At 44.9% G+C, this 288,358-nt stretch overlaps 4 protein-coding genes and 1 non-coding gene across 19 annotated transcripts in view; 1 reads left to right on the forward strand and 4 right to left on the reverse strand.

Annotated features, from left to right (window-relative positions):
* Window positions 1-558: 558 nt before the first annotated feature.
* On the reverse strand, window positions 559-24,116 carry LOC128323336 (uncharacterized). 6 transcript variants are annotated; one of them, XM_053246260.1, is made up of 4 exons: window positions 24,020-24,116; window positions 22,617-22,721; window positions 19,632-22,372; window positions 17,748-17,854 (listed from the first exon to the last, which is right to left on the reverse strand). In XM_053246260.1, the coding sequence occupies exons 2-4, from the start codon at window positions 22,714-22,716 to the stop codon at window positions 17,765-17,767; spliced, it is 2,931 nt and encodes a 976-aa protein (XP_053102235.1). In that variant the 5' UTR covers window positions 22,717-22,721; window positions 24,020-24,116; the 3' UTR covers window positions 17,748-17,764. The 6 variants fall into 6 exon arrangements, with proteins under 6 accessions (XP_053102237.1, XP_053102235.1, XP_053102231.1 ...); XM_053246256.1 differs by lacking the exon at window positions 24,020-24,116 and adding an exon at window positions 23,526-24,006; XM_053246257.1 differs by lacking the exon at window positions 24,020-24,116 and adding an exon at window positions 23,498-24,006.
* Window positions 16,135-16,242, reverse strand: LOC128325532 (U6 spliceosomal RNA). Its single transcript, XR_008307514.1, has one exon. It is a non-coding gene; the product is annotated as a U6 spliceosomal RNA (small nuclear RNA).
* GSS (glutathione synthetase) lies at window positions 24,066-59,609 on the forward strand. Of its 4 annotated transcripts, none has more exons than XM_053246263.1 (13): window positions 24,066-24,200; window positions 26,824-26,983; window positions 32,119-32,264; window positions 39,307-39,382; window positions 40,184-40,323; window positions 41,434-41,550; window positions 49,212-49,292; window positions 50,201-50,278; window positions 51,025-51,091; window positions 52,383-52,577; window positions 52,831-52,912; window positions 55,921-56,110; window positions 58,057-59,609. In XM_053246263.1, the coding sequence occupies exons 1-13, from the start codon at window positions 24,136-24,138 to the stop codon at window positions 58,178-58,180; spliced, it is 1,521 nt and encodes a 506-aa protein (XP_053102238.1). In that variant the 5' UTR covers window positions 24,066-24,135; the 3' UTR covers window positions 58,181-59,609. The 4 variants fall into 4 exon arrangements, with proteins under 4 accessions (XP_053102238.1, XP_053102242.1, XP_053102239.1 ...); XM_053246267.1 differs by lacking the exon at window positions 24,066-24,200 and adding an exon at window positions 24,301-24,612; XM_053246264.1 differs by lacking the exon at window positions 24,066-24,200 and adding an exon at window positions 25,535-25,807.
* A 1,081-nt stretch (window positions 59,610-60,690) lies between these two features.
* ACSS2 (acyl-CoA synthetase short chain family member 2) lies at window positions 60,691-139,829 on the reverse strand. Of its 5 annotated transcripts, XM_053247557.1 has the most exons (21): window positions 139,457-139,825; window positions 138,866-138,964; window positions 132,996-133,191; window positions 102,174-102,265; window positions 101,866-101,969; window positions 99,776-99,848; window positions 98,848-98,923; window positions 98,054-98,168; window positions 96,903-97,055; window positions 94,816-94,854; window positions 78,417-78,554; window positions 76,557-76,727; window positions 75,981-76,114; window positions 74,741-74,873; window positions 73,451-73,507; window positions 72,963-73,043; window positions 71,151-71,259; window positions 70,878-70,946; window positions 66,253-66,429; window positions 63,723-63,797; window positions 60,691-62,805 (listed from the first exon to the last, which is right to left on the reverse strand). In XM_053247557.1, the coding sequence occupies exons 2-21, from the start codon at window positions 138,948-138,950 to the stop codon at window positions 62,678-62,680; spliced, it is 2,205 nt and encodes a 734-aa protein (XP_053103532.1). In that variant the 5' UTR covers window positions 138,951-138,964; window positions 139,457-139,825; the 3' UTR covers window positions 60,691-62,677. The 5 variants fall into 5 exon arrangements, with proteins under 5 accessions (XP_053103532.1, XP_053103527.1, XP_053103529.1 ...); XM_053247552.1 differs by lacking the exon at window positions 138,866-138,964; XM_053247554.1 differs by lacking the exons at window positions 66,253-66,429; window positions 138,866-138,964 and having other exon boundaries at window positions 139,457-139,829.
* Window positions 139,830-181,847: 42,018 nt separating this feature from the next.
* SOGA1 (suppressor of glucose, autophagy associated 1) overlaps window positions 181,848-288,358 on the reverse strand; it is a 142,444-nt gene continuing 35,933 nt past the window's right edge. The window contains exons 2-15 of one of the 3 annotated variants that reach the window (XM_053246047.1): window positions 284,034-284,258; window positions 270,101-270,259; window positions 244,929-244,991; window positions 231,707-232,927; window positions 228,634-228,795; window positions 227,252-227,377; window positions 225,450-225,680; window positions 222,653-222,760; window positions 220,335-220,505; window positions 203,056-203,307; window positions 200,926-200,997; window positions 199,458-199,528; window positions 196,027-197,479; window positions 181,848-194,809 (exon numbers count right to left, since the gene is read on the reverse strand). In XM_053246047.1, the coding sequence (XP_053102022.1) occupies window positions 194,663-194,809; window positions 196,027-197,479; window positions 199,458-199,528; window positions 200,926-200,997; window positions 203,056-203,307; window positions 220,335-220,505; window positions 222,653-222,760; window positions 225,450-225,680; window positions 227,252-227,377; window positions 228,634-228,795; window positions 231,707-232,927; window positions 244,929-244,991; window positions 270,101-270,259; window positions 284,034-284,258 (4,461 nt within the window). In that variant the 3' untranslated portion in view covers window positions 181,848-194,662. Of the gene's footprint in view, window positions 194,810-196,026; window positions 197,480-199,457; window positions 199,529-200,925; window positions 200,998-203,055; window positions 203,308-220,334; window positions 220,506-222,652; window positions 222,761-225,449; window positions 225,681-227,251; window positions 227,378-228,633; window positions 228,799-231,706; window positions 232,928-244,928; window positions 244,992-270,100; window positions 270,260-284,033; window positions 284,259-288,358 lie in introns of all 3 variants that reach the window. The other 2 variants (XM_053246046.1, XM_053246048.1) reach the window with 2 other exon arrangements.

Below are 288,358 nucleotides of genomic sequence, written 5' to 3' on the forward strand. Positions count from 1 at the left end.
GGGTTTTTTTCTAGGACGATGGGAAACACCTCTATCGGGCAGTAGCAATATAGGAAGATACTGGAAGGCATCATCTCATACTGCACGGGAGATGGCAATGGTAAACCACTCCTGTATTCTACCAAAGACAACCACAGAGCTCTGTGGTCACCAGGAGTCAATACCGACTCAATGGCACAACTTTACCACAAAAGCAGCTCTTCTTAAAGAGTCCCTCTTAAGGAGTTTCTCCTTAAAGAAAGAGACTCATCCTTAAACCAGATGTACATTCTAGCCCATTCTAGTTTTTCTATTCAGAGTTCAGATGTGAAAAATGCAAAAACTGATTTAAGTATCAAGTGTGAAAGCACCCTTTGCCTCTTAGCTGATCTCCCACACTTCATTCTGTCAGTTGCCACAGTGGTTGTCACCATGAGGTATCCATAGAAAGAACTTGATGCAAAAGGCTAAGACAGTGTGATTACTTTGCGGGGGAAATGACAGTTTCCATTTATAAATAACTTGCTGGTCCATCCCACTGGTCCTTTGGCAGTGGTTCCAATGTCACTACTCCAGTAATGCAGACAATACTTGAGCATTGTTTTATTCTCAGTTACTGTGAAATGGACAGCACCAGCTGCCTTTCTATTTTTAGCATGCCAGAACACCCTCCAATTGTCCTGTACTTCAAACAATAGATGCATGCATTATGGGGTTTAGCTTTGCTGGCTTTACCATCACATTTCAATATTCTAATAATGCCTGGAGACAATAGCATTTGTTTGTTTGTTTGTTTGTTTGTTTGTAATGCCCTGCCACAAACTGGCATTTATGTGGAGGAGATTTTGAATGCAGGAGATTGTAGCTGTTGTTATTCTTTTGCATTCAGACCAAATAAAGATCCAGAACACTATAGCATTGGACTGATATGAAATCTCTTCTGCAAAAATAGCACAATTGTTTTCTTTTTATTTAGCTGCTGCTAAGCATGAGATCATCGTTTCAGATGAAGTGCCCATTTTAATGCATTTCAGGAGAAATACCTAGTGGTTACAATTAAACTGTAAAAGCTTGTCTGCTTTAGGAGATGACCATTTTGTTGATTTATGCTATCAGCCTGTATCCTATACTTTAATACATTTTCCCAGGACTACTCACAACATTTACTGTAAATAGTACAACAATCTGAAAGCGATCATAGAACACTTCTGGGATGTAATTGCTTCAACCTGTAGCTACGTTGTAACTTTTGAAAGCATCTGGAAATGTATGTCAACATGCTTTGAAATTGCATTTGAATGTTCCATGGAGCAATGGCATATCTCTTTGGAGAGTGAGAGGTTGTTTGTTTGTTAATTCGATTTCTATACCGCCCTTCCAAAAATGGCTCAGGGCGGTTTACACAGAGAAATAATAAATAAATAAGATGGATCCCTGTCCCCAAAGGGCTCACAATCTAAAAGAAACATAAGATAGACACCAGCAACAGTCACTGGAGGTACTGTGCTGGGGGTGGATAGGACCGGTTACTCTCCCCCTGCTCAATAAAGAGAATCACCATGTTAAAAGGTGCCTCTCTGCCAAGTTAACAGGGGTTAGGTGTTCTCATTAAAATACAAAAGGCTAGAAAAGTGTGGAGACAGAGGGTTATAGCTGAAGAAAGTCAGTCATGCCCAAGCTTCTATTAGATAAGCCCAATAATTTCAATGAGACTTTGTCAGGAGTGGCTAACATACTGCACAATGTTATGCACCTGGTGGAAGGTCATGTTTGTGCAGTTACACACAAGCTCTGTGGCGAAAGGACAAAAATTGTGTAAATGGAGTTGCACAACAGGGCAGCCATTATACATGACTGCACCACCAGGTGACTCCATTTGCAGAATTTTTGCATTTGTGCACAGCACTCTTGCACAACTGCGCAAACTTTATATTCCACCCCATGCGCAATGTTGTGCACTATGTCATCCAACTAACTGTCTTTGGATACAACCCCTGAAGGCCAATTCTCTCTCTCTCTCTCTCTCATATCTATCTATCTATACACACACACACACACACACACACACATTATTTGGTTAGCACAAAATGATTTGCAGCTGGATCTGTGAATTGACTCCATGGAGCATTGCGTTGTGAAGGTTTGATCTGAGTTTGTATTCATACATGCAAATGTAGGGGAAGTGATGCCATCACAGCAGCAAATAATTGTGCTGTCTAAACACACACACACACACACACCCCATTATAGCCATATGTGCAGAGAGCTCTTCTCTGTGTATCATGGAATCCTATTCATCCAGGTTTCCTGAACATGCAAAGAGGCCTCTGAGTATACTGCCGTAAACATGTGCATCAAGTGTGTGTGGGAATTGACAAGCTTCATACTGCCAATGTATCTGCATTCTGAAGACCCCCTGCATGATGCATCTTAATAGGATTCTCGGATGAGTGTGTGTGTTTGTATGAGTATACCTTTCCTTTTCTCACATAACTCAAACACTGATGGGGACAACATTCACACTACTGCCTTGATCTCTGGTGATTAGGGAAGAAAGGCCATGACATTACTATTTATTCTGCCTCTTTTGTTGCTGACAGTGTATTGAGTTTCAATTGTCTGTGTGCTGGGCAGCCCTTGAAAGGGGACGCTACATCCTAATGCCATAAAGCCTGTCTTTGAAGGTTCAGCAGCAGACACAAGGAGAGGTTAACAAGCATAATGCACTTTTCTTTAAACTTTGCTGGATGCTATTTTTAGCAAACATAGATAATGTCACAGTTGCTCTCGTTCATCTCTTGTAGCAAACACGTGCCAAATGCTTACCATGTCTGCCATTTTTAAAAATCATCTAGCCATCACTGATTCTCAGACCTATCAGGGTGTAGCCAAAAAAGAAAGAAAGAAAGAAAGAAAAAGAAAGATTCATTAATGAACTTTCTCCCAGGATTATAACATTAACAAGTCTATATGAAGCACCTTTTCCATTCTGGAAAACATCTTTGTTGGTTCCTGTCAAGAGGTGTTCAGTCTCTGGCATTGCCAGGTAAGAATGGGAAAGATCACTGTCTGAAATCCTAAAGAACCTCTGCCACTCCAGTTATAGTAGACAATACTGACTGAGGGCCAGTTCAGATTAACAATAGCCCTTACAGGAGATCACATTGGGGCAGTGGCAAGAAGAACATGCCCAACACGTTATCACTAAAGGGCATACTGACACAATCTTTCTTGACATGTCTTTTAATCATGTGCAAGGCATGTTCTTCCAAATCATTCCTCTACCTATGCTACAAAACTCTGTTTAAACAGGGTTTTGTGTGTGTAAAGGGGCTATTCTGATTAACATCCCACATATGATTAAAGGATGTGCCAAGATCAATTCAGCACATCTTTTAGTGATAGATTTATTACAGTACTTTACTAGAAACAGCTGACAAAAATTACAGTTCATAGCAAGTATACAGTCAGTTCAGTCAATCTATCAAACTAACCTCATTTAGATAATGATCAGTTCACCTAATAAGGTAAACATTTTTACCTAGCCAATTAAGGGAGCCTTAGCCATTTCTTGACGGATGTTATATGCAATAGCGCAGAACTTAGCAACAGAGAAAGTAACAGAAGCACTCTTATCAGCAAAAAGATGTTACATAAAATTCTAAGGATCTTCCCAGTAAACCTGTTAAAAGGGGTAAAATCAATTTACTGCATAGGGTGCTATAGAAAACACAGTGAAATAAAATATGTGCCACATCTTCCATTTCTCCTGAATTGCAGGCGGACCTGCGCTGATAAGGTATATTTTTATATCTTCCTTTCAGCCATGCTGATGGAAAAGCACTGAGATAGGCTAGGGTAAAAGCTCTCTGATGTGTTGGGCATGTCAAGTTAGAAAGATAACTTGCTGGGGACAGAAAAGGGATACCCACCAATTCTTAATGCAAGTGTGGAGTTTACTTCTCTGTTCTCTCCTGCATTTCAATGTCTAAAATATGCTGCTCCAATATTTTAATAGCCTGTTCATGTCCCTTGGCAATTAAGGACAGAGGACAGTCCAAATGTCAGAAGTTTTCCCTTCAGCTTTAACAACCACTTTGAGTGGGACTGGTCCTCCAAAACTAGAGTAGCCAACCCACTTAGATGAAACTATGAATTAAATACTGCCATCCACACTCTAGACTCCGCCTTGTTCACCCCCGCCTCCAGCCTCAGGACAGAATTCAGTATTCTTTTAGATATCTGGAGGACTGCTCTTAGAAATTTAGTTTGAATAACTTTTAATGAGACAAAATTTGTATAAGGTCCCAACTGAGCTCCAAAAAGCAATTGAGCCAATGATTTAGCCTGAAAGAACCAAACAGCTGCTGGCACAAAGTGCACCCCCCAAGTGATAAAATCTCAAAATTGCAGCATCCTTTAATGATATCAGGGCAGGTGTGCTCTTGCCACAGCCCTGATATGATCACTTGTAGGGGTGGTTCATTTGAACTGGCCCTTAGAGAGACTAATGTTCTAAGTCAGCTTCATATGTGTTCAGCCTGGGACCTTCTGCATGCAGAGCATATGCTTTACCCACATCATAATGAGATATAAGGTGATGATGTCTCTTAGATATGCTGGACCCAAGCTCAAAAATCAAGCCAAGGTACGGGTGAAAATTTTCTGAGACTTCCAGTACCCACACATTTGCTTTTCAGTTTTGCACTAGGATCTCACATCAGGTACTCTTTTGGTGTGCTTCAGCTTCTTTCATATAGCAGTGAACTACAAGAGGGACTTCTGTATTCATTTCCCTTTTCTATCTAAATGGCCTTTCCCTTTGTAACCTAAGTAGAATCAGTTCTACAAAGCAATACCAGGCACCCTGTCTGGTTCTTCAAGCAGCTTGTTATCTTTACATACTCATTCAGTGATATCTCTTTGTCTGTTCCATTCCCTTCTAGAAGTAGTCTATCAGAGGTCTCCACGTGGACTTAGTGAGGATATAGCCAGATCTATATATAGCCTCTCAATCCATTTACAGCTTCTGTGAAGATTATGTGGATTAGGGATGTTTCTTTGCACAGAAGAATGGTTTGGGGCCAGCATCATCCATAAGTGAAACTTCTTCCAATGAATCAACAAGATTCACTGACAGCAAAGTCAACAGCTGAGCTGATCACATTAAATAAAAATGGTTGTTCTCTGCTAGGATAGTTTGAACAGAGGTTTTCTTCACTGGGCGATCTTTATTTGAGATTCAAATCTACATGGTCAGATTTTTCAAGGGCTGTTTTTAAAGTAATTTGTTCAGACTTGAGTGCTATGTTAAGAGATGCTGTTGTCCACAGTGTGTATACTCATTCTGCTATTAAAAAAGCAACAACACAAGCAAGGTGGGAAAGTTGCAGAATCAGTAGATTAATACAAGTTGTTCTATTCAGAACTAATCTGCTTTCTTTCCTTTCACTATCCCTACAACTGGACTAAATTTGGTCCAAATCAATTGGGCAGTTCACAAGTTAGCCCACTTGCTACTCAAATGTTCTTGCGTCCACCACCATCAAGAATTGTGGTGGATGACATCACGCTATGTGTTTGAGGTGTCCCTATGTGCCCCTACAACTTTACCAAGTTTGGACCAAATGGGTTCCCACTTGCACCTCAAACATTCACATGTCTGCCATCTTGAATCATCATTACAAACTACGTGGTCCACAAGTTAGCCCTCTTGAACCTCAAACGTTCACACATCCGCCATCTTGGATCGGGGTGGATGACATCATCACAAACTATGCCATTGAGGTGTCTCTATGTGTCCTTACACCTGTACCCAATTTGGTTCATATTGAAAAATTAATAAGAGGGACACATGGATGGACACACACAGAATACCAGGTGATCTCCTAAGACCTACTGGAAAGTAGGCTAGTGATGGGATTTCATTTAAAATAAAATCATATTACACTAGCAAAGGGTACAACATTGTTATTACTGTATCTCTAAGCCAAATGACATGTTTTCCAGTGGGGAAACATCCTAATGGTTCATCCTTTCTAATAAAACCCTTGATGTCCGTCCGTGTCGTTGTCCAGGCGTGTGTCCGTGCCTCTCTTGGCCATTCTGGACATGCGCAGAGCGCATGCCCAGTATGGCCGAGGCAAAAATGGACACAGGCACCAGGCAGCCATCTTGGTTGCTTTGCCCGGCCGCGGAAAGGCCAGAAGCGGCCGCCACGAAGCCGGGGAAGAGGCGGCGGGGGAAACTGGCCAAGGCGGCGGCAGAGCCGCCGCCTCGGCCAGAGGAGATGGAGACCGGGCCGGGGAGACGGAGACCGGGGGCGGGGACCGGGGGCGGAGCGGAGGCCAGCGGCGGCAGGGAAGCAACCACGAAGGACCCGGCCCGGCCGCGGAGGCCACCAGCGGCCCGGCCGGAGACCGCCCGGCCGGTGACTGGGTTGGAGGGAAAACAGGCCCACAAGCGGCAGCGGCTCCAGGCAGCCATGTTTGCTGCTTTGCCCGGCCGCAGAGTTGACACAGGCGGCCACGAGACAGGTGAACAAATAAATAATATTATTTAAACAAAAAATAGCCTCATAAGTATGTACGAACTAAATAAGGGAGATGGAAGAGCAAAAGAAAGTGGGACAAACCGAGAAAAAAGTGAAGAACAAAGGGAGAAAAACAAAAAGATAGAAAAAGAGAAAAAGGATAAGACAAAAAAACCCCAACAGCCCCAAAAAACACACCCGATACAGAAAGAATAGAGAAAAGGTGGGGGGAAGCTAGCGCCCGTTATTATAACGGGCTTAAAAATACTAGTTATTTATAAATGAGATGGATATCAATCATTATCTTTTTTAAAAAAGTCACAATCATCTCACTTATTGTCGATATGGATATTTTCACTAATTTTTGCATTAATGTCAAAGACCATGTCTGTTGATTTATACCATTTTGAGCAGGACACTGAATAATGGAAAATCCCCAAATTTAACCACTTAAAAAGAATTTAACTGAAATTACAAACTTAGATAACCCATTTCATAGAAATATGAAGCAGCTGGAGTGGCAAACTTGGTTCACTAATCATGTGTTGGTTCACTAATCACAACTCGCCGGTGCAGTGGACACGATTTCTCCTCTCCGACCTGCTTCAAAACTGACAGAAGAACTATGGGGATGAATAGTCATCTACATGCTAGATGACTAGAATGCAAGTGGAGAAAGACTAAACTTGAATCCAACAGATTATTACATAGAGCACATTTGAAGATCTATGCTCAGGCAATACATACAGCAAATACAGGTGAAACTCGGAAAATTAGAATATCGTGCAAAAGTCCATTAATTTCAGTAATGCAAGTTAAAAGGTGAAACTGATATATGAGACAGACGCATTACATGCAAAGTGAGATAAGTCAAGCCTTAATTTGTTATAATTGTGATGATCATGGCGTACAGCTCATGAAAACCCCAAATCCACAATCTCAGAAAATTAGAATATTACATGGAACCAAGAAGACAAGGATTGAAGAATAGAACAATATCGGACCTCTGAAAAGTATAAGCATGCATATGTATTCAGTACTTGGTTTGGGCCCCTTTTGCAGCAATTACTGCCTCAATGCGGCGTGGCATGGATGCTATCAGCCTGTGGCACTGATGAGGTATTATGGAAGACCAGGATGCTTCATTAGCGGCCTTCAGCTCTTCTGCATTGTTTGGTCTCATGTCTCTCATCCTTCTCTTGGCAATGCCCCATAGATTCTCTATGGGGTCAGGTCAGGCAAGTTTGCTGGTCAATCAAGCACAGTATACTGTATACTTTTCAGAGGTCCGATATTGTTCTTTTCTTCGATCCTTGTCTTCTTGGTTCCATGTAATATTCTAATTTTCTGAGATTGTGGATTTGGGGTTTTCATGAGCTGTACGCCAAGATCATCACAATTATAACAAATTAAGGCTTGACTTATCTCGCTTTGCATGTAATGCGTCTGTCTCATATATCAGTTTCACCTTTTAATTTGCATTACTGAAATTAATGGACTTTTGCACGATATTCTAATTTTCCGAGTTTCACCTGTAAGTGATTCATTTGTGCCCATATTGCGTCTGCAAGTTCACATCTCATGGAGATGTTCAGGGTTATGAGGGGGCTAGTGTGTGCCCCTTCTCCCTTGAATCAGAACTTGTAACCAACAATTACTCACTGTGACATTTTTAATGATTTTTTTGTGGACAAAATTTCTCATATTTGGGCTTAGATTCAAACTCCACAATTGTTAGTGTCTGATGCTGAGGTGTCCAGCAGCTCCTCTTATGTGGTGACTAGTGTTCCCTGTAATAGGGAATTCCCGATATATCAGGAAATCCCTGGGACGGGAGTTGTAGTCAACATCATCTGGGATTTCCTGTTACAGGGAAGACTGGTGGTGACCACTATTCCCTCTAAGGCATACGCACATGCGTGCGTTCACAAGTTTTTGCATATCTGCTCAGTTCATTTTAGATACCGCTCAGGTTGAATCAGGAGGGCCCCATTCTGAATGCATATGTGCACACACTGCCTTGATGCTGCCGCCCAGAACAAAACTCATTCTGTATAGAGATGAAAAAAATTAGAGGGACCATTGGTGGTGACCCTGGATTAGTTTCTTGTCTCAAGGAGGCAATTCTTAGACTTCTTCTGAAGAAGTCTGCCTTGGATCCCTCAGAGTTAAGCAACTACAGGCCTGTCTCCAACTTTCCATTGATGGGCAAGGTGATTGAGAAGGTGGTAGCATCCAAGATCCAGGCAGTCTTAGAGGAAACTGATTATCTAGACCCATTTCAAACTGTCAAATATGGTGTTCCTCAGGGCTCCATATTGTCTTCAATGCTGTTTAACATCTACATGGAATCGCTGGCCAGAGGTGCTTTCTGTCAGCTTCAGGTGATAACGCCAGCTGCATCCGTTCCTTGAGATGAACGACCTCAGAACAGTGGTATATTTGCTGGTAACCACCAGACTAGACTACTGCAATGCACTCTACATGGAGCTGCCTTTGTACGTAGTCTAGAAACTGCAGTTATTACAGAATGCAGTGGCCAGGTTAGTCTTTGGGTCATCTTGGAGGAACCATATTACTCCTTTGTTGAAAGAGCTAAACTGGCTACCATTTCTGGGCAAAATTCAAGGTGCTAGTTATCTATAAAGCTCTAAACAGCTTGGTCTCTGGGTATTTAAGAGAATGTCTTCTTCGCTATGAGCCCCATTGCCTGTTGAGATCATCTGGAGAAGTTCATCTACAATTTCCACTGGCTCATCCAGTGACTACTCGGGGACAGATCTTCTCCATTGCTGCCCGAAGGCTTTGGAATGCACTCCCTGTTGAAATAAGAGCCTCCTCATCTCTAGCAACTTTTAAAAAGGCACTGAAGACACATTTTTAATTATATGTATAGTGTTAATAGTTTTTAATGTTGGGTTTTAAATGATTTTAATGCTTTAATTGTTTTAATTTGGTTTGGGGGGGGGGGTTGTACATCTCCCAGAGAGGCAGGTTTTGGGTGGTATATAAATATGTTAAAATAAAAAAATGAGTTTCAATCCTGTAAATCTGCACAACTTTGCATATGAATAAAACAATTATTCTGAATAAAATTGCATTGTTTTTAGATAGTGCATGAATGTCACATAAAGCAACCTCTCACCTGTAAGGGGAATGCCCCTTCTAAGGCACCTATCACCCATGAATTTTAACTTCAAAAATAAGTAACATTTTAAAATAAATGAGCTGCCCATCAATTCATTGATCAACATTTTTAAAAAACTAGTTAAATATTGTATCTCTACAAATATTCCACCTCATTTAGTAATTCCCCCCATTATCAAGCCCAGTCTATAAAACCTCAGAATTGTTTAATAGCTGTTCTTGTGTCATGTTAAAAGCAGTGAGCAAATGCACAAAATTAACCAAGAGTGAGAGAGACAATAACTACCCTTAAAGTTTATAATCACATAAAGGGGTTATGTGATCAACCCAAACCACTTTTGTTGTTGATTAATAACATATTTGGAGCTTACTGAAAGTGTGATGGCTCTGAGCATGTGTTTGGACCTTCAGATGACACACAATGTTTTCAGAAATGATGCTAAAATAGCTTTTGACATAAATGCCTTTGCAAGGTTAATGAGATATTTTAAAAGGAACAGAGCCATTTTCTGATCAGTCCTTTTTTTGTGTGTGTGTGAAGCAAACATTTCAAAGACGGTTCTTGTGAAATTACCCCAGGGTCTTTGCAGACAAACATATACAAGTGGAAATTGTTTTTTTCTGAATCCACTTTATGATTATTTGAATGGAGGGAAGATTCCCATGGGTGGCATTCTAGCGGTGATAAAATTGCAGTGTAGTTACATAAATTACACTACTGCTGTTATTAGAATCATGAAGGCATCAGTCCTCCCAACACAAATGAATTTTATATCCCAGCAACACCCACTGACATGAAAATGTTGTAAACTGCCCTGAGCCATTTTTGGAGGGGCGGTATATAAATAAAATAAAATAAAATAAAATAAAATAAAATAAAATAATGACATTTGCTTTTTTAAAAAAAATTCTCTGATTGTTCTCTGTGGCTGCACAATTACAGTTTAACCAGAGAAAAAATCTCAGTGATCATTGTATGTGCCACAGTAGGAATTGCTGCTGTGACCAGGTAATGGTTATAGGCATAGTCATATGGATTGTTTTAACTATTGACCTTGAGTTAACTCCAGACCATGATTGAGACAGGGGAGGGGGAATATCAGTTTTGCTTATAGTTATGCAACCATAGATATCAGTTTTGCTTTCAGTTTCAAACTGCTTTCAATTTCAATCTAAACCTTAAATCCCAAACCAGTACCTGAATTCATGTTCCATTTTTATCTAAGTTCAGTTCACCCATGTAGAACACTCCTAATCTATATAGTCTTTATACAATTTCCTTTTAAATACCCACTTACTTTTGGTGCTAACTTTTACTATCACACTCATAATCATATTCAGAAAGGCAGTCTCCTTTACCCTTGAGGGTCGTCTTCACAAGTAAATTTGGATACTGCAATCTCTTGTCATCCCCATCTCCATACAGACTGGAGACAGCACCAGATCTAAACTCTTATTTTAGAGCATGGAGCCTATAGGCAAGCTTCTAAGAGGTGACACACACCACTTAGCTGCTTATCGCTACTTGACTTTTCATCTACCCTCTTCCAGAACTATTAAAGGCTAAATTACAACTTCACTGCTGAGAAAGAATTCAGTTATCCTGGGAGATGGGCTCCCTTAAAGTGGCAGCAGCTTGCGTTATAGCTGTCAGCCCCTAACATTTTCTAGGTAACAACTGTAATCGTCACCAAGTTGACAAATCTGGTCAACAGATGGACACTGCATAATAACACACTCTAAAAAGGCTGTGTGAAGCTTCGATGGCTAATTTGAGCTGGAACAGATTCAGAACAATTCAACCACCAAACCTTTGATTCCAAGCCAGCAGCGCACCAGCTTAGTCCAAATTGAAGCCACCATGGCCAAACCCGACCGATTTGCTTCTAAAGCAATTTGGCAGCATTAGTCCTTCTCAACCTCCAACTTGTCATCCTCCTTCAATCCCTGTAAGTTGCTCAGGCAGAAGACAGGCTGCCTTCCTTTGTATTTTCATCAGAACACAGCAAGGTAGTAATATTTTTCACATCATCCTTTTAAAATAACTCTTGGAAGTGCCTTTTTCCCCTCTGGAAAGCGCAAGATTTCATAGAAACTGCAGTCTTTTCTGGGGCTGGGGCCATTGCTGCAGCCCCAGAAGAGAGCACAGTTTGCGGTAGACCCCGCATCTTCTCCAGGACTGTGGAGAAAGTAGTAAAAAAATTCACTTCCAGAGTGAAGTCAACATGGAAGATGCTGCTACCTTGCCAGATTGAAAATAAAAATAAACAGAGCCAGCCTGACTCCTGCCTGATAAGTATCTAGAGGGACAGGGAAAGGTGGCAAGGTGGGGGAGGAGCTGAGTTGAATTCAACTCCATCTGAGTTCAGCCAAAGTGAAGTGGGATCTTCCTTTGAAACCCTGGATCGGGGGTGGAGGCCACCAAGGGGCCCTGCGTTGTAAAGTCCTCCTTTCTAACTATCTTGGAACATCATCAACAGGATGACTAAAGCTGCTATCCTAAGCACACTTGAGTTCTATTGAAATCAGCTACACCTATCGCATACAATCCACCTAATGGCGCAGGAGGGAAATGACTTGACTAGCAAGCCAGAAGTTGCCGATTCAAATCCCCACTGGTGTGTTTCCCAGCCTATATTGAACAGCAGCGATATAGGAAGATGCTGAAAGGCATAAACTCATACTACACGGGAGATGGCAATGGCAAACCCCTCCTGTATTCTACCAATGACAACCACATCGACACTGACTCAAGGGCACACTTTACTTTTACACCTATTGCAGTATAAAGAATGACAAATCAGTTTCTGAGCTTCCAACATGCATTTAAACTAAGAAGTGGCAGATGTTGATTACCACAGGAACAAAAGTGGTGTTAATTCTTGGGCCATTCATCCACAATCAAAGACAAATTCTAAGATTGTAGAAATACACTATGGCAGGGTTTCCCAACGTGTGGTACTCGATGTTGCTTAACTGTCACCCCCATCATCCCTATCTACAATTTATTGTGGCTGGGAATGATGGGAGTTGTAGTTCAACAACATTTGGAGTACCACAGGTTGGGAACCTCTGCACTGTAGCTTTCTTCTCATGATGGCTCTCTTCTTGAATGTTTCAAACTTCAATTGTTTAATATTTGGTTTTATTCAGTTTTTTATTTATTTTTGTAAACTGCCTAGAGCCTTTGGAGTCAAGCAGCATATAAATTAAATAAATAAATCTGCCAGTGCATTGAATGACTGCATGGAGGGGGAGTAAGATTATGGCCTGGCACCCAACCTCCATGTGTACAGGGTAAAGCAAGCATGAGCTGTATATTCATCCACCTGTACTCAAGTAGTGCCTGTTCTTGCAGTCAGAAACACCAGGCCCTTTTCTCATGATTGTCCATGCACAAAGTGAATCCACGAAGAGGGCAGCAGTTCATGCCAGCTGCCCCTGCCCCTTAGCATGAATACACAGTATGGACACAGAGACCATTTTCACTTTATGATAAACATAGGGTAGGGAGGGCCAGTTGGTACAATGGGCTCCCTTCCCCAAGATAACCGTGCACGGAAGGTGGTTTAGGAGTATGTGGAATGCATATCTCATTATGAGACTGTGTATGGTGACAGTGGGAGGGGGGCAGGCAGTATGGCCAGGACAGCCCAATTGAAGAGCTGCCTTCCTAGCCTCATATAAGAAATCATGCTGTTTTATTTTTGAACCACTGCTTTAATTTTTTTATTCCAACAAATCCGCATTGCTTCTCATCCCTCTATCTAACCAGTGATTCAATGGATACTTGGCAGAAGAGCATGACTCTAACAGAAAAACTGAAATCAGGAGACCTAATGATGCTCCTTTTTGTCATACAGGAAGCATAAAAAGGTTCATAGTGAAGTGCACCAAAGCACTTAATGCACACCCTATAGAAGTTACAAAAACCCTCTTCATTTCATCAACATCTAGACTTGGAGGATCTATCCACAATACATGGCCATGAATACCAGCTGCGGTCACATTAAAGGTAAAATGTGCCGTCAAGTCGGTGTCGAATCCTGGCAACCACAGAGCCCTGTGGTTGTCTTTGGTAGAATACAGGAGGACATTGCCATCTCCCATGTAGTATGAGATAATGCCTTTCAGCATCTTCCAATATCGCTGCTGCCCGATATAGGTATTTCCCATAGTCTGGGAAACATACCAGTGGGGATTCAAACCGGCAACCTCTGGCTTGCTAGTCAAGTCATTTCCCTGCTAAGCCATTCAGTCACATTACACGAATATGTATATACTGCTTTTCAACAAAAGTGCTCAAAGTGAGTTTACAAAGGAAATAAATAATGAACTAGCTGGGCCGAGCATAGAGCATCTGTGCCTCCAGCTGGCCCAGCCCCTGCCAGTGTTCCCACACACACGCCAGCATCCCTGCCTTTCTGCCGTCTGCTTCTCACCCTATCCCCACGCTTTCTGACGGGCCAGCTGGCTGGCCCACTTCCTCTCCCCACCACCCCATGCTTTATGGCTTGCGGGCCGGCCCACCATCTCCTCCCACCAGGCAGGCAGGCAGGCGGCCAGGCCGGCCCACCACCACCTTCAGCCTCCTCCTCCAGCCGACAGGCAGCCAGGCCGCTGCCACCCAACCAGCAGCCAGGCCAGCCTGCCGTGCCTCCTCCAGCCGAGCCATGACCAGGTCATTCCGCCACCTCCTCCAGCCACCGCCACCACTGTCTCCCATCTCCGTTGCTATCTCCCAGGCAGCTGCTCTCGCAAGAGCTGCCACACATGAGATTAGCGACGGGTACATTTAGGAAAATTAGATACAGTGGGTATAGGAAAGAATCACCCCCTTTGATAGACCTTAAATTCTGGTTCCCTTACATCCTGAAATGAAAACACAAAGAAAATTCCCTTCACCAGCTGTACTTATCCAATGCAACTTATAACATCCAACTGAAAAACATCACAATTACAGTCCAGAAAAAGTGTCAGAAATAAAAAACAAGAATTACTGAGACTGAAAAAGGATCACCCCCCCCCCAATGTCAATATTTTGTTGAACCACCTTTTGCTTTAATAACAGCCTTGAGTCTGTTGGGATACTTCTCTATCAACCTTGCACATCTAGACGGAGCAATATTTGCCCACTCCTCCATACAGAACTGTTCAGGTTCGGTCACATTGGATGGTAGGTGTTGGTGGACTGCTATCTTCAAATCTCTCCACAGATTTTCTATGGGATTTAGGTCTGGGCTCTGACTGGGCCACATGAGGACGTTCACTTTTTTCTCCTTCAGCCACTGTGTGGTCAATTTTGCTGTGTGCTTCGGATCGTTGTCATGTTGAAAGGTGAATCTTCTGCCCATCCTCAACTGTCTGGCAGAGGGTAGCAGGTTTTCTTCCAGAATCTGACGGTATTTTGCCCCATCCATTTTTCCTTCTACCCTAACGAGAGCCCCAGTCCCTGAGGCAGAGAAACACCCCCACAACAGGATGCTGCCACCTCCATGCTTCACTGTAGGTATGGTGTGTTGTGGATGGTGAGCTGCGTTGGATTTACGCCAGGTGTACTGTTTGGTGTTGAGGCCAAATAGTTCAATCTTGGTCTCATCTGACCATAAGACCTTTTTCCATTTGGCATCAGAATCTTCAAGGTGCCTTCTGGCAAAGCTCAAACGAGCTTTAATGTGGCCTTTCTTGAGAAGTGGCTTTCTCCTTGCGACCCTCCCGAACAAGCCACATCTGTGGAGCACTCGTGAAATTGTTGTCACATGCACAGAACAACCACTCTTTGCCATGAAGTCCTTTAACTCCTTCAGAGTGGCCATTGGCCTCTTGGTAACCTCTCTTACCAGTTTCCTCCTTGCTCTTCCATCCAGTTTGGAGGGCCGACCGGATCCAGGGAGGATAGCAGTCCACCAACACCTACCATCCAATGTGACCGAACCTGAACAGTTCTGTATGGAGGAGTGGGCAAATATTGCTCCGTCTAGATGTGCAAGGTTGATAGAGAAGTATCCCAACAGACTCAAGGCTGTTATTAAAGCAAAAGGTGGTTCAACAAAATATTGACATGGGGGGGGGGGTGATCCTTTTTCAATCTCAGTAATTCTTGTTTTTTATTTCTGACACTTTTTCTGGACTGTAATTGTGATGTTTTTCAGTTGGATGTTATAAGTTGCATTGGATAAGTACAGCTGGTGAAGGGAATTTTCTTTGTGTTTTCATTTCAGGATGTAAGGGAACCAGAATTTAAGGTCTATCAAAGGGGGTGATTCTTTCCTATACCCACTGTATATGGATTGATAGATAAGAAGGCTCCCCATCTTAAAAGAGCTCATAATCTAAAATGCGATCTAAAATAACCAGCAACAAACACTGGAGGGGTGCAGTGCTGCGGTTAGAAAGGGACAGTTGCTCTCCCCCTGCTAAACATAAAAGCATCACCACTTTGAAAGGTGCCTCTTTGATCAGTTGGCAGGTTAATAATAGTGGGGTGACAGTTCATATATTTGCATATGACCCCTTGTGCAGGGGCCATGCTAATCTTCTTTATATTGTTCCAATTTTGGTATATGTGCTGCCAAAGCAAGCACCAACTCAGAGTGAACCTAGTAGCTAGCTTGTGTTGGCCTGCAAAAACATAATTCTTCAGCATCACCAGCCCACAAGTTCAGTGTCCCCTCCCCACACCTCAATTGAGAAAAGGTATTTTATGGGCTTAGGGTACAGACCCTAGATTGCAACAGGTTAGCAACTAGAACTTCTCAATTTTCGTCCCCAAAGATCAATTCCTACAAATTAAAGGACCCCACCAAAGAGGTGAAAAGGTTCTGCCTTCCTATACTGCCATCATGTGGATGTTTAAGGACTATGCAAAAAGGTTTATTTGAATGTATCTGAGATATGATTCCACAAAAATTAATCACTATGTTAGGAGTAATAACCCAAGTATAAGTATCTAATGAGCCCCTGGTGGCGCAGTGGTAAAACTGCCACCCTGTAACCAGAAAGTTACAAGTTCGATCCTGACCAGGGGCTCAAGGTTGACTCAGCCTTCCATCCTTCCGAGGTCGGTAAAATGAGTACCCAGAATGTTGGGGGGCAATATGCTAAATCATTGTAAACCACTTAGAGAACTTCCAGCTATAGAGCGGTATATAAATGTAAGTGCTATTGCTATTGCTAATGAACACAGTCATTATGCACAGATTAGTAAACAATGGCAGTGAACATTAAAGACAGTGTTATTCCAGTAGAAGAGAGAGGTGACATAGTATTGTATCTTGACAGCATTTCACTGGCAGATCATTTGAGATAAAAAGTTTTCTATCCAATAGTCCTGTTCAGAGAAACCATTTAGTTATGGTAAAGTTAGTCAACTAACTTTTCTAGAGGACACCTCTATAATACCTATCACAAAACATGCTGTAGCAGTCTACAAAAGCTTATGCAAGAATAAAACTGTTGGTCTTTAAGATGCCACAAGACAATGTTATTTTTGCTGTAACAGGTTTAACATAGCTACTCCCTTGGCACAAAGAGGAATAATTATGTCTTCAACCAACACTATGAACCTTAACTGGCTTATCCTATCTAGCGTACTAAACAATAATTTATTCTCAATTGTTTGGTGGGGAAACTGATGTTCTTCATCAGTGGTGCATCACTTATTATTGTACCAATAATTCATTCATTTAAATTGGCAGCATTCCACTTTCTCTCTGAGGTATGCTTGATGCTATTTGCCCACAAAACAATTGTCCACTGAGGTGCTTTACTGAGAACTTTGAAACAGGAGAAATTATCATGATCTTTAAACGAGAGCATTTTCATTGCTAACTTGGCAAAGAAGCACCTTATAACGTGGTGATTCTCTTTATTTAGGCAGGGGGAGATTAACTGGCCCTATCCGTCCCCAGCACAGTACCTCCAGTGACTGTTGCTGGGGTCTATCTTGTGTTTCTTTTTAGATTGTGAGCCCTTTGGGGATGGGGATCCAATTCATTTATTTATTATTTCTCTGCATAAACCGCCCTGAGCCATTTTTGGAAGGGCGGTATAGAAATTGAATGAATGAATGAAACAGGAGACATTATCATGATCTTGAGAGCATTTTCATTGCAGACGACTGTATGGAACTTTGCCTTGGCAGCATTCATGATTTCTATTAAATCTTTCCCAGCCATGATTATTCTGTGAAGAATCCTAATGAAAACAAACAAGACAAGGGAATGATGAAAAAACACCTTAAAAAATAGAGACCACACATGCGGCCGAGCAGGGGGGAAGGCAGGGTTCAACTTACCTTCCCCCAGATGACGCTCTGCAGCCCAGGCAGTACGCAAGCCACATACCCACACAACCAGCACTGTTGGAAGCAGGTTCTTAACTATGGCTAGCACAAAACATGGTTTGGTGTGATATCTAAACTGAGTCATAGAGTATGTTGAAAGCCTCAGTTTAATTAAAATAAAGGTCCTGTTTCAACGTAATTACCTTTAATTCAACTTCAACTTTAACCTTATACAGCATGGCTATGAATTTTAATATGACTAGAGTGCATTTTATTGCATTAATTTTATGCACAGTACCTACAGTATGGGTAGTGCTATATAGTATACATAACATTATTATTTACTGTAATCTGTAAGAGTCTGTCAGTGCACTAGTCAGATGGGAAACAAAGGATAAAGAGGATCTTGATTCTTCTTTCCCTATTACTGTGCAAAATGACTGTGATGCTTCTATGAAGAACTCTCAGAGATCAAGTATTTTAACTCCCTCTGCATGCTCCATGGCTGATCAAAGGACAGGGTAGCAGCAAGTCAGACCCAAATTGCTAAGCACATCTGAATAGAATCTTGCATTTACTTTGCTTTAATGTCCACTGCAGTGTCTTTAATAGACAGGCTGTACAAAAAATAAGGCAAGACAATTACTTTATCACACAAGACAGCAAGCAGTTCCCAGTGTGTGCTCCCAGTGGGCATGTTGTGTGAAGCTGCCATCAGTTCCTGTGCCATGTTTCTGAGATTCTCCCAGAATCTCCATATTTCTGAGATTCTTTTTCCACCCAACTTCAAGTCTTGGTTACAGAAGTCAGGTGAATCTTGGTAATGTGGTGCTTCATCCATTATAGCTTTTCTATATAGAAGTCTACTTACACGAAAGAAAAGGCTACCGCCAGTATGGATAGCATGATGGAGTTTCCCACATTACAGGTACTCATTTCTCTGTTCACACTGTATTCATCTTTAGGAAAATTGTAACATAGGCACCATTTTCTCAGGTATGTTCAGACCAGAAGGATGTTATGGGTTAAAACCAGCACATTCAGTAATACCCAGACTACAGAGATCCAGTGCAGACATCATGTCTTTGTGAAAACCATAGTGTTTATCTGCAAAAACATTCCTCACAAAATTATCTAGCTTTTAGCAGAATATCTTCCCTCCTAAAATTTGCAAAATCAATTTTATGTAAGCTGCTCTGGGAGCCTTATCAGCTGAAGAGAGAGATAAAAATGTCTTGAATAAATAAAATGTATACATACTACACTATCAGCAAGCCTTCCATTTGTACTCATAAATCACATTGGACTATAGCTGTACACTATACTAGGGAAACTTCACAGGCACAATGGTGAGCTCTGAGATTTAAAGAGATTTGTGATGTTGCACTTAGGATGCTATTATTCACAGGGAAGAGGACAATCCATTTATATAATACAATTTAAATATCCTAACATATTCAAAAGCATAGGCTGTACTTTCTGGAAATCAGAACAAAACAAAACGAGGAAATGTTCCATCACTGGTGTGCTCAAATGCATGATGCCTGGTCCTGTGTGATTTGACTCAGAAAATCACTCAGTGAACTACTAAGTTCACTGGGGCTTACTTCCAAGTATGCACAGGATTCTGGCCTTAATATTATTCCAGTGAAGCTATGCAATCAGTATTCATTTGAACTTAATACAAACCTGAGTAAGGTCAGTTTCCTCTCTCTTGGAAAATGCAGCTCTATTTCCTTTAGATGTATCAGTTTGATATATGCAGAAGAGAGGAATTGCTTGACAACATTTGCACTGACTTCTAGCTCCCCGACCACAGTTTGCTAGAAAAACACTCTCTCTGTTTAGGCAATTTTCTAGCACTTCATGTTTTGAGGTGAGGTCACTGTGAAGCTTCCTTGATATTCCAAGATGTTGTTTATCAGCAGTCTGACAACTAGAGCAGCATTCAGGTTGATACACAAAATATTTTGACACTCTACAGCTATTAGTGGGTGATGCAGTGTGTGTACCCGATGGGTAAATCTCTTGTAAAGTACCTGGCCCTATAGGGATCCTGACTCTTTTTCTTTCATCCGTTTTCACTGCTTTGCTTTTTTCTTCCACATCTTTTAGGTTCTTCATGGGAAAGCAGGACTGTGTTTTAGTGAAATAGTTTTTTGAAGTTTCTTGTCTACTTACATTGTGCAAAGCACCGGTTGGGAGAGGATGGTGGCAACTGGTACAGTAGGTTTCTGCTGTGTCGAGGGTTCCTCTAGGGTAATTCACTTTGTTGGATTCAGTCATACTGGCTTTCTGGCTAATATCGGAACTTGCTCTAATTTTCTTTCTAACTGACAAAGAAATATCTCCATTAGGGAACAAACCACATTGTGGCACATTTCCACATGGACAGACTGAGAACTTCTTTGAGACAAGCATCTGAGCAGGTTCAGAATCCAGTTCTCCCATAGGTATAGCATTAACCATATTCCTTTCCTTTGGCAACTGCATTATGTTAACAATATTTGCACAATAAGAACAGGGGGCACTATATTTGCAATCAGAATTCAGTGATGCAGGAGTCCAAGTCTTTCTCTCGGTTTGCAAAAAGTGATCAGGCAAATAATTCCTGTCGTTTAGAAGGGGAGGTGCAGCAGGAGGTGGAATTGGATTATTCTTTGAACTTAGGAGAAGTGGGCTAGTTGAACTCTTTCTATCAGCTGGTGAATGTGGGGTAAAAAGCCCATTCCCCCTTGTATTTGAAGTATCCAGAGAACAAACTTCACTGTTATAGCTCTTCTGTTTGTCTTGTCTTCCTGCCCATCCTAAACAAGAGTTAAGTATGTTCTGCATCTTCAAACTGTTTTTCTTTCTTATTGGAGAGATATAATGGAGCTTCTCAAAACTACTTCTCCCGTTCAGTATATACTGAAAGGAAAATCTAGGTGTTACTTTGCAACTTCTAGTTTGTTTGTGGGGCTCTCTTTTGACACTTAAGAACTGCTCAACACTAGAATACCTTCCTTCAGAAAACAGGTCAACAGTCAAGTCAAGCAATGGGCTGCAGTGACATCTGGTAGTCTGTTTTAGAGGCACAAAATACAGCTCATTTATCTCGGATTCGTTTACTGCTTGATAAGTAGTATTTTGGTGTGTAGCTTCAACATCCCAGGATCTGGGCCAATTATATTTAGAGGAGATATGACGTTTGTTTCTATGTTTATGGTTCCTTTGCACTTTGTTCTTGGTAAACACAACAGATTTCGTGGGCCTGGAGGCCTTTAGTTGATGTCTCTCCAACTCAGAAGTTCTATAAGTAACTGTATTCTTGCGACAGGGAAATGACCTGATGAACAAGTAGGAGGAATTAGTTGCATGTGTATGCTCAGAGGATGGAAAAACCGGTTTGGGAAACCAAGGTTTCAGTGTAGAGGGCACTTGGTCAGTATGACAGTCTGGACTACTGGATTCAGATGATTCTGAATGAGTTGTTAAAGGCTGAATGGCTTCAACTAGGATTTGTGGAAGTCTTTTTTGCTTTGTAAAAGATGGAGTCTGCTTTGGACTTTCTGTATCTAAGCTCACAGAGCATGGAATTATAGAAAAACGCAACTTCTTAAACAAACTGTTATGTTGAGGGTCTTTAAGTTTAAGAAGTAATGCATGCTTCTGTGAATCTTCTTTGTCCTCCCTAGTATTTGAAGGATGTACATCCCTGGCTAATGAACTAGATGGATTGATGGAAGCTGATTCCAGTTTCAGAGATATAACAAGTCCTCCTGAACTGGAATATGAATATATTTGCTCAGCTGCCTGGGGACTGTCAATTTTATAAGATGGCTCTGAAGAGGAATCTAAATGCTCCTTTATCAATTGACTGGAAGTAGTATTTTTACTGCAAGTACTTTCAGTACTATGAAATGTAACAGATGTCCTAACTGGTGTTCTGTTTACTTCAACAGGTATTGCTGATTGTTCAGAACAGTCACAGAAACTATGCTCCTCAATTTCTGCTTCTCTATAAGGAAAGGAAACTTGCACAGCTTTGTTTTGCTTTGACACTGGAGGGCATTCAGGTAGTGGCTGCCTCTGACACGCTTTATCAAAAGCAGGATAAAAGGTTGGTTCTTTTACCAGCTTCTCAGTAATGATTAGTGATAAAAATGTTTTGGATGTACAGGGTTTTGATGGATGTTCATTTGTAGGACAGTCCTTAAATTCAAAATGCAGTACAGATTCTGGACACAATTCTGCCTGAAATTGTCTAGTGTTCTCTAATTGTTTTGCATGCAGCAGAGGGCAGTCTATGAAGTTGTTTTGACTTTTTTCTGAGATCAATTCTGTTTCACTCAATTTGCTTTTTCTTTTCTCATTTTCAAATGAACTGCATGGAGTTTTGGGATTAAAGGAATTATAGAGATCACTTTCACTGTCAGATTCAACCAAACCTAGAGAGATGAAAATATTAACATCAACTCAGGAAAATTCTCTCTCAATTATATAAAACAGCATGTCCTTGTTTGATAAAAGCTGTTACTTACAGAATCCATCATTATAACACAAGCAACAAATTCACCACTATAGAATATATTCATTAAGAAATGAATTAGTAAACTTAGAAGTAACAATGAGAATACCAAAGTACTCTGCTAGGCTTAGGAAGTCATGTTGTCTAGGATTCAGACAGTTTACCTTCATTGTCATGTGTAACAATCTCTTCCCAATACCCAGAATATACATCACAATCACATTCACTTTCTGTGTTACAGCTTGCTGAGTTCTTGAGGGTCATATTACCTAACAAACAAATATGAGTAGTTACAAACCGATATCACTTTAAAGAAAGAAAACTACAACATGCATGCAAAAGTGAGATCTTTCCCCACAGAGAAATAGCTAACTAGCTGTAGGCTGCCTACAGTTAGCTATCTACTACTGGGGGGGAATCTCATCTTACTATTGCATGAATTGCAACAGAATTAAACTTCAGATACTGTAATCCAAAATTACAAAAGTCTGAAGTTTTTGCCTAAGCAAAACTTCCCACAGCAGCCAATGGCTCTTTGGGAACAGCTATACTTAGTGTTGACTGTTCATAGTGTGAAATGACATAACATTATTCCTTCATGCAAGATTATTAATATGTTTAATCCTCCCTATTATTTAGATTCAGGCAGTTAACCCAGCTACATAGACCAAAAGATACCTTCCAAAAGGCATTTAGCAGGGAGAAAAGCCCTATTCTTAGCATTTTTCCAGTAGTCTTAAACCTTAGCATTTTTTTCCAGTAGCTCTTGCTAGTATTTTTATTTTACTTTAAGACTGTGAGTCCTTTTGGAACAGGGAACCATTTGTCTGCTACTTCAATTGCTTTGTAAACCTTTTGTTGAAAGTGCTAAATTTTTCTGAATACCAACAATAGTAATAATGAATTATTAGGAAAGAAGTTGCAAAGCACTGCAAAAGCTACTGAGTGCAGAGATGAGTCTCTCTATAGGAAACAGTAATTTTAAAACCAACCCCGCCCGCAAAGGATTCTTTCCTCTGCCTTCTTTTTCCTAGCACATTTTTACGTTTTGCCTGAGCCGCTCCTTTTCATACCCGCAGGCACTGCTCTTCATTGTTCCCACAGCTGCCGACTCAGCCCCTCTACTGGGTCCCACTGGGTGCCTAGAGAAGGCACGCATGACCTCAGAGGCCCTCACAACACCATGGGGTGACATCAGTACACCTCTGTGACGAGGCCCCGGTGTTATGGGGCTACCTCCGGGAAACAAGCCCAATCATGCCCTTTTCCTCTGCAGTTCACAAATGCTCAACCGACACCAGCTTAAATCTCGAAATGCAATTAACTGTTCCCAAGCGCCTTGTTCGCGTAGCCCACTACAACCATGAGACCCCACAGGAGGGCACCTCTTGCCGGTCCCCACCCGCCAGGACTGTATTGCCCACATTTATGGCGCCTGCACCCCCAAGCCCCGGCAGGAGGGAAAATCCCAACAGAAAAATATGCGCGACGCGAGCTAGGGAGGACTTGTCTTTTCTTTCTCTCTCTTCCCCTTCTTCATTTATCCCGCCTCATCCCCACCCTTCACCTCTACGTTTAACAGCTGTCTAAGCTGATTATCTAAGATGCCTGCCAATCAGCCGAGAAGGACGCCTCCCGTCACTGATAGGCTGTCGCGGTAGCCAATCGGTGAAGCAGTATCGGATGCTGGAGCGCCTGCCCAGAAGTAGAGCGGTCACGGTCGGAGACTTTCACTCGAGTGGTTCAAGGTACCCGGATGTAAATCTGGAAAGCAGGGGTGGGGGCTGACCCTAGCTAACCCACCGTGGGTTTTGTAGTGCGTTTGAACCTGAGGAGGGGGGGCGTGGTCGGGGGGAGACTCGCAAACTGACAGGAGGAGGAGGAGGGTGGTCCCCATGTCAGCCCGCGTCGCGTGCCACACCGGCACGCTGGGAGCAAGAAGGGAGAGCAGAGAGGGCAGAGGGCGCCAATCAGTCTGGCCCTTTCCCCAAATTTGTTGGGGGGGCATACTGAGTACAGACTGGGGTTTGCTTATGGGGTGGGGTTGGCGTCAAATTCTCAGGCTTAAACCGTCCCTGCGTGAAAGGAAAGTGGAAGAACTAGGCTGGGGCTAGAGAGATGGCCAACGTCCAGGAGGCAAAAGTCGCCACTGAAAGGAAGGCAAGGGCCAACCTTTTCCTGCGAGGCTTGGAGAAACGGCCAACGCGCTTTTAAATTAAAGTTGAAAGGCATTCTTTATTACCAGTCTCTTAACGGGGCATGACTGGGGCGGGTGTGTGTCTTGCGAATAGGGGATATAATATTCTTCTCTCAGTCTAACTGCAAAATCTTGGATCGGCTAATATGCACTGTCTGTGCCGGAGGTGGATCACAAATGGCATCTGCTGCTGACACGGGAGCCCCCCCCCGTCCCCTAATATGCTTTTAAACACACACCCCTTCTTTATGTAGCTGGTTGATTCAAAACGGTTCAGTCTCCTAAAGGCTTTAGTAATTTTCATAGTAATTAAAACTTTCTTTTACCCCAGAGGGTCAGCTATTTCCCTCCCCATGAGAAGCGCTCTTGATGACCTTTTGTTTTGTTTGCACTGTTTTCATGATGACCTGCAAACAGCATGCATTATGGGCATGTGTGGAGAGATACAGATATCTCCCAGCATACTTTGCAGAGTGCTGAAGCTACAATCCTAAATGTGTACCTTTAGAAAAAGGGTTGTTTACTTAGTTAATATATCTGAGCAGTTGAAGAAATATGTAACCAGCAGTGTGTGTGAGTGTAACTTGCCCAGTTTAAAACCAGTCTAAAGTAGCTGTTCTGTTAAATAGCATTTTTGGACATTGTTTTGCATAGAGCTGTCAACTTGAACAAGCTGCTCCGCAAAGTGATTTATATAGAGTTTTTGTTAAGAAAAATGAGTGCTGTTTTGACATGAAGAATAGAAATCCATATCCTTAGGAGTTAATCATTCTACTTCTTGGCACAGGAACACAAGCTTCCCGTTCATAGCATTTTGCTAATAGATGTCAGCCCTGCCCAAAAATTATAATCGCCAGGCTCACCTTGAGGTACCAGAAATGGACAGACTCTTCTGCTAAAATTAGGTCATTGATTTAAAATTAGGTCATAGACTATATTTTTTAGTGTGACTATTCACCTATCTAACTTGTACAAATGCAGCCATCTAACTGCATTGTGTACTCTCACAGTGTCAAGTGCTAGATGCAGGTTATGCAGGCACAGCCAGACAGTTGTTACAAAAGAGCAGTGATAAATTGATGACAGTGTGACATTTGCACTGTAGCTTTGTTCACACATGGAAACTAACAGCAGAGAGTGGAGCTGTACATTCTGGGGGTAGGTGGAGGAGCATTATTGTTATTAGCCTCTCATTCCCTGATTTTCAGAGTACATTGTAATTTTAAAAATGCATATCTTACAACAAAAAGCAATAAAACATATTCCTGATTTTTAGAAGCTTAAGCTTAGCCCAAAAAAGCTATCAAGTTTGGATAAGGGATTCTAATCTGTCCTCTGCTTCTTCTGTTCCCTAGTAATCATAAATATCTGTTTGGATGTGGGTTTATTATTATTATTATTTATTATGTTGTTGTTATTACTTCCAGTATATTTTGGTTTAAAATTTAGCCATTGTTTGTCTGTTTGCTCCTGCTCTTCCTCACCAAATGTTTTCATTGTTTATCTGTACATTTATCCAAGCCTAGCATTAATATTTTTTTAATCCTAATTTATGGCAGTGAAAATCAGTTCAGTGTAATGGGTAAAAGTGTGACCCATTAACTCCAGTACAAATGTTACCTCTACCACAAACCTGGTTGTTGGCCTTTGGCAGATCACTGTCCTATCAGCCTGGGATGAAGCAGAATGGATCGATTTGGGGCTTAGATGTGAGAAATCCAGATTCATATCCCTACTCCCCTATGAAGTTTACTGGGCAGCCTAGAGCAATTCTGTATCTCTGGAACTAACCTACCTTACAGGTTTGCTGTCAGAATAAAATGGGGCTCTTCAAAGAGTAGAATGCAAACAATTTCTTCTGAAAGTTCAAAAATATATTTCTAAGGCTTGATCTGAATCCTCTTTTCCATTATTTATCTGGCCAAACAACTTGCCAGAATCACAGTGTTGCCTGGGCAAGGAATGGAAGAAACCCAGTTTGAGCACTTCTGCAAATTGCTAAGACCAGAATATGTTAAGACATAAACACAAAAATGTGGATTCCTTTCCTTACACCTTGTTGCTTTGGTAATCCGTTGCTCTCAATCAGATTTGAAGAAGCATTTTTATTCTTCAGATGCTGGCGCGGGTATTGTTCTCATGCCTTGTGGTGATTCTTGTTCATTTCTTTTCAGCCGTATAGGGACTACTTCCTTAGCCTTTGCAATGACTGCCCTTTGGAAAGATATTTTGCACAATGACCAGCTCATTCAGAACGTGGCCCCAATTGCAGTGGATGCAGCACTACTTGAAGGTGTTCTTATGAGGACCAAAGATGACCCCAATGCATCTGATGTAAGCTCACAACTAGATGTGACAACTCAGTAAGCCAGGTCTCACGATCAGTGAGACCCGGTTATTGCACCTAAGCGGGGAGAGCAGGATAAGCCCGCTCTCCCCGCCGATGATCCGGGCAGGAGCCCTGGGCAGCCGGATTGGCCACCCACACGATTGCTGGCTCCATGATGGAGCCAGCAGGGGGAGCGGGGACCGACCGGCCCCCGGAAGCTTCAGCATGCCCTGCGCGAGCACGCAGGGCATGTGGTGAGACCCCCAGAGCCGGGAGGCAGCTTTTCACCTCCCTCCGGGGGTCTCCTCGTGAGTAGCCGCACTGTGGCTATTCACGATTTTAAAAAATGGGTCTGCAAACCCGGTTTTAGGGGAGGGGTACCTGAGCGGGTTACCCACTCTAGAACCACCAGGCTTGCAGCCGAGCCCGGTGGTTCTCACAATTGCAGAAAATTGAGCTAGCGGAGGCTAGCCCGATTTTCTGCAATCATGAGAATAGCTTCAATATATTTCAAACAACAGCAGCCTTTCTAGAATTTCAGAACTTGGGAAGAAGCACTCAACAAACTTCCAGTAGCAAGGTGAAATTGGAACCTTGTGAGGGAATGCGGAAGCTTTGGTGTTCTGGGAGAGGCATTCCAGTTAGGCGACACCATATTTTCATAATCTTAGCCTTGCCTATACTTCCCAGTGATGTACTAGTGTCATACTGTCTGAGTGGAGCCACAGCAACACTGTGTATCCCATTGTCTCCGGTAAAACTGGCACATGCTGTCTGTCATCATAGTATTATGCAAAACGAGTGTGGCATACTGGAAAGTATGAATAGAACCACATGGAGAAAGGTAGTGTGACCTGGGCAGGATGTGGAGATAACTGCTGGCAGTGGCTTATTGTCTCTATCAAGTTTCTACTAACCTTTCCCCCATGTGGTCATGTACACAATAGTTGATTTACATAACTGAATTTTCCCACACATGTTGTCCTGCATCTCCTGTTGCATGTTGTAATGCTGCTTCCATGGTGGTGGTTATATTTGTACACCATCCCAAACGCCCATCTCTGTGCTGTTTACAGCAACTTACAAATTTTTAAAAATTACAATCTTAAAACAATTTAAAAACATGTCTAATTAAAAAGCTTGGGTGAATAAATGTGTCTTTAAAGACGTTTAAAAGTTTTCAGAGATGGGAGGCTCTTATTTCGGCAGGGAGTGCATTCCAGAGTCTTGGGATGGCAACAGAAGGCCTGTCCCTGTGTAACCATCCCAGGAGCTGATGGCAACTGCAGACAAACCTCTCCAGATGATCTCAATCGGTGATGGGGCTCATGGTGAAGAAGACATTCCCTTAATTACCCTGGGCCTAAGCTGTTTAGGGTTTTATAGGTTATAACCAGCACCTTGAATTTTGCCTGGAAACTTATTGGTAGTGTAGTCATTTTAATATAGGAGTAATATGGTCTCTTCAGTGATCATCTTTGAGATGATCCAGAGACCAACCTGGCTGGCGCATTCTGTATTCATTCATTCATTCAACATATTTATGTACCGCTCCAAAAGCAAGTGGGTGGTTTACAACAAAACAATAAAAACAAGTAAAAAAGTTAAAACATCATAACAATTTAAAATTTAAAAGGTTAAAACTATTAAAAATCAAACAATTAAAACAGTATCTAATTAAAAGCCCAGGTGAACAAATGCGTCTTGACTGCCTTTTTAAAAGTTGTAAGAGATGAGGAGGCTCTTATTTCAGCAGGAAATGTTCCAAAGCCTTAGAGCAGCAATGGAGAAGGCCTGTCCCTAAGTAGCCACCAGACGAGCAACTGCGGACGAACCTCTCCTGCTGATCTCAGTGGGCGGTGTGGTTCATAGCGAAGATGATGTCCTCTTTAATACCCAGTGGCTGCCAATATGTTTCCGGGCAAAGTACAAAGTGCTGGTTATTACTTTTTAAAGCCCTGAATGGCTTAGGTCCAGGTTACCTGGGAGAGCACCTTTCTCTACAAGGTCCCTACTGCTCATTAAGATAATCAGGAGGGGTCCATCTGTGTGCCACCAGTTCATCTTGTGGTGACCTGGGATCGGGCCTTATCAGTTGTTGCCCCTTGGCTGTGGAACGTGTTCGCTGTGGATCTAAGAGGATTATCTTCCTTGGAGCCCTTCAGGAAAGCCTTAAAGACCCACCTTTTTAGCTTGGCATTTAATTATATATAGTTTAATCTTGCTTAAATGCTTTTTTATTTCAATTGTTGTGTTTTTTATTTTACTGTAAACTGCTCTGAGCCACTTTAGGAAGGGCAGTAAATAAATTGAATAAATAAAAAATAAACATGTGCCACCGTTCTGAGATCATTTATCTCAAGAAATGGATGCAGTTGGTGTATCAGCTGAAAGCACCTCTGGTCACTGCCTCAACCTGAGACACCAGGGAGAGGTTTGGATCCAGAAGCACTCCCAAACTACAGTACATACCTGTTCCTTCTAAAGAAGTGTGACCCCACCCAGAACAAGCAGATCAAATCATCCCCTGAGTTCTGACCCCACACAATAAGTCATCTTATTTGGATCCAGTCTGTTTGTTATCCCTCATCCAGTCCATCACTCCTTCCATGCAGGCATTTAGGGAGGTTATGTCTTCTCCTGATGATGCTGACAAGGAGAAATAGATTTGAGTGTCATCAGCATACTGATAAAACCCTGCACCAAATCTCATGATGATCTCTCCAAGTGGTTTCATGCAGTTGTTAAAAAGCTTTGGAGATAGTACAGGAGAACCTCATTATCCATGGAACCGCTATTCACGGTTCTGTGTATCTGCAGGGGTCTCATAGACATCCTTTTTCAGTATCTGCAGATACAAAGGGTTAAAACCCATGTATCCACAGTTCCTAGAGGGCTGGAAGTGACCATGGAGGTAACTTCTGGCCGCCATTTTATCTCTCAGATCCCATCTCTCAGATCCCATTGTGTGAGTTTGTAAAATACACGTCAAAATATCATTTTAAAAAACACCACAGACTTCCCCCCACCAATCTTTGTGGTTTGGGGGGGCATTCTGCCCTTTAGAGGGCATTCCTGGGCACGTTGGGGACCTGCAGAGCATGCCACAGTAAATTTGGGGCCATTTTGGTACTTAGAAATTTTTCCCCTCCAGCCTGGAACCTAACCCCCCTTTCCCCATCGCCCTAATGCATTGTTACTCACAGATCCATTACTTGTGACAGTAGGCGAGGAACAGAATCCCTGCGAGTAATGAGGTTCTCCTGTATGGAGCCCTGGGTGATGCCATATAAAAGTTCATGTTTTGAAGAGCAACAGTCTCCAAGAGACACCATCTGGAATCTATCTGAGAGGTAGGAGTGGAACCACTGCAAAGCAGTGCCTCCCACTCCTAACCCCTCAGACGCTCCAGAAGGATACTATGTTCGATAGTATTGAAAGCCACCAAGAGATCCAAATGGACCAACAGAGTCACACTCCCTCTGCCAATTCCCATTGGAGATCATTCATCAGGCCAACCAAGGCAGTCTCAACTCCATAGCCCACTCAAAAGCCAATTTGGAATGAGTCTAAATAACCAGTTTATTCTAAGACTGCCTGGAGCTGGGAGGCCACAACCTTGCCCAATGATGGAGGGCTGGAGACAGGTCTATAGTTGCTTAACTCTTTGCAGAATGCAGGCTTCTTCGGAAGAGGTCTAATGATTGCCTCCTTAAGACAGGGGTGCATCCTGCCCTCCCTCAGAAAAGCATTTATACTGTCTACCAAGCCATCTGCAACAACCGCCCTGTCAGATACTATAAGCTATGTCAGACAAGGATCAAGAGAGCAGGTGGTAGGCTGCATCGCTCCAAGCAACTTATCCACATCATCAGGAGTCACAAACTCCTGTTTCAGTGTAAATTCTATTAAAAAATTGGTTTTGAACAGATGTGGGCAATTTGTTCAGCAAACTGATCACTACAGGTGAAACTCGGAAAATTAGAATATCGTGCAAAAGTCCATTAATTTCAGTAATGCAAATTAAAAGGTGAAACTGATATATGAGACAGACGCATTACATGCAAAGCGAGATAAGTCAAGCCTTAATTTGTTATAATTGTGATGATCATGGCGTACAGCTCATGAAAACCCCAAATCCACAATCCCAGAAAATTAGAATATTACATGGAACCAAGAAGACAAGGATTGTAGAATAGAACAATATCGGACCTCCGAAAAGTATACAGTGTACTGTGCTTGATTGGCCAGCAAACTCGCCTGACCTGACCCCATAGAGAATCTATGGGGCATTGCCAAGAGAAGGATGAGAGACATGAGACCAAACAATGCAGAAAAGCTGAAGGCCGCTAATGAAGCATCCTGGTCTTCCATAACACCTCATCAGTGCCACAGGCTGATAGCATCCATGCCACGCCGCATTGAGGCAGTAATTGCTGCAAAAGGGGCCCAAACCAAGTACTGAATACATATGCATGCTTATACTTTTCAGAGGTCCGATATTGTTCTATTCTACAATCCTTGTCTTCTTAGTTCCATGTAATATGCTAATTTTCTGGGATTGTGGATTTGTGGTTTTCATGAGCTGTACGCCATGATCATCACAATTATAACAAATTAAGGCTTGACTTATCTCGCTTTGCATGTGATGCGTCTGCCTCATTTATCAGTTTCACCTTTTAATTTGCATTACTGAAATTAATGGACTTTTGCACGATATTCTAATTTTCCGAGTTTCACCTGTACCTCTCTCAGTATAATTTGTCACAGCATGTTCACATTTGTTTCTATGATCATGAGGTCTGTCTAGGGTTGTCATGCCATTCCTGGCAGCTATTTTTTACGTCTAAAAGTGAAAAACAAGAAGAAATTCAACAGGTGATGTCTTTCTCAGCATGGAGACACAGTTGGGAAGCTTCACCCTTTGCTTTTCTGCCTCTGACCCAGCTGTTAAAAGGCTTTTGGGACAAGTGTGGCACAGACAACCCATGAGCAGATGTTTGCTCTGGTTCAGAATTTTTGTCAGAATTAAATTGTATTCACCCTCCATGTGCTGGAGTCTTAAAGGGCTTCACCTGCCTGGTTGGAGGCGGGGGGAAGTGGTGATATTTTACATTCATTGCTGCACCCTTATCAACAGGTGGTGAGTTATGCTCCCTTTACGCTGCTCCCATCTGCAGTGCCGAGCAGTCTCCTTGAGCAAGCCTATTCGGTTCAGCAAGATTTTAACCTGCTTGTGGATGAAGTTAGCCGGAATACAGAGTTCCTGGAGTGCACTCTTGCCAGGTATGTATACCATATTGTATTTGAATTCCACTAATCGTGTGTGTGTACTAATGTTGCTTTAGTTACAACAGTCAGTATACATTTCTGAATATCTCCTGATCATTCATGCCCTTGCTACCCCCTGATTTTTCTTGATGGGCTTTGGTAGCTTGGACATAAATGGGTGGTCAACCACCAAGGCTGCAGTCCTATGCACACTTACTTGCCAGTAAACCCCATCGAAGTTGAGACTTAATTCTGAGTGTACATGCACAGATTGTGCTATAAATTTCTTTTCTGTTTTTTTCAGAGCAATGTGAAATATAATACACAGTAGGGATGTACACAAACCGGCAGATGGCTGGTTTGGCTGGCGGTGGGGGTGGGGGGTACCTTTAAGGAGCAGGGAGGGTGCTCTTTCCCGCACTGGCACTGTGCCAAAAATCGGTGGCACAAGCTGGCCGCTCCGGTCAGCGTCAGGCTGGAAGTGGCCGGAGCATGTGCACATGTTGCACATGCGCACCGGCCACTTCTGGTCTGATGCTGACCAGGGCAGCAAGAGGGTATGCTGCTGCCCTGCGCCAGCAATTTTCAGCATAGTGCCGGCGGGGGGGGTGGGGGGTGGAACACGATGGGTGTGTGTATGTAAGAGCACACTTCCTGCTCCTTAAAGGTAATCTTTCCCCGACAAGACAGGTCCGGAAAAGGGCCTCCAAACCAGTTCGTGTACATCCCTAATTCACAGTTCTAAGGTTGCCACTGAATATGCATGTTTACCCTAAGATTCTGTTATTTTTAAATGGAGGGCTGGGTCAGATGTCATGCAGAATCTTGCTTAAGGCTTGGCTCCCGTGTGCAAGGACTCTGACCCTTGGGAGCGGGCATTCCCTCCCCATCTCTATGTAAGCATCCATTCCAATCAACATTAAAGTCCTCAGGAATTGGTTCTGACATCTGAAGGAGAAAACTATCTCCTTAAGGGTCATTTTATAGGCAGGGGCCACACCTTTCCATCAGATTCAAAGCTTTATTGATCACGACATGCCGGGCTGTCAGTCAACTACGTGTTGAGAGAGAGAGAGCCCTGATTGAGGGCAGATACATAGTTTTTAAGAACAAGAGCCTTATCAGTTATGCAAATAGGGGCCATCCCATGAAACTGAAGGCTGGGAAGTTTAGAACCGACAAAAGGAAGTACTTTTTAACAAAGTGCATAATTAATCTCTGCCACAAGATGTGGTGATGACCACTAGCTTGGATGGCTTTAAAAGGGGCTTAGATAAATTCATGGAGGGCAGGTCTATCAATGGCTACTAGTATGGTGGCTATAGGCAACCTCCAGCCTCAGAGGCAAGATGCCTCTGAATACCAGTTGCAGAGGAGCAACAGAAGGAGAGAGGGCATGCCCACACCTCTTGCCTGTGGACTTCTCATAGGCATCTGGTGGGCCACTGTGTAACAGGATGCTGAACTAAATGGGCCTTCAGCCTGACCCAGCAGGGTTGTTCTTATGTTTATCTAGAGTGGAAGTAAATTCTCATGCAGGAATGGGGGTGGGGAGTGCACACCCCCGAGGCTCAGAGATGGTGTGTGGAGCCTGGCTTCAACCGAAGCTCCATGTGAACCAGCACTTAATTCTGACAGAAGACTAACTGATGTGGCTTTGGGTAGATTTGTCCTGAAATTGGGGACTGAATTTTAACCTTCAAAAACAGTTCATTATAGGCACCAAAGAAACCTATTGTGGTGGATGGTCATAAGGGTACTGTAAGCCGTTAACACCTTTCAGAGTCACCAGTTTGCAATAAAAGTTTGGAAATTAACTGGGGTAGGTATGTATCCCAATTGCATACATTTTGGAATACTAATTATCCCATCTATGCATTTCTACCCTGATATGTATCTTTATTCATAGAAAATAAATGGTATATGGTATCAACTCTGGATGTGTTGAGTAACAAAGTGCTTTTGTTGATATCTTAAAAGGGCAATGCTGTAGAAACAATAACTAGGGGTGTGCACAAAACCAGCTTGGGTGATTCGGTTCAAATTCAAACCAAGTAGGTTTGGTTTGGGTTTTGTTCGAACCCGCACCCCCCCAGTCAGTTCGAATTCAAGCCCAACTTGAACCAGTTCTAAAAGGGTATAATAGGGACTTGAACTGTCTCATTATTTCTTATGCAGAGCACCTAGGGACACAAAACAGGGATGGGTGGTAGGCACCCATGGGTACCAACTACCACCAAAACCCCAAAGGAGTCGGACACTCCTGCAATTTTTAATGAATTTTTGAAGATTTTTTTCAATCTTTTGCCTAGTATTTGTGTGTGTGTGCCCACAGCTCCTCAACTGCTGCTGGCAGGTGGAACCAGGGTAATGTTCAGCATCACAGGTTATGCCAGTGGGTGGGTGTGTCCAGATGTCATGTCACAGCACTAGCGGCATGCTGTGACATGGCATGGCTGAAGAAAGAAGCAGGGAGGTTTGGGATGAGCAGAACCTGTTGCCGGCCATAGGCCAATCACTTTCCCAGCTCAACTTCCAGCTTGGGTTAGCCCAGCAGGGGGAGGTTAACTTTAAGGAAAACCTAGTGCTCAACCAAGCCAGGGTCCAACCGGGACCAAGCGGATGTTACCACACCACCAGCACATGAAAACACCCACCTGCTCTGGAAGCTGGTTGGCAGGCAGGAGAGGAGGCGCACAGCAACCACCACCAGGTCCAGCCAGACTTGGCGGTGGGTTGCCCAGAATTGTGCGCAGTCCATCTCTCAGTCTTCCTCCACAGGCTTCTCCAGGTACTGGGCAATGCATTGCGTAGCACCTGAGGGGTGCCTGGTAGGTCGAGCCTCCCGCACACCAGGCAAGGCGCCAAGGCACTCCCACTTAAACCACTGGGCTGATTTAGCGGGAGGAACTTCCTGCTGCATTGGTGCCAATGTCTGGGATACCACGCTGCTAGACTAGGAAGAGGAAGGGTCACCTGCACTGCTGCTGGGTATGGGTTGTGCATGGTTGAGGGGCACATCATCACTACCCTCCTGGTCTCTGGTCCTACGATCCTCCTCCTCTCTAACTCTCTGGACCAGGAGGTCCCTCTACCTGGGCATGTCATCAGCAAAAACAACATTGCCCTTGAATTGGTTGGTTGGGTTGCAGAGACAAGCCAGGACATACTCCTTTCTGTCACCCAACACACCAACCAGCCTGTCGACAACCCTGGTCCTCAGCCGTCCAGCCAGCGCAGCCCTTCTGGCGTGGTCAGAGAGGTCTGGAGTTCACCCATCAGCTTTTCCAGGAGAATAACTGCGGGCAGGGCCTGGCTCAGAGGAGTGGCATCAGCACACAGAGTCTTCTATGAGAACAAGAAGGGCTGCAGTGTCGACACTATCTCAGACATGAGCTTCCACTCCGAGTTGGAGAGATCGCACACACCCAAGGCCTCGTTCCTCGTCAGGTTGTCTGGGGCCACCTCCTGCTCCAACAGGCGCTGGAACAAGAGGAATGTGGAGGCCCACCAGGTATCGACATCCATAGGGATGAGATGTTGAGGAAGGCCATGCTCACACTGCCTCTCGCGGAGCAAGTGCCTGGACTTCTCATTCCAGTGGAAGTGAGCGGCAATCTTGCGGGCCATGTTCATAAGCACAGCCATGGCAGCAGCAGCACCCTGAAGCAGACAGCCCTGTTCCCTGGACTCCTTAGCCTCTTTGAGGCGAAGGGCATCCCTCACAGCCAGCTGGAGCGTGTGTGCCGTGCAGCAGATGTTCACAGACTACAACACTTACTCTACTGCTGTGGTGACGTTGGACCATTGTCTGTCACAATGAAACCCTGGCTGAGGTGTGGCAACCCCCCTATTCACTCCTCTATTTGGCAGCCGAGTACGGCTGCCACCTCCTCCTTGGTGAGCTTGACATCCAAGGTCTCCACATGCAAGTCTGCCCACCTATGCCAGAATGCAGTGTGGAACGTGCTGGAGCCAGAGGCAGCACCAGAGGTCCTCTCTCTTTCTGGGCTCCACCAGTGAACAGTCAGGGCCAGGAAAGCAACATGCATTTCACTCACACTGTTTCAGAGATCAGTGGTAAAATGCACGCTAGTGCCAGGCAACACTGCACGCAGTGTGGCTGACAAGAGCTCCATGCATCTCATGTACAGGGAGGGAACCACAGTCCAGCTGAACATGGTTCTTGAGGGGATCGTGTAGCCGGACATGAGCATCTGGATAATCTGGCAGAAGCCAGGGTTCTCGACCACCTGAAAAGGTTGGTTGTCAGTGACCATCATCTCCCGGATGAGGTGGGTGAGGAGACGTGGATCCACATGACCAGGATGCTTCCTGCCCGATGACTGTGTCCACTGCTTGACCGGCAGCATGCCCTGCTTCAAAGAAGCCTTCTCACGGCCCTTGTCAGCACTAGTTGCAGGGCCAGCAGAGGCAAGAAGTCCAGTGACAACAACGCATGTGTCGCCACATGGAGGTTGTCCCTAGATGTTTGGCATCCATCCCCCAACTGACCTGTGCCCTGCAGTGAATGCAGCAAGCAGCTCTTGGGGCATTTTGAGGGATTTCAAAATCTGCCAAACGTCTCTGCTCTGGGTGGCCTCTGACATCCTTGACACCATCTTGGGCCTCTTTTGGTGACAGCGGACTTATGGAGGCTGCTGGCTGCCCACCTCCATCACCCACCCTGTGTGCCAAAAGGGCCCAGCTGAGGGGGCACCTCCTCCACAGCAGCAGACCCTTCCTCTGATCAGACTCTGCCTCGGAGGACCCAAAACTGGATTCCGCCATGACTTGTTGGGCATCATCGGGGAGGCAGTGAGTGGTGAGAAGTGTGTTGGGTGGGGCACAAGAGAGAGGGACAATCTGGCCGCACTCCCAGCCATTGAGCCCCTGCCTTCTACCTGGCTTCCCTGGCAGGAGAGCCCCCCACACTGCCAGCCTCCACATGGGGTGCAGCGCTGGTGGTGGTGCATCCCAACCTGGACCTGGCTCAGTGGCAGCAGGCTCCTCCGGATAGGAGAGCTTTTGAGCCACCACCTCGCCTGGGCCAAATAATGCGCCAATGGGGACCTGTGGGACCCCATGTCGACTTCTTTGCTCCCACCCCAGCCTCTCACACCAGTTGGGACACCCCTCCTGTCTCTGCCTGCTTCAAGCCTTGCTCGCAACACAGTGCTCAGGGGATTGGGGATCTTCCCAATCCCTGGGGGCTTTTTTAAAAAAATGGGGGGAGGGTTCTTAAAAACCCTATCCGAAAAAAACTTAATTAAACAAACCTGCCCACCCACAACAACAACAACACAATACAATGGTGGGCAACTAAGGGGGAACCTACAAAAACAAGAGACAAGCTGTAAAAAAAAAAAAAAGCACAGAAAATACCTCCCCCAAACCCAACCAAGGAGGTCCTGTTTAATAAAAATTAAGGACAATGGGGGCAAGAAAAAAACAATCACTAATCCTGCCCCACACCCTGGACCGGGAAAAAACAACCCTGACTAGTGGCAGGCTGGCAGCATACTCAGCCAGGGAGCAGGGGTGGGGGTGAGGGGCAGATGGGCAGCCTTCCAGCTACCCAACTAAACAAATTAAAAGAAACACTGAATAAAATAAAATGCTGGTGGAAGAACAATCAGCAAAAAAAGGGGGGGGAAGGATCCAAAAATTGGGCCAGAGGGGCCTCAGACCAAATACTTGTGCCCCCCCCCCGCCCTGGAGTCTAGCTGGGCTAAAGTAGTAGGAGACATGCAACTCAGATTGCAGTCGGGGGGAAGAATCTAAAAGGGACAGCACAGCAGCCAGCCAAACACAACCAGGAAAAATTACTTTGAAAAGGAGGGGAGTTGAGGTGGGGGGTGAAAGCCAAACAAGCAAGCAGCAGGCAGAGACCTCACCAGTAGGCAGAAGCAGCACCACAAACCACAGCCAGAAAAGCAGCAGCAGCAGCAAGCAACTCTCTCTGCCTCACCTCAGCAAGGAAGGATTTTGCAAGCCCAGGGGCTTCCTTTAAGTAGAAGTTGAATCTCCCTCCTTTGGGAGCCCCCACCCTTGCCCTACTCCAGGACCAATAGGGTGCCAGTTCTTCAGAACTGGCAACACTGCAAAGCCTACCAGAGAGCCAGACACATCTGGTCAATCAGGGAAGCAGGAGCTCGGCAAATCACAGCAAGTGACAGAACAGTCACAAAATGGCCTCCAGCACCTAAAATGGAGGCTCGAACCTTCAAGCCTCTTTGAACCAGTTCGATAGAACCACGCTCTGTTTGGTTCGAACTTAGACCAGCATTGCCATAGGAATGCTCTGTTTGGTCCTAGTTCAAACCTTTGAACCAAACCGGTTTGAATTCAAACCTGTTCGCATATCTCTAACAATAACCTGTAAGTTTTTGCAAGAGAGATTCCTCTGTGATACAGATCTATCTTGACACAGTAGATTAACTGCATGATAGGCAGAAGTGTAGAGGGTAACTCTTTTCTTATGCTGTATTTTGGTGCAAGGCAAAAGCTTGCTAGTTGAATGTTGACTTGTTGCATAAATATTAAAGCCACAGAATGGCATATGACGTCGTCTTATGTAGCATTGTTAGGATAAGCATTAATTACTGCAGGATATTATATGCCATATATATTTACCTTGGGATAAGCTGCTTCATCTTGGGCATATTCAGAAAATTCTGTATCTTAAGGAAAACAGTCCCTTCTAACTTCAACCCTTCTACGGCCCAGATAAATTACATTCATGCTGAATAACATTCACCGAGTTGCAATGTCTCTATCATGTTTAAATTTCAAAATTTTAGGGAAAGCGAAAATAAACTGGACTTGAAAATTTAACGTCCAGTTGATTTCTTGGCACTTGCTATTTCCATATAATTTCCTCAGGGTCGTGATATGACTGCTTTGTCTTGTCATGTTGGCTGAGATCAGAACATTAGACATCAGGAAGGAATATTATTACTCATGTTGTTTTTTCAGGTAAAATATCCTTCGGATAATTATCTTGCTTTGCCCTACCAAAATTAAACGCATGCTCTTTCTTCCCTACCCTTCCTAGTACTGTCAAAGTGGATGACTTTACAGCTCAACTTTTTAAAATCTACAAGCAAGTTTTGAAAGAAGGAGTGACTCAGGTATTCCATAAGAAAGTGTCCGTTTTTTCACGAAGAACTTAGCTTTGTTTCATACTGCATAAGAAACGTCACCAGTGTAGATTTCTGAATTGTTTAATTGATACTGGTATATTATGACATTCTGAATTTCTAGAACATTAAACCAAAGCAGTAGTTCCTTCTGCTGGCGACTTAGTTATAATAGTCCTTTTAACTATAGTTGGTTAAACGGTGTTGTTGGAAGCAGTTGGCCATCTAATCTAGTGATGTATTCTTAATTGTCTGAATAAAATGTAAGAAACCTTTGGGTCAGTTGTACTTAACATAACTTATGATGTTCTACCAAAGGCTAATGCCATTTTAAATGGAAATGGAATCTGCAGAAGCCTTGTTCTAAGTTTTCCAAAAAAGCTAAACTGCAATCATGTGGATTGATTCAAGATGGCCAGTGCTTGTCACCAAATAAGCTAGTTGACATGTTGCTTTATGACAGGGATTTTCAACCAGGGGTATGCAAAAGGGGGGCAGATGCAGAGCACAGGGTTAGATTAAAGGTGGGGCACAAGTGGCATCTGCCCTGAGACCCCCCATTCATAGTGGGCTGCTTTTCTTCAAAAATGGGATGCACATAAGTAACTTGCTCTGTATGGGGCCCGTGACTGTAGTTGCCTCTCACAACTCTAACAATTAAGTGTGTGTATGGAGTACTTGAGCTTTGAGACAGAGGGGGTACACTTGTTTTTAAAAGGTTGGAAACTCTCAATTTATTATATAGGGTAATGGTGGTTCCTACACCTCTCGCTCTCTTCCTGTCTTGTTCAGTCAGTGTTTTTAGGAATCAACCGCTCTGATTACATGTTTGACTATGGCTCAGATGGCACTCCTGCTCTAAAGCAAGTGGAAATAAACACCATTGCTGCCAGCTTTGGAGGCCTCACATCTCGGACCACTGCAGTGCATCGGTAAGGGTGAAAGCAAACTGGGAGGCTCGCTTGTTTTGTGAGTGTTTTTCAGCCAAGCATCATTTTTGGCTAGAAGACAGTCCTGCCTTTTGCTTACTCTGTGTGTCCTGTATTTTATTTAGACAAGGCTGTTATAATTTTACTGTCACAGGAAAGGGTGATTTCTGAGATGATGTGCCAAGGTCTTCAGATTTTCAAGCTTACTTTTAAGGCCTAGTAGTTTTGTTTTTTAAAAAACTGAACATCTCAGGATACTGAATTCCATCCCTAATGTCAGTTTCCTCTCTTATGTGATACAGTCACATAAAGACAGTGTTATTTGTAGCATGTTATATCCTTTGGGGACTGTTTCCTCAGGTACATCTTGCATTCTAGAACCTAGTGTTCAATATAGAATGAGCCCTTTCTCATGATCGGCGAGTGGGGAGGAAAGCTGCTTGCACTTACCTCCCCACAGATGATCCCTCTTCTCTCCCTGGATGGGCGGATCTCCCGCATACACAATTGCTGGCAGCCACTGGCAGCGCAGAGGGACAGGGGCTGAGACGCTTCGTCCCAATCCCCAGAACTTTCATCATGCATGACATGAGTGTGCAATGCATTATGGAGATTCCTCTGACGCTGGCCGGGAGCCCTGCACTCTCCCAGCCCCGGCTGCAAGCAGGTGATCTAAAAAAAAAAATGGGGCTAAGAGTATGCTAGCTTTCTTAACCCTATTTAAGAGGGTGGCTTTGCAGCCAAGACACTGCCGGGATCGGATGTGATCCCGACAGTTCTCATGCGCCGTTCGGCAAGACTGGGCTTGGCTTCGTTAGCCCGGTTTTGCCTGCGCATGAGAACAGCTCCAATGTGTCTCCTCAATGGCATATGTGCATGCATAATGGATTTACTTGCAAACTAATGGAAGTGGCAGTTTGTCCCCTGCTTGCATATATTCTGCAATCAAAAGCTATTTATGTACTTGTGTGTCATTCATAAAGGATTACTGATGTGTACTTTGCACTTTAGAAACTGGTTCATCAGTCTTCATAGTTGTTTGCTTTGTACATTAATTGGCAGCTGTATGCTTTGGATTGTTGTGTGACCTTTATACATGCATTCCTATCACAGGCGTGTGCTGAACGTTTTGGGGAAGCCCAAGGAAGCCTCAAAATTATTGACTAATAATCCATCCAAAGGGATTGCCTTGGGTATTGCAAAAGCTTGGGAACTTTATGGCTCAGACAGGTAAGGGAAGAACCTTTGAGAATATAGACACAGTTATATGGACCTGCATGAAAGGAGCATTTGAGCATGCAGTAGTCTAATGCAGGGGTAACAAATCTGAAGCTCTCCCACTGTTGTTGGACTACAACTCCCATCATCTTCAACTGCGATGCAATGTGGTTGGAATTGATGGTAATTGTAGTCCAACAACTGGAGAGCCTCGGGTTGGCCATCCCTTATCTAATGTGGACTTTTAGGAGGAGTCCTAAAGAGTACATCTACAATATTGTTCTTTGTTGAATTCTGTTTCTCATGTATTTAATTTGATTTTCTTCATTGCTTCTAACATCCCTATATTTTTTGTTGTTTACAAACAATGCTACACAATAACGCAAATAAGAACACAGATGAAGAGATCTCAAAATATATGCTCAAAGCATAACAGATCTCCCAGTGCTCTGTACAAGATGTTTACAAATCTACCTTCAGTTAAATTAAAACATTGCAGTGTTGAAACTGCAGTTTGAACAGGCTTCGTTTTATTCCAATTAGCAGTAAATGGTTGCCAGCTTTTCTAGTTACTGGCAAGCTACTTCAGTGCTTCCTGCCCACATTTGCTTAAATGTTGTAGTTGTATTCCTCAGGATAATATGCCAGACCTTCTTAACCCACTCCTCTACTGAGCACTTCTCTTTTAATGTTCCAGTTGTTTGTCACAAAAAATCAAGGCCAGCATCAACACATTACCCTTAGTTTTTTGTATGTTTTTCTTAACATGGCCCTTAAAATTGCTTAAGAAACAGCCTTGTGGGTTAAATGAGAACTCCTCTTTTGTCATTAAAAAATATCTTCCCAGATTTCTCAGTCACACTTCATGATGCAAATATTCTTTGTTTGATCCTTCCAACAAATTCTCTTTACGTTAGCAAACTTTTTTTAACTTGCTGGGGTGTCGTCTTGGAATAAGATCTTATAATATTTTCCCTTAATAGCTACATCCACAACTCAAAGATTTTTTAGAAATACTAGTTTGTCCTCTTCCCATTCTTCTTTGGCCTTGTAGGGTAAGACTTCTATTAAAATTGAATACTTAAGTGAAAGCAAAAATACATACATTGCTTGTTTATAAAGTTTATAAACCCCTGCCAACTGAGCAAAGAGACACCGTTTAAAGTGGTGATTCTCTTATATTTAGCAGGGGGAGATCAACTGGTCCTATCCAACCCCAGCACAGCATCCCTCCAGTGGCTGCTGCTGTTATCTGCGTTATATATCATTTTAGATTGTGATCACTTTGGGGACAGGGGGCCATCTTATTTATTTATGTATTATTTATTTTTCTGTGTAAACTGCTTTGAGAACTTTGGTTGAAGAGCGGTATATAAATATTTGTTGTAGTAGTATTACAAGTTAATATTTTTTTAAATGTATACTTTCTTGAAACAAGGCCTTTGAATACATTCATAATTAAAATTAGTTGGTTAAACTGATTCTTCATTTGGGAACTTTTTTGGACATTACATTTCTAGTTAATAAGACTGAATGTTTTCGTGCTGTTCTTTGCACATTTGCAGTACATTCACAAAAATATTCACCAGAATAAAGAGATAAGGAGCTATAGTAATAGGCATGTGTGTCACATAAAGCAGAACGCTAGGGTGCATTCTTGCAAGCAGATTTATTTGTGAGTAGGAATGCCAGCTAGCCATGTCAAGTGGCAAACGTGTAAGGGATTATGTACATGTAACCTGTTGACAGATTTTTCAAAGGCGTCTAGAATTTCCTTTGGAAGTATTGACTTTTTCTGGTACAAGATGGGAATGAATCCTAATCTGGGACACCACCTAGAACTAGGTGCAGACATCAGCAGTTGTTCCTGGTATCGCCTGAGGTGTCCTGTGGAAAAGGCAACTGGTGCAGATATAACTGTAGTCTACTTCGCATTGAACCCAATGTCCCTGGTTCCTTGCACCACAAAGTGCTAGCTAACGTGTTGGTGAATCCACAGTTCTTTGCTGCTGGCATCCAAGGGCATCTCCTTGAGTGGGTTATGCTTCTCCACATGGCTCTTGAAGGCAGGACTATGCAAATTAGTGAGTTTTTAAGAGGTGGAGGTGCATGGCCCCACACAGTTCTTTTAGTCTTGCATGACTCCAAGGCAGTTCTTCTCAGCTCTTATTTCACTAACCAAACTTCCTTTCTCTTTCAGATTTCATCTTTTTGTTCTAGATTCCTCCTTCCTCACTTTACTGAAACTTCGCTATATTGAAGAAAACAAAAAAAATCTTTTTAGACTGTCTGTTTGTGTCCTCCCCCCCCCCCCTCGCTTCCCTCCTCTATCTCTGGGCTCTTTTGCCCCCCTTTTCTTTCCTCTCTACTGCACAGAAGACGCCAGGTGCGTTCTCCACATCAGGATCAGAAAGGGGAAGTTCCAACAGGGCCTGCTGAAGGCCCTTCAGGCTGTTGGCAAGCCACCCCCGCAAAGCCTAGCTTGCCAATCAGCAGAGGAGAGCACGGAGTGGAGCTCATACCCCGCCGAACAGCTGACAGGCGGTGCTCTGGAGATCCTGCCTGCTCAGTTGGACGTTTTTACTGCTGCCAAAGGGGAGAGCTCGGATAGGAGCGCCCCCCCCCCCCCACCGAACAGCTGCTGCGTGATGCTCCAGAGCTACCGCCCACTCAATTGGGCATTTTTGTGGGGGGGGCAGGCCCCGAACCCGTCCCCCCTCCCACCAGCTCCCTAGGCTGAGTGCCCTTGTTTAATCCAGCACCGCTGCTCTTGCTCGCTCCCCGAAGCCTTGCAAAGCACGTGGCTGCTAAGTCTGGACCCTGACGAATGCAGATGGCCTCCACAAGAGGCTTGCAGGGCGCAGCCCCCCCAAAACTCAAGGCCGCTTCCCACAAATTTGTGGCAACTGTGAGCGCAGGATCAGGCCAGGGGGCAGTTGAAACTCATCCACCAGGACCGTGGTGACCAGGAGCCCTTCAGCTGGAGCAGGCATGCAATTGGTGAGCTCGGGCCATGTTAGGCCTTCTGCTTCTTCTACCACCCTTACCGCAGGGCCCTCAGGGATCTAGCCTGTCCCAGTCCACTCCAGCACTGCAATTCCTCAACCAAATGCCCTCTGATATGCCACTTACCTGGTGCTCATGGTTCGAAGATCTGTTGGTTCATTCTTTTGAGCGTTGTGATCAATTAAAAGCGGAAAAGGTATAGGAGGGAACAATCCTCTTCCTCAAGTGCTTCGTCTTGTCTCTGAGGCTCCAGCTCCTAAAAAGGCCAAAAAAAAGTGCAAACACATTAAATAGGCAAAAAGGGGGAGGTCTAAATCTAAGCAGAGGGAAAAGAGTACCCATTCCTCTGAAATCTCAGACCATGACTCACCAGACCACAGGGGGCCCACGCCCAGAACTCCTGTGAGGATTCCCAGGTGAGAATCCTCAACACCCCCCAAACAAAACCCCACCAGTGCCGGTCCCAGTTATTCCCTTGGATGAAAAACTGATTCCAAGGGGAGACACTCCAGAGGACCCAGGGGTCCTCTTGGGGGCAACAGACCCTAAACAACCAGACAAAGAGGAGGGAGAGTGGTCAGATGGTCAGGAACCAGAGGGCCCTGAAGCCCCGCAGAAACGTTTTCAGTCATTGGACTTCATTTTGCTAATGTCCAAGACCATTCATACCTTTAGGTTTGACCCAACCTAGCCCTCAGGAATTCCATTTTTACTCAAAAAATGCTATGGTTTTTCCTGGACAGAAATCATACCAATCCTTTCGCCCCTTTCGGCCCGCCTTCACTGACAGGGTGAGGGTCTTCAGGTCTCAACGTCCCTACTGGGGCAAATCCAGATCTTCCAGACAGGGGTATGGGGACAGGGCTACCTTTCCCATCCCGAACAAGCAGGCCAAACACCAGTCCTGATTCAGACAGGTCACCCCTGGGTGGGTCACCTCTCTCATTTACATGCCTAGGAGGGCACCATCTCCAATCGTTGGGTACTCAACATCATCAAGGGGGGCTACTGCATAGACCTCACTGCTTCCTACCCACCCCAATCTTCCACCTCCCCTCCAAACACAAGGTTATCCAGGAGGCAATCCAGCACATCCTATGAATCAGGGCAATAGAACTGGTGCCAGAGGACCAACAGGGAGCAGGCATCTATTCCATCATTTTCACAGTGCCCAAAAAAGGTGGCTCCCTGCTGGTGGTTCCTTAAAATACCTCAACTGCTTCGTAAAAAAGAGGAAGTCTTCATGGAATCACTCAGGTAGAATGTGGAGGCCTTGCACCATTCCTAGCCTCCATAGAACTGAAAGAAGCTTATCTGAACATACCTATACTCCAAAACATTTGCCCTCGGCGCCAAAATGCACTACCAATACAGGGTGATATCTTTCAGCCTCTCCTCATCCCCTCACATATTCAAAAAAGTGCTGACACCAGTCATAGCACACCTCTGTCTCCTAGGGGTCAGGATTTTTGCTTCCCTGGATGACTTATTGGTCTAATCTCCATCTCTACAGTCTGCCCAAGGGGACCTCAACACCACATTACAGGCCCTCCAGACCCACGGGTTCCTGGTCAACAGGAAGAAAAGCCAGTTACACCCATCACATCAACTGCTACATCTGGGTGTCATGATAGACACACTAAGGAACAAGCTCTTCTTACCACCAGAACACAGAGCCACCCTGGAGACAGAAATTCATCAGGCCTTAGAACAGAAATCCCTGACATTAATCTCCCTCTCCAGGATCCTGGGACTGATGGTGGCAACCCTGGAATCAGTTCCATGGACATGTTTCCACCTACAGTCCTTGCAGTTGCTCCTGCTACCCTATCACCTGGAGATTGCCATAAAATCCACCAAATGGGTGCGCCTTCCACCCCAAGTGCTTCAATCTCTAAGATGATGGACTACACTTCCACACCTCTCTGGGAAAGGGGTTCCAAGACCCTCCACAAGTCATCGTTACCATGGATGCGAGCAAGCACAGGTGGGGTGCCCACTTCCTCTACGTATCGGCTCAAGGAAAGTGGACTGCTGAAAAACAACACAGCATCAACTGGCTGGAGCTCCAAGCGATATGGTTGGCACTTCTGACATTCTATCACATAGTTCAATACCAACACGTACTGATCTGCACGGACAACATCACAGCAAAAGCATATGTACCACCAGGGGGAGGAACCAAAATCTCTGTAGGCAGAAGCAGTTCTCCTGTTACAGTGGGCCAAACAACATGTGGCATCCATAACAGCCCACCACATGCAAGGTGACCTGAACACGGTGGCAGGCTGACTCAGCAGGAAGGAAGTCCTCCAAGGATAATGGAGACTGAACACGGAGACCTTCAGGTTGATATCGGACCACTTTGGCCAGTTGTCCATGGATCTGTTTGCAACTCCAGCCAAGGCTTAGGTAGCACGATTCTTCACCAGGTTTCCCTGCCCGCAAGCAGAAGCGGTGGATGCTCTGTTGGCTCCATGGCTGGCGGATTTGCTGTACGCCTTCCCACCAACTCCGCTTCGTGCCCGGTTTCTGCAATGGGTGAAACTCCTCAAGGCCAGGTCATACTAGTAACATTATTCTGGCCTTGAAGACTGGTTTTCAGAATTCCAGAACCTGGCAGCAGCAGAACACCTGATACTTCCAGTCACAGTGGACCTACTTCAGTAGGGTCCAGTCCACCATCCAGATCCAGGCTGGTTACAGCTAGCTGCCAGGAGACTGAATGGCGCCTCCTGAAACAGCATAGCTACTCTCCAAAAGTGTTAGACATGATGCTGGCTTCAGACCCCTCTCCATGAACAGTATTTATCAATACACTTGCAAGGCGTTCCTCCAGTGGTCTGCAAGACATGTTCCTAAGGGGGCAGCGACCATGAAGCATCTTCCTCAATTTCTTCAAGACAGCCTGGACCGGGGTCTCTCCGCAAACGCATTGAAACAGCAGGCTGCCTTCTTAGTGGAACTCATTTCAGGGGGATCAAAACGCTCCAAACTGAAACACCCGCACTTGAGGCACTTCCTCAGGGGGGCAACCCTGATATCCCTCCTGTGGTGCATCGTTTTCCTACATGGAACTTGCATACGGTCCTGAAGGCTCTCCAGAGTCCCCCCTTTGAGCCCATCTAATCTATTCCATTACGTCTACTAACCCAAAAGCTGGGGGTTTTTTATAGCTGTTACATCAGCACGTATGGTGTCTGAGCTCTGGGCCCTTTCAGTTCACAAGAACCTTTTGTATTTTTTCTGAAAAAGCTGTGAGGCTCATCCCTCACCCCCTTTTTTCCATCCCAAGGTGGCCTCCTCGTTTCATTTGTCCCAGGACGTAGCCTTGCCATCTTTTTGTCCAAACCTGGTGCATCCAGTGGAAAAGGCTTGGCACAAGCTGGACATCTGTAGTTGCCTAAAGACACACATAAAATTCACAGAGCACATCCAGACTATGAGTCGCTGTTCATTTCGTTTTTGCCTCGCAACATGGGTAAGGCCATTACCCCCACCACATAGCTCGGTGGCTCAAGGCGTGCTTAGCCCTGACCTTAGGGCTCCCATTAAAGTGTTTGCTCATTCTACCAGGGCAGCCACCACCTTGGCTGTGTTTTCTACGAATGCTCCGTCCCAGACATTTGTAGGGCAGCTACCTGGAAGGCCCCCTCAACCTTTATCAGACACTGCTAATTAGATAACTTCGCCTCTGCTCAAGCAGCATTTGGGAGGCGGGTACTCCAACAGGTCTGTCCTTTGGAGTAAGCGGAGGTTGGGCTGAGGTTTGTGGTATGTCCCCACTCAAGGAGATGCCCTTGGATGTCAGCAGCAGAGAATGGAGCATTGGTTCACTTACCATGAAGGCGGCTTCTTGCTGCTGCATCCAAGGACGTCTTGACCCACCCTTCAACTCCTGTGCCTACACCTCAGGGATCCTAGGGGAGTATTTCTAAATTGCCTAGATATCAAAGTTTTCTACTGTTGTCCATTTTTTACTGGACCCCATCAGGTTTATTAGTATTTTCCAATATACTGTTAGTTTACTGTTTTGGGGTTTCCCCCCCCACCTTGTTAAGTGTTTATTCCTTTTCTTTAATAAGTGTTTCTTCTTCTTCAAGTACCCCTGGCTTTCTTGGCCTAAAAGAACTGGGTGGGGTCATGCTCCTCCACCTCTTAAATACTCTAACTAATTTGCATAGTCCTGCCTTAGAGAGCCGCATGGAGAAGCATAACCCACTCAAGAAGATGCCCTTGGATGCAGCAGCAAGAAGAAGCCTTCATGGTAAGTGAACCAATGCTCCATTCTCTGCTGGTGTAGGATGGCACCCATCGTGGGTTATCTCCACCCACATGCTCCAGAAGGCAGAACTATTTAAATGAAGGAGACTTTTAAGAAGCCCGTATAGGGCAGTCCCCTTCAGTTCTTTAGTCCTGCCTGTGTTCTAGAAGGTTACTCCTTCTTGCCTATTGTCATTGGCTTTTTTCTAGACCTTTCTGTATTCCTGGACAGTCTTCTGATAGTCATTCCTTTTCTCTTTACTTTACATTTTTCCTTCTGTTTACCTTTTTAAAAAATCATTTTTTAAAACTTTCTCCTAAATGTATTTTGTAAAGAGGAAACTGCAACTAGAGCCACATTTTAATATATATATATGTATGTATTTATGTTTTGTCTGTTTTAGGGCAGTTGTAATGTTCCTCGTTGAAGAGGCTCAGAGGAATATTTTTGACCAACGTTGTGTAGAAAATGAACTTTGGTTGAGGTAATTTGTCTCATTTGTGTGCCACCTTTTGTCAATCGGCCTTAAAGCAGCCAACAATGTCAATTAAAACAATACAACAAAAAACCCACACAGTAAAAAAAACAAAATATAATTAAATTGAATAGTATGAAATCACAGCTGCAGAGAAATCCTTCCCCTTCAATTCATCCCAAAGGCACAGTGAAACAAACAAAAATGCTGCCTGAAAGCCAGGAGAGATGAGGCAGCACAAACCTCCAGGAGTGAGTTGCCACTTCTGGGTGCTGCCAGAGGGAAAGCCCTGCCCTGTGTATCTGCCAACGGAGCTTTGGCAAGCATTTGCATGTAGATCGGAGCCTCTCCTGGTGATCTTACTGGGCGACGACAGATTTATATGGGAGCAAGTAGTCCTTAAGGTACTAGGGCCCAAGCTTCAGGATGTGGTCTTTAAGACAATGCCATTTAATTAATCCCCAGAAAGCTGATCTGATTTGCATCATTCACGTTTAATGACACAGTCTTTTGATTCCTCCAGATAATACTTTAATGGCACCAGAGTTATCGAATATGTCTCTGAGTAGGAGAATGCTAAAGGCACAATCCAGGCCTGATCTCGCCCACTGAAAGCAATAAGGCTTAACAGTGCTTAATGCTGTTGGGACATACGGTCTCTCTCTGTGCAATGCAGTTGTTTGGGAAATCCTGGCATTTAAATCTTCTTGATAGGAGTGTATGGCACATCATATATAACTCCATTGTCTTCCTAAATAGGCTTTAAAATAACACTGCAACATTTTAAAACATGCCTACATTTCAAATTGCATTTTGTGCATCAATAATTCTATTAAGTGTTCCAAGCGCTTCACATGAATGGCTAAGTGGTAAACATTTTAACCAAGTTCAATGCCTTTGTCATTTGCTTCCTAAAGGAATATCCGGGTGATTCGGAGAAGGTTTAAGGATGTGTTTGAAAAGGCATCTTTGGATAATGACAAGAGATTGCATATGTAAGTATTTCCAGAGACTTGCCACTGAATATGGCCAAACACATAAATTTCATCTTAATGAATGAACAGCCAGTTCCTAATTTCAAAGGAACTTTTGCACTTGCCACTGATAGCGTTGCTACCTGTCTCTATCTAGAAGCACAGGTTGCAGACTGACAGCTTTCTTGAGCATCTTATGTCTGCGATTTGTGTTCAGGAAGATACAGTAACATGAACTCTCTGATCCATTTTTAGAGCTTTAGTGAAGACAGCATGCTAGTGTTGCTGTCAATGTGACAAGTGCATTCAGGTGGTAAAGACACTTATATTCTGTGTTATAATGGTAGCAGTGCATTTTAAAGCAATTTCTTCCAGTGCATCCAGTTGTGCACTAAATTGTGGAGTTTCTATGAAGACTTTCCCTAACCCTAAGGAGTTAATGCTTGTATCCATAAATAGAGAGTGAGTGCAAAGATATACTGTATTTGAGCCACAGGTAATCATTTCCCTACAGTTGTACACTTAGGAAGTTTTTACCTCATATGATGAAGTCCTTATACCTTTGGATAGCATTTTCCAGTGGTATTAGAAATAACTCAGTAGCTCATGGAAAAGATCTCCACATTTGTAGGATGAGGGGGTCTTAATACTTGGGGGTTTTGGCTTTTGATTTTTCACTGTTTAGAGCTGCTGAGGGAGTGAGAGCCATAATATGAACATAGCCCAAGACTAGTGGAAGGAGTTGATTATTATGGTCTTTGTTCCAGAGATGGGGAGGAAGTTGCGGTGGTGTACTACAGAGAAGGTTATGTTCCAAAGAATTATAATAAACAGGTTGGTACCATTGTTTTGAGACCTCAATTGGAAGATATTGGTCATTAGGTTCAAAACTATCCAAAGCAAAGTAGGGTCTCCCCATGATTCAGCACACCAACAGTTCTTCAGTTGTTTGTATATTCAGTGTTCCCCATGGCAGTTTTATGTTGACAATCTGACATCTTTCCCCACCCCACCCCCAGCTAATTCTAGTGGCACATCAGTACTTCACTAATTATGGCAGTAGTTCAACCTATTTCTTAAAACATTCAGCTGATCCATGAACAGAAATTGAGAGAGAAGAGTAAGAACTCTCATTTCTTCACCTCATGGGATGGGGAATACCATATGAAATTCCCTTTTGCAGTATGATAAATCCCTTTTGCATGAGAATATTTTTATAAATATAATGGAGGGTGTGCACGTGAGTGAAAAGGGAGGGGGAAATCTGCACCAAGAAAAGCTGAGTTTGTAACCAGCTTTTACAAACAAATGTAAATTTGTTATTTGTAATAACTGCGTAATTCTACTAGTCATGAAGAACAGAAAAACACAGAGTATTTGAGGCCCGTCTGATCACTGGAGATCTTACTGAGCCCTTCCTTTCCCCACCCCTAAAATTTCTGCAGGCATTGCTAATACATTGTTTACAGCCCTAAGAGTGAAGAAGAAAAAGCAGAGTGAAAAAGAGTGAAAAAGAAAAAGACTGAAGAAAAAGCAGGAATTGCCTGAGATGCACAGGATGTTGACTTCTGCATTTAGTGGCCCTTCTGCATCTCCTGGGCGATGCTCCAGAAAGCTTCCTGGCCTTGGAGAAAAGCCGGGTGGGTGGGTGGGAGGGTAGGAGCTAAAATCATCTATGTGTGCCCCCCAAACACATGTGACACTATCACTGGCATCCAAACTCCACTTCTGGATTTATGTATTTGTGGTTTTTTAAAAAAAATTATGTATTTGTTTTAAAAATGAATTTTCAAGGCAGCTCACAAAGTAGAGGAAAAAATCCTAAAATAACAAAATAAAGCATCAGTCAACCAGTGAAATGACAGATCAACAACACTCCAACTCAAAAACTATCGAATTAAGCATTTGGAAGTAGTTTTATATGTTAAAAACCTGATGAAAATTTTCAAAATAAGAGATTCAAGTGCATAATATTAACAACTGCCCAGGGACCTTTTTGTATGGGGCGACATATAAATGTACTAAATAAATAAATAAATAAGTCTTGACTTTAAAAATTTGAATAAAATGCATGTTACATGGGAACCTAGACTGGATTAATTCCCTTTTCTTTGTTTGCCCTAAGAACTGGGAAGCACGGTTGATGCTGGAAAGGTCCAGAGCAGTTAAGTGCCCTGATATTGCCACACAACTTGCCGGGACCAAAAAAGTTCAACAGGAGCTGAGCCGACCAGGAATGCTGGAAAAATTGCTGCATAATAAACCAGATGCAGTGGCTCAATTAAGAGCAACATTCACTGGCCTCTATTCTTTGGAGATGGTAAGTTGCAATGTATTGTGGGAAATGTACATCATCTTGTACTTGAGTTTTCTTGCAGGGGTGTGGGATCATTGACATACAAAGATGCAGTGCAGAACAAAAGCAGAGGACTCAGTTTGTGTGATGACTGTGACATTTACAGTTTCAGTAAACTCTGAACACTAGAATTGTTCTTGTCATGTAACAGAACTTGCTTAGACTTGAAAGCAGACAACTATGTATGCAAAAGGATTCTTCTTTATGCTTTCTGTAGGATGAAGAAGGTGACAAGATGGTTGCCATGGCAATTGCTGATCCAGACCGGTTTGTGTTAAAACCACAACGGGAAGGAGGAGGTAATTTTGTATAGGATGAGGCCAACAGTCTGGCTGGAGGATCGGGAGTTCACAGTTGACTAGAACTTGAGGACATGTGGAGGAGAGTGAGATTGAAAATAAATGTAATTTATTAGGCACGAATAAGAGAAAGTACCACACAGATTTCACTTATACTCAGTTTAGTAGAAGAACAGAATGTAAACATTTTAGCCAATAAATAAAACATGATAAAATAAAAAGCCTGAGGTAAATCTTGCCTCATGAACCTTTTGGAATTCTTTGAGAGTGTCAGCAAGTGTGTGGATAAAGGTGATCCAGTTGACATAGTATACCTAGACTTCCAAAAAGCTTTCGACAAAGTTCCTCATCAAAGACTCATGAGAAAACTTAACAGTCATGGGATAAGGGGACAAGTGCATGTGTGGATTGCTAACTGGTTGAAGGCCAGGAAACAGAGGGTAGGGATAAATGGAGAGTTTTCACAATGGAGGGAACTAAGAAGTGGGGTCCCCCAGGGATCTGTACTGGGACCAGTGCCAATTAATTTATTCATAAATGATCTAGAAGTAGAGGTCAGCAGGTGGCCAAATTTGCAGATGATACCAAATTCTTTCGGGTAGTGAAATCCACAACAGATTGTGAGTAGCTCCAAAAGGATCTCCCCAAACTGGGTGAATGGGTGACAAAATGGCAAATGCGGTTCACTGTTGGCAAGTGTAAAGTGATACACATGGGAACGAAAAACCCCAACTTCACGTATATGTTGACAGGATCTGAGCTGTCGGTGACTGACTAGGAGAGGGATCTTGGGGTCGTGGTGGACAGCTCGTTGAAAGTGTCGACTCAATGTGCGGCAGCTGTGAAAAAGTCCAATTCCATGATAGGGATCATTAGGAAGGGGACTGAAAATAAAACTGCTAATATTATAATGCCCTTATACAAAACGATGGTGCGGCCACACCTGGAGTACTGTGTACAATTCTGGTCACCACATCTAAAAAAGGACATTGTATAACTTGAAAAGGTGCAGAAGATGGCAACCAAGATGATCAGGGCCTAGAGCACCTTTTTTATGAGGCAAGGCTCCAACACCTGGGGCTTTTTAGCTTAAAAAAAAAAAGACCATACTAGCTGGGTGACTCTGGGGCAGTCACTTCTCTCTCAGCCTAACCTACTTCACAGGGTTGTTGTGAGGAGAAACTCAAGTATGTAGCACACCGCTCAGGGCTCCTTGGAGGAAGAGCGGGATATAAATGTAAAAATAAATAAATAAAAATAAAATAAAATGATAGAGGTCAATAAAATCAGGCATGGTGTGAAGGAAGTGGATAGAGAGAAAATCTTCTCCCTCTCACATAACACTAGAACCAGGGGTCATCCCATGAAATTGAATGCCAGGAAATTTAGAACCAACATACGGAAGTACTTTTTCACACAATGCATAATCAACTTTTGGAATTCTCTCCCACAAGATGTGGTGACAGCCAACAACTTGGATGGCTTTAAGAGGGGTTTGGATAACTTCATGGAGGAGAGGTCTATCAATGGCTACTAGTCAGAGGGCTATAGGCCACCTCTAGCCTCAAAGGCACTATGCCTCTGAGTACCAGTTGCAAGGGAGTAACAGCAGGAGAGAGGGCATGCCCTCAACTCCTGCCTTTAGGCTTCCAGCGACATCTGGTGCGCTACTGTATGATACAGGATGCTGGACTAGATGGGCCTTGGGCCTGATCCAGCAGTGCTGTTCTTATGTTCTATTCTTAAGCACCTTTTGAATCCACAGGAATTTACTTGCAATTAAATGTGTTTGGGATCAGGGTGTCAGTTCTAGAATCTCTACATTTTCTATAACATTTTGTCTTCTGAGTTACTACCATAATATCCCCCCTGTATTGTATGCAGTACTAACTTTTTAAGGAAAATGGAGGAAACTGAAACTGTTTCTGTTTGTTATACTCACCACCTAACATGGACCTGTTTCCCTTCCCCCTTTCTTTGCCTCAAGTTTTCTAGACAAGGAGAGGCACTGCAAGTTAGTACAAATTCTCTAGCTTGCCTGGTTCAGAAACAGTTTTCTTGCTGCCAAGGTTAGGAACTGCTATTCTGCAGTATATGGTACATTAAGATGGCAGGACAGGCAGATCACTAACTGGAATGATTCAGAGCTAATTTGAGCCCATTGGCTTAGAGAGAGAGGAGAGGGTCGGACCATGTAGCTGAGGGACAGCTGGTATTACTTGTACCAAAACAAAAAAAAGCCTCCTATTTTCTCCTAAAATGTATATCTCCATGTTTTATATGCACCATAGACTGAGGCTATTACTAAAGGTGGGGGAAAGTATATTATAACTGGAAAATTAAGGTACCTATTAAAGGTAGGAATATGTAATTTTAAGCAAATACATAGATTCAAATACACTTCTACAGACTTACAACTTACCACCTGCAATACACACCTGCTGTGGCATTCTGTTCACCTGTTATCCTATGGTGCTTCTGGTCTTACAGCATGCATTTCAAATGAGATCCTTCCACTGCCATCATTTTTATTAAGCATCAGTCCTTATTACTGCTGAGCATAATTTGCTTTCACATTCTATGAATTCTGACGGTTTCCACATATTTATCAGTGGACATAATTTTCCTCTGTCTTCCTGGCGCCAGATGCATCTTGTGCCAGTGTTGTATATCCTTGCCTTAAAAGCCTGCAACTAAAGGTACTCTGAGAGAACACTGGAAAATCATACCCATTCCACTGTTGTCTGTCCATGATCTGTAGTTCGCACAGAAGTGTAGATTGTCTCTTACATGGTTCTGTGACACTGTCCTTCCCACTAGCATAAGGGCAATGAGTGAATTGTTCATTTTGGCAGAGGAATGCCTTGTTGTTCAGCACGCCTTCTTCCCCCCAAAATCTGCTCTCAATATTCTGTATTTGGTGGGCAGGAGATAACATGCCAACTTCATTCCCCAGCTGCTTCAGCTGAGTTGCAGTCATGTGAACTTGTCTGCTTCTGTCTTGGTAGGAAACAATCTCTACGGTGTGGAGCTCAAGCAGGTTTTGGAGAAGATGAAGGACAGCTCTGAGCGGACCTCCTACATTCTCATGGACAAACTAAAGCCTCTCCCTGCACTGAATTACTTGCTGAGGGCACATAGTCCACTCAAAATATCAGAATGTGTGTCTGAACTGGGAATCTTTGGTGTCTATGTCAGGTGAGGAAGTGGCTTTGTTTTCTGGGCTTATGCTTTAATTTTTCAATATGGTTATTCATGTGTACTTGCAGATTTTCAAAGTGAACTTCTTTCCAACAGTATTCTTAGTAAATCTATATTATATTAGGGGAATATAACACCTAGTACTAATTAGTGGATTTAAATAATAGCAAAAATTAATCAATGGACTGTGGCAGGATTGGTTAGAAACCTTGAAGTGCTATAGCAGTGGTGTTTTTATATTATATTCATGTAGGTGTATGATCAGTCTGCCAAAACCTGGAGAATTATTTAACTATGCAGCTGTGGGGGCATTTCTGAATATACAAAAATGAAGTTGAGACAGAGCTGTGCTGTGTGAGTCTGACTTTGTGAGCACTGGGAATACATGTCACAATTTGGAGGCTACAGAAAGAAAGTGCAGAATAGGTCCGTAGGTATGCAGGTTCAACTCGTCCTCTAGTACAGGTGCTCAACATTGCTGTTAGTGCAGTTTGTCCAGGATATTAGCCGGAGCCGTTCACAACACATACAATGGCTTACATTCTCCAGAGGGCTAGGACAGCACAAGTAGCTCTTTGTAGATCAAAAAGACATAAGAACATAGGAAGCTGCCTTATTCTGAGTCAGACCATTGGTCCATCTAGCTCAGTATTGTCTACACAGACTGGCAGCAGCTTTTCCAAGGTTGCAGGCAGGTTTCTCTCTCACAGCCCCATCTTGGAGATGCCAGGGAGGGAACTTGGAACTGGAATGCATTCCAGATTCTCTCTGCAGCCCCAACAGAGTGAGGGAGAAAACAATTTTTGTTGTGCTCTCCTCCCTCCAGATTGAGTGTACATGTGCAAGAATCTGTCCCTGATGGTCATGGACGCCTCAGGGACAGATTCCTGCACATGAAAATTTGACCTTGGGGGAGGCGAGAGCAGCAACAAACTGCACCCTCTGCCTCTGCTGGGACTACTGCGGAAGACAAGAGTGCATGCAGGGCTACTTTTGTTGACCCAGCACTGAAGAGAATGTAAACCATAGTCCACGTACAGTTCCCTAGGACCTCTGGTTGTATCCATTCAAAAGGTGATCATGTTCTAAATGGGTAGTACACACACACACACACACTCACTCACTCAGTTCTTTCAGCTGAAATGGCTATTGCTTATTACTACTGCCCGAAGTGAAGTATTGGAACCTGCTTCTACAGAACTGTTAAATGAGCGTGGGTGTGTATAAGCACACTGTCAAACTGCTTACAGTAAGCACAGAGTTGCAAAACAAGCCTTTACACATGTGCCATTCTCCTGTGAAATGCAATGTAGAACTACTGCGTTCTACAGGGTACAGGAGGGCCTCAGTAGCTGTGGATTCGTTATCCACAGATTTGTGTGTCTGCAGTTGGGTAAAAGACACCCAACCTCACATACACGTGGGGATGGGGGACATGGAGCCTCAAAATGGCTCCATAAGAAAAAGGTGATTTTCAGCCAATTTGGGGGTATTCTGGGGCACAGCGTGACTCAGAGGGACCAGCAAAGCATGCTCCCCACATTTCTTCCCCAAATTTGGCTGATTTTCTGTTGTTTTCCTGGCAACCAGGAATCTAACCCGGGCGATCCCATAGCCCCCAATGACGCTATAGTCATAGTTTCCATATCCACACTTGCAGCCAGGAATGGCATCCTTGTGAATATCAAGGTCCTACTGAACATTAGTTTTTAAGCTGCTGCATCTTGGCTATTTTATATCCAATCTGCACCAGATTTGAAGAAGTTGTTTTCCAAATCTAGTTGATTTCTGCAAATTGTGACAGATTGGACATAAAGTATTGATTTTTTGACCACCAATGTTCTGGGCTTATAGTGGGTAGAGCATTGAAATAACTCGTCTTAAATATATGGCATGGCCATGCCAGTATAATATCCATAGTTCACCTATCTTTTTCCTTGCAGACAGGGCCAAGATCTTGTGATGAACAAGCATGTTGGTCATCTCTTACGAACAAAGGCTATAGAGCATGCAGACGGTGGCGTAGCTGCTGGAGTAGCTGTTCTGGATACTCCATATGTGATATGAAAACAATACCTCCTCATCAACATCCTCCTCACTATGTTTGAACTGGGAGATGTTTTATTTTAGGGCATGATTGCCAAATGGCGAACTTGATAATCTGATCCATAATGGAAGCCCTCTATATCATGTGAGCCCAAGACACAAAGTAGCACAGCTGCACTGATTTTTAAGTAACTGCTTCTTCCTGGCCTCAGAATGTACTGGATTCCAATTGACAGTTTTTGACTAATTCTTCTGGTTCGATGCACCCTTATCAAACAAGTATCGTATGGGCCTGATACTCCTTTTTACTGTATCGTCATCATGGACAGCCTATTTTTCTGATTAGCCCTTTTGAGATAGCAGTACACAAGACACTACAGATGCTCCTACTTAAGTGCCTGGTGGAAGATGAACACATTTCCTTAACTTGTTTTTCACATTTCCTGGATGTATCTTTTTGCATCCTAATCTAGGGTGGGGAGGAGAACAAGCTACTGCTTCTCGCTTTCTCCTGCATTCCAGTCTGAGGGGAACATGCCATTACTGAGTAGCTATGTACCCAGGGTGCATTTTTCAGGATGTTCTTTAGTTATGTACAGATCGGGGGGGGGGGGATCCTAGTGGGAATTTAGGAAAGTGATCGTTTTGCTTTTGTCTCAACATTCCCTGTATTAATTAGAAATAAAGCAGCATATGTATTCCACAGAAAGAGGGATTAAGAGCTTAAGTGACTTTTTAAAAAAGCAGATTCCACAGGTACCCACTGGCCACATCCACTGTCAGTAGCAGACAAGCTCAAGGAGCACTGCTTTAGTTGGAGTTGCAAGTGGAGGCTGGTGATGCATTTCTGTTCTCTATCCTATCCAACCTTGAGTGGTAGTGAGTGGACAGCCCCTGCTTCACCATGTTGTTTCCAGAAGGAGACTAAATTATGTGTAATGTAAAACTTCCCCAGCATTCAATTAGGTATTTTTTCCAAAAGAGCCAAAATCTATTAATGCTTTTAAGGAGAAGAAAGAGGACTAAAACTAAAGGAACTGAATTATGTCTGCAATACCGAGCTCTGTGCCATTGTAAGAATAGGAAATAATCTAGTGCATGTTTGATAATGTAATCAGCACTTTTTTTAAAAAAAGTGAGCTGATAGTAACTTGAGAAGTTACTTTAGAACAGCAGCCTCCCATGTCATAAGCCAGGATGGAGTCGGGTAGGCTGCTATTCAGAAAAAAATCAGGGTTATTTTTTTCATTTGCATAAGGGCCTTTAAATTTATAAATGCATAATTATAGTTCAAACCTCATGTATAGTAAATGTATGCCTTTAGAGGAGAGGCTTAAATTAAGATGGCTTAATGGAGGACAGTATTAAATAGGAGCTTTGGGTATGGCATATCATTTTTCTTAATCAATGACCTAAAATGAGTTTTCTAAATAAAATGCCTTGATATCTAGCAGAATGGTTTGTGTTTTTCTCCTTCTGTATTCTACTCCTGTGCTCTCTTTACCTGGGGGGAAAAACTATAGCAGTAGATTCTGATGTTTCTAGGCTTTTTGTGACTTTGTCACCTACTGTACAAGTGTTGCTAAATACAGCATGTGAATTCCTTAGATGTTAAATCCTGTACTATTACACAACCAGCAGAAGCCATTTCATAACATTGTTTCCGATACAGAGCAATTTGTTTTCTGCCAAGCACATGCTTGCCTGCATCTACCTTTATCTAGATCCAGCAGATGGCCTCAGTTAACTCTGCTTTAACCTCTCGTGAGGTTTGCAGTTATTTTAGAGCCAAAATCTAATTATGGTCATGAAAAAGAACACTAGAAATCTGAAGCCTTGAGTTAAACATGATCTAGGAATGTTTCTGTCAAACACATTGAAGATATTTGCTATATTGTTACCGCTAAAGGAAATGTATAAGTTCATTAGACTTATTGTATGTGTACTACTACAGTATACCATTTTTTGACAAAAGTTTCCAATGCGGTTTACATAAAGTAATATAAATAATTAAGATAGATCTGTGTCCCCAAAGGGCTCACACTAGAAAAAGAAGTACGTGAGAGACACCAGCAATGGTCACTGGAGGGATACTGTGCTGGGGTGGATAGGGCCAGTTGTTCTCTCTCTGCTAAATATAATTACCACTTTAAAAAGGTGCCTCTTTGCCCAGTTAGCATGGGATGTGTGGATTCCAATTATCTGAATTCTATGATGCATATTTAAACTGCCTTGGTGGTTAAAGGTAAACCCCACAGCTACTTTCTGTGTTCTGCAACAGACACAACCAGTCGTCATATTTGAATAAGGACTCTTTTATAAGATTCTAATGTAGTGCCAGTTGTTACTGGGAAGTCTTTACTGGGCTCTAGGTTTACATTCAGACATGCCTATCAGGCAAACAGATACAAGTAGAAGGAAGAGCAAACGCCAGAATGTGCCGCCTAAGGACTGTAGAAATTCTAGTCCATTGTTCAAAATGAAAACGAGATGAGAAATCCATCCCCCAGAACTAAACAAGCCCACAATGGTTACTGGTTTACAGGTTTTATTTCATTTATTCCAATTAAAAACAATTCTAGCCATTTCTCAACCAAAATCGTCAGACCAAGATTAAAAGTAAAAAGGATTCACTTCCTATTAACAGCATGTAGCAAGCCACTGGCCTAGCGGTAATGCTGTGGGATACTGGGTTAAATATACACTGATGTTGCAGACTGTAGACAAGTGCATTGAGAATGCTAACTGCAGGTAACAACTGAGAGATGCAGAACTACAAGCCAAGGTCAGGGTAACATCAATAATATTCATCCAGGACATGGTTTGGGGACATTATTTTAAGCGAGTCCAAATTGCAAACAGATGGGCAAAGCAGACATTTGGAGCTACCATGACATAGCCATCACAACTGAGACTTAACACCCATTTAAAACGTTTGGTAGTAAAAGATAATACAGAAATTATTTCTAATGTGAAAAAATCAGAAGGAAGAACATCCAGGCCAGCACTTCAGTAGGTGCTGCGACTACAAACTTGATCTATTGAAGCAAGATGCCTGTCCCTGCTATTTGCATTGATTAGTGTTTGGGTTGTGGGATGAAGTGTACACAAAGGTTTTCCCTCTATACTTACAGAAGATCTCACCCTCGTTTGATTTGATAAGTGTTTCCTGTGCCGCTTCAGGAATTGAATGTCTTAAAAGAATCAAGTTGTGACAACCTACATGGCACCTTATGATGGGTTATGAACTATAGATCTATTTGTCTAGCTAAGAGAAAAGGACACCTCTGCATGCCAGTTCACAGTGATATTCCCCAGCCACCCCTTTTCCATAAACGCAGCAGCTCATTTTTGGTCACACATATGCCCATGATCACATAAAGAAATGGAAGCACAAACAGGACTACATACAGATGCAGCTGGAAGCAATTTCCACAATTATGGCCACTCTTTTTTCCAGTCATCACTATCATGGTCAGAATTATTGTGGCCGTTAGTTACATTTTTAATGGAGTTACCCCTTTTTCTCTCCATAGGACCATTGGCCATAGCTGGTCATGTGGAGAAGCAAGTAACAATCATCCCTGTGTCACTGGCTGACACACAATACATGCAGGCCGCTATGCGGGATGCTGCGCAGGATGTGCACCATGTGCACGCAGATGCACCACAGTGCTGTTGAGCAAACGCCAGAATTACACCAATGCACTTCTGTGATAGTGCAGCTATTACTTTCAGTTGCATTTGTGCAATTCTTTCACTTCCAAAAGAGAAGAATGCTCTGGGGAAATTTAGCTACATGCATGTACACACTCACACAAACACACCTAGGCAGCAATACTCCCTTTCTGTATGAACATTATCGCCACCGCCACTAACAACCAACTCTGGACTAAGATTCAGTGGAGATAACGTTGGAAAAATAAATTTCACCCATCTTTAAGACAGCTTTCCTTAAAACTTCCCGTTGCCTGTGACATGCAGCCAAAGTATTATGCAGGGTTTCTGATAAATGCTGGATCAATTTGTTCCAATAATTCTGCTTCGGCATAAGGATTACTGCTCAGTCTGTCAGTTCTCAATGCCATTTGAAGGCTGGTAACTACAGCCCATGAGCACACTCACCTTTTCACATCAATACCTGCATATTCTAACCTCTGCAACAGGATAAAAGGTTTTGGTTTTTTTTAAAGTAAAAACCAAAAATCCATGAAACAAACTGCTGGAAAGCAAAACGTTAGGTTGTTCTGTATGAAGTGAATGAGGCTGGAATTTTAGATACGCAGTATCCATCTACAACATAATGCACAAAGTTTGCCAGAGGCACAGACAGCTAGAGCTACAACACAACAAGAGGACTGGATCTTGGAGCACCAGTTCCTTCTCTTCATTTACAGCATTTTACATTCAGCTTAACTTCGGGCAGCTTCTCCGTCTCAAGGAACAGAGTCATTGTCTGGATGGGGCCATATTCTCAACAAATCCCTGCATGACTGCCGTTTTCTCTGGATGGCCCTGCTACAGTATCGTCTCACACCTGTTGTTGAAAAGGTGGCTTATGACAGCTGGATCTGCCACTGTTGAGGTATCTCCCAGCTCCCGGTCATTTTTGGCAATCTTCCTTAATACCCGCCGCATGATTTTACCTGTGAAGAAACGGTAGTTACAACACCAAATTGTATTTCCATTATGAGAAAGAAATCAGTTTACAAGTGGTATCAGGGTAGCTATGCTGGATTTTAGGATATGAGCAAATTTAGTACCATCCACAATAGAAAGTGAATGTTAAAAGGACAGACATGTGCTTTTGGACACTAAAGAGGTAGGAAATTTTAACCTTAGAGAGGACCTGAAGCTTGAGATAAAACTGGCATTTGTTCCACAAAATAACTTGAATTTTATCAGTTATTCATAGCTCAGGGCAAGATTTTGAGCAACATCTCAAAGAGAGAAAAGTCACAGTCTTGTGAAGATCAACAATACCCAAAGCCAGTTCTACCTACTATCCCTATCCCAACCCCCAGCACAGCATTCCTCCAGTGACTTTTGCTGGTGTCTACTTTAGGTTTCCTTTTAGATTGTGAGCCCTATGGGGACAGGGAGCAATCATTTTGTATGTTTCTGTGTAAACTGCTTTGAGGACTTCTGATGAAAAGCAGTATATATTCATAGTAATATGCAATACTTTATTTTATCCTGAAGTAACTGTATGCACAATCCTTTGCTCAAACCTACACGAGCATCTAGCTGCCACTTCATGGCCTGCTTGGAATCCTGTCACTCAAAACCAACTTTCTCATGCACAGTCAATTCAGCCACGTCCAAGTCAGAAGCACGAGGATTTGCCTAAGTACTGCTTTGCACTAGCCTAACTTAGGGACCATGGTGCAGCCACTGACAACTTTACTAGTGTGGCAAATTCCTATGCTACCCGCCTCCAAAAGGAAAAGGAGAAGGAACATGCAAGTGCTAGAACAAACTTGGGAAACAGGGCTACGGTTATTCACGACACTTGGGAGTTGTGCTTCCTGCATGTGTGTGAACAATGAAATCTAAACCATACCTGAGCGAGTTTTGGGCAAGCCAGGTGCATTCTGAATGTAATCTGGAGTTGCAATGGGTCCAATTTTTTCTCTAACTGCAAAGGAGACAATGGGGATTTCAACTTTAATTATTAAGACAGCCTCAGCACAGTTCGGGCAAATTACATTAGGAAATCAAAATCCCTTGTGAACAGGAAGCATGATAAGTACTTGCCTCTCTGACTCAGCAGATAATAGCAACTAGGCAAGATACCAGAAACATCTGGAGGTGCTATTGGTTATGCACTCCCAGCACAGAACACACCACAGAAGAAAGAAGAATCTGGGCAAGATTTGTATAAGGAGAAGAAACATTCCATCTTTGAATAGGAATATCCCATTGCACATAAACAGTAGAGGTGGAAAACATTTGCAAGAATGAGATTTAGAAAGTTATAGCATGCAAATTCTTTCTCCTCCTCTGTTTCCACTTCAGGCTTGTCACGACATTTCCTTTCCTCACAGTTTCCATTTCCAGTTAGCAATGGTTCATTTTCTAAAAGGTTTCTCCCCTTTTCATGTTGACCAGTTCTATTCAGTCATTACATTGTGCCTGCATGGTTGCATGGTTGCATGGTTGCCTGTGAGCAACTGTGCATGCATTCGTTCTAAAAGTGAGCCTGGGTACAGGCCATCTCAATCATGGGGTACTGATAGGAAGTGTATGTGCACTGAACGTAATGTGTGAATAACTGCGCATATGTACAGATCTGTACATGTGTACACTGTACACAGATTGCACATGCGCCACGGATGCCCACGAAACATTTTGTGCAACTGTGAGGGGGTGGAGAGCAGTAGCTTTTAAAAGGAGGCACGGAGGTCTCACCTGCTCCTCTGCTGCCCCCTCCCCTCTGCAGCACACTTGGTTCTAAAGAGCCATGCAGTGCCACACAGCTGCAGTGCTGCTCCCAGAAGCCTGCACGCAGTGTCAACACTCACATGGCCACTGCACATGCACAGCAGCTTGAATCCAAGTTGTGGCCATCACCACATCCCATGGCAAAGAATTCCATAGATTGTGTATGCACTGTGTGAAAAAGTACTTCCTCTTGTCGGTCCTAAATGTCCCGACCGTCAGTTTCATGGGGTGACCCCTGGTTCTAGTGTTGTGAGAGAGGGAGAAAATTGTCCTCTGTCCACTCTCTCTACTCCATGCATAATTTTATACACCTCAATCACGTCTCCCCTTAGTCACCTCTTTTCCAAACTAAAAAGTCCGAGATGCTGTAGCCTTCCCTTTTCATAAAGCCCTTTAAGTCACATACAGGGCTCCAAAAGAGGATTCAGTACATCCATTTGTTACAGGAGCTTGTAAGGTGGTGACACTATTTTGAGCTCTGTGGAGAAGAGATGAATGTTTAGATGAGTTTTCAGCTTGACTCTTCTGGGGAATCTTGGCATCCCTCTGAAGCTTTTTCAGAGATTCCTCTATGAGAGAGGTTTCCAAGCTTGGCCCCCAGTTGATGTTAGACTACAACCTCCATCAAGATAATTATACTTGGGGATGATGGGATTTTTAGTCTTTTCATTATCAGTCCTATAAAGGCTTGTTGCAGCGAACAGCAGCCACCCCATAACAGGACTGCACAGGAGGCTTGGCCACCAAAATTATTATTATTATTATATTTATATCCCACTCTTCCTCCAAGGAGCCCAGAGCAGTGTACTACATACTTAAGTTTCTCTTTCACAACAACCCTGTGAAGTAGGTTAGGCTGAGAGAGAAGTGACTAGCCCAGAGTCACCCAGCAAGTATCATGGCTGAATGGGGATTTGAACTCGGGTCTCCCAGGTCCTAGTCCAGCACTCTAACCACTACACCACGCTGGCTCTCATGCCCATTTTTACTTCCCATGAACAATAAAAAGCAGCAGCTCTGGAAGGCTTTCCTCTATGCATTAGTTATTTCTCTTGGCATAAGAACACAAGCCAAGCAAGTTCCGGCCACTCCAGGAGGAGACAACTTGGAGGCCGGCCAGCCCCACCAAGCCAGTTCTCCACTTCTCCAGCACTTCTCCTCCAGCAGCACCTTTGGCAAGGGGAGCTGGAGGGCTGCTGTGCACGTGGCCCATCCCTGTTCACAGGACATGCAGCCTGCCCTTTATGCATCCAAGCTGGGTGCCAGCTGGCAGAGAGGACACCACGGGGGAAGCAAGCAGGAGAGCAGAGCTAAATTTAGCTTCTGGCATTGCTGAGAAGTGACACTTTTATTTGAGAACTGTCCTGCCGGCAAGGCCGGAGGGAACTGTCAGAGGATGGGGATCACCCCGAGAAAGTCTCTTCCCTAAAGGAGGGAAGGCATTTTTGAACCAGCCAGATCCAGGCAACCTCTTTGCCGAAAGGGCCGGCACAATGCCACCCCTGCAGTGCTGAACTCTGCCCCACAGCTCCTGTCAACCTAGCAAAATGTGTCACTCTCCCACCCACCCCCACCCCCACCCCCCGCCCACTCAAACATGGTTGTCTAAGCCTTTAGTCAGGCAACAGGGGAAAGTCCATCCCAGGTACCTTGTTTCTTCAGCTCGTCCATCAAGTTCTTTGTGAAATCATGGCCATCCCTGAGGGTCACAAAACAGTAGAGGCACTCTCCTTTCACAGGGTGGGGGTGGCTCACCACGGCTGCCTCCGCCACGGCAGAGTGCTCCACCAGAGCCGATTCAACCTCTGCCGTGCTCAGCAAGTGCCCTGCAAGCAGGAAGAAATGGGTCAGCTCTCTTGAACGGGCCCTCTCTCCCTAAGCATCTTCACTTTGAGAGAGACATGACGTGAAAGGGGAAGGGGGCCCACCCAGGCAAGCGCCAGGTTGGAGACTGGAGCTCAACCAAGTCCTATTTGCCATGATGATACTGGTTAAGGAGTGCAAGTTCCTGGCTTGGATTATCCATGGCCACAGAAATATCAGAGCACAAGAAGAGGAGGAGGAGGAGGAGGAGGAGGAGGAGGAGGAGGAGAAGGAACTCTTTCCCTTAAATCCTGGTTAAATTGCATATCGTGCAACACAACATTCTAAAAGGGACTACAAGAGAGAACAGCTGATTCAAATGCCTTTTATGCACACTACGGCACAATTCAGTAGCCAACAGGTGGCCAACCTGAGGCTCTGCAGTGGTTGTTGCTGGACAACAACTCCCATCATCGCCAATCACAACAAATGGTGGGAGCTGTAGTCCAACAACAGCAGCTGCAGAACCTCAGGTTGGTCACCCCCAGCAGCAGTGTCAATAAAGGCTATTCATTCAAATAGGTATGCAAGAGCCCCATATTTTGTTAATAGTGTAAGCCCTCCACTGCTGATAGAGTGCACCGTTTGACTTTTGCCACAACTAGATATTGGATTATTTAAAAGGAAGTAACGGCTCTCTGAGAAGGTGCCTTGGAATTATTCCCTGAACAGGCAGTGCAGGCATTCCCTGAATGCCTGCACTGCCTCTCCTTGATTGTGCAACCATGCCAGCGTGGTGTAGTGGTTAGAGTGCTGGACTAGGACCGGGGAGACCCGAGTTCAAATCCCCCTTCAGCCATGAAACTAGCTGGGTGACTCTGGGCCAGTCACGTCTCTCTCAGCCTAACCTATTTCACAGGGTTGTTGTGAAAGAGAAACTCAAGTATGTAGTACACCGCTCTGGGCTCCTTGGAGGAAGAGCGGGATATAAATGTTAAAATTAATAATAATAATAATAATCAATAGGTAAGTATATTTTAGAGCACTCAGCCATTATCAGAGAAGAACTTGCAGGTTCTCTGGTACTAGTTGCAACAAGGAGTCCATTATTATCTAAGCAAATTAGGCCACACTGTGGCAGAATACTTTGTCCAACATCCACACTAAAACTGGGCATGTGCAGCCTCCTTATACTCAGTGAAAAGTCATTATTTCAGGTTGTGGAACCTTCCCACCATGGGGGGCAGGGGAACAAATGCAGAAGGTTCAGCTAAGTGAGCATATTCACTGGAGAATTCTTTCCCCCAGACTTTAGGGCTGTCATGTTTTATTTCCATGGCCAAAGTCCCTGCCTAAGTGGTCTACAAAAAATAATGGTGTTCCAACAGCTTGGATATACCAGAACTAGAACCTTTCTGCTTGCTGATCAAGCAGGGCTGATCTGGGATCCAAGAGGAATTTTGTGTGATCTGTGCAAGAGATCTTGCACAGCACTTTGTGTCATCTGTGCAAGAGAGCCCTAGCTGGTAACCGAGAGAAGATGCCTACCCAGAAGGAAACACTGTCCTACCCCGCGGCCTCTGGAGTACAGCAAATAGCTTCCGCAGAATCCAGAGGGATTGTAACTTTTAGCTTCCTCATAGTTGCAGAGATAAATGGCTAATCAAGACTCATTCATTTTTAAAAGGCTTGCACAGGAGGAGAGCATCCTAGTGAGCTGTGCTACTGAAGTGCATCTGGGCTGAAACAAAGGAAGCTGCCTTATATAGAGTCAGGCCATGGGTCCATCTAGCTTAGTACTGTCTACATGGACTGGCAGTGGCTTTCCAAGGTTGCAGGCAGGAGTCTTTCCTAGCCTTACCTGGACATGCCAGGGAGTGAACCTGGGACCTTCTGCATGAAAGCAGATGCTCCACTATTGAGCTATGGCCCCATTCCCCAACGGAAATAATAGTAGACAGTAGTCACATGTGGCTACCCATCCAAATTCAAACCAGGACAAATCCTGCTTAGCAGAGGGGACAATTCATGCTACCTACCTTAAGTGGCGCAGCGGGGAAATGCTTGACTAACAAGCAGAAGGTTGCCGGTTCAAATCCCTGCTGGTACTATATCAGGCAGCAGCAATATAGGAAGATGCTGAGAGGCATCATCTCATACTGCATGGGAAGAGGCAATGGTAAACCCCTCCTGTATTCTACCAAAGAAAACCACAGGGGTCTGTGGGCACCAGGAGTTGAAATTGACTTGACAGCACACTTTACCTTTACTGCAAGTCTGACTTTCCACTTTCAGCTTCAGCTACTCTAAGAGTCATGTTTTTCCTCTCATCATGGCTCACCTGTTCCTCTCTGTGCCCTGTCCCCACACTTCCTGCCTCTATGATTCTACAAAAGTAAGATACTGAGCAGTGGCCCATGAGCTCACACCCTCATCTCCTGTGCCATACAAAAAGAAAAATGGCAGCTTAACACAAAAAAATTGCTCAGCATGCCAATCAAGACAAGTTATCAAGAATTGCCTGTTTTGAGTATCTTCTCCATTCCCAGGGTCTGAGTGTTTCTGATTTTAAAAAAACTAAAAGACATGAGACGCGAGTTTTAGGTGGTATACAAATGTCAAATAAATAAATAAATAAATAAAATAGTAAGTAAGTAAGTAAATATTTTTGTACTAAATACCAGACTGTGTGACAAGGAATGTATTTCCTCTTACAAGATGCCTTGAGATAAAAGGCAGTTGGTTTTTACTCCCCACCAGATATTTCCATATGCAGAAGGAAGTACTGTGTTTATTATACTTATAAGAGGATTTTTATCCTTGCTTTCTGTTTAAAACACACCCAAGGCAGCTACCAATTCAAGCTTACAGCAAACAATTAAAAAAAAAATTAAAACAGGAGCAGCAGATAATTACAAATCTGAAGATCCATTCAGGGGAAAGTTGTCAATTTCCAAGTAGGCTAAAAGCCTGCCAGAACAACATACATGTTTATCAGAGAGTGGGGAGAGAAATGGATCACCCACAGGGCAGGGAATTCCACAGTTTGAGTGCTGCAATGGAGGAAGTTGGAGTAGACAATTCAACTGCAAGACAGCCTGCCACCAGGCAATGGAAACTCATTACCATGTGGGAATTCAATCCGACGAAATTAAAAACGTCTATTTCTAAACTAGATTCCACCAGATATAGAGCAGAGGATATGAAGCGATCCCCTTAACCTCTCACCTCTTCCCTCTTGGAAGCACCGGAATGGTGCTTTGTCATATTCATATCATATCGTATCGTATCCTAACAAAGTACGTGCAGAAGCAGGGTGTGCGGGCAGACAGGAGCACCCCTTGCGCAATTCCCCACTCACAATGTCGTACAAGAGGGCTAAGAGCACCCAGAGTGCTTCCTGCATTCCAGAAACACTTAGTAAGCTCTAAGACACACCGCCGAGGGTCAGCGATGTGTTTCCAATCTTACTAAATGCTTCCAGACTGCAGGGATCACCCCAGACTTTTAGCCCTCTTGTGCAAGAGCATGAGTGAGCACAGGACAGAGGGAGCGGCTGCATGCCCGCACACCCTACTTACGTGTGTACCGAAGATGTCAGTCAGGGACTTCAGCATTCTCTTCTTAAGAGTCCTCCCCACCCCACACTTAAAAAGAAAAAGAAAAATCTACTCTCTCCCATAAAAACCAAACAGGAAAAAACTAGTGCTGGACTAGGACCGGGGAGACCCGAGTTCAAATCCCCATTCAGCCATGAAACTAGCTGGGTGACTCTGGGCCAGTCACTTCTCTCTCAGCCTAACCTACTTCACAGGGTTGTTGTGAAAGAGAAACTCAAGTATGTAGTACACTACTCTGGGCTCCTTGGAGGAAGAGCGGGATATAAATGTAACAACAACAACAACTTTGGCAGACTCATCCTCTTATTTAGCATCCCTGGTGCGCAAAATGGTGCCACTTGATGCTCTTTCCCCATTTGGTTCTAGTTCACACTCCATTAAAAAAAATAATAATCATTGAGCTCCACGCCAAGAGTTATTCAATAGGGAACTTATCACCCCAAAGACAAAAGCTTTAACAGCTAGTCTTGTGGTCACAAGCATGGCTTGTCCCCTTAGCTAAGCAGGATCCATCCTGGTTATATGAATGGGAGACTAGCAGTGTGAGCACTGTAAAATATTCCCCTTAGGGGATGCAGCCGCTCTGAGAAGAGCAGAAGGTTACAAGTTCCCTCCCTGACAGCATCTCCAAGTTCCAAGTTCCCTCCCTGGCAGCATCTCTAAGATAGGGCTGAGAGAGATTCCCACCTGCAACCTTGGAGAAGCTGCTGCCAGTCTGTGAAGACAATACTGAGCTAGATAGACCAATTGTCTGACTCAGTATATGGCAGCTTCCTGTGTTCCTATGAGATGAATGCAAAAATTTACAAGTAGTTTCCTTCTCCCATGAGAGTCAGAGATTTTGCTTTTACCAGAAACATTCAGCATGTCATCAATTCGACCGGTGATCCAGTAATAACCATCTTTATCTCTCTTGCAGCCTGGAAAACAAGACCAATAAATTAGCCACTGTAAGGCAGCTAAACAGAAAAAATGGTATGCAGATAGGACTGCAGGCTGAGGCAGGATTGGACAGTGGCTACATTACAGCAAGCATATGAAGAAAAAAACAAAGTAGAAAAAGAATGAAAATTAAGTTTCAAATGGAGAACCTAGTGGAATGAGGATGCTGTGTGGAGCCTTACCATCTCCTGTCACATAGTAACCAGGGAACTTTTTGAAGTACGTGGTCTCAAACCGCTGGTGGTTTTTGTATACTGTGCGCATTATTCCTGGCCAGGGCTGCTTAAAAACCTAAAGGAAACGATAGATGAGATGTTAAAATGGGAGGGCAAGTAGAACCACAGGCACCATTCTGAGTACAAAATACTCAGAATGTATTATGTGCGATTATGAGCCCTGTTCACATGTTATATTCAACACTTGTACAATCTGTGTATTGCTACAGATCTGAAGACAGCTATAGTTATTCACATGTTATGCTGAATGCAGGTACAGCAATACATTACCTATCTATATCCTGCATTTCAGGGGGCTACACCCAGGTTCACTTTAAAAATGAACACAGGTACAGTCAGTCACACAAAACCATGTATGTGTGTAGAGACATCTGAATGCAGGCACAAAATAGTCTGAATTGGATTATGGGCTACTTCCAAATGGTTCTTCCTCTCACAAAGAACTCAGGAGAGTACACAGCTATGTGCAGCTCCTATACTGTCGTTTCTAGGCCTTCGCACTTGGCCTTGAATCAATCTTAGATAGTGAGTAGTGGGTTTGGGCTGGGGCTGGGGAGATCTGGAGCTTACTTGGGCGAGTAATTAACTCTCAGCCTAGCCTACCTCAAGTGGGGAGGGGCTGCAAAGTTAAAACAGGCTCTCCTTCTGAGCTCCTCTGAAAAAGTTCAGAACCATAATAAGAATGCTAGGCAAGGAAAATGCCTTCGTGTCAGAGTGCAGTTCAATGCATTGGCAAACATTTCAGTGCTCAAGGTGTAGATGGCAATCCATCTCCATGTTTGCACCCAAAGCATTGAAAAACCAGTGATTCCAGATGTCCTTAGCTTTGCCCACTGCAACATTATCACTGAATTTAAACCGAAGGGTTTTATCTTTCACACACTGAAGTGCAGCAGCCGAAGTCAGAAGCTGGAGAGCACCCAAGCAATATGTGCGAACCCCCCCCCCCCCCGGATTCCCTTGCAGTCGCCATGACCCAATCTGGGCAGTGGTCCATTCTGCTGATTGTTCCACAATTCTTTGCTCCCATTTCATAGATACTTGCAAATAAGTTCAAATCATCCAAAGCTTCTCTACTCCTGGAGGAAAAACTCTTGATTTGATCAGAGCCCTCCTTAGCCATCTTACAGCTCTGTCATGATCAGGGCCAAAATAGATGTGATGTAAGAGATCTGAAACCAAATCTCCACCTTTAAAAAACAAAACCTAAAAAGCAGCCACACTGGGCAGACTTTTTGTTTTGAATTGGAGCAGCAGAATAAGAGAAGAACTGTTTAAATCTCCTCCTGTGTAATTTTTCTGATTTAAAAAACCACAGGTGGGGAGGCAGGAAACTTGTACTGTGCCAGTCTTCATTGCCCCCTGCAACCACCACCACCCGCCCCATCATCACTGCCCTAAGGAGCTAATAGCAACTTCAGGAGGGAGGAGGACTAAAATCAAGAAAATGGTTCATGGGGGAGGATTTTTTAAAAAATTAAAATCTTCCAACACCACGGCTCTGATCAAAATCAGAGGACATCACCCACCATGGCTGTTTCAAGTTAAATAATAATAATAATAATCTCTTGAATCACATCTGCTTTCACCCTCAAGGTGCAACTAAATCACAGAATGCAGATAGAAGCCCCTGCAGCAGGAAGACCCTGTTCCAGGACAGAGGAGCCATGCAGAGACTTGGGTAAAATGGCAATCATTGTCTATGGGCCATGAAACATACCAGACATTGTTTGGGTTTAATCCTTAGTTTCATCTTACCAAGTAACCTTCTGCTTCTCCTTCCAGCTCCTCCCCTGACTCATCCAGCACCGCAGGAACCACCCCAAAGAAAGGAAAGGTCTGCCAAAGAATAATCACAGTAGCATTCTGAAGAACTGGAAATGCAATCTAAACCCCAGAAGAGGAGACAAACTTTCAACTTGGGAAGGCAAAAAAAAAAAAAAAGCCCAGAAGTGAGAGTTACCCCCCAGGTTATTATACAGTTCTACTCCAAAGGGATCCTCCACAGAAGGTTGCCAGAAACTGCTGGACAGCATACAAGTTGTATTTCAGGATACAAAACTCTCTTAGTTCACTTAAAATGTGGGCACCCATGGAATAAGCAGCTGTTCACCCCTATCTGTCCATGAGAAGATTCCTGGCAGAAACATGCCCCCAACTCAGCTCCAATCCCAGAGTCACAGATCCATCAGAAGGAAAGGGCACTGTTGCACAAACAGAAGGGAACAAGCAGGTGCTATACTTACTGCGGAGCCTGGCTTCATTGGAATGGCAGCCGGGAGAGGAGTCAGCACATGGCCACCCTGCAGGAGCAAACCAAACACAGTCATGAAAAGACCAAGTTGTTCTGCTCAAACAGACCCATATAGATGCTTTTCAGTGTCTGAACTGAGCAAAGGGCTTGGAGGATACCAAGAGAAAACACTGGAATGAATGATGCCTGGTGTGCCTGTGTTACTTGAGCCTGTGCTTGAGCATGGTGAAAGTTTTGGACACCTTTCCACCTCAAAAGCAGAAGGGGTTGCAACTGTCCTGAAGGAGTATTCTTCAAGGTGAGAGATTTCCCGTTGTTTTTGTTCAAGCCTTCCTTCCCCTCTGGGTTCCATTAGCTATGCCCACCTGTCTGTTGTCTGTTAACTGTCCTTGGAATCTGCAAAAGAGTCTGACAGTACCTCCCTCTCACCCGCAGATGCTCTGGTTATGTGTCCATAAGGATCATCACATTTCTAGCTCTTTCAGAAAATATATGATAAGCAGTTCAGATATAGTTAGTCCTATGAGAATGAGCCGTGGTGAGTTCAGGGTTCATGCATTCCCTCTCCTCCATGCCTGGGAGGAATGAAAGCTTCTACTACCATTTTTTAATAGGACCAATTCCCTGTTATGTAGAAACTCAAGAAACTGTGTTTAATTCCAACTCTGGTTAATTCAAACTAGGCTATCAATCCTGGTTTATTGTAACTAACTAGAGTTAGATCAAACAGACGGAGGGAAGCGTGCAAGCCCAAGGCTCATCACAGCTTGTTCACAATAACCTAAATCATTCTTTAGGTGACTGTCTGAACTAAGCCATTATCTTGCATGAGAAAAGGGGCCCGGCTTGGAAAAAAGAAACAGAAGCAAAAGCTGAAAAGCTGGGATTTAATGAGGCTGTTTGGAGTGTTCTTAGCAGCAGCAAGCTGGGTAAGATGGAGGAGGAACAGCTGAGACATAAGTGGCTTTGGGACATATTAGGTGGTCCCAATGCATTTCCCAGCAACATCTTATGCTACAGACCAAGAGTAGTAAGTCTTCAGATGAAAGCTTGGCACCTGGTGCTTGGAGAGAGGAGAAGAATCCCAACACCCACACAAGCACCCAACTCGTTTACAAAGTACATATGTATCTGTACTTTTTGTATTTGAATGGTGCATTGTTTTAATTATATTGTTAAACACTTTGGGATTATTTTAATGAAAAGAGGTATAGAAATCAAATAATAAGTAAGTAAGTAAGTAAGTAAGTAAATAAATGGCATTAAGCAGCAAAGTACTCACAGTCTCTGTCTGCCAGAAGGTATCCACTATAGGGCATCTCTCTTCACCAACAACTCTATAGTACCAGAGCCAAGCTTCTGGGTTTATAGGTTCCCCAACTGTTCCTAGCACCTTCAGAGACTTCCTGCTATACCTGCCATTAGAAGCAGAGGGATTTAAAAAGGGAAACACCTCTCCTGCAAAACCCTGTTCTTTAAGGACGACACTATGCAACACAAGGAACATTGACCACAGACCGAGTGGGCTGGGACAACATTTCCAGATACCTACTCACAAAGCCTGCCTTCAAACAGTGACTGAGAGAGTTGTGTCATAGGAACACGTGAAGCTGAGTCAGACCACTGGCCCACTTAGCCTCCTATGGTCTCCTATGACTGGCAGCAGCTCTCAGAGGCTTTTCCCAGCCTTGCTACCAAAGATCCTTTTTGGAACTGGAGCTGCTGGGAGTTGAACCTAGGACCTCCGGCATGCAAAGCACATGCTCAGCTCCTGAGCTATGGCCTCTTAAGAGCTAGCAACTGCAAGTACAGTCATAGGAACTAACCTACCTCACAGGGCTGTTGTGAGGAGAAACATAACTATGTACCCAGCTCTGGTCTCCTCAGAGGAAGAGTGAAATATAAATGTAAAAACAAACAAACAAACAAACATAGGAAGCTGCCATATACTGAGTCAGACTCTTGGTCTATCTAGCTCAGTATTGTCTTCACAGACTGGCAGCGGCTTCTCCAAGGTTGCAGGCAGGAATCTCTCTCAGCCCTATCTTCGTGATGCTGCCAGGGAGGGAACTTGAAACCTAGATGTTCTTCCTAGAGCAGCTCCATCCCCTATGGGGAATATCTCACAGTGCTCACACATCAAGTCTCCCATTCATATGCAACCAGGGCAGACCCTACTTAGCTAAGGGGACAAGTCATGCTTGCTACCACAAGACCAGCTCTCCTCGTCATTTGGACGAGATTCAGTCAGACATTCTCTAGAAGTCACCAGGACTCAGACTGAGCACTAAGTTCCAGCCAAGTTTTATTCCCTTCTTCCATCCCCTGGCTTGACTGTGAGAAGAAGTGAGAGTTAGTAACAAATATGTACTCGAAATGTAGGGGGAAAGTCTAGGGCAGCTTGCTTTGCCCTAGTGTTCTGATCCAGTGCTCCGTATCAGGGGCTGTGTGTATTCCCCAGGCATACATGTGGGAGTCATTAAAAGTCAACAACCTTTTCCTTCCCCTAAAGTCATGCTTACTTCCTGACGGGCTCATCTCCATACTTCATGAGGAGACGGATAGCAGTGGGTGCTGTGTAGAACTTGGTCACCTTGTACTTGTCAATGATGTTCCACATGCGGCCAACATCTGGGTAAATGGGGAGCCCTTCAAACTGAGCAAGAGACACAGTCATTGGTCTGGACCACTTCTACTGCTGCTCCAGTACGCATGTAGCCCAGATCATGGTGGTCAACCCAGAAATTCAATGAGAGCAAAGCTAGCTCAAGATAGCTTGGTTAAGGGGAAAGTGCCCAGAAGAGCAAGGAGATCATAGCTCAAACCTGTCAGAGTAGGGAGCCAATCTCCTTGGCTCTGGTCAGCACTAAACCTCAGTGCTAGAGGTGCTTTTGGGAGCCACAGTCATCTTCAAGTATCCACATAATTTAGTCATGCTCTCTAGCTCCAGGTGAACATATGAAGTGGCGGAGTCAGACCGCTGGTCCATACAAAGGCTATTCTATCTCTATCAAGACATTCAAACGTTGTATTTGTAGGTCTGTAAAGGTCTCTAGCCACCCTCCTCCCACATCTCCACACCTTACTACAGAACTTACTAGGACACTGGTCGCCCCATTTGCCAAAGGTCCGTATGTGAGATAGGAGTGGCCAGTTATCCACCCAATGTCAGCTGTGCACCAGTAAATGTCCTCAGGATGGTGATCAAAAACGTATTTAAAGGTAGTGGCAGTGAAAATCATATAACCACCTATTGTATGCACAACACCCTGAAAACAAAAACAAAAACACAAGATAAAGAGCAGGTTAAAAAGGTCATACATCAGCACTACTGTCCCCAAGCACAACAAAATTGGCCAAAAATATCAAAACGACTTCAGAATCAGAACAGGAAATGTCTCTTTTTAACTTGGTTAATTTCTTCCCAGTTCATTCACTCAAAGGGGAAGTCTAAGAGATCAGTTTTTACATGAGAAACACATCCTCACAGTGACATTTCTGTGCAGTTCTTCCATGTTTATTTTCACTCTCACAGCTAAAGCACAGAGAGAGAAGTACCTACTCTAAGCCCCACCCAGGCAGGTATTCAGATTAGGCCCCCAAACACCATGTCTTATTTACAGTTTACTGGATCATATTAAATTATATTTTCCCGTTTGGTGCAGAAAAATGACACACAAGATAAGAGCTGAAAAACCAGCTATCTGCTTGCTGGGAGACTTAGTGAGGACAACAGGTCACTCTTAATTACACATCAGATCTGTGCTAGTGGCCTAATCTATATATTTAATATTCCTGGGTGTGCCTTAGAATGTGCATCCCGGCGGCGCCTGATAGACTGAGGCGCACCCAGGAGGACTGGTCATCGGGGTAGCCAAGGGGGAGGCGGCAGCGGCGACAGCAAAGCCCGGCCTGGCCACCGGAGGCGGGAGGCGGCGGGGGGAAAGGGGGTTAGTGAGAAATGGGTGGCGGGCGCAGCCCCAGCGCCCGTTGGCGGCCAGGGCGGGAGGGAAATGAGCGGTGGGACTTCCCTGTTTGCCGCCTGGGAGGAGGCACGGCGGCGGCAGGGCCCTTTTTGGCCGGCCACCAACTGGTAAGGAGGGCCTGTGGCGGCAGTGAGGTCCGGCCAAAAATGGCTACCCGCCGCCCGGTGAAGTAAAATGCTCCGTGCGGGGGGGGGGGGAGGGCAGGCAGGAGAGAGGGGGAGGGAGGGAGAGCAAGAGAGAGGGGGGCAGGAGGGAGGGGGAGGGAAGGCAAGAGAGAGTGGGGCAGGAGGGGGAGGGAGGGAGAGCAAGAGAGAGTGGGGCAGGAGGGAGAGAGGGGGAGGGAGAGTGGTGCAGGAGGGAGGGGGGAAACAGCCGGCCCCAAAGAGCGCACAGATGCTCTGTGCAGGTCGGCTAGTAAACTATAAAACACATTCATCAACTCAATCACGCTGGCCGGGGAGGAGAAAACAGAAAGCTCAATGTTTGAGCTCATTTACTGCAGGAGGAAGAGTTTCTCTAAGAGGTAAAACCTTATGATGTCAGCAGTAATACTGTTGACTACACCAATACTACTACGTCACCACTCATGACTTGTCACAGATTTACCAATCGTTCCCAGAAGATGTGCTGGTTCTTTTGAATGTGTATGCTGCTGGAGCTCTGGGGTGAAACGTGAAAAGAACTGGGAGTCTTCCCTGGATGTTGAAATGATTCGTTACAACACACATTACTTCCTCAATGTACTCCCAGGAAGTGAAACCAAAAGACAATGTTCATTTTCTATGGCTACATTTTGTGTCATTCACTCTCAGTTGCACCATGTGAGGGTTGCATTTGTAAGCACAAGTAAAGTGTGCACACAATAGAGTGAGTGGCCAGAGAAAGTGATTCAGTAATAAGCCGCAACTCTCTACTCCACATACTCAGAGCACTGTACTAGAGAAGCCCTTTACCCAGAATAAAGCCGCATACCTTGGGTTTCCCAGTTGACCCACTGGTGTAGAGAATAAACAATTCATCTTCTGCATCACACCAGACAGGCTCACACTCCTTACTAGCATTTTTCATAACATCATGCCACCAAAGGTCAACTTCTGAATCCCAAGGAATCTGAAGAAAAACAAACACATTTAGTAAGAGACACATTTAAAGAGATAGAAAGAGAAAAGAGGTGGGGGGAGGGATCACAACAGAGCTCTTGCATTTTAACCCCAGACTGCTCTGTAGTCACAGAACCCGTGACTGATGTTGTTTATGACCCAAAGCTCTGCTTTTAACAGTATTTCACACTTTGGGCTGCAGTGGGATTCCTTCCGGGCAGCACACACTGATATCTGCTTAAATTTGTGGATGGTTTTCACTCTCAGATCAAGTTATGATGATGTTTGATTAATTTAACAATCCCATGGATTCTGCCTTGTTCGTAATATTCTTCTTCCTGAAAGTAGCTCTCTCCCACCCAGCTGTAATGAAGGCTGCTAAAGAATATCTGTCAAAGCCTGAAAGACATATATGTGTTATTACCACACTTTTGTAAGTAATATATAAACTTCATTTGCCAGTTCTTCACATCTGTGTTTGCACCTTCACAACAATCCAGTGAGGAAGACAGCTATTATTAGCATTCTACAAACAGGAAAATGAGGCTAAGATATAAACTTACCCAAGGTCAAACAATAAGTCCAGGCAGGGGTGAGAATTGCTAGAATTCTTTTAACCAATAGAATTATATGCATCAGCAATAACCCTCATTAAAGCTGCACCCTTTGCTTAGTGAATATAAGGCGGTAAGTCAATATATCCTCCTCTTCATGGTTGCCATGCCAATCCAGTAAGTCATCCACCTGAATGTGGAACTGTAGTAATACTTTGCTATTTTCCATGCCACACTTGTATAATTTTAGAGCTTTTTAGACAGAAAAAAACAGAATACAAACTATTTGCTATTATACTTTTGTCTTATTCTCAATACAAAAAACTGTACTTTAAAAAAAAATCAGTATTGGGAATGGGTCTGGTCAAGACCCTTGATGAATTTTAAAAATAGTCTCGGTGCCATTGAGGTTCATCCTCAGCTGATGCAAAGCAGCTCAACTTCCTCCACCAAGACCAATGTAATCTATATCACTGTGTTTTCAATCTTTTGTGCACACGTAAGTCACACATACAGCACTTTAAGACAAAAAATTCTTGTTGCAGTCAACAAAGCTTTGCAAAACTGAATGCTCCTAAAATATGCAAATGAGGCAGAACTTGCATTTTAACCTCTTTGACATGGTGCACTTTGAGCTAAATTCTCAGCCATGAAGCTGATATTGGACTGGGTCTCACGATCAGTGAGACCTGGTTTGGGGCAGTGAGTGGGAAGAGCAGGCTAAGCCCGCTCTCCCCGCTCACAAGCAGGCAAGGAGCCCTGGGCAGCTGGATCGGCCGCCCACACAACGGCCAGCTCCGTGACGGAGCCAGCGGGGGGTGGGGGAGCGGGGGCCGCGCAACCCCCACAAGCCCCAGTATGCCCTGCGCAAGCATGCAGGGCATACTGGGGAGACCCCCGGAGCTAGGAGACGGCTTTTTGCCTCCCGGTCGGAGGTCTACTCGTGAGTAGGCATGGCGCGAAGGCGTGCCGCGGCTACTCACGACCCTAAAAAGCAGGTTTGCTGGAGCGCTCGCTCCGCAAACCTGCTTTTTAGCAGGGGTTCTCGAGCGGGTAACCCGCTCGAGAACCACCGGGTTTGGCTGCGAGCCCAGTGGTTCTTACGGTCAGCAAAAATCGGGCTAGCCTCTGCTAGCCCGATTTTTGTTGATCGTGAGAATCGCCCCATTCAATTTGATCACTACCATCATTTTGACATTTACAGAATTTAAGCAATACTTCCTAGTGTTCAAAGTGTTTCCCATACCTATCTTGCTGTAATCCACACAACCACCCCCTTTAGCTGCTTTATACTGTAGTTTAGTTGTTTCTCTGGCTTTTATTGTAGTTGTTTTACTCCCAGTGAGGGCAAACGCTCCCCACACTCAGATCAGCATCACTAACACTTTTCTTATTGTACAGGGACATCAACTTTGATATCCACATGGACACACACACACACTATTATCCTGTCTGGAGTTCCTGATGGATGGTGTACAGCACTATGCACACCAACATCCATCCTAGTCCTAAACACATTACTTTGAATTGTGCCATTTTATTTCAACAGAACATTTCCAACATGTGATACAGATACAGATGCCAGGAGAAGGCACACTGGGCAGCTAAGCATATGGTCCACCACAAGGGAAGCCTCTATGCTTACAGTTCAGCAGTCAAGCACTCTGGAAAGAGGAGAAGCAGACCTGATCAGGCAGCAAACCTTTCTTTAAAAGAACCACGAAACATTTTCTTCTTCTTCAAACAAACAGGCGTAGATTTTGAGGGGCTGGTATCTCTTTAGCGAAGAGGTTCCAGTGTCTGTTTTTTGCCAGGCTTGTTTTTTTGCTGACTGTGAGGCTTCCAGTTTTAGTTTCTCTTTTGCCTGGAGAGAAACAGTGGGAGGAGCCAGCTAGGGCTGAAGTGAGTCACACCAGGTGGAAGAGGCCATATCCCTGTTGAGCCTGGTTGCCTCAGTTTGAAGCCTACTCTCTACATAAGAGGGAGCGGCCAGGGAAATTGCAACCAGAGCTTAGCGAACAGGTGTCATAGAAGTTGCAGGGGAGTAACAAAAGGAGAGAGGGCATACCCTCAACTCCTGCCTGTGGCTTCCAGCAGCATCTGGTGGGCCACTGTGCGAAACAGGATGCTGGACTAGATGGGCCTTGGGCCTGATCCAGCAGGGCTGTTCTTATGAGTTTTGTGTGGAGTTTATTTATTTATTATATTTACATCCCGCTCTTCCTCCAAGGAGCCCAGAGGAAGATGGTTATGTTTCTCCTCACAACAACCCTGTGAGATAGGTTAAGCTAAGAGAGAAGTGACTGGCCCAAAGTCACCCAGGGAGTGTCATGGCTGAATGGGGATTTGAACTCAGGTCTTGTGTCTACAAGTGACAAACAACAGGCCTGTGCTTCCCAGGTGGCCAGTTCAGGCACACATTTTCTGAATTAAAATAGAAGGCACATCTTCACATTCCAGAAATTTTACTTTGGGGGTAGAATTATTATTTATTTAAATAATATCTGTTTATTTATTTAAAAATATTTCTATAGTGCCCAAAACACGTGTCTCTGGGCAGTTTACAATTAAAATCATTTAAAACATTATGAACTTTCAGCAGAGCCCACCCCTATGTTTCTGTCTATATAATAGAGCCTATGATACATTAAGTCTGGATTCCTGAGCCCATATCATAGAAGCAGAATATTCTTTAGACATGTTTCTCCTGGTTACATCTGGGTTGGTCATAAAGATTATTTAAGATAATCTGGTCAGATAGAATTTGCTATGAGGGAGGCTAGAGATTTATTATTTATCTATCTATCATATTTTTATATAGCCTGATATACGCATCTCTAGCTGGAGATGCACAAAAGGCCGGCGTTTCCAGTTCTCTAAGTCACAACCTGTCAGCGGTGGTCCTTTCATGAGGTGAGGTGGCTGCATCAGGAGACAGATTATTAGGGCAGCAGAATGGCCCCAGCCGTTGCCAGCAGATCACTCTTGCGGATGGATCTGACGCTTACACGTTTTGCAAACAGCACCTCTCCCCACACACCTTGCAAAGCTTGCAGGAAGCGAGAACAGAGGCGGCAGCTGCTAGGATCTTTCCCTCCTCCCTGCCCCCACCACTTTCAAAGCTTGCAAGGGTTGGATTTGAAATTGGGCTGACCCCAAATACAAGTTTGTATTTGACACCAGGCACTGCAATTCCCTGCACCCTGCCATATACTGTATTTTGTAAGGAGTTACATCTATCTGATTTAAATCTGTTTGACCTCCCTTCTCATATAACAGGATTTGCAATATTTTGCTTCTAAAGACAATCAGATGTAGAGAGTACAAATTCATATGAAGTTTCTCATCTTCACTTGCCACTGAATGTACATGTATATATGAACCAACAGAGGAAAAGAGGATGCTGAGAGATGTGCAGAACATTTCACTGGCAAAACGTTTTGACTCAAAACGGGCTATTTCGAGGCTGAATCCAAATAAGACAGAGATAGTTATTGTGCGGGGTCGAAACTCGGGAGATGATTTTGATCTGCCAGTTCTGGATGGGGACATGCTCTCCCAGAAGGAACAGCTACACAGTCTGGGGGTGCTTCTGGATCTGAACCTCTCCCTGGTGTCCAAGGTTGAGGCGGTGGCCAGAGGTGCTTATCATCAGCTCCGACTGATACGCCGGCTGCATCCGTTTCTTGAGATGAACAGCCTCAAAACAGTGGTACATCTGCTGTAACCTCTAGGCTGGATTACTGCAATGTGCTCTATGTGGGGCTGCCTTTGTACGTAGTCCGGAAACTGCAGTTGGTTCAGAACGCGGCAGCCAGGTTGGTCTCGGTGTCATCTAGGAGAGACCATATTACTCCTGTGTTGAAGGAATTGCACAGGCTACCAATACGTTTTTGGGCAAAATACAAGGTGGTGATTATTACCTATAAAGCCCTAAACACCTTAGGCCCTGGGTATTTAAGAGAACGAGCTGGGTCTCACGATCCGTGAGACCCGGTTTCATTTGGTAAGCGGGAAGGGAGCCCTGGGTGGCTGGATTGGCCGCCCACACGATGGCTGGCTCCATGACGGAGCCGGCGGGGGCTGGGGAGCTCAGGGGCCGTGCGGCCCCCAGAAGCCCCGGTATGCCCTGCGTGAGCATGCAGGGCATACTGGGGAGACCCTCGAGCCGGGAGGCTGCTTTTAAGCCTCCCAGCCAGGGGTCTACTCATAAGTAGCCACGGTGCGGAGCCGCGCCGCGGCTACTCACGAGCAGTTAGTCCGGGTTTGTGGAGTGCTCCGCAAACCCGGGCTAAGTGGTGGGCTACAGGAGGGGGTTAGCCGCTCTGGAACCACCGGGCTCGGCTGCAAGCCCGGTGGTTCTAACTATCACAAAAATCAGGCTAGGATTTTCCTAGCCCGATTTTTGTGATAGTAAGAATAGCCCCAACATCTTCTTCGCCGTAAGCCCCACCACCTGCTAAGATCATCTGGAGAGGTTCACCTGTGGCTGCCGCCAACTTATCTGGCGGCTACTCAGGAATGGGCCTTCTCCGTTGCTGCCCCTGGATTTTGGAATGTGCTCCCTGTTGAAATAAGAGTCTCCCCATCTCTGGCAATTTTTTAAAAGGCACTGAAGAAAACTTATTCACCCAGGCTTTTAATTAGATGCATAATTTTAAATAATTTTAATAATGGGTTTTTAATGTTTTAAATCTTTTAAATGATTTTAATTGTCAATTGATTTAATGTTTTAGCCCCTGCTAACTTGGCAAAGAGGCACCTTTTAACGTGGTGATTCTCTTTATTTAGCAGGGGGAGAATCACTGACCCTATCCACCCCCAGCAGAGTACCTCCAGTGACTGTTGCTGGTGTCTATCTTATGTTTCTTTTAGATTGTGAGCCATTTGGGGACAGGGACCCATCTTATTGATTTATTATTTCTCTGTGTAAACTGCTCTGAGCCATTTTTGGAAGGGCAGTATAGAAATCAAATAAATAATAAATAATGTTTTAAATGATTTTAATTGTAAACCACCCAGAGACACAAGTTTTGGGAACTATAGAAATATGATAGATAGATAGATAGATAGATAGATAGATAGATAGATAGATAGACAGACAGACAGACATTTCAAGTGTTTCGAGCTCAAAATAGAACACTATTTGAATAAAGGGCCTGTTTCAAGCTTGGACCAGAGCAATCCCGCGTCAATAAAGATGTCCTGATGTTCCAAATGCCATTTAAGAGGCCTGTTTTCCCCGTGCTGATAGAAGCAGACTTGTGGTGCTGGCGGTGGCCTAGGGCCTGCCTGGCTTATCTTTCTCTCTTTGTTTTTGTTTCCCCCCGACCTCTTTGCAGGGCCAACTGCTTTAACTGCTTTAATCTTTAAAATAAAAATAAAAAGTTACCAGCCATCCCAGTGACTTTTACTGGGTGCTGCTGTGGATTTTTTCCTCCTTCTATTGATTTTTTTCCTTTTTTTTGTAGTCAGCCCCCAGTGGCTTTAATAACTGGGGTGCTGTACTGACTGTTTTTCTATTTTTCTTTTGCATCCACAAGCTGCACATTTACAGCTGTGTGCCTGGACTGATTTTATTTTTTGGTTTCGTAGGTTGGTGTGTTCTGTGACTTCTGTCTAGTGCCCAGTCTACCAGGCTCTCCCTGTTTCCCTGGTGTTTTCTCCCCCACTCACCCCATCCTGCAGCTTTTTCTTTTTTGATTTTGTGGGTGGGTATCCACCTGGCACCCACCGGCCAGATCACCCTGACTATTGAAACTCAGTGTCTGCTTGGCCTGAGTGCTTTGGAGAACAGCACCTGGTCACCAGCAGATGACACCGGAAGTTAAACACCCCCATCCCACACCCCCAGTTAGCATTCTTTAAATAGGGGCCTAGTTTGGGGAAGAGATTAGGTATTAGGTAGGACTGTAGGACAGGAGGAATGGGTTAGGAGAGGCCACAGTAATCCCTTCTCTCCCCCTTACCCCATTGTGGCTCACTCTCCTCCGACAAGCACCCCCCCCCGATAAAGCCTGCTTAATTTGTGGGGAGGGGATTTAATTTTTCTAGCTTCTGTGTGTGCACTACAGTGCTATAGATAGCACGGTGTATGGCACACACAGTATAAATAGACCACCCCCAACCCCACACCCCTTTTAAAAATAACCATCTTAAAGGTGCTTATTCCCACCACCCATCATCAGAGTTAGGGCTTGAATTTAAAAAACCTCAAGGTGTCCAGGAGAGTGCAGAACAGAGGCAGGATAGGAGCAGAGTGTCAGGCAGAGGGAAGGAAGATTCTGCTCGGGGGGGGGGATGGCAAGAGGGGCCTACTCCCTGAGTCATCTGCACTGCTGAGCCTGCACTCAGGCTCACCTTTGAGGAGGGTGGTGGTCTTGCAACACAGCCGCCAGTGGTGGCTGAGCTAGAATTAAGAGTAGTCCACAATTAGATCCACAACCTTTTCCTGTGGCAGTGGAAGAGGTTGTGTTGGCTGCTAGCCCAGCCGATCAGTCTCACCGTCCTCCCCTATCCGCCTTAGCTGTGGGTTCATGATGGCCAACAATGCTGCAAACATAACCAGGACAGCCGAGCAGATTCAGTTTGTGTCCATCCATTGTGTGGCGCACATCCTGAACAAGGTCATGCAGGATGCACTTGGCCTTTTGTGCAGGATGCTGGGGCTACAGCCAGGCGAGACATCCCCGCTGAAGGCGCCGACAATCTGCTGCTGCAGTGCCTGCTCTTGTGGACAGGTGACGCAGGATCGCAGCTTTCTTCCACTGGAGCAAAAAGGGTAGGCGGATACTCAAGGAGAGGCAGCTTGAACTCTGCCTACCTGAACATCTGATCCCTCAGCAAGTTCTGACCGGGCGGAATTCCAACTTTCTCTTGCTCCAGAGCCTGCAAGAGCAAAAGCCGGCCATCCATGCCCTGGCAAGCCTTGGAAGTGTGTGGCCTGTCCAACCAGGACTGGGTGCTTCTTTCTGAGGTTGTCTTTGACATTCGAGCTGTTCTTTGTTGCCATGAACAGCTTGTGGGCCAAGGCAGCAACACGGAGCCAGGCTTTGCCTGCCACTCTTCTCCTTGAGAAGACGATGAGTGAGGTCCAGTCCACACGGAGGACACAACTGGCTTGGCAGGTTGACTGAGGACTGAAGTGGTGAATCTGCTCAGGACACCTTAGAGTGCATCGGCAGAGCATGTTTTGTCCTGCCTATGTGACCCAAGGATGAAGGGCAAAGCTGTCACCCCAGAGCAGCTGCCCAGGTAAAGGGCCCTCCTGGTTGCAGAGGTTAGGCAAGCCCAGGAGAGACAGGCTTGATGAAAGTGGAGGCTAGAGTGTGGATGACCATACTCAGCTCCTGGCTTAGACGATCTCTCTCTCCCCCTTTAGTCTTGCCCCTCTAACCCTGAGCTATGACTTCCAATCCAATTGGAAATGGACAATCATGACTAATAGATCATCCCTGGGCCTCTCCCCCTCCCTCCGATTTAACATGGGCTACGATCAGGCCAATGCTCTCATCAAACAGCGCATAACAGACACAGAGCGCTAATCTGAGCTAGGCAAGGCTCCAAACTTCCTGATCAGTGAAGTTCCCTGGTACTCTGCCTCTCCCATGGCATATCTAACACAACTGGAAGGCCCAAAGCACAGGAGGGCCTTCACTCTGGTGTGATGCCACATTCTCCCCTCAGCCATGCTTGAGGGACGATTCAGAAAGATCCCACTTTTGGAAGGACAATGCCCCTGCGACTCTGGACATGCAGAAACCACAGAGCATATCCTTCTTCAGTGCTTGTACTACAGGGGCATTTGCTTCACCTTCATCCTGCCATTACTACACAGGTACCCAGGTCAAATAAGACAATTTTATACCTCTTTACTGCTTCCTGATATCAATCCTGCCATCACATATAGCATTGCCAGGTTTTGCACAGCAGCGCTCAAAATCTGATGGATGGTGACCTCTAGCTCGTTCTCAGCACCCAACTTTCCAGCTCAACTCCAGCATGCCCTTAGCTTGCTACCACAGAATGTTTTGTACTTTTGCAGCTTAAGGGCCCCTCACTTTATCTAAAAGTGATAAAACTTCTATCTTGCTTACAGCTGCCCTTATATATTGTATATAAGTTATATTTATATTTATATTTGTGAGTGGGTATGCGCAATGCTTACCCTGCATGTCTTTTAATGCCTTTTACGCCTCTATCTCTTTCATGCATTTTTAGGAATGATATGGTCCTTGTGGCCAATCACACAATTTTATGTAGTTTGTATAATTTTTTCATGCAATCGTGAGCCTCTTATGTCCTTTTATATCATCTTATGCCTTTATGGATTTTATACCTTAAAAAAAGTTTTTTTATACCACCTGGTATGTACATCTCTAGGCGGTGTACAAAATCTAAGATTTTAAAAAATCAGATTAAAATAAATGAAACAATAAAAACAATAGTATAAAGCAAATTAAAATTATTAAAATTCTAATTAAAAGCTTGTGAGAACAGGAGAGTCTTCCTGAAAACAAGCAGAGAAGGAGATGTTCTTATTTCCTCAGGAGCATATTCCAAAGCCCAGGGGCAGCCACAGAGAAAGCCCGGTTCTGAGTCGCCACTAGACGAGCTGGTGGCAACCATAACCTGACCTCTCCAGAAGATCATAACAGGTGGCAGGGTTCATGACAAAGGAGGCACTCTCTTAAATAGCCAGGACCCAAGCTGTTAAGGGCTTTATATGTGATAACCAGCACTTTATATTTCACCTGGAAACATATTGGCAGCCAGTGCAGTCCTTTCAAAACCAATGTTATATGGTCCTTTCGTGATGTCCCAGAGACCAATCTGGCTGCCACATTCTGTACCAATTGTAGTTTCTGGACTACATTCAAAGGCAGCCCCACAAACAGTGCATTCGAGTAGTCAAGTCTGGAGGTTATCAGCATATGTACCACTGTTTTAAAGTCATTTATCTCTAGAAATGGACGTATCTGACGTATCAGCCAAAGCTGATAAAAAGCACTCCTGACCACTACCTCAACCTGAGAAACCAGGGAGAGTTTGGGGTCCAGGAGCACTCCCAAGCTACATACTTGATCTTTTAGGGGGAGTGTAACCCCATCCAGAACAGGCAAATCTAAACAATCTCCTGGGTCCTGACCCTCCACAGTCAGTACCTCTACCTTATTTGTATTCAACTTCAGTTTGTTTTCCCTCATCCAACCCATGACCACCTCCAAGCAGGCATTTAGGGAAGATATGCCATTTCCTGATAAGGTTGACATGGAGAAGTAGATCTGGGTGTCATCAGCATATTGATAACACCCTACACCAAACCTCCTGATGATCTCTCCCAGCGGTTTCATGTAGATGTTAAAGAGCATTGGAGATATTAAAGAGCATTTTTATGACTATATCCTTTCCCTGTACTTTATGCTGGTCTATGACCACCTAATGGCACAGCGGGGAAGTAACCTGCCTAAACAGCAGGAGGCTATTGGTTCGAATCCCCACTGATGTGTTTCCCAGAAGATGGGAAACTCCTATATCAGGTAGCAGTGATATAGGAAGGTGCTGAAAGGCATCATCTCATACTGTGTGGGAGAAGGCAATAATTAACCACTCTTGTACTCTACCAAGAAAACCACATGGCTTTGTGGTCGCCAGGAGTCGATACCGACTCAACAGCACAACCTTTCCTTTTTCCGACCATAATAAAGCTTGATTAAGTCCAGAAGAGGCTGGGGCACAACCTTGAGTTGTGGTTTGCTTAGTTTGTGAGACAATATTGTGGTGAGAAATGGGCAATGGCAGCTCTCTCTCTGTAATATTCTTCGTGATTGCTGTGATGAGCTCCACAACTGGCCTTGAGACTAACTTGTGCTTCCACTCACTGCTCTGGTTTGCTCTGCAATATGCACTGTACTCAGTCCATGGGTAGCTCCTAGGGACACCAAAGTGGGTTAGGTGGTAGGGCATAATGAGTGTTACCTACCTACCCAACCCACAAAAGAAATGAGCAAGTGGGCAAATTTTAAACAAAATGTTTTACTTCCCCCCCAAACCCCCATAGGATCCTAAGGGGGTTTGGGGGAAAGATTAGGGGGGGGGAATTAAAAATCACCCACTTGCCCATTTATTTTGTGGGTTGGGTGGCAGGTTACACCCATCACCAACAGAAGCATAATTATGTGCCCAATTCTCACTGAATTTAAGGAATCTTATTTTAAAATCCTGTTGTAGGTAGCTGTGAAAAAACACAACTTCAGGTGATTCCAAAGGGCAATCATGGAAAGTTGGGGCAAGGCACAGCAGCCGTATTTGTCCTACCAGGAAGAGGATATCCTCATACAGATATTCATAGGATTTCCCCACCCCATTACACAACCCAGTCTTTCGTGCCAAAGCTTATACACCTTTGGAAAGGAGCCACAAAACCACCTCCCTGAAAGCTGGCAGTTTACATGCATGGCACTATTACCATATGCACTCTTAACCACAGGAATTGTGGACTGCAAAATCTTGTCCCACTAAATCCCCCTCCCTCAGTAGAAAAATAATAGGTTAGAATTCAAAACTGGCATAGCACATCTATTGAAAGCTGTAAACAAAACACTGGGAAAGTGTTATGGCACCTACTTTTCAGTGTTGTGCTATATTGTGTCAGCACAAAGACTGTCTTCAGCAAGGGAGTGCAGGAGAATAACAGAGCAAAGGAAAATGATTAAGGTTAAGACTTTCAACTTCTGCATCCAGTCCGCTGCCCACTCGGCATGAAGATAACTAACCTGCTGCTTGCATACATGAGAGGATGTTTGGTAGATGCACAACAGAGGATGTTTGTGTATGGAACGGCACTTAGACTATTGGCAGAGGTAGGGGAAGAACACACAGTTGACCAGTGGACTCTTGCACTAGTTGTGTGGTGCAAACAGGGAGGTCAGCACTGTGTTGGAGGTTTAGTTGCACAATTTCTGATTATTAGAAGCAGATTTGTACACCGCCTAGAGATTCACATATCAGGTGGTATAAAAATATGATTAAAAAAAGAAAATATTGGCAATAGCTATAGATTCGTAGAGATTTTAGCTTGACTAAACTTAGGTAGGCCAATGTTTTGCTGCTTCTGCCTGGAAATGTCTTGCTGTTATTGTGCTGATAAGTGGTAAACAGGTAGTGGTCAAATTTCAACATGGAGGTAGAAAAACAGATAAACAAGTAACTGCAACATCTTGCTCATTCATATAGTGTGCATAACAAAATTGGGGAGAAAAGTAAAATACATAATTAGGGGAGATCCAATCAGAAAGCAGTAAACAACTATTGTCATTGGGGATATAAAAATAATTGTCTTAGATCGTACAGGGTTCTCAGATTTCACTAAGTCTGGGCACCTTCAGCCGGCTGAATGTCCCTGTTTTGCTGCTTTACTGCTCTGGATTGTGTTGGGTTCTGAAATAAAGCCTTGCAGAATAAGTAAGACATTTCTTATAATTTCTTGGGAGTTCTGGGAACAGCTTGCCAGTAGAACCTCCTCACTACCCTGTGCATATCAGAAGTCTAGCCTGACACGAATCTATCTTCTGAAAGTTTGGTGCTTCTCCTGAGCTAAGGCCAAGCTCAGCGTGAACCATCAACTGAAAATCTTTAATCAAATTAAAAATCTCTTCCAAGTGGTGATTGACCTTGGGCCTGAAGAACAGAAATGGCTGCTGCATAATGACAGTGGGGGGCCATAGTGTGAGAGTAGTGAAGCAGTAGTTGCACTATTATTGCTTTAGCTCAAAAACTCCACGTTACTAGAAACTGAGTGTGCATTCTCCTCAAAGACCATATCGAAGGTCCACACTAGTGTGCAAACTGCTGAAGAAAGGTCTTTGTTTGGATCACTGCTTTCTTCATTTGGTTAACAACTCTGACCATGAATTTACAGTCCCCCTATAGCAGGGTTCCTTAACCTTGGGTCCCCAGATGTTATTGGACTACAACTCCCATCATCCCCAGCCATGGGGTCCCAAGGTTAAAAAAACAAAACCCCTATACTACAGGCATTATGATTCACTGTAGTCAAATTGCTCTAGCAGCTTGTTCAGATCATATCCTGCCACTGCGATTGCCTGGACCAATTCCCTAGAACAATGAAGGCAAGTTCACTGCTTTCTGTTTCATGTTTTGGCTGCCTGCTGAGTATTGTTTAGAGGCTGATTAACAGAGTGGGCATATCCTGGAGTGGGGAATTATGGTTCTTCCACTTTCATTGTATATTGGTGGTGGTTCCAATCTCCCCTTTTCTGCAGAAACTTCCTCTACTTCCCTTCAATCTCCTGTTTCTGGTGGTGACTGCCCTGGTCTTTCGGGTACCATTCACTCATTTTCTGCCATATTCAGGGTCTACTAGGCTGCCACTTGAGCAAGAAATAAAGGCACTGTTTGGTGAATGTTATGGATGAGATGATGATATTTCAAAATTGCAGCAGGGTCACCCAGTTTTACTATGATTGTTGCATTTATCCATCCATCCATCCATCATATTTTTATACCGCCCAAAACTTACGTCCCTGGGAGGTTTACAGTATCGTTAAGGGATAGTGCTATGTGGGGGTAAATGAGTGAAGATGGAAACAGAGCAGGCTTTGCCAAGCTTGGGGCCCCAGATGTTATTGCATTACAACACCTTAGGCCATTGTGGTTGGGGATAATGGGAGTTGTAGTCCAACATCTGGGGACCTAAGGTTGGCAAAACTGCTCTGATAGTTTCCACCTTCCCCCATTTTCCCCCACACAGCACCATCTGTAAACTATATGCAACAATCATTGTAAAAAGGGGGACCCAAGTTTGAGAACCTCTGCAATAAACTATGCTTTTAAACTGAGAAGTACTAGCAAGAACAGAGCAGTGTGTGTTAAGCTGCTTAATGCATGTTTTAATTTTTCCATCTGCTCTGACAGAACTCAGATTAAAAAAGACCAAACCATGGTTTGGTCATCATGAACAGGGCTTGGAAATGTATTTCCTCCTCTCTCCCCTCACACACTACAATTTCTTTCCTTCCCAGTTACATCAAACCACACTTCTCCTCCAAACCAGAACTAGAACTCCACTATAAACCATTGTTATTCAAATTCTGGCTGGAAGACAAACTTCCAAAGTAGCCATAGTCTGTCCAATATGGATATCACAGCAAACTATGATTTGCTCAAGGCAGGAAGAGAGGGAGAATATTCAAGCTCAATTCCTATTCATGACAGCCAAATTGTGATAGAGCCATTGCATTTTAACAGGGCCCTCATTTCCTATTTCTGGTGGTTTTCTATCTGCAACCATGGTTTGTCATGGTAAATCATGGCAAAGTCCTGCAAATATGTTCCATATGCTCTATTACCATGAGGTGATAACACACTGCTATACACACTACCATACACATTACCATTATCCCCGCCTCACAGGTAGATCCCTGTCTTTTTCCCCATTAAGATTTGTAAATGTAAACCTCATCGTTTGTTTTCCCCTCATACTCATCCGGAGGACTGGCTGCATTAATATACAAAGAAAATAAAAATGGTTTAATAAAAGTTTGTTGTGGTTTTTTTTAATGAAAGGGCCTACACAATTACATAGCGAATACTCCAAGAGGTTTTGCTGCAGGCAGTTCCCAGAGCTCCCAGTCTGTTCCAATGAGCTGTATGTTATTGTTATTGTTATTGTTACATTTATATCCCGCTCTTCCTCCAAGGAGCCCAGAGCGGTGTACTACATACTTAAGTTTCTCTTTCACAACAACCCTGTGAAGTAGGTTAGGCTGAGAGATGCGTGACTGGCCCAGAGTCACCCAGCTAGTATCATGGCTGAATGGGGATTTGAACTCGGGTCTCCCCGGTCCTAGTCCAGCACTCTAACCACTACACCACGCTGGCTCGTGTATGTTCGTTTATGGTTTAGCAAGGTCACAAGCACTCTCCATGCCATGCATGTTTGCACCAACTAGATAACTCATGCATTACCACTAACACAGCATACATATATTTGGTGGCTTCATAAGGAGTCCCTTGTTATACAGAAAGTTGCATCAGCCAGATGAAAGCTGCAGAACTACCCATGGTCTCTTTCCAAATATCAGGCATTGGGGAGGAAAGCTGGTCTTGCAAAAGAGAGCATGAATGGTCCTCTTTCCTAAGCAGGACCTGCTAGTTGGCATTTGGATGGGTGACCATGTGAGCACTGTCAGCTATAAGATTCCCCTTAGGAGATGGGGCCATAACTCAGTGGGAGAGCATCTGCTTGCACACAGAAGGTCTCTGGTTCAATCCATGGGGATCTCCAGGTAGGGCTGGGAGAGACTCCTGCCTGAAGCCAAGGAGGGCAACTGCCAGTCAGTGTAGACAATACTGAGCTAGATGGACCAATGGTCTGACTTGCTGTAGTGGTCTGAAATGCAGCTATGTTCCTATGAACTACATTTCCCCAAAGATATACAGCTGGAAAAGAATATCAACAATGGATGAGAAGCCAGTTCTGTAGTGCTGGAGGGATGAGCAGGGGTGCAGTCCTAGTACTCCTTTTCCTCCAGGGTCTCAGCAGGGACGCAAAGTCCTTTGTTTTCTAACTGGAAATAATATACTGTTCTTGCTCTTCCAACAGTTGATTACACAACTGAATACCGGACGACAATTTATTTTATTACCATTCTTCCTGTCTTGTGTTACAAGCAGTAACCTCCACCCTTTGTGGTTGACAATCCAGACGGCTATTCTGGGTGAATAACCACATGAGATTCAAGCTCTGTAGCATTAGGAAACTCCTTGACTTCTTGTAACAGATGCAAACATTTGCAAAATTTTATCTAACTGCAGTGCGTGGCCACTGAGGTGGGCATGGCTATGGGGTGTGGCTGTCATGGAGAGCTCCTGCACTTCTGAATTTGCAACTACACCACTGTGAGCAGAGATTGGAACTTTAACTCTCCTTCCATAGAAAAGCTAATGGCAAGTTAGTATTTCTGTAGGATCCTCTTTCAACACAAATCTACTACAAAGTGGCCTGGGCAAGCAGCCATTTTGGTCAGATGAAGCTTTGCTAGCCAAGAACAGGACAGAGTTCAACCAACCGACCTACAGTCACACTTACAAACTCTCTTGCAAACAAGGTGGTGCAGTTTGTACGATGCCTGTGGAAGCAGTGCTGGCTCAGCTGTCAGGATGGAAGCACCAGGTGGGCTAGTTCATGGACCCACAGAGTGGTTTTGACTGGAGCAATGGGTCCAAGCACACAACTCCCAAAAGCTGCATCAAGCCATTCCGCACGAACATGCTGTGCATTACGCAACACCATTTCAGGACTCCAGCTGGCAGCTCCAGGTGTAGTTATTTATTTCCTAAGAGATATTATTTACACTCAGACGCACACCTTTCGATGCCTTTGATGTTTCGAAAGCCCATTTCCATTTTAGGCAAACACAAGAAATTCTAAAAGAAGTGTTAGCACTACAACACACTCACTGTCCCTCCCCAACAAGCCCAGGCCAGTGCCACGGACCCCACCCAGCCTCTTCCACCCATGAGGACAGTGACCACTACAACTAGCATGCAACTGCTGGAAGTGGGGTTAAGACACCACACATTGCCGCGCAGAGAGAGTGTGAGCGGGAGAGAGAGCAATTAAAAGAGGAGTGCTGGAAAGGGAAAGCAGAGCAGAGGGATGCTGGCAGAAAGCTTCTGCTGAACAGTAAATACCTTGGGATGGACTTTCTTTGGGCTCTCAGTCTTTTTTTCCTGTTAAAAATCCACAAAGACGATATAAGATTTGAGAAGCAGAAACGTCTCACTGGGCCCCTTACTTGTTTTATGCCTTACTGGCAAGCGGGAGGGGCTGCATGCAGCTGAACTGGCTCAGGTCACAGAGGTGCTCTCTGACCAATGTCTCACTGTTCGTCTTGGCTGGTACAGTTTTTGAGCTTTTCCTTCCTGCACACAGAAGCCAGGGCCAACTGCATGTGTGAAAGCACTCAACAGGCCAGAGGATCAGGCAAGAGCACAGAGAAATTACTCAGCTAGTTAGCCTCTGCATGAGATTTCTGTGCAAAAATCAAAGACGCATGGGCCACAGGGAGCTAATGAGAAATCAAGAGCCCTTATCAGAACAGTCATATTGGTTATATATACACACCAGAGGCTGCATCAATCTGCCACCATTTCCTTCATCAAAACACTCATACAGGCCAGAACTGCAAACCTATTGCTATGCTGCTACTGTCTTTTCTGGCATATTCTTCTTTGCTATTAGTCTGTCAAACATGACTGGATCCAGATAAGAGTGAGACAATAACAGCTGGCAGAGGAATGGCTATCTGCCACCCCTAATCACTCTGTTCAACAGTCCTGGTGTGCTCTTGGACCCATCACCAGGCCTGCAATGATAGCTAGGAATGCTTCCCGTCAATTCCATCTAGTAGTAAGGCTAATTCATATCTTGCATCCTTCATTTGTGTTTCATAACAAGGCAAGTTGATGCTGTAGCACTCGACAAAGATCTGAAACACGTACAGAATGGCCCCTCACTCCACACACATACAAAAAAGAGTGCTTAAATGTTTGAGTTAGTTATCACAAGGCTACATGAACAACACTAAGCCAAATAAGAAAACTGCAATGCCTCTCCATATAACTATCCACTTTCCTACACACAACAAACTGCATTTTGGTGAAATTGTTACAAGGTTTCCCACTCTGCCTTCCTTTGATTTACAAGAAATCTGCCTGGTCTTAGGAAGTACCACTTTAAAATAGTAGTAAAACCTTGGATTTCAAAACGGCACAGAAGTTTATTTAAGAGAGTCGAGAGGTGAGAGAGTGATGGCCATCATGCCCAAAAACGGTCTTGAAAAGGCAGCTGGTTTATTTGCCAAAATAAATTTACGCAACATGCCCTATAGGCTCACTGTACAAGAAGCCAAGCCAGTAGAACACTGGCAAAGAACTAAATGTAGCCATCAGCTTGATTTGAAGATCCAAATGTCAGTAAAGAAATGGTTGCATCTATGAAGGTAAGTTACAGCAGCAACATGGGGAGCTGCTATTCTGTGGTTCCATCCCATAGTACTACTATAATATCTAAACACCTGGAACCACATAGGCAGCACCTATCACATGAATCCTTCCCATCTAATCACTTATCCTAGTCGGGAAACAATAGCAAGGGGAAATTGCAGGATTATGGGATGAAGCCATGGGAAAGCAAATCCTAGAGACAATGCCACTGCAATGTATAACAGGCACCGATATGAGGCTTGTAATGGGATGCTACAAAGAGGAGTCTGGTCAGCGCCACAAGCCTAGGTCTCACTGAACTGGTACACTGGTGAACCCCTCAGACTGCAGGTAAGGTCTCACCTGATCAAAGGCTCCCTCCCTCACATAAAAACTAGGCGAGATCTCTTCTCTCCAGCATCTATACCCTGGGTTGTTGGGGTGGGGGGTGGGGAATAAGGTATATTCAAGCACATGACCTGTCTCCCCTGCATTTTGAAGAGGTACAGCTGAAACACAGGTTTAGTGAGAACAGGGCCAAAGTCAGTGAGGAAGTTTAACGTGAACTAGGGCAAAGTCAGCAACCAGTCAGACACCCCTATTTTCCCAGGCCTTCAACTGAGACCCAATTTTAAAAAATTTAATGTGTTTCTATCTATTATGATTTTTATCTTTTTATGAATTTTAAATGTGTTGTATTTTATATTGTGTTTTAATTTTGTACACTGCCTAGAGATTTCTATACTAGGCGGCATATAAATTCAATAAATAAATAAATTCCTGTTTACACTTACACACACAGTCTTTATACAGGAGCCATTTGACTCTGTCAGAGTTGGAAATATGCAGTTGAATAGGAGAAGTCTCAACACACAGGCCTGACTCAAGAGACCAATGAGCTTATGGAAATTTTCCAGGAAGTACACATCCCTCTTATTTCCCTGGAGCTGTGACAAGGGAAACGAGTCAGCCTTGGGTGTTAACAAAGCAGCACAAAGCCAAGAAGAATGGACACATTGATTAATTTGTTGGGAACAATGCTGGCACAGGTTACAACACATGTATATGACAAATGGGATGAGTGAAAGCAACTATGAGTGCTCTGGTATATCTAAAAGGCAAGTGATACCGTGCCAACAGATTTACAATCTAAGGGCTTTCCAGATTATCATTCAGGTGGAACTTTCTCAGAGTTATTCTCAGACTGCCCTCCTGCCCTTCCATTCTGAAAGAGTGGCAGGAGATCCATAACATACATAATAAAAAGAAAAGGTCGCCTTGATGCAGTGGAAATTCACACAGGAGAGAAACCCTATAAATGCTTGGAGTGTGGAAAGCATTTCAGGGAGAGAGGACAACTTAATGCACATCTAGTACATTGCGCATGCACGGCAGCCTCCAAAATGGCCACCGCAACAGGGGAAAGACCCAGAAAGGGCCGAAGAATGCCCAAACTGGGTGCTTTTTAGCAAAACTGAGACTGGCGGGGAGAGGGGGAACCTCCGCGAACACATACACACACACCATGACCTCAGAGAATTTTTTTTAAAAATTCAATCCCCTCAAAGTCAAGCCAAATTGGAAGAGGTAGAGTTCAAGCGGGGGGGAACCGAACTGGTTCAGTCAGGTCTGCATTCGAACTGAACTGGGCCAGCTTGTTTTGTGCACACCCTAACCCACACATATACCCCTTTTGTTTTGTTTTTTGTTTTTAAATTGGGAGAAATGAGCCTCAACGCTTGCATCCTGCAAACATACACACACACACACACACACATTTATATTTCATTCACATAGCTATTGCTATTCTCTCAGTTTTATGCAACAAAGGTACAATATTGAAAGAGAGAAATATCTGAGTTTCCCACAGTTGCACACTCATTCAAAGAAAAAAGCCTGGTTAAACCCTAAACAGATCATTCTCATGGTGACACAGGCAACTCACCTGCACACTCTGGCAGAGTCTCTTAAGAGGTGGTGACTTGCTGCTTGGCCCATCTGACATCAGCTCTTCTCTTCCTAAATGATTGACCACAATGCACCTTTGCAGAGGAGCACCCCTGCAAAGAGAAGAAAAGGCAAAGTAATTAAGAGGAACCATTTTTATTCAAACCACAAGATTCCAGGAGGAGATTTTGGTTCATTTGGTTCAGCAAACTTCATTCCACAAGGCTGAATCACAAAACGTTTGGCATGTACGATAACATTTTATCCAAGAACTCTCATACACTGTTGTTCCACCACTAAACTGTGTCTGATTCCAGTTTACCAAACAAAAGTGAACCGTGGTCTGTCACTTCAGACATCACACTAAATTATAGTTAAGTATCCTTAGCCATGGCATGAGGGGAGGTCTGCTGAACCAGTGTGTGTCAAATCTTACCTCTCTATAGTTCTCTCTTGAAATGGGAGCATGTCTAACTTCCTCTCCTAATTCATTGTTAGCAATATTTTGTGTTGGAGAGCTACTGTATTATCATCATCCATTTTAGAAGTAGCTAACCAGATAGATGAAAACAAAGACCAATAAGACAGAGTTAGATGGTGATAGTTCCAAGCAAGCTGCTTTAGAATTTCTTTTTCTTTTTTTAGAAAAAGAGGTCCACATGGCACATACCCAGCTTTACATAGATCCACACCTCTGAATCGAAGATGCTGTGATATTTCAAAGGTCACAACTGGATGCATTTAGAGTCACATAAAACAAAATCGTCCAACATTCTAAGAGCCTGGACTTACTTGTCTTTACATTTCTGCAGGGCTTCATCTGCTATCTGCTTCAGGTTAATCAGCTTATCCCCTCTATAAAAGGCATCTACAAAACAGTAAGCAAATCATTAAACTGTCTCCTCAGAACAGTCTGCAAGCTCTCGAAGGTCAGAAGAAGAAAGGGAGAGATTGCTTTGAAGAAAAAGCCTGGGAACAGTGGAATTAAATGAAGGGAAAGTTTGCTAAAGCAAAGACCAATCAGAGTAACAACTGAAGTATTTTATGAAATACAATGAACCCTACTTCTTTGGGGGGGCTCAAATTCAGTGTGTGCAAAATACTCAGGAGTGTTCTTCAGGGAACAATCTGGGGGGCGGGGAGGAGAATCAGGACAATCTAACAGGCCTTTTCTATCTCTTGGTTCTAATAACATTTCTACATAGAATATGATGGAGCAACTAGCAGGGGGCTGGTATGCAGATCTTGCAAGACTTGATTCCTTGTGTTACAAGATTTTAAAAGATGCAGTTGTAGCTGCTAAAGTTACTGGATGCCTTGAGAATGATGCTATTTATTTATCTGCATATGAAGGCAAATGGAATGTCAAATTACGCACCAAGGATTAAAAAGATTCACAGGAAAACTGATCAGCCAAATACTTCTGAAAATGCATTGCTTATAAACAGCTGGTAGCAACAGAAGCCACAAATGAAGTGGCAAAAAGCTGTTTTACTACAACTACACCTTATAAAGGAAACTGGGAATATTACCAAGAGTGTATGATCAGATAGAATGCATTCCTGAATTGCTGTTCGACCCCACAACAACTTCCCCCGCAAAAGGAAAATGAGTATTAAAAATTCCTGAATGTATTTTGCCTTATTAATTAATCCTGTTGTGTGAAATATTTCACCATTTAGATTTAGAGGCCTGCAGATTGTAGACAGAATCACATTACCTGCAGTAATGAGAAGACAACAGTGGGAATCAAGGATCCTCTCACAAAGGGATTCTGCAGAAAAACCTGCAAACTGACAAAAACCACACAATCACTCAGCTCAGCAGCAGAAACTATCAATTTTAATTACACTTGCACTTGTGAATGGAGACATAGTGAATGACATCCAGAGCAAAGAACTGCAGGTAGAACCAGCACTGTGACACTAGCACAAGAGGATGGCTTCACTGAGCTAAAATGGCAATTTTACAAGAGCACTATTGCACATAGTGCTCTTGCACAAAAGTTCCCACTGAAATAAATGAGGCATGCCACAGTTGTGCCACTATTTCACAACTGCGAGGATGCTTGCAGTAGAGCAACACTAGGCTAGAACACAACCTCTGGCCTTGGTGCTACTACTTAGTGCAACAGTTTTGCGCGCAAATAAAATTATTCAGTAAGTGATTTGCTGCTCTAGATTCCAATGGCTTTATGTGGTTTGTGTCCTAGGGAGCCCTAAAGTTCCTAGGCAGTTTATAAGGGTTCCTCAATGAGAACCTCAATGATCAGTAGCTACATACAAGATCCCCTAAAAGACACCTTCCCCATAGCAAACTACCAGTCTTTTCCTGCAATATGCAGCTTGACCAGTATCACAATGTAGTGAGAGGTCCTCTCCAGAATCCTTTGCAACTCTTGGGAGTTTTAGGGCAGATGTGCAGAAGTTCACACAAGTCAATATGGGAAAAGTTAAGAACATAAGAAAAAGCCCTGCTGGATCAGGCCAAAGGCCCTTCTAGTCCAGCATCCTGCTTCACACAGTGGCCAAGTGGGTGAATCTGGGAATCCTACAAGTGGAGAAAAAGAGGGCAACCTCCCTTTACCATTAGTGTTACCCAACACCTGGTGTTCAGGAGCTTGCTACCTCTGATCCCAATGGATACATACAGCTATCAAGGCTAGAAGTTACTGATAGCCCTATCAATGAATTTGTCTAATCCTCTTCTAAAACTATCTAGATTAGCCATCACTACATCTGCCAACAGAGAATTCCTCAGTTTAACTAAATGTTGTGTAAAATAGTACTTCCTTTTGTCTGTCCTGAATCTCCCAGCATTTAGTTTAAAAAGATGACCCAGGGTTCTAATATTATATGAGAGAGAGAGAGAGAAATAACCTCTCCCCCCATCCATTTTATCTACACTGTGCATAATACCTCTATCATCCCCCCGCCACCTTCTTTCTAAACTAAAAAGGCCGAAGCATTGGAGTCCTACCTCATAGGGGAGTCACTCCAACCCCGATCATCTTGGATGCCCTTTTCTACACCTTTTCTTGCTCTACAACATCCTTTTTATGATGCAGTGACCAATATCCCAAATACAGTCACACCATAGATTTATATCACATTGCTATGTTGGCAGTTTTATTTTCAATCCCTTTCCTAATGACCCCTAGCATGGAATTATCCTTCTTTACAGCTGTTGCAGTGGCCACCTAATGGCACAGCGGGAAATTACTTGCCTAGCAAGCATGAGGTTGCTGGTTCAAATCCCCGCTGGTACTTATATTGGGCAGCAGCAATATAGGAAGATGCTGAAAGGCACAATCTCATACTGCACAGGAGGAGGCAATGGTAAACTCCTCCTGTATTCTACCAAAGAAAACCACAGGGCTCTGTGCTCATCAGGAGTCAACATTGACTCGACAGCACACAGAGTCGACATTTTCAGTAAGCTATCCACCACAACCCCAAGATTCTTTTCCTGGGTTAAATTTTCCTTAAAAAGGTAAGATGTTTGAAAAGACTGATAATCTCTCTGGAAAATAAGATGTTTTTTCTAACATCTATTCAGTCAAAAGATGGATTCTGTGTCAAGGGAAAAACAAAGCAAGAAACGACAAATGCCAACTTAATATCAACCTTGGGCCCCCAAATGTTGTTGGACTACAACTTCCATCATCCCCAGACATGGCCTTTTTGGCTGAGGATGATGAGAGTTGTAGTCCAACATCTGGGGGTCCAAGGTTAAGAAACCCTGACCTATTACAATTACTGCCCATTTCAACAGAATGTATTCACACTAAAAGAAGTTGCTCTTTCCTACCACAATGGAATGAAGTGCTCCAATTCTGGCACAGGCTAGCATGGCTACCACCAGCTCAATGATCATTGGCATATAGATAGAAACTCTGTCTCCTTTCTTCACACCTGTGGAAGAGAAAGAGGTGTTTATTTTATTTATATACCACCCGTCCAAAAGTGGCTCAGGGTGGTTTACATGTTGCTCATGCCAGTCAGCTGAAACCATTCAATCACTGCATCTTGGGCCCTGATTCCAAGAGAACAATCCCCCACTCTTCTTTGCAGGGGCTTGTCACACCCAAGGGGTAGGGACCCCCTCGAGTCAGATACCTTGTTCCTGAAGAACATTGGCAAACTGGCAGACTTTGCTCAGCAATTCGCTATATGTGATTTCCATTGAATCTCCTGGTTCATTTCCTTCCCTACAGGGGAAAAAAAGAGATTAATTATGACAACAGGCACTCAAGGACAAACCATGATTGTACAATTTCAACAGCTCAATGCCACCCATGTTTCCCTCAGGGGCAAAAATGACCAAAGACCATAACAAGTTCCTTTAATGTCTTGCCTTGTTTATACCGCAAGATTAAACTCTTAGGGAAAGATCTTCCCAAGTCTTCCTTGGAAAGATAAGCAAAATCAACATCTGCCACTTTATGGAAACACATGTTGAGAACAGGAATCTGGCAGCTTAAATCACATGAAAGCTACCAAGTATACAAAATGGCAGATACTAGTCCAGCCTTACAAAGAATCTCCTGTCTGGTCTTCTGTGACAAGCAAACATTGCCTTTCAGGTGAGCAGGTGGGGAGCAATAGTAAATTGAAAATGAGTTGGTTTTCTTCTTCTAGCCGGCTGTCAATTTGCTACAAGTGACAGGAAGACTAATACAAACTTGAGAGGTAGGAACTTCTACAGATTTATTTACAAGTCTGCATTCGCTTTGCCATCAAGCCATATGATGGGTATGAATATCAAGCTATATCTGAAAGCATGGAGGTGTCCACACAGTGGGACATCATTCATCAGTATGCAAAACAAGTGCAAAACAATAGGTTAGTTCACACAACATCGGAGAAGTGCCCATCCTGGATGGGAAAGCCATGTGCACTCTGGATCCGCAGTCACATGAACTTGAAAAGCAAGGGAAAAGAGTCAGCAGAGTGGTTGTGTGGGAGGTGGGAGTTCGATAGGAGAGGTACAACCAACCCAGTTTCTGTCGCTAGCATTTTACTGAGGGTAGATGAAAAGCCATCCTCCCAAGCTCCTGCCTCCCACATGATCACTCTCCCATCCTCCTACCTTGCTTTTCAAGTTCACACAATCATGGATTGGGAGCATACACAACTCTCCCACCCAGTCAGGGTACTCCTCCAACCTGTTTATAGAGACGTGTGAACTAGCCTAATCTGGAGGGAAGCGGATCAGCACTCAGTCAATAAATGGCAATTGGAACATGTATTCTCTGTACGTACAGGCAAGAACATTCCAAGCAACAAAAGTATGGGAATGCAGCTGATAGCTGGTACAGGAAGTTAAGACTATTTCGAAGAGTCTTCCATAAATTTTGAAGATTCTTTCCAGTACCAACAGCCAAAGATCAAACCCTATGCATGAGGAATCACAGTTTCAAAAGCTTGTCAGCTGTTGGTAATCCATCTGCACCGTTTTCTAAAATTACTCAGAAGGAAACAAACAAGGATAATTGAAGAATCCCTGGAAGCCATAGCCTTAAGTCTCAAAGAGCAGGTTATTAGGGTAGAGCTGGGCATGGCATCCAAGGGCAACTGAGGCTGCAGCCACTGCATGTTCATCAACTGCCTCATAGTGAGCTTCAATTCTTCTGGCTGAAATACTTTGGTCGTTTGAATATTTCAGCACAGATAGCTCACTAGCTAGAGCAAAGGACTTGTAAAGTAATAATGGGCCAGTTCAGACCAACCATCCATCAAGGAAAGTTTTAAACATAAATATAGAAGTGACAAGAACATTGGGAAATGTATGCAGAAGTAGCGTATTACTACAGTTTGATTGCTTAAATAACTGTAATGTTAAGAATTCCAAACTAAACAAAAATGTCATACAAAAGAGAAAAACCGTCATTAGTTACCAATATTACAAATCTTTTCAAGAAACATATCTTCATCACATCCTAATTATAACAATTGTGTGAGCAGAAATGACCACCACTTGTAGGCCTTTTTAATTTATAAAACTAACTAAAGATTATCAGATAAAGGCATACTCTGAGCAGAAAATGGAAAAAAGAGATCCTTTTTTTACCTGTAAATAAAGCAAACTGAGATAAATGTAATAGAACGGTCCTCAACTTTTCTGCCCCACAAGCCTTTGATCATTATTTAATTTACTTTTACTGCGTAAATTTCTTTTTACTCTACCCATCCCCAGCACAGCATCCCCCCAGTGGCTGTTAGGGGTGTCTATCTTCTCTTTCTTTTTTAGGTTGTGAGCCCTTTCGCGACAGGGAGCCATTTTATTTTATCTATTTATATCTATGTAAACCGCTTTGGGAACTTTTTGTTGAAAAGCAGTATATAAATATTTGTCGTATTCGTACTTTTATTTCTTTATTTAACACGTTTCTATGCCACCTATAAAGAGGTCTCGAGGTGGTTTACATAATTAAAGTAGCTATGAACTTTAAAATCAGTGATAAAAACTGATAAATCTGTCCATCTGCAGTTGCCACCAGCTCCTCTGGTGGCTACTCAGGGACGGGACTTCTCTGTTGCCACCACAAGGCTTTGGAATTATGTGCTCCCCACTGAAATAAGAGCCTCTCAATCTGACAAGCTTTTAAAAGACACTCAAGACACATATTCAACCAAATTTTTAAAATTTGAATTGTGGTTTTAAACGGTTTAAATGTGTCTAATATTTGTTGTAGACCGCCTAGAGACATGAGTGTGGGGCAGTATACAAATTTTTTTTAAAATAAAAAATGTAAATCAAGTTTAAACATCTGCTGAAGCTCGACTGAATAGGTGTGTCTTCGTTGCTCTTCTGAAGGCCATTAGAGATGGTGCAGCTCTTACTTCAACAGGGAGTGTGTTCCACAGCTCCGGAGCAACTATATTATTATTTTTTTTTTAATTTATTTAAAATATTTCTATACCGCCAATTATCTAAGCGGCCATAGCCCAGGACTTCAACGACAGTCTAATTTAGGCTTTCCTAAACTGACAATCAAAAACAGACTGCCCTTCAAGTTATAGTTCGTAACATAACATAAACAGTAACAAGATACTACTACTATTTATATACCACTTTTCAGCAAAAGTTTCCAAAGCAGTTTACACAGAAAAATAAGTAATATTGTTCCCTCCCTGTCCCCAAAGGGCTTGCAATCTTTTTTTTTAAGTACTTGAAAGTATTTTGCACAATTTACTTATTTATTTATTTTATTTTTGCATTTATATACCGCCTTTCGTTAAAAGACAACCCCAAGGCGGTTTATAAAAGTTAAAACATACAATAAAAAGGCAATAAAACATCAAGCTAAAAAATATAAAAACATAAAAACAGGCATAAAAACAATACAACAGCCAAATCTGACAGACACTATTCTTTTAGCTCTAAATGGCAGGCATTAGATCCATCCAAAGTAACCTGTTCATTCTTGCAAAGGGTTGGAAAACCACAAGGAACCAGTTTTCATCTGTTGCTGAAGACTAAGACCATTGCACAATGAACAGATCAGGATCTGACAAGCCTTACTCTTCCCCTCACAGTAAGCAGGTGCAATTTTACTATCCTTTGCCAAGAAGGAGTCACAGTTAAAAGTCACACAAAGTCCTAAATATCCTCAATCACTTGTTATTGGCCTGCCAGGACAGCTGGAATATTCCAGGATAGTCTTGCTCCAAACTGAAGCATGAGTTAAGTGCATGTTTAATTTATGTTCTATTACACAACACAATAGCAGCAAACCCCATGCATATTCCCTCCCCTGGGTACACATTGCAAAGAAGCCCATTTGCTCAAAGCTAGGGTGAGCGCGGATGGTGTCAGATGAGCTGAGCACAGCACAGCCTAGCAGCCAATCAGAAACAGTTCTCACCCAGTCCTCTGCAGATCAATGTAGAGAAACTGAGCTGGCACACAAAGAGATTAGAATAGCTCTATTATGAACTCTGCCCACTAGCTATCTCAAAAAACAAGCATTTTTGCCTTTCTTCTTGACATCTTTCACTGAGTTGCCCACCATAAGATTCTCCTCTCCAATCAATGTTAGCAGATGATTCACAGGTGTTTCTACTATAATACAGATATATTAATTAGGGTTTCTCATTCTCTTGGAAATAAAGCATGACTATATGCACATTTCAGGACAAAATATGTGTACAAAATGTACACAAATGTACAAAATGTACACAAGTATAGACCTATATATACAAGAATACAAGAAACTGCCAATTCTATATACAAATGCATATGAATGACAATGGTGGACATCCAGACTAATGAAGAGCTTGCACAAACATGCACCTAGCTAGTGTGCCAAGTCTGAAGCGCATGTTACACTAGCGCAGCACTAGTCTGAAAGCAGGTCTGTGCTTGTACAATGAAGTGCAGAACCTGTGGCATTCCTCATATGTTCCACAGGGAACTTTTGTGCAAGAGCACGTTTCGAACATCTCAATGATTTTATGCAGCTACGCAATCTTCTTGTACTAGGACAACTTCATTATTCTACATGTCAGCCAATGCCTTTTAGGCTATATAATGGGGGGAATAGATATTTTTAAAAAGACTACCACTAGCAGAGATGATTCTTTTAAAATGGAGAGGATGCTCAGGCTCACTGTAGCTTTTACAAATGCTTTTGACAGGCTCAGCTGAACTGGATAGATACTTTTTTGACCCTCCTTTTCTTGAATAAAGACCGGAACTGCCATTAGCAACTCTCAAAACAAAAATTAATGCACCTACTCTCCTTTATTCAGAGCTAATAAAAACTGAAAGCTGGACCAGAAGAGGGCACTTGCTTCCATACTCTGATGCTCAAGGCAGAGTAAACACACTCAGAAAAGGAGTTTGAAAACTTCTACAAAACTGTTCATATTAACAAGTCAAAAATTACATGTATACCTCAGTTCACAGTCAGTATTACATAATTTATGTCAATGGAAGCTACAGAACATTCAAAAACATTCAGGCATTCCTATATATTCTGAGGCTGGTATGTACACTGTATCTTGCATTTTCAAAGGGAAAAATTAAGTGGAATTTAATGAAAAGCAAAAAGGTAAACAAGTGGAAGCAGGGGGAGAGAGAGAAATAGTTCTCAGTGAACCAAGAATCTGAGGGGCTGGCACAAAAGATGATGAATGACGGGAAGAATTAAAAATACAGTATAAGTAAAATATAAAGGAGCTTAAAAGAGGTTGAACAAGTTGTTTAGACCTTAAACACTAAAGAGAGAAGAATTTGTCACACACAGATTACCCTATGTTTTTAAATGAACATGTGTGTGTTTTATTGCTGCCAGTGCTATTGCTGTTTTACACCCTGTTTTTAATGGTTGTATTTTGGTTTTTACTTCACTGAATCTGTTTTTATTATTTTATTATTCTAAGTCACCTTGTAAATTCTCAGACTGAAAGATCTGGAAGAAATGCATAACACACAATGAAGTACAACTTTTCATCAGAGATGTATACAATTTAATGGTAAACAAATTAAGGACATTGTTTAGGCATAATATTAGAACAAGGCAAAAAACCGAAGAAGGAAACAAAAAAACTGGTCGTTTCTGCACCTCATTATTATTATTTTATTATTATTATTATTATTATTATTTTGCATTTATATCCCGTTCTTCCTCCAAGGAGCCCAGAGCGGTGTACTACATACTTGAGTTTCTCTTTCACAACAACCCTGTAAAGCAGGTTAGGCTGAGAGAGAAGTGACTGGCCCAGAGTCACCCAGCTAGTCTCATGGCTGAATGGGAATTTGAACTCAGGTCTCCCCGGTCCTAGTCCAGCACTCTAACCACTACACCACACTGGCTCCTCATGGCCAGTAATGTTTATTCAGTCCTATAGAGGAGGTAGTAAAGAACAGAGATCCCAACAGAACTGAAATTAGATGCCTGTCTAAATATGTTTAATGATTAATATCATTTTTGCAGGTGCTACTCCACACTGCCCTATTCTCAAACAAGTGACTATAGCTGCACCCTAACTTGGAAGCAAATCCATTCAGCATAATGGGACTTGTGAGTAAACATGCAAGAGGATCAGGCTGCATATCACCCAAAGGGATTAGAGGGCAAGAATGTACAGTCTGTGTGTCTACAAAATGCTGGCTAGATCATAAACAGTGCTTAGATGATAGCTATTTATGCGGACTCTATTTTATTTACAAGTTTGTATCCTGCCTGATTTTCAAAACAAAGATTTTTGAGAGAAAGCATACAATAAAAAGCAGATGTTACAATCAGATTATGAACACATATTATTTTCAGACAGTTCTGCTAAGTGAGCAAAGAAACATGGTTTAAAGGGGTGATTCTCTTATATTTAACAGGGGGAGAGCAACTGGCCCTACCCCACCCCAGCACAGCATCCTTCCAGTAGCTGTTGCTGGTATCTGCCTTATGTTTCTTTTTAGAATGTGAGCCCTTTGGGGAAAGGGGACCATCTTATTTATGTATTATTTATTTTTGTGTGTAAACCACTCTGAAAACTTTAGTTGAAGAGTGGTATATAAATATCAGTAGTAGCACTAGTAGTAGACGTCAAACAATAGCCTGAATAAAGGACATCTTGCATGACATAATCTTGCATGACTGCAAGATTAAAATTAAGTTGTGCCGTCGAGTCAGTGTCGGCTCCTGGCGACCACACAGCTATGTGGTTTTCTTTGGTAGAATACAGGAGGAGTATACCATTGCCTCCTCCTGTGCACTGCGAGATGATGCCTTTCAGCACCTTCCTATATCGCTGCTGCTCGATATAGGTGTGGGAAACACACCAGCAGGGATTCGAACCAGCAACCTCTGGCTCGCTAGGCAAGTCATTTCCCCACTGTGCCATTAGGTGGCTCCAGCAAGATTAGGCCAAGACAAACTACAGGTGACAAGTGATGGCTCACAGATAAAGAGACTCTGTCCCAACTAACCAGCTACACATAATGGATGGAGGGAACTGTAAATAAAGTCTTTGAGAGAATGGAAGTTTGAAACAGAAAGAAGCAATCAGGTATGCAAGACCTTAAATTAACATCAGCACCTTGAATTGGACCTAGACTCTGAAAGACAGACAGTCCTGTTGTGCTCTACCTGTTCTTACTGGCCTTGTTAAGAGATAGTCTGCCAGATTCTGCACTACCTAGAAAACCCAACATTTACAAGGGCATCTCCATGTACATCCAAGAAGTCAATTCTTGGTTACAAAGGCATAGGTGGCAGTTGGCGGGATGTTGTTCTCCAATAGAAGATACATACACCTGAGCACACTTATCACATGAGCAATCAGGAGCAGAAATGGGATCAGAATATCTTCAAATTATATTGTTAGCCTAGATGTGAGACCTGAAATAAGGACCAGTAGCCAGAGTCTTATTTAGTCACCTAATGGCACAGTGGAGAAGTTACTTGCCTAGGGAGCAAGAGGTCCTGGTTCGAATTATGGGAAACACCTGTATTGGGTAGCAGCGATATAGAAAGATGCTGAAAGGTATCATCTCATACTGAGCGGGAGATAGCAATGGTAAACCCCTGCTGTATTCTACCAAAGACAGCCACAGGGCTCTGTGGTCACCAGGAGCCGACACCGACTCAATGGTACAATTTTACCTTTTGCCAGAGTCTTGTTCTGCCAACAAAAGGATTGGAGGACCCACAGAGAAACCACCACAAATACCAAACTAGGGAATAGGAAAATGAAGTATTGATACAACAAGGGGATTTCCATTAGGACAGACACCTGCTTGGGCCACTGAGAGGAGCCATACTTTGAAGGTTATATTATATGCTGCTGCTTTGAAATATAACTAATTTTAAAATACATATCTGTATATTCTGTGTCTGAGTAAAGCTATGGCAGCCAGAATAAGGAGATTACAAGAATTGCTTTGAACCAAGCTGAAGCCATGTATGTTAAGTGGAGATAAGGAACCAGAGAAAGAATGGGCAGGTTAGATATTAGAACAGCATGGCGTAGTTTTTATGCAGTACCATGCAGTACCATGCAGCAGATCCACTTGGAAAAAGCTCGGTTAAACAATCATTATAGGAGGAACTTTCAACTGGTCACAAGCCACCTCTCAAACAATAGGGCAGCATGGTTTGGGACAAGGGAGAAAGAAAATGCAAGCTGCTACTGCTGCTTCCTCCCAGCTGGAGGTTTGTTTGTTTGTTTGTTTGTGTGTTCGATTTTTATACAACCCTTCCAAAATGGCTCAGGGCAGTTTACAATTAAAAACAGAAATCATTAAAACCAATAACAATTAAAACAGAAATACAAATATGAACACCAATTTAAAAACATCTTAAAAAACAAACTATCAGAACAATTAAAACCCTGAAAACCAGGTTAGCTTTAAAACAATTAAAACTAATTAAAAACCCTGAAAGGCCAGGCCAAACAGATGGGTTTTAAGGATTCTTTTGAAGGTCAGTAAGGAATTAAGATTTCAAATTTCTGCTGGGAGTGCATTCCACAGCCCGGGAGCAGCTACAGAGAAGGCCCGCCTCTGAGTCGCCACCAAACGAACCGGTGGTAACTGGAGACAGACCTCCTCAGATGATCTTAACGTGCGGTGGGGATCATGTAAAAGAAGGCACTCTCTAAGATATTTTAGATATCTTAGCTTGGAACTGGCCACTTGATACTAGTGCTTAGCATACAGTGGCCAGGTCCCTTTCAGCAAGATGTCTGTGTCCGACATCCTGATGCTGCACACATGCAAGCAAAAGCAGCACACATGCAGCAGCTACAGTCCCACTTCAGCAGACCAAATGCACACTGGCAGGGAACAATTTAGGCCCATCTCCTCCAAAGAGCTCTGTGCCACCTGAACTCATGTCCCTGGGTGGGGGGCATAATTTCAGGCAGCACAGAGCACTTCCTGTGGGGGAAGTGGAGCCAGAGAAAATTGCTCCTACACATGTGCGAGTGTCCAGGCTGCTGAAGCAATACTGTAACCACTGCACACATGCTTTTTGTGCCTATAGGGCACAGAGTGTTAGTCAGGATGTTGGCCACTGGGAATTATTGTGAACTTCCTCTTAGCATGGTTCTATGTCATAAACAGAAGACTGGGAAGATATTCCAAACAATGAAGGGATTCTCCCATATCTGTTTCAAAGATGTATTATTTACTTTATTTTTATTTTTTACATTTTATATCCCGCTCTTCTTCCAAGGAGCCCAGAGCAGTGTCCTACATACTTAAGTTTCTTCTCACAACAACCCTGTAAATTAGGTTAGGCTAAGAGAGAAGTGACTGGCCCAGAGTCACCCAGCAAGTATCATGGTTGAATGGGGATTTGAACTCGGGTCTCCCTGGTCCTAGTCCAGCACTCTAACCACTACACCACGCTGGCTCATGCAAGAACACAAGGGGGATACCAAGCACAATTACCTTTTTCTTTCATGTAAAATCCAAGTAGGAATCAGATTAGTTCATCGGTATATACCCAGACATGGTGCAGAAGTATAACATCCAAGTAAGACCAAAATATTTTCATGTCTGGCTACCAGCAGCATACTGCACGCAAAAGTTGTGCAGATATGGAAGTTTGCGTATCACCCAAGAGACACCCCCGCATAAGTCCAGATGAAGCATATAGGACACTCTCCAAAATCGCTCAAGAACAAAATTGTCCCCCAGCAGGTCACAGTTCTGCAGGACAAAACTACCCAACTCCCCCAAGCAGTCGGTCCTTTTATGGATTTTTCAAATTCCATTTACTCCATAAGATTCTCAATGCCATTTAGATGCCCAAAAATGTAATCCCACCTAAACAATGCACTACAGAGCAAAATGCCCTCTCTAACATGGAAGGGGCATGGCTCAGTAATACAGCATGTGCTTTATGTGCAAGAGATCTCAAGTACGATCCCTGGCATCTCCAGGCAGGATTGGGAACAACCCCTGCCTGAAGCCTGGAGAATCGCTACCAATCACGGTTGACAATATCGACTTTTATAGACTAGTGGTATGAACGGTAGCTTCACATGTTCAACCCACACCCCATAACCTACCACCAATCGAAATATCGCCTTCACATATGCATTTCTGTTTTGGAAAATGTCTCATATGCTCCATCTGGGCTGTGCAAGAATCCTTCAAGATATCTGCAAACTCCACAAGCATAAAATTTCTACTTACAATATGCAGCTGGTAGCCTATACATGGAGCAAAGAGGTATGCACTGAAACGTGCCCCTCCATACCAGACATGCGGAGGTAGCAGAAAGCTGGGGCAATGTAGTGGCTAAGTGACTGAGCTGTGAACCAGGACTTTCCTGGTTCAAATCTCCCCTCTGCCGTGAACTCCGTGGGTAGTCTTAGGCAAACCACTTTTCATCCTCAGGTCCCCCCTGCAATATGGGGATAAGTGTTGTCATTTGCTATACAGAGTTGTTGTAAGGCTAATGTTCAGATAATAAATGCAACATGCTTTACTATTTTACAAAATGTTAAGTGTTGTGTTGCCAGAGTGAATGAACAACAACAAATGAGCATGCAGTACAGTTCTCCATAAAGTGCTCTGGGGGAAGAACTACAAAAAGCAAGATCAAGGCATTTTGCCCAAATTTCAAGCATTTTATCACCAAGGTTTAGCAATAGTAATGCATGTGAAATACTGTTAAATGCTCCAAGTCTGCATGAAATAGGATCCAGATTTCTCAATCACATCAGAGCATAGTGTCCTGCCATGGTATGCCAATCTTGGTGGCATTCACCAAGATTAAGATTTTCCATTCAAGAAGCAGAGGAACAAAATCCTAATTTAACACCTAACTGAGCAAGTCTGTCATACACATCAAGTCACACATTCGCAAAGAGTGGTCTGAGATGGAACATTTTCCATTTCTAAAAATGCACTGCTTCATACCATTAATTAGTAACAAAATGAATGGATACAACATCATTCACAGTGGGCATCTGAATGTTGTAATTTTTTATCAAGTGGTACTTAAGCTGCACAAATACCCAAACTGTGCAAATAGCATTACACAAGAGTAAGCCCACTGGAAATAACTGAATTACTCTTGTATAATGCCATCTGTGCAGTTGTATATCTTGCATGCACACAATACTACAAGGCTGACAAACTGTTGTGCAGCATGTCAGCCACTATCTCTACAAAGCACATAAATATACCTTGTGTGTGTGATATATTTGTGGGGCACGGGGGGGAAGAGTGGATACTAACCAGAAGTACATAGGAAGCTGCCATATACTGAGTCAGACGACTGGCCCATCTATTCTACCTCAATATTGTCTACACAGCAGCTTCTCCAAGACTGCAGGCAGGAATCTCTCTAAGGCAGGGCTGTCAACTTTGGCCCTCCTGCAGATGTTGGCCTACAATTCCCATAATCCCTGACTATTGGCTAATATGGCTGGGGATTATGGGAGTTGTAGTCCAAAAACAGCTGGGGGGCCTAAGTTGAGCAGGCCTGCTCTAAGCCCTATCATGGAGATGCCAGGGAGGAAACAAGGAAGCTTCAGCATACAAGCATGCAGGTGCTCTTCCCAGAGTGGCTCCATCCCAGCATTGATAAAAATCAATGGTGTTTTTAAAACAAACAAACAAACAATAAAAATCAGATTTTTAAAAAAATCCATAAAGAACCTAGCCAATGATATCATACAGGGGACCCAGGCTAAACCCCTACATAGGTACCAGGTTGGTCCCTGAGACCAAATGGTACCTATGTAGGGGTTTAGCCTGGGTCCCCCTGTAACTTCATCATGAATATTAATCATAATTATATTCTATGAACATGTTAATAGCAGTATATGGGGGTGAGAGATGGCAGAACTGAGATCAGTCCTACTCTGCAGGTGGTATGCATGCAACACACATACACACACACACACACTCAAGCCCTTGCTCCCCTACCCTACCCCCCAAGTGCAAAGACAAAGAAGGTCAATTAATGAATGGGGGAGCAGTAGTTGATCGAAACAAGGAGAAGGAGTCTGGATATAAACGCACAGGATGGGGAGGGGAAGAGAACATGAAACCACAAGTGAACAGAACATATTCATACAGTCCTGAAGAAACTCCTCCCACCTCCTCTGAGTGTATCCTCCACTGTAGAAAGAAAACACCTATCATGGCAACAGGCTATAAAAGAGATTTTAATGAATATTTTCATGAAGTTCCTGTACCTGTTGGTAAGACAGGTATGTGTGCAAAATGCAAACAGTGCAACAACGGAATGCAAGGCCTGGTTGCCCGAATGCAACAGCATTATAAGTAGTGTATAACTACCTTCTAAAAACGAACCATCTCTAAATATGTATTAAGGTCATATTAGACAAAAAGAATGTACTTTTATAGAAAATGAGGATTAAATAGAATCTTCCCAACTAGTAATTTAAATTGTGATTAAAATCATTAAAATTAAGTCATGATTTAAATCAAATCAATCCTGCTCCATCCCGAGGGCAATATCTTACAGTGCTCATACATGTAGTCTCCCCTTCATATGCAACCAGGGTGGACCCTGCTTAGCAAAGGGGATATGTCATGCTTGCTAACCAAGACCTAAGCATGCTCAGTCAGATTTAGGGCATCAGAAAGTCTGATTATCATCATCATTTTTATTTTTAGAAAACTACATCACTGCCTGCAAATTAGTGTACTTCTGCTGATATTGGCCAAGTGCAACAAGGTGATTGCTATGAATTCCTGCCAGCATTATCTTAACTCATCTGAAAGCTTGCTACATCCCAATCACAACAGACTAGTACAGCCTAAACATCTGGGCTGATGACTGACAAAACCAACTCCTTACTTAAGAGATGTGTTATCGGTTTTTACACTACAAAGATAGGGAGCAAAAATAAAACCACTCTCAAACAATCAAAACAAGATCCCAAACCCTTCTTTATCTGCAGACACTTCCACAGAAATCTTTCTTATTTTTTAAGCCGTTAAACCCTTTTCTGTTAAGCGACTCCACTAAGAATGTCTCCTATGTACGCTGGCTAGACACAAATGAGAGTTGCACAGTTATACCCTTGTGCAACTCCTATTCATATCAAGACAGCTTGCACAAGTGAAGCTCACCATGATTCAGCTCTCTACAGACAAGAAAGGGGTTTTACAGAGTAAATAAAAATGTTCAAAAAATAAAATAAAATGGATTTTAAAATTAAAACCATGTTTTACATTATTTTTAAAAATGTAAATAAAATGCTAAGTTTTTCATTTAGAAAAACAACACAGCTAAGATTAAATCTCATCACAAATGTGCTATACCTACACTTGAGCCCTATTCACACACAGTGAAGAAAGGAACACTGTACCCATGTACAGAGTTCCTGAGCATGTCCAAAAGTCCCACACTTGGCTATTATTATTGTTGTTGTTGTTGTTGTTGTTGTTTACACAGTCAGACAGGTGTTATTCACTGGTTTGTTTTATCCAGACATCAAGTCCTTCCCAAAGACCTGGGATGGCTGAATTTTATTATCAATATTGTTGCTGTTATTATTATAGATATCATCGTAGAATATAGGCTGTTCCCAGTAAAGTTGCTTTTTGTAATTGGCCGATGGTGATTTCTGTGGCCCCTATGGTGTGAGGTGCTCTTCAAGTTCTTTTGGAATTGCACCTAAGCCGCCAGTTACCACTGGGATTATTTTGGTCTTTTTCTGCCACAGCCTTTCAATTTCAATTTCAATTTTTAGATCTTTGTATTTTGTTATTTTTTCTATTTCTTTTTCTTCTATTCTGCTATCCCCTGGTATTGCTATGTCGATTATTTTAACTTTTGTTGTTGTTAATTCAATTTCTATACTGCCCTTCCAAAATTGGCTCAGGGTGGTTGACACAGAGAATAAATAAAATAAAATAAAATAAAATAAAATAAAATAAAATAAAATAAAATAAATAAGATGGCTTCCTATCCCCAAAGGGCTCACAATCTAAAAAGAAACACAAGATAGATACCAGCAACAGTCACTGGAGGTACTGTGCTGGGGGTGGATAGGGCAAGTTACTCTCCTGCTAAATAAAGAGGATCACCACGTTAAAAGGTGCCTCTTTGCCAAGTTAGCAGGGAGTGTTGTCAGGCAGTGTCCTTGCTGCTCACAGTTATGGTGCTCGGCTGAAGAGGTAAACACCAAAAGTATGACTGCAAGGCAGGGGCACTCCAGCCTGCCAACCACGAAAATGCCGGCGATCACATTTACGGTTGGGCATGCGGCTTCTGGGCATGAGGCCCTATCTGTGAATATTTTGAAGAAATTCCTTTCCTGGGTAAAAAAGAGAAATTTCCAATATAAGCTGTGCAACAAGACAATGCAGGGCAGCTTGACACGGGTAATTCCATCCATCGGGAATCCGCGCCCCCACCCCAGAGGTCTCCGATGAGGAACCCCTAGTCGGTACCTCTGCCTCCCTTAGGCCAGAAGTCCCTCTGGAATCCAGCACTATCCCCTTGGTTCTCTGCAGACTCACCCCCTGTGGTGGAATCACCTCATATGCTGCTGGGGCCCCCTGAGCAACGCCAAGCTCAGTCTGAGTTACTGCAGCGGCAGTGAGGGGCTCACTGAGAAACCCATCACCTATGGCCAGAAAGGTCTCCCCATGAGGGTCTCCTCAAGAGCTGAGGAAGGAACTAGGTCCAGCTGCATCAGATAGGGCTGAAGAGGGCCAGGAGGTGGTTGGAGACCTCCCCACTCCTATTTAAACCTTGCAAATGCAGCCTTTCAGTTGCTGGTACAACAGCTCCTTGGCTCCTGCTGAACCCTTCTAGAAATCCATGCCCTCTCATATCTGAACCTGGTTTCCCTGGCAAGCCTTGCAGCAGCTGACTCTGACCAGCCAGCCTCTAACTATCTGCAAATTCCTACCTGTTACCCTGCCTGTATAAAGCTACCTAATGGCGCAGCGGGGAAATGCTTCACTAACAAGCAGAAGGTTGCCAGTTCAAATCCCTGTTGGTACTATATCGGGCAGCAGCGATATAGGAAGATGCTGAAAGGCATCTTCTCATACTGCATGGGAGGAGGCCATGGTAAACCCCTCCTGTATTCTAGCAAAGACAACCGCAGGGTCTGTGGGCACCAGGAGTCGAAACTGACTTGACGGCACACTTTACCCTGCCTGTGCTGCTGCTGTGCCTTCCATCCAGTGAACCAACTCGTGGGAGACCACCAGCTCTGCTGCCAAGTATTGTACACTATTTCTTAAATCAGTAAAAAATCAGGTTATCTAAAAAGGACATACAAAGCATACCTTCCTAAATGTTGTAAATGCTCTATTGAGTGGTCTATTATCTATTTTGAAGAGTTTGTGGGTGTGTTCCTGAGAAAGAAAGCCATACTTCCCAATTACTTACTGTCCAATACCAAATTTTGTACACACAATCCTGCCACTTGAATTAGCTGAGCAAACTACTTTTTATACCAGCATATGCTGGGGCGGCGGGGGAGGTGGGGAGGCATTTTAAAAAAAAAAAAAACTTGTAGCAGACATTCTGAATATTGTTCTGCAATTAACTGTTATTCTGAACAGATTTCTCACACTGAATAATGAGACCAATAATTCAAAAACTTCATGCTCAAGAGAAGCAAAAGATCTTTCTCAGATTAAAGTTTACCATATATGGAAATTAGCCATATAAATAAAATAAAAGGAATGTATAAATTTCACACTGTTTTACTTTTCCCAGCACTTTAGTAAAAAATTCTATTACATATTAATTTCTTGAACCACCTATAAAAGTAATCTTCACAAAATGACTTTGCCCAGTCAACAATAGGCCTCACCTACTAGTAAACAGATATTCTTGTGATCAGATCTGCACCATTGTTAAAGAAATATGTGAAGTAGTATCAGTAAGAAAGTGGATTTAAATTTTCTATTGGCCATTTAAATCAATCCATTATGAATTTCCCCCAGACTTTCCTGTGAATTGTGGCCAGGAATAGCAGTCATGATAGCAGACTGACTGCAGTGAAAAAGAAACACTTCCTATAAGCTCATCTACAATAGGAGGACTTAAATTTAAGTTCTGGAAACCCATGACTAGTAAACAAGACATACAAGCCATACAAGTGAAATCAGCATGATGGAAGTTGTTCTACATGGTGGACATAGCCCAAAGCATATTAAGTATATCAGCCATATCCAGTCCTGAACTGCTAAGTATATATTTAAAGCAAGAGCAACCATAGCAAAAAAGGGCACTCATAAGAGCCAGTTTCTGAAAAATGTTCTTTGGACACTTCATTTAGCCTGTTTTCTCAGTTTGGCGGCACTTTTGGAAGCTTTTTTTTCAAGGAAAAAAAGTCAAGGAACCAAACCCCTGCAATCCCATAGACTCAGTGCCTCATTATTTGTGGTTTTGTTACCCGTGGTAATAAAATCTGTGTACAGCTGTACTTTGCAAACTGTATATTAATATTTCTATATTGCTTTTCAAACTTCTCAAAGCAGTTAATACAGAAATAACATAGTTCCCTATCCTCCAAGGGTTCCAAATATAAAAGGAACATCATATCTGCCAATGTGTTCCTATTTTCCCATTCAGGTGAATGGGAAAATAGGGACATGTTAGCAAGTATGGAACATAAGGAAGACCCCAGCAACAGTCACTGGAAGGACACTGTGCTGGGAATGAATAGGAACAATACGTAAAACAATGACAAGCAGGATTGGAATTTTTTTCAAATTCCTGGGCACAATTGTCAGTTTTGTAGACATCCAAATGAGCCAACACAACTAGCTTCTTCCAAACCCAGCCACAAGGTAGGGAGAAGGTAACTGTCCAATACAAACACTCCCCCTCCCCAATTGGTTCCCCCCAGATTCACAGAAACAGCCCCTGGAATTTCTATCCTGAGGTCTGACAAAAGCACAAGACAACATTCTGTTATGCATGATCAAAAAGCGGCACCTCCAAGGACTGAAAAGATGCTCTGAGGCTGCAAAGTCCTAGGTAAAAAATAATTCCCATTTAAATGAACCCAAACACCAAAAGGACGGCTATACAACAGGCTGCATGTAGTCCAGCACCAGAAATCTGAAGCAGCTGAGAGCAGCTGGTGGGTTGGGAGGTGAGCATTGCACAAGAAAGAAGCCAAATTCGTTCCACATCAAAAGTTAAATCATAATACTATTTTCTCCTATGGTTACTTTCACAGGGTGGCTTCACACCTAAGAGAAGCATGGAAGAGTCACTGGTTGCCACCGGGTACACACTCCTGCTATCGCCGCCATTTCTGTGAAGCCAGAAGTGTCCAATGAGAGCCAGGCAGAGAACGTTGGTTACCCAGTGCAGCCTGACATTCTTAAACTGACATTTGAAAGTAGCAATGTTAAGCCAAGGTGAGTAACCAAAGTTATCCGCCCAACATTCACCCAACATTTCTGGCGTCACGGGTAATGGAAATGGCGGTGTTTCCATGACATCCCTGTTGGCAACCAGTGCCTTTCCTATACTTACATGCCATCTTTACGTGTAACACTGCCCATAGACTCCACACTGTGAAGCCTTAACAGCTGGATAAAGGTTTTTGATTTGGAGGGATGGAGGTGTTAACCTTTGGATGCAAGCACTGTTTTGATCTTTGTGTAGTCTCTCTGCAAAACCTTGAACACAGGAACATAGCAGGCTGCCATATACTGAGTCAGACCATTAGTCAATCTAGCTCAGTATTCTCTCTACACAGACTGGCAGTGGCTTCTCCAAGTTTGCAAACAGGAGTCTCTCTCAGCCCCATCTTGGAGAGGCCAGGGAGGAAACCTGGAACCTTCTTCATGCAAGCTTCCCAGAGCAACCCCATCCCCCAAGGGGAATATCTTACAGTGCTTACACATGTCCCCATTCAAATGCAAAAAGGGAAGATTTCAGGTTTGCTACCAGAAGACCAGCTCTCCTCCCATGTCACACCCCAGAACAAATTGCATCAGAGCTCAAATTTAACAGAGTGTTAACCTAAGTTGGGTGTTTGCATTATGACACATATCTGACCAAAGCCGCAGAGGTTCCAATTCCTTCTGCCTGATGTTACATCCCTCCATAGTTTTACTTCTTAGTCATGGCATCACAAACAGTAATCTCTCATTCAGTTAGCAAGCTGTGTGCCCTTGAGAAAAGTTCTTTAATAGGAAAGTTTCCACACAAACATGCAATTTGCAGTACACACTGCCAGTAGCTGAACTGTACCTCCAGTTCAATCAGTATATGAGCAATCCACTTCCTTGTGCTTATTGCATTAGTCAGTCCGGCATCTTACCCAATTACTGTCTTGGCAGATATCACCGCTGATGAAATGCAATTTATGAAATGAAATCTTGCAAGAATTATAAGCACAGCCAACCAGGAAGAGAGAGACGCAGTAAATCTATGCCAAAACACACACACACACACACACACACACACACACGAAGTTGCAGGTTATATTTATACACTTCAGAAAAGCACTGTCATCCCAGAGCAAAGCAATGATGTCCCCCATATTGTCCCAATTGTTTTACTCACTCACTCCTTTAGAAGGTGGCTTCATGCAAGGCAACTAGATGAAAAGATGTCCAAGATTTATTGGTATAACTCAGGGCTTGACAAATCCCAGGCACCAGCTCATCATGGTGCCTGGAAACATAAACATGCCACCCGTGCCACATGATGGAAGGACCCAAGCAGGGGTAGGTTGCTCCCTCCTTTCCCTGCTTGTGTCCTCTTCCATCATAGGAAGCTGCCATATACTGAGTCAGACCATTGGTCCATCTAGCTCAGTATTGTCTACACAGACTGGCAGCGGCTTCTCCAAGGTTGCAGGCAGAAGTCTCTCTCAGCCCTCTCTTGGAGATTGCAAGGAGAGAACTTGGAACCTTCTGCATTTCCCAGAGTGGCTCCATCCCCTAAGGGGAATATCTTACAGTGCTCACACATCAAGTTTCCCATTCATATGCAACCAGGGTGGATAAATTTGAGCATGAGGAGGAAGAATGGAGCAAGCAAAGCAGAGAGTCTGCTCCCTCATGGAGTTGAGGGCATTGCTATGGGTGAGCAAAAAGTCTCTTCCCACACCCCCAGAGCAGAGGATATTGTTGGCTGACTGGCTGCCACTCTGGTACACATACAAAAATAATGGACACACAAACGTATGGAGGAAGTCATCGCAGTTTAAACTAGAAATCTGAAGAGTGAAAAGGGAGTCTGGCTCCTAAATTTTTGGGCTAGCTCCTAGATCAAAGGAAAATTTGTCAAGGCCTAGAATAACTCTTTGCCAAACCTCCCAGAGAAGAATGTGGCTGCTCAACTTTGGCCCTCCTGCAGATGTTGGCCTACAATTCCCATAATCCCTGGGGATTATGGGATTTGTGGTCCCAAAACAGTTGGGGGCGCTTAAATTGAGCAGGCCTGGCTTAGAAAGATGAAAGAAAAAGTAGACGTGGAGGCCAAGGCCCAGAGAGCAATGGCCACCTCCTCGTACGGTTTACACAGGAGGCTGCCATTCTTCCTATCTCAGGGGGCCTTTGCTGCTCATCTCCATCCTCGTTCATAATAGCACCGGACTCCCAAGGCTACGACTGACGCATCTATTGTAGTTATGGCAAGCTCCGCCATAACTTCGCTGGCTAGTACATAGAATTTTTTGGAAGAGGAGCCAATCTGCTTTGTAGATGTGGGGTTATTCTTCATTGTGAGCATAGTGTTGCGAAAGCAGGGGAGGGGGAGGGGACCACCAGCTGCTGAGAACTAGTAGAAGGAAAGACATCATATGATGAGGATTGGGTCATGGCCTCTGTCGGCAGAGAAGCAGTGTTAATGACTCTTGGCCTTCGTCAAAAACACCTCATAAGAATCCTGTGAAAATAGCCGCAAGACCGCAAGGCGTGAGCAGGGCAGCTGCCCCATGAGGCCAGTAGAAGCAGCCAAAGAGAGGCCTGCTGAAGCATCAAAACGCAGCTTCCCCAGGAATGGGCCACCGAGGGTTGAGTCCCACTTCCCCTACTATTTTGTACAAAAAAACAGAGCACAGCTACTCAAGAATTCCAGGGGCTGCCTATCAACACAGACCGTAATGGGCAAGCCAGACCCAGGTATCACTCCCCTGACATGTGTTATCTTTGTTAGGAAACAACCAGGTTGCCCGATTGATGGTGCCACCAAGACTCCATGTGCGTGTGCAAATACTTCTCCATCACTTGATTTGTGGAGACCTCTCCACAAAGTGCCTGTCTTGTCATCCCATCCCCTTTTTCTGCAGATTGCCAAAGATGGGGCAGGAGGGGGACATGAGATACAGTGGGAAGCGGGAATTCCCCCAATGTGGCTTTTCCCTTTGACATGCTTTGAAGCTTGGGACGCGACAATGCAGCATCCCTGATGCTGGGCAATGGCTGGAGGAGTGCAGAGACAGTGGGGGGCAGGGCAAGTGGTCCTCCATCCCCCCATTGCCAGTGCTTGTGCTTGTGTGAGCGTGTGTGGCTGCGGGGCTCTTGTGAGGCTGGGAGTGCAAGTTGTGTGAGGGAACGGGTTTAAATGCCCTTTCCCTGCCAAGGGTGGGTGGTCCATGCCGAAAGGTGCCATGTTCCTGGGCTGGTCTGAGCCACCCTCTCTACGGTTTTGGCAGCAGTCACACCACAAAACCCATGATAAGGTGGCAACAGAATTCAGACGACATGATGCCACCTTCAAACTTCAGGTTGGAGCAGCGAAACTCACTACAAACCAAAGATTCATATTATGATTTCGGTTCCAAAACCTTGAGCCACTTTTGTGATGAATCGTGGTTTCACACATGTGGACGTCTGTGAAATGGAACCTCTGGCTCATTTGCTTCTGGTTTGGCGTTGTGTGTGAAAGCAGCCAGTATGTCAAGCATCAAACCTAGATTTGAAGAAATCAATCTGCCAAATTCTTCTACTGTTGCAGATCATGACACTTATGACTACAATACTTTATTAACCTAAGCCATCTAACTTCCCCATTATAAAAACTCCATTAACATTCAAATTAGTGTTGGAGCTCAATGCAAGGGAGAGCAGAATGAATGTAATAAAACAAACAGAGCTAGAATTCCCGATTGCATAAAGTTAAACAATAAAACTGTGGTACACATTCCAAGTGGCATTTCCCTTTCAGAATATATCTCATCTGAATCAGGAGCTAACACACACCAGCAGAACAAGGAAAACTTGTTTGCCTGTATACACTAAGCACCCAAATTAACAACTGAATCTCAACTAACAGCCCCTCATGTAATACCAACATTTATACCGCAAGTTGACTGTAACATATGATGAGTCCAAGTAAGTGTTAGCTACAGATACATCCAGTACATAGAAAGCTGCCTTATACCAAGCCAGATCATTGGTCCATCTATTTCAGTATCACTTACACTGACTGACAGCAGCCCTCCAAGGTTTCACACAGCGGTCTTTCCTAGCCCTAAATGACGATGCCAAGGATTGAGCCTGAGGCCGTCTACATTCAAAGCACGTGCTCTAACATTGAGATTTGACCCCCTACATGTAGAGAAGTTATAGGCATTTGCAGACTCCAAGTAAAGGTGCAGTAAGGGGACAAGTAAGGGTGTGTGTTTTTCCTTCAAAAAAACCACAACAACCCTACATGTAGGATTACTGCCCATTATGTTCTTCTCATGGGTTTCTTCCTTTTCCTAACACAGAAGTGTCTCAATGCACAGTCTGGAACCCAGTTTGGGAAGCTTGCAATCCTGCCCTTCCCACAGTAGGGTTGGAAGGAAGGGGCATTCACCTAAGTTTGAGCTGGCACTATATAAACTAATGCTAAAACAGGCCTTGACCAATTCTATTTAGATCTATGAGCCAACACTTCAGAGCCAGACAATGGACACTTGACCATATTACCAGATGCAGTGACAGACATTGTGGAGCAGAAGGGCAAATGGACTTGTCTTTATTCTCTTTAAAAGTACCGTACTTATAACAGAAACAGGGCTGCCTGAGACAAATAAAGATTAAATAACTCTGCTCTGAATATCCTAGACCAGAGCTGCATAACTTCGGCCCTCCAGCTGTTTCTGGACTACAGTTCCCATAATCCCCAACCACAGTGGCTAATTGTCAGGCATCATGGGAGCTGTAGGCCAACATCTGCAGGACCAGTAAAGTTGTGCAGCCCTGTCTTAGTCTGCATCCTGTTTAGAATTCTAGGCACCAGGGCTCCCTGGTGCCTGGGATTTTGTCAAGTCCTGTACTAAAAGAAAAAGCAAAGCTTTCTTTTTGCTTCCTTTAATAGCCAGCTGTTGGACTACTTTAAAGACGGTCAATGTCATCACTCACAGCCAAACTAGATGACATACATGAATCACCTCATGCAGAGGGGAGGCTGCTAGTTTCAGTAGAGAGTTTGCGGCGGCCGGCGGGGGGGGATGCTGCCTGGGAGATAGATATTTTAGATAGATATTTTATTTACAACCCATTGTCAGCTTAGAAAACAATTTAAGGAAGGCAGAATAAAGAAATCCTACAAAAGGTTAACAGTTGCTAGAAAATAATAAAACATCAGTCACATACAGTACCAATCAAAGACTTGACTAGCAATTGCTAACAATAAATATAAATATAAACGAAAAATTCAGGAAGAACATATGCATGAAATAAAAAACTGACATAACCACATAGCATTAGAGCAAAACTTTGCCACTTTATATGTAATGGATGGAGATTTATCTGCCAAAAGATAAGAGACACAAAAATCTTCTGAGCATCCTGGAAAGGGTGCCAGACAAGGAGATATCAGGGAGCTTGGGGAGAGCGATCTAGGAAAACAACAGGAAGGCAAAGGGTTAAGCCTTTCTGCCACCACTCTTCTACTCCCCATCACAACCTTTGATGCTGTTTTTCAGTTTTTAAAAGCATTAGGAGGCTGTTCAAGTGTCTCCCAGTTATCATTTGTTTTGGACTTAAGGAATATCTACAAACATCCCTAAAAGTTTGCAGTATCTCCATATATTTACAGAACATACATTAAATCCTAGAACTAGCTATGAGGAAGTGTTAAGGTCTGCAAGTCACTTTGTTGAACTGGAATATACCTATTCATGTTATAGACACAGGAGTTGTGAACAGGGCACTTTCAGTTTTGTAAAATGCAATTTGTTCTCTGGATGGGCACCCATTGTATGCTCTAATTTCTAGCTCAGATTTCCAACTACATCTCAACAGCATCCCTTCCTGGGCACAATGTTTCCTTCTGCTAAATCTAAGGCATCTTATCTCCTTACATATTGTTCAGAGCACAAGAGAAGTTCAGCCTGACAAACAAGTCATGATGGCAACTTCTTAGATAAATAATATGAAACTTGAGTAGATTTATCCACCAATGTTACAAGAGAAAGCACACACAGAATGACAGAGGGGGACTTGTAGGCCATTTAGCCCAACCTGGAGCTTGATGCTCAAATCCAGAGCTACAGCATCTGCAACAGATGGCTGTTCAGCATCTCCCAGAAGACTTCCAGTGAGGGACAGCCCATTACCCCGCTAGGTAGGCAGGGGCGTAACAAGGCTGGAGTGGGCCCAGAGACAAAATTTTAAAATGAGCCCCTCGCTGATACACACACACTTCACAATATATAGTCATGTGACTTGCCTCATGTGATTTGCCTCTTGGGGGCCCCTCAAGGCATGGGGGCCCCCAGGCAGCCGCCGCCTCCCCTTGCCTAATAGTAGTTACGCCTCTGTAGGTAGGTAACTATTTCCATTGTCAAGCAGCTCTTGCCACTGAGAGGACTCTTCTAATGTTCAACTGAAATGTACACTCCTGTTATTTAAGCCAACTAGATCTAGCCTGGCCTCTGGTAGGGATGTGCACGGAACCAGTTCTGTGCACTCCCAGGAAGGGGGGGTTGCTTTAAGGCACGGCGCAAGGTAGCTGTATACCCTTTAGCCGCCCCCGCCAGTATAATACCAGAAGTGGCCGGCACGGGAGGAAACACGGTGGAGGAGGTAAGGACACCCTCCCCACACCTTAAAGCAACCCCCTCCCCACCTCCAAACTGGCTCAAATGCTGGTCTTTTGAACCAGTTTGGTGGTCTGTGAATAGACCGACAAACCGGTTTGTGCACATCCCTAGACTCTGGGGTAGCCGAGTACAAATCTTTGCCCTCTTCTATGTGACAGCCCTTCCAGTATTTGAAGGGAGTCTCTGCTCAGTCTTCCCTTCTCCAGGCTAAACACAGCCAGATCCTTCCATAATTCCATCGGTGGGGTTGCCACCAAAGGGTGGTGTGTGTGTGTCTCGTGAGAGGAGGGGCTGCTGGGCTTCTGGAGGCATATATTCCTGGAAGACAAGCCTGAGGCGTGGCTGGCGGTCTGCTTGTAGGCGGCTGCCGAAGCCCGCCACCAAAGGGGGCCAGCCAGCCTTCAGGGTGGGACTGAGGACTGGGAGGAGGTTATACTGTGGGGTGGGGGGGGAGTCAGGACTTGAGATTGTTGGTTTTTATTGTACTGGATCGTGTCAGGCCTTTTCTCAGATGTGTGTTTGGGCTCTCGAGTGGGATGGTGCAGGGGGTGTGTCTGGCAGTTCTGGGGTGGCTATTGCCGTAGTGGTGGGGAAAGTAGAAGAATTGGCACTGGCAGAGCAGCTGGCCGTTACAGGGGAAGGGAAACTAGTAATTTAGTAACGGTTTCCTCTTCCAACTACCTTGTCAACTCTCAGGCCTTGGAGAGCAGCTCCAACTACTCAGAGTCCGGCCTTGCTCCTCTGCAATGCCAGGTCAGTTCAGAATAAGACCAAAATTGTCCATTATTTGATCGTGGATAAGAGAGCTGTCCTGGCGTGTATAACTGAGACCTGGTTGGGGGAGGCAAGTGGTCCAGTGTGGGCCCAGCTTCTCCCACCAGGTTACTCTGTTGTGGAGCAGGCTAAGGGAAGTGGGCGGGGGGTGGAGTAGCTGTGGTCCATAAAAATACCATCGCCCTTACCAGGGCCCTTGTGAGACAGTTGACTTATATTGAGTGTGTATTTTTGAGGCTGGGTACTAGGGATAGATTGGGGATTCTGTTGGTGTACTATACACCCCGCTGACTCCCTAACTGAGCTGACGGAGCTGGTCACAGAGTTGGTGTTGAAGTCTCCCAGGCTTTTGGTGCTGGGGGACTTCAATATCCACTTTGGGGTTGGCTTGTCTGGTGCGGCTCAGGAGTTCATAGCAGCCATGACAACTATGGGCCTATCCCAATTAGTTTCTAAACCAACTCATGTTGCCAGCCACACACTCGATTTAGTCTTTTGTTCAGATCAGAGGGGTGTTCTGTGGGTTGGAGATACAGTGGTTTCCCCATTGTCAAGGACGGACCACTACCTGGTTAAGGTTGGTTTCACAGCCACAATCCACCCCTGCAGGGGTGATGAACCTATTAGGATGGTCCACCCAAAAAGGCTGCTGGACCTAGTAGGATTCCAAAAAGCCTTGGAGGGTTTTAAAGTTGGTGCAGCCGGTGATTCTGTTGATGCTCTGATGGGAACCTGGAATAGGGAACTCACCAGGGCAGTAGACATGATTGCTCCTAAGCATCCCTCCCAACCTGCTTCAAAAATGACCCCTTGGTATACCGAGGGGTTTTGAAGACTGAAGCGGCTGGGTAGGCAATTGGAACACCAGTGGAGGAGAACTCTGCTCAAATTTGACAGAATGCGGCGTAGGACCCATTTAAAGGCTTATGCAGTAGCGGTGCATGCAGCAAGAGAGGAATTTTGGTCTGCGTGCATTGCGTCTGCAGGTTCGCGTTCAGCAGAGCTATCCCGGGTTGTGAGGAGTTTAATTTCTGCTCCTTCTGCTTTAAATCAGTCCCCAGAAATGTTCTGCTGTGATGCTTTTAATGGGTTCTTTGCGGACAAAATCTTCTCTATTCGGGCTGACTTGGACTCCACTACTGCTGCAGGGTCTATGAAGGAGGTGTCCAGCAATCCCGCTTGGAGTATTAGGCCACACGCCTAATTAGGCCGGACTGGTCCAGGCACATCACTAGCTGATTCGACAACTGCACCCATTCCTTGAAGAGGATGACCTCAAAACAGTGGTGCATCAGCTGGTAACCTCCAGGCTCGACTATTGCGATAGGCTCTACGTGGGGCTACCTTTGTACGTAGTTCAGAAACTTCAGTTAGTTCAAAATGCGGCAGCCAGATTGGTCTTGCGGGTAACCTGGAGACACCATATTATGCCTGTTTTGAAACAGTTGCTCTAGGTGCCGATATGTTTCTGGGCAAAATACAAAGTGCTGGTTATTACCTTTAAAGCCCTGAATGGCTTAGGTCCAGATTACTTTATAGAGCGCCTTCTTCTGCATGATCCCCACTGCACGTTGAGGTCATCTGAGGAGGTCCGTCTCCAGTTGCCACCGGTATGTCTGGTATGTCTGGTGGCAACTCAGAGGCGGGCCTTCTCTGTAGCTGCTCCTGGGCTGTGGAATGTGATCCCTGAAGAAATCCATAATTTGAATTCATTACTGACCTTCAGGAGAGCCCTCAAAACCTATCTGTTTGGCCTGGCCTTCCAGGGTTTTTTAATGGTTGTAAATGTTTTTAACTTGTAACCTGGTTTTCCAGAGTTTTTAAAACTGTTTTGAATGTTTTAACTGTTAATTGTTTTATGGTCTTTTTTAACTGTTATTTTAATTATTTTGTTTTAATGTAAGCTACCCTGAGCCATTTTTGGAAGGGCGGTATAGAAACTGAATTAATGAATGAATATAGAACGATTTTCCATGTTCATTACCTTCGAATCATTCTAATTTCTTTGCATCCTTTTAACATGTGGCGCCAGAACAAGACATAATACTCCAGATGAGGTCTGATTAGTGTAGAATAAAGTGGACCTATTGCAACTTGGAAACTATAATTCTATTAATGCAGTCTAAAATCACATTTGCATTTTTTGTAGCTGCATCACAGGTCTGACTCATATTTAGTTCATGATTCTGCAAAGCTGAGAACCTTTTCCACTATATTACTGCCAAGCCAAGCATCCCCCAATCCAACACCTGTGTAGGTGCAAGTGGGCTAACTTGTGAACCGCCTAACCGATTTGAACCAAATTTGCTACAGCTGTAGAGACACCTCCATGGCGTAGTCTGTGATGTCATCCACCCCAATTCAAGATGGTGGATGCATTAACGTTTGAGTTACAAGTGGGCTAACTTGTGAACTGCCTAACTGATTTGGACCAACTTTAGTCCAGTTGTAAGGATAGTGAAAGGAAAGTAGGCAGATTATTTCTTACTAGAACAACTTGTTTAAAATGTATTTAGAAAATGCAATACAAGCTATTACTTATGAAACCAGTTAATGGGCTGCCCGTGTAGTTTAGTTAAACTCTTACTGTTTTTGTTTATTTCTTTAGGGAGGTATGAAGAAGTTGGAGAGAGGTGTCCAGTTTCAAACCAGCTCAAGGGCTTGATTTATTAGTCGTCTTAGCAACCATCTCCTGCTACATCCCAGTGGGTTTTCTTCAGAGGGCTGGTACAGAACACATGCAATTGCTTAACTAGGGAAGGGATTGGAGCAGGCTGCAAGGTAACACACTACCTCCTCCCAGTCCTCCTTTTGGAGGACCAGTTCCTGCTAAATGGCCTAACTATTGTATAGGTATTGACATTAACCAGGGTTACCATTTGCTTGGGTTCCCACTTAACTCAGGATCTGAAGCTGGTAACAGATCTTGGGTAAAGCACAACTCAACAGTCAGCTCAAAATATAGTTAATGCTGCTTCCAACATATCAATCAACTGCAGATAGACTCTGCAGCATCATAATTTTGGGTGCAAGAACAGGTGCAAAGGTACATGTACATGCACCATCCTGCAGTCTGCTCTCAATGGTTTGATCATACTTAAGCAATTCATTTATTTTATGCCACCCTTTCTCCAAGGAGCTCAAAGTACTATACATTTCTCTCCCCCACACACAAACCATTATAAAAGGCAGAGTTACCAGCATTACATCTACACTAGCCCGCAGTGAGCAAAGTTATGTTACCATTCCAATGTTGGCAGTAATGTTCATCTTTGCAATAAGCTGCACCATCAAGTTCATGCAACAATATGGGGCCGAACCCATCACAAACTCCACAGGAAGGTCTAAAACACCCAACGCATGAACTACTGACATCCAAAGCTGTGTTCCCACTAATTTTTTTCATCTGTGTGTGGAATGAGTTTTGTCCTAGGTGTAAGTATCAAGGCAATGTGTGTGCACATGCATTCAGAGTGGAGCCTTCTTGATTCAACCTGAGTGGGATCTAAAATTAACTGAGCAGATGTCAAAAAACTTTTAAGCACACTGATATGTGCATGCCTTAGAGGAAACACAGATCCAGAGTCATGGGTTCTACAGTCTACAACTAGATCCAGGGCCAGAGATGCAATTCTGCCTCACAACTGCCTGAAGAAAGGTCCATTTTTACCAAGCATTCACATAGCTATGAAACTAAGCTTCTGAAACTCTACCTTTATCTTTAAGCAGGAGGCATTTCTTGCACGCAATTTGTATCCCACATGCTAATTCCAAGGACAGTCAGAAAACCAAAGTCATAACACCAGGTGGCTACTGGAAATCTGGAGCATGTTTAAAAGATAAAGGCCTGTATCTGAAACACATGCATTACTACAGCTGCAATCTTAAAACACACCGATTGACATCCAGGCTAACAAAGCATCAGTGCTAGGAGAGAAGCACTGGAGCTTCTGATGAGTTCAACTAACTCAGCTCCACCACTCATATAGTGGGGTGGAGGAATTTCAATGATCTCCCCTTCCCCTGAAAGTGCTCTGTGCTACCCAACATTATGCCCCTGAGGGTTACACAGCCCGGAGGGACATATTTTCAGGTGGCATAGAGGGCTTCAGGGGAAGGAGAGATTGCTGAAATTGCACCCCTCCATCCTTCAAGCAAGCACTGGTGCAGCATTAGTTTGGAACACTTCAGAAGCATTTGTGCTACATGGATGCTTCTTCCACAGAACCACTGTGTCATTAGTCCAGATGTCAGCCATGTAGTTATGAGTTAAGTCACAGTTAATTCAATGGTGCTTACTTCCTAGTATACATAGATAGGATTCATGTCACATTTCCTGCCTCTCCTGTTACTGTGTTAAGGACTAACACAAGGGTGGGGGGAGGGGAAGGAACTAGAATTGTCAGGGAAAGGAAACAAATTACATGAGTTTTCCTGGGCACAAAGGAGAACTGAGCAACAGTCTGCAGACAAAAAAACAGTAATATCACTTTTTGTGTTGCCTTGCAAAAGGGACAATATAAAAGACATCATAAATGTCAAAGATGCTGAACATAGGAAGCTCTGTTCTGCCTGCAGCAGGCACCTGTTATACAGAATATACTTGCTATACCAACCATCACACATTGCCAAACAAATCTCACTTTAAACTTCCTGCACTTTGAGTCCATATCTAAACTTCACAGAATGACCATTTGAAGGGCAGATTTATGGGCAAAGTGAGTTGGTATTTTTAAAGCACCATTGCAAAAGTAGTCATAACCTCACTATGAACCCCACTGTCGAAGCACCTAATTTTAAGGAAACTGATGACCAATTGATGCAATCTTCCCACAGGACTTTTTGCAGGTCAATGCAGCATCCCACAGGTTTTCAAAAAGATCCAACATCACTGAAGACCTTTTTCTCAGAGCCAGTTTGGAATACAAGAAGCCAGAAGCAGTTCAAGGCAATTTCCCCCCTTTTAAAGTGAGTGCATTCTTTAGCTAGAAAAGGTTTCTCAAGCAAGTTCCACTGAAATTCAGCTCTGACACAATATCCATTCATCTCGTTTAGACAGTCATATTAACCAGGGGTGTCAATCGGGTGGTGGACAAGATTTGAGTCAAATTCACCTCCAGGGGACTACATAGCCCACCAAAAATGATCACAATGCATTCATGAGGAGGAGGATGCATGAGGCTAGAGAGGGCGGCAGTGCCAGGTGAAAGATCGTCTCACTCCCAGACCATAGAGGTTTTCCCCTCAACAGCAGAAAGAAAGATTGGCGGGCGGGGGGTGGGGATCACAGGGGGGGAAGAGAGAAAGAAACCAGTCTCGGAGCAAACAAAAATGCAATTCCTAGGGTAGAATTCCCTGCCTGCTGCCTTTTCTTTTCCCATCCTCACTCACTGCACCACTGCCCGATTGGCCCTTCACTTCCACCAGTGCATAATCTTACTCCTCTGGCCCTGGACTGCTTTGGAGTTATCCCCCTCCTGAGTCCCTCCTTCCTTACCATCTAGGCTGGTTGCTATGGAAATGGGCAGGTGCTTCCTGCCAAGAGAAAGGTGAGAATATTCAAGCCTTGAAGAGAGTAACTCCAGAAATAGTGGCCATGCGCAGGAACCCAGATTAACCAACTGGCCATCAGAATTGCTCTGCATGCTTGTACCTTACAGAGAAACTAGATCATTATATGGGCCAAACAACTGACACCCCCCGATCTAAACCATGGTTAAGACTACCATGGAGAGGTCTGCAGGAGCTTTGGGCTAGCACACTCCCCCTCCTTCACACACAAAAGGTGGAGACCGAACATTTCCACTTTCTCTACTGGACTAACCAGATGTCCCTTTAAAACACAATTATCTGAGCTTGAATGAGTGAAGCAGAAGCTTTCAATCTCCTCTCACGTGCACAGAGAAGGAAGAGAGGGGAGGGGAAAGTAGGCAAGTCTTGCTGTAACTTCATCAAAATACAACTTTAGAAAAGTTAACTTAAGGAAAAACACATGGACCCAAGGCCTGTTCTCATAATGAGAAGCCATGGTTTGGTTTGGTTTGTTATGTGATGTCAGAAACAGGTCTTTCTTTCCTATTCCCCTCTCAAGTCTCCATAGATTGTGCCAGCACAAAACTATCTAATATGACAGTTTTCTTGTTTCTAGATTTGTCAGAGCTTTTGAGATTGCAATAAGAAGCAATACATTACCAGTAAAAAGCTATTTTGTCCCCAAGTTTATTCTCATAGACATTTCTGTCCAACAGATTGTAGCAAATGTTAGTTGTAGCCCCTTTCATCCATTCTATAAAAATTTTCCCTTTCGTGACATCAAAGTTGTACTGCAAAAATGGTCCAGTGTGTTGGCTCCTCCAGTAAAATTCTTTGGCAATATCACCCCAAAATTCTGCAAAAGAAAGAGAGAATATATTCAGACTTAGTAAATGGCATAAGACCTCAACACAAGCCAAAATTGGCTTAATTTTATTGAAGGAACAAGACTTGGTAGGAGAAGAAATTAATGAGGCAAATCCAAATGTTTCACCATGCTATGACATTTAGTTTGGAAGGATTTTTTTTGTACTAGAACACGCACTTATGAATGGCTTAAATTTCATTGCTCATACACAATGTGCACACACATGCTTCTTTTATAATGGTAGACTTGCATCCTTCCCCATCCTAAATACATTTACGTACATAAAAAGAGTCATGCTTGATCATAATAGGCAACCACTTAGTCTGCATTCTGCTTCCCACAATGACCAACCAGATGCCTCTGGGGAGCCCATAGGCAGGGCTTAAAGTCAATAGGCCTCCCCACTATCACCTCCCAGCAACTAGTATTCATAGCATACTGCCTCTCAACATGCAGATTTACTTCCGTTTTTTTGGAGCTGTCCTATAAGTTTCAATAGAATCTACATCCAAGTAAATGCAGTTTAGAGAACAATCTAAACAGATATCATGTTCAGTTTTCTTCTTCCAATTCTGTAAATTGCAACACTGTAATAAAAATGACTCATACATTTATTGAAAAGATCAATTTCTAGTCACTTTTGCAACTTAGTGCATCTAACATGCATCAGCATACACCTGTACTTAAGCGCAGACTTTCCAGCATTAACAGAAGGACAGAAGATTCTACTCTTCGGCAAAGGTATGTAAAACACTGAAAAATCCCAGATTTCAGAGGCACTGAGTCTGTTTCAGAAAACACAAAGAAGAATCTTTTGGCACCCTACCTTTCAGCAAAGGTATGTAAAACTGAAAAATCCCAGATTTCAGAGGCACTGAGTCTGTTTCAGAAAACACAAAGAAGAATCTTTTGGCACCCTACCTTTCAGCAAAGGTATGTAAAACACTGAAAAATCCCAGATTTCAGAGGCACTGAGTCTGTTTCAGAAAACACAAAGAAGAATCTTTTGGCACCCTAAAGACTCAGATTTATATTGGCACAAGCTTTCACATAACGGGTTCTAGCCCATAAAAGCTTATGCCACGATAAAATGGTTTTTAAGGTGCCACAAAACTGGGTGAGTGGGGGCGTGTCTGAAATTTTCCAAGTGTAGTTTGTGATTAGCAATTACGTCCAAAAAACCCAATCTATAAAGTACATTTCATAGCCACTGTCAATGACAGCTTGAGAAATACAGCTATTTACACAAGAACAGCACTGATAGATTAGACAAAATCCTGATGCAGAACACTACAGATATTGTACCAAAGTACACCAAAGGATAACTCATATTTTGCAATGCTGAAGAAAAGAGAAATGTCACATATAAAAATCTGCCATGCACTTTCTCTCAGAATCACCTGGACGAACAGATGGAGAGCGCTTCCATATAGCTAATTCTGGGTCAACTGGGATGCATCCAGGATGTTTACTCAGGGTAACCAGCTTCTATTATAGCTCTCACATGCTCTTTTATTTTTTAAATATAAGAACTATGCACAGTATGCAGTTGAGCACACCTCCTGGTTTTCTCTTATCTCAAGGAAAGCATTATTGTTGCATTTGCACAAATCAAGGAAAAGAAAAACTAAACTAAAGAACTAAACTAAGAAGTTTAGTTAGGATCTTCTGGTACAGATAACAAAAGAGTTCTCTACTGTAGAAAATACTGCTGACTATATTGTAATTAATTTGGGGTTATGATTCTGAATGCTAGATGGCCAATTCTTTTCTTAGGCAGGTCACTGGTTGATATCCCAGGTGGTCAGTGGTTGTCCCTGAATAATGGCTCTGAAGTAAATTGAATGGAGGAAGACATAAAGCAGGGGTCAGTAACCAATGGCATGTGTGTCAAAAATGGCACAGGAAATTATTTTGAGAGGAGGCTGCACCACTGAGTTTAGCTGGATCCAGCTCTTCTGTGCTAGAGCATATTTTCCCTGTGTCCATAGAAAGACACTGGACTTTCTCAACTTCTGTATCCAGGGATTGATTAGTCAGAGTTCCTCAGAAGTTCTGCTTCTCCAGGAACAACTACACTGGTAAACTGGTAAGACCTGCATTTTAATTTATTTTAAATTAAGCTTATTAAGGATTTCAAAAACATCATTTACTTTACATACAATAATTCAGTGTGAGACAGACTTTTAATGTTAAAATATTACTGGTACACAAAACCTCAAATTAGAGTGCATAATTGAACATCAAACATAGGAAGCTGCCTTCTACCGACTCAGACCTTTGATCCATCTAGCACAGCACTGTCTACACCAGGGATTCTCAACGTTGGGTCCCCAAATGTTATTGGACTTCAACTCCCATAATCCCCAACCAAAGGTCACTGGGGCTAGGGATTATGGGAGTTGAAGTCCAATAACATCTGGGGACCCAACGTTGAGAATCCCTGGTCTACACAGACTGGCAGCAACTTCTCCAGGGTGACAGGCAGGAGTCTCTGTCAGCCCTATCTGGATGTCAGGGAGGGAACTGGAAACTTTCTGCATGCAGCAAGCAAGTACTCTTCCCAGAGCAGCCCCATCCCCTTAGGGGAATATCTTACAGAGCTCACACATGTAGTCTCCCATTCAAATGTAAACCAGGGTGGACCCTGCTTAGCAAAGGGGACAATTCATGCTTGCTACCACAAGACCAGTGCTCCTTGGCAAGCTGCTTCTGAAAGGCTGCTGGCCCCTGCCATAGAAGTATTACATAATGGCACATACCTCGACTGATGTGAGGGGGCCGAGGAGTGAGTGTAAAGAGAAAAAAGGGCAAGCAGTTTATCCTAGCAGTTTTCCCAGACAGACAGACAGGCTGGAACAGAGAAGGTGAGCACAGAACTGAAGCATATTGCAGTGCATTCTTTCCTCTGAGGAACTTCTGTACCCTGTTACTCTTTGTAGGAGTGCTCTGCCATTTCAGCTCCATCTAATGCTCAACTTGTAAAATATAAACCAACTATTACAAAGGCCTCAGTTAACTCTCCACCAGAAAAAGCCAGAATCCAAGTAGCCCCACACCTCTGAAACTTCTCAGCACTTGAGTAGGTGAAGAGAGTACTAAAATTACACACTCCACACCCATCATGTTTACTACAACTCCTCTCCATGGGGTCACTTCTTCTTCACTCTATCAGCAGTGCAGTACCTGATCTCCTGCAGATTATTGCAAACTCCAGTACAACTAGCTAAGTGAATCAATGTTTTTTCACATGTTGCAAAGTTATATGCATGGAGAATTATCACAACTGGTATGAGATGGCCAGCTAAGGTACTTCACCCTTAAAGCACACTGGCAACTTTTTATCCTTAGATCTTAAACACACACCAAGAATTCCTCTCCCTTGTTTGCCAGTGGGAAGTCTTGCAATATACATTACAATAAAAGAGTTGGGGGATGGAGCAAGGACAGGATGTGCCATCCATGCAGCTTGCTCAGAGAAAACCCTGTCGACAGTACCTAGAACCAAACTTACAGGATCACCTTATGTGGCATTAAGTGATGTGTTTAATATTGCCACGTTATATGGCAATGGTTATGGGGCTAACACAATCTAACTAAACATTCTCACATGCATACATGGGTCCTAGTGTTTCACGGGCAAGAACTGCCCTTAAGCATGCATTTGCACCTATGTTCACCAAACAGCACCTGTCTGTTCCCTTAGCAGTGTCAGCACTCCTATCCTTCCGTATTGCCCAGACCAGTGTTCCCTCTAACAGAGACTCCCAGATGTTGTTGACTACTATAATCCCCAAGCAAAAGGCCCTAAAGCTGGGGATTCTGGGAGTTGTAGTCAACAACATCCCTTTTAGAGGGAACACTGGCCCAAACTGCCAACTAAGTGGGAAATAAACTGAACTGGTAGTACAAGTAATGCAGAAGTGAAGTTACTGCTGTTTGAGTGTGCAAACAGACCCTGCATGGATGACATGGTTTGACATTACCACTTTCACAGGGATTTGTCTCTGGACATAAAACGCTGGTTGCTTGGCTAACCAGTCTACCCACTGCCAAAGCACCGGAACCCAACTGCAGTCTAGGCCCTAGAATAGATATAAATAGCAGGATGCCAACAACAATAGGCAAGCCTCCAGCAGCCCCAGAACTAACACAATACAACCCAGGCATAGTTACTGGCCGATTGACTCATGAATGATGTTGAAGAGAACCTTGCAAGCCCAAGATAGCCATTCTAGAATCCAAGAACCAAGGCAGGATAGACTCAAGCTATATGAACATAGGAAGCTGACGTATACCGAGTCAGACCATTGGTCCATCTAGCTCAGTATTGTCTACACAGACCAACAGTGACTTCTCCAAGAAGGTAGGCAGGAGTCTCCCTCAGCCCTATCTGGAGATGCCAGGGAGGGAACTTGGAATCTTCTGCATGCAAGCATGCAGATGCTCTTCCAGAACAGCCCCATCCCCTAAGGAGAGTATCTTACAGGGCTCATACATGTAGTCTCCCATTCAAATGTAGACCAGGATGGACCCTGCTTAGCAAAAGGAACAATTCATGCTTGCTACCACAAGACCAGCTGTCCGCCCCAGACCAGCTCTCCTCCCAGATGATCCCCCCACCCAAACTGTTGCAAGACTAAAGAAACACATCCTTCTTCCTTCATGTGCACATGAGTATTACATTCCACATTCAAAGACATCTATCTTAGAGCAGATCTTGGGGAGGAAATATTAACGTGGGTACTGCTCACTTAGCCACCTAATGGTGTAGCAGGGAAATGACTTTATTAGCAAGCCAGAGGTTGCCAGTTCAAATCCCCACTGGTATGTTTCCCAGACTATGGGAAACACCTATATTGGGTAGCAGCAGCAGCAGCAAATGTTTATATACCACTTTTCAAAAAAAGTTTCCAGCAGTTTACATAGATGAATGAATGAATGGAATGGAATGGAACCCTGTCCCTAAAGGGCTCACAATCTAAAAAGAAACATGATAGACACAAACAACAGTCACTGGAGGTACTGTGCTGGGAGTGGATAGGGCCAGTTACTCCCCTCCTGCTAAATAAAGAGAATCACCACATTTAAAAGGTGCCTCTTTGCCCAGTTAGCAGGGGTTACAGGAAGATGCTGAAAGCAGCGATACAGGGAAGATGCTGAAAGGCATCATCTCATACTGCACTAGAGGAGGCAATGGTAAGCCCCTCCTGAATTCTACCAAAGACAACCACAGGGCTCTACGGTCACCAGGAGTCAACACCGACTTGATGGCACACTTTATCTTTTAACTACTCATTTAGTACACATGATATGTTGTAAACAAACTTACACACACACACTATTAGAACAGAATGGCATATTGCCACAATACATTATGGTGTAAATTTAGGGAAATGTCTGCTGCAAGCTTGGCATGCTTGAAGAGGAAGGAAAAAGGTCTAGGATTTTACAAGGAATGGTTACATGCATAGCTTGGCAGCCTTCAAACTGCTGATACTGCTTTCAACTCAGGCATAACCAAGCAACACAGTAGCTCTTTACAATACAGCCTGACTCGATAGCACCTCAGACACATCCCTCACTTCAATTTCTTCATTTGCAAGGCAAGAGCCGAAGATAAATCTACCCTGTATTTTGACGGACACTGTACACAACTGACCTGATGCTAATGCCTGTGTTTCCAAACGCCAAAAGCTTTGACTCGAAACCGTGGCAGGGAAAAGCTGCCAGCCCACCTTGGGCATGTGCTACCCAGAACCTGCCAGAAAAGTGCAAAAGTCTCAGTGCCACACACTCAACGCAAACACTCTCGGACGGCAGGCACTGGCCGCAGAATGGACTGCCCACGCGCCCCGGTTCTCTGGGGCAGCCCAAAGCAGGGATGGGCTCCGAAAGGGGCTCCGAAGCTCTGTGAGATTCGGCGAGCAACAGCTGCGGCACCGCGCTCGTGTACACAGACACGGAACTGGCACCGCCAGCCCGGAACTCTGAAAGGCACACGAGGCGCGCGGCTGGGCAGAGACTCCATGCCAGTCCAGGGCGGCAGCGGGCCAGCTACGGAGCTAGCCGGGTCCCCACGCCCTTGGGGTAGTCAACATGTGCGCCCCGTGCAAGGCGACTTCTTAGCGCCCTTGCCCAGCCCAGGAAATGCCCAGCCACAGCATTCTTGGCAGGCTGCGAAGGGAGCAGAACGGGCCTGGAGGCTTGCTTGGAGGCTGCCCGCCACGGCCGAGCCGGGCCTGGCACTCACCCTGCGGCTCCTCCACGGAGCGGCGGTAAAGCTCCCGGTACTTTTCCAAAGAGGGCACATGCGCCTCCCGCGCCAATTCCGGGGGTGCTCGGTAGACCCCGGCGGCGGCGCGCTCTTCCGCAGGCAGCACCATCCTCCGGAGGAAGAAGGGGAGGAGGAGGAGGAGGAGGAGGAAGAGAGCGAGCGAGCGAGCAAAGCGAGGAGCTGCAGCCTGCGCCGAGTGAGCCAGGGGTGGGCACTGAGCAAGGAAACACCGCGGCCGGGCCGCCTCCACCACCACCAGGCTCGGGCTGAGGGGAGGAGTAGGGGCGGCACCGACGGGAAGGGGAGGAGGGAAGCCAAGCCCTGCCCAGGCCGCTTGTTGCTCTAACCGGGGGAGGGAGCGCTTGCCGCTTGACTTTGAGTTCTCGGCTGGGCGCCGCTCTCTCATGCACAGCGCACCCCCCACAGCAGCCCGTCAAAGCGTCAGACTAGAGCTCAGTCCTTTCCCCATCCAGAAGGAAAGACACAAACACACACGCCGAGTTTATTTCGGATCCAGCACTTTGGATTCACCGTCATCAGGAATCCGCACCCGTTTACATGGGATTAATTGCTCTGGATTAATCCAGCTCAGTACGCCCACACTCATGAATCTCGGATTAGAATCTCCGTTTCAACCTCATGGGAACACCACCCATTTACCACCTTGTGTCTGTACAACACGGAGCTTTAAATAATAGAGTCACGAACAGATCTTGTTCCTAAAGGGCAGTAAAGTCTCTCTCCTTCCTACATACATTTTCGGACTGATTCGCGATTCTTTATTGGAGGCGTCTCCGCTCTAGGTCGCTGCCCAGAGCAGATCAGAGATGTCAAAGGGGAACGTTTCCCCCCATAATGGATTCGTGAGAAGTAAACCTGCTTTTCCTTCCCTATGTCCACAGTGTGTGAAAGCATAAGAAGCTGCCTGCATTCAGCCGAGTCAGATAATTGGTCCAGCTGGCTCAGAATTGTGTACTGACAGGCAGCAGCTCTCCAGGATTTCTGACAAGGTTCTTTCCCAACACGGGGGTTTGAACTGGGACCTTCTGAATGCAAAGCACCTGCTCTACTGCCCGCCCCGCCATCTCCAAAAGAAAATATACTTGGATAATGACAAGCACTTGACTTGGCACTCTTCATTTCATTAAAAATAATTTATTTTTAATATTAAATAGCTTGGAATATTGTATTTTTGCTGTTGTGGGTTGAATCACATTAGCCACACCACAAAACCTCTGGCTATGGGTTTGATAAATACCCTTAAAAAAAAAAAAGAATATACCATGTATCCATGCCACAAATGGAAACCACATCTCCACAGTTACCCTATTTTTAATCATAACTTTAATTTACCTAAAGAAAGACATGAGGTAGTGTATCTAAACATTTTCATATGTGATACCAACAGCTAATTCTTAATCAAGTTTACCCAGAAGTAAGTCCCATTAAATCCAATGAAAGTAGGGATAGGACTGTAACCTTAGAAAGCCATTTATTTATTTATTTATTTGTTCGTTCATTCATTCATTCAGTTTTTAGAGCGCCCTTACAGAATAGCTCAGGGCGGTTCACAAATATCATAAATCAGTTAAAATGAATCAATGATCGGGAATTAAAAAATTAAAAAATACAATAAAACAGCTAAAAATAAAACAATTCAAAACCTTATAAAAACCCGATACATTGAAAACCCTTTAAAACATTTTTAAAATCCTGGAAGGCCAGACCAAACAGGTAGGTCTTTAGGGCTCTTTAGTGTGGCTTGTGTCCTTGCACAATCTCTTTTATTGTTCTGATTTTAACTATGCTGTTTTTATTTTATATTTTATTGTTCTAACTTTATTTTTTAAATTGTTTTAACTTATTGTTCTGCTATTGTTGTGAGCACCACCCTGAGCAGTATTGCACTGGAGGTGCGGGATATACATATTTAAAAATAATAATAAATAATATCACAGACCAGTTGAGCAACTACAAGAAAGATTTAAGCCCCACATGAAACAAACACTCTTACAGAAACACTAAAATGAACATGTCACTCATGGAAACGGTTTGTTCTCCATCTAGGACATGCATGCTGGTCCATCCAGAAATTCAGTTTTGGTACACATGCTTTCTCCCAAGTAGATCCAGGGTCACGTCTTCTGAACTGTGACTCAGAAATAAGTGAAGGTAAAGTGTGCTGTAGAGCCCTGTCAGGGGCGTATCTAGGGTAGGGCAGGCAGGGCACATGCCCCGGGCGCCACTTGAAGGGGGCGCCATTTTAAAAAAAAATTAAAAATGGCCACCGGACATGCTCTAATGGTCCCTGTGAGGCCCTCAGCCCAGGACAGGCTGCAGCGGTGAATTAAGAGTCCAGCAGGGGGAGGGGTAACCTTTGCAGACCCCCCATGGCCTTTAGGAAGCCCCCCAAAGGGGCTACAGGTTAAAAAGATTAATTTAATATAATATAAGTTACTGTACACATCTTCAGTTTGGCATGGCTTGTGAATTCTGAGCTGAAGCTTATGAGCTAGGTTTGTATTCATTTGCTCTTGCTTTGCTTCTTGTGATAAGTGAGTTAAATGTGGTGTCTTAATAATATAGCTATTAATGGTGAGTTTGTCTTTGAATCAGTGTGAAATCCTTAGTATTAAGGCCCACTAGGAGTTTCTTGCTCTCTTTCTCTCATTTTAACTGTCTTTCTGAAAGACTAGAATATATTCCAAGCAGTGATACAGTTTACTCTGCATATCCTTTAATTATTTTCAGAGTATCTGGGAAAAGTCAAATTCTCCATTTATTTTTAAAACTTATGTAATAGTGATGCTACAATGCATAGTAGAGAATTAGACAGGCACTTCTGTTTAGTTTTCCAAGTACACCTCCACATAGTATTTGGGTATTTCATAAGCCCCAGCATACTGAAATTTGTAGTTTTCCAGCATTTTTTGGTCTGGCTACATCCACTACTAAATAGTTTTTGAAATATTAAAAGATGAACAAGCTTGACTTGTATTTTTCAGCTGATATTATGGTAAAGTTATCTGAAAGATGGGTGTCAGATGTTTGGACATGGGGCGCAATTTCAGTGCTTGCCCTAGGTGCTTTTCCCCCTAGATACGCCTCTGAGCCCTGTGGTTGTCTTTGGTAGAATACAGGAGGGGTTTACCATTGCCTCTTACCAAACAGTATGAGATGATGCCTTTCAGCATCTTCCTTTATCACTGCTTCCCCATATAGGTACCAGCGGGGATTTGAACTGGCAACCTCATGCTTGGAGGCAAGTCATTTCCCGCTGTGCCATTAGGTGGCTGACTCAGCAATAGGCTGGTTTATTTGTGGGAGGCAATTCCAGATCACACCACTGAGAGAGGGTCTGATATTTCCACAAAGGAGATCCTGGCAAAGGCTTGCTAGTAATTAGGGATGTGCACGGAACTGGTTTGGTGATCCTTTATGGGCCTCTGAACCGGTTCGAAAGGCCAGCAGTTCAGCTAGTTCAAAGGTGGGGGGATCTCTTTAAGGATGTGGAGGGTGCTCTTATCCCTCCTACCACATTTCCCCCGCCAGCACTGCCTTTTAAAATGGTCCGGCAGGGCGGCAGCGTTCCTTCTTGCCTCCCCAGTGCCTCGGTGGACCGGAAGTTGCCACTGCATGTGCGCACGTCTTAAAAGGCAGTGCCGGTGGGGGAAATGTGGTGGGCAGAGGTGCTCTTACCCCTGGACATTGGGGCCGAGGTCCAGGACCTCCACAAACCATGGGGGCCCCGGCCCCCAAATCCTCTTCAGTCTGTCCTGGGTGGTGTGGTCACCTGGTGGAGCATGATGATGCTTAATTTTCAGGGGAGGGGGGCCTCCAAAAGCCTTTAGGTCCAGGTTCCAAAATTATCTCAGTGCACCTCTGGTGGCGGGAGGGGTAAAGAGCACCCTCCCCCATTCTTAAAGAGATCTCCCGCACCTTTGAACTGCACCTTTGAACCGGCAGATGCCAGTTCCATGCACACCACTACTAGTAATCAGAGGCAAATTAATGGCAGACAGTAACAGCAGGGTTCAATTACCCCTTTTTCTTTGGCATACAAAGCAGAATGTTGACTTCTATCAAAGAAGTTGGACAGACAGTAGGCAGACTGTGGCAGACAGTAACAGCAGGGTTCAATTGCCCCTTTTTCTTTGGCATACAAAGCAGAACGTTGACTTCTATCAAAGAAGTTGGACTTCTCATGAGCTCCTCCCTGCCCTCTTACACTACAGTGCCTGCAAGTTGCACCTCCTGAATGTGTTACCATGTTAAATACCAGGCAATCTCCAGATCTGTGACAGCCCATTCTCACACACACACACCACCACCACCAACAACAACAACAGTTAACACTGCTGTCATCAACTGATGAGCTTGCATGCGAAGTCTGAACCAGCCCACAATTATGGCTGTGTCTTTTACTAGACCACCATGGACCTAAGATCATTATGTAATAGCACATTCCATTGAAATCAATGGGACTTCTTCCAAAGCAAATATATTTAGGCTAGAGGTGCAATTCTTTTTTTAGTGGGTGGAAAGCATTTGCCTGGAGATAACGTTTCCATCAGGCCAAGTAGTAGATTAAGCCCTGCCTAGTAATATCACACCTCATTTAATGATATCGTTGCTGCCTGCAAATTATCCATAGGGAATTACGAATTAATTCCCTATGAATTAATTCCCTCTCTAATCCACACTAGGATTAGAGAGAAATGTTTTTCAAGCAAGATTGTTCTTTCTTGTATGATATTTTACTTCCAATAATTCAGCCAGTGGAACATGTTTTTTAATCTATAAAAACATTCCTGGCCTGTTGATTGTTCTGCTGTACTTTGGCTCAACAGCAGTGTTCCCTCTAAGGCGTGTGCGTGTACTCACACATTTTAAAATGTCAGCTCCCTTAATTTTAGATCCTGCTCAGGTTGAATCTGGAAGGCCCCATTCTGAATGCACTTGTGCACACACTGCCTTGATACTGCTGCCCAGAACAAAATTCATTCCGCACACAGATGAAGAAAAATTAGAATTGTGACATGAATTGCTTGACAGTTGTGTGCTATTTGTTTGTCACAGCTGTAAGTGTAACATGTGGGTTCTAAATGGCCCAAACAGCCATGGAATTGGCAAGAGAGCATTAAAGGTAAAGCAAGTGATAAGTATATTTATGCAAATATTCATTAACAGAAATATTTATGTGAAAGACACATGTTCTCAAACATGTCTTTCACACTCCCCTCCCCTCTTTGTCTTTAAAAAGTCCAAAGTTCAACAGATCCAATCCACTTTGGGAAGGAGGAAAATAAAAACAACTGTACAACTTGAACTCCCGGCTTGATCCAGCCCTTCTGTCTTCAAGCACTTTACCTGCAGCTTTCCATGAAGGCCCACAAGACAAACTCAAGAATTACAGCCCCGTAATTAAATAAAAGATACACATAATAACAGCCAAACAAAATAAATCCCTTCCATATAATTAAAATACGCATCTGCTCACCTAAGCAAGGGGTTAGGGCTGGTTCAACCAGGGGCATAGCAAGGTTGGAGTGGGCCCAGAGACAAGATTTTAAAATCCCGCCCCCCATCACAGAACCTCAGCTCATGAAGTAAAGAAATTTTAAATGAGGCTGAATAGTGGTAACAAAAAGCATAGTAAAATTCTATCTATCTATCTATCTATCTCCCCTATGTGCCACAACAGAACATCATCCTAAATTATTATTTTTAAGGTTTTATAAATTGTGGACGATGCAAGTCATTTCATGATACTAGAGAAAGACATGCTGTTCTGGTAGCTCCAGGTCTTAACACTCACATCAGTTTCTAAGGATGAATACAACTGAAGGAAGCCCGGGCGGGTGCGCGGCTGGGGGAGTCAGCCATGTGACTTGCCTCTGGGCCCACCCCCCCAAGGCAGTGGGCCCCCAGACAACTGTCTCCCCTTGCCGTATTATAGTTACGCCCCTGGGTTCAACTTCTGTCTCATGCATCAGACAGACAGACATCCATTACCTCCCTTGGGTATACTCTCAGTAGAATAGCTACTTGGCCACACCTACCAGCCTGAACCATGTTCTACACCCTATTGGGCGTGGGGGTGGGAGTTACATACTGTAAGCTTCAACAGTTATGAATCCCCTTCATGGCCATTGCAATGAATGAGAATTGCAGGCTTTAAAAAGCAATAGGACCACCTCTCTCCTCTTTTTGTCTTTCACCCTGCTAGGGCAGATTTATTAAGCTTCAGACCCCATTAATTAATTAATTAATTAATTAGAACTTTCACTTCATTCTCTTTGCAAAATAATAAATGGACACAAATCTGACATTTTTTAAAAAAGAGCCAAAATTCGGAAACCAGTGGGAAAACATTTCAGTTTCCCAGGACATTCAATTGATTGATTGATTGATTGATTGATTGAAGTACCGTCAAGTCAGTGTCGACGCTTAGCAACCACATAGATAGATTATCTCCAGGATGGTCTGTCTTCATCTTGTCCTTTTAGGTCTCTCAGTGGTGTATTCATTGCTGTCATAGTTGAGTCCATCCACCTTGCTGCTGGTCATCCTCTCCTTTTTCATTCAACTTTCCCCAGCATTACAGATTTCTCAAGGGATCTGAAAGTCACCATTCATCAACACAGAAATTTTACATGGCAAATCCAGAGTGAAAATGCTGATTTAAAAATATTTGGAATTCTCTCTGATAAGAGAAACCTTTTTTCATTATAGCAGAGTGTACAGAGGCACAACACAGTGGAATTTAGTTAGGCATGCATGTATGCTGAGAGTAAAGTAACTTGGAGCCAGTTCATAGTTTCAAATCAATATAAATGGTATTTATTAGAGAACTCCATTCTAGATAGGAAAGTGAGGAGTTAGGATCTCTAACCTACCTATCTAGCTGGATGGAGATGGATTCTGCACACATGATTCAGGGGAGAGGAGCTTGCATGTTGCAAGGTAGAAGGAAGGGAAGAGAAGGGAGAGAGGAAGTGACAAGGCAGGAAGGAAGGAAGTGTCTCTGAGAGTAGCAGTCTACATTCCAAAGGGATAGTGTCAGAGCAGTAGAGAAGGGATGACCAGTGTCTTGACCCTCTAGCCCTCCGACTCACTAGTCTGCCCTCCTATGTCACTGAGACAAGAGACAGCGCATAGTCCTTCACTTCCAACACCCCCTCTCGATGCCTCGCAACTCAGTTCACAAGATTCATTTTCTTTCTCAGCTTTTCAAAGCAGGGTCTTGGTAGTGGCTTAGTGAGTATATATGCAAGCATTTCATTTGTTGGGCAGTAGATCAGCATGATTAGTCCATCCTTTTGCAGATTTCTCACTACATGGTACTTCACATCAATATGCTTGGTACACCTCTTTACATCTTCTTGTTTGGAGAGTTGAATGCAGCTTTGGTTGTCTTCATACAATGGTATGGGCTGTGGTACATCTATACCTAGATCTTTCAGTAGTTGACACAGCCATTGTATCTAGTGACAGCCCTGTGCAGCTGATACATATTCTGCTTCAGTGGTTGATGATGCTGTTATGTCTTGCTTGGTGCTTGAACAGCTTATGGCTCCATCTCCATAGAAAATTATGTGACTGCTGGTGGATTTCCTTTCTGTTAGGTCTCCACCCCAGTCTGCATCTTCGTATGCTTCTAGTTTTGGTTGACTGTTAGCTGGTAGCTTGAACTTAAAGTGTGCAGTACCCTTTAGGTACTTAACAAGTGTCTTAATTGCATTCCAGTCCTTGACTGTTGGTGATGCAGTCTTTCTGCAAAGTAAGCCAACTGCTGTACTAATATCTGGCCTAGTGAGTGTACTAATGTATAGAAGCTTACCCAATGCTTCACAATATCTATGGTTGTCAGATGGTGGCTCAGTTTTATCTTCTTGCTTTATGTAGTTCACTTCCATTGGAGTTGGTGTAGGATTCGCATCTTCCAGTCTGAGCAGGTTTATCAGGTCTTTAATTTTCTGTTCTTGGTTGATGAGGAAACTTCCATCTTTCTCTCTTTGTACTTGAATGCCCAAGTAGTGTACAATGTTGCCAAGTTGCTTGACTTCCACATCTCTGTTCAGATGATGCATTATTTCCTTGATGTCATCTGGATTCTTATAGGCAAGAATCAAATAATCAACAAACGCCAAAATGTAAGTCCATTTGCCATCTCTCCATTTGGTGTACAGTCAGGGATCAGCTTCACTTCTTTTGAAGTTTGCTTGAAGCAGCATATCATTTAGTTTTATGTTCCATGCTCTGGCAGCCTGTTTTAAACCATAAATGCTCTTTTGCAGTTTGCGTACAAGGTCCTCTTTGCCTTTCTCTAAGAAATCTGGTGGTTGTTGCATGTAAATGTCCTCTTCTAGTTCGCCATGCAAGAATGCAGTTTTCACGTCTAGGTGTTCAACATGCATTCCTTTGCTAGCAGCAGTACTTAACAGAGTCCTTACTGTGGTGTGTTTGACCCTGGTGCAAATGTTTCATCGTAATCTTCTCCATATTTCTGTGAATATCCTTTTGCTGCTAATCTGCCTTTGTAGTGCTGAATCTCACCATCAGCATCACGTTTGAGTTCGAAAACCCATTTGCAGCCTATAACTTTCCTTCCTTGAGGTAACTTAGTAAGAGTCCAGGTTTTGTTTTTCTGTAGAGCCTCAAGCTCCTCAACTGCAGCTTGTTTCCACTTCTGGGCTTCTGGTTGTGGTAGCTGGGATATTTCCTCCCATGATGAGGGTTCTGGTTGTTCCACCGTTCTTGCGAGGTAGGACAGTCTCGGGGCTGGAACACCTCTGGTTGAGCACGTTGATCGCCTCACCTCACCCTCTGAGGTCCCTTCCATTATCTCAGGTGTGTCTGGTGGATTGCTGGAGGTCTCTGTGTCGAGCATGGTTGGATCTGGATCTGCTGTCTCCTCCTCCTCAATTCCGCTGAGATCAGGAAGCATAATCCAGTCATCAGGGTGTTTGGTCTGGTTGCTTGCTTCGGTGTAGGCCCCCTCTGAAGACATAGCTCTTTCATTCTCATCAAAATACACCGATCTGCTTATGGTTATCTTGTTGGTGTCAGGATCCAGAATTCTGTAGCCTTTGGATTGCACTGAGTAGCCTACAAAAATCCCTTTTGTGGCCCTAGCCCCTAACTTAGTCCTTTTTTCCTTTGGGATGTATGAGTAAGCCGTGCTTCCAAAGACACACAAATGCATCATGGACGGCTTATGACCATGCCAAAGTTCATATGGTGTTGTTCCCACAGGCTTTGTGTGCATTCTGTTTTGTATGTATGTAGCAGTCATGATGCCTTCTCCCCAGAGTTTCTGTGGGAGGTGTGCATCAGCAAGCATGCATCTTACCATATCCAGGAGGCTTCTATTTTTCCTTTCTGAGACTCCATTTTGCAATGGATTGTAAGCTACTGTGGTTTGATGCACGATTCCATGTTCTCTCAGGAACTGCTGTGTGGCACTAGACATATGCTCTCCTCCATTGTCTGTGCGCAGGATCTTTGGCTTCCGCTCAGATTTGTTGCTTGCCATGGCCACGTAGTCCTGGAGTTTCTCGAGCATCTTTGATTTCTCCTTTAGTAGAAATACAACTATGTATCGTGAGAAATCATCGATGAATGTGAGAAAATATCTGAAATTACCTATGGTTGCTGGCAGTGATCCATATATATTGCTGTGGATCAGCTCCAGGGGTCTTCTGCTCTTCCTTTCACTCTGCTTAGGAAATGGCTGGTTAACTGCTTTGAACTCAAGACAACAAACACAGTTAGTCACAATGTCACATGGTACAAAATCAATGCCATCAGCTAATCTCCTTTCCTTCATGTTCTGGATTGACTCGTAGCTCCTGTGTCCTAGGCGTCTATGCCACAGTTGCAAGCAGTTTTCATGCGAGCATGACTGAGCAAGGTTCACTTCATTGGGCTGGTATGCTTCAGATTTGGACCAGGCTGGTCTTTCTCTGTCTGTCTTTGACACAGGTTGCTCCTGCACGTTATACAGGCCTTTGCATTCAGAGCCTACAAGGCAAACTTCTCCATTCTGGGTAACAACACATCATCCATTTCTAATATACAGTTCACAGCCTTGTTTCTCTAGCTTGGATATTGAAAGCAAGGAGCTTGAGAAGTCAGGGATATACAAAACATCCTTCACAAAAAATTCAATTGATCAATCTAATAACTTGCAATACAAAATTCCTTCACCTTTCTTCTTTGCTTTAATTGTAGTATTATTGCCCAAATGAACAATCTCTTCAGGAATATCAAACAGTTCAGTATAGAAATTTAAGTGGTTAGAAGTATGGACCATGGAACCTGTGTCCAGAATAAATTTTTCATCACCTTGCATCAGGGAAACACTGAAATTCTTATTTGAATCTCTTTCTGTAAAGTCAGCTTTCCTTGTCTGATTCTCGGGACAGTTCACCACCTTGTGGCCAAATTGATTACACAGAAAACATCTAAAGGCATTAGTCCCAAGAATCAACACAGCAGAATTTAGTTAGGCATGCGTGTATGCTGAGAGTAAAGTAACTTGGAGCCAGTTCATAGTTTCAAATCAATATAAATGGTATTTATTAGAGAACTTCATTCTAGATAGGAAAGTGAGGAGTTAGGATCTCTAACCTATCTATCTAGCTGGATGCAGATGGATTCTGCACACATGATTCAGGGGAGAGGAGCTTGCATGCTGCAAGGTAGAAGGAAGGGAAGAGAAGGGAGAGAGGAAGTGACAAGGCAGGAAGGAAGGAAGTGTCCCTGAGAGTAGCAATCTACATTCCAAAGGGATAGTGTCAGAGCAGTAGAGAAGGGATGACCAGAGTCTTGACCCTCTAGCCCTCTTACTCACTAGTCTGTCCTCCTATGTCCTTGAGACAAGAGACAGCGCAAAGTCCTTCACTTCCAACAAAAAAATGTATCAAGAGGTTTGATTCTATTCATTTATGCTTCAATCGAGCCAGCAGATTCCTGTCAAATAACAGGTGTGAGCAAGGCTAGGAAGAATTTATCACCAGTTATCACTGTTATGAATTGTCCCTGCACTTATATATTTAAACTTCAGATTGTACCTCTTGTATTTCTTGATCCTACTCTTTACATGTTCTTACATTTTTCTCTATGCCGTAGAAACATAGGAGGCTGCCTTATACAGAGTCAGACCACGGGACTATCTAGCTCACTATTGTCTACACTGACAATAGTGAGCAGTGACTCTATACAGTTTCAGGCAGGACTTTGTCCCAGCCCTACCTGGAGTCACCAGGGATTGAACCCACGAAGTAGATGCTCTATCTCTGAACATCCCCTTGTGTGTGAGTATGATATGTTTATGGGTATGATACCACACACACACACACACACACACACACACACAGCCATCTGAACACTTGATGCATCTGATGAAGTGGACTATAGTCCATGAAAGTTTATGTTAGAATAAATTTGTTATCCTTTAAGGTGACACAGGACTCTGTTGTTCTCACAGTACATGACACTTTCCAAAGCAATATATGCAAAGAAGAAGAAGAAGAGAGGCAGATCCCTTGAATTACTTCCCTTTTTTAGGCAGGGCACACTAGCCTCTTAGAGAAAGTGGCAGCACCACCAGCTATTATCCATCAACTTTCAGGAACTAAGCACTGACAGAAATACCCTGGCAGGTCAAAGAGGAATGCCATACTATCTCTCTTGTATTTGTGTACCTTGTCAATCACTCTCTGTTTCTGAACCAGCGAACGTAATTCCACTGCTTTCTCTTCAACTCTTCCTGTACGTCCATCAAACCCTGTGACCACATCCACTGCTTGATCCTATCATGTGACAAGGGCAGTTGCTGTTGCTCCCACAAGACATCTCTGAATAGGACCAGCCATGTAGACAAAGCCAGCTTCCCTGATAAACTTTGCGGCTAAGGAGCTACCATTTGCTGCAGCACATTAGACTTCAGCATGGTGGGGCATTTGGATTGCATACAGCACAGCAAGCCACACCCCCAAGCAGGAGGTGGGCTTGCTGCCTGCCTGCATGGGACTCACCACTTCGTGGGTGCTTCAAGCATAGGCAGAAGAGGCTCCGTGGCATGCAAATGATGCTGGGTGTCATCGCTGCTGCGTCTGACTCCCACTGGGGATGCTCAGTGGAGCTGCACAGTGTCATTCGCACAGATCCTCTTCTACAGTTGCTAGACGCACCCACAGAATTGTGAGTCCCACTCAGCCATAACGGCCACATCCGAATTGGTTGTGCAGCTCATTGCGCTGTATATAAGCTATTGTATGTAACTTCATATGATGACAGAGGATGAACATTATACCCCAGGGCAATGGCGGAAGCCATTGTGGCTGGGAATCATGGGAGTTGTAGTCCAACAACAACTGAGAGCACAAGGGGGCCTCGTGCGTGGGGGGAGCCTCATGGCTGGGCAGTCCAGGCACCCAAATTACCTTGGTGCGCCCCTGGTGGTTTGTTCTCAAAAGTCAGGGCTAATCTCTTGCACATTCATGGACTGACCAACTTCTCAGTCAAAATTTGCTGCATGTTTGTTTATCATACGAACTAGGCCTTGCACTAAATCAGGTTGAATAAGAATAAGAATAACTTTATTTGTTAACCACCCCATAACAAATTGTTCTCTGGGCAACTTACAACACAGAAATTTAAAAAAACATTAAATCATAACAGACCACCCCAAAAGGGGAGGGGGAGGTGTTACACCAAGTAGGTTCAACCATGATTCAGCCAAGTAGACTTGTCCTACTGAAACACCGTGGCCTTTCTGACGATCAGCAAAATTCGGGCTAGCCTCTGCTAGCCCGATTTTTGCCGGTCGTCAGAACCACCGGGCTCGCAGCTGAGCCTGGTGGTTCTGGAGCGGCTAACCCGCTCCTGTAGCCCGCCTCTTAGCCCGGGTTTGTGGAATGAGCGCTCCTCAAACCGGGGCTATCTGCTCATGAGTAGCCGCAGCGTGGCTCCGCACTGCAGCTACTCGTGAGTAGACCCCCGACCGGGAGACGAAAAGCTTCCTGGCGGGTCGGGGGTCTCCCCAGTATGCCCTGCACGCTCGCGCAAGGCATGCTGGGGCCTCCAGGGGCCGCGCAGCTCCCGAGCTCCCCAGCCCCCGCCGGCTCCGTCTCGGAGCTGGCAATCATGTGGGCGGCCTATCCGGCCGCCCAGGACTCCCTTCCCGCTCCCAGCCCCAAACCGAGTCTCACGGATTGTGAGACCCGGTCCACCATAACCTCATTCTCACCATAACCTCATTCATACACTTACTTAGGAGGAAGGCACTGCACTGACAACAGCAGATTAGAGACTGCTTCTGTGTGAGAGGGGTCTCTAACCACATGCATATTCCAAACTTCAGCAAGGGGTGCTTCACAGGTCTGACATGTAATTTGTCTACCTGAACATTTCAGCTGAACATTTCTTCTTATAATCTGTTGTCAGGATCTGTCCCTAAAATGACCACGTCTTTGTTTGCATCCTTCCTGTTTCTTTGGAGCCCTCAGGACTGTACATGGAAGCAGCAATAAGTGGAGAGAATCTGTTTCGAACATGCATGAATACAAGAGGATTCTGATGTGAAGTTTTAGTGATGGGGGCAGCTCCTGGGCCTTCTTCTGCTCCCCATGGTGTTCCAATGGGAAATGGCTACTAGAACATAAGAAAAGCCCTGCTGGATCAGGCCCAAGGTCTATCTAGTCCAGCCTCCTGTTTCACACATTAGCCCACCAGATGCCTCTGGGAAGCCCACAGGCAAGAGCTATGGGCATGCCCTCTCTCCTACTGTTGCTCTCCTGCAACTGGTATTTAGAGGCATCCTACCTCTGAGGCTAGAGATGGCCTATAGCCCTCATACTAGTAGCCATTGATCGATCTATCCTCCATGAATGTATCTAAACCCCTCTTAAAGCCATCCAGGCTGCTGACAGTCACCACCACATCCAGTGGCAGAGAATTCCACAAGTTGATTATGTGTTGTGTGAAAAAGTACTTCCTTTTGTTTCCTTTGAGCAGTCTTACCCTTTTCCAAATTCTATAGAAAGCTGAGACTGCAATCAGAGAGACTGATTGGTGCAAATTAAAAGCATTTATGAACATTTACATAAATATGACATTTATTCTGTATGTAAATTTGGGTTTCATTGGTGTACACATTGAATGTATTAGACTCAACTTCTGCTCAACATCAGCTAGTAAGCCATTTAAATGGGGGGTTTAAGCTAGTAAGGCATTTAAATGGAACATTTGTCTACCTTTTCCCTCATGTTTTATATTATGCAAGGCTTTTGGAATAGCCCTTTATTCTGAACGTTTAGCTCTGCTTACTTTTGAAGGCTGGAAATAAATGTACTCATAGATTCTTAGAATAATGCCTGCAAGGAATTTCTAGAGTTGTGTAACCACTGATAAGATCATGAGAGTTGGCAATACTTTGTAAGAAGCTACTCAACAAAAATATTTCCTAAGCATCAATAATATTACAGTGGGCAAGACCTCCCAATCCCCAAGATGTTTTGGGATATCATTCATCATCACGCAGGAGCAGGAGACAGCAAAGTATGACTAAGAACTGGTTAAAATGAGACATAGGGGCTATTTGGACGATCAGCAAAAATCAGGCTAGCCTTCGCTAGCCCAATTTTTCCCGACCGTCAGAACCACCCGGCTCAGCTCCGCAAACCTGGTTTTTAGAATCGTGAGTAGCTCCGCAAACCTGGTTTTTAGAATCGTGAGTAGCTGTGGCGCGGCTTTGAGCTGTGCCGCGCCTACGCACGAGTAGACCCCCAGAGGGGAGGTGAAAAGCCGCCTCCCAGCTCCGGGGATCTCCCCAGTATGCCCTGCGTGCTCGCACAGGGCATAATGGGGCTTCTGGGGGCCGAGTGGCCCCCGAGCTCCCCAGCCCCCACTGGCTCCATCTCGGAGCCGGCAATCGTGTGGGCAGCCGATCCGGCCGCCCAGGGCTCCCTCCCCGCTCACCTCCCCCAAACCAGTTCTCACGGATCGTGAGACTCGATCCAGCGTGTAATAAGGGAGAAGGTTGCTAAAAAAGCCATTGAATATGTGATATGTGCTATACTGAATGGAAGTCCCTTTCATATAGTAACAAAACTCTTAGAGTCCTTTCTCACGATCAAGTGAGAGGGCTTGAGGGCAGGTGGCGGGGAAGGGAGTAGAAGCTCCCCTTCCCCCCAGCTAATCTCTGTAGAGTTGCTGGGCATGTGAATCGTGTGCCCAGATGTTCCACGGCTGCCACGGACAGTGCGGAGGTGCAAGGGCCTGGACACATCATCCTGGCCCCTGGAAGCCCCATAACACACCATGCGAGTGCGCAGTGCATTGTTGGGATTCCCCCGCACTGGCCAGGAGCCCACAGCAGCCTCACAGCGGCCCCCGCACTGGCCAGGAGCCCTGCACACAAGCAGTTAGACAGGGTTAAGGATGCGAGCATGCCCTTAACCTTGGCTAACTGATGGGTTTGTTTGGTGGGTATGCCAGCAAGGCACCACGGGGAGCCATGCGCTCCTGGCAGTTCTCACAGGCAGCCAAGCCCAGTCTTGGCTGCTTGTGAGAACAGCCTCTTAATGTTTCTAAGATCTTGGGGGGGTGTAGAAAACAATGAGGCTGTTCACATGCACATGCGAAACCGGGCTAAGGGAGCTCAGCCCAGATTTGTATGTGCAGAGGCGTATCTAGCGGGGAAAGCGCCTAGGGCAAGCACTGAAATTGCGCCCCATGTCCAAACATCTGACACCCATCTTTCAGATAACTTTACCATAATATCAACTGAAAAATACAAGTCAAGCTCGTTCATCTTTTAATATTTCAAAAACTATTTAGCAGTGGATGTAGCCAGACCAAAAAATGCTGGAAAATTACAAATTTCAGTATGCTGGGGCTCATGAAATACCCAAATACTATGTGGAGGTGTATTTGGGAAACTAAACAGAAGTGCCTGTCTAATTCTCTACTATGCATTGTAGCATCACTATTACATAAGTTTTAAAAATAAATGGAGAATTTGACTTTTCCCAGATACTCTGAAAATAATTAAAGGATATGCAGAGTAAACTGTATCACTGCTTGGAATATATTCTAGTATTTCATAAAGACAGTTAAAATGAGAGAAAGAGAGCAAGAAACTCCTAGTGGGCCTTAATACTAAGGATTTCACACTGATTCAAAGACAAACTCACCATTAATAGCCATATTATTAAGAGATCACATTTAACTCACTTATCACAAGAAGCAACTTAAGAGCAAATGAATACAAACCTAGCTCATAAGCTTCAGCTCAGAATTCACAAGCCCTGATTCTCTGTACATAGTGCCAAACTGAAGAGGTGTACAGTAACTTATATTATATTAATTTTTCCCCTGTAGCCCCTTTGTAAGGCCATGGGGGGTCTGCAAAGGTTCCCCCTCCCCCTGCTGGACTCTTAATTCACCGCTGCAGCCTGTCCTGGGCTGCGGGCCTCACAGGGACCATTAAAGCGTGTCCGGTGGCCATTTTTAATTTAAAAAAAAAAAACAATATGGCTGCCAAAAACAATATGGCCACCATGCATGCTCAATTGGCCTCTGCGAGGCCTGGCATGGCCTAGGGCCTCAAAGAGGCCATTTGAGCATACACGGTGGCCATTTTGTTTTTGGCAGCCATTTTTAATTTTTAAAAAAAAAATTTAAAAAATGGCGCCCCCTTCAAGTGGCACCTGGGGCATGTGCCCTGCCTGCCCTACACTAGATACGCCCCTGTGCATGTGCCTGTGAACCACTGGGATCACACCCAATACCAGCAGCACTACAGTGGCAAACCCGCCTACGGAGCCTCCCTTGAAAACGAGATTAAGGGAGTGAGCGCTCCTTTAACCCCATTTTCTGGATCTTAGGAACATAGGAAGCTGCCATATACTGAGTCTGACCATAGGACCCTCTAGCTCAGTATTGTCTACACAGACTGGCAGCAGCTTATCCAAGGTTGCAGGCAGGAATCTCTCTCTGGTAAGAGATACCCTTCTATTACAGCAGAGTGCACAGAGGCAAAGCACAGCAGAGTCTGCCTAGGCATGCGTGTATGCTGAGAGTAAAAGAAACTTGGAGCCAGTTCATAGTTTCAAATCCATATAAGGAGTCTTTATTGGTGAACTCCATTCTAGATAGGAAAGTGGAGAGATAGGATCTCTAATCTAGCTAGCTAGCTGGATGCAGAGGAATAGTTTCTGCCAGGGATGTATCTAGGGAAAATAGCACCTAGGACAAGCACTGAAATTGCGCCCCTGTCCAAACAGGGATGATGGGACTTGTAGTTAACAATATCTGGAAATCCCTGTTAAAAAGAACACTGTACCATCTAAACTAGAACACTGTACCATCTAGACATGGTTGTTGATCAAAACCTGAAAACATGAGCCATCTCTGTTAAAGACCTAGAACAACAGTCAGGAGTTATGTGAGGATTCCAAGTGTCATTTTCTGTCTCATCTCATGTTTGTTTGTTTGTTTGTTGTTGTTTTTAAACATGACTTTGTCTTAGAGGATCACCTGCCCAAATAGCCACTAGCAAAATAGGGAAAGAAGAAGGTGGTGGCGGGGGAGCCTATAAACCAATGAATGATTCCTGCCAGCCTTTGTCTTGTGATGACTGTTGGCTCATGATGGGGTATATGTGCATTCACCACACTAGTGCTTACTTTGGCACCAGGAGGGAGGAGGATACATTAGTTTGCAACACTAGACAGAGGAATTTGCAACAGGAGCAGACAGCCAAGTTCTGTCAGGGCCAAAACCAGCCCCTGCCAGACTAAGAAATCATTGTAATTAGCCCCTTCCTGTCACAAGCAGTGTCCTGTTCTTTTATTATTGACTCTAACTTTCAGATATCCCAGTCATGGATGGAAAATTCAGGGTCAATTTACAAGAGACACATTTTCTACATGGAAGTTTCTTCTGTGCAGGTGTTGTGCAGAAACCCATGTGTAGTGCTCAATACATATGTATGTATTCCGCCAGGGGCATAGCAAGGTTGGAATGGGCCCAGAGATGAGATTTTAAAATGGCCCCCAGCCCCTCAAAGTCCAGGGCCTCCACACACCCCAGGCCCCCAAGGATTTAAGTCTGATATATCAAAATAAGTATGCTGCCTGGAAATACATTTCACTGAATACACACATGCACACTTCCCAATATATAGTGATATACATTGAGTACTATATATTTGTGCTACTTTTAATGCCTAGAACACACTAGAAACACTAATTATTAAAATGGCTCCCTCACTGCAGATTAGCAAAGGAGACTTTCAACCATGCAGTGTGAGCCTATGGGGCTATTCTCAAGAGCAGCAAAAATTGGGCTAGGAGAGCCTAGCCCGATTTTTGCTGCTCATGTAAACCACCTTACAAGCTCGTGTAAACTTACAAGCGGCTAGCCTGCTTTTGTAGCCCTCCCCTAAAACCAGGTTTGCAGAATGAGCACTCCACAGACCTGGTTTTACACATTGTGAGTAGCCGCGGCATGGCTCCACGCCACGGTTACTCACGAGTAGACCCCTGGAGGGGAGGCGAAAAGCCCAGTATGCCCTGCACACTCGCACAGGGCATACTGGAGCTTCTGGGGGCCACGTAGGCCCCGAGCTCCCCAGACCCCGCCGCCTCCATCACGGAGCCGGCAATCAGGGAGCAGAGCTCCCTCCCTGCTCGTGTGTGGGGAGAGCGGGCTTAGCCCGCACTCCTCGCACACCTTCCAAAACCTGGGTTTTCTGATTGTGTGCTGCCATGGCACGGCTCCATGCCATGGCAGCACATGAGGAGACCCCCCACCAGGTCTGGAGGTCTCTCAAGGATGCCCCGTGCACTTGCACAGGGCATCCTGGAACCTCCGGGGGCCGTGTGGCCCCAGATCCCCACGGCCCCTGTGGGCTCTGTGACGGAACCGGCAGTTGCATTGGCGGCCAATCCGGCCACCCATCTATGAGCAGCTGCTCGTCTGCAGAGAGAGAGGGTTAAGCCCACTCTCCCCGCAGAACCCTCTGGTGCTTCACACCAATCTGCACCAAATTACGTCTCTGTCATACTGCATACCACTTTCTATAAAAAATGGCAATCAGTCTCCATGGTGAGACCAAAGCCCTGCTATGTTCCGTACAGTGCTGACTGTTTGAGGGGCTACTAATCAGGGCCTCTCACAAAGTTCCAAATGGCCAGCCAGCTCCCCTCCTGTAAATAGCCCTTGTTTATTTCTACATTACGCAGCCCCCAAACCTTTTCCACATACTCATTTCTCCTCCTAAGTATTAGTGATCTCTCTCATGTTTTCAGAGGCGCAGTCCTGTTAGCAATAAAAGAAACTGAGTCTTGTAGTTCCTTAAAACCAATTAATCCAAGAAGTTTCATCCTCACTTAGGGGTCTGTGTATGGAGAGAGAGAGAGAGAGAGAGAGAGAGAGAGAGAGAGAGAGAGAGAGAGAGAGATGGGGCAGAGAAAGAAAGAAAAATTAAGGATGGAGCCAAAGGGCTATGGGATGGGGAAAGTGTAGACAGTAACCATTATTATGTAAAGTTAAAATATACAAGATAAGTACAATTAAGTACCATTTTTCCATAACTCACCCACATGATTAAAGAGAGGCATGAGCCAATGAGCATGCTCATCCTGAAGTCTTTCCCAGACATCCTGATGCTCACCCAGCCCCTTCCTTTATTGTGTGGGAAGGAGATTTGTCCAGTAAAGGAACATGCCATGGGGGCTGTCAGGACATCTAAGAAAGACATCAGAATGGGCATGCTATTGACACATCCTCCTTTTAAAATCACATGGACTGGTGCAGATGTGGGGGAAATATTGTCCAAACCAGACCTTCCCCTTTCCCCTTAAATGTAAGTATGTATCTATATCTACTTTCCAGCTGAAGAAGACTCTTCATCCATCTGACGACTAACTGGACTGCAGTCCATGAACACCTATGCTACAATCAAATAGTTCATCTTTAAGGTGCCATGCCACAATACTATTTTCTCTCTCATTTGATTCACCCAGGTCTGTGCTGCAAAACCTTTCTGTATGTGTCTTCATCCAGATGTCAACAGTTATTTAGCTGATGTGGAGCTGGTCACATCTTCCTGCACAGCGGAGACCAGAATAACTGAAAGCCCTGCTCGGGGCTCTGTTGCTGAATATGCTTCTTGGGCACCAACAGATGTATTCACGTAGTGCACCTTTTAGTAGCCTTTGAGCTCTTAATAGAAGCAAAACAGCTTCCCCAAGGCAAAGAGTGCCTACGTGATTCGCCTGAGGACTTCGGCAAACTGAAGAACTAGATGAACAGATGTATTTCTTTGAACGAAAGACTATAAGAGAAGTGCAGCGTAAGTATGATTGAGTTGAATAAAAGATCAAGGGAACCAGAAGAAATTCAGACTGACATTGGCAAATGCTTGACATGACTCCACAGTTGGGAACTATGGAAAGGCCAGGCTGAGTCTCTCGGAGATGGTATCAATTTACCGTGTGGACAGTGAAGATAGCAGGACACTGTCAAGGTCAGTTAATCTAAATAGACATGTGTTACCATTGCCGCTTCTGGTAAGTTTCCACTCTTGGATTTTTATGCCAGGAAGCGGAGGAGAAAATATACACAGGAACATAGGAAGCTGCCCTATGATATTGGTCCATCTAGTTCAGCACTGTCTACACTGACCACCAGCGGCTCTCCAAAGTTTCAGGCAGAAGTCTCACCCAGCCCTACCTGGAGATACCAGGGGTTGAATCTGGAACCTTCTGCATGCAAAACAGACGCTCTTCCACTGAGCTATGGCCTCATCAACAGACTTTGGTGAATCTACCAGAGTGGGAGCATCTAGGACATATCCATCTATATACCAATGTTGTATGTATTGCCTCCATTCCCTTTCTAGCTAAACTCCTTCTGAGTGTCAGGAACATGACTACTCCTTTCTTCTTTCCTTCCATCATAATGACATAAACCTAGGTGTTTTCCAGACTACGGAATTTGCAATGGGTGTGCTGGGGTGCTTTTCAAACTGGGAGTAAAGGGTTGTTCAATGCTTTGTTGTAGGCTGCTGGCCATTCATATTTTCCATCCACTGCAATGTGTTTTCAAGGCAGGACTTGTCCATATTCTCCTTGAAATGCATTTATCTGACCCTCCTCCCTGCTCCATTTGGGCCAATGGAGTCGCTGCAGGGGGGCGGGGTGACGTGCTGATTTTTTTAAAAAAATCTCGGCTGCCTTGCACAAATCCACCAGCAGGGGGGAGCGCCATTCCAAAACAAAAAACCTTTATTTTGTTTGCCTGATTGCACCCTTGCACAAGTAATTACGACAAAAATATTTTAAAAAACAACTTCCAATGCCAGAGAGGGGGCCATAAAAATAGGAGGGAGCAGAGATTTTTGGATTTTTTGCCGCCATTTGCATGGCCAAGGGGGGGGGGGACTTCATTGGATGAGGAAGGAGGGGGAGTGTGGTGCGTGAGGAGATCCTTGGCAGTGAATTGTTCTTGACTGAAGGGATTTTTACAGGGGAGGTGAAGGGGGAAGGGGGGGGAAGAGAGAGCACGGAGACCCTGATTTGCTGCAAATGCCGGAGCGAGCGATGAGGCATCTCAGATGGGGAGCCTGTTTATTGGAGAAGCCCAGCCAGCGTCTGAGTCGTTCCCATTTGCTCTCTGCAGCTACCTTGCAGGAGTGAGCCAACCATGGCTACTGCTGCGGCAGTGGCTGCTTCCCCTCCCTGGCTAGTGAAGTGGAGTATTTCATGGAGAGGGGCTGCAAAATCAACCAATCGCCACAATGCTATTGAACCATAGTAAGCAAACAGGATTGCACGGAAGTAAACAATTCAGTTCAATGGGCTTCCTCGTCAGTAAAAGGGCCTCTGAATGGGTGAAGGCTGAAATCAGAAACTCCAAATCACAGAATTAAGGCAAATTAATAGGAAATTGAAAGGAAATGCAAGAACCCCAGAGTTAAAAGTGCTCTGATGGAAAGCAAAAAGTACTGGGCAGCAGAGCCCCCTCTCTGGACTTTTTTGGTGGAGAGATGCAGGGAAGGGAGCCTCTCCCCCTCCCCACAGTAAACAGCGCCTGTCCCCCCCTGCCTTCCTACCCTGCCACACAGGGGGAGAAGCGGTCAAATAAGCATTATTTCATGCAGGGGGGAGATCCACACCACCAGTGTTCCCGCTAATTTTTTTCATCTCTATGTGGAATGAGCTTTGTTCTGGGCAGCAAGATCAAGGCAGTGTGCGCGCACATGCATTCAGAGTGGGGCCTTCCTGATTCGACCTGAGCGGGATCTAAGAGCCAGTGTGGTGTAGTGGTTAGAGTGCTGGACTAGGACCGGGGAGACCCCAGTTCAAATCCCCATTCAGCCATGATACTAGCTGGGTGACTCAGGGCCAGTCACTTCTCTCTCAGCCTAACCTACTTCACAGGCTTGTTGTGAAAGAGAAACTAAAGTATGTAGTACACCACTCTGGGCTCCTTGGAGGAAGAGCGGGATATATAATGTAAAAATAAAAATAACTATAATTATAATAATAAAATTAACTAAGCGGACATCAACAAACTTGTGAGCGCATTGAAATGTGCATGCCTTAGAGGGAACAGAGCACACCACCACACGCGACAACGCTTAAAATGTGGGGCAAGGCTCCCTAAAACAGAAAAATACAGCTACTTTCCTACAGTGCTTTTACCACATTATAGGGGCATAATGCATCAAAGAAACCCGAAACAAGGCATGGGAAATATGGACAGTACCCTAGTGACAGCACAACGACCATGATGTCAAAACATTAACAATGCAGAAAAAGGAAAGGAAAGGTTGTGCCAAGTCAGTGTCAACTCCTGGCGACCACAGAGCCATGTGGTTTTCTTGGCAGAATACAGGAGGGGTTTACCATTGCCATCTCCCGCGCAGAATGAGATGATGCCTTTCAGCATCTTCCTGTATTGCTACTGCCTGACATAGACGTTTCCCATATTCTGGGAAACACGCCAGCAGGGATTCAAACCAACAGTCTCCTGCTCTCTAGGCAGGTTGTTTCTCCAGAGTTTTGGACACGTTACAAAACTGTTGCAACATGTAATCTGGAAAATGCCCTAGACACAGAAAAGATTTCAAGATGAGCAGAAAAGGCCAGGATAAGCATCCCTTGATCCAACCTGCTTTCTGATTACTCATTCTTCTGCTTTTTGGTTACTGTTTCTATTGTGCAGCCACTGAACTGGTTCTTACCAAGCTGCATAGGTTCCAGCGCTTCTAAGTGCACTTCAAGGTAATGTCAGTGTGGGCCTGATCATGCTTGGCCCTGCTGCATCAAAGCAAGGGATGCAGCACAGATTTCTTCCACAATTTGTTCAGCCAGCCCTTTTGAGGCTAAGAAGGTAACCAGGGCTGTTCTCAGCGTAAAGCACACTCTCCTCCTCCTCCTCCTCAGTTTGGTCTATCTTTCATCACTTTGTTTACCCAGATCTGCTACTAATCTACAAAATATTCAATCGGAATGAGTTTCAAAAGTCAATCATGTGCTGTGTGGAAACCAAGACATTAGGTGCTTGTGAAACTTGCCTCCAAGAACTCTGTAAAAGACTAGCTTTTTTAGGTGGTTCTGCAGCCAAAGGCCTGAATTTGAGAGTTCAGTTACAGCACAGACATCTCTCTCTTTCTTTAAAAAGGAAGAGTGGGGAGAAGGGATTTGAAGCTGCAAGCTTCCCTCATAATGCAAATACAGGATCAGGGGAGAATCAACCAGAAGGTGTGCTTAATCCTATCCCTCCCATTGATCCTCCACTTCAAATGCCCCCACTCCAATAATTTTGCATTCCCCCCCCCCGGCTCCAAAATCCAGCAAAGGGGGAAATGATTTCTGGGAGGCACTTGCAGGAAAGCAGCATCAGCAGACATGGGAAGGTTCATGCACTCTTCTCTCTCACCAGTTGACCCTCTCCTTCCAGTATCCCATACTCATGCATTCCTGTTATCTTGGCAAAGGCAGAATGGGGGCTATGCATTTGTTGAGTCACCCTGTGATGCAATGATCAGATTGGTCCCAAAGAGTTGGATTAATGGCAACAGCCATCTGGCTACTCTGCTGGTGCCCCAACAATCTGCCACCTGAGGCGACTGCCTCACCATGCCACATGAAAGGGCCACCCCTGGTTCCTTGTATACTTTTGGTAGAGTTGCATTTGATGAAGTGAGTTCCTGGAGCTCTTGCCACAATTTAGATCACACTGAGAGCTGGTGTCGCATAATGGTTAAGTGACTTAGCTACAAATCAGCACTTTCTGGGTTTATATCTCACCTCTGCCATGAACTCACACAAGGTGGCTTTAGGCAGTGGCACTCTTATCCCTAGGCTTTGAGGCCAATGTCCAGGGCCTCCACATCCCCTTGGGGCCCCCAAATCTGTCCTGGGTGGTGTGGTCGCTGCTGTCCCACACTGTTGAGAGGGACTCTTGAGAGGGCATGCCCTCAACTCCTTCCTGAAGGCTTCCAGCAACACCGGGTGGGCCACTGAGTGAAACAGTGTAAATGTTCATAAATGCTTTTAATTTGCACCAGTCAGTCTCTCTGATTGCAGTCTCAGTTTCCTATAGAATTTGGAAAAGGGTAGGACTGCTCAAAGGAAACAAAAGGAAGTACTTTTTCACACAACACATAGTCAACTTGTGGAATTCTCTGCCACAGAATGTGGTGACTGTCAGCAGCCTGAACGGCTTTAAGAGGGGTTTAGAACAGATACATTCATGGAGGACAGATCTATCAATGGCTACTAGTCTGAGGGCTATAGGCCATCTCCAGCCTCAGAGGTAGGATGCCTCTCAATACCAGTTGCAGGGAAGCAACAGTAGGAGAAAAGGCATGCACCTACCTCTTGCCTGTGGGCTTCCCAGAGGCATCAGGCGGGCTACTGTGTGAAACAGGATGCTGGACTAGATGGGCCTCGGGCCTGATCCAGCAGGGCTGTTCTTTTGTTCTTATGCACCAGGCAGCCAAGTGTGCACCAGGCAGCTGAGTGTGTGCATGACCTGTGCCAGGTGCTTTAGAGACAGAGCGGGGAAAGAAATATGTGGGATGGGAATATGTAAAGTTGCATGTTGATATGTTTCTGTTAATGCATATTTGCATAAATATACCTGTTTTTTTTTAATATGCTTACATTCTTGTGAGTTGAGTTGCTGCTTGTGTCCTCAAGAACCCATGTGTTACAGGCTCCAAAATCACCTAGGTGCACCTCTGGCCTTAGGCAAGCTACTCCTCTCAACCTCAGCTCCCCTGCTGCAATAGAAGAAGAGGAATACTTATTTACCTTGCAGGTGCAGTCTACCACAGTAGAGGAATAGTAGGGTTTACTTCGCAGCGGCAAAAGTGGTGTCTACTGCCCTCTGTTGGAGAAACACATATTCTGCTGGAAGGCAAAACTAACTACTCGATAAGTGTTTGACTAAACAGAAACTCTGGGGCATGTTCAACTTGAGCTTGAAAACCTTTGACCCACTCTTGTGCGATTTATGGTATATCTAATGAGTGTTGGTAGAAGAGAACGTAGTGGAGAAACATCGTGCTTAATGGAGTTATACATTTGTATTACACACCAGAGTGAAGGAAGAGATGGTTTAAGCGTATTGTGTGAAAACAGTATGCTTTGCTTGTTTAAAAGAAAAAAGAAAAGCTTGTTTGGCTTGTTTCGTGGCAGCTGTGTTATTCCTCCTTGCTTACTGTGTGCCCTCATAATAAATGCTGTAATGTTTGAAAGGTTGCTGCACATCCGCAAACACAACGGATGCTGGATTGATGGGGAGCAGGCATAAATCTTTGCCTTTTGTCAGGTATCCACCATGTATTTACTGTGACATGCCTCTCCTTCAGACATTATGGCGTTTACTATAAAGTACAGAGGATCTATATCTGTCACAAACAGTGCATAGCAGCCCTGGGCCAAGCCTGAAACTGCTGGCATTCTATACCCAATGTCGAGAAAAATCACTGGTATGTGTACTCCACAAAGCCAGTTCAAAGGTTCAGTAAAAACACAATACAGCTTTTCAGGGAATGTACTACTTCAGAATGCAGTTGGAGAGCAACATGTCTGAAAGTTCTCCCGTGTCAAACACTCCGTGGCTATTCACACACGCGTGCAAAACGGGGCTCAGGGAGCCCAGCCCAGTTTTGCACACGCGTGTGAACGGCCAGGATGGGGCCAATCCTGGTGGCACCATGGCGGCAAACCCACCTAACTAGCCACCCTTAAAAACGAAGTTAGGGGAGCGAGCACTCCCTTAACCTTGTTTCTCTGGTTGTGTGTCAGCCGTGGCTGCTAGCAGCCAAAGCTGGCAGACTCGGTGGGGGGGAGGGGGTCCCAATAATGCACCGCACACTCACTCAGTGCATTATCTGAGCTCCAGGGGTGGGGGCAACACAGGGTGGGGTGTCCTGGCACCCCAACCCTTGGAGCTACCAGCACGCCCTATGAGGAAGAACTGCTCGTATGCAGGGAAGGTACGTTTAACCAGCCTTCCCCACAGCCCACCCTCTAGCTCTTCTCACTGCTCATGAGAAGAGGCTCTCCATCTCTGCAGAAAGCAAGAGTGGCAGGTTTCTAGCCTAGCCTACTTCCTGACACACTAGATTTCTGCACAGAGGGATTGCATTATTGTCTTATTTTACACAGAAGGATATTCAATTTTGTGGCCCTCCGCCCGCCTGCATCCTGAACAACACTACAGATGAAAAAGAAAAATGCACTACATGGATTTCCACCCCATCCCCGAGTACTGGAATCAACTCATTAGACAAGCTGCAAATGATATATAGGACCAGGTCTCACAATCAGTGAGACCCGGTTTAGGGCGCTGAGCAGGAAGAGCAGGCTAAGCCCGCTCTCCCCGCTCATGAGCGGGCAGGGAGCCCTGGGCGGCTGGACTGGCCGCCCACACGATGGCTGGCTCTGAGATGGAGCCGGCGGGGGCTAGGGAGCTTGGGGGCCACGCGGCCCCTGGAAGCCCCAGTATGCCCTGCGCGAGTGCGCAGGGCATACTGGGGAGACCCACGAGCCGGGAAGCTGCTTTTAAGTCTCCCAGCCGGGGGTCTACTCGTGAGTAGCCATGGCACGGAGCTGCACCATGGCTACTCACAAGCAATTAGCCTGAGTTTACGGAGCGCTCACTCCGCAAACATGTACTAAGGGGTGGGCTACAGAAGCGGGTTAGCCGCTCCAGAACCACCGGGCTCGGCTGCAAGCCCGGTGGTTCTTACAATCACAAAAATTGGGCTAGGATATAGCCCGATTTTTGTGATCGTAAGAATAGCCCCATATTCTCCCTCGTCATGTTTCTCTTAACACCATGAGGTCATTCACACAATCAAAAACTGTGTTCTACCAGGGTTTGGGAGCTGTGTGTGCTCCCAGTTTTTGGTTTTGCCTTGAGGTTTGGGGGGAACTACGACCATTTTCCTGTGAGGCTATGGGTTGGACCTCACTTTCTCCAAGGGAACGTGTAGATGCGTGCAGGTTAGGTTGATAGTGTGCACAATGTTGAGAGAGATTGTAGAATGTGGCTACTGTTTCCTTGGTGCAGAAGTTAAGGCAAGCACCTGCTTTCCCCTGCTTTGTGGTGCATGAGTGGATATGTAAGCACTTTCACTCTTCTCTTCAACCAAAGGAGTTTTTAATTCTATGATTTCTTTGGGTTTTTTTAAAAAGAAATCCACTCAGGTTAATGAGCCATCTTTGGTGTGAAGGCATTATAACTTAAAAATACACAATGAGGCTCTTCTCACGATCGGTGAGAAGAGCCTCTAGGAGGTTTGCGTGGAGAGCGGGCTAAGCCCACTCTCCTTGCAGACGAGCAGACAGTCTGCTCTGGGCAGCCGCAGCAGCCGGCCACACAGCTGCCGGCTCCGTGACGGAGCCGGCAGGGGCAGGGAGGATCGGGGCCCGCGCGGCCCTCGAAAGCTCCAGTATGCCCTGCACAACTGTTGTGGTCCAGGCCTGATTTGTATACTAAATATGCTCATTAGCTAGCATACAAAATTAGGCCTGTCTCATCAGTGTCACCAAGTGACCAAGTTCTTTTATATAGTGACCATGTAGGATCTGGGCGCAAGGAAGAAAGGAGGTCAAACCAATCCTAAATGATTCAATGGGCTTTATTGAGTATAAAAGAATAACATCAATCTAACTGAGCAGAAAGCAGAACATTCTATCAGTATTACTAACAATATTTCAACCCTAGCCAGCAACAACATTCACCCAGTGTTCCTAACTAACATATGTGTGTGTATTAAATCTTCCTAGAGCCTAATACAATTCAGATACAGACGGGAAAAGGTGGGGTAAGGAAGGTTGAGGATTGGCATGGGTTGGGGATATCAGAAATTAGTAGAAAGGAGAAGGAAGGAAAAGGATGGAGGGATCCAAGGCTTGTGGAGGCCGCATATTATCAGGATCAGAGGCTTGAGAGCGGTGGGGGCTTTCAGCTGAAGGAGAGAGGCTGTAGCTGGGAACAGCAACTTGAGAGCAGTGGTCTGGCTTCTGGTGATCAAGCAGACAGTTTGCTCAGAGCGAGGCAGAGAGTGAAGGTGCCATGGCTGGGGAAGTCTTGACTTCTCACTGCGCAGTGGAAGTCACAGACAGTTCCTGTCCATGGACAGAGTTCCTGCCTCTAGCCTCGCGGCTTGGGCAGCAAACTCTTGGATTACTCAGGAGCAAGTCTTGCTTGTAGGCACAAGACTGCTAGTTCTCTGTCCAGTAAGCCTCATTCTTTATAGTTGTATCTTCCTTTGATCTCCCATCATCTTGCCTGGGTCCCAAAAGGTGACAACTTGCTGTTACCTTCTGGATAATGTCTTTTTTAATTATTCAGGAAGTCCAGGGAGATCTTAATCCCATCTTCTGTTAGCTGCTATCTTGGGGAGGGGACCAAAGCAAATCTGCATCTCTGAGCTGCAAATGGGCCTCTTCTCTTGTCCCCAGATTTGGGCCTGGTCCCAGAAGGTGTTAGTAAAAGGACTAAATCTACAAGTGTTCTCCTAGGGTGGAATTTCTATAGACAGCAACTGAATAATCCCCTTTGGGCATAGCAGAGCAATCATTGACAAAGATTAACATAGACTTCTTGCAACAGGAATGGGGAGATCAGCCTCTGGCCTCTTCCACAGACATTATCTGATAGTGAGTTACATTTTAGCATATTGATTAACTCAGGCCTAGCCCTTGTGTATCTGTGAGCGCCCATTTCACAATACAATTCTGGATCGCCTCTTCCTTCACAAAGCAGTTGAGATCTGGGTGTCAGTTCACCCTGAGTCCAGGCATTTAATTGAACTCTTAATATAAAATGAAATAGACACAGGCCTAAATTCCATATACTTCTGGGCCAGTACCTCTGGGTCTAATATGTTGGGGTGCCCCCAATACGAGTGTGCAGGGCATACTGGAGAGACCCCTGAGCTGGGAGGCTGCTTTTAAGCCTCCCGGCTTGGGGTCTACTTGTGAGTAGCCATGGCACGGAGCCACACCGCGGCTACTCACAATTTTAAAAACCAGGTTTGCGGAGTGCTTGCTCCACAAACCTGGTTTAAGAGGAGGGGTAGTTAGGTGGGTTAACTGCCTGGAAGCCACCATGGTAGCAAGCATGACGTGTCCCCTTAGCTAAGCAGTGCAGGGTCCGCCCTGGTTGCATATTCATGGGAGACTAGAAGTGTGAGCACTCTAAGATATTCCCCTTAGGGGATGGAGCCACTCTGGGAAGAGCAGAGGGTTTCAAGCTCCCTCCCTGGCAGCATCTCCAAGATAGGGCCAAGAGAGATTTCTGCCTACAACCTTGGAGAAGCTGCTGCCAGTCTGTGTAGACAATACTGAGCGAGATGGACCAATGGCCTAAGTTTATGGCAGCTTCCTATGTTTCTGTGCTCCCCTCATCTTATCGATGGCCTCAGTTCTTCTGAGCACAGACCAGCATTCTGACTTCTGCTACAAACACTGCATGCTTACTACAGGGGAGGGAGGATTTTCATCGATCTATCTTTCCCTCTGAAGCCAACTAGTGCCCACAAGCATCCTTGCAGCAGCCTTCTGAACCAGAACCAGTTGAAGCTTCCGAACTATCTTCAAAGACAGTCCCACTATAGAGTGCATTGCTGTAATCCAATACGAATGTAGCCAATGCATGGGTATGTTTCTCTAGGTAGGATTGCAGCTGGCATTCAAACTGAAGCTGATAAAAGAACGTATTCTTCAATAGCCTGTCCACCACAGTTGAAGCAACACGGCACAGATAATTTGGGTAGCCACAGATTACTGAGAAGACACCATTTTTCACCTCCTTCCATCGCTACTGTGTTAGGAAGTGTGGGCTGGAGGTGGGGTGGGGGAGAGATTTTCTCTTTTATTTTCAGGTGCAAAAACGTCTATTAGGTCAGCTCTGGTGGGGGAGGTTAATATTGTGGACATCACTGCCACCACCTGAGCCTCCAGGGACAGTGGTCAAGGAGAACCATCAAGCATTAAGGTAGTATCATATTTCAAATATATACATCAGGCAGAGTAGAGTCTTCAGCCATAGGCCCATTCACATGTTATGTTCAATACTTGTACCACACTGTACAGATCTGTACACAGGTACAGTCATTCACATGGTAAGTTGAACCGCAAGTGCAGAAGTACACTACTTCTTATCTGTACCATGCATATGAAGGGCCTGTTTCCAGGTTCACTTTTAAAATGAACACAGGTACAGTAGTCATTCACACAAACATATGTAGGAGTGTACAGACATCTGTTCTCTCGTACAGCATAATGTCTGAATCGGGCTAAAGAATAATGGGATGTGTGATCTGAGTGGAGCCACTCAGTTTGTGATCCTTGGTATAAAGGGGTGAAATATGCAACCATATTTTAAGCAGTGAAGAATGAGAGGGTACGTAGTTCTCACAGTTGCTATAAGAGGGTCCTCACAGCTGAAAGGGGCTGATTTGGACAGGCTCAGGGTAAGAAGGGCCTGGTCGTCGTCGTTCCCCCCCCCGCCCCGCTGTGCTTTCCGTCACATACAGCACTCCAAGGTTGGGTGGGGGGAGGGAGATTATCATTTGCCATGAGGAGGGTGGGTTTGAAATTCTCTGCTACACACTTGCAGCTGCAAGGGGGAGCCAGTCATCCGTAGCATTTGTCCACATAAATGAGACAGCGTTTTAGTATGTACCACCACAACTGTGACATCAGAAATGCGGCAGTAATGAGGATGTGTAATGAGGATGATAATGTTACACTGCCTCCAGCTGTCCCTTTCCCCTGAGAAGCCAGAAGTTCTAGGGGCCCACAGCATGCCTGGATTCTCCTTTCTTTTGGGGAAAGAGTTATGGCAGACTGCAAGTGTCTTTGTAATATTGAGTTTATTTACACAAATATATACAGTAGATGGAGCATTGGATGGAGACAGAAGATCATAGATCATTCTTAAAAGCCTGCAATGGGTTACAACAAAGAGGCCAAACCCTGCGTCTTCTAGAGATGCTACAGCTCTTTGCCCTGGCTGATCTATTCCAGGCCCTCTCTAAAATCCATCAGTGAGTCTGATCTAGCAGCTTGCCTGCTGTTTTTACACTGCCTGCGCAACACACACACACACACACACACACACACACACACCCCCCTTGCAAGGGAGGGTCAAAGGGGGATCAAGAAACCCTATACCTTTCCATGAGAGAGGGAGTATGTGCTTCTGACACATTTCTCAATGGTGGAGTTCTCTAGGATGGGAGACATTTAGGATTGTTTAGAGTCATTAGCAGAACATCCTCCAGGCCTCTTTGCCCATTATCCAGTGAATAACAAAAGAATAGCTAGCCAACTAACTTACCCCAAATCCATAATATTAGCCTTCCCCACCAGAGCTGGCCTAATAGACTTTTTGCACCTGAAAAGAAAAGATAAAATCTCTCTCAGGAACACAGTAGAGATTGAAGGAGGTGGAAAAACCCAACCAAACCGTGTCCTCTCAGTAATCTGCTACGCATATTATCGGTGTCATGTTGCTTTATCTGTGGGGGACAGGCTATTGAAGAATAAGTCAAAGAATCCTGTTAACTGAGCAAAGAGGCACCTTAAAGTGATGGTTCTCTTATATTTAGCAGGGGGAGAGTAAAGGTAAAGTGTTTCCCTGGTGCCCACAGAGCACTGTGGTTTTCTTTGGTAGAATACAGGAGGGGTTTACCATTGCCTCCTCCTACGCAGTATGAGATGATGTCTTTCAGCATCTCATATATCACTGCTGCCCAATATAGTACCAGTGGGTAGGGTTGCCATATTCTGGCTTTCCAAATCTGGGTGCCTAATTTGCATATTATGTAAACTGGCCTGAAAATAATTTTGTATATGCAGATTAGCAGCTGACTTGTATTTGCTCTGGATATCTACCAATAATATTTGGGGAAGATATCTTTGCCTGAGCATTTTCCTTGACATATTAACAGCAGCAACAGAACAAAAAAAATGCACAGCTTTTTAATTAAGACTGCAATTATGTGCACACTTATTTGAGAGAAGATCTGATTGAAACTAATGGTGCTTGCTTCTAAGTAGGCATGCATTGAACAGAAAGCCAAGCAAGTCCTTAAACATTGCAATACACAGCCTGGTAGGCAGACAGTGATTCACATCAAAAGCAAACTATCCTCTCAATTGCCCGATAGATATGCCCTGCTGATTAAAAAAATAGAAAAAAAAGGCAACATTCTTCATGGGATTACTGTACCTGTAAAAGTGAAACCCTCCCAGCTAGCCTCCTGTGCTGAGCTCTACCTCTCTTAATCCAAGTCCAGCAGTTGAGCAGAACAGTAACTGCACATTATGCTCCATAACTCCACTTCTACAAGGGCTAGAGCTTAGCTTAAAAAGAAAAGAAAAGAAAAGAAAAGAAAAGAAAGCTGAAATCCAGGCGAATCTGGGTGGGCTAAGCAATCTGGGTGAGATGCTTGAAATCTGGGTAAAACCCAGAATTCTGGGGGGCATGGCAACTCTAGGGGAGCGCAACTGTCCCTATCTAGCTACAGCAGAGCATTTTCCCAGTGACTGTTATTGGTGTTTACATTGTGCTCCTTTTTGGATTGTGAGCCCTCTTGGTACAGGGAACCATCTTATTTCTTTTTCTATGTAAACCGTTTTGAGAACTTTTTGTTGTTGAAAAGTGGTATATAAATATTATTAGTAGTCTTAGTAGTAGCCATGGCTAAAGCACATACTTCTCATGCAGAAGGTCAAAGTTTAAGCCAGCTCTGCCCACTACATGCCGCCAGCATTCAACAAACAAACTGTCTTTCCATGTAGTTGCATGTGCCTCACAGTGAGTTTACAATCATCCACCACATCTGGAGAGCCACTGCCTGGACAAGCCCTAATTGCTATGTATACTCTGCCGAGGTTTTCGGGAAGATTTTCTTTATTTTTGCTTATGGGGTTTTTTTTTTAAGCCACCAGGGGGCAGTATATAATTGTAAATCTGTTTCATGGACAACTTTCCAAAGGAAATTTTTAAAGCAAGCAATATAAGGTGAAGGGATAATTAGCACTGGGCAGCATTTGTGACTGCCTTTTCTCTATTCCTGGACAAGCCTGCTCGTCTCTCTCTCTCTTTTTTTTTTAACATGAAACCACATCAGATCCAGATCTTCTGGTGACCCCAGGGAAACATCCAAGAAATAAACTGGCAATTTAGTAAAGAATAACTTCTGTATATAATGTGGTTTACTGGGATAGCACAGCTGGTGCAGAGAATTGTTGTACAAGACTGTGTGTGGCAGCTGCTTGCTTTCTGACCTATATGGTCCCCAACTAACCCCCAGACCTTGGAGACCAGGCCATTTGGAAGCCCCCCCCACCGAACACCTTGATTTGCATTTGGATGGGAGACTGCCTGTGAGCAGTGTGAGATATTCCCCTTAAGGGATAGGGCCATTGCTTAGTGGAAGAGCACCTGCTTGCATGCAGAAGGTCCCAGCTTCACATCATGGCATTTCCAGGAAGGGCTGGGAGAGACTCCGGCCTGAAACCTTGGAGTGCTGCTTGCTGTTCTGTGTAGACAATCCTGAGCTAGATGGACCAGTGGTCTTACTCAGTAGTAGGCAGCCTCCTATGTTCCTGGAAGGGTGAAGTTCATTTGCCACCACTGCTCCTAAATGCTGTTAGAGATGGTTTGCGGTAGGCTGCAAATTGCAACTCTTGCTTGTGGCCCTCAGTTCAAATGATCTGTTTGCCATGAGCAACAAGAAGAAAACAACATCACCAGCCAAACACATCTGCCAGAAGCAAAGCAGACGTGCACAAAGTCACACCACTTGGGTCTTCTGTCCCACTGGGTGAGTTGCATGAGATGTCATTTGTGCAGAACTGCCCAGCCCTTTTAAGTCTATAATTTTCTTTTATTCAGATTCTTGGCCTTTAGGTTATGTTGAGGTCACATTTAAAGTTTTATGCTGTAGCTATGTTTTCTAGCAGCTAAATCACTCACACAGTCACAGAATTCAGCAGGAGGGACTTTGAAGGACAACATGATAAGCTGGTCTGGGGATGCATCCTTCTGCACACACCAGGGTGTTTTCCACACAGGGCTTTTAGCTCACCTCTACTCTGGAATGGAGGGTGTGTGCTCACATATTGGCCAGATTTACCCTGAAGTCCCCGTGAGCTATCGGGGAGCACTTAACACACAATTTGGGTTTCTCATTGTGTGTTAGATAGCATAGCATGATTTATATCCAGGGTAAACCAAGCACCTTTTGCGGTAGGGTGTTGTTGTTGTTTTGGCACTTGCAAACTAGCAGTAAAGCCTTGCAGTAAACTTGTGGTAAAGCTTGCTGTGTGAAGAACGCCCTGGTTTGGAAACACAAGCTGGGCAAGTCAAAAACCTTTTGCCGTGCCAAGTGGCTACAGTACATGAGCCAAAAGGTGCATCCCTTGTAATGCCACACAGGCTGCAGAAGCAAAACTCTTCGTTCCTGCCCTAACAATGATGGTTGTAGACACAGGCCCTCCCCAAGTGCCTCATGGGGGACTTCAGCTTTCACAGGCCTTCTTAGCAGCAATAGGGGGCATCCCCCCACATAATACAATTCCCCTTCCACTGCAGAACTCAATGCAACAATGAGGGTGGGGCCATTGCATGACAGGTAAAGGAAAATGGCAGCCGCCAGCATGGCTACCAAAGGACACACCAAGCCTCTGTCACCTTCACCACTAGGGTAAGATTCCCACAGGGGTGTTGGGGAGGTTTGCCTTGGAACATTGCTTGGCAGTCAACACTGGCAGCTGCCATCTTGTTTCACCAGGGTCTCAAGGGCCAACCATGGGCTCTTTGATGGCCTGGGCCCTGAATTAGTGCCTGATGATCCCTGACACTGGCCCGCCCCTCTCCACAGTGGTGCCAGGTGGGCACTTCCCTGAGCTCACTGATATAGATAGAGCATCCCTACAAAAGGCATGAGAGCGCTTGTGCCATTTAGCTAACCCTGCAGTGACTATGCAGTGACTATGAGTTGCCACTGTAAGTCAGAACTGGCTAAGAGTGTGTGTGTATATATATATAAACCTTATGTAGTCAGTGTGGTGTAGAGTGCTCTAGTGGTTAGAGTGTTGGACTAGGACTGGGGAGACCTGAGTAGCCATGAAACTCACTGGGTGACTCTGGGCCAGTCACGTATCTCTCAGCCTAACCTACCTCACAGGGTTGTTGTGAGGATAAACATTTCCATGTTTATCCATGTCTGGGCTCCTTGGAGAAAGAGTGGGATATAAATGTTTTGTTTTGTTTTAAAGGTCACATTTGTATACACCAGCTGGGTGAGGCCTTCAGTAATCATGTGAGTGGGAGGGGAGCCCATCTGAAACCAGACAGGTTTAATCCCTTTTGCCTTAGTGCCAGTTCCAGCACAATGCTTTCCTTTCATGGGAGGGCTCTGGAATACTGTGCATGGCACAAGACACATAAAACAGTGCACCAGAATGGAAAATACATGTTTGTGTGTCTTGCAAGAAAGATCTGTGAACAGGAGCCATTCCCATCCTGCCCATAGAGCATTCCTGTCAAATTCATTGTATTTATTTTCCATCCCACTGTTAATGTTTCCCACTGACAACCTTCCACAAGAATAATTCATTCCCTTCTACTGCAGTGTCTGTTGTAAGAGCTTGTGGAACTCATGCCTTTTTCTTTCTTTTAGTGGACAGCACGTACAAAAGAGAATCTGTGGCAAGTTCAGGGGATTGGTATCTGGCATTACAGAGACCACATGCACCAGCAGCACATCTGAGGTTTGGTCCACAAAAAAGCCTAGCTTATAGTGATCACTTCATTTCCTGTGCCTCATTTCTTACTTTTTATTATTACATTTATATTCCATTATTCCTCCAAAGCGCCCAGAGTGGTGTACATGGTTATATACACACAACAGCCCTATGAGGTAGGTTAGGCTAAGATATGTGACTGGCCCAAAGTCACCCAGTGAGTGTAATGGCTGAATGGGGATTTGAACTCGAGTGTCCCGGGTCCTAGTCTAACACTCTAACCACAACTGATGGCAATAAATCACTTGACTCATTCACAAGCTGACCTTAGAAGTTTGCATGCCACTGATCCACCACCAGAACAGTGATATGTGGGTAGCTTGCCAAGTGCCGGCCTTTGTGATTAAAAAAGCAACCACCGTCCACCATATGCAGGGTCAGAGGTGCACGTTGCATGGGATCAGGGTCGTAGCTAGGAGAGAGGGGGCCCGTGTTCGCCTCTCTCCTCAGCAGCCCCTCAGAGCAAGAGAGATAAGAAAGTAGGGAGAGGTAGAACTGGGGGGCTCTCAGGAGCTGGGGGGCCCGGGTTCTTTGAACCCATCCGCTCAATTCTAGCTACACCCTGGCTTGGGTTAAAAATAGCCACTTCAAGCAGAAGTGTACTTTGGCCCCAACTCTGGCTTTTCCACAACCTGCTTTACTCAGAATCCAGAGTCTTTCTAGACTCCTGTCCCTAAACACCGTATGGCCAGACAGGCAACACGGCGGGTGTGCATAAAGGCCCCCTTGTCATTCACTGCCCACCCCCCACCCCTGCCCCCGTTCTCTTTCACACTGTCCCATTAAGCTTCACTTCAGCTTCTCAGGCTGACCCACCCTGTGCCCCTCTCTCATTTCTCCTCTGCTGCAGGCTTCCCATCCTCCCGAGCCTTTTCAGCCCTGTCAGGTCCCCACATTTGTTTTCATTGTGCTGAACTCAAAACAAGCACCATCATCTCCATGGAAACAGATTTGGTGGCTTCTATGGAAACCAGAGTGGAAGAGAAATGGAAGTGGGGGGAGCTGGAATCCCTGCAGAGTCGGGGCTTTCAGAATTGCTCCTGCCCACGGTGCATGCAGCAGTCTGAATGAACTGATGGGGGTGGGGTGGGGGTGCTCTACAGAGGTACTACTCACATAGGGCAGCACAGCCAAACAGCACAGTCGGGCTTGTTGATGGGAGGATGTTAAAACTGCAGCTGCTGCCACACCTTCTTGTGTGGTTCCGTCTGCTGTGGTTTCTCCTAGCCTATTGTCACTTCCAGATTGTCCATTTCTCCTTCAGTGTACTGCAGGGAACAGGGGCTACTTCTTATATTAGTTCTCTGGGTTTTACCTTGAGACAATTCTCAGCACCGAATTTTGCTTTTCTTCTGAGACCAGGATGGGAGGCCTGTTGGCACCTGTCAGCCTAGGCTGAACCTGCCATTTTGAGTTCTCAGGGCTGTAAAAAGATTCACCTTCTAGCAAGCCTAGCCCTGTCACAGAGGCAAACTAGGCCGAACATACACTATGTCAGCTCCAGAAATTCCCAGAAAGAGTCATCCCTTCACACCTGGATTACCCACTCTCTCCCAGTGCATACTTATAGGTGAAACAGGGAATCTATTTTGTTTTGCTGATGGTGTTCAGGAATCTGGGGGCAGTAACAACCACCTTATTTTGCTTAATCAGGTGATAGATAACCTATAGTGGACCACAACAGTATGATAGTTATTTTCTGCAGTTAGATCTCAGCCTTTCTCCAAGAAGCTCAGGAGAATATAGGTGATTCTCCCCCACCCCACACCCCCTTTTAAAATCTTCACATCCCAGAGAGGTAGGTTAGATTAAGTGATGGTGCAGATCAGCCAACCAGTTTCAGAGCTGAGTGGAGATGTGGACTTGAGTCTCCCCAGTCCTTGTCAAATACACTCTAATGACTATATCACAGTGGCCAATTTGACATTAAAAATGAAAATAATATAACCTCCCAGTCAATCTTGACCTTTTAATGTGCCAGGTTGCTTAATATACCATAAGACATGAAGTGTGGAATTTAACACAACTAGGACAGCAAGACATCTTGGACTAGCCCTGCCTTCATTTTGATCCCAGCAGGGTGCAAGATCGTCACCCTGTCTTTGGGGATGGGTTGGCACAGAAGGATAATCTGCTAGGCCAGGGGAAGGCAGATTTAAGGTTTCCAGGAGATATTCTTCTTTATTCCCTCTCCTCCCCCGCCCCCCAACCTTGGGAGCTCAGCTACTAGCACAAAATAGTGGCTTGGAGAGGCAGTCATCCACAAATTGGCAGCTTGAGAGAACAGAGCGAATCATAAAATAGCAGTTTGTACAAAAATTTACACTGACAGAATAAGGGATTTTAACATCAAAACTCCTTCATTTCTGGGAAATCTTGCTGCAAGACAGGAGGGGAGCAAGAGACACTGTTTCGTAGAGGAAATGAGATAAAATGATGGGAGAGAAAGTAAAAGCAACTCTGATCATTCCAAGAGAGATTAAGAACATTTATTTATTTATTCGATTTCTATATCGCCCTTCCAAAAATGGCTCAGGGCGGTTTACACAGAGAAACAACAAATAAATAAGATGGCTCCCTGTCCCCAAAGGGCTCACAATCTAAAATATAAGAACAGCCCTGCTGGATCAGGCCCAAGGCCCATCTAATCCAGCATCTTGTTTCTCACAGTGGCCCACCAGATGCCACTGGAAGCCACAGGCAGTTGAGGGCATGCCCTCCCTCCTGCTGTTACTCCCCTGCAACTGGTACTCATAGGCATCATGCCTTTGAGGCTGGAGGTGGTCTATAGCCAGATTAATAATGATGCAGCCATGCCAGGTAGCCAATCAGATTTGAAGTATTAACTAGAAGGGAAGAGAGAAGCTAGTCCAAACACTGGGAGAGCTTCTCTAGATAATTCTGGGATTTACTAGCAGTTCCTGAGCTACCTAATGCCCACTCACCTGTGCTGGGCAAGTGATTCACAGGAATCAGCAGGGTGATGACAGATTATCCTCCTATAATCCAGCATGAATGGCTCTCGTAGGAGGCCAGGATGCAGAAATGCCCAGGAAGCATCAAGCTGCAAAGTAAAATCCTACTAGAAGACACTTGGCAAGTCTTTTAGAAAAATTGTATCATACTACTACTACAATTTATACACTACTTTTTGATAAAAAGGTCCCCCAGTTTACATAGAAAAAATGTTCTGTCCCCAAAGGGCTCACAGTCTTACTTTCTTAATGGCACAAAACTTCCTGTGTAACCAGCCCTAAAGATGAATAGCTGCTTAGGATACCTTGGCACTGAGGCCCTCATTTGGTAAGGGATTAGCTGCTTATATCCCATCACGGTTTTTGTCTTCATAGCATGGCTCACTCCTGTCCTTGTATGGTGGCTCACTCCCTTTAAAAACAAATGTCATTGACAGCATCTTGACACCAGAGGGTGGAGTAAAGAAGACAGATGTCAGTTTGTCATCAGCTTGAGGAAATGCAAGTGGATTTTCATGAGTGTTTTTAGTCTACTCTCCAGTAGGCTTATGGCATTCCAAGCATTCCGTTTGTGTGTGTTCATCCATGTGTGTGTCCCCCCCAACTTTGCAATGCCTGGACCATATGAACCAAATTGGATACAGTTGTAGGGACACACAGTGACACCTCAATGGTGTAGTTTGTGATGATGTCATCCACCCCAATCCAAGATGGCGGACACATAAACATTTGAGGCACAAGAGGGCTAACTTGTGGACCACCTAACTGATTTGAACAAGTTTTGCTACGGCTGTAGGGACACATAGGTATGCCTCAGTGACGTAGTTTGTGATGTCGACATCTGCCCCAATTCAAGATGGCGGACATGTGAACATCTGAAGCACAAGTGGGCTAACTTGTGGACTGTCTAACTGATTTTAACCAAATTTGGTATAGTTTCAGTGAGTGACACACAGGGACACCTCAACAGTATAGTTTTTGATGCCATCCACCCCACTGAAGATGGCAGATGCATAAGCGTTTAAGGCTAACTTGTGAACCACCTAACCAATTTAAACCAAATTTGCTACAGGTGTAGGGATACATAGGGATGGTTCAAGGGCATAGTTTGTAGTGATGTCATCCATCCTGATTCAAAATGGTGGACACATGAACGTTTGAGATGCAAGTGGGAACCAATTTGGACCAAATTTGGTAGTTGTAGGAACACATAGGGACACTCCAAATGCATAGTTGGTGATGTCATCCACCCCAATCCATGATGGTAGATGCATGAACAATTGAGGCACAAGAGGGCTAACTTGTGAACTGTCTAACCAATCTGGACCAATTTTAGTCCAGTTGTAGGGATAGTGAAAGGAAAGTAGGCAGATTACTTCTGACTAGAACTTGTTAGAAATGTGATTGTGCTCATGAGTATGCAACCAGTGGGACAAATGGGAAGAATATATCTTGAGTTTCATTCATTCTTACAACTAATATATCTGTACCAAAACCCCAAGAATAACCATACAACACTGAACACAAATAATCCACACAGTTTGGGCTGCATCTTCAAAGAGTGCAAGCATCCAAAACTTCTATAAATCAAAGTTGCTGCTCTACAGACCGTTGCATGAGATTCTTCCACTTCCACTACAAATCTATAAGCAGGGAAATGGCACTACTTATGCCCTTCCCTTACCCAGGAAACTCTTGAGCCATCAAAAAATATGTCCCTAAGGATTGTGCAGCACTCAGGGGCATATTTGTGGGTGGCACAGAGGACTTTCTGGGAAAGGAGAGGGCATCAAAAATTACCACTTCCACACTGCAGTTAGTTGGAGTTATGTTAGGCTGGTCTCTTGCTGCACTGGTGCATCATTGCTGTGTGTCAGCCACTGTTAGGGACCAAAGTTCCACAACTGTGGAGCAGCCACCAAGAACACATCTCTAAATGCCAGAATGTTGTCAAACTGTGGTATATAGATGATATTGTTAAGAACATGCTGCTGATAAAGATCATAAAGAGCTGTAGGAGAAATGGCATTCTCCCAGTAGTGCTAGATTTAAGCTGTTTTGGTATGTTTTATCATTGAATCAGCTATCGCTAAATGTGCACAAGTGCACAAAGTAAAATAATGAAAAAAGAAGAAGCAACCACATGGTATTGCAGTTCCTTTAAATGTTTCTTCATTACGACTGAATTTGAACAATTGTGCAAAATGTAATTTTAAAAAGGAAAAATCTCTAAATCCCTCCCAAATGAAAAAGAAGAAACAGAGAGGGACAATTGTTCTGAGACTCAAACTGTCAATGTTCCATGTTTGTGCAGTGCAATCGAGAGGGGACATTTCTTCTCTTCAGTCTGCTGTAGTCTACAGCATGGAAACTTAGTATTACATAGGGCTTATACGTTGTGCAGATAAGGCTGGGCATATACAGAATACAGTTTTCATCTGTTAATTCACATTACAGGAGACACAAATCAACATTTTCCAATGATAAACAGGTCTCCATTATATAACCAACAATATTAATGTAACTGATCATCACTGGCATCATTTAAACATATACATATTTTGAGGCAGACAGATCAGCTCTCCACTGCAACAGTTCTCTCCTGTGTCTAAGGCTGTGTCCTAAAAGTAAGGGACCAGTAATGGATTCCAAAGAGGACATATGAGGCTGCCTTGTACAGATCCTTGATCCACCTAGCTCAGTAATGGCTCCTGGCAGGACTAGCAGTAGCTCTCTAGGATTTCGGGCAGGGTCCCCACCCCCACCCGGTCATTGAAACTGAGACCTTTGAGTGCAAAGCCTGTGCTCTTTCACTGAGCTACAGCCCCTCCCAGGAGTTAGAACATCAGTAGTATTCATGAGTGTTTCACTTCTTGCTGACAGAGGTTCCACAGGACTCCCTAAGATATTAGAAGACTTGTGATTCCACATTTCTATAGAGGGACTAATGAATTTGTTGAACCTAAGGCTTAACGCAACAACTTGACAATGGCTTGAGTAAGGTGACAACAGGGAGACAGGTTTTTAATAGAAGTTTTTTAATGGCTCTTTCAACAGATTGTAAATTTTCATTTTCTACAACAAATCAGTGTAAAAAGCCCCAAGAACATGTACAAGTGTTGAGAATTTGGAGTTTTAAAAAAATCCAGCTTGGGGGCATTGTGCAGCTCCTACAACTTGTTCCGTTTGCCTTTTAAATAAAATGTCAAGACATAACATTTCAACCTAAACACTTGAAAAGCAGTGCCCTCCCCCCTGCCGCCCAAACCCTTTGCCATAACACTGGCAAGACATCCCCATATCCAAAGTGAATATTTACAGTCCTCTTTGCAAGGGGAAGGCATTGACTGGGCACATGGCTGCCATGTTCTCACAAAACTAGAATATGCAACCACCAGGGGGAGCAATTCAAATATTTTGAATACGGCAGGGTGCATTTTAGGAATGCAACCGTTGAAATAACTGGGTATGTTCCTCTTGAAAGAAGAGCTGGAGTATTTGGAAGTGCTATCCAGAGGGAAGAGAGGAAGGCACAAGGAAGTGACTTCACTCAAAGCAGCAGAGAAGATGTCCCTACCAGATTCTTGAGCGGGGGGGGGGGGCGATGGGAGAGATCTGCAGTCTGTTCTTGTGACACAAACAACCCCATTGTTTCCAGTACTTTCAAATTAGGCATGTGGTGGTGTTGTTTTAAAAAAACCCATCTGCAACAGTAACCAGAAAGGACTGAGGCATAATATCTGCCTCTTTTAAAGAAACACACCTAATTTTAAATGTGCACACCTCTCCCAAGCAATAGAGAATGCAGGCATTTTGTACTAAGGTGGTCTACATGCTCACCCCCCAACACAAAATGTAACATGAGAATGAGCCCTAACTGCTAGAGCTGACGACACATTTTTGGAATGTGGCTTTCTAGGGAGAAGAGGATGCCTGACTGCCTCCTACACCATAAACACAGCCAAAGAATAATTTACGGAGTGATGCAAAGCATAACAATGCAGCCCTTTGTGCAAGCAAAGCGTGCACACACAAAATCCTCTCGTAGATTATGTAGAGCTCAAAGGTGCCTGATATGGACAACTGTTAAACCCATCCTGAAGTATAATAAGTGAGGCATCTTCTTTTGATCAGAGATTCTTTTGATCACGGGCCAGGAGATGAAGAAACGTAGACAGGTGAAGAACAAAGAGGATGAAGCTGAAAAAGTAGCAACTGCTTGAAGGGAATCTGAAAGGAACAGTGAACAAGTGTTCTGATACATCTGCAGGCTAAGTTCAGAGAGGCGACCCTTCCTCTAGAACAGCAGCAGCAGCATACTGTAGAAGATAAAAACTGAAAGAGGAAAATGAAGTGGATGAATGAAAGATGACATGACGTGAAAATGCATACAAGAGAGTGATACAAGAGAGCCCTTTGTGTGAATATGATTACTATCAATAAAACTGAAGGAATATCACAGGTAAAGAAGCAGTAGAGAGATCAAACATCAAACAAGAAATGAGAAAAATGGAGGTAGCAGCTGCAGGCCTATGAACAAGTAGATTAGCATGAACTGAAAATTTCTGGGGGGGAAATGGGAGTCTGGAACAATGGGTTAAAAAAAAGGATGAATGAACAAAAGGAATCAGGAAAAATCACTGATGAAATGTAGATATTGTATGTGTGAAAGAAAAGGTGGGGATGAGAAGTACTGTATATATTGGTGCTAAGAAGCTTATTAATATTATTATATTGGCTGACATACAGAGCAGAGTATCGTACAGGTGCAGGGGGAAGTGGCAATTTTTGATGCTCTCCTCTTCTCCAAAAATATGTCCCTGAGGACTGTGCAACTCTCAGGGACATATTTTTGGTTGCAGAGCGCTTCCTGGAGAAAGGATGTCAAGAACTGCAGCTTCCCCACAGCACTGAGGTAGTTAGAAATAGTTAGTCTGCTCTCTTGCTGCAGTGCATTTCTGCTCTGTATGTCAACCATCATATAATTTTAATTAATTAATTAATTAATTAATTAATTAATCAATCATTACTTAGAAGAGCATTATTTACCACTTTTAAACAACAAAAGTTCTTAAATACAGCAAAATATTTTTTTTAAATGATTCTCTGTTCTAAAGGAACTCTCAATCTAAAAAAGAAACACAAGGGAGACACCACAAACAGCCACCAAGAGTTGCTATGATTGGATGCATAGGAACAATTGCTCTCCCCCTGCTAAATATAAAAGAGAGCCATCACTTTTAAAAGGTGCCTCTTTTCAATGAAGGGAAGCACATCCACAACTGGCCTGGGCATGATGAAGGATAAAGAGAATGAGATATCATAAAGAGTGAGGAATCATGAAGAGTGAAATAGTGATGGAGTGCAGCAAACAAAGAGCCTCTTCTCACAAGCAGTGAGAAGGGCTCCAGAGCAGGCTGCAGGAAAGGTGGGCTAGACTTACCTTCCCCACAGACGACTGCTCCTCCTGAGCTGTTGTCCCGGCCCCCAGAAATACCATAATGCACCATGCGAGTGTGCGGTGCATCATGGGGATCCCCTCCCCTCCCCTCCCCGGGCTCCTCGCAGTCTGGCAGCCATCTGCAGAATGGCAGATGATTAAAACAAAAAAAAAACACAGGGTTAGGAGTGCGCTCGCTCTCCTAACCCCATTTTAGAGGGAGGCTTCACTGTAGTTAGCTACTGTGGTGCTGCCGGGATCAGGCCCAATCCCAGCGCATGCAAAACCGGGCTGGGCTCCCTTCATTCAGTTTTGCATGCAATTGTGAATAGCCTCAAAGAATGATTCAAGAAAAAAGTCAGAAAAACAGAGATATGCGAGATAGGGTTGGTGATGTAATAGGAAATGGAATAGAACAAAAACTGAAAATGAAAATGAGAAGCACAGTAGTATGCAACAGGCAGATGGAGGTGGAAATTAGAGCAAGGAGACAGGGAAGCACAGTGATAAAAGCAAACAGGGAGAGGGGGCTGCAAAGCCATGAGGAGGGATTATTAAGTGAAGGGAAGGGGCCAAGGAATGACTGGAGAGATGAGGAAGCACAATACTCAATGTGCTCATTGCATTGTTGAGCAATTAAGGGAGCTGCAAAGCCTCAACAGTGGAAATAGGAAAAGGAAGACAAGCCACAGATAGGGGGGAAACAAGGAGGTGTTAAATGAGAGCCCTGCTATGGAATTACAGTGATCAAATAGAATTGGAAAGCACAAAGACCATGGCAGGGGTGGAATGGATACGGTAAAGACATGCTCATTTCCTGGATGGTGTAGCAAGCCAACAAAGATAGAGGATGGTACAGGAGAACCTCAGTATTCGCAGGGGTTCTATGCTCCGCTATTACCGCAGATACGGAAACAGCAAATACTGGATTATTGGGCCAATGGGATAGCAGGGGTCAGGTTTCTGAAGGCCCAAAAAATCGGCAGAAAAGCACCAAAAAGAGTTGAAAGGGTAAAGGGCCCTACCGTTCTCTGCGAGCCTCCAGTGATCCAGCAATGTCACCCCAAAGTCTGAAACCACCATTTTTTGAGCATTTTTCAGTGGGGGGTTTTTTCATCCCCCCCCCCCAGTAAACAAGTCACAGAATGGCTGTTTCATAGAGGTCATTTCTGGCTGCCTGCAACCCACAGATACACAGTTAAATCCTTTTTAAAATTGCATATGCCAAGGTCAGGTACCAATCACCCAACCGCAGATATGCGAGAGCACAGATCGTGGATCCACAAATACGGCGGTTCTACTGTATAAAACTAAGAACCATGGTTGGAAGCCAATAACAGATGAAGGGTCTATGGAAGAGCTAAGAGTGAAGAATAGCAGCATAGAACAGATGAGGCAGACTAGAGAAAAAAGCAATGGAAAGACAAAGGGACAGTAATGACCAACATAGGAAGCTACCTTATACCTTGCCTTCATTCTTTTAGGGAATAAGGCTGGTTGTAACAGGAGTTCAGGCACTGCCTGGCCACTTCTACGAAAGCGGCCAGGCAGCATGACAAAATATGAGCACCTGTTGATACTTGACTCTTCTTTATTTTATTTTTTAAAGGACGGGGGCTTTCCCTATAAAAGCAGATAGCTGTGAGTGCTCCAAGCTCTACCAGGAGGGTTTTCAGACAGCAGGCTTTACTATGAGTTTACTGCAAGGCTTTACTTCACGTTCAAAACTGCTGAGGAAAAAACAACGCAAAAAGTGGATTTAAAAAAAAAACCTTGGATAGAAATCAGGCTACATTCTAATGTGCAATGAAAAACCCAAATTGCGTGTGAAGTACTCCCTGATAGCTCGCAATGACTTGGGGGGTAAATCTGGCCAATATGTGAACACACACCCTCCATTCTGGAGATGTGAGGTAAAAGCCCTGTGTGGAAAATGCCCAGCAGGAGGCAGAAAACACAGGGCTTGTTCTAGTAATGACAGCTCTATTTAGGCTTCAATAGCAGGGCATAATGCTGGGATGGAATTTCAAAGAAAAGGCCACCCAGTATCAGCCAGTTAAGCAAGCAAACAAAAACCCTTCTGAAGGATCCAACACCAAATTCAAGCAGGGAAAAGTTAGCCCTCACACCAGCCACTCACTCAAACCATACAGAGCATTTTACCTCACATTCTACCAGATTTTACCACACATGAGTATCTGATACGGGGGGAAACCCACCTTGCAGACCACAAAGCAAGCTCTCTGGAGGTGACAGGATTTTCCTTGGGGTAGCTTGATCATCTGAAATGTTCTCAGACGAAATGAAGGTGTTAGGACAGCTTTGAAACACTGCTTCTTATGAGTTGCCATGGCATCCTGGCCTTTAAAAAGGAAGCGCCAGAAAGGTGAAGACTGAAAGTGAAGTTCTGTTCATGCTGGCAGTCCCTATATGTTCATTCTCCTCACAACCACCCAGCATGGAATACAGATCGAATTAAGTCATTTTGAAAACCCATTTACTACAAGTAGCAAACCGCTCTTCATGTAATGAGGGCGCTATCTGAAAGATACAAAGCGCAGTTTAAGTCAGGAGGCTGTCTGAGGAACTCAAGCCAAACAGAGAGCAGATTCAAGCTCTGCATAGGCAAGACTTTTTCAGAAACTTGAAGACAGTTTGGCCTACATCAGGGTTTCCCAACCTTGTTTCTAGAAATGTTGCTGGACTTCATCTCCCATCATCTCTAGCCACAACGGCCTGAGAAACCCTGGCCTACATGATGAGGAAAATAACTGAAAACAAAAGTTAGGCATTGCTTAACTTGTCCCTTTAATTTCAATGAGATTACTTTTGATTAATTATCCTCATCATGTCAGCCAGTGTCACTTGCAGTACACACATCCTTAAAAAAAACAACCTCACTGTTTTTCTTCAAAGTTGTTTTTTAAGTTTTTTAGTGCTTCAAAAACCTACAAACCCGATCATAAAAATGAATGTGTATATGACATACAGAAGCAGGTAAAAGACTTGCTTCAGAGGAGGAGGTGCCTCCCAAATCCAGCTGTAGCCAAGTCCTTCTTTAGATGAGCCTTCCTCATTTAACTGAGGGAGGCTTAATGGAGCAGAACATGAGCAGAACGTGGCGATGCACGAGCAGAACACCGAGGTTAACGGAGCACTTGCTCCGTTAACCTTGGCCAAGGGGAGGGGTAGTTTTGGCAGTTTGCTGCCAGGAGCCACGCGGCTCCCATGGCAGCACACGATCGCCAAAAAGCGGGCTAGGCTCCCTTAGCCCGCTTTTTGGCGATCATGAGAATCACCTCAATGGCAAGCAAAGCTTTGTCAGATGGTCTCATGACCTCTCTCTTGCTGACAAAAGCTAGTATCCAGGGCAAACTATATAAGTGGAGGCAGGAAAAGTGCTTAAACATTTCCTTGTTGGTTGTTTTTCCACTAAAGAGACCCGCATAAGCTATTCCCCCTCACCGGATTCCAGACACTTATTTACCCTTGTAGACATACATCCACAGCAGGAAATTCAGAGGCAGGGGTATGACTTTTAGCTGGAGAGGAAAGTATGTATACACACACACACACACACACACACACAAAGACACACACACACACACACACTTTGGCACTCAAAATTGTATCCTTTGAGTTAAAAAACAAATACATGTCAACAAACAACATGCAAGTCACTCTGAAAGAGCCTGCATTACTGCACACAGATACACATGCATACTCTTTACAAGTATTCCTCAGGACATATGAAAATGAGTAAGGGATGATGGATAGACAGACTTTAGTATGACCTGAACTAGCCAAAAGGCTCTACATAAGGGCTGCTGGGTGTTACAGTGTTCTCTTGCACTCTCCAGTAAGCAAAATAAGTCATGGGCTGAGAGTCAAGAGAGATGCATGGAAGGAGAAAGACCAGCACCTCCAGCCTTCCTTGGAGACAAGGAGAACTGGAAAATAGGACATGACCGACTTAGCAAGTTGTGCGGGTGAGAAGCTTAAGCAGTTGAATTAGTTCATGTTTAATTCTGATCAAACAATTTTTAGAAAGGTCAATCCGCTGCGGAATAAAGGACGCTGCTGAATATGACCCAGTTTTTGTTGATATATATTCTGTCCTTCCAGATTCAGAGATAAAATACTCTATTAAAAGTTGTAGATCACACACTGCCCATGTGTCAGGATGTGCTCAGTCAGAAACCTTCCACCAGCTCTGCCAAGGAAAAACCCAGTTGCAGTGTGCACTGAGACATACTGGTGATAAGAGCATTATTGGCAAAGGGGATGCTGCAGGCAGATGCTGTGGGATATCCTGCCCGAGGAAGAGGACTGCAATTTGTTAAATATCCCAACATCAATTAATTCCATAATCCGAACTATCCAGCACAGTTATTTACAGAGTAAGAGAAACTTTTAAGAATATACAAATAATTAAAAGGCATTTGTAAAATTGAAAAAAAAAATCACAATTCAAAAAGTAGAAGAATCTTTAAAAAAAAACTAGTTCCCAATGAAAATGTTAAAAACCATCCCCAAAAGGAAGTATTTACATCAAGAATTAGCAAGCATGTTTAACCCCACTTCCTGCCCACCCTCTTTTACAAACTCATGCAAGGGACACAAAGGGGCTGCCCCAGAAAAGCATGTCCAGCCACAAGCTGGGAAGCTGGTCAGCTGCCAGTGTCTGCTTCTCATTCTGCTCTTCAGATGAGAACAGGCCCAGCCTCCACCTGCCTCTGTGCGTGATAGAAGACAGCAAGAGCCAGGCAGACAGTAACTCCCTGGAACAGTAAGGCGCTTGGTGGCGACGGCGCAGCCTAGTTGCTACAAGCTCCTTGTTTGCTGGCAGTAACTGAAGCACTTACACAGTGGGATGTAGACTGAGAACAAGGCCACAGATGTGATATTTGCATGGATCTCACTGGCCTGCCACATGAAACAGCTCAGCCACATAGGAACAGGAGGCAGCAGTTGGGATCAATGCTAAATAGGCAGTGCTGTATGAGCAAGCTTGAGAGCCCACAGCCCTGAAGGTAGGGTCCAAATACCTTGAGTCCTAAAGTATAAGCGGTGCATGGAGCTATAATGTGCTTGCTGCACCTCCCAAGTGACTTCATGCTCCATCCTCTGCACATTATACTGGCTTTTACCTTCAGCACTTTCCAAGAACCAGTTCCTGCATTCACTTACAGGAGCAAAAACGCCTCCATTCCATGCAATAAAGGTCTGAAGGGGAACGCACAAGGCACTTTTATTTCTGCAAGTGAGCACCATCAAAGAAACATTGGAACGGACTCTAACAAAATCCTTTACCTGGCAATATGAGGCAGGATTTTCTTCTCTCTGGTATGGCAGTGTAACAGCCTGTCCATTATGCAGCACATATGCATCTGGCAAATAGTGACAACCTCTGCAAGTGATACCGATTTTTAGTTGAGGACATCTGAAGGCATTCAGCAGCAAAGTTTCTTGAAGTGCTGAAGCCTTTCCAGTCCCAACAGAATTTTTAACAGCTCCTCATTAGGAGCTGTGCTGGTTGCTTCCCCTTAAAATGAACTCACTTTCCTACTATACACAGGGAGCTTGCCCACAGACTGTAATGCAGGGACAGTGCTGGTCATTCTGCACCTGCAGTCCCATAATCCAATAGACATTTTAATGTTAGCTAATCTTCTACCTGGCTCACCTGCCACCCTACCCACAGATTTAAAGAACAGCATTATTTAAAGAAACATCTTTGGAGATCAAGGATCTAAACTTACATTGTTTTCCCCACCCCTTGGTCTATGCTTAACACAGCCCATTACGGCATCACAACAGGAAGCACAAGGGAGAAATGTCTTCAGTTAGCAATAACCATGCCCCAATTTAATCACAAGGGCTAGTATACTCTGAAGCTACTCAATGACAGGAAAAAAAAAAACTTACTATGCAACCCAATACAAGTTTACCTTGAAATAAGTCCCAGTGGGGCTTTACTCTCCAATAAGTGTGCCTAGGATATCAGCCTAAATTGATTGGCTAGAAAGATTATTCCAGTTTCTGTTCTGCAAAACAGTTCCATGTAGGCAGCAGAAGCCATATAGAGAGTTCCACAAATCCAGTGCCAATCATAACCACAGGAGGCAGAGCTAGGAACGTTTTCCAACCTCATTTTTTGCGCTTTAAAAAAACATTAAAAAGAGACATCCTGGATACAAACATTGTGTAGGCTGAATTTTCCCCATGTACTTTTTGACCTCACTTAGGATACAATCCTAAGCACACTTACTTGGCAGAGTTGCCAGAACCTAAGGGGTATACTCGTGGGTCAAATGGGCTGTAAGCCAGAATTTGGCTTTTTAAAAGCCAAATCTGGCCACCTAGCTTGGGAGTAAGCTTTATAATTCAGTGGGACCTACTCATGAGGAAACATGCACAGGGTAAGGCTGCATGTTGTCCTAAAGCAACTACCCTGTTCGAAATGGCAACATGGAGCTTTAATTACAAAGAGGCATGTGATGGACACACAATTCAGCTTCAGAACAAGGGAGACCGCAGAAGATGCGGGTGCCTGTCGCTCAAAGAGAACAACAAACAGCCTTCCAAAGGGTCATCAACAGAGCACACTGACATCTCTACTAGAGTCCCCAAGGAATCATTCATCCCTCCACAACAGTATGAACGGCTCGGTCTGGAACACCAAGTGAGCAATTTTTTTTCACTTCTAGCCAATACTGATTTGTAAGAAAAGGATAAGAGCTGACCATTTGAGAAGATTCAAAGGAAGGACCAAGGCAGACCACCCCTACTGCTTACATGTTAGTCATAAGTGAACTGCATTAACCGAATCCCAGCAGCAAAAATGTTCCTAGTGAGGGAAAATAATCAGCAATAGAACTCCTAATTATCAGGACAGTTGCTCCTTTGAGACCATGTTCTGGGGCACAAAATGGGACAGACACCTGTGGAAACAGCTCCCTCAGTTCTCAGTTGTTGCATTTTTGGTTTTGATATTATGGCTAGAGCTGAAATGAATGTTTAAATCTCACTTCAGATTTGACTGATGTTATGAAATAAAATTGTGCAAATCTGCAATAGTCAAGGCTGTGTATATATTTTGTAATTCATTCATCTCTAGCCTATAAGGAAGTGAAGATTTGTGGACTTCAAAGAGTTGTGGACATCGGTGTGAGTAACTCTGAGGAAATGTGAGGAGGCAAAGGGTGAGCTGAGCAGGATTTCCAGGTGCCAGAGAACAGGACTTCAAGTGTTCTGCCCAGTTCTTTGCTCTTCCCCATAACTAGGAGTAATAAGAATAAATTAGCCAAAGAAAACAAAAATATTTACCACAATTTTTACAAGTTGCACAATTCACCTGGCTTGGTGGAGAATGTAGAATTATTATTTTTTTAGCACAATATATATTCAACCCTGTCTATTTAATTTAAACATGTTGCAAAGTTTGCAGATCATCTTGTTTGCAAGCTGTTACTTTAAAAAATGGGTTGTCACATATGTTTATATTGCTATGTTACTAATTATTTAGATAATGAGCTGAACTGGGAACTCATGAGTTACATCACATGAATTATGAAGGCTTGGGGTGGCTTTACACAAAACACAGGGAAGTCAGAATAGAAGAGTCGCTGGTTCCTGCTGAGCACACACTCTCACTACTGCTGCCACTTCCATGACATCTGAACCCAGCAGGGTTGGGTGCAGAATGTTAGAAACAAACCTCAGCCCAACTTTGTCAAGCCAACTCCAAATGTCTGGTTCCAAATGTCAGACTAAGGTGGACTGTCAACATTGTCCACGCAACACTGGGTTCATATATCATATCAGTAAAGTGGCAATAGGAGCAGGAGTGTGGGCTTGGCAGGAACCAGCGGTTGTTCTGTACTTGCCACCATCACATGTGATCTCACATGAGTGAGAAATAGAAGCTCACCTTGAGCCAGTCAGTCACTCTCTCTCAACCTACTCTGCCTCACAAGAGCACTGTGAAGACAAAATGGGAGTAAGAAGCAAGTATGCCAACCTTACCTCTTTGGAGGAAAGTTGGGATAAAAGTATAATAAATAATAAATAAATAGCAGTGTATTCAAAATCAGTCAAAATTCACTGAGGTTCTAAATGAGGCACTATCAATGAAGATGGCTATTTGCTATTTATGAATTTGTGAAGCTCCATATTCATTTCAGCTCTCCAAAGTCTTTCTGTGTCTGAGTGAATGAGAAGGCCAGGATAATGTTACTATTCTCTGCAGACTATGGATGACATCCAGACTACTTGACATCTTAACTAGTTGTGCTAAATTCAGAGCTTGTATTCCAGACTAGTGCTGCACTAGCACAAACATGTTTGCACTAGTGCAACAAGCTGTGCAACCTGTTGCTTGCCTTATATGTTCTGCAGGGAGCTTTTGTGCAAGATAGAGTTCAGAAAATCCTTGCACTTTTGCAGTTCTAAATGAGCTCCTTGTACTAGTGCAACTTTGTTTGTTGCACAAGTACATGGACAGCAGCCTATGCCTACCAGCTGTTTCACAGTAGCAATATATCTATAATCTGTGCTACTGGCATGGAAGTAGGGCAGAAGACACTTTCCCCAAATAACACTCCTCCCTGATCTTCTCTGAGGGGCATTGTTCACATTTTAAACACACAAACACATATGGTTTAGCCCTCTTCTGACCGCACCACCTCAGAATGCAGGCAAGAGTGTTTAAATACTCTCTCACCTCAAAGAGTTTCTGCTTGTGAAAAAGTTAGGATGTCAGGGGAAGCATTCTCTTCCTGACATGCAGGTTTTCTATGCATGACAGGGGGGAGTTTACCATCCTTAGTCCACCTTGTGCTCGGTACGGTGATGGGACTGTACACAATGAAACTGGCCATTTTGAGACATATAAGCTCCCAGGTGACTTCCTGCGATTCTTGGTGCTGCCACCCAGCACTCCCCTAGCTTTTCATATTGTAACTCTGAAGAAAACCTGGCTTACAAGGAACTATAATATAAAACAAACTTGTACTACAAACCCACCACTTCCAATCCCACAGCAACACAGGAAGGAGGTATCGATGAACAGAGGCTCTACCATTCGTTGTCTCCCTTGTATTTTCGCTCTGTTGAATCTGTCCTGTTCACCTCTATGCTGAGCTATTTTCCCCTTGAAGTAAACATTCTTACAGTGGTCAGTTGGTCACAAGACTTCTGAGTTCTCCTGCAGTAAAGACCAGAAGTCCAGCTCTCTTTAGGAATAGCTATAACTTCCCTCGGTGTAGACCAGGGAGAAGTAGAAATGGGACTGGGCTTGGAAACATGAAGGATCTAGTACCCTCTTTTTTTGTGAATTTCTTTGGCTCAGCCATGCCCTGGCCAGCCAGGCACCAGGCACAGAAGCAAAGGCTGAGATGACAAAGCAGCGATTGTTCTGAGCTATGGAAATTGACACCAGCAGCCTAAAGAGGAAGGCTCTGCTCCGCTTATGCATTTCAGTAACCATGAGAAGTTTGATGCACAGGGATAGGAATTCATCACAGGCCACATTTGCATGGCTGCTTCCCGCAGGTTAGATGAAGTAACACTACTTCTTGTTTTATCAAGAACTGACATCACTCCTACAGGCCCATTCTATACCTGTACCTAACTGCCGTGCATGCCACAATGCAGATATTACCAGCTGGACATATCTGAGGAAAACTATCCACAGAAATGTTATTGGAGCAAAATGAGCACGTTTCCAGCCGACTGACAGCCCTTCCCACAATCTTTGCTCTGTACACCACAGCAAATGCCTCAAGGCCTTTAGCATGGCTGTTTTTTAAAGAGTCCTTAAGCAAATGCCAGCCCCTGAACCAGCTCTCTACAGCTTCCTGAAGGATTATGGTTTCCTTTCACACAGACCAAAGCAGACTGGGCCAAGCAGCTCCTTTGATACTTCGCAACATTCCCTGATCCCTCTAGCCGTGATGCTTTTCACATGGGAGAGAGGTTTATCTCCTTGAGTTGGTGACTGACCATGGGGGAAACTGCCACACATTCACACACATGCACACCCGGTGCCATGAAAACAGCACAGACTGCTTCACTAGACTCTGGCAATGTGTCCAGCTCTTGAAGATCATGTACCCACTGAGGGGGGCAGAAAGGTTTCCAGTGAAAAGAAACCACACACACCCCAGCAAAACTCCCACTCTGTCCCCTGGCTATATAGCACAGCTCAGCACCCCCGCTGAGCTAAGGTAAGGCAGGAGATGCACGTTACTGCTCTGAGTAGCTTAAGAGCAGAGCCACTGAGGAGCTCTGCTGTGGTTGGCTCAGAGGTAACCAGTCCTGTAGATGCCAAAAGGGACTGGTGGCTCCAGGGCAGAGTTGCTCTTCCATCAGCATGACAGCAAGTGCAGCCCTCTCACTCACTCAGCCCTGCTTTCTCTTCCATCCGGCTGCCATCAGAGGGGTGCAACTTGCATTTGGAAGGGGAGTGGCGGACAGCTGAGCGTGATGGCCGAGCAAAACAGGAAGTCAGCGACTGGGAGCTGCAGTCACAGGCAACATCCTGCAAAGAGAAAAATGATAGCATAGTAGAAGAGTCTGGGCACTAGCTCCGACCTAGCATGCCAACTAAGAGGGTGAGTCAGGGGATTCCTTGTTCAAAGCACACCTCAGTCATGGAACCTTAAGGAAAGTCACTATGCTCATGTCACTTGCCCCCTCACGGCAAAATGGAGAATTGCCTTAACATAGCCCTACCACACAGGCATGTTACATATGCAATGCATGCAACGCACTTCAGCTGAAATGCAACACATCAATGCTTAATATTACTTGTTGCACTGCAAACATGGTTCCTGGCTTAGGAAAGGCTTGATTTCCAGTCTGCTTTCCTTCATGCTGTCTGTGCAGTTTCCATCTACAATTCATCAGGAAGATTTGTATACTCTGTCTGTAACTTCACTGCTAAAGCAAGAGCTGTAAGAAAGCAGGTTGAGCCCACACTGGAGTCAACATTGCCTGTTCTATAACTAAATCCTAATGTGGAAAGAGGAAGGGACAGAGTCTGTAAGGCGTGTATGATGAACTTCCTCACAAGACATAGTCAGAATAAGCATCTATGCACAGGTCCTGCCAGATGTGACCCGCAGACTCATTTGGCTCCAGGACCAAACATGACCTGGCTTAAATCACATCTCTGGCCCCAGCATGTCTTCTTTGCCTTATATAAACAACATACACAAGGGAAGGGGGATCCTGATTGGGACCATGGCAGGGACATGGGATATTAGGCTCTACTCACAGCCATGGTTCTGATTTAGGTAAGCCCCTGCACATGTGCTATTTACCATGATAAAGATTTTCCATTGGAGTGGATAGTAACTTTTTCCCCATGGCAAATAGCAAACACAGGGGGATCCAGATTGGTAACGTGGTGAGGAGTGGGTAGGCTTAAATCCTGCTACCCTTCACTGTGGTCTTGATGTAAATCAGGAGGCCTGCACAGGCTATTTATATTTTAAAAAGTAAGCACATCAGGTCCAGTGGTGTGATTAAAGTCACATTTAGATTGGCCCTACATTTTTTCAGAGGCTGCACAGTAACCATACCAGAAAATAATGGAAGCTACAGATGACTTCTGTGCTCTGAAAACATTAGGGCTCAGAGGCAGAAGAGATGTTATGCTACATTTCAGCTCAAAAGGGGTCTTGTGGGGAGGGAAAGAACTGACATCACTTCTGCTATAGCTGGTATGTTATTTCTCAGGCGAACCAAAGTTACCTCACTGGCAATAGTGGCGGAGATAACATCTGGCTCCTTTAAGGCTTTGTCCTTGCCACCTTGGCTTGGGGTGGACAGCTTTGGTTCCTCGCTACAGCTCTGCTTCAAGGGTTTTTTGTCAAGGATCTTGGAGATGTTTTCAGATGGCTGGAGCACAGCTGAGGAAGGATGATCTGGCTTCTTGCTGCTATTGTTGTCTCCTCCTACTGGGTCTTTCTTCTCAGGAGTCAAAGTGGGGCTCTGAGTTCTGCCACACACATTCCGGAAGAACTCTTGCACTATCCCGTACTTGGGTGTTTCTGGCTTTGCTTTGCTCTCCTGACATCCTGGCTTCCAGATGGACTCAGTGCTCCCAGAATGCTCCACAACATTGAACAAGCTGGAGAGACCATCATTAATATTGCTGAGGACCGGACTATCTCTGGTGGTGGTGGATCGAGCCCAAGCTGACCCATTTTGCTTACTCTGGTGGAGGTTCCACAGGCTTCGGTCCTTGGAGTTGTCCAGTTTAGAAGACGATCTTCTCTGAAGTTTAGGAGAGCCATATTTGGGGGAGCAACAGGGCCGTTCAATCCTGGAGTGGACCTTGTCCAGAGATGACGAGATCTGCTTGCTGCGCACAGACATGAGGGAGGAGCTTCGTGGGGACCAGCTTTTGCTGCTGTGGATGCTGCCTCTGGGCATGTCTGTCTGCAGACCAACATTGGCAGTCTGGATGGTCTGGGTACTGACACTGGCTACTCCAACTGTCTGACTAGAAGTGTTCTTCACCTTTCTCTCCAGGGAGCTAGAGCGGATAGCTTGCCGGACACAGTTGGTGATCTCCTTCATATCATCACTCATGTTGCCAGAGATCTCAAGGTCATGCAGGGAAGGTGGGAATCTGGGCACAGGTGCCACTGCTTTCTCGCTAACGGAACCATTGTCAAGCAGATCGCGGTGCTGCTTGGAGAAGTTGCACAGCCACCGGCTGTACATGCCTTCTGAGCTTTCTGACTCCTCCTTTGGCTTGGCCATTGTGAAAAGGAATCCAGGCTCAACCATTATCTTCTCCTCTCTGTTGTGTACTTGTGGGGGCTCCAGCCTGCGTACCACTGGTGGGCTGTAGTAGATACGGATCCCAGTTCTGTCTGGGGCTGTATAACTCCTCTGTATTTGCTTTTGGGTCTGATCATGGGCAGAGAAGCTGCTTGTCCTGGTGCAGTCACATGAAGAGATATCCAGCTTCTCTGTGGGGAGGTTCTCAGGCATAGGTTGCTCACTATTGACACAGGCACAGTTCTTGGAGGCAACTCCAGTCGTGTCCTCTAAAGGGTCAGGCAACACTTGTGTAACTGGAGACCCCTTTTTGCTGCGGGCATTATCTGTGATCACAGAGCTGGTCTTGCCAGAAAGATAAGGAGAGCAGTCAAGCAAGCTTTCAAATTCAGACATCGAGGAAACGGACTTTGTTCTGGATGGGGAAGGGAAGGAGATGAGTACAACATATGTTAGGGAAGGTGGCATGATATTTCCTACTCCTGTCTCTGTCTTAGAAAAAAGAAAAAGTAGCCCTTTTCCCTTGCTGGGCTGAATCTACTTTTCTGCTTCTATGTTTCTCACCAATAAGGGCTACTTCTCCTGTTATCTCCACTCATGCCTTAAGATGCACGGGGAAGCAGGGAAAATATGGTGGAATATGTGCCTTCACTAATGTCAGAATGGTCACAGAACAGATGAATGCCTGGAATTTGCAGACCTACTTCAGAAACCTGTATATAAAACCTGTATATGTATATCAAACCTGTGCTTGGAGATCCAAACATTACAAAACTCACTTTTGTCATGCCCCCCACCCCCACTCTATCATACTCCAAAATATTAGTGAGGGCAATCTTGTTGGAAACTGGCCCTGAGAAGATTTGTACATCCATGTTTGATGTATATGTGGATAAAAATATGCATCCTCCACAAGAGATCTGTAGTAAGCACACTGCATCCTTATATTCAGTGTGAGAAGTCAAACTAATATTGGTCATTGTGTATACAGAACCAAGGAATAGTAGTTACTTTGGATTATCTAGTATGGAGTGCACAGTTGTACTGGGTAGCTTTTCCTCCTACCTTGCTTCCACACAATCATGTCTACCCAGGTTTTCTTCTTACCTTGCTTCCACACAACCGAAAATTGGGAGCACATACAGCTCCCAAACTTAGATAGAACACAGTTTTTGATTGTGTGAACATCCACATACCGTACTTACACACATTAAGTGCGTGCAACAGAACTGCAGAAATCTCCAGAGAAGATGTTTCCTTCTGCATGATGTGAGCAGGGAAACATCTCAATTTGCACTAAGAATACTCCTACAAGAAATTATGGGTTACTCTTTTGTTTAAACTCAGGGGAGTAATTCCCTTTAGAGTTTTAAACCCTTTAGAGTTTTCATAAATAATCAAGTGTAGGGAATGCAGTGGAGATCTGTGGCAAAAATAAACAGTAGCCTGGTGCTTAATGGGAAATTCCACTACCAAGGATAACACATTTTGCTCTTTCAGTGGGGAATGGGGTTAAAGTACTCATCTCCTCAGCATCATCAGTCCATGAGGTGATGGCAGCATCCCATTTTATAGTGCCACTGAAAACAGTAGAAGGGTCGAACACTTTGATAAAAACCTGTATTGTGGACATTTAAGGTCACTGAAGGCAGAGGTCTGGGGACTAAGAATTTATGCTGTTTGGCTCACATGGGAATGACACTCCACCCCTCTACACACACATCCAATATTTTCCAGCCAGGTTGCAAAGCTGAAGCTGAGTATGACAAATGGTGGTGGCACGTAAGGCCAACTACAACTGGTTTTTGCAGAGAATAAGCCAATGTTGCTGCTTTGTGTGGATAGTGATGTGCAAGTCTCCCTGATTCTAAGGTGGAGGTGTGGGGAGAGGGAGAACCTGATTGTTCCCTACCAAGTGAATTGGAGAGAAAAGCAAAGCATGCAAACTGATCCCTGGGAGTTCTCCACACAGCAGACTTTACCATGAGTTTTCTGGGAGGCTTTAATGAGAATTCAAAGTTAGCCCAAAAACCTGATGCAAAAAGTGGATTTTTTAAAACCCCAGATATAAATTGGACTGCATTCTAACACGCAGTGAAAAACCCAAATTGTGTGTGAAGTGCTCCCCAATAGCTCACAGGGACTTCGGGGTAAATCTGCGTGAATGTGAATGCACCTCCTCTATTAGCAATAGCAATAGCAATAGCAATAGCACTTACATTTATATACCGCTCTATAGCCGGAGCTCTCTAAGCGGTTTACAATGATTTAGCATATTGCCCCCAACATTCTGGGTACTCATTTTACCGACCTCGGAAGGATGGAAGGCTGAGTCAACCTTGAGGAGGAGATACAAGTTAAAGGGCTTTAAAAGAAACAAACACACATCTCACCTTTTTAAATTACTTCCTTTGATGTCCGTTTCACAAACTGTTTCTTTGTCTGTGATTTTCTCATTGAAAGTCTGAAACAACACCAGAGAGCCCTTTGTCAACCACTGTTCTTAGCATCATTATGGCAGGCCTAGAGGACTCAGAGAAAGAGGTTTGGATTTCAGTTCCTCTTATGAGTGCCCAAGGTTTCATTGGGTTTGCACCTTGCTGGCAAGCAGATATCTGTGGCTATCAGCATGGGGTGTCCCAATTCCATTATTGTCCCCCCACCCCCCACCCCTCTCTCTCTCTCTCTCTCTCTCTCTCTCTCTCACACACACACACACACACACACACACACACACACACACACACACACACACCTTATACACAGTAACTAGTTCTTCCAGGAATTATAACCAAGGCTAGGATACTTCTTTCTAGACCTATGTGCCAGAACCATGGGCATTCAGCAACTACTACAGAGTTATAAAAAATACTGCTTTCTAAATTGGAAAGTTTTAGCCCTCAACCTTCCAATTCAGCTTCCCTCATAAATGATAGATTGCAGCTCTCCTTTGTCACTATAGGCAATGGAAGCTTTCGCTGTAGGGTCCTCTGAACTGTTATGAATGGTCCTCCTCTATCCATTAAAGCATTGTTCCCCACTCCTTCAAATCCTACCCTAAAACCAAATTCTGCAAAGCCATTTTTGGCACTTTCTTCTGCCAGTTAACCCTTCCTCACTTCCCCTTTACTGAACCCTGCTCTTTGCCTCTTATCTGTTGGTTCAGACTGTTAACTTCCTGTGTGGGGATCGTGCCATGTGTATGACTCCAAGCAATCTTTCTAGACCTAAGAAAATCATCATGCAATACTTTCTAGCAGCTAAGCCATTTAGAAATGCAGGCTCTTTTGTATAGAAGTTCACTCCAGCTATATTCTTGGAGGCGGGGGGGGGGGGCTCCTAATATCTGTGTGCTTAGAACCTTCCTGAAAGAGGCTCTGAACCATAAAGAACCGCATGGCAAACAAAAAATTCAACAAGGGCAGAAAAGGTAGGCAAAAGGTAAAGTAACTGAGAGAACGTCATATGCTGAATTCAGTTGCTCAGGAAACACACTACAATCCCATACATACATAATAGAAGTGAAGTCTTCATATTCTGAAATATCAGGATGTCATCTTGGAAGGTATCCTCTTGCACAAGATAAAACCAACTAAGAACATTATAATTACCTTGTGGATCAACAGAGACCAGCCAGAAATCTCCGTGAGCTCATGACCATGGTGTGGAGATTATTATTTTTTAATTGAAATAATGACCACCCCCTATTTGCTCCCACCATAATTCTACAGTTTTCCTCCACCGTTCCGGGATATGATTTTATTTCAGGCCCAGCTTATTGTTTTAGAAATGCAAAAGCCAAGATGATCACTTGAGTATTGATCTTGTGACTTAGAATACGGCCATTCCTCAGCAGCCTACCTCTTTCCAGCTACTGCTGTGCTTCTCCATTTCAGAGTTTTTCAAAGCCCATCGGTCAGCTCCCTTCTGCAGCTGAAAGATGATGCAGAAATAATGTAATTGAAGAAAGAGCTTGGCCTGCATATGATAGTCTATTGTCATTCATCTGCCATTGCTGTGGATGGTAATCGTATTTATTTCCATTTCTAAGGAGCTCGCTGGCTCCAGGGACCTCCCATCAGCAGGCAATTCTAGGGAGATATTGGTTGTCCCATCCTGGACCCACATATCTTTGGCAAATATACTGTTGTAAAAATCAATCTCTAATACAGAAAACTAGGGCTTAGGGGCAGATGTCTAACTAGGGATCCATTTTGACACGGGGTCAGTCTGGGGACATGTCAATGGTGCTTTAACTGCTGGCAAATGAATAAGGTCAATGTGCCGCTAGGAGAAAACTGCATCTATCTGGCCACTGACAATCACAGAAAGCCTACAGAAGATGTGGTTGCTATGATGGGGCATCTTAATTTTATGTAATGCCTCTTTTATAGCCTACTGCACTGCAGTAAAGGAGGATTCCCCATTTCCCAACACACACCTTTATGATTGATTTATTTATTTGATTTATATACTGTCCTTTCAAAAAATGTCTCAGGGCATCCCTTCTTCTGTGACATCATGAATAACCACAAATTGGTTCTTGTGTGGCAAAGATCTGTAGTCTAATACCATTTTCCTTGAGGAATTTCCCCCCCAGGCCATATCAGCTAGTGACTTTTCAGAAGGTGGGATTGCTTTCTTCTGTAGCATGTTTCTTATTCCGCAATTTGCAAGCCTCATTCCATGCCATCATCATCCTCATCATCATCATCCATCCCACCATACAAGAGGCTTAGAGTGGCATGCCCAGTTCTCCCCCTCTCACAACAATTCAATTAGGTAGGCTGAGATATGTTGATGGGCCTAAAGTTACCCAGTGAGCATCAAGGCTGAGCAAGGATTTAAACCCAGACTCTCCAGTCCAGGCCTGATACTCTGGACTACTACATCACCCTGCCTCTCTATATATTGTATACACTAATCTGAGGACATGGCAACAGCTACTTGCTTTTGAGCCAAATGCAATGTGCAGGTGTTAACCTTTTAAAACCTACATGATCTGGGACCAGGGAACACCAAGAACCTGCTTAGATGTTAAAATGCTCCTCACAACTCCTACTCTCTAGGCTGCCATCATCTCAGGTTTGGTTGGCAGTAACTAGAGAGAGGAGGTTTTGATGGGGTTTTGTTTTGTTTGGTATTTTTTAGCTTAATGGGCCAGTTCAGACTTATCATCCAGCAGCACATGCACACCATTCAAAATGTGCTGTTGGGACATCTTTTAATTTCATGAGGGGGGTGTTCCATGGGTTTTGGAGAGCATTAGAGAGGCAATTCAAATGAATGCCCCTCCCATGAAATTAAAGGTCGCCCCAACAGGGTGTCAGGTTGTCCTGCAGTGACACCAGGATGGTCACGGTGGTCATCCTAGTTGCGTGGTGAAGTCAGTGATCATCTGAACTGGCTCAACTTTAATTGGTTTTATTGTGTCCTAATGGCGCAGCAGGGAAGTAACTTGCCTAGGGAGCAAGAGGTTGCTAGTTTGAATCCCCGCTGGTATGTTTCTCAGACCATGGGAAACACCTATATCGGGCAGCAGCGATATAGGGAGATGCTGAAAGGCATCCTCTCATACGGCACGAAAGACGGCAATGGTAAACCCCTCCTGTATTTTACCAAAGAAAACCACATGGCTCTGTGGTCACCAGGAGTCAACACTGACTCGATGGCACAACTTTACCTTTTACTTTAATTACATTAATGTATTTAATTGTAAGATGCATTGTGAAACATTGCACCTAAACAGAAAGGTATCAAGCCCATTAAATACACACAGACATACAGACATACATACACACATACACACATCTACAACACGGGTGCTCAGCTCTGTGTGCTGTCAAGTGTACACTACAGCATTCGAAGCTGGCAGTCTGTGTTCATTCTCATGAAAATGTGCCCATGCGCATATATTCACACTTGATGGAGCACAGAGTGCTGAGCTAAGAGGATGGGTAGTATTTAACAGATGTGTACTCAAGTCCCTACCTGGTTAATTTTGTTCTGCAGCTCCCTCACTTGCTGCTCCGCCAGCTGCTGTTCATCCTTGAAACGGCCCAGGAGTTCCAACTTCTCTTGGTCCCAGTTCTTCTCGCTGATTTGCAGCTGCTTGGTTAGGTCCATGACAGCACTGTACGACTCAGCCAGGAGGTGCTGATGCTCTTCCTGCTCCCTCTTCAGAACCGCTTTCCAGTCAGAGAGCGCTTGCTCTGTCAGGCTTTTCCCAGCCTTGGATTCCAGCTGGGAGGACAAAGAGGACAACTGCATCAGGGAACCCAATTGATCCAGCTTGCTTGTTTATGGGGCAGAACCTGCTGACTCTGAAACAGCTGGTGGGAAACTGCCTAGCCTGTTTCTTGTGGCTGCTCTCTGATCAGCTAGAGGGTTGAATGGCTCATTTTCTTTTGGGAATGCTGGGGATCGGAGCAGTCATCTGCAAAGGAAGCAGAACTTGCTACTTCTGTACAAGACAGCCCACATGTTGGGAGCTTTCTTGGGAGCCTTCTTTGCATGTCCCCACTGTCAGAAGTGCAGCGAGTGGTAAAGCAGAAGCTGGATCTCTACACTGGTACTAAAACTATGGAATTCCCTCTCTTGGGAAATTCAACCTTCCTTATCAGCTTTTAGATGCCAGGCAAAGTAGCTCTCTTATAGAGGGTTTTTAGTTGCCCTGATTACCTCTTTTGCTTACCCCCACTGCTCTGATCTTAAAACTGCTATGTTTTAAAATACGTTTTAATAGGATTTTATACTGTTTTACTGATGGTTTTTTTTTAGCCACAGTGGAAACTTGTGCTCAAAAGGTGGGTATAAATATTTTAATTTAAAAAAACAACAACCCCAAAATAAATCTCTGCAACATCCATCTTCAGCAGCACATGACAGGGATTTCCATTAATGTCCTCAGCAGGAAAAGAGAGAAGACGTTAAGGCTATTCTCACAAGCAGCCTCACTCAGGCTAGGGCAACCCAGCCTGGATTAGGCTGCTTGTGTGCAGCACCGTCATCAAGGCCGATCCCGGCACTCCCGCCTTGCCCAACCCTACTTTGTGCCCCAGACTTTAGGCGGGGTTAAGAGCATGAGTGTGCCCTTAACCCCGGCACTGAGGCTGAGCCGGGCGACAATAGCCAGCTGAGGGAGGATCCCCCAATGCTGCTTCTGGTGCAGTGCATTGACTTGCTCCTCTGGCTGCCCGCTCAGCGAAGCACCTCTTGTGTACCGTGGAGAGTGGTAGAGCGAAACGGGAGAGAGATCATGTGCAGAGAGGCAAGCAGGAGCCTGCCTCCCTGCCAGCCCCCCACCCCCACTGGCAATTATGGTCATGTGTACAACCTCATTGACTATGTGAAGGAGACAGTTCAGAGGCAGATCAGTGGGTAAACTAGGACACTCCAAACCTTCACATTAGAATTAATAATTCAAAATCAGGCAGAAGGAACATTCTGCACTCTTCCTCAAAGGCAGACAGGCAAAGATGCAGATGTGTTAACTGACAACAGCTTTGACATGGAAGATACATTCTGATTTGGGTGTAGGCTCTTTTGTTCGGTGTACACAGTTTACTCTAAACAGATGTGTACTTCATTGATTAATATCCCAACTCTCTTATGATGTTTTCGCCCGAAATTCTATGCTGTTGCTTTTAAAAAATAGCGGGAATCAATGAGAACCACGAGTCCAGAACGCATAGATGACGGTTCTAAACAACAGCTTTCTGGTTGTTACCATTCATCTTTCTGCTTGCATGAGCTGAAACCAAATTCCAGCAATTTTACAAAAGGTGCCATTTTATTAAAAGACTTCATCTTCTCAAAGATGGAACAACAAGCAGTAGATGTGACAAGTTGTCTAGATCCAGTAAGATAAAGAACAAAATTTCCATAACAAACAGAAATTACACACATAACAAAGACCAAGGTTCTCAAAATAGTGAGGAACTGGTTCCCATAACATACAAATCATAAACTTGCCCGAACTGAAAACAAGTCAAAAAAGAAAAGATTGATTAATTGTCATTGCTAGAAATAGTTGAAAGGGTAGCAAACCCTCTCTGTATGAAGTATTAAATATAAGAATTAAGGAGATTGGGCTTTATATTCACTTGAAGCTTCGAAGATGCTATGAGTTAAAAATACCTCTACCGGTCTTCATGACTGACCAGCTAGGAAGATCTCTGGAAGACTTGCTGTAGGACTACACACCACTGCAAAACCATATACCACTGTAAATTCTCTCAAAAATTCACATTGTTTAAGCTGTATGTAACAGTGTCCATGTGGATGATGATGATGAGGATTCTTCTCTCTCTCTCTCTCTCTCTCTCTCTCTCTCTCTCTCTCACACACACACACACACACACACACACACACACACACACACAGACCCCACTCAATGGGCCAGCATGGTGTAGTGGTTAGAGTGATGGACTAGGACCGGGGAGAACTGAGTGCAAATCCTCATTCAGCCATGATACTTGCTGGGTGACTCTGGGTCAGTAACCTCTCTCTCAGCCTAACCTACTTCACAGGGTTGTTGTGATGAGAAACTTAACTATGTGCATGCTCTGGGCTCCTTGGAGGAACATTTTAAAACATTTTTAAAATGTTTTAAAAAATTTAATGATAATACACTGGAAAGGGAACTCTAGGCCTGGATCTTACTATCTTTGGAAGTAAGGAGTTAGGAACATAGGAAGCTGCCATATACCGAGTCAGACCATTGGTCCATCTAGCTCAGTACTATCTACGCAGAATGGCAGTGGCTTCTCCAAGGTTGCAGGCAGGAATCTTTCTCAGCCCTGTCTTGGAGATGCCAAGGAGGGAACTTGGAACCTTCTGCATGCAAGCATGAGGTGCTCTTCCCACCCAATCAGGGGAATATCTTACAGTGCTCACACATGTAGGCTCCCATTCAAATGCAAACCAGGGTGGACACTGCTTAGCAAAGGGGACAGTTCATGCTTGCTACCACAAAACCAGTTCTCCTCATCTACTAGGGACAGGGCCTTTCCGGTGGTGGCCCTGATGCTCTAGAACTCCCTTCCATTGGAGGCCTATATGACTCCCACTCTTTTTATCGTCAGGCGTCAAATGAAGACCTGGGTATTTTGCAACATTCAGGACTGGATTATCTTTTGGCTGTTCTCATTCTGTCCAATGGGTTGATGGGTGGCCTAATTAGTATCATTGGTTCTGTTATCGGGGGTAGGTGTTGGCTTTTTACTACTGCATGTATTTTATTGCTGTTTTTCCCCCCTTTTAATGTGCACTGCTTGTCACATGGTGAAGAGAGTGGAGTAAATGTTTTTAAAAATTAAAATACATAAATAAATAAAAATCTCTCTTCAAGCACACTGCACTCAAGATGGCAGTAAAACAGCTTTGTTCTACAGCAGTAAATATTTCATTGGTGAAATATTTGAAAGGTGAAAAATGAAGCACACTACTGAAGATGAAATTATGTAGGTCACTCAGGCAGCAGCCAGAACAACAGAGCAGCTCACAGTAATCCCACAGTCATTAAAAGAAATATGACAGCAAAACTCAACTGATATCAATGGGATGTTACTACTGCAACAGCATTTAGATTATGAACCTGAACAGATTCCACTGCCTCTTGAAGCCAATCTCTCCACCAAACTGCAGTTTCAAAAGGGCAGATTGTACTTGCAAGAGATTCAGCTATGAGAAGGAAAGGGCAGCACAGGCAAGTGACTTCCAAAGCAGACACTGGTCTATAAACACAGCCTATACCTAATGAGCCTTGGAAGTGATGGGCTCAACAGTGCAATAAATCCCATTTCAGACAGGTGAGGCCTGCAATTTATGCTGTGCAGAAAACAAGCTCTTGAATTAAGTTCACAAACAGGAGAACCGAGGTGTGGTCACCCAGAGGTCAGAGCAGCTCCATGTGCTTCCCTGCACATGACGGACTGAAGAGCGGACTGCAGCCTCTTTCATAACTGCTTAAGAGAGTCTAGTAACAGACTAACTACACTCAGAGGTCAGGAAAACCTGTTGCATAATTTTCTGTCTGGGAGGATTAGTAAAGGGGGCAGGGAGTGCCCTTGGGATTAACACCCCGAACACTGCCCGTTGCCCTAAGGGTGAGAGCAAGTGTGATAGAGACTAAGGGCAGGCAATTTGCAAGGGAGGAACCACACAAAGAAGCTATTCCCACGATCAGTAGCAAGCGGGCTAAAGGAACGTAGCCCGCTTTCTACTGATCGTCGGAACCACCGGGCTCGTGGGTGAGCCCAGTGGTTCCAAAGTGAATAGCCCAATTCCCCTTCCCCTTAAATGAGGTTAATGGAGCAGTGTGCGGTGACACATGGGTAGACCCCTGACCGGGAGGCTGCAGCCAGCCTCCTGGCCTCGGGGGTCTCTCCAGAATGCCCCGCGTGCTTGCGCAGGGCATCCTGAAACTTCTGGGGGCCAGGCAGCCCCCGATCCCCACAGCTTCCACCGGCTCTGTGATGGAGCTGGCAGTCATGTGGGCAGCTGATCCGGCCGCACAGAGATTGGAAGCTGTTCTTCTGCAGGGAGAGTGGGCTAAGGCCGTTCTCCTCACAGACCCGCCAGAAGCTCTTCTCACTGATCGTGAGAAGAGCTTCAAAGTCTCTTTCTCATGGTACCCTTTTACAACCACACCATGGAGAGACAGATACCCAGGAAAGTCAGTCTCAACAGAGAAGCAAGTTAAACACATGCCTCGGAGGCTGACCCTCAGCAGTTTCAGAGGATACCAGTGAGCTAATTCTAGAAGAGCCATTTCCCAGGCACCTGTCAGCTCAGAGAACTGAATAGGAAATGATTATTCTAATTAGATAATAATTGGGCAAGTTTGCTGCATTTATGCATAAAAGCAGTTCAGTGCAGATGCCATTCTGGGTGAGTAAACAGATAATGGGCATCTGGGGGAATCCATGGAAGAGCTAATAATAGCATCTCCAGGGCACAATATCAGCAAGTGGGTTATTACTTGAGCCTCCATTATTATAACCCTAATGTATCTGCATGCAGGCGCTGAAATGAGGCTGCAATCAAACAAAAGCGGCATCTGTTTATAAAGACTCAGCCATGAATTGCCATCTCATTCTGTAAGTAATTTAAGAGGTGATGATGACGGTGATAATTGTTATTATGATGGGAATGATATGGGTTTACTAAGTTTGCAACTCTGCTGTTTATCCCAGCTTGCAGCCGTGGCTGGCACACTTGGGGAGGGGAGGGGGAATTCCCATAATGAACCGCACACTTGCGTGGTGCATTATCGGAGCTCTGGGGGCAGGGCGAAACACAGCAGTACGTCCTGGCACCCTGACCCCTGGAGCTGCTGGGAGAGCCACCACTCATCTGGGCGGGCAATCCGCCCACCCAGGGAAGGGGAGGAGATCGTCTGCAGGGAAGGTAAGTTAAACACGCCTTCCCCGCAGCCTGCCCACGGGCAATGTTCAATAGCAGTCTGCCCCAGAATAATGGTTTCTTGCTCCTGAGTGGGAATGTTTTTAGGATTTCCCGAGGTTCCTCTTTTGCAACGTCCTAGCATGGGATCCTTGCTCCCAACCCTATGCATTTTAACTCAGAAGTAAGCACCAGATAAATAAATAGGATCCCCCCCTTATGCTTTGCTGTGGGGCTGGGAGGCGGGGGGGGGAGAGAACCCACAATCTTGCCTAGGATCTCTGCTGGTTGATTCCTATGTGTGTTTACTCAGAAGTAAACTCCAATGGAATCAACAGAAGTAAACTCCAATAGAATCAATGGATTTACTTTCTAGTAATTTATTCCAAGCTTTGCTGAAGGCCTCTGCTTCCCCACTTTGCTGGGGGTGAGAGAAAAGGGGCAGAGGGAGAAAACAAATGCCTATGAAAGGAAAGGGAGGGGGAGGAATGGTTGTTTAACTATACAAGTGCCAGAGTGCTCACAGACTGTCCTTATCAGGCACCTATGTCCAGAAACAGAAAGTTACTCGCTAGAAATTGCCAGGAATTGCCTCTCCCAGCTTTGGCTTCAGAAGAATTCTCAGTAGGCAGACTCAGTTATGCTCTTAGCTAACTTTCTATTATTTTGCCTTTTATTATGTGGATTTTGAACAATAGATACTCAAAAATCACTAGATTGATCTTAACCAGCAAAAGGCACCAATCCATAGGAACATAGGAAACTGCCATATACTGAGTCAGACCACTGGTCTATCTAGCTCAGTATTGTCTTCACAGACTGGCAGCGGCTTCTCCAAGGTTGCAGGCAGGAATCTCTCTCAGCCCTCTCTTGGAGATGCTGCCAGGGAGGGAACTTGAAACCTTCTGCTCTTCCCAGAGCGGCTTCATCCCCTGAGGGGAATATCTTGCCGTGCTCACACATCAAGTCTCCCATTCAGATGCAACCAGGGCAGACCCTGCTTAGCTACGGGGACAAGTCATGCTTGCTACCACAAGACCAGCTCTCCTCTCCTTGTTCAACCTGAATTTTTGAGGAATGCTAAAAAGACATCAAAAAGCTTAACCCGCTCTCCCCACACATGAGCATTCCACCCTCCCTGGGCGGCTGGATTGGCTACCCATGTGATTACCGGCTCTGTCATGCAGCCAGCAGGGGTGGTAGGGATTGGGGCCACCTGGCTCCCGGAAGTCCCAGAATGCCCTGCACGAGTACATGGGGCATTCTGGGGAGACCCCTGATGTCGGGAGGCTTGTTGTAGCCTCCAGGTCACAGGTCTCTCTGTGAGTTGCCACACTGTGGCATTTCAGTATTAAGAGGTTAGCTGAGTGCTTGCTCCGCTAACCTCATTTTAGGAGAGGGCTCCTTAGGTGGGCTAGCCACCGTTGAACCACTGGGCTCACCCGTGAGCCCAGTGGTTCTCACAATGAGGGAAAACCAGGCTTAGCCTGGTTCCTCCCATTGTGAGAACAGCCTCATTATCTTTGGTGAAAAATGGTTGCCAAAACTTTGAAACCTCTTTTTTGGAGTTAAAACATAAACTGCTGTATCTCAGCCATTTTGCAATGGATTTGCACCAAACTTTGAGTGGTGGTCTTTTGCCCCCTAGTTGACGGGTGCACAATGTCAGAGGAATTGGGTGAATACTCTTGATTTTATAAACAACAGAATGTTCAGGGCTTATAATGGCAGAATGTTGAAAACACTCTTCATAATATTTATGTATGTATGTTTGTTTGTTTGTTAATTAATTAATTAATTAGATTTGTATACCACCCTTCTAAAATGGCTCAGGGTGGTTTACAGCATGATAAAAACAATTAAAACAAATTAACAATTAAAATCAAACTATTAAAAGACAATAAAACCAATTAAACAGCTAAAAACCCTGGAAATCAGGGCAACAATCTAAAACAAATTAAAACAATTAGTCAATCATTAAAAACCCTGAAAAGCCAGGCCAAACAAGGGCTCTCCTGAAGAACAGTAATGATCTCAAATTACGGATTTCTGTCAGGAGTGCATTCCACAGCCCAGGAGCAGCTACAGAGAAGGCCCGCCTCTGAGTTGCCACCAGACGAACCTCCTCAGATGACCTTAACGTGCGGTGGGGATCACGCAGAAGAAGGCGCTCGCTAAGATAACTCGGACCTAAGCCGTTCAGGGCTTTAAAGGTAATAACCAGCACTTTGTATTTTGCCCGGAAACATATCAGCAGCCAGTGTAACTGTTTAAAAACCGGCATAATATGGTCTATCCAGGTTGCCTCAGAGAGCAATCCGGCTGCCACATTCTGAACTAATTTAAGTTTCCAGACTACATACAAAGGCAGCTCCACACAGAGCGCATTGCAGTAGTTGAGCCAGGAGGTTACCAGCTGATGCACCACTGTTTTGAGGTCATCCTCTTCAAGGAATGGGCGCAGCTGTCGAATCAGCCAAAGCTGATAGAAAGCACTCCTGGCCATGGCCTCCACCTGGGATACCAGAGTGAGGCCTGGGTCCAGGAGTACTCCCAAGCTGCACACCTGCTCCTTCTGGGGGAGTGTAGCCCCATCCAGCACAGGAAGATCTAACTCACCCCTCAGATTCTGAGCCCTCACAATGAGCACCTCCATCTTGCTTGGATTCAGCTTCAATTTGTTCTCCCTCAACCAACCCATTACTGCCTGTAGGCAGGCATTTAGAGAATGAGTTTCATTTCCTGAAGATGAAAAGGAGAAGTAGATTTGGGTGTCATGAACATACTGATAACACCCAGCACCAAATCTCCTGATGACCTCACCCAGCAGCTTCATGTAGATATTAAAAAGCATTGGTGACAAAATGGAGCCTTGGGGGACTCCATATAACAGTTCCCATTTTGAGGAGCAACTGTCACCAAGCTCCACCATCTGGAATCTACCCGAGAGATAGGAGCGGAACCACTGTAAAGCAGTGCCCCCTATCCCCAACTCCCCTGGGTAATCCAGGTATATACCATGGTCGATGGTATCACACAGCGCCGAGAGATCCAGAAGAAGAAGCATAGTCACACTCCCTCTGTCGATTCCCTGGTAAAGGTCATCCATCAGGCCGACCAAGGCTGTCTCAACCCCATAGCCAGCTCTAAAGCGAGTTTGAAATGGGTCTAGATCAGGGATTCTCAACCTTGGGTCCCCAGATGTTATTGGACTTCAACTCCAATAATCCCCAACCAAAGGCAGCTGGGGCTGGGGATTATGGGAGTTGAAGTCCAACAACATCTGGGGACCCAAGGTTGAGAATCCCTGGTCTAGATAATCAGTTTCCTCCAAGTGTGCCAGTATAATACAGGGTGGGTCACAAATACAAATTAGGGCCATTTAAAAATTCCTTAACCATTCATTCATTTCCCATTTTAATATTTGTGTCCCAACCCTCCAAAAAAGCACAAAACAGCTAGAAATGCATGCGAAACAAATACAATATTAAAAAGTCCAATGTAATACTATAAAAATAAAATATACAACAATCACCCATCAATAGCCTTTTAAAATGGACAATCAATTTTCTCACTACAGGTACCAATCGCTTGGATATAGTGAATCTATGAGGCGGGTCTCACAATCAGTGAGACCCGCTTTGGGAAGGTAAAGCCCACTCTCCCCGCAGATGAGCAGGGTGGGAGCCCTGGGCGGCCAGATTGGCTGCCCACACGACTGCCAGCTCTGTGACGGAGCCAGCGGGGGCTTGGAGGATCAGGGGCCACACGGCCCCTGGAAGCTCCAGTATGCCCTGCACGAGCGCGCAGGGCATACTGGAGAGACCCCTGCCTCCTGCCAGGGTCTACTCGTGAGTAGCCATGCCACGGCTGCTCATGATTGCTTAAACCGGGTTTGCAGAGCGCTCACTCCACAAACCCGGTTTAAGCACCAGACTTCAGAAGCGGGTGACCCGCTTTAGAACCACCGGGCTTGCAGCCGAGCCCGGTGGTTCACACGATGGGAGAAAATCGGGCTAGCCTTTGCTAGCCCGATTTTCTCCCATCGTGTGAATAGCCTCTATATCTGTTAACTGCAGTTTATCCGCTATTCTATAGCCCATTAGCAAGCTCAGCTGTGTAGGGAGACAAAAATACTAATTGAGGGTTGGACACTTTTTTGCAAGTCTAGTTTCTCTAGGCTTACAAAAGGCCAAAACAAAATCTCCCCACCACTACTCTCCCCCACCCCGCAATTACCCAATTTATAGCACATGCATGCTAGTCTCAAACAGCAGGAGTCACTCCAGAACCTGAAGCTAGCACCCATGGACTACATACAGGGCTGCATGTGAAGGAAGAGGGTCAAATTTGCTAGGCTGGGGAATATGGAAGTTTGCCACCCACATTCCCCCCAATCTAAGGCCCACCTAAGTTCCTGTGTCCATCTTCCTCTCAAATAAAGTTGTTTCAGGTTTCATCTGTTATAATTTTTTGACTGGTACAACACAGAGACAACAGGTTATGAATAATCTCCGATGTGTGTGAATAATTTTGCTCAAAGAAGCAATCTGTACATGCCACAGCCAAGAAACTGGCTATCAGAAGATTCAGTGGGGTATGCTGTGGGAGCACGCTGGAGAGAAGAAAATCTCCATTCAATAGAAGCTGCTGCTCCTGTGTCATTCAAGAATAAGCTTCTCTGATATTTGCATACTTATTAGAGCCAAATCCTAACATATGAACTGGCAAAGCAGCCTCGATAGCTGCATCTCATGGTTCCTATAGTTCTGAAAACGTCCATGTCTAGGGCATGAGGTTGATGCCAAATACACAAATATATAACTCAAATATGAGAAAAGTGATGGTGGAGTGTGGGGATGCATTATATTTTGGAAAGACAGATCCCCCAAGACTTTTAATATTGGCTTGCTCTCCCCATCAGACCATAAACCTCACATTCACTTAATACTGTAATGTGTCTGCTCTCTTCTGTTGGAAGGTATGCATCATACCCATACTATCTTGTTTTTCTCCAAGAAGATTCAACATTTCTCTCACTACTGCCAGACAGAAGACATCCAGCAGATTTCCAGCTTGAACAAAATGATCAGTATTGATCCCCATAACCCTGAATGAGGCCAGAATGTTTATTAATTGCCTCCTAACAAGCATATTTCCCTAGAGACCCTGGGTGTGATACACATAATGCTGCATATCTTCCCTTCTTCTCAGTCGAAGCAAGAAAATCAATAAACCACATGAATAGGGCCAGCTTCAGTTGCTGCCATTAAGATTCTGATGATGTAAGTAATTCAGGCTAAAATAGTGACAAGAGTTACACCCAAAGGCTTCATGTGGTGCAGAACACATGGCTGGCGATAAGGTATTTATAGGCAAGAGCAATCAATGCTGGAAGACAAGGTGGAGCCAAGTTTATGTTTTTCTACTTAAGAAACCCCATAGAGCAGATACCACTTGACATTACTATGACAATGGAATTGCCTTTGCCCATCTAATAGGACAAATAATCTAAACTGAGCTGCGCCAGCACTAGGAAATCTTGTGGGATCAAATCATCTTGCTGCAACCTAGATGTATGCTCCTTGCCAGCGATGTTGTACAGATGTGAATGCAAAACTGAAAGTAATATTTGCACAGCAATGGAGAGACAGAAGCAGGATATGAATTTATGCTTTTATGAGTTATTTCTGGGTAGGGGAAATAAAGACAAGATTACTCAGTAGCTCACAGGGGTGATGATGTTACTATTCATTTCAGCCACAAACCAGCCAGGATGTATACACAGTCTTTTCACTTCCTTTCTTCTACTCCCAAGCCCAACACACATGCTCTCTGGGAAGATGCTGCATTAGCAACCGGAAGCATTAGTGCTGGGCATGCACTGATATGCCCATGAGTCAAAAGCCTGACTAACTGTGCTTTCAGCTTCACCAATTCCAGTGTACTTTAGGGGAAAGGATTCTTGGCTAACAACTTAAGGGGTGGCTGTCACACTGTCCAGACATGAACCAACTACCTTATGTTTTCCTACCCAAGAAGGAAAGTTTTAGGTATTCAGCTTAGGGCCCCAGAGCTGACAGCAAAACAACAAATGCAGGGAAAGCATGGAAGAGAATGAGAGCTTCTCCTACCTTTATTCTTACCAAGAGAAAATCAGACCCGACAACAAGGTGGGACCATGTGAAACATTTCTGAGGAACCACAAGCAATGGCCTTGTATAGGTCCTGGATATGTTACAGAACGGTCACAAACACCAAGTCTTGCACTAACCAGCCCATTCCTGGTCATCTGGCAACTCCAACGCTCCCACTTTCATGGCCCAAGACATGGCTCCAGGACCAAAATTAAAATAAAGGAAAAAACTGGGAATGGTTACAGTATTGGGGGCCAACTCACAGGGCTCAAATTCCCATATATGATGTGAGGCGACCGTCTCCAGGGATTCAGTCATGTGGAGAATATAGCATGTGGCACCAGCATGTGCCGGGATACAACTGTAGCTTCCCATTTCTGAGATCATGACAACTCGAAAAAGTGGAACCCAGGTTTGTGGAAATCGCTATCAGTAAACAGTGGTTTACATGTCATACTGTCAATGTGATAACCGCAATGTGCACCCATGAGGACAACCTGTGGACAAGCATCAGACTGTGTGAACCAGATGACTGCACTTACAGAAGGAAGAGACTGGAGAGTACGAGGAATGGCTACACACTGCACTGCTGCATGTGAGTCCACAGAAATTATGGGTTGTTGCAGAAGCAGCCTACAAAAGCAGTGGGGTCTGCTAAGGAAAACTTCCTTATGAGTCCATTTGTCTCTAGAGCCTGTACACAAGGGCATAGCAGTGAGGTCAAGGTTTGCACCCCCTTCTTTGTATGAATGTAGGGTTTTCCTCATAAACAGAGGAAGAGCATTACAACACAATGAGGGGAAAGCCCATGTTCTGGCTTGTAGCCTGCTCTGAAGGGAACTCTTTGTTGTGTAGAAGCACTGTCATGCAGCCATTTCCACAGCAAACCGCCGCACAGATACAGTGAGTTTTATTACATTTTTGTAAAGCCGCAGTCCAAGACTGTGTGCCAGATTATGTTAGTTCTGGTTGGTAATAGGCTTTCTTCCTGTATATACTGTACATAAGAGAGAGAGGAATATAAACACACAAAGAGCAAAGTATGGACAATGTCATGCATAGATACAAGGGCCAAACTAGATATTGTTAGGGCAGCCACCACTCCATAAGTTTTATTCTCTCTTCTTGGTAATGCCCAATACAAACACATGAAGTGTTGTCATTGTACTGTGCATCTCTTCATTCTAGCTTACAGAACAGATTATGTAGAGAGAGTGAGGAGAGACATACACACAGGGGAGAGACAATGACAGCACATCACAATGATGACACATTTGTTTGTTTTGGACATCACAAGGAGAATAGAGTTAAGAGAAATGGAGCAGCAACTACTCTACTCCATGTTTCTTATAAATTCCCTTATTGACCCAAAGAATTGTGTTTTTTGGGGGGAGTGGGTTGCCCCCTTCTATGAAGCAGGTGGGTTCTAGTCTGGATAGCATTAAAAGGAGTTTAATTCATGGAGGACAAGTCTATCAAAGGCTACTAGTCCTGACAGCTATAAGCTACGCCCAAGCCTGATGCCTCTGAATACCAGTTGCAGGGGAGATTCAGCAGGGGAGTGCGCATGCCTTCATCTTTTGCTAATGGGCTTCTCAGAGGCATCTGGTGGACCACTTTAAGAAATAGGATGCTGGACTAGATAGGCCTTGGGCTTGATCCAGCAAGGCTCTTCTTATGTTAATACACTATCAGAAGCCAGGATATTGGATGCAAACTGAACCCTGGATGAATTACCTCATGTCAGATTGTGGACAGGGGAAATAATTTTATCACTTCATAGGAACATAGGAAGCTGCCATAAACTGAGTCAGACCACAGGTCCATCTAGCTCAGTATTGTCTACACCAGGGATCCTCAACATTGGGCCCCCAGATGATCTTGGACTTCAACTCCCATAATCCCCAGGCCCAGTGGCCTTTGGCTGGGGATTATGGGAGTTGAAGTCCAAGAACATCTGGGGGCCCAACGTTGAAGATCCCTGGTCTACACAGACTAGCAGCGGCTTCTCCAAGGTTGCAGGCAGGAATCTCTCTCAGAGATGCTGCCAGGGAGGGAACTTGGAACCTAGATGCTCTTCCCAGAGCGGCTCCATCCCCTGAGGGGAATATCTCACAGTGCTCACACTTCTAGTCTCCCATTCATATGCAACCAGGGCAGACCCTGTTTATCTAAGGGAACAAGTCATGCTTGCTGCCACAAGACCAGCTCTCCTCTCCTAATTTATCTATTAAAGGATATTGGCTGTGATAGCTAAACTGAGCCTACATGTACACATGGTACCAGATGTTGGGAACAGTCAAAAGGGGAGAGCTGCCCTTAAAATCATGCCCTGATTTTAAGTGCCCAGAAACTTTTGTCTGGTCACCTTTGACACAGAATAAGGGACTAGATCTTGGTTTGATCTGCAAGACAATTCTTATGCTGCTAGCCACATAGGGAGATCTGATACAGCCAGAATGATACCTTCTACTTATAAGTTTCAAAGCGTGTCTAGGTCACAGCTTTATTTATCTGTTTAACACATTTCTATACCACCCTATACGCAAGTCCCTAGGCGGTTCACAATCTAAAAACACAATTAAAACAGTGAAAAATACAGATGAAAAATTAAACTTTAAATCAATAAACTAAAGCCTGACTAAACAGGTATGTCTTCAGGTCCTTCTTTAAAACACCCAGAGAAGGGGAGGCTCTTATTTCATTAGAAAGCATGTTCCAGAGTCCCGGGGCAACTCTAGAAAAGGGCTGGTTTCGAGTCGCCACCAACCGAGCCGGTGGCAACCGCAACCGGACCTCCCCAGATAATCTTAATAGGAGGCGGGGTTCATGAAGAAAAAGGCATTCTCTTAAATGCTTTGGATCCAAGCCATTCAGGGTTTTATAGGTAATAACCAGCACTTTGTATTTCACCTGGAAACTTATTGGCAGCTAGTGTAGTTCTTTTAAAATGGTGTAATATGATCTCTTAGGATAACCCTGGAGACCAACCTGGCTGCTGCATTCTGTACCAGATGCAGTTTCCTGACTACGTACAAAGGCAGTCCAATGTAGAGTGCATTGCAAGAATAAAGTCTGGATGTTACCAGCATATGCACCGTTATTTTAAGGTCATTTATCTTCAGAAATGGACTGACATATCAGCCAAAGCTGGCGTATCAGCCAAAGCTGATAGAAAGCCCTCCTAGCCAGTGCCTCAACCTGAGAAACCAGAGAGAGTTTTAGGTCTGGAAGTATTCCCAGATTATGTACCTGCTCTTTCTGGGGGAGTGTAACCCCATCCAGAACAGACAGATCTAAGCCACTTCCTAAGTTCCAACCTCCCATAATGAGTACCTCCATCTTGCTTAGATTCCACCTGTTTGTTTTCCCTCACCCATCCCATTACCACCTCCAGGCAGGCATTTAGGGAAGCTGGGCCATTTCTGGATGAAGAGTAACAGATGTGGATGTCACAGCATATTGATAACACTCAGCACAAAATCCCCTGATGATTTCTCCCAACTGTTTCATCTATTATCTATCTATCTATCTATCTATCTATCTATCTATCTATCTATCTATCTATTTAAAATATTTATACCCTGCCCCTCCAGTACATTACTGCTCGGAGCGGCTCACAACATTTATGTAGATGCTAAAAAGCATTGGGGATAGAATGGAGAACTGAGGGACCCTGTACAATAGCTCTTGTTTTGAAGAGCAACAATCTCCAAGCAATACTGTCTACCTATGGTAGGAGTGGAACCACTGCAAAGCAGTGCCTCACACTCCCAACTCCTTCAGGTGCTCCAAAAGTATACCATGGTCGATAGTATCAAAAACTGCTGAGAGATCCAAAAGGATAAACAAAGTCACACTCCCCCGTCGATTCCTAACTGGAGGTCATCCAACGGGCTGACCAAGGCCATCTCAACCCCATAACCTGCCCAAAAACCAGTTTGAAATGGGTCTAGATAATCTGCTTCTTCCAAGATTGCCTGGAGCTGAGATGCCACCACCCTCTCAATCACCTTGTCCAACCATGGGAAGTTGGAGATAGGCATATAATTGCCTAATTCTGAGGGATCCAATGCAGGTTTCTTCAACAGTGTCTAATAATTGCCTCTTGGGACAAGGAGGCATCCTGCCCTCCCTCAGAGAAGTATTAATGATCTTAACAAGACCCTCTCCAGTGACCCCCCTGCTAGATCATATAAACCATGTCAGCCAAGGATCAAGAGGACAGGTAGTAAGGCAGAGTGTCCCAAGTAGCTTGGCCAAATCAGGAGTCACAAACTGAAATTGATCCAATTTAACCATACAAGAGGAGCTGCTGGACACCCTCACAGTAGGCTCTGCAGTAATTGTAGAGTCTAGTCCAGCTCGAATAAGAGAGATCTTATCTTTAAAATTTTTTTTTAGAAGTCACAACCAGTAACTGATGGATCCAAATTCTCATTCAAGAGAGGAGGGGCATGTACTAGCCCTCTAACAACCCCGAACAACTCTGCTGGATATGATCTTGCAAAAGCAATGCAGGCAGAAAAGAACTGCTTCTTTGCTGCACGCACTGCCAAAGCATAGATCTTCAAATGCGTTCTGTATTGTAATCTGTTGGATCTGAGCGGAGTCTTTCTCCACTGGCACTCTAGCTGTCTATCTTGCCACTTCACCCGCCATAGTTCTTCTGTATACCAAAGAGCTAATTTAGAAGCATGTTGGAGAGGGTACTTAGGGGCAATCATGTCTACAGCCATAGTAAGTTCATTATTCCAACACCAAGGCATCAACAGAATCGCTGGCAGAACCAACCGTAAAGCCTTCCAAGGTTTCTTGGAATCCAATTGGATTCAATAGGCTTTCCGGACAGACCATGCTAATAGGTCCATCCCTGAAGATGAGAGTTGTGGCTATAAGTCCAACCTTAACCAGATGGAGGCAGTTCCAAGCTTTCTCCAAAACTCTACCTTAAGATGTGCTTCATTTCTGAAGTGAGGGGTACTCAAATCTATCAAGAACAAGCCTTCTTTGACTTAGAAGCCCTGTGTCAGAGTATCCTGGGGTGGGAGTAGAAATCCCCGGACGAACGGAGCCTATCCTGAAGCTGACAGCCAACCCGCCCACTCCACATGTCTTAAGGGCTTTGTCCGACTGTGCGGGGGAGGGTGATGACGAAACATCCACCTGCATTGGCTCCAGCTGGCACATATTCTACACTTCCTTTGACTGGATATTCCACACACTGAGGCGCTTTCCAGCTTAGCTGCTCAACAGCAGCAAAATGCTTCCATTCAGGCAAATCGCACTTGAAACGTAAACAGCAGGGGGAGCAGTCTCACGGAAACTAACAACCCGAAAAAACAGCAACCTTTATACGCCAGATACACGATGTCATAGCACTATATCACAGCGATTAAATTTGAAACAAGGCAATGGAAATGTGAACGGCACCCTGCTGTCAGCGTAGGGACTGTGGTGTCACAACACAGGAAGTGTGGAAGCACACTTCCGAGATCCGCCATGACCCCATGAGATCCCCATGACCCGAGATCCGCCATGACATCATTGCAGGGTGTAATCTGGAAAGTGCCCCTGTGGCATTGCCAGTTCTATACAGAGGGCCCCCAAATCATGGTAAATGAATGAAGGACTCAGCAGGAGACCTCTTCTACATTTTCCTGTCTGGAGGGAAGGCCACCCTTCCACAGGGATTTGAGAGTAAAATGTGATTCTTGACTATCTGACCTGTGTGATGAGACACTTGAGCTCAGTCCTCTCCATCTCCCAGGCAGCTTTGGCCTTGGCAAACTGTTGCTGCAGCTCATTGATGCCTCGTCTCTCTTCACGCAGCTCTGTGCACAGTTCCTTCAAGATCACCTTCATGTCTGACAGGGTCTTGATGTATTCATTGGGCTGCTAGAAACATGATAAAGAAAGAAGTATGATTGGTACACACATAAATAGGTCCTGCAGCATTTTGCTCTATACCGACACAGCCACATAACCACTGGTAGCGTAGGAGAAATGCCCAGCCTGGGTAGGAGAGCCGGACATGCTCCCAACTTTTAGCCATGCTCTGGTAAACATTAAAGTAGGAGGCTTGACTGTGTGAGGAAGCAGCGGGGTAGCATGGCTTTTCCTCTTAGCTCGGTCAAATATGGAACACATCACACATGATCATTCACCCCACCTCTTACCTTAATGTTTGCAAGCTCACAAACAAAAATCAGGAGTGTGCCTGGCTTTTCTGCCCAGACTGAGTGCTTCTCCTACCCTGCCTGCGATCCTGTGAACAAGCCTGCTGTGACTTTGTTGGAGATGGGGACCTTGACTAGGGCCATAGCTCAGTGGCAGAGCATCTGCTTAGCATGGAGAAAGTCCCAGGTTCAATCCCCAGCAACTCCAGGCAGAGCTGGAAAAACAATTCTGCCTGAAGCTCTGAAGAGTCGCCGCCAGTCAGAATAGGCAATACTGAGTTAGATGGACCAATAGCAGCTGCCTACGTTCACCACCTCTTAGAAACCTTGTCAGATTCGGAAAACAGGAGAGATTTTGCCATGGCAGCACACTAATGGCACTGTGCACAGCAAACTACGGGCAGAGAGAAGCAACGCGTTAACCAAGAGTCTTCTGACCTACACTAATTTAAATAATAATAATAATAATAATAATAATAATAATAATAATAATAAGAAGAAGAAGAAGAAGAAGAAGAAGAAGAAGAAGAAGAAGAAGAAGAAGAAGATTAGGTTGATAGCCAGTTCAGGGAAAGTAGAACAAGACTTCCTCACCCTGCACAGCCTCATAAATTAGATCTCTGTGGTTTGTGGGGTGTGGGCAAAAAGCAGGAGGAATGTGCCGCCCAGGTGAAACTGACCTGGGTGCTGCTGTACAGATACTCGAGTGAGCAGCCTGGACATGCAGATGAAGAGCATCTTCCTAGGCCAGAAGAGCTAAAGAAAATTAAGTTTTTTACACTGTAACAAGACAGACCAAGACAATCCTGCTAAGTGCTGAGATCAGCCATGGAATCCCAGGTATAACTGAGCTGAGGAACTTCCAACAAGATCTAATCTTTGTTCTTCTGATCTTAGCACTGCTCAGAAAATTAAAATTCTTCATGTCAACTCTGCAAATCCAAAAATAATCAAATTGTATTTTATGTAAACTTACTCCCTGCACTTGCCTTATGCTGAAACTAATATGTAATTTTGTAACCAGCAGTGTGGTGAAGTGAGCAGAAGCCTGAGTAAAGGGGTGTGGGTGGCACAGTTCAGAACTACGAGTGGAGACCATGGGTGGGGGGGAGCAGAGACAGATGAGCTAGTGCAGATTAATGTATGCAAACTAAGAGCTACCCAAGGTGAACAAGAACACAATATCCGGGAGAGGGAGGATCCTTTTACTTTCTACAGGTTCTGAAGAAGAGACAACGCTGTGGTGGTTGCTGGGGACGCTGAGTAAAATGAAAGGATCATCACCCTCTCTCTCCTCCTCCTCCTCTGACATGCAGCATACAGAGGCAGGTGGCAATCCTCCTGATCCACTTCACAAAGGAATTCTAGGAAGAAAGGGAAACCGGGACAGCCCCTCCCTTCTCGGATCCCTCTGCAAAATGGAAGGATCACTCCTGCTGGGTGTTTTTGACCCTGCCAAGTTGAAGGAGGCAGACTTGGGCAAGGCAGCCAGTGACATTTTCAATGCAAGCAATGAAAGGGCTTGGGCCAGCCTTGCTTGCCTGAGCAAATGAGTGAGAATGTGTGACGCATCTGAATGTGTGAATTGCCTTCATAGAAATGCTGTATATTTGGGGGTGACGAGAAAGGTTTGCCTGCAGGGTTTAACCTGTGACAGAATCACCACAGAACCAACACTACGGACAGGACTGTCCCATCATCTCAGACTCAACACTTTCCAGTGAAGTCCTTTCACACATTTAGGTGTGAGTGATCAAGGGATGCACATGCAGGGATGAGCCTAAAGAGATTGTAAGCAATCTCCAATGGACCAGGTTCTTAGAATACAGGCCTCCCTCTTTTGATGGCTCTGCCAGTCTTTCTCACCGTGTTTGGAGACCAGGTATCTCCAGTACATGTCTTGTTATCTGCTTGTTGCTGGGGGTTCAGCTCCTCCTCTTCAATCAGCAGGTACAGCTCTTTCATGCTGTTCACCTGAAAACATGGAACAGGGCAAGTTGTGAGTGGACATCTACAGCTGCTGCAGGCATATTCCATGCATGGGGAAAGGGCTCAGCAGTACTTCTACCAGGTTTTTCAGCCAGAGGTAAAAGGTTACAAAATCCTCTGCAGCAAGATAGGGTGGGGCTATAACACAAGATAAGCTTCTGGAGCACCCATAGCCAGAGGGATGCTTCAGTGTCACATCACAGCTCCTTTGAATATCATGTTCTCTCTTGCTTTTCTGTACCAGGAGCCTTTCTGTACACTTGTGCCTAGAGAAAATCATCATTTGGATTCCACACTAGGCTGGTCTGTAAAGAGGCTGTTGTTCCCAAGCCTGCAACTGCTCAGCTGCCCAGAGACCATACATTCTGCTTTAATTAGGAATGAATTTGTTGCTCTGATGGCACTACTTTATTTGTCAATCTGATTAAGACTCTTTTCTCCTCACATTTAAAGGCAACTGCTTGGTATGAACTTACCTGCCAGATCTATCTCTAACCAGCAGCGCAGACAAATAAACCCATGCTACAATGGGGCTTGCAAGAAACAATAAGACTACTCATGATTCGTGTATAGAGCCAAAAGGGGGTTTGCGGGGAAAGCAGGCTTGACCCGCTCTTCCTGCAGACGATCGAATAGCCCTGTCTGGGAGGCAGAATTGGCCGCCCAGACCATTACCTGCTCCATCATGCAGCCGGTTGGGGTGGCGGGGTTTGGGGGCCTTCCGACCCCTGGAAGTCCCATAAGCAAGTGTGCGGTGCCTTTTGGGGAGCCCCCTGATGCCGGGAGGCTTGTTGACACATGAGCAGTTAACCCGCTTGCGCCCAAAACCCAGGTTAAGCAGTGGCTACCCAGGAGGCTTTGCCGCCACACTGCTGCCAGAAGCCACACGGCTCCTAGCGGTTCTCACACGCAATGGAAACCGGGCTGGGCTCTCTTAGCCCAGTTTCTCCTGCTTGTTTCACTTGTTGAGGTGTGAAAATAGCCTCAACAAGTGATACTAAAGGCCTCAGTTTGGGGTCAAAACAAAACATAAGATGAAAGATCCAAGATCAGCTCTCCCAGAGTTTTTCCCTTTGGATAAAAGCAGTTGCAAAGTGCTTCATTCTCTTAGTGAAACTACATCTGTGACACCAACAAGGGCATTTAAGCTCTGCTTTTTTGTGTCAATTATGAACATTGTTCAAGCAGGAGAAAATTCAGAAGAGCAACTAGGGGCCAGTTCGGACAGTATTTCTCTGCCCAGGAGGTGGAGTCTTTGGAGCATGTTTTACTGTCCTGAAGTTTCTTTACTGGAGCCTGCCAACAACCGGTTACTCCAATACTGACTGCAATGCCAGGTAGATCTAATCAATTCTATGTCAGATATCTATTGATAGATAAAATTTCAAGGGTGACCCTAGTGGTGGCTAAATTCCTATGAGTTGCTGTTAGATCGAGGAAGCAACTTGTGAACTGATGGTAATGGAAGGACTGTTTTGTAGCCATGCGGGGGGTACTTTGGGTCATTGGGGTTACTTTAGGGCATGGTGTGCCCCAAGAAGCACACATGCCAGTCATGAAGCACTTTACTGGCTCCAAACTGGTCCCAAGCCCAATTCAAAATGCTGCTGTTTATCTTTAAAGCCCTCTATCACTTGGGATCTGGGTGCCTGAAGGTCTGTCTTTTCCCTCATGTGCTTGTTCATGTATTAAGATCTTCGTCACAGGCCCTTCTCCAGGTGCCCCTACCTTCAGAAGATAAGCAGGTGCTGACCAGGGGATGACCTTTCAGTTGCAGTGCTCTACTCTACTCAGGGAACATCCTCCTCAGAGGCGCTCACCTGGGGTTAACTCTTTTAATTTTCCAAATGCCATTTTAATCTCCAGTTGACTGTATTGGGCTGCCGTGCTTTTATATCTGCTGTGGTGAAAACTGGCCAGCACGTTCAGCTGTTAATCAACAGTGAGGTTGGTGATTTGAAATCACCTAGGGATGTGGTGGGCATGGCCTCATTCAGCCCTGTTCTCCTTTGGCAGGTATGGGACTGTGGCTCAGGGGTAGAGCTGCTACTTTGCATGTAGAAGGTCCCATGTTCTATCTCTGACATCTCCAGGTAGGGATAGGAAAGATTCCTGTCTAGAATTCCTGGAGTTCTGCCGCTAGTCAGCACAGACAACACCAAGCGAGATAAATGAACAGTCCTTCTCAGTATAAGGCAGCTTCCATTAAGTCTTTCCTTTTTTCTTCATTATCATATATATATATATATTTAACAGTTTTTAATAATTGATTTGTTAGCTGCCCTGAGAGCACTTGTTCTGAAAGACAGGACAGAACCCTGCTAAAATTTTTACTTACACACACACACACACACACACACACACACACACACACACTAAAATACATATAAAACTAAAATATCATGAAATCTTTTCATGCTAAGCCCTCTCCTCTTGTTCTCTTTCTCTTTTTCTTTAGTATAATAAGAACCCGTGGGTTGCAGGGTGGGCTATGGCTAACTTTGCCATTTGCTGCATATAAAAGTACAGAAAAACAAATTCAACAAAAACAGTTAACAGAAACAAACAAAAAAGGTGGGGAAAGCATGCTTAAGGCACAGGCTATAGTTCTCTGTTTTAATATCAATGGGATACTTTGCTTAGCAGAGAAGCTCGTTCTCATAGCCTGGCATACCTCCAAGAAGTCATTGCCCTCACTCTGTAGGATCTTGCCCTGCCTCCAACGCTTCAGAAACCACTTGAGCTTCATGAAAAGAAGCAAGAAATTCTGCTTGAACTGCTGGGATTCCTGCACCAAAAGATTCTTCTCCTGGCTCCAGAACTTTTGCTCCAACCGCCTCTGAAGGTTCAGGCTCTGCAGCTCAAATTCTCGCCTCAGGAGGGCCTTCTGGTGATCTTCCTTCAGCTGAAGAGGGAAAGAAAGATGCAAAGAGCAAGTACATTACACAGGATGAAGTAATAGCAAGCCTAGTTATATACCACACCAAATAATCAAGACTGAATGTTAAAGAAAACCCAGGTGCTACAAGGCACATTGCCATAATTTTCACTTTAACTGTTATCTACTTTGAAGATATCATGAAGTTTTAGACATACTTCTAAAACTGGCAAGGACTGAGGTGATAGCAGATAGAGAAGGACAGAAACATCATGGTTCCTTTTTTTTCCCCATTTTAAATTTTTATTGGCTTTTACAATAGCTTACAATTAAGTAAATATTGACTTCCCACTTACCTATCTGCGCGGTTCACGTTAACTATACATATAAACCATTGCTATAATAATTCAAAACATAGATACTCCACATTACTACTCAATTTTACCCAACCCAACCTGCTGTTATTACTATATTTCAAACCCTGCTGAAAAGTCCATATTAATAGTTCTTTAAGTAAAGTAAAAATGGTTCCCAATCTTCTTTGAAAAATTTCAAATTTTCATCCCTTATAAGTGCCGTAAGCTTTGCAATCTCAGCATATTCCAAAATTTTTATCAATAAACATCAGGGTTTATTGAGGTTTTTAGTCGACTAAAAGCCACAAGAGGACTCCTGGGCTAGGGTACAGTCCCTGGGCTTTCCATTCACACTGCACATCTTTTTCATACTTCTCTTTGCAGCAAAGCCCTAGTCAGACAGTGACACTGTTCACACGAGCAGCCTTACGCAGGCTTGGGCAGCCCTACCTGAGTAGGGCTGCTCGTGAGAAGTGCCGGGATCAAGGCCAATCCCAGTGCTGCCTCCTTGGGTAGCCTCGGATTTTTACCCAGCCTTTTACCCAGGTCCAGGATTGTGTGTGTGTGTGTGTGTGTGTGTGTGTGTGTGTGTGTGTGCCTGGATTACAAGCAGCCTGAGCAGACACAGAGCTGGGTAACTAGAGCACCTGGCTTGAGGGGAAATCCCTCAATGCACCGTTCTTCTCGTGCGGTGCATTTAGGGCTATCTGGAGGCCAGGCTGCATTTTCCCAGCCTCCAGAACTCTGAACAGCCCAGAGCAGCGTGGATTGCATGAGGGCGTGAGCCACACATCCCACACATGGATCGGGATCATCTGGGGGGAAGTTAAAGTTTGATCTTGCCTTCCACTGTGCCCTCCTTGCCCACTGAGAATAGTCGTGAGAACAACCGTATTATGATGTATGTATGTACAGATGTCTATATACATGTATATAAACCCCTGCTAACTTGGCAGAGAGCCACCTTTTAATGTGGCGATTCTCTTTATTTAGCAGGGGGAGAGTAACTGGCCCTATCCACCCCCAGAACAGTACCTCCAGTGACTGTTGCTGGTGTCTAGCAACCAATGTGCAAACATAAGTGTTTCTTTTTAGACTGTGAGCACCGCAGCACTAGGATATGCCTGAAGCAGTGAGAGGAATTTACAGCCTGTGCTGGCGTTCTCTGTGCATTTGTTGCATGTCCGTCTCACAGCCTGCTCTGTGCAGCCTGAGGAGTGGCTCCAGGCAAATCTCACTGACCTGGCAGACTTTCTGAGTGAAGTTTTCTGCCTCCTCCTTCCTCAGTTGCCTCTCCTGGGACAGCTGTTCCTGCAGGCCCCTCAAGCTCTCGTTGGCCTCCGAAAGAACCAGTTGCAACTCTTTGATCTACAACGACAGTTGAAAAGACAACTATTATCATAGGGGACATCCCTCATAAATCCTAAATTCTCCATGTCACATCTACATTTAGAAGATACACTGAGAAAAGGAAAGGGGGCGGGGGAAGGATAACCATGTGGGAGCAGGGCCAACTTCAGAAATGGGTGAGCTATGCCACTACTCACCATCCTGTGCTTTCAGGGACCCAGCATACTTGCAATGGCTTTAAAGATTTGTTCCGTACAGTGTTTTAATTTTCTTTCCCCCCCCCCAATTATTAATTTAATAGTGTGCCAGGTTTGGAAAGTAGTAAGAAATCCGGTACACTGGAAATTCTGAGTCAACCTGGCTTATTCTGTTAGCTGGATCTGTTAGAAGTCACTGAACAAACCTCCTAACAACTGTTCGTTAGATTTTTATACAGCTTTTCATTAAAACAATCTGAAGGCGATTTACAAAACACTCAAACACTATAAAACTATTAAACAGTTACACAATAAAAATATTAAATTGGAATATAAAAATACAAATCTAATTAAGTTTAAAAAAACACCACAATGTTTTTATGACTATGAAAACTAGGAGCACATAGCCAGACAGTCACATGGATAAAAGGAGGAAGGGATGTTGCCTGACACTCCTCCCCCTCCCGGGGGGCAGGGGGAGCCAACTGTGTAGCATGCATGTGAGCCAGGATGGTTCTGTGTACCCCCTATGAGGCTTCAAATATCCCCAGGGGTTCATGTAACCCTGGCTGAAAGCCCCTGTCCTAGCCCAACAATGCAGTACAATGCAATACAACTAGAGCTGAAGACCGACTGAGTAATATATTGTCAATGCAAAATCTGTACCGCTTCCCTTTTGTTTCTCCACGTTTGGCAGTTGTTAAATCAGGACTTTAATACAACTGCTGATTCCTCCGAACATCAGTGTTGTGTAGGAATATGCAAGTAAATGTATGTGCAAGCGAAAACTAAATGCTTCCTCTGGAAATGCAGTGAACATGAGCACATTAAAATGTTCAAGCTGCAGTTTTCCCTCCAGAGCGCCAATGAGTCTGCCTTCAGACTCAACACGCTACATCCACAAAATTCCTTTTGGATCTCACAAAAGATGTACAGATGGCTGAAAACATGAAATGTGGGCGGGTTCCCCCCACCCCACCCCCATGTCAAACATGCAGAGCTGGTGTTTCTCCAGCCAGGTCATCCTCCCCAAATTCCCTTGGCGGACTCCCTCCCTTTGGAAACATAAGCACAAACCTCAGATACATAAGAGTCTTTCTCCTCTGGTTGGTATGACCTGTAGCTCCTATCAAGTTCCATGTTGGGGTCCACATCAATGGTGTTGCTGTTGCTGCTGCGGTAGAGATCGGAGGGCCTGCTCTCCCCGACGTCCCACTCTGGGGCCTCCCTAAAGTCAGACTGCTGCATGCATGGGCAAGTTAATGAGAACAAACCAAAAGAGCAGAAAAGAAAAGAAAAAACAAACAAAACAATGGGTCTCAGGAACAATAAAGAGAGCTACAAGACAACAAAAAGGATGAAGAGGAGGAAGAGCTTCACTACCGTGGCAGAAGACAATGTGGAAAACAAAAGGAGACACAAAATGAGCAGACACGTGGGCTGGATTGTTTGGGGAGGGGGAAAAGAGAGAGAGGGGAAAAAATGTGCAAACACCAGTTATGGTGCCATGCAGTGCCAGGGGTGGGGTCAGGGCTAGTTGGGGTGGGAGGCCAGCAGCATGCACAAAAATAGAACTCTGAAAAACTGGAGTGTGCTACAGGAGGTTGCAACCCAACCAACCTTCCAGTACCCTTTCCCTTCAAAGCAGAGCTCTTAAACCTTGCTTAGGCCTTACTCTTAAATTGTAGCAGCAGTTCATGATGAGCAAAGACACGCTCTCAGCTACATGCCCGCTTGCTGCACAGCATTCACGTCAGAAAGACCTGAATGCTGTGCACTCAAAGGTGTGAATGCTGTGCACTCATGGATGTGTAACTAGCTTGGCCAAGGTACCAGCTAAACCATTTGTTTAGAGAGACACAAGTTCCAGCACTCTCCCATGTGCTTATTCCACCAAGGGTTAATATAGGGAGCCTTCTGACACTATAAGACACTCTTTCCAGTAATAGCCTCAGTGAATCTCTAGTAAAGAGATTGCTCCAACTGAGCCTAGCACAAGAGCCAATGGGTGACGTCTGATACCAAAAGAGCTTGCAGACTGACTTCTCCAGCTCTCAGAACTAGGCAATTGTGACAACAACTGCAAATCAAACTAGAAGTAGCATGTTATGCTTCCTTCTCTCCTCTGTGTTTATTAAAAAATGATTTTGGAAATTTCCTTCCTAGGACTAGTACTTTGAAACTAACATTCTTGTGTTAGGGGGAAGTATGATCTATCCCTTCCAGATGGTGAACATATTTCCCCAACTCCATCTTTTGCACACATAAATTACCTGTGTGTCCAGAGCAAAGGCTGAGCACGTATTCTTGCATCCATCGGGGAAAATCACTACCAAGTGTGTGGCACTTATGTTCAGGATCTGCAGGAAAACCCAGCAGCCTGCATTCAAGAGCTCCCCTCTCTCCTCCTTCCAGTGTAATGTAGAGTTCAGAGTTAAACCACACTCCAATTGAAATAAAGTCTCAGTAGAAAAGTTAGCTTGTGTAACTCATAAGCTCACTTCCAGTGTTTCAAACATCAGTTGGTGCAATAAAAGGTGTCATCTCAGAGCCAAACTAGACCCATGAGTGTGGCTTTGGCAGAGGATCTTTAACTCTTGCCTTCCATTCCCTTTCCCTAATGTAAATCTCACAACTATTTTGTCAGCGAGGGAAAACATAAAGATGCTGTTCCTGTCTTTAATGTCTTGAAGAGCTAATAGCAGCTTGTGGAGAAAAGGTTACATTAGGGAAAGGTTATGAAATGAAAGGGCTAAAGATGAAAATCTTTGCAGGTGTACTTGGAAATAAGTCCTGCTAGGCTTAGTGAGGCTTATTCTCTCATAAGTATGCTTAGAATTGCAGCCTTGGAACAACACTGGCCCACACCATTTTACAAAATGTGGGAGATCCTAATCACAGAGTCCTAAACTGCAGAAGATGCTAATCCAGAGTCACGTCTGTTTGGGCCCTCATATACCATTTTGAGAGAGTATTAAGTTGTTCGTATCTCAAACAACAGTCCTCGTCTCCATCTACCTTTGGGAAAAGTAACGTGTCTGTATCTGAAAACGCATTATTGTATTTACCTGAATCCAAGAATAGGTATTTTTCCAAGTTATTTGATACTAGAAACTGGGTATGGTGGGGTGTTGTCTTTAGTTTATTATTCTCTTCCTTTTGAATAAATAGTATAACCTATATTTAACTCTTTTTTAAAAAGGGGGTCATCTTAAATTCAGGATTGTCTTCTATTCGGGTAAATGCAGTTAAGATATTTTCACAGGAGAAGCCATTGTCGAAATAACTCCCACGTAAAGATATCCAAAGTTATCACAATAGGAACATAGGAACATAAGAAGCTGCCATATACTGAGTCAGACCATTGGTCCATCTAGCTCAGTATTGTCTACCTAGACTGGCAGTGGCTTCTCCAAGTTGAAGGCAGAGTCTCTCTCAGCCCTATCTTGGAGATGCTGCCAGGGAGGGAGCTTGGAACCTTCTGCACTTCCTAAAGCGGATCCATCCCCTAGGGGGAATATCTTACAGTGCTCACACATCAAGTCTCCCATTCAAATGCAACCAGGGTGGACCCTGCTTAGATAAGGGGACAAGTCACGCTTGCTACCACAAGACCAGCTCCCCTCACCTAGACCAGCTCTCCTCACCTATTAGAGAGGACTCTTCAAATTCAGTATTTTCTCTAATTAAGCTAGTTAACTTCTGAGATTTTTCATATGGGAGTTCCTTTGGGCAACTACCTCCTCACATGAGAAAAGGTTGGTAGAATAAATGCATATTGGCTCAAAAATGAGAGTGCATGCCTGACCTCTGGATGCAACTCTTCTGGCCAGGGTCTGCGTAATTTATCTGTTCTGTACAACACCTGGACTACATCTGGCACTAAACAGATGTCTGGCAGTAGTCATAGAATGGTATACACTTCTCTAGGCTCTCCACCTCCTGTCCCATGCACACTCTGATAAACCAGAGTCCTATCTTGTCGCTGGCCTTGGTTTCATGCAGTGAGCCAGTTGTTAATTTGTCATTTCACTCTGAGGAGGCAGAAAAGGGAAGTTACACTACAGGTTTTGATTTGTTAAAGCAGGAGAGAACAGCATGGTAAAAATAATAATAATAGTCACTTTCAACAATTTGGGGAAATCTTCACCTGGAATTCAGAGCTGTTTCCTTTCCGCAGAGCTTCTTTTGTGGAATCCTGGGAGCCGGGACTTGGCAGGGAGTCTTTCAGGCAGTCTCCAATGTGGTCCACTTTCCTCATGAAGGTGTTCAGCTCCTGCTGAAGGACCCCAAGCCGCATCAAGATGGCACTGATCAGCTTAGAGTCAGAGGTGCTCTCGTTATCCATGGCCTCATTCAGGACCAGTTCTGCACAGTCATTGTCCATGCAGAGCTTGAGGCTAGAAGTAAAGCCATTGGCATCTGAGATCAGGACGTCAATGGCTTTGCTGACCAGCGCAGCCTGGTCCCTGATGTCGAGGAGGGTCTCAAAGTCCTTGGATCTGAGAAGCCTGCTGGGGCTCATTTCATGAGATTTGATAAAGCCATTGCCAGCTGTTCTTTCCTTAGCATCATTTTCTCCGCCAATTGGCACCTCTCTCCATAGTGATGTTGGAATGCACTGGGCAGAGTCGCCAGCCTCTGCATCTGTCTCTAGCATGGGCCTGGTGGTCTGGCAAGAGGCAAGATCACAGCGCTGCAAGTTGGAGAGCAGCACGCGGTTCTCGTACTGCAGCTTCTTGACCTTTCCACTTAACTCACTGATTTGGACTTTGGCAGTGGCCAGCTCTTCTTGGGAGGTCTCACTGATCACAGAGCAGCTGTCCTCAGATAGCGTAATGTCTAGGTCATGGTCTGACTTGTACTTATTGAGCTCGTTCATGAGGAGCTTGTTCTGCTCCTCTAGCTCCATCAGCGAGCGCCTCAACAGTTCTGCCTCCTCCTCTACAAACTGCAACTGCCGCCTGAGCTCCACCATGCTCTCTCCAGAGTCCCCACAGTTTGTCATGGAGAAGGCAAACCGGATGTCTTGTCCTAAGAGTTCTTTATCTCCTTGCCCCTTCATGTCATCCATCTCTGCCCTTAGCCCTCGGTTTTCAACCTCAAGCTCCACTATCCTCCGGCTCAAGATGTTGGCTTCTTCCTCTACAAGTTTCAGGTGGACCTTCAGCTCTGCCTCTCTGGAATGAGGGGAGTCAGCCAGCTCCTCTATGGAGAGGGAGCTCTCCAGGTCCCCATACAAAGACCGGTATTTTGTCAGCTCCTCCTTCATACTGTCATTCTCTTTGGCTAATTTTGTCAGTTTTTTGCACATCAGAGCAGACTCTTCCTTAGCAAAATGCAATTGACACTTAAGGTCTGCGCTGTCCTCCTAGGATCCAGAAAGAAAAATGATGCAAACATTATCAAAACTTCACACTAGACAAGATGCTCTGTGCTAAAAAGATTATCACCGAGGCTCACATCTCTATTAGGGCACGAAAGTTAAAACTGACAAGCTGCCTGCATGCATTTAATTACATTTGCATCCATGTCACACAGGGAAACCAACTGGGGTGGACAGGATATGCTGCCTATCATTTGCTTCCCATTATTAACCTATTTATGAGAATGTCCCAGAGTACTGTCTCTTTCCTTTCCTTTAAGCATCAATCCTTTTCTCACAACAACCATGGTGAGTGAACGTACACAGGGGACAGAGCAGTATTATAGCAGCAGGACCTCCCTGCTACCTACATGCATGCACTTGAGTGTCTGCATTCCAGACAAGGAGGTTTCATATCCCGGCTTGTAAAATATAGTTAAACCACCGGTCTCAGATTCGGTCAGTATGCAGAACTGTGGTTTAAACAACCAGGATGCTCACACCACCACTCTGAAGAAATGGAAGCACGCGGGCTCAGTGCCCACTCCTGCCTCATTCACAATCCAACAAACCATAGTTTGTTTGATCATCTGAATTGGCCCAGTATGTGGAAGAGAATGGCTTGTTTTATATCTTTAGCTCCCAAAAGAAGAGTTAAGTTAACTTATAGTTTTAATCCATATGACATTTGCACATTTATATATATATATACTGTTGTATATGTTTGTCTATATCATATATATAGTAATAACAATAATAATCTAGTCTTACTCTGACATTTATACTGCTTTTTAAAGCAGTAATCACAGATACCGTTGTTTTTTAAAAAGCCTTGTTTTGTCTATGGATAAAACCCACAATTTTCAAAACAAGTTAGTCTTTGTATGGCTCCTAACAAATACCAGTGTGATACTACAGCTCAAACATTTCATTCTGCTTGCAGTTCTACAATTAATGGGAGCCAAAAGACAACACACAAAAGACCTTCGCTTCCAAAGCAGAGTGGAAAAGATTGTCCCTCTCCCAACAGAACACCATTTATTTATTTATTTATTTATTACATTTATAAACCGCCTCATCCAGAGGCTCTGGGAGGTGTACAATTTACCCCCGACTCACATTATTACCCATTTACATATATATGCACCCTAAACCAGTGTTCCCTTTAAGGCGTGCAAGCGCACTCACATGGTTTTTGATGTCCACTCAGTCAATTTTAGATCCCGCTCAGGTTGAATCAGGAAGGTTTCACTCTGAATGCATGTATGCATACACTGCCTTGATACTGCGGCCCAGAACAAAACTCATTACGCAAACAGATGAAAAAAATTAGAACGTTGCCGCCCCGCGGCCACCCCCCCCAAATACCACCATTGTGTGTTGGAGGTGAGGCTCTCCCAGAATTTTTTAAACCTGAATCTCTACCTAGCCCAGAGGAAGGGGATCGTGAACTAAGGTCTGATAACCTCTGAAGCTTTTTATACTTCATTAGCTTTTTCAACAAAATAGTTAAATGAGCCCCACACAAAAGACATAAAAACCAGAACAAAAAAGTTAAAAATCACAATTACATCAATCTATATATTTAATTCTCCTGGGTGCGCCTTTAGAATGTGCATCCCAGTGCCCAGCTGATTGGCTGGGCGGCGGAGGCACCTGATAGGCTGAGGCGGCGGTGAGGCCGGGTCGCAGCGAGCCAGTGGGTCGCAGTGGCAAGGCGGCGGCGGGCCCAGCTGTGGTGGCGGCAGTTTCAGGCCCAGTGGCAGCGGTGAGGTGACAGCAGGGTGAGGGGGCGGCTGGGCTGCCAGGAAGAGACGGGGCTGGCTTTAAAGCTGGCCAGAAACCGTGGGCGGGGAGTGGGGGAAGGACCAGCCTGGGTTGGAAACGCCGGCCCCAAATACCGCACAGATGTTCTGTGTGGGGTCAGCAAGTACAAAGAAAACTTGATTGTGATGAAGACCAACATAATGATTTGTCTATTACAACACAAACTTACCATATTCTGTTCAGAAGTCAGAACAATTCTTTTCCTAAACATAAATGAACTTCCAAAACTTGCAGTGTCTTCCATACTGAAGCTCTTCTCACGGTCAGTGAGATGAGCTACTGGGCGCTTTCCAGATTAGACCCTGCAACGGGATCACATTGGATCTCGGAAGTGTGCTGTCACACTTCCTGCGTTTTTGACACTGCAGTCCCTAGGAGGACAGCAGGGTGCCATTCACATTGCCAGTGCCTTGTCTGGAATTTAATTGCTGTGATATAGAGCTAGGGCGTCATATATCCGGCATAAGGAAGTTGCTGCTTTTTCGAGTTGTTAGCTGCTGCGAGACTTCTCCCCCTACTGTTTACGTTTTCAATGTGACTTACCTGAACGGAGGCATTTTGCTGCTGTTGAGAAGCTAGTCTGGAAAGTGCCTTGGCGGGTCTACGGGGGAGCAGGCTTAGCTCACTCTCCCCGCAGACAAGCAGCCTCCAAGCCCTGGGCGGCCGGATCGGCTGCACACACAACTGCTGCCTCCGTCATGGAGCCGGTGGAGGCTACGGGGATCAGAGGCCAACCAGCCCCGGGAAGTTCCAGGATACCCCATGCGAGTGCACAGGGCATTCTGGAGAGACCTCTGAGGCTACGGTTGCGGGTCTACTCATATGTCGCCGCGAGCCACAGCGGCACACAAGCAAACAAATTAAGATAACAGAGCGCTCACTCCATTAACTTCATTTAAGAGGAGGGGGAATTAGGCGGGCTAGCCACCTTGGAACCACTGAGTTTGTCCACGAGCCCAGTGGTTCTGATGATCAGTAGAAAGTGGGCTAGGTTCCCTTAGCCCGCTTTCTACTGATCATGGGAATAGCTTCACTCTGCATGTTTAAATAAAGGGAGCTTCTGCATCCCTCCCATTCTCTATTACATCTCCTTGGCCCACCAGCAGCCACTTCTCCTCGGCCTGCCGGCTGGCCCGACAACAACCGCTTCTCCTCGCCTCAGTGGTGGCCACTTCTCCTGGGCCCGGCCGTCACTTTTTCTTCTCTCGCCAGCAGCCGCTTTTCCTCAGCCTGCCAGCCCGCCCGGTGGCAGCTGCTTCTCCTCGGCCCAGCGGCTGGCCCAGGGCAGCCGCTTCTCCTTGGCCTGCTAGCCGACCCGGCAGCAGCTACTTCTCCTCAGCCAGCCTGGGGCCACCGCTTCTCCTTGGATGGCCCAGCGGCAGCCGCTTCTCTGCTGGCCAGCAACCCATCCCCGCTGCTAATTCCCAGATTGCTCACGAAATCTCATAAGAGCTGCCACGCATGGGATTAGCAACAGGTACATTTATGAGAATTATATATATAGATTCTCTTTCATTCATGTAAATACACCTCAAGACATAGCGACATCGAGAAACCAAGGGAAACAGATCCTTCTGAAAGGCCCCATGGAGCAATGCAGAAGGAGGAGGTAAGCTTTTACCATTTGGGAGTATATTTCTGGCTTCTTCTGAAACAGAGGCAGGGAAATGTGACTAAACAATTGCTACACATTACTAAGCACTGGATCTGTTCTCTTTCCTGAGGAGACAAGGGTGGAAAAACTCAACCCTGCTCTTACAGACTTTCTAAAGGGGGTGGGGGGAGGGACAGTTAGGAAATACTATACAGTTTAGAGATGTCTTTGCTTGGACTCCCTGGAGCAATCTGGAGATTTGAACTTTTCCCTCAAGGAATATTACCTCATTAAAAAAGTGACGGTTGGTTATAAACTTAGTTCATTTCCTGTTTCCATGGCTCACTGAGGGAGAGAAAACTCTGAAAAATCCCTCCTCAGTAAAGATACTCTCCACCAGGCACTCGAGAGCTCCTTTCCAGATGGCCAATACAGTGCGAACATTCAATTGCAACTGCCATGCCTGAGATTGCATCAGCCACAGTTGAAACACAGCCATCATTAACTCTCTAACTATCCTACATTGTTGTATTATGCTTACAAAAATTCATCACACCAGATTTAGGCATAGCGAAAAGGAGAAGCGGGGGGATGGGGTGGACCAGAAATTCACTGGAAGAAAAAATTTCCCATGAAGGGAAAGGAAAGGCAGTAACTGTAATCCTTTGATGCAAGCAAGCAAGCATTCATGCTCTCTCATATTCTATGCACAGTGTCAACACTGGAATTCAATGGAAGCCTTGTATAGGATAGCAGCTTATAATTCTTAATGCTTTTCTGGCTACTGGGATCTGATTTTCAAATCCTCAGCATCCTTCAAAGGGCTCAAATGTCAATATGACTTCAGACTGAGGACACATATCGACATTTCTATTGGTCACAGTTTGAACATTTAGTGACAAAACAGAAGTTTGAGAGAAGTTTCCCACCAAAAGCAAATAGTTTTGGAACCTTTACTGTGCTAAAACTGCACTGAGGGTCATGTAACTGATGCAGTCCATGGAAAAGATTTCCTACTCTACAGATTAGGAATGAGCATGGAACTGGTTCGGGGGCCCTTTACGGGGCTCTGAACTGGTTCGATCAGTCGGCAGTTCTGCTGGCTCAAAGGCGGGGGGATACCTTTACGGGCAGGCACACACACACTGCACACACCGGATACTTCCATTAACTTCCAGATGAGAAGGACACCGGAGCGGCAGGGAGGTATGCAGCCGCCCTGATGAGGACTTTTATAATTGAGCACCAGCAGAAGAAATGCGGCAGGAGGGATAAGGGCACCCTCCCCCGCCCTTAAAGGTATGCCCCGCCCACCTTCGAACCACCACCCTGCCAGTTCCATGCACATCCCTACTACAGATAGATGGAAGGGATGAGTATGGACTCAGCTTGGGGCACAAGTTTCTATCAGGCATCAGTGAGTGTATTCAGTCTGCCTACATGTCTTCTCTGGGCCATATAATGGCACAGTGGGGAAATGACTTGACTAGCAAGCCAGAGGTTACCAGTTTGAATCCCCACTGGTATGTTTCCCAGACTACGGGAAACACCTAAATTGGAAGACACCTAAATATAGGAAGGAACACCTAAATATAGGAAGATGTTGGAAGGCATCATCTCCTACAGCACTGGAGATGGCAATGGTAAACCCCTCCTGTATTCGACCAAAGACAACCACAGGGCTCTGTGGTCACCAGGAATCAACACCGACTCAACCGCACACTTTACTTTTAGATGTGTTCTGTACACATAGCTTATGTGGACTCCCCTCCAAGTTGCAGGGGAGTAACAGCAGGAGAGGGGGCATGCCCTCAACTCCTGCCTGTGGCTTCCAGCGGCATCTGGTGGGCCACTGTGCGAAACAGAATGCTGGACTAGATGGGCCTTGGGCCTGATCCAGCGGGGCTGTCCTTATGTTCTTATAACAAGAATCAATTTTCTGCTAAATGTAAAACCAATTATTGCCTTATAGCACCCAAAGGTGAATTCTTTGCTTTTGGATAAGTGACTAGAAATCTACCTAACTGTGCCTGTACCACTAAACATCAAATATTACCTCTTTGTTGTGGAGAGAGGAAAATACATATTCCATCCATATAAATTAACTGCTTCCTATGACAAATTAGGGGAAGTCAAGCAGTCAAGAATCCCTCTACAAAGCACAACTTAAAAACCCTTCTGATGGGGCTTTCTCTCCATCTTCTTGTCCTCAAAGATCTATATTGCCAAAATACTATTTCATGTTTTCTCCACTCTGATAATTTAATACAATTTTTAAGCAGCACTTTAAAAAAAATTCTGCAAATTGCATAAAGCAAATACAAATTTGCATAATAGAAATTTGTCAAATCTATATAATACAAATTTGACAAAATAACATAAATGAACTCAATTTAGAGTTCATTTATATAAATTTGTCAAATCTGTATAATTTTTTTTTAAGTAAGTTGCATTTTTGACATAACAGGCCAAAACCCCTCTAAATGGAAAGTCATAATATTAAATGGAGCGAATATAATATTATACTTGCACTAGTATTTTTAAGCCCATTAAAATAACGGGCGCTAGTACCTTTTTGTTGTTGTTTCCTTTATTCCTTCTCCCTCTCTCTTTCGCCCTTCTTTCCTTTTTTCTTTCTCTCTCTCTCTCTTTCACTCCTTCCTTTTCTCTCCCTCTTCCTCTGTTTTCTTTCCTTCCTTCCTTCTCTCTCCCTCTCTCTCCTTTCCTTCCTTTCTTCCACCTCTTCTCACTCCCATCTTTCTGGTTTCTTTTTCTTTTCTTCTTTTCTTTCTTTAACGGGCTTGTTCTTTGGGGCTGGCTGCTCCTCCCTCCCTCCCTCTCTCTCTCTCTTTTTTTGTCCTTCTCCCTCACTCCTTTCTCCTTTTTCTTTCTTCTTCCTTCCTTACTTCTCTCTTTCCTGCTTTTCCTCCCTCCCTCCTTGTTTCTTTTGTCCTTTTCCTTCCTTTCTCTTTATTTTCTCTCCTTCCTTCTTTCCTTCTTTCTATTGTCCTGTCTCCCTCCCTCACTCCTTCCTCTCTCTCTCTCTGTCTTTGCCTTCCTCCCTCAGTCCCTGGCCCATGTTAGCTAGTAGACCTTTGGTTCCGCCTATTTCCGCTTCCTCTGGCTGCACCGCGTCCTCCTCCTTTTGGCTGGGCCCAGTGTTTTCTCTGGTCTGGAGTGGGGTTTCTTTTTCTGATTGTTTTCCCCTACTCTCTCTCCCTGTCTTTTGACCCACACTTGTGTATCTGTTTTCCTTCCTCCCACCCCACCCTCTTGTTTTCTACCCTTCCCTCTCCCGCACTCTCTTCTTTCCTTACCCCTCTCCCTTGGCCCTCTGTCTCTTTTTATCCCCTCTCCCCTCTGTCCCGCTTTCTTTTGCCCTTCCTTCTCCCTTATTTAGTTTTTTCTTACTTATGAGGCAACTTTTAGAGCATATTTCTTGTTTAAATAATCTTTTTTATTTTTTCAACTCAGTATTAAACTTAACTTACTCATTTTAATCATTATGGTGAGCCTTCCCTTCTGTGTTATCCTGTTACCTTAAAATTAAAGAAAAGCAAAATCCTCCTACTTTCTGCCTTACTGTTTTTGCTCTCTGCGTCTCCCATGGACCCCTCCCAAACAGAGGAGATTTGAGCAGATTCCACGTGGGCTGAGCTAGGAGGCTATTTCCACAGTCTCGTATATTCATAGAAGGGATGCTAGCTTAATTGCGTTGATAGTCTATGATGAGCTGCAGACTGTAGAAACTGGTCCCCAGCTCTTGTATCCAGTATGCCCTGCTGAAGTCCAGAGAACTCCAGTTCTTATAAAGTGCATGCTTCTACTCTGTTCCAGAGGACTTCACTGTGATGACTGTTTAGCCTAAGACAGTGGCACTGCCGCAATATATGAACCCATGAACTGCCTAGAATCAGACCAAAGGGTGGGTGATTTCTCTGGATTTGTCCTGAAATCGGGCAAACTAAGTAAACCCGGCGCATTCCTCCCACATTAGTGGCCATGGCTCCGCAGAATGCGCCTGGCCAGCCCTCGCTTCGCCGTGACTGCCTGAGTAGGTGTAGCTGAGGCTCAGCCCATCCTGCCCTCAGCCTGACTGACAGGCTCAGCAATGAGGGAGATGCCGGCGCTGAGCATCTGCCATGATCTCTCTCGCTGCCCAGACTGTCAATCAGGCTGAAGCGGGGCTGGGCTGAGCCCGAGCATTTTGTCAGCCAGTCAGGAGGAGGGAAGGCGGGAGAAGCTGCTGCCGGTCAGTTCTCCCCCTTCCCCTCCCCGAGGATTCGTCTCTCCCCTGGCTTTGGAAGCTGAGGCGAGCCCTCCGATCCTGAGCAAAGAGCGTGGCGTGCTAGTGAGTCAGGGAGTGGGAGCAGGAAAAGCGAGCACAGCGCGGCGTCTCAGCTTCAGGGGCACGGCGCGTCCGCCCGTCTACACTGGCCAGAAGAACTGGGGCATGGCGGGCCGAGGAACGGTCCGGGAGGGGAAGGCTGCAGCAAATAAAGGGTAAACCTCGCCCCTTCGCTTCAGGCTCCTTTTGTCTGTTGTGTGGCACACTCAGATTTAAACCTCTCTCTGGGTTCAATGGGTATATTTACTCCCAGGCGGGTGCGGGTCTCCCGGTCCGTTCTCCTGGCCCGCCCGGTCCTGCCCCCACCGCTTCTCTGGCTTCCGGGGTTTTCCCCTCTCTGCCGCTGCCGCCTCTGCTCCTCCTTCTGCCCTCCCTGGTCCCCGCTTCTGCTCCTGCGGCCGTTTCTTCTTCCTCAACATGGCCACACGTGTCCCTGCGGCCGTATCTTTCTCGGACATTCTGGGCGGGAAAGATTCATTCAGAACGGCCGAGAAAGACTCGGGCCGCAAAGACACGGGATTACAACCAAGGGTTTTATTATAGAGGATACAACTGCTTAACCATCAACCTAGAGCTACCAATCACAGAGATGATAGTCAAAGATCTGCACACAGAAGACAAATAGAGCTTTTCATTTCCTGATAAGGTTATTTTCATTTCAAACCATATGGCAGACCAATACAGGTGGACAGGATGTCTAAGAACTCTCAAGAAGAGTGAGCACCTTGGGATTTTAAACAGACTTCAGTTATGGTGCATGCTTTCTGCCAGAATGTTATATCCTTTTCATGCATATCTGTTCTCTGTTGTCCCCCAAATAACAGTAGTGCCAGGAAGGGAAATAATTGGTGTGACACAGTAAGGATCATCTTTCCAGATGTTCAGATGATACTTTTTTAACTACACAAATAAGTATCTTCAAAGCACCAATTAAAACATTTCAAAATTCCTACATGGAGATAACTTCATGTGCACGCCTAATATTTAAGTTTTGCAGACACAAACGCACACACACACACACACACACACACACAGAGCTGCCATATACTGAGCCAGGTCAGTATATGGCACAATCAGTGAGACCCACTTCGTGAAGGTAAGTGGGGAGAGCGGGCTAAGTCCGTTCTCTCTGCAGACTAGCAGGGCGGGAGCCCTGGGCAGCTGGATCGGCCGCCCACACGACTGCCGGCTTCATGATGAAGCCAATGGTGGCTGGTAGGATTGGGCGCTGCGCGGCCCCTGGAAGCTCCAGTATGCCCTGCACGAGTGCGCAGGGCATACTGCAGAGACCTCCAAGCCAGGAGGCTGCTTTTCAGCCTCCTGTCAGGGGTCTACTCGCGAGTAGCCATGGCACAGAGCTGCACCACGGCTACTCACAATTGCTTAAACCGGGCTACAAAAGCGGGTGATCTGCTTGCGAACCACCAGGCTCGCAGCTGAGCCCGGTGGTTCACACGATGGGAGAAAATTGGGCTAGGCTCCACTAGCCCGATTTTCTCCCATCATGTGAATAGCCTCACTGAGTCAGACCATTGGTCCATCTAGCTCAGTACTGTCTACACAGACCAGAAGCGGCTTTTCCAAGGTTGCAGGCAGGAATCTCTCTCAGCCCTAACTTTGAGGTGCCAGGGAGGGAACCTGGAACCTAGATACTCTTCCCAGAGCAGCCCCATCCCCTCAGGGGGATATCTTACAATGTTCACATCCCATTCAATTGCAACCACGGTGGACTCTGCTTAGCTAAGGGGACAATTCTTGCTTGCTACTATAACACCTTAAGTGGCGCAGCAGGGAAATGCTTGAAAAAGAAGCAGAAGGTTGCCGGTTCAAATCTCGGCTGGTACTATATCAGGCAGCAGCGATACAGGAAGATGCTGAAAGGCATCATCTCACACGGCACAGGAGGAAGCAATGGTAAACCCTTCCTATATTCTACCAAAGAAAAGCACAGGGCTCTATGGGCGCCAGGAGTCGAAATTGACTTGACGGTACACTTAACCATTTCCACAAGACCAGCTCTCCTCCCATAGGACACACACACCACCTACATCCAGCTGGCAATTTTTTGGAGGCCTTGAAGAAACCGGGTGTAAGGAGGAAGCTCATCCTTGTAATCCTACCCTTTCAACAATATTTAACGTACATAAAATTGCAGCATATGTCATGGTACAAACAGGAATACCAACCTTGGTCTCAGTGCTAAAAGGTGCAAGCAAGACTGATTTCTCAAGAGCCATGCCCCTCTGATTATTTAGGTTAGAAAGATAAAGCCGCTGCCCCAATATATCTTTGCTATAAACAAGTGCTCCCCTCCAAGGTCTCTGAAAAGGCCATGAATATATTGGCAAAGCTCTGACCAAAATAAGCAAACACAACTGGTTTCAATAGTACTAAACACATTTCCCCCAGCTATTGATCTAGCAGATGCTTGTGCACACACTACAATAATTTTGGCCTCAGCACTAGCTTAAGGAGGAGCATAAACTCAATTTAAGGATTACCAACATAATGCAATGGGCAGGAATTCATTCCAGCCCCCACTCTGCTCTACCATCAAGCTATTTTCTTTACATCACTATTAATTTTGTGTGCCACCCTATGCCACCCTTACTTGGCATTGTTGCAAGTGATTTGGATAATGTTTTCCACATATTCTACTACTATTTAGGATTGGCCAACATACTGTGGAGCATTTAACCACTCACATTTAAGAGTCAAAACCACACAAAGTTTAAAGACATCGGCAGCATATTCTTCTTGATTAAAATGTGGTCATTAGCTGTATATTTAAAAAAAAGACTGGTACAAGCAATGAAGCAATATCTTCACTGCTGTTGTACAGTTACAACATCGGTTTTTGTTCTTTGATCATGGTAACAGTGGTATTTGAGAGCATATGCAAGATGAAACCCCTCCTTGTTAGCAGATGAAAAGTACTTATTTACCAGAGCATGCTGCAACTGATAAATATGCGGAAACATATTTATTTGAGAGATGGATACACTAACACATCTCAAAATGTACAGGCTTGCTACTAATGCCTAACCAAGGCTTCAACCGTATGGCACATACCACTGCTTGAACCATAATAGCTGAAACTGCATCAGCAGCAGCTCAGAACCCTAGAACATAAGAATATAGAAAGCCGCCTTATACCAAGTCAGACCATTGGTCCATCTAGCTCAGTATTGTCTACACTGACTGGCAATAGCTCTCCAAAGTTTCAGGCAGGAGTCTTTCTGGGGCCTACCAGGAGATGCCAGGGAGTAAAAGTGGGACCTTCTGCATGCAAACCAATGCTCTACCACTGAGCGATGGCCCCATAAAGGGAACATCTTACAACAGACAGTGCCACATATCATCACTCATCCAAATGCAAACCAAGGTGAACCCTGCTTAGCAAGAGGGACAATTCATGCCTGCTACCGCAAGAACAGCTCTCTCAACTCTCTCAACCCAAACAAATTCCACCTCACCCACCCATCTCACATATTTCCAGGACAAGACTATTTCCCAGGCCTTATGATATGCTGGGGCCATGTCCAGTAGGGATGTGCACGAACCTGTTTTGAGGCCCTCAAACGGGCATCCAAACAGGTTCAAAAGAATAGCGGTTCAAAGGCGGGGGGGGATACCTTTAAGGGCGGGTGAAGCTACTCTTAACCCTCCTGCCGTGTTTCCCTCGCCAGCGCTGCATTTTAAAAGGGTTGGGCAGGGCAGCAGGGAGGTACGGTGCTGCACCGCTGGACTCTTTTAAAGTGCAGCACCGGAGGGGGAAATGCGGTGGGAGGACCCTCCCCCACCCTTAAAGGTATCCCCCTTCCACCCTTAAGCCGCCCCCCACTGGTTCCATGAACATCCCTAATGTCCAGCCCAAACCCCCTCATTTGCACAACTTTTGAGGCACAGAAAATATGATTGGCTCTCCATACTAAGGAGACAAGGCCACCTACTCCATGGGAATATGGTCCACATGTTCTTTTGTTCCTTCCTAGACAATACATTCCTCATATCTCCTCCAGAATTGAAGGCTGTGCCAATTGCCAGCCCAAATGAGGGTTCGCAATTGCTTGAGAGCTAGGTTAAGAGAATGGGAATGCCATTCTTGAGTGCAAGCTAAACAGCTTGAATGCTATGGCTGTGGCCAGCAGTGCAACCTTTGTGCTACGCATATACAACAGGCTGCATTGCAGAAGGTTAGCAGCAACATAAAATGTATGCATTCAGAATGTAGGTACCTGGACAGATAATTTCTTGTCTGTCTTCCCAAGAGAACGTGATCCTCTCTTCTTTAAAGAATTCTGAAACAGAAAAGAGAATAGATTAATTGAAATGAGAAGCTGAGCACTGAGATTTATTACATTATGGAGAATTAGCAACACAGAGAGCCAGTATGATGCAATGGTTAATATGTGAGCCTGGGACAGGGGAGACCCAAGTTCAAATCCTCACTAAGCTATGACACTCAGTGGGTGACCCTGGACTAGTCACTATCCCTCAGCCTAACCTACTTCACAGGATTGTTGTAAAATTGGATGGGGAGATAATTCTGTATCCCGTCCTGAGCTCATTAATAGAAGGAAAGGATAAAAATGTAACAGCAATTGTTCCAGGATCTCCTGCTTTTGTGTTATAAAGATATCTGTGCCTACCTAGGTATAGCTATGGGTGAGAATAGAGGCAGCTACTGTGCATTAAATGTGAGCATTAATAATAAGAAGGTACTATTCCTTCTTTAAGTCATCCTATGGCTGAATCTGAGTGTGAGGAATGTGTTGGTTCCATGACATTGCCACAATGCCTTTTGGCATCTAGGAATCATTAGAATTCTTGTATTTTTCACATGTAGAACAATGTAAGCTAACTACAGGTCCATCCTCCTGGTCTTGTGAGAGCTGGTCTTGTGGTAGCAAGCATGACTTGTCCCCATAGCTAAGCAGGGTCTGCCCTGGTTGCATCTGAATGGGAGACTTGAAGTGTGAGCACTGCAAGATATTCCCCTCAGGGGATGGAGCCGCTCTGGGAAGAGCAGAATAGGTTTCAAGTTCCTTCCCTGGCTTCTCCAAGATAGGGCTGAGAGAGATTCCTGCCTGCAACCTTGGAGAAGCCACAGCCAGTCTGTGAAGACAATACTGAGCTAGATAGACCAATGGTCTGACTCAGTATGTGGCAGTTTCCTATGTTCCTCCAATGCACTAATCCCACAACATGAGACTCATCCAGGAAGACAAGAACAAAGAAAGACAGATTTCAGACATGTCACTTAAAACTCTTTTGAGCCTCTCTCCTATTTCTGCTGTCTGCTGTACATGTATGGAAGAAAGAAATGCAGTGATAAATTTACAACAACATTTCAATTGTCCTGTGTTCCTATGTCTTCTGTGAACAGATGTGCTCTATATGAAGCGCATTTCAAGTAATTCATCCATTATTTTTCCCCATGGAGTTGTACACATTTGGGTATGACTTTTTTCACATTCTAACCTCTCTTCCCTCTGCAGAAATGCTTCTCTGGTCACTAAACAGGCAAAATCCCACAAAAGAGATAAAATCTTAATCACTTTTACAGCTTTTCAGATGAAACACCATTGCAAGGCTCAGCCAAAACACAGAATCATTTCAAACAAGCCTCTGATCAAATCCCCATCCTCCAAAGTCTCTTGTATGAAGATTCCATAGGGCAAGAATATTGCAAAAATTTAAAGTGACTTCAGAAACATCCTGTGCATAATTTATTCCCACATAGAAGAACCTCATTACTCACGGGGGTTCCATTCTTCGCCTACTGATGTGACTAATGGAATGACAGGTTGCTTACCTGTAACTTGGGTTCTTCTAGTGGTCATCTGTGCTCTTACACGAATGGGCTTTGCCCCTGCGCAGAGAGACCACGTCGGAGCTTCCAAGCTAGATTTTAACTTTTGGCGGTAACCCCACCCCCTCGGTATATAGGCGGCTGCATGGGCTTCCCTCTCCAGTCTTTTGAGTCCACAAATCTGAAAGACTAATAGAAAAGACAATAGAAGAAGGGAGGATGGGTGGGCGTGTAAGAGCACAGATGACCACTAGAAGAACCCAAGTTACAGGTAAGCAACCTGTCGTTCTTCGACGTGGTCTCTGTGCTTTACACGAATGGGCGCATAGCAAGCTGCACCCGTGCCATGCTCACCTGGAGGAGGGATCAGGCGAAGATGGATTGTAACACCGCCCTGCCAAGCGCTGTGTCTTTTCTGGCTTGGACATCAAGGGCATAGTGCTGCACAAAGGAGTGTTTCGAAGCCCACATAGCCATTTGACTTCCAAGGGAATGGACCTGTCGAAGGCAGTAGAAGCCGCGACCGCCCTCGTTGAGTGAGCTTTGATAGAGGGTGGGAGAGGCTTCTTAGCGAGTTGGTAGGTGCACTAAAGAGATGGAGTGAACTACCCATCGAGATATAGTCTGGGCAGAGGCTTGCTTGCCCATATTGGGTCCAGAATGAAGTACGAAGAGGGAGTTGGAGGAACGAAGAGTGGAGGTCCAATTGACGTAGAAGGCGAGCGCCCTACGGACGTCGAAAGTGTGGAGGCGCCTTTCGGCATCAGTAGATGGTTCCGAGAAGAACACAGGTAAGGAAATAGGTTGGGAATGGTGGAACGAGGTCACTGCCTTGGGCAGGAAGGCAATGTCCGGTCGAAGGACAACCTTTTCTTTGTGGAAAACGAGGTAAGGAGGGTTCACTCTAAGCGCCCTGAGTACAGGACAGGAGAACTAAGGAGATCGTGGCCATAGGTTCTAAGGGAGGGTACATAAGGGAGGAGAGCACCAAGGTCAGGTCCCAGGCCTGGGCCATAACAGGGGGATCTGGATAAAGGTGTGTAAGTCCCTTGAGGAAACACTTGACCGTAGGGTGCTGGAACCACGATGGCGCCGAAGGTGGGGAGTTAGCCACTATGGCCGTAAGGACGGTATTTTAAGTCTTGCCTCTTTGAGGGATAACAAATATGTACAAATATGCTCCAATGAGACAGACTGCAAAGGGATGCCCCTGGTAGTGAGGAAATTCTGAAATTGCGTCCATTTATAGGAACAGGATGCGATGGTAGCCGGTTTGCGAGACGCATTGATGATTCGTTGCAGATCTACAAGAAGGTCAGGATTATGAGACAAGCCGTGAGGTTGAGGTGCTGCAGATCCGGATGGAAGAGGTGACCACCTTGCAGGGAGAGGAGGTGAGGTTTGGGTGGAAGGTGGTGGTAACAGTTGTTGGAGAGGCGCAGGAGACGGGGAAACCAGGGCCTCCTGGGCCACCAAGGGGCAATTAGAATGCAGTGTGGGTTGTCCTGGGAAATTTTCTGGAGGACCCGAGGCAGCAGGGGAATCGGAGGGAAGGCATACGTCAGAAGACCTGCCCAGGACATGGCAAACGCATCCCCTAGAGAGTTGAGTCCGATCCCGGACCTGGAGCAATGCAGGTGGCATTGTGCATTCGCCTCTGATGCGAAGAGGTCGATTTCTAGGAGGAACCAAAGGCGGAAGAGGGAGTGGAGCGTGGGAAAATGCCGTTTTCATTCATGGGATGTCGTATGGGTTCTGCTGAGCCTGTCTGCAGTAACATTGTCCTGACCCTGAATGTGGACCGCCAGGGGTGTGATACCTTGGCGAATGCACCAGAACCAGATTTCAATGGTTAGAAACAGGAGGGAGCTGGAGGAAGTGCTGCCCTGCCTGTTCAGGTAAGCCTTGGGATGAGGACATGAGAGTCCCGTGCCAGTGGGAGGAAGGCTTTCAGTGCCTTGAAAATGGCCAGAAGTTCGAGATAGTTGATATGGTGGGAGGCCTTGGTTGGGGACTAGAGGCTGTGAATGTTGTGATCGCTGGCGTGGGCACCCCAGCTGCCCATGGAGGCATCCGTAGTGAGTAGGAGGGTGTGACGTGGGGGCTGGAATGGTGAGCCGACATGGAGGTTGACAGGATTTGTCCATCATGTCAGGGAGTCGAGGACTCGAGATGGAACCTTGAGGGTATAGTCGAGGGAACAACGAAAGGAACCAGTGTTGAAGAGTTCTGGCATGCAGACGGGTGTGCGGGAGGACGTGGGTGGTGGAGGCCATGTGGCCTAATAGGCACTGGATTGTCCATGCAGGTTTGGGCAGATGGTAGAGGAGATGAGTAGATAAGTCCAGAATGGCTTGAATTCTGCACTGTGGCAGAAAGATTTTTGACTGAATCGAGTCGAAGAGGATCCCTAGAAATTCTATTGTCCATGAAGGGCAGAGCTTGGACTTTTCATAATTCACCTGGAGACCCAAACTGGAAAGAAGGTTGATGACTGTCCAGAGGTCTCCCAGGAGAGACTGAGGGTCGTCGGCTACCACGAGCCAGTTGTCGAGAAATGGAAATATTTGAATGTTCTGTTTTTGCAGGGCTGCTACCAGTGGGGCCATGCATTTGGTGAACACCCGGGGTGCGGATGCCAGTCCGAAGGGGAGAGTGCAAAATTGGTAAGTGTTGTCCGCTATTTGGAAGCGGAGGAAACGACGGTTCTGGGGTCTGATGGTGATGTGATAATATGCATCCTTGAGGTCTATAGAGACGAACCACTGGTTTTTGTGCAGAAGGGAGATGATAGTGGGAACAGTGACCATCCAGAACCTGCAGTACGTGATGTAGGAGTTCAGTTCTTGCAGATCCAGGATGGGGCAAAGGGAGCCGTCCAGCTTGGGGACCGTGAAGTAACGGGAGTGCAAAACCTGGGGACTGCGGATTGTGAAGCAGTTCTATTGCAGATTTGGAGATGAGAGAGTCGACTTCCGCCAAGAGAGCAGGGGTGGGTGGAGTGGGTAGCGGAGGGTTGTATGGAGGGGGTGGATGCAAACTCTATAGCATAACCGACCCTCACAATGGTCAGAGCCCAGGAGTCTTTGGTGATATTTTCCCAGGTGGGAATGAAAGGGGAGAGTCTGGTGCCCTAGCGGGGAGGAGGATGCAAGTTATTGTCTTTTGGCTTTGGGCTGAGATCCTTTGGATCGCTGCTGGAGTTTGGATCCGGCAAAGTGTGAACGCTTTCTGTAAGGCTGGTACCTGGTAGAACGAAAGGACTTGTCTTGAGGTTGATAGTATTGATGCCTGGAGGAGTATGGTCGTTGCTGCCATTTCTGCGGTTTATAAAGACGGGATGTGGACTGTTGAAAACCCATGGAACGGGGCAGTGTTATGAAGTTTCTGTAGTTTTTGAAGAGTATCATCTGTTTTCTTTCCGAATAGGGAGGAGCCATCAAAAGGAAGATCTTCCACCCTGGATCTAGCGTTGGGCGTGAGGCCAGAGGATCGGAGTCAGGCGTGGCGACGGAGGGCGACAGAGGTCGCCATCACCTTAGTGGCCCCTTCCATGGAGTGGCGAATTGCATGGAGCTCTTGTTTGGAGACCAGCGTGGCCTCACAGAGGAAAACTTTGGCAGGGCCCTGCTGTTCTTCAGGGAGATGGTCCAGAAAAGGGGCAATACAGTCCCAAAGAAAAGACTGATACCTGGCGTAGTAGGCCTGGTAATTTGTAATTCATGTTAATAAAGAGGCAATAGAATACAAATGCTTTCCAAACGTATCCAATTTCTTTCCTTCCTTGTCAGGTGGGGTGGAGGAGGAATACCCCCAGAATTTAGAGAGGGAAGACTCTACAACAATAGAATCAGTAGACAGGTGTTGTTTCAGGAAGGAGTTGTCCTGATCTGTTGAGGCATGAACCTTGTAGAAGGAGTCAAGCCACTTAGATGTTTGGGGAAGGGAGGAAGGCTTGGTCCAAGAGGCCTTGGCCACCTTGAGAACGGACAGGTTCAATGGGAGCGATACCGATGGATAGGCATTGTCTTTGATCAGCTGGAATAGGGGGTCAGGTTCGGATTTATCCCACTGAGAGAGTTGCTCCCAAGGAAGCCGCCATACGAGAGACAAAGTCTGTGTAAATTTGGAAATCTTATGATGGAGAATTGGGCCTAGGATCCAATAGCAGAGAAGGAGGTGAGGAGCCCAATGATATTTTGTCGGATAAGGATAACTCTGGGCCCTCCTCATCCGAGGACGAATCTGATGAGTAGAACGAAATCGGAGGTGGAAGTGGCCGAATATGGAGCCGAGGAGCTGGTCTGGAGTCCGGGGCAATGGAGGCCGTAGCTGCTTGTACAGGCGAATTTCTAGGTGGAACCCATGGTGGTAAAAGGGATGTCGTTCGGGGTGGAGGCGGAGGAGGGAGAGGTGTCGGTCCCAAAGGCGGATTCAGGATCGAAGCCAAAGTCGCGTAAGCCGGGAGAGGAGATGCAGGACGCCGAAGGGGCGGCTCCGCGGCAGTCGAGGCCCGTTGGCGTTGGCAAACCTCCTGATGAGCATAGAAACAGTCCGCTTCTTTCTCCACTTGCCTGGCGTAGCGCTCGTCCAGAGCAGCTTCAAGGTCCTGATTGGCCCAGCTCCGGAGGGAGTTCCTTGGGTTCAGAGTCATGCTCGGACTCGTATACGGGATCGTGAGGACTAGAACCATAGGCCACCTCAGTATCTAAAACAGTCTCCGTTTGTAAAGTACATGATCAACGTTCAGTATCGTGCATCAACTTCTGTTTCTTTGTTGGCGGTTCCAAGGGAGCGTGACGGTCCTCCTTTCTTTTTTACTTTTTGGCTGGCTGGACAGAGCGTGGCTCAATCAATGCCGCCATCGAAATTGACACTGCCACCGAACTCCTCGGTACTGACGTCAAAGCAGGCAGAAAAGGCAGAGTTTGTGGCCGTCGGTTGAAGGGATTTTAGATTTGCAGCGACCATACTGCTTAAATTTTGTAGTCTTTGCCATAGGCTGAAGAAGGTACCGAAGGAGGGGGGGAACGGAGGAAAAGAGGCCGTAGCACGCCGGGCGTGAAGGCCACGACGGAACGGAAAACAAACTTTGAGGGAAGGGGGGATACCGGAGAGAAATAGAAACGCTAACCAAGGGGGTTACTGAACAGAAATATAGGGGGGAAGGTGATAAAGCAGTACTTAGCAAAGATTCTAGCAAGGAGTTGCTCAACAATGTGTCTTCGATCACGGATGAAGAAAGACTGGAGAGGAAAGTCCGCGCAGCCGCCTATATACCGAGGGGGTGGGTTTACTGCCAAAAGTTAAGAACACTAGCTTGGAAGCTCCGATGTGGTCTCTGCGCAGGTGCAAAGCCCATTCGTGTAAAGCACAGAGACCACATCAAAGAACTGTGAGTAATGAGGCATTAGGGCTATGAGGGAAGAGGGTTAGGTTCTAAGATTAGGTTCTAATATAAACCGCCCTGAGCCTTTTGGAAGGGCGGTATAAAAGTTTTAATAATAAATAAATAAAAATAAATAAGGTGGAGGGGGGAAATTTAAGTGACAAAACAGCCACAAAATGACCCAAAACAGCCCCAAAATGACCCCAAACTCACTGTGGTATACTCCACAGGTCCCCAACGTACCCAGGAATGCCCTCCAAAAAGCGAAATGCCCCTGAAAACTGGGGGGGGGGAATCATGGGGGAAAGTCCATGTTAAAAAAAAAGTGAGCCACAAAATGGCACCTCCTGCCTCCTCCTGGGCTCCATGAAACAAAATGGTGGCCGGAAGTGACCTCTGTGGTCACTACATCAGAGTTATTTGAAGCTAGCAGCATCAGGTGAAGAACATCTCTGCTGTCCAACATCTGTCAACCAATATTTGAACATTGAACACCTGGATATCAAACATTTAAAATAGCTGATATACTAGAAGTTAGGTGAGGAATGTTGGGCAGCAGAGGGGACCTGATATTCTCCACCCAACATTGGCAGCTTCAGGTAACACAGAAATGGCGGCAGTATCTGGAGTGCATGCTTGCCAGGAACCAGCAGTTTTCTCCTAATTACTTGCTGCTGTGATGTTTGAACCTGCTCTTCGTAATGAAAGCTATCCTTATTTAAGCAAGGAGTGGGGGATTCGCTGGTTGTTGAACACTCAGAATTATTTTTATGTATTTATTAGCTTTTCTCTGAGAGCTAGAGAAGACATGTTTTATATCAGTGTAGCCTTAACTGGCCCAGCTATTCAGCAACTTCCTAGGAGTTTGTGTCACAATAAGCATGACTTTTCGCCTTTCTCCCCCTCTCACCAGTGACACAAAGACATCCTATACAGACTGCCAACAAAGATACTCCTCTGGCTTATTTCTGGAAAGATACTCCTCTGGCTTATTTCCCTAACTCCATGTATTTCACTTAAACTCCAGGTGCTTTCACAAGAGATACTAAGAACAGCTTTTCACCTGAAATGTATCACTTGTTAATGTAAAGCAAGGCAAAATGGAAGAGCCCATTTTAAACTGAGAATGCTACTTCTTTGCAGCTTTTTCATTAGATTCACAAACACAAGAACTGCAAAAACCAATATAAGTATCATTTGTGGAAACAGTTTGTCAATACTAACTACTACGGATGGAGGATGGAATACATTTAATCATATATTTTATTTGTGGTGATGCAATGAAGTTGATTTGCAATAGGATAAGAGAGACAAAAGAGATAGTTCTTCACACAATGCTTAAATTACATAAATTAAATTACAGAAATTCACCGCTGCAAGATGGTGATGGTCACTAATTAGATAAATTCATGAAGGAAGAGGTCTGTCAGTGACTATTAGCCTTGACAGATATGAATGGATCCTCCAAAGTCAGGATACATCAGATTACTAGATGCCGAGGATTTAAAAAAGGGTAGAGGACTGTTGCTTTCACACCCTATTTGTGAGTTTCCAAAGGCATGTGGTTTCCAAAGGCATGTGGCTAGCTGTTGTTTGACTAGATTGGCCTTGGTCTGCTCCACCAAAGTAACAGATGTTTAGATTCCAAAGGGACAAGAATAGTACAAGAATGTAAAGTGACTTCAAAAGCTTTCTGTACTGAATTCATAACTTCTGCTACTGCTGTCACTTCCTCCTCCTCAACAGCTTCATACACCATCGTAATGCCTTGAGAGAACTGGACAGCAAAACCAAGGCATGTCACATATATCTTGGAATACAACTGGGCTGTAAATCCCAGCCAAATCAAGAATTCACTGGGCAGAAATAGATCCATTGCTGTCACCAAGCCTCATTTCCCACCTATACATCTGGAATAAGAAACTCACAAAGCTGCTGTAATGTTTACTAGGATAAAGGATTATAAGGCATTTGATGCACTCAAATTACTCAGTTACTAGGTAAGGTGATAGCTTTTATTAGGCCACCCTTTGAAGCTCAAAGCTTGTGAATACTGACCAATAAAAGGTTTCTCCTTACCTAATTTATGTCTCCCTTCCTCCTCTTAACAAGCATCTCCCCCACTGCTTGAGTTGGAATACTGCCAGTGCTATTAAACAGCTCCCTATAATGAAGCATTCACTGAAATGCCAGCCTGCCTATTGCATCCTCCAACACTCCCAGAAAGTGTTTAGTAAACAAAGGAGGGAGATGCATGTGAATAAGTCATAGTGTGGGTCAGAATGATGCCCTTTGCACACCGTTCTGTCCATATACGCTGAGCCAAAAATATTCACAAGCTGGTGCTAGAGCTCTATAGCCAAGAAATGCAGCTGTGAAATGTGAGCTGATGCCTGTGCCAAGGCTCAGAGATCCAGGCCACTCCTATTAAGGACAAACCAATTCTTCAAAAGCCACAGCTTCTCTCCTGGCTTGGCACACCCCAGGCAGCCAGTTTCAGGACTGAGGGAGGGGGATGGAGACAGCAACACAAAAATAGTACTGCTTGATCCCAGCTCCTGTGGAAATTCAACACATTTGCACGGCAGCAGTAAATGATCCCAGGAAAAGTGGTTGAGCCAGCCATTCCAACTCCCCCACTCTTCACAATCCAATAATCTAATTTTTTTTTTGCCACTGCCAAGAACACCATACACAGCAAGCAGTCTGTGGGCTGGGAGATGGAGGAGGCTGATTGGCTCTATCTGCTGAACACACTACCTACGGAGATCCATTCTACAGTCCTGATATAGTTTAGAACTCCTTGCAGTGTTTTAGCATTTTGAAACCTACAGTGTACTGCAGTCCATTATGGCACTCAAGATTTAGAGTTAGGCGTATTCTGCAGCTGCACAATTCTGCCATGATCATGTTTCTTGATTGAAAAATGAAGCATCCTAACAGATTCCTAGCTCATAAATTTCTCAAGCTTTCTAATGTTGAGAAGCTAGGGCATTGGTGTCCTGCACAGCTCTTGGACCCTCCCCAGGAAAACTAGAAACAGAATTATGCAAGTCAGCAAATATATGCAAATATACAGAATGCCAAACAGGCTGCCAAATGCAGTCTTCCTTGTGGCAGGAGAAGGGTCCCTTTGGCCCAGAATTCTAATGTATTTATCTTTAGCACAGAGCATAGATAGCTCTATTGTCAGAACACATAAACTGACACAAACTAGTAGAGGTTGTGCAACACACATAGAGTGAATGTAGGGGCAAACTTATGGAACTCACCAACACAAGATGTAGCTATGCCGTGAACCTAAATGGCTTTACAATGAAAATTAGGCAATTGTATGGATAAGTCAGTGAGGTTGCATGCACACCAGGTAGGGTGTGTAGGCTGTGGGGAAGACAGGAGGTTGCCTGTCTTCCCCTGCAGCCAAGCAGCCGTTGTCCTCTCCCCCACACAAGCAGTGATGTAGCAAAGAAAGATGCTGCAAGTGGGAGGAAGGAAAGACTCTCGTTAGAGCAGCTGCCACACTCAGCATGGCTGCTCCTTCCCCCCAGCACTGTTCCCACTAAGAGGGATTCCCAGATGTTGTCGACTACAGCTCCCAGCATCCCCAGCAGCAATGGCCTTTGTCTGGGGATTATGGGAGTTGTAGTCAACAACATCTGGGAATCCCTGTTAGAGGGAACAACAGGTTGCTTATCTGTAACTTGGGTTCTTCTAGTGGTCATCTGTGCTCTTACATGAAAGGGCTTTGCCCCAGCGCAGAGACGACATCGGAGCTTCCAAGCTAGAGTTCTAACTTTTGATGGTAACCCCACCCCCTCGGTATATAGGCAGCTGCGCGGGCTTCTCTCTCCAGTCTTCTGAATCCACAAATCTGAAAGACTAGCAGAAAAGACAATAGAAGAGGGGAGGATGGGTGGTCGTGTAAGAGCACAGATGACCACTAGAAGAACCCAAGTTACAGGTAAGCAACCTGTTGTTCTTCAATGTGGTCTCTGTGCTTTACACGAATGGGCGCATAGCAAGCTGCACCCGTGCCATGCTCACCTGGAGGAGGGATCAGGCGAAGACAGATTGTAACACCACCCTGCCAAATGCAGTGTCTTTTCTGGCTTGGACATCTAGGGTGTAGTGTTGTACGAATGAGTGTTTTGACGCCCACGTAGCTGCCTGGCAGATGACGTCCAAAGGGATGGACCTGTCAAAGACAGTGGAAGCTGCGACTGCCCTCGTTGAGTGCGCCTTGATGGAGGGTGGGAGAGGCTTCCTGGAAAATTGATATGCTAGAGAGATGGTGCGAACCACCCATCTGGATATAGTTTGTGTAGACGCCTGCTTGCCTCTAGACATCGTTCGGCCTCAGTCGAGGGCTCAGAGAAGAAAGCAGGTAAGGAGATTGGTTGGGAGCGACGAAACAAAGTGATTACCTTCGGCAGGTTACCTTCGGCAATGTCCGGCCTAAGGACAACTTTTTCTTTGTGGAAAACCAGGTAAGGCGGGTCAACTCTAAGTGCCCTGAGTTCACTGACCCGCCTGGCAGAAGTGATGGCCGTGAGGAAGGCTACTTTGCAGGAAAGTAGGTCCAGAGAAATTGTAGCCATGTGTTTGAAGGGAGGGTGCTTGAGAAAGGAGAGGACTAAGGTCAGGTCCCATGCAGGTGCCATGATCGGAGGGTCTGGATAGAGGTGAGTGAGTCCTTTGAGGAAACGTTTGACTGTAGGGTGTTGGAACCACAATGGCATAGACAGTGGGGAGTTAGCCACTATGGCTGCGAGATGAACACGCAAGGAAGGCATCTTAAGACCGGCCTCCTTGAGGGAGAGTAAGTATGAGCAAATATGTTCCGCAGAGACGGAGTGTAAGGGGACGTCTCTGTCCTTTAGAAAGTTCTGAAAATGTGTCCATTTATGGGAATAGGAGGCAACGGTAGCTTGTTTACGTGGAGCACTGACTATCCTCTGTAGATCTACGGGCAGGTTGGGACTATGTGCCAAGCTGTGAGATGGAGATGCTGTAGGTCTGGATATAGGAGGCGACCGCCCTGCAGGGAGAGGAGGTGAGGGGTGTGTGGTAGGTAGTGGTACTGATGGTTGGAGAGGCGGTGGAGGCGGGGGAACCAGGGCCTCCTGGGCCACCACGGGGCAATGAGTATGCAATGCGGTCGGTCCTGGGAGATTTTCTGAAGGACTCGAGGAAGTAGAGGAATTGGAGGGAATGTGGAGACTAGACATCCCACCCAGTTCAAGGCAAATGCATCCCCGAGGGAGTTGAGTCCAATCCCGGACCTGGAGCAATGCAGGTGGCATTGCGCATTCGTTTCTGATGCGAAGAGATCTATTTCTGGGAGGAACCAGCGGCGGAAGAGGGAGCGGAGCGTGGGGGGATGTAGTTGCCATTCATGTGACGTTGACCGAGTCCTGCTCAACCTGTCTGCCATGACATCCTGTCCCTGAATATGGACCGCCAGGGGGGTGACACCATGGCGAATGCACCAGAACCACATTTCCATGGCTAGGAATAGGAGGGAGCTGGAGGAGGTGCCGCCCTGCCTGTTCAGGTAGATCTTGGCAGTAGTATTGTCCGTCTGGACTAGAACGTGAGAGTCCCGTATCAGAGGGAGGAAAGCTCTTAGAGCCTTGAAAATGGCCAGCAGTTCGAGGCAGTTGATATGGTGAGCGGCTTCGGTAGGGGACCAGACGCCGTGGATGTTGTGGTTGTTGGTGTGGACACCCCAGCCGTCCATGGACGCGTCCATAGTGAGTAGAAGGGCATGATGCGGGGTTTGGAAGGGGGAGCCGACGCTGAGGTTGGCAGGGTCCATCCACCACAGCAGGGAACGCAGGACTCAAAGCAGGAGTATAAGGGTGCAGGTGAGGGAATCTTCATGTGGGGAGAACATGGAGAGGAACCAATGTTGCAGAGTCCTGGCACGCAGATGAATGTGAGGGAGTACGTAAGTAGTGGAAGCCATGTGGCCCAATAGGCACTGGATCATTCGAGCTGGCTGACACGGGTGGTAGAGAAGGTGGGATGACAAGTCCAGTATAGCCTGGATCCTGTGTTGAGGTAAGAAGATCTTCAACTGGATGGAGTCGAAGATGATCCCCAAAAATTCTATGGTTCGGGAAGGTTTGAGCTTTGACTTTTCGTAATTCACCTGGAGCCCTAGGTTGGAAAGGAGGTTGATGACCGTGTGGAGATCCCTCAGTAGGGATTGTGGGTTGTTGGCTACCACAAGCCAGTCGTCGAAGTATGGAAGAATTTGAATGTTTTGTTGTTGCAGGACCGCCACCAATGGAGCCATGTATTTGGTGAACACCCGCAGAGCGGGTGCCAGCCCAAAGGGGAGGGCTCGGACCTGGTAAGTGGTGTCCGCTATCTGAAAGTGGAGGGAATGACAGTAATGAGGTCTGATGGTGACATGATAGTAGGCATCCCTGAGGTCTATTGAAAGAAACCATTGGTTCCTGTGCAGGAGGGTGATGATGGTAGGAATGGTGACCATACGAAACCTCCAGTATGTGACATGGGAGTTCAGTTCCCGGAGATCCAGGATAGGGCGGAGGGAGCCATCCGGCTAGGGTACGGTGAAGTATCGGGAATGGAAACCCGGGGACTGCGGGTTGTGAACCAGTTCTATTGCAGAAGTTGTGAGTAAAGAATCGGCTTCCGCTAAGAGAGCCAGGGTGGCCAGTGTGGGGAGTAGGGGATTGTATGGAGGGATGGATGCAAATTCTATAGCATAGCTGACCCTCACGATGGTAAGAGCCCAAGAGTTGGTGGTGATATTTTCCCAAGTGGAGACGAAGGGGGAGAGTCTGGTGCCACAACGGGGAGGGGGCTTCAAGTCATTGTCTCTTAGTTTGGGGCTGGGACCCCTTAGAGTGCAGCTGCTGCTTGGAGCCGGTGAAGCTGGAGTGAAGCTGGCTGGTAGCTGGCAGAGCGAAAAGATCTGTCCTGCGGTTGGTAGTAATGGTGCTTGGAGGAGTATGGCTGTTGCTGCCATATCTGAGGCTTGTAAGGCCAGGATGAGGATTGTTGAAATCCCATAGAGCGGGCCGTGTTACGAAGTTTCTGCACTTTCTGAAGTGTATCATCCGTCTTTTCGCCAAACAGGGATGAGCCGTCAAAGGGAAGATCTTCCACCCTGGACCCAGCATTGGACGTAAGGCCGGAAGATCGGAGCCAGGCGTGTCGACAAAGAGCGACGGAGGTTGCTATCACCTTAGCAGTGCCTTCTGTTAGGTGACGGATTGCGTGGAGTTCCTGTTTTGAAACCTGCGTGGATTCACGCAGGAAGACTTTAGCAGGGCACTGCTGTTCTTCAGGCAAATGATCTAAGAAGGGGGCAATGTGGTCCCACAGAAAGGACTGGTATCTGGCGTAGTAGTCCTGATAATTTGTAATTCTGGTCAATAAAGACAAAATTGAATACAAACGCCTACCAAACATGTCCAGTTTCTTTCCTTCATTGTCGGGTGGTGTGGATGAGGTATATCCACGGAACTTAGAGAGTGAGGACTCTACTACAATGGAGTCAGTGGAAGGGTGCTGCTTCAGAAAGGAGTCATCCTGATCAGCAGAAGCATGTACCTTATAGAAAGAATCAAGTTTCTTCGATGTCTGGGGCAGGGAGGAGAGTTTTGACCAAGAGGCCTTGGTGACCTTGAAGATGGATGGATTCAAAGGGAGCGATATCGATGGATGGGCATCGTCTTCAATCAATTGAAAAAGGGAGTCCAGCTCGGATTTATCTCCTTGGGAAAGTTGAATGCCCGGGGAGGTCGCCATAAAGGAGACAAAGTCAGTATATATTCGGAAATCTTCTGATGGAGAGCTAGGCCTAGGTTCCATAATAAGTGTAGGGGGCAAAGAGCCCAATGATATCCTGTCTGAAATTGAGGATTCTGGTCCCTCTTCATCCGAAGATGAATCCGAGGAGTCACTCGAGACCAGAGGAGGAAGGGGTTCGATTCGAAGCCGAGTAGGAGGTGGCCGAGAATCTGGGGTGATCGTAGCCGTGGCCGCCTGCACGGGAGAACTCCTCTCTTTTTTTGCACTTTATTTTTATTAGTTTTCTACATATCAATGTGGCTTCAGGTTCATTTTTCAACACAGTTATACTGCAACATCCGTATTTGCTCACATGGGAGAACTTCTCTGTGGAACCCACGGCGGTAGTAGAGACGTGGTTCAGGGTGGAGGAGGAAGCATTGTTGTCTCTGAGAGTGGGTTCGGTATCGAAGCCGGTACTGAGGTCGACGACCAGGGTGAGACAGAATGCCGAAGCGGCGGTTCCGTGGCAGCCAAGGCTTGGCGGTGTTGGCAAACCTCTTGGTGGGCATAAAAGTAGTCCGCCTCTTCCTCAACTTGACGGGCATAGCGCTCATCGAGAGCAGCCTCGAGGGATGCTCTGGGGGAAGCTCTTCAGGTTCAGAATCCCATTCAGATTCGTATACAGGATCGTGGGGACTAGATGCATAGACCACCTCAGCATCCAGAATGGTCTCCGTCTGGAGCATACGGGATCGGTGTTAGGTATCGTAAGTCAGTCTATGCTTTTTCTTAGGAGGTTTTGTAGAAGCACGATGGGCCTTCTTTCTCTTTTGCTTTTTGGCAGATTGGACCAAGTGCAGTTCAATGAGTGCCGCCGCCGAGATCGACACTGCCATGGAACTCTTCAGTACCGAGGTCAAAGCCCGAGCCACAGGATCAACCGGTACATTGGCCTCTGGAGTGTTAACTGAGATCCCTGGTGGGGAGGAAACAGGCTGTAAGCCCCGGGCCAAAGGAGACATGCTCGAAGGGGCCTGCATCATAGGTGGTTTGTCCAATCCTGAGCACTTGAAGACCTGTTCCCAGAGCCAAGAACGAAGTTGAGATGCCCGATTTTTGCGTGCCTGTTTAGTAAAGGCCGCACAGTGCGAGCAAGAGCCAACTTTATGGCCTCGCCCAAGCAAAAAAAGGCAAAGTTTGGGGCCATCGGTCGAGGGGGTCTTAGATCTGCAGCGACCACACTGCTTAAAGTTTGTAGTCTTGGCCATAGGCCGAAGAAAGAGCGGAGAGACCGTAACACGCCAGGCCTGAAGCCCACGGCATAACAGTGAACTCGAGAAAGAACTTCAAGGGGGAAAGGGGGAGGTACCGAGGATGAAATAAAGACGCTAACGATGGGGAATACTAAACAAAATATAGAGTAAAAACTGGTAAGGGTAAATACTCAACAGCATAGTCTAGCAAGGAGTGCTCAACGATGTGTCTTCTATCGCGGATGAAGAAAGACTGGAGAGGGAAGCCCGTACAGCCGCCTATATACCGAGGGGGCGGGGTTACCACCAAAAGTTAGAACTCTAGCTTGGCAGCTCCGATGTGGTATCTGTGCAGGCGCAAAGCCCATTTGTGTAAAGCACAGAGACAACGTTGAAGAACTCTGCCTCCCAGCTTGCTGCTGGTAATGGTGGTGGGCCAGGGGGAAGCTGTTTAACCCAGCAGCAATCGCCCAGATGATCACCAGCCAAAGTTAAGAGAACCATGCCAGGCCTGAAAGTGGGGCTTGGCACAGGTGCACATGCACAGCCTAACCCAGTCTGGGCTACCCTAGCCTTAGACTGCACCTTTATGAATAGCTACTAGTCCTGTTAATTAAACAGAACCTCCATATTTGAAAGCAGTATTCCTCTGAATATCAGTTGCTAGGAGAGGACATAAAATGAAGGACAGCAAGGGCGGGGGGATTACTACCTTTGTGCTGTGTTTGGACTTCCCAACTAATCCGGTTGGCTGCTACTGGAAACAGGATGCTAGACGAGGTGGTCCCTTAGTCTGCTCAAGTGTAACATTTAAGTGTTACACTTACATCCCCTGCTAACTGAGCAAAGAGGCACCTATTAAAATTGGTGATTCTCTTTACTGAGCAGGGGGAGAGCAACTGGCCCTATCCATCCCCAGCACAGCATCCCTCCAGTGGCTGTTGGTGTTTATCTTATGTTTCTTTTTTTCAACTGTGAGCCCTTTGGGGACTGGGAGCCACTTTATTTATTTGTTTGTTTCCTGGTTGGCTTAAGGCTGTAATAATAAGATTGATTGATTGATTGATTGATTGATTGATTGATATGTGTTTGTTTGATTGTTTATATCTATGGAAACCACTTAGGGAACTTCTGTTGAAAAGCAGTATATACATATTCATTGTGTATGTGAGAACACACACACAGAACCTCTGTGGGATACCTGATCAGAAGGTTTGCAACAGAAGGAGTCCACTTGTTTAAAAAGGTTGGGAACCCCTCGCTGATTGCCACCAGCATCTACCAGACCAGACCAGCCTTCTTCTATTACTGTTTTGCCTGCCCTGCTGTTTTCAATATGTTTTTAATGCTCTGGTTGGTTAGCAAAAGCTTACAAATGGGATTAGATTTGACTGCTACCATGTTGATACTACCAGACACACGCATAAGATCCTTTTCACCCCCATCCTGGCCAATACCTCAGGCTCAAGCATAAACAAGTCCTTCAGAATCCGTCCCTGCAGGACAAATGAAGCCACAGGTGCAAACAGGCATAAGCGTGACAATTAATTGGCCTTTCCAACACTTATCCAATTATCAGAGATACTCCCTCCAGCTGGAGAACAATCAGCACATAATCCCCTTAGGAGCAAGCCTGGCCCCCTGCTCAGAGCCTTCCAGAAGCTAGCTAGTGCTCCTGCTCTCTCGCTCTTCCCCGCCTCCCTCTGTAAAACAGGCCATAGTAGAGGGCTGCTAACCTGCATTTTTAGAAGGTTGGGCTCCAGGGCTGGGCTGGGGAAAGGGATGGGGGGAAATGGGGAAAGATGTATGTAAAGTACAAAATGTCAAATAACATTAAATTTAAAAAAAAACCAAAAAAAACCCTTGAAACTGCTCTGCAGGCAACAGAGCTGAGACTGAAATTCCTCTTGGGTGCTTTGCTTCAAACCAATGTTAAATAAATGTAACTGTGCCAAGTTCACACCCAAGGCTTTCATAAATGCACCAGCTAGTTGCTTCACAGAATAGCCTAGGAGAGTGCCATAGTTGGGCCCACTGCCAAGGAGGGGAGCATAAATAAGTTTGTTGAAAGGTGTGAATTCCCCAAGGGATGCCAGCTGGATTTCATGGGCTCCTAACACCCAAATATTTGTACTGCCTGCACTTTTAAAAATGTAAACTATTCAAAGCAGCGTTCCTGATAAAGGGAACTTCCATCTATTCACATCTGAAGAAAGACGTCTCCTTGCTGCCCATCACACTGCATATATACAAAAAAGTGGCAGAGTTACAAGGGAGTAAAAATAAATAAATTACCAGCCTTAAGGGGAGCCTCCAATACCCGCACATACCCTTGGCAAATTGGTCCCACATAATGTATTCATTGACTTGTTTCCAGGACATTTAAGGATGACACACAAGAATTTAGAGGCCGCTGCATATCAGAGTGGGATACTGAAGAACTGCAACTGCATAATTCTATCTCTAGATGGAGAAGATCCTTAAGCAAACAGCCTCCAACCATGGATGAAAACAGAAAGGGAAGCTGGGGTCTGAGCTTCAATCCTATCCGGTACCCAGTAGGGCCAGGACTCATTCCCCTCTAGGAAGAGACAGTCACTGGAGAATGAAAAGCAACCTGGCTTGCAGTCTTCCTACTAGCTTCCCCTCCATGAATGTTAAACCTAGAGCTTGGAATGCATGAGCAACTAGGGGGAAAGAAAATGTGAGTTGCACAGAAGATTTAATTCTTTCCAGCTATCATGTGTTTTACTTGTGTTGCATAGGCATACAATGATCTGTATTCTGTAGTTTGAATTTCTTTCCCTAGGGATCTCAATCCTTTCCCAACAAGTCTAGGATCTATATTCCTTCCCCAAGTATGAGACAGCGGACAGGAAAGCTAGAGCCCAACTTCAAAGAAAGTTTTCTTTTGAGTACCCTGGAGCACATTCCTGCTTAAAGTACTCAGGGTCTTAATGGATTATCATCACCAAGTCAGGGAAGTACTATTACCCCAGATTTCATCAGCTGGGCCTGTGGATGGTTTCCTCTTCAACAACCTGCTTGCCCCATCTCAATACTTACTTATTTATTGAAATGTCTTACATACCGCCTCCTCCAAAGACTCTAGGCGGTGAACAACAGAAACACCAACAATCAATTTTTAAAAAATTATTAAAGGGCAAACGCCTGGGAAACTGGTGTGTCTTAAGAAGGGCCTTAAAAGCAACCAGGAAGGGGACTGAACGAATCGGGGGGGGGGGGAAGTGTTCCAAAGAGGGGCAGCCACAGAGAAGGCCCTCCTACAGGACCAGGCACTACGCACTACACCAGGGCCGGGGACACCTAGGAGGGCGAGCTGAGAAGACCTCACAGGATGGGATACAACTGACCAAGGCGATCCTGGAGATATACAGGTGCTAAGCCCATAAGGATTTTGTAGGTGAGAACCAGCACCTTGAATTCAATCCAGAAGTGAACAGGCAACCAGTGCAGCAACCGTAAAAGAGGCGTGACACTATCAAATCTACGGCCACTCATGAGGAGGCAAGCCACTGCATTCTGGACTAGCTGAAGCTTCCGGATTGTTTTCAAAGGCAACCCTAAGTAGAGTGCATTAGAGTAATCCAAACGAGAGGTAACAAAGGCATGAGTTACTGTTGCCAGGGCCTGCTGGTCGAGGAAAGGATGTAATTGACGAACCAGCCAGAGCTGGGCAAAGGCACCCCTGGCCACGGCCTCCACCTGCTGTTCAAGCAGGAGCCACGAGTCCAGGAGGACCCCGAGATCATGAACCATCTCTCTTGAGGGAAGCGCAACCTCATCAAGAGATAAACCCACACACGGTAACTGACCAGATTGCAAACTGAACAAGAGCAATTCCATCTTGGAGGAATTGAGCCTGAGCTTGTTTTGGCCCATCCAGGTCCTGACAGCCTCTAGGCACTGAGCCAGCACATGAACTGCATCATCTGTTTGGCCAGGCGTAGAGATATAAAGCTGAGTATCATCAGCATATTGATGAAAACTTACCCCAAACCGATGGATGACCAAGCCCAGCAACTTCACATAAATGTTAAAGAAAATGGGAGCAAGGACCAAGCCCTGTAGAACCCCACAAGAAAGAGGCCAGGATGCAGAACACTCACCCACAATCGACACCGACTGGAATCGCCCAGTGAGGTAGGACCAGAACCACTGAAGAACAGTACCCCCAAGACCCAGCCCACTTAAGCACTCCTGAAGGATAACATGGTCAATAGTATCGAAGGCCACTGAGAGATCAAGAATAACCAAGAGAGGTGTGCTTCCCACATCAAGGTTACCATACAGGTCATCCAACAGGGTGACCAGATTTATTACATCTTTAACCTGCCTTCCTCAAAAAAAAAAGAAGAAAAAAAAGGGTAGTTTACTTGGTTCACTCCCACCCACATTTTCTCCTCACAAGAATCCTGTGAAGTAGGTGAGGCTGAGAAAAAGTGACTGGCCCAAGGTCACCACATGAATTTCACAGCTCAGTGGGAATTCAAACCTGGGTGTTCCCGATCCAAGTCCAATACTTTAGCCACTACATCAAACTGGCTCTTTTAAAATAGTTTATGACTCTAGCAGGCTCCTCTACTAGGGTGTACCATACTTGCTTGCTTGTCTACGTACACTGTTCCCTCTAAGGCATGCACACATGCATGCGCTCAACAAGTTTTTTTTAATGTCCGCACAGTTAATTTCAGATCCCACTCAGGATCCCACTCTGAATGCACATGCGTGAACACTGCCTTGATACAGCCGCCCAGAACAAAATCCATTCCGCAGAAAGATGGAAAAAATTACAGGGACCACTGTCTCTCTCTCATTTTAAATCTCCACAACTCTAACCATAACCCTGTTATGAACATAAGAACATCTGAGATCTGACAAATCTGCCATAGAATGTAGGGCAGACTTGATGGGGGTCCTATTTCTGATCCACAGAATTATGACTCTAGTAAGGATTCCATCCTTTTTTATCACTCTGAAGTATCTTGGAGACTCAAAGTGAACCGCTCTGGAGGCCAAATGAGTGGTCATTAGAGACAGCAGGACAACTCTTGGCTGTTGAATTCCTATGCACATTCACATTTGAACAAATTTGGGAATTTCAAAACAGAGAAATGAGAGAAGGATCTAATGGCGAGTGGGAATTAACCCACACTTGCAGAGGATCTGGCAGTCTCAATGAACCCAACTGCTTTGATGGAATCCCAACACGGCAGCACAAAGAAGCAGGTGATGAGACACAAAGGCACTGTAAATAAGAGAGGCTGTTAAGAGATGCTACAATATACTGGAAAAAACAATTAACCCACAGTGCAGACATATGAGAAAGAGCTCCCTAGGGAATAGCAACAGTTCGTAGTATCCTCATCTGTGCTTTATGGAATACAGTACTCAACCTAGGATATAATACTGTTTCAAAAGGTGTGAGGTATCCAGGTACCCCAGGAAGCCATAGGAGCAATGCAGTCTTCTCTATGAGGTCTAATTAACTTGCTAAGAAGTCTGAATCTGAATGCAACACTTCTTGTGAAAGCCCAACAGCATTATGAAGCATCAATTTTATCCACGTAGTTGTCTGGAGGCAGGAGATGGTAAGGCTGTTCACACAAGCAGCCCTACCTGGGCGTGCACAGCCCTACTGGGGTAACAGCTGTTCATGTGAAGTGCCAGGATTGTGGCTGATCCCAGCACTGCACCACCAGGTAACCCAAGCCCCCCCGCCCCCAGCCTATATCCAGGTGGAAGGGCACACTTCTAACTGTTGCAGCCTGCAGCCTGAGCAGACACAGAGCCGGGTGGCTAGAGAGCCTGGTTCTGGGGAAATCCTGCAATGCACCAAACTCCACACGCGGTGCATTGTGGGATTTCTGGAGGCCAGCTGAGTTTCCCCAGCCTCCAGATGGTCACACGACTCCCCAGAGAGCCACACATGTGGATGCTCAAGCCACATGGCCAGGAGCAGAATGGAGATCGTGGGGGGAGGGGGAGGTAGATGTTATCCTGCCTCCCTCGCCCTTCCCACCCCACTTAAAGGTCATGTGAACAACCTTATTCAGTAGCTCTTTAGATTTAGGGATCCTTCTCCTGTTGCGGTCTTGTGCTTTCTGTTTCCTGGCTTTAGCAGCAGCCTTCTTCCCTCCACGCACAATGCTGGGAGTGCAACTTCACTACAGAGAGCCTTTGCATGCAAGGCTGTGTACCATTTTAGACTTTAACAGCATAAAGTATCAATTCAAGAATGATTTAACATAAAACAGAAAGCCTGCATCATTTCCATAGGTTCCCATTCTCATTTTTCAAGAGAGATTCCAGGGGTAGAGAGAGAAGGAGGGGATTGCAGCAAAAGCAAAGAACCTGAAAAGCACTGTTTTCTGGTCTGGCAGTTCACACCAAAGATGCAAAGCAAAAATAAGCTGTAAATATAGCAACTGCGTCATCTGTATGCAAGACCACTGTCCAGGTCTCCTTGTACACACACCATGTGACTTCAGTCTGGCATAGTGGCCACAGGACAACTCACTCCTCTCCTTCACTCCCCAATCCCCCTCATTGACAGCCCCTGCATTTCTGTTCATTTACGATTCAGATCATGCTCTCAGGCTGCTCAGAAACCAATCTCATGCCTATTAGCACTGCCTGTGGTGTGGCTGAACAGTACACACTGCCTAAAAGAGAGCAATTCCAAAGGAAAAGCTCTCAGTCCTATCCAATATGGACAGGAAGGGCTGAGGCTTATCAGCTGCCTGTGCAGCCATTTGCTCTGCTCTGGAATTTGTCCTTAAAAGCACAGGTGCTTACAAGCCCATTTGCACTGCTAAAATTCCTCCATGCAATTGTACACAGTTGCATGGAGAAAAATATGTAGAAAACCAGGGCTGTATGAAGGGTAAACCAGCAGCCACCTCTGTAACTGCGACTATACTGTAACTATACTTTTTCCAGCAGCTGTAATGAAAGAAATGGCTGCTGGCATCATTTTACACACAATCCATGTTTGCATTTTCCTTTCTTCATTGGGTTGTACGTTCACATATACAACCACAAGGTGGAATTTAGCGGTATGAGCCAGCCCTAATTCTGAGCCACTTGTGTGATTAGGAAACACCCTCTCCATCTGCAAAGAGAGAGAACTGACATAGCATGCAAGATGCATCAGTAACACTCGGGTATCCTGCACAGCACCATCCTCACAAGCAAGAATGCTATTAGGCAAAAGATTAACCTGTGTTCAGAACTAGGAATGACTAGATAGGCAATCGCAACAGAAGGGCATGGCAAACCTTGTTAAGTGCTAGCTTTAACTAATACAAGAACTGACGCAGAAGCAGTTCTGAAAATGGGTGGCAATGGGGTACTGTTCTGGAAGAGCTCAGTTTCTTATAGAAGATATAATACCAGGGTCTGTCAACCTTGAGCTTAGTAGAGTTTTGTTCCGATTGTTTTGCAAGAAGAATCAGGATTCTGGCTGGCCTAATTCCAACTAGAGTAATTCCATGTTGCAAACACTAAACTCCTGCTGTGACTGCAACTGGAAACCAGATTCCTTTTGGTCTACTGCCCTGGCCTCACATACAGTTCCATGCTACCGCCCCACTTTTTTGGCAGTCCTGCAAACACCGCAAGGTGGTTCCCATCCCTTAAGATAGTCTTCAAGGGAGCTGCTGAAAATGCCTATTTTTCCAGATTTGCTATTATGGGTTCAGCAGGCTATTTCCTGCCACATTGCTGTGTTGGTGCCCTATAGTGCCTAAATGCAGCATCATTCAATCTAGACATCATCATGGCATCAGAAACGTTATGATGACAGATCAGAAACTGAGCCAGATAACAAGGAAACAATTAGCCGTTTGAGATCCAGCTTGATCTGTCAACAGGCTTTCTTTAACCTCTGATACCACATTTAACAGCTTAACATATATGTGGATCATATGAGAAGTGCTAAAACTACCCTTACTGGCCTCTGGAGGAGGCAAGGCTATGATGTATTCCAGCTGCTGAGAGCAAACACATGTGCCAAGAAGGCAGATGTGGAAAAGAAGACCCAACTGATGCAAAGTGGCTAGTTTAAAACTTTTCCTCATAGCCAATGACTCCAGTAAATTACCCTTTTCCTCCACTTTGTAGGCCTGACTAGACACAAACAACTCTTTGTCTTGGAGCAGTCTGTATTTTCTTTCCCAGAACAGTCTCCTCAGTATATCCAAGAACTCAAAAAGTACATCCCTAGAGAAGCCCACACTCCCTCCCAGAAGGACCCAAATGTCCTCCATAGACTCTCTTATCTGCTTAGGAAGGTCAATTTAATAGGGTGCAAGGCTAGACGGTGTAGTCTCGGTATATCTGGATGTTGGTTCCTTTTTGTTATGTCTAATGGCTGTCTCCTGTGTTACTTTTCCCTATATGTATCTCAGCATGTGCTCTGCCTTAGCATGTGCTTGGCAACAGCAGGAGAGAAGCCGAGAAATGGCCAAAGATTCACATTCTTAATGTTGTGCCAGTGATTGGATGCCAATCTAAGACCCACAGCTGGTGAAATAGCCTTGAGGGGGCTTTGGCAGGCATACATCTTAGACTCTCATCTTGTTCTTTGCATATAAGAAAGATGCAAGTTTTCTGCCATTTTTCAGCTCCTTGCCTTATCTAGGAGAAGCAATGGGGGAAGCAGTCCATAAAAGACCTGGAAGACAGTAACATCATGAATTTCAGAAAACTTGCAGAGCTGAGTGATTGCTCATTTGGGACTTAATCTACCAACATGCTAATTTTTATGAGAAACTAATTCACACTTAACTGTCTATTTTGTATTAATGCAGATGTGCAATCAAAAGAGAGTGAGATTGTGGCTTCCCAAGAATACCCTGCCTGGAGCCATTTCCTGCATTCTTTGGGGTTTGGAATGGAAAAGAAGGCATGGTAAGGTGTTTTGGCAGCATGAAGAGCAGGCTGGCTATCTGGTGTGCAGAGGCTAGAGAGCTGGACAACCCATGTTCACATTTCTTCTCAGTCATGAAGGTCCCTGGAAGACATTGCACACAAGTCATTTCCTCTGAGCCTGACCTACTTCAGCACAGCAGCTTACTGTGAGCCCAGAATACCACTCCTTGGAGAAAAGGTGGAATGCAATGGTACTAAACCAATATCCCCAAGGAATGCACTTACCTCCCGCAGCTTATCCATCTCATTCTGCAGGACTTGCTTAGCCAACTCACTCTCAATGAGTCGCTGGCGCAAGTCCTCATTTTCCTCCTCCAACTTGATCCGCTTTTTCTCCACTGCCTCCAATTCATTATGGAGCCGCACAGAGACATCTTTGGCTACCTGCAGACAGAGCAAAGAGAGCATGAGTCTAGGCCCTCAGACCTGTTGCACATTGCTCACAATAATAATCAAGCTGCAAAACCAACATTGGGCTTAACACTCTTTAATTTAGAGCAGGGCCATATCCTATGGAGTGCCTTTTCAAAATACTCAACAGTCTCAGGAAAAGTTTATGCTTCCATAATTTATTTCCTAATTTATGCTTCCGTGATTTATTTAGAAAGAGAAAATTTTCTTCCAAATGCGTATTAACACTCACCACCTCAAACAGGACTCATGCTTTATAAGTACATAGTACTAACTAACCACCTTGTACTAATTTCATTTTAAAAGCCTTTCTATTCAAGTTGCATGAGAAAGGTCATCAAAGACAATTTTTACAGCTCCCACTGAGGCCTTTTACTCCACCATCTATATGGATAAGGCCTTATGACCTAACCCTTATGAAGAGTGCAACAATCTTGCAAATACAGAGTGGGTTTGCACATTATAATTGGAAAACGCTAAAAGAGGAGGTGCTAGTGATCAATGCTTCGGGATAATGCAAAAGATTCCCACATCTCCTCAATGGAAAAATGTATGAGCTTTTGTGCCTGCACTAAAAGTACACACATCTCTCTAGATTTGCATAATACCTACAACTGTGGAGAGAGGGAGCACGAGTCACTATTCCACCTTCCTTGTAATACATAAAGTGCCTCTTAATATTCAGCAGAACTTCAGCTGCATTATTCTTGTACGCTTTGCTGCACAGCCCAGAAAATTAAAGCTTTTGCAAAACAGATCTATCCACAATGGAGCTCTCAATGCCAACTCTGCTGGACACAGGGGAGGAAGTAACTGTCACATCCAAGACATGTTTACCACGCGCATCAGCAAATTTCAGATATGCACATCAGCAGGTTTCAGAACCCACTATGAATATAAATTATATAGAGAATCTATATGTAAATCCCTGTCACTTGCATATTAAGATGTGCCTGTGTCACCTCCTACCATTTCTCTCAAAGCCACATAAGCAAAAGCACATTGGTGCTACATTATCTTCTCAGGGCTTTCTTCCATGAGTCATTGCAGAACATTTTTTTAAAAATTGATTGTAGTGAAGAACATGGACAAAAGGCCAAAGGGCATGCCCCAGACAAGCTGCTAAGGGTTTCACAGCTGCTGACATTAATGGGGCAATGGGTAACAAAGAGATTTTAGCAATACTAGTCAGAGCTTCTGATGCAGTGACTATGGTTATACAAAAGCCAAAATTCTCAATCATGGGCAGAGGAGAATCCAGCATGCTTTGGCACTGGCATTCACATAGAGTTAGGCTGTGTAACTGAAACAGCTAGGAAGATCACTCATGCCACACTTACTGGATCACCCTAGAACCAGAGTTCCAACACAGAAATAATTAATGTGACTCTACTGTAAAGTCTGAACTGAGCTCCTTGCTGCTTAGGTCTCAGAGCCTTGTTCAAACTATGGTGGTCTCATCAAAATGTCAAGAATAAGGAGCACAGGGAGAATTTTCCTGTCGTCCGACGGAGCCATAGAACCTTGATTTAAGGAACTTTCCCTTAATCCTTGGATATCACCTAATGCATCTGTAGACAGAGGAAGCCGCAAACCATGCCACAGTGCTCATGAACGTTTTGTTCACAACCATTCTCCAGAACATCCCAAGCAATGAATTCTGGCCCCTAGGGACTATCAGCATCTGACCTCTTCAGCAATAAGGCTCTCACAATATGGGTCATAAGTACTCCCTTATCACATCCCAGATAAAGAGGAGAAGATCCCTATTGGAAAGGAAGAAATTGACCTTACAAAAAGCGACTTTTCACCATGCCAAGAGACCATGAGAGACAGAGAAATTATCTAGATGGCAAACTTTAAAGCCTACTTGCAACTCCAGCATCACTGTGGCACAAAGGGAAAAAGAAGAGCACTGTGGAATGTCAGAAAAACATCACTGAGTCCATAAGAGTGGTGTAGTGGTTAAGAGTGCTGGACTAGGACTGGGAAGACCTGAGTTCAAATCCCCATTTGGCCAGGAGACCCATTGGGTGACTCTGGGCCAGTCACTTATCTCTTAGCCTAACCTACCTCACAGGGTTGATGTGAGGATAAATATAACCATGTACACGTCTCTGGGCTCCTTGGAGGAAGAGTGGGATATGAATGTAAAAAATAAATAAATAAGCAGTTTTAGGTGGACTACAGGTATACCTCCAAACTGGGTGTAAGCTTTTCTGCTGTGGGGTGATCTTTGTTCCCCTCTGCCTTTTCTCTCAAAGGACACATGAACAACTTCCTAATTGAACACTATTGTCTCTTTCCTCCATGCTTCCACCATGCTTCAAATACACTGTCAACTTGGAGTCTGTTTTATTTTTCTCCTTCAAGTGCTGTGCATATAAAGTGCCACTTTAGGAAGGGCGTTTATCAAAGGGTGTGGTTTTTTTAAAAAAATAAAGGCTTTCTTTACACTTGAAAGTGATTATTTATGTATATATCATATTTATATGTCACCTGATATGTGCATCCCTAGGCAGTGTACATAATTTAAAATACAAGTATAAAACAGGATACAATTAAAACAATTTTGCAAAATAAAACAAGCAGTTTAAAATCAATTAATTAACTAAAAGCCTGAGAAAACAGGTGATTGTTAAGGGTCTTTTTAAAAGCAGCCAGAGATGGAGAAGCTCTTATTTTGACAGGGAGTGCATTCCAGAGCTCTGGAATCACATACATCTGTGTGCACCCTGTCACTTACCACTGGCTCATACTACCGACCCTGACCTGGACTAGAAAGGAAGAGTTCTATGGGGACCTGAGAGCTCCGGGCTGAAATACCAATGAGTGGATGCCCCAGGCAGATTTCTGTGAAGAGGAAGATCAGGCTCAGAGTAAGCAGCTACAGCTGTTGGAGATGGAGAAATGGCCACATCTGCCTTTTCTGCTCCAGTGTTTAAGACAAGTGGAAGTCCAATAACGGAGCAACAGAACAACATAATCAGGTGGAAGAAGAGGAACCCTTCTTCATCATACAGAGGGAGATCACTCAGCATCTCCAGGGAGGCAAGAGCCAGACAGGTCAATTGTAAAGTGTTGACTGAAGACAGCTGATGTGAAAGTGTAACAGTGACCTGCGGGGAGAGGGAGCCCAAGAAAGAACAGACACCTCTGCTACCAAGGCCAATGATAAACCCTGGAAGACAAAAATGGAGTTGCTGGGATGAGGAAACCACCATGAGTTGCATGACCAATAAGGTTGCTATGTTGCATCCATATCCGCCTGTAGACTGCATGCATCCTGTGGCTTGCCACTGGCTCATACTACTGACCCCAACCCAGAGAAAAAGGAAGAGTCCTATGGGGACCTTTGCTGCACCATGCTACCAAGTAATGCTCTGTGTCCCCTTTGATGTGGAACTCCCTCCTTTGTGGGAGGAGGTGCCCACACACCCTTACACAAGTACTACTTCAGCTTACCAGAAAACTAAGGGAAAGTAACTTTTGTTTGTTTCCTGGGAAAGCAATACAACTACAAACATCAGAGAAGGCCACCACACCAAACCTCTGTGTATGGAATGGGGTCTTTAAAAAAAAAACAAAAAACCCAAAACCTAGAGATGCTAGTGGAGCACACTGGGCTCATGCTTAGATACTAACTTTGGAGGCTTGTAATCCTTAACCTCAAAGGAGAAATGAACATTACAAGCCCCAAAATTCTTCTCTGGCTTAGACTTCAATTCCTGGTTTAACCAGATCTTTCCTGCCACCTGAAGCTAGCATAAGCAGCTAGAGGTGTGGAAAATTGCACGTCTTTATGATTCACAGTGGTCCGCAAATGTTTCCTGTTTTCAGGAGAAGACCCAAAAAGTTGTCAAAAGTAGCTAGGGTTTATAGGAGGCTTGAAAGCTTCCACAATCCTGGCTATTTTCAAATGGTTCAGTTACTGCTGGTGGTGGTAAATGCCCATCTCTCCACAGAGGAACCCCTTGCTCCAAGGGTCTTCTGAGGGAGAGGCAACCCCCCACCACTACAGCAGTTTGGAGGGTACAACCTTTCATTTCCTCTGTTCAACTCAATTGAGACAAGTATGTGCCTCTACCTGGAGTGGGATCCAGCTGAAATGAGCAGAATAAGACCCTCTCTCCACTAGGACAGTAGAATGGAGTGGGTTTTGTAGCACAATAGATGTGAAGATCAAATGGCAGGAGCCTAGTACATTGCCAAAGCAATCATGATTAGACAGGGCAGATTGGAGAGAGAAGGGTGCCGCATTGGGTTATGGGGTGGAAAACCCACTCTGCAGCTGATGTGAGGAGGGGGCTGCCCTGTGTGTCACCTTCTGCAGTTATTTATACAAATCCCCAGTTACACTCTGGCTATGGGAAGTGACAACTGAGCTAGCACAGGGGCAAGTGGCAGCACAGCAACTATGATAAAATCAGCCTCGCTCAGAGATCTAGCACCACCACCAAGGAGAAAAAGGCTCCAGCTATTTTCCATTCTGCAAGCAAAATGCTTGACAGTAGTGCATAGTGAGGCAACCAGGAGGCAGCTGTTAGGGGCTGAAGAGGAGGAAAGGAGGAAAAAATCATCCTGACAAACATATGGAGCGATCACACCAAAGCCCAGCTCAGAAGAGAACCAGTCCATGAAACAGAAGGATGAGGGAACACAATAAAAGCCAAAGGGCAGCATCCAGACTAGTTAGTCAAGAATAAGCTCCAGTGAAAAGACAAGTCAGTCAAGACAAACTTAAGCCCCATTAGTGTAGCTATTACACAGATGCTCTGTGAGTAGTCTGGATGCAGCCACATTTCTTAATCCTAAATGCTGCTTCTACTTCAACCTATCCCTATGCCCTTATAATAGCAACAGCTCTAGTGTGCTCACACTTAGCCCTAGGTGGACAAAGCAGGAATGTAACTGGAGACCATGCTCCACAGGTAAGCTATTTAGCCCCTGCCTGTGCTAATACTATGTGGCTGCAGTCCTAGACTTCATCTACAAGAAACCCTAACTGTAGAAAAGCATCTGGAGTGCAGCAAGCAGATATGGAAAGCCACCATGTGTCAAAGGTGTTCATGACCTGCTCATGTTAAGATGGCAGATAGATCTAGGCAGGATTATCTAATTCCTAGATTAGGTCTTGACAAATTTTCTTTGAATCTAGAAACCAGTCCAACATTTTTGCAGCCAGACAATCAGGCTGTTCACACGAGCAGTCCTACACAGGCTTGCAGAAAAAAGGCAACTAAGGGGAGACATGATCGAGGTGTATGAAATTATGCATGGAGTGGAAAGGGTGGACAGAGAGAAATTTTTCTCCCCCTCTCACAACACTAGAACAAGGGGTCATCCCATGAAACTGAAGGTCGGGAAATTTAGGACCGACAAGAGGAAGTACTTTTTCACACAGTGTACAATTAATCTATGGAATTCTTTGCCATGGGATGTGGTGATGGCCACCAGCTTGGATGGCTTTAAAAGGGGCTTAGACAGATTCATGGTGGACAGGTCTATCAATGGCTACTAGTCTGGTGGGCCATCTCCAGCTTCAGAGGCATGATGTCTCTCAATATCAATTGCAGGGGAGCAACAGCAGGAGAGAGGGCATGCACATACCTCTTGCTTGTGGGCTCCCTAGAGGCATCTGGTGGGCCACTGTGTGAAACAGGATGCTGGACTAGATGGGCCTTGTGCCTGATCCAGCAGGGCTGTTCTTATGTACCCAGGTAGGTCTGCTCATGTGGAGCTCCCCAAGGATTAGGCTGCCCCAGGATTGGGCTCGATCCTAGCACTGCAGTGGGTTTTTTCTTCAGGATGTAAAAGGGCACAAGTGCACCCATCTATCCCGGTACCTGTCATGTACCTGTCACCTGTTCTCTTGACCCTTGCCCAACACAGCTAATGTTGGCCTACAACTGGCAGGGAGGTTGTTGTAGAAAGCCTGGTAGATAAAAAATGCTTCTCTCAGGGAGGGCAGGATGCCACCTTGCCTTAAGGAGGCACTTATTAGACCACTTCTGAAGAAGCTTGCCCTGGATTCCTCAGAGTTAAGCAACTATAGGCCTGTCTTCAACCTTCTGTGGCTGGGCAAGGTAATTGAGAGGATGGTGGCCTCCCAACTCCAGGCAGTCTTGGATGAAATTTATTATCTAGACCCGTTTCAGACTGGCTTTTGGGAGGGCTATGGGGTAGAGACTGCCTTGGTCGGCCTGATGGATGATCTCCAATTGGGAATTGACAGAGTAAGTGTGACTCTGTTGGTCCTTTTGGACCTCTCGGCAGCTTTCGATACTATCGACCACAGTATCCTTCTGGAGCATCTGAGGGGGTTGGGGCTTTGCAGTGGTTCCACTCTTACCTCTCAGGCAGATTCCAGATGGTGTCCCTTGGGGACTATTGTTCTTCAAAAACTGAACTTCAGTATGGTGTCCCTCAGGGCTCCATATTGAGGCACTTCATACAATCGGTGTGAAGCGCCAGATGAGGTTAGGCGGAAAGAGCGGGCTTAGGTCTCTCTCTCTCTCCGCAGACGATCAAGAGGCAACCCTGGGCAGCCAGATTGACCACCCACACGACCGCCGGATCTGTCATGGAGCCGGCGGGGGCTGCGGGGATAGGGGGCATTCTGGAGAGACTCCCGAGCCTGGAAGACTGCTTGCAGGATCCCGGCAGAGGTCTCCTCATGTGTCACCATGGCACGGAGCCGTGCCGTGGCAGCACATGATTGGAAAACCTGGGTTAGCGGAGTGCTTGCGCCGCTAACCTGGACTAAGGGGAGGGCTACTTTGGCGAGCAAGCCCACTGGTTCTCACAATGAGGAGAAACTGGGCTGGGCTTCTTTAGCCCGGTTTCCCCCCATCGTGGGAATAGCTTCATTGTCTCTGATGTTGTTTAACACCTACATGAAACCACTGGGAGAGATCATCAGGAGATTTGGTGCAGGGTATTATCAGTATGCTGATGACACCCAAATCTTTTTCTCCATGTCAACATCATCAGGAGAAGGCATAACCTCCCTAAATGCCTGCCTGGAGGCAGTGATGGGCTGGATGAGAGGTAACAGGCTGAGGCTGAATCCAAATAAGATGGGAGTTACATTGTGTGGGGTCGGAACTCGGGAGATGATTTTGATCTGCCTGTTCTGGATGGGGTCACACTTCCCCAGAAGAACAGGTCCGCAGTCTGGGGGTGCTTCTAGACACAAAATCAGTGTGGCGCAGTGGTTAGAGTGTTGGATTAGGAGTGGGGAGACCCAAGTTCAAATCCCTAGTCAGCCATGATACTTGCCAGGTGACTCTGGGCCAGTCACTTCTCTCTCAGCCTAACCTACATCACAGGGTTGTTGTGAGGAGAAACTTAAGTATGGAGTACACCTCTCTGTACTCCTTAGTGGAAGAGCGGGATAGAAAATGAAATGAAATAAATACATACATACATACTCTCCCTGGTGTTCCAGGTTGAGGCAGTGGCCAGAGGTGCCTTTTATCAGCTTCGGCTGATACACCAGCTGCGTCCATTTCTTGAGATAAATTACCTCAGTACAGTAGTACATCTGCTGGTCACCTCCAGACTTGACTACTGCAATGTGCTCTATGTGGGGCTGCCTTTGTACGTAATCTGGAAACTGCAGTTAGTCCAGAACGCGGCAGCCAGGTTGGTCTCTGGGTCATCTCGAAGATATCATATCACTCCTATCTTAAAAAATCTACACTGGCTGCCGATATATTTCCAGGCAAAGTACAAGGTTTTGGTTATAACCTATAAAGCCCTAAACAGCTTGGGCCCTGGGTATTTAAGAGAATGTCTTATTTGCTATGAACCACACTGCCCATTGAGATCATCTGGAGAGGTTCGTCTGCAGTTACCACCAGCTCATCTGATTGCTACTGGGGCATTCTCCATTGCTGCCCCGAGGCTTTGGAACACACTTCCTGCTGAAATAAGAGCCTCCCCATCTCTTACAACTTTTAAAAAGGCAGTCAAGACACATTTGTTCACCCAGGCTTTTAGATATTGTTTTAATTGTGTTTTAATAGTTTTAACATTTTAAATATTAATTGTTGAAATGTGTTAATCTTTTTATTGGTTGTTTTTATTGTCTTGTAAACCACCCAGAGAACACGCATTTTGGGCGTTATAAAAATGTGTTAAATAAAATAAAAATTAAATGTGTCTGTTTGGGCTGCCTGCAGCCCGAGCAGCCACAGAGCTGGGCGCCTAGAGTGCCCAGCTTGCAGGGAAATCTCCCAATGCACCATGCTCCTCGCATGATACACTGTGAGATTTCTGGAGGCTGGGCTATGTTTCCCCAGCCTCCAGACCACTGAACTTCTCCCGGCAGCACCACATGCATAGGTGTGCAAGCGGCGCTGCCAAGAAGATACCAAGGATAGTCTGGGGGCAGTAGGTGAGATCATGCCTTCCAGCCCCCCACCCTCCCCACCCCACTCACAGGTCATGTGACTGACCTTAGCAAATACTTGATAAAATTACCAGGCTGCAGTGGCAGTCTTTGTGGGGAGAGGGTTAATGGGCTTATCTTTTTATCCCCTTTAAAAGTAACCTACTTAGAAGAGAAACAGGGCTGGGAGGAATAAATAAATGTTTTATTAAATAACCCTGCCTCTGAATATCCTAGTCTGGGCACCATGGTTAAATTTCTAGGTGCCATGGCTCCCTGGCGGCTGGAACTTGTCAAGCCCTATCCTAGATGCCTTGCAACAAGCTCATTGCCACAAGATCATTGCTATTAGCTTAGCCAGCTATAAAAGGGGATTAGAGAAATTCAAAGAGGGGGTCTATCAATGACTACTTGAAACCTCCAGGTACAGAGAAAGTATGCCACTGAATACCAGTTTCTGAGGGGCAACAGCAGAAGGGATTTCGGCTTCATGCCCCGCTTGTGGACTTCCCAGAAGCAATTGACTGGCCACTGTCAGAAACAGGATGCTATCACCTCATTCCAGTGCATCACTCAATGAGAACAGATTTTACAGGACCCCAGTAGGTAGGGGTGGTGGCTACATTTAGTTTTAAGCACCCATGTGGAAACATATCCTCTTAATTATAGAGAACTGGATGCTAGGGTGGAGATTATCATCAGTCACTTATGGCATGCTTTGCTTCCAGGATTAGCCACTTTCTGGTGCCTGGGGCACTTGGCAACATACAAGCTCCTGTGTAAAAGGCCTCCACTTGGCTCAGTCTCAGGTTTTGCTCAGCTTCCCACTACAACAATACAAAAGCTAGCCTCCAAAGAGTGGCATGCCAGTGTAACTGGAGAGACTGCTATATCGATTCTCAGTGAGCTGGGATAACACAAGACAGGAGCTGGCCACAAAAGAGGAAAAGCGAAGGTGCAGACAGGATATTATCAACATTGATGAGTATTGATCCTTCTCCTTCCTCAGATGGATATGTTAAATAACACAAGTTTTGCAAGCTAAAACTGCCTAACAGCTGGTTGTAAGAGGGAATGGCATGCTTTTCATGCATTGTCTGGCTGTGCAAATCAAAAACTACCTCCAAATCCGATTACTGTTTCCTTGCACAGAGGTTGGGAAGTCTGCTCAGTTAGAAGGCTTGCCTATGGATTGGCAGAGTGAAGGTTACAGTTACAGTATATTTCTCACTGCCAGCCCTGGAGGACCATGAAATGGCCAAATTCTCATACAGCATATTGCCAATGAACCCGTCATCCTTCACTCACTGTGAGTCTGCAGCACAAATCGAACACAAGGCCCAGATCATTGCCACAAGGAATACAATGGCTGAATTCCACCTGCGCTCAAGCAGATCCAGTTTATGCATAACAATGGATAATTTCTCAGAGCCCTGCAGAAGATTCAGTGGCACTGCCAATTCCTTTGGTGAACTTCCACATTCATCATCAACTGGAAAGGGGAGAACAAGGAATCTAAATCTAATGCTTGGAGATTATCACGCTTAGCCAGAGTTATTTGTGCAGGATGTTTATGCAGGTGTTCAAGGGGCTGAAGCTGTGAAAGATTCCCACTTCTGCAATCATGTAAAAAAGAATCCACTAAGATGCCCGCACTGTAAAACCTGTCTGGTTCATCAAGCAGCCTAATTTGCTCAGTCCTTTCTTCTCTCATTTTCCTCATGCCCAAACACATCTCTGACTCCCTTTTTCTGCCCTTTCCTACCCCACCCCCAGCTTGTACTTCTGTCCCCTTTTGAATATAAATATCATTAGCTAAAGAAGTTGTAGTCAAGGGACTACAGCAACATAACAGAGACAGCAAGAGAGGATGCATTCCTCCAGGAGACTATGTTGCACTGCAATGCCAAGAAAGTGCCACACTAAAGCAGCATATGCACCACCCAGCTGGCCTGTACAATCATCATGAGCTAGCTAAGGCCCTTGGGCAGTTCAAGGGAGGGGTTCAGCCTCTTCGGTCAGCTGCTTAGCTCCATGACTGTAAACTGAGCTGACAAGAAAGCATAGCCTTGTACCTAACCCTTCCCTGCAAATCTCCAGGAGCCTAAAGCCTGTGCAATGGAAAGAGACTTCAACCTGGAATAGGAAACAAAGAGAACGCAAGGAGAAGTAGAAGTCCAGCTGCAACTGCAAGTGTGCCATCTTGGGGGACCCAGGTTCAAACCCTTATGCACTCTGAGCTCTTGGAGGAAGGGAAAGATAAAAAGAATGCATCTCTTTTTTAAGGCAGACAGTTAAGCATTACCAGTGAAGGCCCTGCAATGTGTGCAACGCAACACCAGCTTACACACAACCCATCTCCAGAACATGGTCAATTCAGTATTAGCCAATTTAATATTGTATAGGAATGAGGCAGGAACTGAAAGCTAAAGGAGGAATACTCCTCAACAGCATATCAAGCAGAACTAGTTTTCAGCTAGTTTCAGCTATGTCACCACCCATATTTGAACCAGAAAGAACCGATGTAGGACTGTGAATTCTCAATGATTTTAAAAGAAGTAAAACAAAAGCAAAGTTTTGTACGAAGTGAAGACAAATTCTTCACCAAAAAAAGATCAATTCCAGGACTATGTATGCATGTGCCCATATATAAGGTGGTACTGTTAGTTTTTAAATACTGCTTTACATAAAACATTTATGTATGCATATACCTTTTTCTGTTGCAGTAATAATTTATACTAGCTGGGCCGAGCGCAGAGCATCTGCGCCTCTGACAGCCTGCCCCGTCTGCTTCTCTCCCCCACCCCGCCCGTGGTTTCTGGCCAGCTTTCAAGCCAGCCCATCCCCTCCTGCCGCCATCTCCTCATTCTGGGGCTGGCCCAGCCCGCTGCCGCCTCCTCATCCCGGCAGCTGGGCCCACCACCTCCTCCTGGCAGCCGGGCCGGCCACCACCTCCTCATCCCAGAGGCTGGCCAGGCCTGCCTCCACATCCCGGTGGCCGGGCCAGGCCTGCCGCCGCCTCCTCATCCCAGAGGCTGGGCCGGGCCCGTGGCCACCTGACAGCCTGGCCACCACCTTATCTTGGTGGCCAGGCTGGGCTGGCCCACCGCGGCCGCCTCCTCATCCCAGCAGCCGTTTTCTCTGCATCTCGTTGCTAGTCCGGCAGCTTCTTGCAAGAGCTGCCACACATGGGATTAGCAACGGGTATGCCTAGGAGAAATAAATCTATAGAAGATATTTATTCACAGCAGAGAAAGAGATGAGCATATATTTGTTTATTTTATTCTGCTTCTGTTAGTTATGAGGGCAGGTAGAGAACTATGCAGTAGGGATGTGCACAAAACAGCATTTGCACTCCATTCCGAGCTTGGAATTCAAACGGCCCCCAGATCGTTCCATCAGAACAACCAGTTGAGCTGGTTGTTCAGATGGAATGACCCCTCCAAGAGTCCAAAATGGCGATCTTTCGGCCTAAACTGTTCTGCACATCCCTACTATGCAGAGCACAGAAACCCTTCTCTTCCCTCCCCACACCATCCCAACCTATGTGACTTTGGAAATATCACTTTGCAATTTCCACACATTATCAAGTCTACCTTGAAAGGTAGGCTTAAGTGGAGGGCCGTAGTTCAGTGTTAGAGCACACACTTTGTATGCAGAAAGTCCCAGGCATCTCCAAGCAGAGCAGGGCAAGACTTCTGTCTGAAACCCTAAAGAGCAGCTGCCAATCAGTGTAGACAATACTGAGTTAGATGGAAACAGTTTCATATGTTCACCTTAAGGGTCAGAAATATGTTTGTTTTAAAGAAATGCTGAAATTCCCAGGATGCCGAATTCTGCACTTAGAGCCAATTTCCATGTTTGCATAGTGAAATCATAAAATTGTGAAAGACACAAAGACCTGATCTTCTACTTCCTCTCAGTTCAAACCCAAAAGACTCATATCAGTTGCTTGAATTTACTGTATCATGACCCCAATCTTCATTTATTTGTCTTTGCTCACTTGCTGCATCTTGCCTTTATCAACTAGTAAGAAATAGATTACATTTCTAAAAAGGAATTCATGGCCTTCCTGTGGGAAAATACTAAAATACACAACACAAACACTTCATAAATCTTCCACGAGAGTTTCACCAGTGCATTGCAATATCTGAGATTTATAAGTATGTAGTACACCGCTCTGGGCTCCTTGGAGGAAGAGAGGAATATTAAATGTAATTAAGTAAATAAATAAATAAATAAATAAGTCACTCTTTCCCCAAAAAATATATTAAATCCACATTAGATGCCTAAGAGAAGCAGATCTAAAGCAGTGGCAGAGAACAACGCTGTACACACAAGCAGCCCTACCTGAGGAGGGATACTTGTGTGTACCGCTATGCTCGAGGTCGATCTCGGCACGGCGAGCCCAGCTTTTTAACCTGGGCTTTTACGTAACCCAGCACCGGGGTTGTATCTATTCTCGTGTGGAGCCTTGTGCGATTCCTGGAAGGCGGGAAAATGAGTCCCAACCTCCAGCAAACCACACTGCTCAGAGAAGAGCAGATTGTGTGAGCGCATGCCGGCACACCAATGAGGACTGCAACTATCATCCGGGGGGAAGGTAGGTCCATCCCTGTCTTTGCCCTCACTCATTCTCTCCACCCAATTTTGATCATTAGAATAGCCTTAACATCTATCGTATGTAGAAGATTCTAGTTCAATCCCAGGTATCCTTGGTTAAAGGTGGTGGTTGTTTGTTAATATACATTATTTCAACTTTTCTTGTGCCTTTTGTCAGAAATAACTCAAACTGGCTAACATCACAAGCTAAAAACATCACAATAAAAATGATAAAATCCAATCAGAATGCCAACCAAAGGGCAATAAAACAACACACACACAGAGGAAAAAATCATCAGTCACCATAGAGTAGTCAGCATATCAGCAGGCTACCCTTATTAATCATTCACCAAAGATCGCTGGAACAAATTGGTCTTCAAATGACTCGTCTTCAACACTGAAAATGTTCAGATATGTAATCTGGAAAAGGCTTCTGCCTAAGGCCTTGGAGAAATTCTACTAAACCAGAAACGGGTAACCTTGGCTCTCCAGCTGTTGTTGAAGTTGAGCTGCGATTCCCAGAATTGTGGCTGGGAATGATAGGAGTTGTAATTCAACAACAGCTGGAGAGCCAAGGTTGGCTACCCATGAACTAAACAGTATTGGGCTACATGGACAAATAATCTAAAACCCTATAAATCAGCAAATTCTATCCCAGTCCCATTCAACTGTCTCCCCCCTTGTGACTGAGAGAAGACTTCTACTTGGGTGCTATAAGTCTGCTACAAGACTCGTATCTGCAAGACTTACCTTGACATCTTGTTCAAGGCTGTGGATGAACTCGCCGTCCACCTGGCCAGTCTGTGCCACACGAAGGCTGCGGCGCTCCGCCTTACGCAGCCGGTACTGCAAGATGCGGCAAGTCTTGCTGGCTTGGTCCAGTTGCTGCCGGAGCTCCTGTAGTTGGTAGACATCTTCCTCCATGTAGACGTCTCTCATCTCCAGCATCTCAGCACGTAGTTCCTCAATCTCATCCTGAGGAAGACAGACACAATGGTCAAATTATGGGTAGGGCAAATGTCACACAGCCCCAGCTTCTAATCTACCAATACCTGTGTGAGGTTTTCACAGAGAATCTCTTCAAATGGGTCATTTGTGATCAATCAATTACTTTTAAATCCTGCTACCCATCTCACTCTCCTTTCCTACACAGGCTCTTCCACCACAATGTTGAGCACCCATAAAAGGTGTAACAGAGGAAACAAAAAGAGTAAGCCTTCAGAAACTACAGGAAGACCTCTAAAGACAATGATATCTCCTTGCATCAAGGCAATTTTAAGGCATGGTAGCCCTCAAGATACCTCAATCCCAGGACACATTCACCTGCCATTACTGGTTATAGAAGTATACAAAAAGACCTACTCCAACTACTTCCTCTGATGTGTGCTGGAAAACATATCAGAGATGCTGTTGGGATGTGTGTGGGAGGATTCAATGGAGAATGAATTTTCACACACACCAGTCTCCAAGTGATGAAAACAGCTGGTACAGAGAACTTTAGCCTTTTCCCTTCCATCATCCAGGATAGGGACGGTGCCTAATCCTAGACACATAAACTTAAAGACACATCAATGATATTCCAGTGATACAGTGGCTAACATCCAGTTTATCAAAGTGCTGGTGCAACAACACTGCATTGCACTACAAGAGAATGTCAATTTTTTGTCAATCTCCCTTCACAGAGCAGTAACAGTGTTCCCTGAAGCAAGTGTTTTATGAGTCTGGATGTCAGACACACTCTCCTGTTCATGTGTATGGGTCCTCACTGGAAAAGCCTGCAAAGACAACTCAGGATTTCCCAACTTCCATTGATGCACTTTTGCCTATGGATGATCCATGCAAAGATGAAAAACTCACAATTTCTTTGCTTTTCTGTGCAAATGAAGGACCACTAACAGATACATGGAAGTTATCAATATAATCCTAGCATAGCTTGCCAGCATCTCAGAAATGTTACAAGGGTAATGTTAAAGAAAAGCCTCCACTCTTTCACTCCAGATCTTTTTACTGCAGGACTCAGAACTACATTTAAGCAACAATGATGGGTGAGGTTAACAGCTTCAAATACAACATTTACAGAAAAAATGTTGGGGGGAAATCCCATATGTAAGGTTCTGAAACCACCATAGCACTGGAGAGCAGCCTGCCAATCCAGCTAATTAGCCCTAAGGGATTAGGAGCAAATGCATAGCGTGCACCACATATAAAGCTAGGATAAAAGACTGCCTGGGTTACGACACAGCAAGCGAAAAGCTATACAGTGCTAATTATGAGGACCAAGATCCATCTGCCAGAGTATGATAGATCCTGGTCCTCATGACTGGCAAAAAAAATATTTGTTCTGCACTGTCAACATTAGTCATGTCTTTTCTACAACTCCAACTTCCCCCAAATAATAAGAAACTTCAAGTGTTCTGCCCCAGAATGCCTCTCTTTCATTGAGCTGAAAAAAGATTGCAAACCTAAGTGGCTGCTAAAAACCATTATCAGTACAATGGTTAAAAAAACCCAAAAACAACTTCTTCAAATTACAGGATATATTTTTGCCATGGTAAAAGCCTTCTCCCATGCATGTAGAGTTTAGGGGATCTTACCTGTCATGCTCAAGGCATGCATTCTACCTGGAACTCATTTCATAACAAGCACTTAACAGCATATGATATTGCAGTGCCACCTATCACATACTGGGGGTGGGGGGTGGTACAAGCAAAAGGTCAATAATTTTGGGTTATTAAGCCCCACGGCATACTATATAATTGTCATTAATAGTGTTAATTGTTAACCTTTCTTCCTAGTATTAACATTGGCAAAAAAGCAATCACTAGCAAAGAGTAGGGTCGAGAAAAATTGATGATTTAAAATAAATAAAATAAGATTTTTTAAAAATGCATAAAGAACCTGGGTCAAAGATATAATGGAATATTAATCACAACTTCTAATTACATTCTATGAACATGTTAACAGCCGTATATGAGGAAAAGAAATAACAGACCTGATCAATCCTATTCTGCAGATGGTGAACATGTACCCCCCACACACACACACAGTCAAGCCCTTGCCACCACCACCACCCCCGCCCGCAAAAATGCAAAGATAAAGAAGGTCAATGAATGAATAGGATTGGGGGTGGGGGGAGATGAAATAGATGTGAGCAAAGAGGTGGAGTCTGGGTTTAAATGCAAGGGATGGGGAGGGGGATAGAAGATGAAACCAAAAGTGAAAATAATATATTCATGCAGTCCTGAGGAAACGTTTTCCAAGTGCATACTCCATTGTAGAAGGGAAACACCTATCATGGCAACAGGCCATAAGAGAGACCCCCATTTGGGAATATTTTAATGAAGTCCCTGTACCTGTGGGTAAGAAAGGCATGCGTGTGAAATTCAAATAGTGCAACAACGAAATGCAAGGCCTGGTTACCCAAATGAAACAGCATTATGAGAAGTGTGTACCTATCTTCTAAAAATGAAACCTTAATATGTATGAAGGTTATATTGGACAAGAATGTACTTTTATAGAAAATGATGATTAAATTTGACCTATTGAGGTCATCTGAGGAGATCCGTCTCCAGTTACCGCCAACTCGCTTGGTGGCTACACAGAGATGGGCCTTCTCGGCCGCTGCCCCGAGATTGTGGAATGCACTCCCTGCTGAGATACGATCCTCCCCATCTCTTGCAATTTTCAAAAAACACCTGAAAACCCATCTTTTCGCCCAAGCTTCCTAATATTTTTGGGTTTTAATCTCTGGTTATTTTAAAATTGTTAAAGTGTTTTAAAGTTTTTGTATATGTTTTTAAATGGTTTTATGCTATTGTAAACCGCCCAGAGATGAAAGTTTGGGGCACTATACAAATCTGATAGATAAATAAATAAAACAAAATAAAATAAATATAATCTTCCCTAGTTATTCAAATTGTGATCTAAATCATTGAAATGGATTCCTTCTGTGAAGCAATTTAAATTGTGATTTACTGTAAATCATGGTTTAAATTTATTTGATTTAAATCAAATCAACCCTGGCAGAGAGATCCTGATAATAAAGCAGGGCCTTAGCAACCCAGCAATACCAGACAGCCACTAAGAGCATGGACTTCCACTTTCCGCAACAAGTGAATCCCAGCAACTGCTTTAGGCTATGCTGCACAATGTAGACACAAAAGCCAATGTGGACTCCACATGTTGAACCAGACTGCACCCTGAAGCAGCATTACAACTTCTACCATGTTTTTCTCCTAATTGGAGAGCAGAGCTGGGGGGAAAACCGCCATCTGCCCAAGAAAGAGGAGTGCAAAAAGCATGGTCAAGAGCCCCCTGGAGGCCCAAGAAAGCCAGTGGGAGGAGAGCACAAAGAGAGCTTGAGATTGAGGAGCAACCCAGGTGGAGTATTTCTTTACTATATTCAGCCAGCCTACCCTGCCAGGTCATGGAAATAAGCCAAAGCACATTCACGAGCGGAAAGGCAATAGCATATGAGACCAGAGAAATCTAGCACCAAAACACAGACTCTTTCTGCAGTAGCCACATTTCCAGAGTTGGACTCTATTGACAACAGAGTTGTTCTTCCATGGGCCTAGACAATCAGCTAGACCTATCCACATACTGTAATTAAACAAGCTCAGTACGGAAAAGAAAGCAGACATATGCCAGGGCCTCAAAGGGAAAAGGAAAGGTCCTTCCACATGTTCTGCAATGGGAGAGTTACAACAGCAATAGCTATTGAATAATAGCACTGAATAAAACAATAGAACTGAAGAAGATAGAGGAGCCTCTTGGCAGTGAAAGCAGGTTACTTGCCAGCAAATCAACAAAAATGAATGTCTCAAGATATACCAGCAGATCTACTGCATTGACCTCTTTCAGTCCAGATATAGGCAGGAATATCTACCAATATGCAATTTCCCAGGCAGGGGTGGGTCTGCTACAGCTAACCATGAATTGGGTCTTCTAGTAGTGGACTTGCTCCACTCTGCATTTTGTATTAAGCCAATTATGCTCTAAGAAGCAACATGACTAACCAGATTGCTGTATTTCCCAGGCCCCTAAAAATTAAAGAGCAGTCTAATATCCTCAAA

The sequence above is a fragment of the Hemicordylus capensis genome, chromosome 4 (genome assembly GCF_027244095.1).
Source record: "Hemicordylus capensis ecotype Gifberg chromosome 4, rHemCap1.1.pri, whole genome shotgun sequence".
Taxonomy (NCBI): domain Eukaryota; kingdom Metazoa; phylum Chordata; class Lepidosauria; order Squamata; family Cordylidae; genus Hemicordylus; species Hemicordylus capensis.

Excerpts from the sequence above, each read along its gene's own strand:
- LOC128323336 (XM_053246260.1), bottom strand. The coding sequence starts at position 22,716 with ATGACCCTCAAGAACTCAGCAAGCTGTAACACAGAAAGTGAATGTGAT. Across the intron at positions 22,373-22,616 it reads TGTTACACATGACAATGAAG|GTTTGGTTGAATCTGACAGT; the intron begins GTAAACTGTCTG and ends TCATCTCTCTAG. Across the intron at positions 17,855-19,631 it reads AGGAAACTGACCTTACTCAG|GATTCTTCACAGAATAATCA; the intron begins GTTTGTATTAAG and ends TGTTTTCATTAG.
- GSS (XM_053246263.1), top strand. The coding sequence starts at position 24,136 with ATGCTGGAGCGCCTGCCCAGAAGTAGAGCGGTCACGGTCGGAGACTTT. Across the intron at positions 26,984-32,118 it reads ATGACCCCAATGCATCTGAT|GTGGTGAGTTATGCTCCCTT; the intron begins GTAAGCTCACAA and ends CCTTATCAACAG. Across the intron at positions 52,578-52,830 it reads GCCTCTATTCTTTGGAGATG|GATGAAGAAGGTGACAAGAT; the intron begins GTAAGTTGCAAT and ends TGCTTTCTGTAG.
- ACSS2 (XM_053247552.1), bottom strand. The coding sequence starts at position 139,589 with ATGGTGCTGCCTGCGGAAGAGCGCGCCGCCGCCGGGGTCTACCGAGCA. Across the intron at positions 73,044-73,450 it reads CAATGAAGCCAGGCTCCGCA|ACCTTTCCTTTCTTTGGGGT; the intron begins GTAAGTATAGCA and ends ATTCTTTGGCAG. Across the intron at positions 63,798-66,252 it reads GGACGAGCTGAAGAAACAAG|TTAGAGAAAAAATTGGACCC; the intron begins GTACCTGGGATG and ends TCTCCTTTGCAG.